The sequence below is a fragment of the Manacus vitellinus genome, unplaced genomic scaffold, assembly GCF_001715985.3.
Source record: "Manacus vitellinus isolate BGI_N305 unplaced genomic scaffold, ASM171598v3 scaffold_1_pilon, whole genome shotgun sequence".
In the NCBI taxonomy this organism is placed as follows: Eukaryota; Metazoa; Chordata; class Aves; order Passeriformes; family Pipridae; genus Manacus; species Manacus vitellinus.
The window spans coordinates 25,223,478-25,511,835 of NW_021939396.1; the positions used below are offsets into that span (position 1 = coordinate 25,223,478).

A 288,358-nucleotide genomic window follows, 5' to 3' on the forward strand; every position below is an offset into this window, starting at 1 on the left:
GTTCAAAACCCCTCCACTAATCTCTTCATATAGGTTGTTTCTTCTGAGCATCTCCATAGATAGTTTTCAGGGTGTTTAAGATCACCAGTTTTTTTTAGAGACAGAGGCATCTTTAGAGAGAATAAGTCATTCTTGTTTCCCATTGAACTTGTGTCAAATCTATGTAATTGTCTTTCACCTGATCACCTTTCTCACATGTGCTCCAGCTCTTTCTGCAGTAATGCTCAAGAATAAATCTGCATATATAAATAATCAATCAAAAAATAGTGACATGACTCAAATGCTTTGGACATACAGACGTGTAAATTTTTCCTAGGCCCAAGATGAAAAATGAAACAATTTGTAACACACTATGTATACAATGTGTCCAGAGAGTCGAAGAGAGTGACATGAAAATTAGGAGGAAAGCAAGCTAGAATTTTATCTCCGTTCAAATTTATGGCAACGTTTCACTGATGGCAACACTTCTGCACAGACAGTATTTCACCCACTTTTTCCAAAATAATAATTCTCAGAGATCACCCCTAAACTGCAATCCTATATTTTGTGAATAATAAATTGTTCTTGATCTTGTTCACTTCTCATTTTTCTGCCTGATAGGCATTATTACACATCAGTATACTAATATTTTCTGCTCACAGAAGAAGAAAAAATAGTCTATCTTGGGTGGAAAATAACATACAGAACATGTTCAGCACTGCACCCAGTAAAATATTTCTATGCTTGTGAATCACAAGAGTTCTCTGTTTATCTCTATTTCCCAGGTTATTCTTTTCCTCTGGAGCAGTACTGTACTTCAGGCATTGACATGAACACCTAGCAAGAAACATCAGGATTTACTGATGTCATATATGACACATGAATGTCATGTGTATCTCTTTTAATACAGGACAGAAATTGTTCTCTTTTTTTAGTGCATGTAGAAAAAGTTACAACTCCAAAACGACTCTTCATTTTCAAGGAATTGGCAGACCAATATCTTAGTGCTGTCATAAAGAGGAGTTTGTGCTCTAACTTTAGTGACTCAATAAATTGCAACACCAATATAATTCATCACATTGTCAGAAAGAAAGAACCAAGGAGAAGAGTAATAAAACATCTTATTATATTGTAGAGACAGTATTTGCAGTTACCAAGGCAGTAGGGTACCAAGCTGATTGGTATCTAAATATCAGATCACTAAAAATAGCTCAGTTAATAACTGTCTTTTTAAAAAGCTTATATTTTTAATCTGATTTTTTTTTTCCCTGGAGAGTGTTGTTTTGGTTTATCTCCACCTGTTTTAATAAGGAGTTTTTTAGTTTAGGTTCTGGGTGAATTCTGAGAATATTACATCTCATTTCTGATGAATATCTTAAAATTGTTCTCTCTACACTAAACTTTTCTGAGATGAAATATTTTGATTTAATATAATGGGTCACACTCCTTTGTTTCTAAGCCACTTAGAGAAATGCAAAAGATTAGATCTAGTCTTCTTTAAAAGAAATTAATGCAGTGTCACATGGGATGTTCCTTAAACCAGAAAAAATGGGAACAAATAGAGAAACTGTATGATAGGTAAGAAACTGAGCAATGAAATATGAAAAAGAACAAAAATCCTATTTTTTTTCATTGAAGAAACTTGTTGGTGAAATTCATAAAAGGTTAACCTTGAGTCTGATATTATTTAGATATTTCATTAGGGACTCAGCACAGAAGTGTCAATGTGATAATGAAATTTATTGATGATATAGAATTGGAAAGTACTTTAAATGCAGAATATCATGTAAGGATGGCAGAATGATTCTGAGAACTGGAATAAAACATAAATAGGACAACATAAAACCCTCAAAATGCAGGATCAGGCATTTCAGGCTAGACCCCAAAGTATTCTCAGGGTATAGCCTGCTCTGTATACCTTCCATTCTAGCTGTATAGAAGCATACAAACTTCCAGAGGTAGAGCTCACGTCTATCTGGTCAATCAGGAGAGTAGATGCCTTTGAAGTCCTCATGAGTGACATCTTATCTGCCTAATTTAAGTGCTTAAACTTGGGCATACACATCCTTGTACTGGATATAAATCTTACTATTTATTTAAATACCTAAAATTAGAGGTATTAGTTATCTAAGTTAAATGAATGGGATTTATCCCAAGGAGCCTATCAGTTTGACATGTGAGTCCAACCAGTCTGGAATCTAAAATACACAATTAAGAGCCCTGATCTCTCATGGTGTAAATGATGTATTAGACAATCCATAAATGACATGGTTGAGCAAATGTAGAAGTTAGGAAGAGAAGCACGTCAAAAATCACATTCCTTTATATAGTTTAAGCAAGAATCCTCATTGGATTTCCCTTTCAAATGTACAGACTGAAGGAAGAAGAGGTAGCACTAAGCACCATGAGGGTTTAGGAGTAAAGCACTTTCTCCAACTGACTGAAGATGGGTCAGGATGGACTCAGGTATAATGCAAGTTCTGAAAAGGGACTAAAAATGCTGGGGTAGGTTGTTTTATACACAGAGATTGCCTACACAAATTTGTCTAAGTCAGGAAACTTTTCTTAGATCAGACTCTTACTCCTCTGTTCACAGGCATGGGTAGAGGTTTACCAAATCGGGAAGTTACAGATAAGATTGCACACTGTACTTGTCATCTCCTTATTTGTGAGTTGCAGTTGAGACCCACTTCTCACTAACTATTTATCCTTTTCCTGCCCTTGCATGTATTAAAAGAAAATTGACTGGATTTCTGCGGCAGCAATAACTGCTCGATATAACATAGCCCAGCGTGCCTCACTCCTGACACAAACAGCATATTGAATGCTATCATCTCTAATGTTTTTCAAATGCTGTCAAGTGAGTCTTTTCCTAAGATTCCACACAATTAAGGATAAAAAATCAAATTGTGTAACGTCGTATTACACTTAGCAATATTTTCTTTAGTCAGCTTCATTGACTACTTAAGTTTCATGTTCTTTGATTGGTTTTTATATGCTTCCTGTAGGTTTAAAAGTTTTACTGTTAGTTGTTAGTGTTGAAACACTAACAAGGGCTTTGTTAGTGACTTAATTGTTAGGCTTGAGGCACCTTTTACAAGGACATCAGTAAGGACTGCCCAGGGTAGTTAAGAATAATAGAACTAAGTTTTTTTAATTGCTTGTTTATTTAGATAAATGAATAAATGTTCATGATTTTATGAGTCAAGAATATGTAAAAAAATACCACACAGTGAAAAAGGTTTCAATTTGCTTACAGTTACTAGGATTTTGAACGCTTTTATATGCCAGTGAACACTTGTGCTTTTGTGCATGGTACTGCACTTCATAGCATGCTTTTTTTCCAGGTATGTGGAGCTCTTGGATAATAAAACTGCACCTTTTCAGAACCTGGGCAAGTAATCTGGGATGTTAGTACAGGCATATCATCTCTTTGTAAGCTACTGGGGGAATGTACATAGAAAGGTGAATTTAGATGCTGTCAAACGCTTCTGTGTGCCTAAATCTCTCACTAAATCTAGTCCTCTGTCTGTCCTCAGAGAAGTTCATTACTCTTTTTTGTGGCTCAGTCTGTGGTTAGCCCAACCTTGAACAGAAAAATACAACCCAGTGGGAATCAATTACTTTAGAATTATTTATTAATTATTTAGTTTCCAAATTACTCTTTAACCACATTAACTATCCTCAGTGAAAGCCTTAAAGACTGGAAGGAAACAGCAAATTTCTATAGGAGCTGTTCTCTAACCTTAAAATAACAAGTAGTGAAAGGAAAGAAGACAGTACAAATGGGGCCAACCTCATCATCACTGTCATTCTGTAAACAAGAGCTATCTTTTTGTGAGACATCTCTGCATGACGTATTAGCTGCAGTGAAACCATTTTGAATAAAATTAGGAAGTCACTATGGTTCTACCAGTTTTACATTGAAGGTTTTCCAGTATTAGGTACATCTTGAGGCTTTAAATATCCATTAAAATGATCTGTTTTCTCACACAGCAGAGTAGGAAAGGTATTAAAAACCTGCTGCCAACTTGAATTAATGACTAATCCATTAATGTTCATGCAATGCCAGGGCAATTAAAATTATTTTTAACACTTTAAAATTTGCACTTAAAAAAACTAAGCACATTTTCCTACTTTATTTCCAACCCTTTATTTCCCTTGCAGATAAGCTATATTCCAACCCCCTTTTTTTTTTTTTTTTACCCTGGGAAATTATATATTAGCTGTTAAGATGCTAAATCAGCACTGTAATGATACAGTGAAATGGATAGCTCATTCCAACAAAAATATGGCAGGAGAAACAGACTCTAAGGTTCTTAACTCTTCCCTCTTCACTTTACATTATATTATATCTATGAACACGAGCATATCTATGAAGGAGCAATTTTAAAACCTGTAAAATCAGAGTTTAAGCTACATATATTTAAAATAACATTTTCAGCTAACGTAAAAATATAAAGCTGTTTTCCAGAGAGACTGCTTACATATGCCAAATCAGATGATACTTCTCTGTTTTCATGTACTTCAAATTTTTATGGCTATCCAAACGTTGCACTAGGGACAAGAAGAACAGAAGCGAAGGGTGTAACATAAATGCCCTCACATCTCAGCATACCATCAGGACCAACAGATGTTTAATTTTTCCTTTAGAATGAATATATGTTCTTCCCCATTTTGTTGAGAATTTACAGGTATGTTGTTAGGTAAGAGATCTTTTTAGAGTACTTATGGTGAGAAGTATCATTATAATTACTTCTTGCATACATGAAAGGAAGAGAAATTCACCACTTGCCCTTTAAGTCATTTGTTAATCAGACCATGCCTTTTAGGAATGCATTCAGCTTTCAATTCAGTGTCATAAAAGCCTAACACAGTTCCTGTTAAACTGTCTCAGTGGTTAATTGCCTTCATTAACTGAAGTAATTAATTTAGACATATAATATTATATCAATTTCTCGTTTTGGTAAACTATCTCCTTAGATTATCTTCCTACTTTAAGGTTAGGTATTCTAGATAAAATCCAGATATTGTATTAAAACCATGATCATCTGTTTGTGAAGTATTCAAGAAATTACTATTTATAATGGCAACTAGGATTAAAGTTTAATCTCTGATGTCTTTCCATAAATAGCATTAACAGGAATAACTCCCTGAATGGATTTATATTTTGTATGAATATCCACAAACATACCGAGAGCTTTGAAAATATATGCATAATTTTTTAATAAAATAACCAAAAGAAGTAGAACTGCCTACTTTAAAAAACAAACAAGCCAAAAACCTTCCATCGTATTTCATGTCGACGTATGTCAAAAAGGGTGATCTCTTTTATTACAGATACTTCACAAATAGGGAAGGTATATTTGGGTTGAAGCCTAAGTATCATGATTATCTAGAGCTGTAATTTAAAATGCTGTAATGTTTAATATTTCAAATCCATCATACCATATACTTCACATTAATATATATATTTGGCACCGCTTCTTTCATCCATTCTGCCTGTCTACATTGGATCAATTATACTTTTCTTTTAAGTGAGAGATTCCATTCAGTAAAGCTACCTGAAAAATATGGATAAACTGTGAACTGAGCACTGCCACATTGTCAGCTTTCTTATAGTCTCACTGAGAGAAGGCTGAGGAAGGTGTTGCCCATCTAAATGCAATCTCACTGTTTCACATCAAATTTTCACCTGCCAGTGCTAATTTCCATTTAAAATACTGACATTCTCTTGGTGCCAGTGTGGTGGAGATACACTTAAGAAATTTCTTTCAGTTCATCCATACAAATTAAGAAAAAACTGAAATCTCTAAATTGTGTTATTTAGTAAGTTCTTCCCTGATCTGCAAAGATGAACTTTGTATAATTTCACTTTGTTCTAATACTGTAAGTGACTTACATGGGTAACAAGTTCTAAATTAAAGTTAGAATCCCTGGTACAGATAATCCATTTATGACAAAGTGTTCTGTCAATATATGAAAGAATATTCAATACACTTCCTTTATATTGATTATAGAGGATAAATGCAACATTTCTCACTTAAAAATCAAACCAGAGGAAAATTTGAAATTCTGGTAACTTATGCTATATTAAATAAAACAAAGTTTCATCACTTTGTGTTTGCACTAACTGCTCAAAGCTTCTGCACTAAATTAATATGTTGTTAAACTACTCACACTTGAGAACATTCGATATTATTTAAGCTATTTATTTTGTGCATTTTCAGAAAGTCTATATACTATAATAGCTTAGACATTAAAAGAAAGTCATAGATGGGATCTGGTGGGAAAAGCAGTTTGAGGTACAGTTGGCTAAATCCGGAAATCCAGATTTTCTGTTTCAGGATAAAAGTTGATGATTCCTTCTGAATCAGAATGGGAACTATTTTTTCAGAATTTCTATTAATGTTAAAAATATTTTGGTCTTTGAAAGTCTGATTTTGGAAGTAGCTGTGAAGCCTATGAGGACTTGTCAGCTTACGTAACCCTTGTCACAGATGAATTAGGCAGATTCATTTCTCATAGGATGTCACTCTAGGTCACCCTCTATCACTTTCTTTCTGTCCTTTATACACTGCCTGCCAATTCTATGCAGTTGTCCACAGTTTTCTCTCCACTGTTCTCTCAGTCTGTTTACCTCACAGGCAATGTTTTCCATGGGAATACGGGCTATTGCCATTGTTTCTGTGGCAATTTGACAGTCGGACACAATTGTGCTCAGCTGTAGATCTCCTTTGTTATAGAGGGCTGCCCACATTGCTTGGCATTCTCCTAACTGTGAGAGGGTCTGTCATTTCTCTAATGAGGTCCAGATGACTTCAGGGAATAAAAATATTTTTCTAGCTCATCGCACTTTGTTTTGTTACCTGGGAAGACGTTTTTCCAGATCCAACACTACCAGATATGGGATCCTTTTCTGTTTGTTTGCCCTTGCCATCAGTTTCTTGGATGTCTTTCCAAGGGATTATGCATACCTACTGCTATCCATTATGTTTTCAGATTCCCAGATGCCACTGAACCACTTGACACCTTCTGTAATGTGTTGCTCATTTCCTGACTCAATGTCAGATAGGTCAGAAATGGTAAAACCTATCTTTAGTTCCCTCATGACATATTTTGCCCTCCAGATAGACTTTCTCTCACAAATTTGGAAATTAATCTTTCATCATCCATATATTTCCTAAATAGTGATTTGATTTTTTCTACATTTATTTGAGAACTGGTTGAGGCTGTACATCTTCTGTATTGTTTGCACTCTTCTCATTGTTCAAACATATGCCAAATAATCTTGCATATACAGACACTAGACTACATTTGTCCAGCGTGAAACATCCATTTTTATTAGGTCTGCTCCTAAATCTGCAAGGGCTACCCCTACCACCCCCTCAGTAATGTTGCATATTTGTTCCTTAAGATCCTTCCATTGATTCAGTATCCTTCTTAGCATTTTCATGAAGTAAGCGTATGCTGGCAAGCTGACGGAATCGATATTTTGCTTTCCAGAGTTATCCTCTAGAAATCTAGTTGCATCACTTGCCAACAGTTGTCAGAGGTAAAATACTTTCAATTAGAGGAATTTTATTTATGTTTTATTGGTAATTAACAGAAACTTTTGATTACTGATTCAGGTACTGAGGAAAAAAAAAGGAAAATATACACAATTGAACACTAACATTTTCCTCCCTTCTCCCCAGGCTCATCTGCTCATTGCTGTCAGTTAACATGATTCCAGTCTTCAAGACATTTTTACACTACATTAGCCACCATCCAGAAGTTTGTATGTACATATACTGGGACCAGTGGTGTTCCTGAACATGTTCCAAGGCTATTTTCAAGGCCATTACTTCTGCAAACTGACTTGAGCCTCCAGTCCCTTCGCAGGTGGCAGCTTCTCCCATGGAGGGATTCCAAGTAACAGTTCACCACCTCCTGATTCTTGCTGTAATTTTAAAAGATCTATCTGTAAACAAATTCCATTTTTTTTTACATAACTTAATTCATCATATGCTGGGGCTTCAATAGCCCCAGGAATCTGATTCCTTCTCATTTTTGGTTTACTGGTTATAGACTAATAAACTCAGCTAATCCCAATCTGGAACTTGAGCCAGTACATTCTTACTGTGCAAAGGTCAGCGCACAGCTTTGTTACATAGCACGAGTTGTTCTTCCACCAGTGGGCTTTGAATCCTTGAACTAAAAATTTAGGGCAGGTAGTCTAGAGTATAATCACAGTGATTGTTCTGTGCCTAACACTGCAGTGGTATGCAGAATGCCCTTAACTGCAGCTTGAACTGCCCAGAAACGTAGTTATTTTTTTGAATCTTTTGTGACTTCAGCTCCTGAATTCCAACAGCCTGCTGCTCTTTCCTTTTGTTGTATATAATGAAATGTTTACATCTCTCTTTCTGGATGGGTACTAATGTCATTGCATTGGCTACCTCCTGCTTGACCTGGTCAAAAGCTCAATGCTGCTTCTCTTCCCTCCCAAAATGACTCTTTTTTTTTGAGATCACAATATAAAGGTTCAGTCAATTGGCTGCAACTGAGGATATGTGTACAGCAAAATGTATTAGTGTATTAAGGCATCCAAGGCATTTACTTGAGCAATTGGTTAAGTTGTGATGTGTCTCTGCCCATATGGCCATGAAAAATCTAAAAAATATATTTCTTTGGTAGACCTTGGGCTACTTTTGGAACACTTAATGGCAAATCTGGCATTGGTAAAGTACTGACTACATTTTGATTTCCTATTCTGTTGATCTGTGACAAGGTTGGGGGAGGCCTGAAGTTGTGGTCTCTGTGAGAAGAAACCAGAGGCTGCTCCACTCCAGGAAGCTTACAACTGGCTCTGTTCTAGACCCACTGCAGGACACAGCTCAGGAGTGCTGGTGGTGCTCTGTGAAAATAGTTGAGAAAGGGCAAAACCTAACACACTATCTGAAGAGAAGAAAGAAAAAAAGAGCAAGAAACAACCCTGTGAATACCAAGGTCAAAGAAGAAGGAGGGGAACAGTTCCTTCAGTCACTAGAGCAGAGATTTCCCTTCAGCCTGTGGAGAAGACCACAGTGGAGCACATGGATATTTACTGAAGGACTAGAATCCTTGGAAAGGACCTATGAAGTGGGGGGAAAGTGAGAGAAGGAAGGAGCAACAGGTAATAAATGTTAAACTGTTATGAAATGACCATAACCCCTTATTCCCCATCCACTCTGTACTACTCATGGAGCAGGGCAGAGATAGAGGAACCAGGAAAGAAGGAGTCTGAGAAATTATTTTGAGCCTGTGAAAATGGGGGTGGGTGCATATATCTGTTTTAATTTTTGCCTTTATTTCTCACTAACCCCATCTATTTTAACTATCAATAAATTAAATTAATTCTCCCCAATTCAGGTGTGTTTTGCTCATGATAGTAGCTGGTAGGTGATTTCCTGTCTTCCCATGGGCTTTTTCACCCTATGTTCTTCCTATTCCCTGGTGAGAAGGTGGAGTGAGTAAGTGGCTGTGTGAGAATCTGGCTGCAGTCCAAAATTAAACTCCCTTTACTTAGCACTTCTGTAATTATTCTTCCAAGTAATGCATCATCAATGTAATTAAAAAATTGTCTGGATATCTGTTGATTCCAAGTTTGGTGGATGATGCCAAGGTGGATGGTAGGGCTGTGTTTCACCCCTGGGTCAGCGGCTTCCAGGCCTATACCACTCCAGAAAAAGAGAAATTGGGATCTTGTTTCTACAGCCAGAGGGACAGAAAACAAGTATTTGCAATACCACTTGTAGCATACAAGTTACATTCTTTGGCTTCTAGCTCACAGGAGAGGTGCAACATGTCTGAAAACACAGCAGGAAAAGGTGGGGGTGTGATTTCATCCAAAGGTTAACACCTACTGCTAAACGCCATTCTCCAGCAGGCTCTATGTATGCCAAACTGGGCTGCTGTAAAGTGAATGAGGTTTTGAGAGTACTCCTTTTATTTCCAGGTAATGAAATAATTTTTGTATTTTCCCAGAGGCCTCCCTGGTCAGTTTGATACTGCTTTTATTGATTGAGTCACTAAGGGAAAACTGCTGGTTCTATCTCAGAGAATCAGATAGAATCACAGAAAACTCAGGTTGGTAGGGAGGTAGGGACCTCTGGAGGTCCAATCTCCCCTTATTGAGCAGGATGACCTAGAGCTGATTGCCCAGTACCATGTCCAGGTGTTTTTTAAATGCATCCAAGGATGGAGACTCCAAAACCTTTCTGGACAGCCTGTACCAGTGCTCAGTCACTCTCACACTAAAAAGTGTTTTGTTATGCTCAGAGAGAACCTCCTGTGTTTCAGATGGGGCTTCTTGACCCTTTTTCTTTCACTGGGCACCACTCAGAAGAGCCTGGCCGTGTCTTCTGTCTCCTTCCATTAGATATTTGTACACATTGACAAGATTCCCACTGAGCTTTCTCTTCTCCAGATTAAACAGTTTCAGCACTTTCAGGTTCTCATGAGAGAGGTGCTCCGTTCCTCAACAATTTTAGTGGTCCTTTTCTGGACTTTCTCCAGGATTTCCATATCTCTCTCACATCCTCTCTCACATATCTCTATGTATTCAGGTTCTTGAAAACAATGTCTGTTTCTCTGTGGTGACCAGTGACAAGACCAGAGGGAATGGCCTGAAGTTGTGTCAGGGGAGGTTTAAGTTGGATATTAAGGGTTCCTTGTCCAGAGGGTGGTTGAGTGCTAGTACAGGCTCCCCAGGGAAGTGGTCACAGCACAAAGCCTGGCAGAGTTCAAGAAGCACTTGGATGATACTCTCAGGCACATGGTGTGACTCCTGGGGATGGTCCTGTGCAGGGCCAGGAGTTGGACTCGGTGATCCTTGTTTGTCCTTTCCAACTCAGCATATTCTGTGATTCTGTGATCTTCATCTTATTTCTTCTATAGTAGCTACTGCTCTTTCTTTAACATGGCAGAGCCATGGTACTGGTCTCCTCTGGCTGTCTGTGGTTTTGGCACACAGTGAAGCACTCGCAGTGGTGTCAGAGCCGATGGAACTTGGGTGGGATCAGCCAGCTCATGGTCTCCTCCCACATCACAGCCACAACTGCTGCCCCTGTACCAAAAACCTGCCACAAATATAAAAAACAACAGTAGAGCCATTTTTGAGCAATAAAATATTGTGTTCTCCAGACTGAAGAGATTTAATATCATTCACTGCATTTTATCTTCATTATGCCTTCTTTATGGAGATTTTTATACATGATAAAAATGATAATGTGACTAAATATGTTATATTTGTCTTAAAAACTACTTCTGGAAAGTGATCCACAATGAACAGCACTTTTGAGAATCATGTCTTTAAGTATAACCCATTTTGCAGCTCCTAAAGTCTTACCAATAGATGCCACTTTCTATCAGTGCCTGAAACATTATTTAAAAATAGTGTATTGTGGTTCTAGTTTCTGAAGAGGCAAAGTTCTCTAGAAGTTGACTCTTTCCATAGTTCAACTTTGCTTTGTTGCAAAGTACTTATTTGGGCACTAATCAAATACTCATCTTAATTCTGGATCTGAGAAGACAAACCCCTGCCACTACGACTAATATAACATTAGTTACTTCAGTTACATTAACTCAGATTAAAATACACCATGTTTCTAAAGATAAATTGATTTTATTATTAAGAAAATTCTTATTAATTTTTTTTATATTATGCACAGCAAGAAGTCTAGCTGTAAATAAGATTCTGTCTTTCTTTCTTCCTTCAAAATATATCCTGCTACAGCTGCTACTCTTCTAAGTCTAATACTACTCTGACCACAGGCTAACATGGATATCAGTATGCTTAACCTTGATACAGACAGCAGAGACCAGTTACCTTCTATCCTCATATGCTTGTGTATTGTTTTCAATTCTCACTGTGTTCAAGGTGTTACTCTTTAAATATCAACACTCAGAGAGAAGTGTTTTCACTTATATGGCTTGCAGGTAGATGATGAGCAGCATCTTATGGCCACACTAGAGCAATAACAGGAAGCATGACAATATGATTACATTGAAGAAGTAATTTAGAAGCCTAACTTAGAAACCACTCCTAGGACACAGGAAGGTGGTATGGGGAGTGTTAGTCATGTGTCCACTACATTTGAACATTTTGGTGGCGCTGCCCAGAGTTATTAGGTTACATTGTACTGTTTAACAGTTTCCTGTATCTGCTAAGTCAATACTTTGCAGAAATTTCAGAAAATGTGGGCAAGAGCAATTAACTGATACTGATATATATGAATCTGTGACAGTCTAAATGTCAGGAGTCCTTTCCCAAACAACTTTGCAATTATTTAGTTCTCTTGTGATGAAGGCACTAATACCTAAAATTAATGTACATTATTTTGCATCCAAATGGATATTTATTTTCCCTGATGTTTTATGGGGCAAAAAAGTGACAGGAGATGAAGAAAAAGATATACACCCTGGTTCTATGGCTGTATTTTCTCTATTCTTCTCTTTAATTTGTACTTCAGAAGATAGCCTGGCACAGGCTGATCTGGGAAGTTGGAGCAGAAGTTTCACTGGTACTTCAGCTATTTCCCTTTCATTAGGAGGGATAATATTTTGGCTGCCTACTCAGGCTGCTCTCCCCTTGTGAAAGCTCTGCCTACAATTATTATAAAGGACAGTTCAGCACGAGGTCAATACAGAAGTCAGCCCCAAAAGATGTGTAGATCATCCCCCTCCTTTTACCAGACACATTCTATCCTTTCTTAAACATCTATTGAAATGAAAAGCTCCTGTCTCATTATTTTTGTAATATACTTCAGGGTACCTTAAATGTGAAAGATGTGGAACAAAACCAGATTTATTACATTTAATCTTTAGGAAAAAAGAATAGAAAAAGAAAGCCAAGAAGAGAAGTAAAATCATCAATATACAATGATATATAAAAGTATTGCAGACTTCATTGTCATCCATTTGTTAAGATGAGCTGATAAGCTTCAGTCTTCAGAGAAATAATTGACTCATTAGGAGGTGAATTCAGAAATCATTGCTCTGAAGATTTTTTCTTTTTCTTATTATTTTAACTTAGTACTCTGAACAGAAAAGAAAGACAAATCTTAAAACTGCTTTACCTGTTACTTTATTCATAATAATGTACATACCCTAGCAAAAATATAAAAAAAATATTAAAATTAGTTCCATTCCACTAGCATGACACAGCTACTTTCTACCTTTAAAAGAAATCTGTATGTAAAGCAAAATGAGCATTTCTTTTAATGTGGACACACAAAATCCTTTTCAAGGAGAATCACCAAAGTCACTTGTCATCTAAAGTGACAGAGTCTGTGGCTCTAATTCAAAGTAACTTGCTCAGAAATATTTTTCATATTATGCTGACATGGCTTTGCAAGGAGTTTGGGATAGTAATGTTATTTTATAGTGGACTCGAGGCCATTTGAGTATAATGGCACAAGCATATTTGTTGCATAATTCAATACCTATTGAAAAAGACTTTAATTTTATAAAAAACTGTAGAGGCCCATCAAGAAGGAAAAGTAGGAATTGTTTTCATTCTTTTGCTCATCTTGCATTTAAAGAGTTATCAAACAATGCATACTAGAAAACGGAAATAAGATGCAGTCAGAGAATACTCTTTTCATAAATTCTAATGACAGGAAAATGTGAAATAGCAATTCTTAAAAAATAAAAATAATTTAACTGTTGAGATCAGATTTTTTACCATGCCAACCAATTCAGACTCCAGTTAAGCTGTGCTGATAGTTACTGTACATTTTCAGAGCAGGGCACACTGGTGAATCCAGTCTTTGTAACTGACTTTACAAAACTTTAGAGGGCTGCATAAGCAAAGGCAGTGCTACGTGACAGTTGGACACTGAAAGTCACATTTGGGAGATCTGTATCTCTCTGGGTTAAGGATTTCACCCTGTGTTTCTTATCTTATTTGTCTAGTTCCTTGTGCCTTAGACACGAAAGGTTGGTCATGGCAAAGACATGAGAAACCTTTAATTATTTTGGCAGCAAGAAACTACAAGCACTTTTAAGGAGCATCAACTACAAGATATCAAGAATTCTTGAAATAATTTTTTTTGTCTTTCTGAGTCATCTCATCACAAACACAGCTTCCTGAAGAATAACTCTAAAGGAAGAATTTTCTAACTATCCCATTGTCATTTCTTGCCTTAATTTTCTGAGGGAAACTAATTGGTAAGTCATATGAAGAAAATGAAGAAATTGAGAAAAAGAAAAATTCTTAAAAGAATGCTTTAGTTTATAAATCAACATGTTTCCTTGTGCTTTTCCACCAAAGTTTTTTATATTGGCTAGGCTAGGTACTTGAGAAAACTTATGTAATACTTTTCAGACAAAGAAAATTAGCAGAGATTGTGATTCAAGCACAAAATTGGATCACAACCATCCTGTCTATGATTCACTGGATTTTAGTTCTGATTTTTTAGAAATATATTATTTAATGATCTAACCACCTCTGGCATCACTATAGCATGATTCCAGACTTCCAGAAAATCATATACTAAGTAGAGAAAGCCTACACATCTGAGGTAATCCTCAGACAGAAAAAACCCTCCAGTTTATTGTAAGTATATTTTATTATAGCTATACCCATAATGATGTCTATGCTTTGGCTTCCTGTATAATATGTGTAGACAGTTTCCTCCAGATCGAGTTCAGCATGTTAAGTTAAAGTCCTGTTCATTTAGGAGAAGAAAGCTGTGGAGATTATCCTGCTTCTGTTCCACACCCTGGCAAGTGCTAGTAACTAAAAAAAAAAAGCCCACTAATCCACTTAAAATGGTCTTATAAGGGATATTTTGTAGAAATCTACAAATAAGTCAATCTTCTAACAGCAAATTAATAAGATTATATATTGTGTTACTTAGATTCAGGTCTTGGTTAGAGTACTTATGGTCCCTTTAAAAACATGGTGAAAAAAATATTTCTCCTAATTGTTGAAGGATTAATTTGAAAAGTTTCCATATGCAAAGAATAGGGGCTGTGAGTTTACTTAAAGTTCACCTACTTACTAAGCTATATGTAGAAGAGATTTTCACTTGCATAAGAGGGAGTATCAGCTTTTGTTGCTGACATGACACTTTCCTACCAAAAATCTTCAGAAGCGAACTAGTAGTTTTACAGTCAGGACCATGTAGTTCTTGGGGAATAAGACTTCACATAACATTTAAAAATATTCTTATAATGAGTATAATTTTTGAATTTGTGAGAACATGGTAACAGAAAAAATTGTAATAAAACATGCAGTTTATTTTAACTGTGTTGTACCTGGATCTACAGTGCAATGCACTGGACACAACGGTTTAAGACATATCTACCAGGCTAAGAGAACAACATGTGTTCACAGTCAGATGTGGTAAATTCCACATGATTATCAACCAAGATCTGTATTATTTCTGAATGCTTTAAAATCACTCAGGAGCTGATTACTGGGGAGCAGCAAGGACCAGCTGCTTGGGGCAGCCCTTGGGGCTGGGGGCTGTGGAGCCCATCCCACCACCCCAGCGAGGTGGCAGGGCAGGACTCAAGATAGCTGACTGGTTCATCCTGGATTTCAGATGACTAAGGAAGGTCATGTTGATCAAGTAGGTCTGAAGTCAAGGGAGGTGGATGGGGCAGGTTCATGTCTGGTGAACATCCCCTGGGGATGGGGACAGGGACAGCCTGTGGGTGGGCATGTCTTGGAGGAGCCCATGGCATGGTAGGGCTGTGGGGACCTGGATATTGGCCCTGTTGCAGTGCTGCTGGGACAGGGAGCTGACAGCCTGGGGAGGCTCATGTGGGGTCCTGTGCAGCGGGTAGGATGGTGCCCTTGGGGCCCTGACAACAATATTTACTGCATTAGGTAAAGCAGATGTCTTCCTGAAAGATTATTGCATCAAAACTTCACTTGGACATTCTGGAGATAAAAACCTTCTAGGCTCTCCAATTTGAGTTTTAATATTTAAATGTGTTGTTTTTTCTTACATACATATTACCTACAGGTGATTAGGACAAATCAGAATTGATGTAGATACCATGATTCTACAGGAACAGTACATTTGAGGAAAAAGTGGGAAAGGTTATGGACTTATCTAAACATTTACCTAGATTAAAGGAAAAGATGGTTTCATATTCTATTTCCCTTGCTTCCAGGTACCTATCAGAAGGCACAAGGACTTCAGTAGCCTTAGCATGACAGGGCACCTATGCCGTGCCAGAGAGAAGGCTCAAGCTGAATATATTCCCCCATCCATCTAGTGCAACAGTTATGATCTTCTAGTTTACAGTTTCCTGTGTGAATTCCTCCTGGAACATACATCAGTGCTACTTTATCTTCAGGATTAATTCAATGCTACTACTAAACCACATTTACTCATCATCTTTGACGTCACATCCCTGGCATTCTAACAGCATCTCCTTTGGCATCTGGAACATATTTCCATTTAAACTGATTTACCTATAATTTCATATGCATGTTTATTATTTCCTTAATCCATTTCGGACCTTGCACGTAAGTGTTTGTGTATATAGTAACTAGAGATATCATTAAGACTGCTAATATTGTGATGAAACTTAAGGAGCGTTCTTTATTTCTACTTTAATTGCTCAAAATCATCTGCAAAATTAGTTTTATAACTGAACATAGATTAGCTGAATTTGTTGTTTGTTAATAAATGTATGTTACTATTTTTTTCAGAAGAATGTTCTAACATGTGCCTGTTTGTTATCTTCTTTCTTACTTAATACTGATTTCCTACCCACATGTCCTCTACTGCAAAGGCCTATTTTTCTCTCAGTTTTAGTCTCAGTGATACTGAGCTTTATGAGAAGTGTACCTTCATAGAGTTCAGCTAAACAGCAGGATGAATGAGAATATAGGGGCCTAACATTGCTTCAACAGTGTTTTAAATGCATTCAAATTCTATGTTTATGAATATTCTGAAAATATATATATATTGACACTATAAAAAAATCTACTGCAGATTATTCACATAACATCATAATTAATTTCTACACTTAATATACTTATAGTCAAAAGTTAATTTACTGATTTTTTTCCATCTTTTTTCTTTACTTTGTTTACATAAGTGATAAATTAATTTATTATATAAATTAAATAATTTGCTGATAGTACTGGTGTGTTTTATTCTATTTTGCAGATGATTTAAATGTATATGTTATTCCATCAAAACTTTCACAATATCACTATGAACAGTCTTCTATTAGACTTATCTAGAAAGACAAATGAGCAGACCTGCATATACCTGTAAAATGTCTAATCCATCATTAAAATTTACCCAGTACAAATCTGAAATTGCACTGTATTCATCATTTTCGTATGCTTTTTGTATTACCCATGGATTAAAATTAGGCTTTCCCTTACTGCAGAAATTAGTACTCATTTCATCAGATATGAAACATTCATGACAGAAAGCCATAGCAAAGCTCTGAAGAATGAGGTGGGGAAGATGAGTGGACAAAGGGCAGTATGGTCTCAGCCTCTCTCCTTCAGGAATATTCTTTTTGCCATTTCTTCCAGTAAAAACACTTTGGAAACTACTAACTACTCTTCTATCTTTCCTACCATTCTTTACTCCCATTTTCCTCCTCATAGTGTAAGATTTGGTGCATACTCCTAAATGATAGCTTTTTTAAAGACATTGGAAAGTCTTTCTGGTACTTTGTAGGTCAGGAAGGCATTGATGACAAATATTTTACTTTTGCAACTTCTTTACATAAGTAAAGGACATTTTAACTAGCAGATCATGTGATTACTGTTCAGGATAAAGTCTGAAGGGCTTAATATTTCAGGTTGAATTACACTAGGTAAATGAGGTTCCTGAAATCCGCTACTTACAAAATTGTTTTTTTGATATTTCCTTTTTCTCTTCATGGAATAGAGGACCAGCATATCTGAAGATGTTTATCCTGGGTGTTCATTTTTATGCTTGGAATAGGAAAACTAAAGAAGCTGGACAGTAGTGTTCCCAGTCTGGAGTCAGTACAAACACCCTGTCTCTTAAATGATTTCCTGTGCTTTCCTTATTCACTTAAATTTTTTAATCAACTGAAATGTCATTATTTTAGCTAGATTAACAATGTTATTGCCCTCTAGTGGATTTAATTATTTACAATTGCATAAATTAAGCTAAAAAGATTTTTAAAAACACATGCTCTGCAACATAGAACAGTGAGTCTGAACCAGAAAATAACCTTGATTGAAAAATATCCCATAAATTACTTTCCATAAGGTATGTGTTGGGGATTATAAAATGTAAATTATATTGGAAGACAGGAATCTTCTTGTATTATAACAGTAAGAAAAGTCTGTTGCAATAAAGATTAAAAAATCTACCTAGCAGTGGCACCAACCAATCAAGTATGGCACGGCCGCCTAAGACCCAAACCATACATCAGGCATGTTGTGACAGGGCAAGAGGAAATGGCTTCAAACTGAAAAAGAGTAGGTTTAGATTAGATATTAGGAAGAAATTCTTTATTTTGAGTGTAGTGAGGCACTGGAACAGGTTGCCCAGAGAAGCTGCAGATGCCTCATCACTGGAAGTGTTCGAGATGAGGTTGGATGGGGCTTTGAGCAACCTGGTCTAGTGAAAGGTGTCTCTGCCCATGGCAGGGGTGTAGGAGCTGGATGATCATTAATGTTCCTTCCAACGTAAACCATTTTATGATTCTATGATTTCAGCTCTTCAGTATGTGCATTAATCAGTCTCAATCACTCTCGGCTATCATTAATATTTTATTGTAGCTTCAATACTTAGCTTATTGTAGCTTGTTGTAGCTTAAATTTCTGGAATTAGTCAGCAAGTCAAACTCACATGGCTTCTGTTGGGGACAGATAGTAAGTCTTGGATAATATCCTATCAGAGAAAAAAATAAAAGGTTAGTATTGAAAGGCAACAAGAGAAAATACTGTCAGAAGTATGTTGGAGAATTATCAGGCTATGCATAAAATATAAATTGTATAAAGATTAAAATCAAGGGGAATGGTCTAATAAATATAGTTACAGTGAATAAAGATGTAGATAGATTTTAGAAAGAACCCACTAGATACCTAACTTGCTGACTTCTAAAAGCATTGTTTAATGAACATTACTTGCCATTGCAAACTACACTGAGCATCGATCTGCATAGCTAGACCCCTTCATATGTGTATAAATGTGGTCTTTACATATAAAATGAATTATATTTTAGATATTTTAATTTGGAAAAGGAATCAATGAAAGTCTCTTTGGGATACAATGTATCTGAATTCTTATAAAATATGGATTAATGGGAGTAAAATATGGCTTCACAAATATCACAAATTGACATATTGCAGCATTTCTAATATTAATCTAATTTTGTAATTTAATCTTTTAAATATCAAGTAGGTTTTTTTTAAGATTTTGAGTCCACCAATAATATTTATTTTACACAATAAGGAAAAACATAAATATTTATTATATTATTCACATTTTTTCAAAACCATTTCTTAACACATAGCAGACTTGAAAACTTCACTGAGAGAGACTGATTACTGTAAATTCCATTGCTTACGCTTTGAAGTGAATTGGATTACTTTGGATTTACACTTTAAGGGCATAGAGTACACTAATAGGCTTTAGCTGCCCTAAGCAGTCTCACCTGAATCTTCACCCATCCACTCTTCCCATGGGCGTGGAGCTTTCACTGAAGCTCATGCCAGGACACATAGACCTACCCTGAGTTACGTCGCAGGTTTCCCTGAGGCCAGACCTGCCACCTGCTCTGCTGGTTCCAGGGCTTCCTGGACAGACCTTGTGCATATGCTGCAGTAGCTTTGTTTCCACTCCTGTCTGCTATCACTCCTGAAGGAATCTCAGTGATCACCCCAGACTTTTATCTCATCTTATCTGGGACTGCTGATGGACCTTGTCCCTCTCATGGCCCTGCCTTGATGCAGTAGGGCTGTACCTTTGTCAGAGAGGACACTGCCCTGCCCATGCCACAGCTGCTCTCAGCTCTTGACTCATACTCTTCAATGGACCACCTCATACTTTTCCACTGAACTATCCTCTTCTGGACTAGACCAGATCCCTTTAACCAAGGGCTCTTGCTGCTCCCTGGAGCAGGTGACTAAAATAAGAAATTTTCCCTAATAAATTTACATACAATATCAGCAAATTAGACACACATTTATGTTTGCTTGAATTTTGTGAATCACATTTAATGTTTCTGAGTTTTCAGGCCAGAGAGGACTTCCACACATCACTCATAAAGAACTAGGGGTAAGTTTTTCTACAACTTATTTCTTGCATAGTTCTGAATATTTTCTGATCTGCTCTTATTTTGCTCATGTCATAAACAAGCCTAATATATTCATAAAAACTACCTTTCAATTATAATCCCTTTTCAGAGATTTAACTGCTATGTTGTAACCACAGTTCAAAATTTATTTTCAGATTGCATAATTTGCCAAGTATATTCTCAAAGCAACTGTTGATTTAGGCAAAAAATCAGAGTCAAAAGGACTGTGAAAGAAGACACATCCACAGCCGAAATCTAAAATTAGGCAAAGACAGATCATTCTTGGACTATTTGGTGCCTACCCTGGAGTTAACCTCTGGGGGTGGAGGAAGTGAGCAACATTAACCCCGTGGTGAAAATTTGGGCAGATATACTATATCTTTTACATCCTCAGAGAGGAATGCAAGGTAATGGAATCTGGCAAGTGGGTGCTTTACCATAATGAAAAATCAATCAGTTTAAGTGTTCCACAGTATAAGTATCACCATAATGATATAAGGCATCATATACATGGCTTCTAAGAATGAGCAAGGTGAGTCATGAGATATGTGTCAGCTATGCACACAGTTCGATCTCTGACCTATTCCTGGAGTCAGACCAACTATAAAAAAACTCTACCTGCAGCTGTTGAAAGCAAGCAAGCATTTAGGTGGTCATAATTAACTGTGATCCAGCCCTAGATTAGATTAAAAAATGACACTAAGGTGGATTTTGCATATTAAGGAATCTATCTGCTCTTCTGACTGAGTTTGAATTGTGCTTGTCTTGTTAAGAATTCCATAAAATTCTATGAAAATATAGGATTAACTCTATGAATAAAATTTTCAGGATCCAAATTTACAGCAATATTTGCGAATGAGAATCATTTTATGATAAACAAATCTATAGGTAAACATTCAATAAACTGGGGGAACTCATATCTCTGGGTTGTAATTACATGACAGACATCCCTTGGAATTTTAGTGGACCCGGTATTTCACCATTTTTCTTGCAAACTGTTTTCTGTACTACATGGTAATTTTGCCCTTGCTGCTTTAACATATACCTGGCAATTTCCAGACAAAAGATATTTTCTCCCAATTCAGTCAAGCAGTAATAAGGTCTCATAGTTCTATTTCTTGATCTCATCCTATTACTTCCCTATTTCTTTGTTCTGTTGTTCCCATCATGATGTCCTCAGATAGTATAATTTTTCCTGCTTTCTCTTAGTGGCACTGATATCTCATCCTTACCACATCCAATTAATCTCTTTAGCTACATCTGAAGAGGATATTCCCCCATTCAGATTGACTCATCATTTTTTATCACTCATTGCCTCTTTCCCTCTTTCTTTGTTGTTCGGTATTTGTTCTTTTATTTTTCTCCTCTGCTCTTTCCTTATCATGGAGTAATATGAAAGTGGCCTTCAGGTGGATGTCACAAACACAACCTACATCTCTGAATAGGGAAGAGATTGCTTCTTTCATTCACAAAAGTGGAAATGGCTCCCAAAAAATGGGGGAACAGGCAGAGACTGTAGCAGGAAATGGTGAAAGACGGTCATGTCTGAGATGGTTGACACTCTTCAGGAAATTATCAGACATTTTAAGCTCAAGTTTTACCTCTCTGTTGCTTCTGTCTTATGACGGAAGACTTTAGTCTTTTGTTTTCCTTCCTATTTTATCTACTATCTGACAAATAATTTGAGCACTATAGACAACTGATCAAGGCTTCAACAAATAAAAGATGTAGCATGAGGTGTAAACTTAGCTTTACCCACAATCTACTTCTAGGAATGCAACACAGACTTTGTACAGTTGGAAAAATTTAGAAAATTTACAACTTACTATTAGCAAAACTCTTTCTGGAGCATTGCATTATATTATGTGGATGTCACATTTGCAGTTAGATATTAAGTAAGATGATCAGAACCACCTGAATGTAGAGGAAGCCAAAGCTTCAAACTAGTTTACTGAACAATTGTATAATTCACCAGAGTCCATATGGAGACAGCAATGAAAAAGTATAGCAACACAGCTGAACCAACCAACCAAACAAGACAAACACACAGCATTTTGTGTACTGATTACCTCATTAAAGAACTGTTCATTAAAGAATTCATCATTTATCTTCATCTTAGTTGTTGCTGGCACACGTATGACAGATGAAGAGTAACCAGTTAGTTTCATTTCTTTTATCTTTATGTCACAAAAATCACAGAGCAAATTCATTTTCACCAACTTGATGAAGTGGTATACATGATTTTAGGATAGGACTTCTGAGGAGATTGTGTAAATGGAAAGGAGACTCAAAGATTCTTACCTTTCACATGCACTTGCCTGAGGGTTGTTCCCCACTCAGAGCAGTTTGAAGTGTGAACAATTGCCAATTCTTTGAGTAAAATGAATGAACATGGTAAGAAGAGAACAGAAACATGGGAAAAAATTATCTTCCCTCTCATTTCAAGGAAATCATAAGTAAAAGACTGACTGGGGGACTACAGAAATACAAACTCTTTAGCTGCTTCAGTTTAATTCCAGAGAATAATTCAAAGGAGGAAAGGTGGTACTGAAGAATGACATTAGCATCCTTACTCATTTTAAAAGGGGAGATCTGGTTCCTACAATACTTTTTGTTTGTTTTCCATTTATCTCCAGTTGATGAGGTTTCCAATTGCAATATATTTGAATTGCCATGACTAGTTTTGGTTACATGTACAAGACTCATCTTCCCTAAACATTATGCAGCATTAAAAATAGCTAAATAACTACACAAGTACAGTCCTGCACTCTAATTCTGGTTCACTAGAATATTCATAGACAAACACAACCAGAAAATACAATGCTGAAGTGAATTAATTAAAAATAAAATAATATTTACAGAAATTCTTCCCTATATTCATCAGCTTATTTTAATGAAAATTACTTGCATAAGGAGTAGGTTACTCAACACAAGGTCATGCCTTTGTGTGCCTCACTTCGCTTGTTGTTCTAAACAGCACTGTGTCATACTTTTCTTTTTTATGCCATACTATCTATTGCTCTACTTATGTTAAAGGTTTCTAGCTATTTAGAAGGCCCTATGTGCTCAGAGGGGCTGTTTCTTCTTCCCTGTCTTTGTTATCAAAACTAAGTCAATGGTCTTCCTGGCTGTAGATATTTAAGACCCCCAGTTTAATACAGCAAAGAGCAAGCAGAAGAATGACATGGTGAGCAGTATCACTGCTCGACTTTAAATGATCTCTTTACAGTTGCTTTCATAACAGTGGTCTTCAATAATGTGGACCAAGGTTCAGAAGTGCTTCTGCTTTTGCATTTTTCCCTCTCCAAATGGCAAGTGGAATATATTCCTGGGGAATAAAAAAAACAAAACAAAAATGCTGGAAGAGGTTACCTACGTTCACGTACCAGAAACATTTTATCTTCCCTATTTATTTTATTCACCTAACAATACAGAGAAAACTATCTAGAAAACAAGCTCTTGTGGTCAGTATTTTTAACAATTCAGAACCCTCAAGTTCATGTTTTGAAAAGGGCAGCAGGATGCCCTAAAACATAACTACAGTCTGATTACTGGCATCTGCATAGCCTAAAAACTTTTCCCTTTTCCCGTCTGTAAATGCAAGGTTAGAGACTGTACTGTAATTGTTACACAGACCTATGGTTTTCAGAAAATGAGATCACTTCCCAAGGCTGTACATGCTGTAATTACATCACAATCGTATTGTTGTCATCATGTTCTCAGAATGGCAAGCTCATAGTATTCCAAGCAAGTACATTTTTAATCATTAAATGAAAAGCTTTTAGTTCCAAGAGCTACAGAAAAATGTATCATCTGTCAGCAAAAATGAAAGGAGAGAAAACTAGCGTTTCAAGGAGTAGTCCCATTAGTCAGCACACTAATGCACTTCACAAAACCCCACAAAACTTCACATCTGTGTACTGCAGAAATGCAGGTATTTCTCTGTCCTATTTTCATTCTGAAGGGCTGGAAGTAGTAAAAATTCTTCCCACAGAAAAAAACCCCACAACAAAAGCTTCTATACACATTTAAATCCAGACCAAATATCAATTTGCTATTTTTCTAAGGTTGATTCCATTGTGTACTAGTAATTCATTACAAATTACCAGTCGATGTCTCAGTCATTTGGTCAATCTACTCTGCTTTCAGGTAGGAGCAACTTGAATTATTCTTACTTTTTAGCTTTCAACTTTTTAACTTACTTTTTAACTTACTTTTTAACTTATTTTTTAACTGTCTTGGTTTTAAATTAAATCAAATTTATCCCACAGTGATGGTGGATAAATGTATTCTTTTTATAATACCTGCACATTTTCATAGAGATCATTACCATGCCCTCTGCACCATCCTTTCTAGAGTATACAAATCCAATTTTCAGTTCAAGACAAAAACTTTTCTCATGTGTCTTTAAATCTCTGATCACTTTGTTGCTCTTTTCTGATTGTTTTCTCTGAGAGAATGGTGCCCAAACCTAATTTCTAGCTGAAGCCTTGCCAAGACTGAGGAAAGAAGTAAAAATATCACTCAGAGCTGTCAATTTTCCATGAACCATTCCCAGAACGACACTTACATTTCTTGGCAACATCTTATAAACCTTAATTCAGATTATGGCACGTCTGTACTTTTCTGTATTCTTTCTTGCATTGCTCTTCCTCCTTTTATAACTGCCCATATAACATCATTGCCAAGCGTGGCACTTGTATATGTCATCATTAAATTTAATCAGATTTGGAAACTTTTCTCTGACCTATGAGGATCTCCAGAATACTTGCAAACTCTACAAATATTGTGTCATTTGTCAATTGCGTGGTTACGCCCTTTATTTCATTTAAGTTATTAATGAAAACATGGAATAGACCTTCAGAGAAGCTGTTTCCCTGAATGGGTCAAGTGGGACAGACATACACCATCTTTTCAGTTTGACACAAAACTATCGAACACTGAACTTTGTCATCATTTTTTCAACTTCTGGTAATTTAATCTCATCATCATGGCCAGTTTTCACGAACGAAGATTTGGGAAAAGTCTTTACCCTTCGAGCCTGCGCAGTGGATTTTTTAGGTGAGACACAGTGTGCGCTGAACTGAGCCCACCCTTTAATCCTGAGGTTCATCTGCCGGGGCCGAGCGAGCTCGGATGGTGGCAGTGAGGTCCTCAGGACATAGGTTTGTTTAGAGTGACCTTCTCTTAGATGGATGGCCTTACAGGGCTGACGAGCTCCGTCTGCCCGGGGAAGTCCCCTGACCGGGAATCGAACCCGGGCCGTGGCGGTGAGAGCGCCATATCCTAACCACTAGACCACCAGGGGGCCCTAATTTAATCTAAACTGCATAAAATTAACATGACAGTATACTGTTAGGGAGCTGGATTTCTAAAAACTTCACATTAAGAAAAAATATTTTTTTAATCACCTAGTCATGCATTATGCCACATTTTCAGACTTAAATCCCTGCTACCCTACATGAAAAAAATATATTAAACTGATTGGTGAATGTACGACGTCAAATAGAAATATTTGTTTTGTCATGGCAACAAAATGCTTTGGTGGGGAACAAAGCATTCAGCTAAAACCTACAATGTAATGTTATGTAAAATTTGGAACTGAACCATCAGATCTTGAAAACACAAATTGTGAACTGTTTTGATCCTATGAATCGGTAGGAAAATGGAGATCCTTAGGTGCCAGTTTGATACCATGATGCCAAATGTCATTGTATGAAGTACTGTCAAATAACTTGAAATTCCTGTGGGTTGGAAAAGTAAGTGTCCAGTCATAATATTTTAAAGAAAAAAGTTAAGCATATGTGGCATGTCTTGGCAAACCATGTTAACTATATCATTATGATTTAAAAGGAAAAAAGTTAGTAAAAATCCAAGGAACTGTATAGCACAATCACTTTTGAATACTGAAGTAATCTCATTAGACTGAAGACCTAAGTTCCATAGACTTTGCATTTATCTGAAATTCATATTATGAGAAATAATATTAATTTTCAAGGTTATTGGTGCTTCTCTTACCACACAGACATTAATCTGGTCTCTGATGCATTATCAAAGTATTTGGTTGTACCATGCTGCAGGAAATTATTTAGGCTAAATACAGATTTTATGAAACAGGTCCTTTGGCAGTAAAAATTAGTCCCATTGAAAACAATTAAAGTATCACTTTACAGCACGTCAAGCTGAATCCTCCCCTGAATGCTAGAAATTATTCTGTCTGCTTCACACATTTTTTGGAGCTGAACTTTTAAGCAAATGATTTTTAATTCATCAGTTATTTGCAAAACACTTACTGGAACTTTACAAGTTTTTTATGAGTCTGCATAGATTCATAAGTCATCTGATAATTACTTATGGTCCCTGAATATTTTCTATATTATCATGTACGTACAGATATATTTGAATTCCTCATCTATTTTCTTCAGACTATTAATCATTTATGTGATTTGTGGATATTTAGATTTTTAACCCTTAAATTTTAGTTTTTGAATATTCCAATGATAAGCTTTTCTCAGAATTACATTATATAAGGAAGAAAAACAACTATGAAGCTTAGAGTTCATAGAAGTATAGAATGGTTTGTCTTGGAAGGGCCCTTAAAGATCCTTTAGTTCCACCCCCATGCCATGGACAGGGAACCTTCCACTAGACCAGGTTGTTCAAAGCCCCATCCAACCTTGTCTTGAACACTTCTAGGGATGAGGCACCAACAGCTTCTCTGGGCAACCTGTTCCAGTGCCTCACTACCCTCACAGTAAAGAATTTCTTCCTAATATCTAATCTAAACCTACTCTCTTTCAATTTAAAACCATCCCCCCTTGTTCTATCATTGCATGTCCTTGTAAGAAAGTCTCTCTCCACCTATCTGGTAGATAGACAGTTACACACTACAACTGTATGTAGGTTAACATCACGTAGATAAAAAAAATGAAGGACAAACAGCATAAAAATAGAAAAATTACAACTAAATTTGAGCTCCAGTCTCAAAGTTTTAATGATAATTAAAGACTAGACTAGTTCACTTATTTGGTTAATAAAAAATGATAAACTTACAGATTTGATCTCCCAGACAAGGTAGAGCTGGTAAAATGGAACTTGGCTCAAAGAATTAATCATAACATTTTTTTTTATTTACATCTAATCTCCATTGTCTCAGTTAGTCCATATGTACATATAGATAGATAGACATATAAATAGATATAGATATACAGATATATAGATATGTTCTTATTAGCATACCATGTATATGTTTCACACTCATTTTTTTCAACACTAACCATGGATGAACATTATATGTTTGAAGAGTACCTCTATGGGTTTGGGAAAACAAGAAGTTTCTGTCCCAGAACTCCCCCTCTTACTCTACTTTCTGGCAGCTCTCCGGATATTTGTAATTAAAAACAATTATATATATAAGTAAGTCTCTTTCTAATTCTCCTATTTTTACTTTGTTTCATTTTTATTTCATGCTTTCCAAGGCAGAGCAATGAAATAGATGAAATGCAAGCCTAGTGTTTGCCAATGTGCCTCTGGGATAGGTTTGTCCAGTTCCCATAAAAAATTAATGAGAACTAGGTGTTCAAATCTGTTTGGTTCCCTGGAAATTTAAACCTGAAAGTAGGAGTACTATCTGGAAAGCTCTCTCAAGCTAAAGGTTTAAGCATAATTCTTCTTCAGTTATGCATGAGCAAGAACACATGCGTAGGATTTTTACTGGAAGATTCCTTAATGATGCAGAAATACTGTATAGCCAGTTCTTTTGGTTTTATGAAGTGTCTCTCAATGCAGAAGTTAGAAGAAAATAAAATTGTGAAGACCAGAAAATTATAGGCAGAGGAAAGATATAAAAACTTGTATGTCTTAGATTAAGGAAGATTTTATAAACATATATATATAAATAGTGGCTGTCTTAGAGAAAAATAATATAAAACATTACAAATACCGGGGCTGTGTTTGTGCTCACACACTGTATAGAGCAGAATTGGGGTGAGAGGGGGTGTGGGTAGGTGGAGTGTGTTGACTTTTCTGTGCCTGAGCTGTACAGGTCACATCAAACTGAACCAGTAAGACTTCAAAAAACTCTACGCCATAATCTAACTACTTTATATATGCTCCTCCCAGAATACAGATATAAAACTGGACTGCTTTTCTAACTTTCTTGCCAGTGTCACTGTCACCATGCATAGCCATGTATAAAGAGACTTTTCAAAGTTAATAACCTTCAGTTGTGCCTCACCATTTTATAGGAACATGGAATATCCTGGGTTGGAATTAACCTTAAAGATCATCTAGTTCCAACTTTTCTGATCTTCCCATATTTGTGCTTTACCTGTGTGTACCAGAAATACAATGAATTTAAATCTATTTTAGTAGCTCTACACACAGCTACAATACCATCACATATACAATACCTAATAGACAGGTTTGAAATATACCTCTTTGCATGAGGTCATCCCCACTAAAAATGCTTTATTATTGTGGTAGATCATCAGATTATAACAACAATCTTCCCAGTAATCACAACTACACCAGCACTTTCATCTTTTGCCACAGATTTTATGCTAATTATTTAAATTTCTGTTGCTAAGGTCATGACTACACTGGAATAGCAAATAGCCAGAGTGGCCATGAAATTTGACTGATGAAAAAAGTTAACAGGCTAAAATTTGTTTTAAGTTCAATTACTTTAAAATCATTCCCTATCCTCTTCTTCCAGAACAATATAAATTAAAAACCACCTGTAAGAGTAAGAAGAGAGTGTTCACATTGCTCTAATTGGGAAGTAAACTATGTTAAAAACAGAGGAACTGAACATTCTTTAGTTAGAGGAGTCTGGGCAGAGGAAAACTGAGTCAGGTCCAAAGTGACATTTCCCAAAGATATGTAAAATCATCTATACGGTGCAACAAGATCCTGTGAGCGTGCAAAGCATTTTCAGATAGTGTAGCCCTATTCTGAATTAATTTTCTGAATCTTTTCTTCCCTTCACCTTTCCAGCCTTTTTCACCTTGGGATATGCGGGACTATAAAAACTCACCCACACTCTAATATTCTTGCATTTAAAAGCTACATTTCTAAAACTATTAAATGTTGTTTATTAGGCCATCAGCATTCAAGACAAAAAGTTGAAATTGGTAATGGAACCTTAATCCTAGTCTCATAAGAATGTGTATTGTTTTATAGTCCTCTTTGACCTTACCACTACTTCCCAAATGACAAAAAATTAACCAAATATAGCAAAATGATGCTAAAATAATCCTAACATGGAAGATTATCAATAAAAGGGGAAAACAAACAGGCTGTAGTTGGAGAAATACAGACACAGAGAAACTGAAACACTTCTGTGTGTGATTTTTCCTCTCTCAATTGAATAACAGTTTCTATTGGATAGGTATCTGTCACTTTGGGTGCACTTACATTGCACAGTGGAGTAATATAAAAGCTTAACCTTAAGAAACCTCTTTCTTGCAGGCTGCCCTCTTCAGATCTGTTTTCAAGTATGCCCTTTTAAAACGCATTTTCTGTTGTTAACTCTGCTCTCTCTTTACAAGCAGTGTGCATTTTTTCTTGTCTAAACCCTTCTCTCAGCCCTTCTTGATCAAAAATCTCATATATGTATGGTATAAAGTAAAATGATCTTAAGAAGTCATATGTGTCCAATGGTTTTGAGAGGAGTAACTCTACTTCTTGGGCTACCAAAGAAACAGAACTGCTTTTTAGAACCTAAACTTTAATTAATGTAAAAATAAAAAAGTAATTATGCTATCATAGTAAAGATATCCTTGAATGTATATGTCAAGTATAATAATTGTTTTCTTTCCTGAGACTGCAGAAAAATAACTTTAAGAGGTGCAATGATTTCCTTAGTGACACCAGTAATTAACTCTGAAACTCACCAATTATATTTACATGTTAACATTCCTAGCTATTTTAATGCTACTCATTTTCCCAGACACATCCAATCATCTATGAAATTCCAGTCTTGGTTTTACTCTTGCCCAACACAATGCTATTTCTCCCAGACTCCAATTGCCAAGACTTATCTTCCCCCAGGTAACACTTCCAATGTTCATTTGTGCTGTAAACATATGGGAAGAAAATGTACTTCGATGGTGTGTTGAAAGCTGAAAAGAGACAATATAAAATTAATTTTTGTGGATAATGAAAAAGTGACACAGGTTCTAAGTACCGTTAATTTGGAGAGGTTAATTAATAGAGAAATTTAAAAAAGGCCTATTTTGACCATCTCGATGTGGAATTTCCAGCCAGGTTTGAGCAACACAAAGCTGGGGATAATTACCTTCCATTTAAGATTCTAATTGATATAAAGCTATGAAGTTCTTTGCATTTTCATTATAGAAACCACCTAGTAACTAGATCTTTACAAACTTTCATAAGCTAGTATTTATGACAGACACCTCTTTGTATCTTAATATTTTTAAGAGGACTTGGTTACTTTTTGAGCCAGTGTAATCTTTCAGAACTCCTCGTGTCTTCCTCCTCAAATCTGTCAGAATCACCTGACACTGCTCTGTGTTATTTTTTCTGTTTCATGTACTGTGTTTTCTCCTAGCTGCTAACAAGATCAATCTTAAATGCAGGGCAGCTTGTAAAAACGAAGGAGATAATATTCAACACAAATGGTTAAGCTCTTACAACAATCACCGGACTGCCGTTGTGACACCACTCTAAACTCAGTGAATAATCACCAGACAGTCCAAAGGACAGCTGGACTCTTCATAAGCCTTTGGTTGTAAAGAATCCTCTAGTTTGAGATATATATGTTGGGAAATTGCTGATGGACTTGATATTTAAATGGACCTTTCTTGCCCTGCAAGAAAGCCAGAAATCAGAAAGCATAGAGAGAATGCACCAAGATTAGGAGAGAAAAAAGCAGCATGGAAATTGTCATAAAGTAGAGAAAAAACTGTTTTGTGTGAACAGTTACACAGATTAAATAAGCAAGGACTTGACTGCTTCACTGCATCTTTTTTAATCTCTTCTTCATTAACCCAATAGTAACTCATATTCGTAAAAGTGTTATTATGAAGCAAGAAAAAAATTTTTTTTTGTTATTATTGTATACTTCTTGATGTTTTTCTTCCAGGGGCCATTTCTTTTTCTTTCTCTATGTTCTTTCACTTTAAAATGTATTTATCTCAGTCTTCAGCTACAGAATTATATGTTCTGTACCTATTTCTCTTGACCACTTCTCCTGCCTCCATGAGAGTAGGAGACACCTGCTGTACTTGATGAAATGGGTGTTGTCACTACAGAGACAAAAATAACCAAAAGGTTGACAAATGCCTCATGGAAGAGATTTTACCCTCAAAATAACTCCCTGGGACAGAGAAATAATCTTGCAGACTAGGAAATGATGCTTGGGTTAGACTACCTTGATTTGTAACTCCCTGAACAAGCAACAGAGTAACCTAACCTGAGTTTTCTCTGCTTCTTGTAGACAGTTAGACATGATGACTTAAAGAAGTCTCATTGAACCTAAATTATTCTATGATATTATGACTCTATGAATTAGAAATTTAATTTAGAACTTCCTTAAAAAGAAAAATACACTTTCTTCCTCTCTGACTTCACTGGCTCTTCATCAAAAATGGCAGCCAAACGTGAACCAAAATATTCTGAAATATTACTGATTTTTATGACTCTAGCATTTTCCTTGTGATCCTTCAACCACTATGTGTGAGGTTGTACACTGTCATTTCTCGTTATCTTTACTTACGTTCTTCATAAAGCCATTGTTGCAGCTGTAAGACAACACAGTAAAGTGCACTGACAGTATAAGTCAGTTCTGTTTCCCCACAGGATAACCTTATACCTACAGTGAACCTGGGGTAAATAGATACCTGAACACAGGCAATAATGAGTGTGATCCTAACAGGAGTACATATTCAATGTAATAATCCCTCCTGCACTGTTAAACTTGGTCTTTGCCTTCTATCCTATAGGACCTTTCAAACAGCCAAAAAGAATTCATATGGACACATCTATGAAAGTCTCATTCCATGAGTAAAAGGCAAGGTGTTTTCAACCCAAAACTGAATATAATGGAGATATTTGATATCTACCTTCAATCTCTGCAGTTTTTTATATCCTGTAATGAAGCTTTCTTCTTCAAAAATTCTAGCTGATACTATCAGCAGATAAGCAACACAAAATGCAGAAAGGAAAACATGTAATATTTTGATTTTTTTAATCACATGAATTTTAATTAATAATTGATATAGAAAACAGTAGAAGATGTTTGCCCCATGTTCAAAGCTGGGAATGTATCATGTTTATGTCTGATTCTGGTATTCATCTGTTGCAAACCTGTGACTATAGTCATACATAAAAGATATATTCTAGAGTCTAAGAAACTCAGATGGTAAACATGCTGCTTGGGAGTACAGGAGAAAGATCTCTTCATGCCTTTTTAAAAGGCTAGAAGTTTTACAACCGAGACTTTCAATTTCAGTTTTTCAGTGTTTCTTCCCTACAAACCTGCTCACTGCTTGTTAAATACTGCTGGTAACTGCCATAGGCAAGAATATAAAAATCATATTGGTATTTGATAAAGATAAAAATCTACAAAAGTCTTATAAAGTATATGACTTGAATCATTTAAGTACTTCAACAAACAGTTCCAATTTCTTTCCAATTTAATTTCTCTGCTTCCTTCCTTCTTTACTTCATCTTTGCTGCTTGTTCTGTCTTTTCTTTAATCTCTATCATAATCTCATACACACATAAGTACAAACAGTGCTCTGTATTGAGATTTAAATTCTTTTCTATTTTCTTTTACCTTCCTACATGTCCCATGAGGCTCTGACCCTCCTCTTGTATGTTTCTGCCCACAGCTTACTCATAAATATTCAAAGCCCTTTCCCATCATTGTTGGCATTTTTTTACTCATACAAGCATTCCTGAACGATATTTTTCACTTCAAAGATCTTCTCTGTCCTTCATATGCCTTGTCTCTTCCATTGGTGCTCATATTCACACATTGCTACTCTCTTTCCTTACCAATCTCTTTCTTTACCTCTGTGATCTCTTTCTCTCTTCCTCAAACACCCTTAAGAAATATTCAGGTGCCTTCGTTGTCCACCATTCTATTTATATTTATACCATTGCTTTTCTTCTTTCCTCTTCAAATGTATACAGTGTAAAGGAAGGAGGTAGCTGTATTTATGGCCCTGTGCTTTTCATAATAAATAGCCACAGCAGTCCTGGCAGGGCAGACAAATGAAATTCCAGTTACAGTAACTTATTTATTTCCATTTCCGTTTCGATTTCTGGGTATTACACTGATGGCAGACTCTACAAAATAGACCAGGAAAAATAGAGCTAATGCTCACTAAGGGCACAAACAAGAAGGAGGTCCCTTTGGAAAAGAAAAAGGGACAGTATAAAATTAACGAGTTAATGTTTCTTTTATACCAGTTACAGCAATTAATTCACAGAGTAACAAAAGGGAAAAAATTACTGAATTACTTTTGCTAGAAGTAAAAAAGTTTACTGGATTTCATAATACAATCCACTGCCCTAAGAATAGACAAAGGTTAACTACAATGATCTTGCCTATCAAACCTACGTATGGAAGAGATTCCACACTTCCACTAGGTGTCTTGTTCCAAATGCTAAATTTGGAACATTATTTTTCCAGTATATATAAATATACATATTCCAATACATAAACCTTAAAGTTTTAGAAAGTTTTGTCTAATATTGAATCTGAACTTTATGAACAATTTAGATTATTCATTTTTTCCTTTTTTTTCCCAGAAAGAATAAAATATTTCTGTCCATTTCACAGCAACATCTACCATATAAAGAGACCATTTACCTTCTATCTTCTCAGACTAAATGGAATTCTTTCAACTTTTACACATACCTCTTACTTTATATTTTAATATTTTGTTATTTTCCTCTGGACTGTCCTCTGTTTGAAAGGTCCAAACATAGCTGGTTTTGTCAATCCCTAGCAGAAAAATAATTAGTCCTGTCAGACGTACTGCACACCTATTAATACACTCTACAAATGAGGTTGTCTTTTTTCTTTAACAGTAGAACGTTGCTGACTCATATTTACTTTATAGTCCATTACAGCCCCCAGATTCTTTTCTGAAGAGCTGTTGTTTTACTGGTATTCTTTTGATTTTACATTTGATTTTTCTTCCCAAATGTAATTTGCATTTGTCAATATTAAGTTTCTTCTGATGGTTCCAAGACATTTCTTTAATTTGTGCTTAATCATTAATTTCTTTAATTTGACTTCTGATACTGGTCACCAAAGTGCAAACAGGTCATTTTAGCTCACTGACAGCTCTATATTTCATAATTTCATAACTCACATCACTAACAATCTGAAGAACAGAAAACGCCTTTAGATCAAGCAATTAACATAAAAAAAAGTATATTACATAAGGAATTTTGCTTAAACACTGTTACTTTTGGTTAGACAGATCATGACTTCTTCAGATAACTAACTGCCTTATTCTTAAGATATCAAATGATGGAGAACGCAACACATTCCTACACCCTTTTACTAGGTGTTGTCAGAATTGCACACATCTAGTCTGCATGTCTTTTAATTCCGGCCATTGACGTCAACTATCAGAGTAAGGAAATTTCATCTGTCAGGTATGCCTCTTTCCTTCCAGGTTTTGCCATATCATGATTAAGCATCTTTGCATCATTTTTGATAACCGAACAAGTAAAAAAAATAAAACAAGTTTTTTAAAATGCCTTTTTTTTTTTTTAATCCGCAGGCTTGGGGTTGGTTTGGTTTTTTTTCATTTTTCCCCCCTTTTTTCCCCCAAAATACATTACTGCAGTATCTTGTTCCACTGATTTTATGGATCATCTCACCTTCCTTTCACTGGATGACATATCAAGGGGCTGCATAAAATGGCCTATTCACCATAAGAGCACCGCAAGAGTAGTTTATCTGCCGTAACCACAAGGCATTTTGAACGTGACAACATCCAGCCTGAAGTTTGTCTGTGCTATAGTATTTCACACGTTGTTTTCCCTCACGTGTGTGAGCACATATTTGGACGCGCTACCCAGATTTCCAGCCAGCCCACGGAGCGGTGTGGGCAGCGCGGCACTCCGGGGCACACGCACCGCGCGGCCGCGCCCGCACCCGGTGGGAACCGCGGGCGGCTCGGGGCGTTCGCTTCGCCCGGGCACCTCTCCGTGAGGAGGGCTGGGAGGCTCCCACACTTTGTGCGGCTGCCGGGGACGTGCCTGTGGGGAAAGGCTGCGCGGTGCTCCCGGGGGCCGCTCTCCCGCAGCCGCTCCCCACAGGAACCACGCCGGCGCCCGACCACGCGGCGAGCTGCGGCGGCTCGGCGGGGCCGCCTGGCGGGGCCGTCGCCTTTGAGCCGCCCACGGGGCGGGGCCCTGTAGGTTTCGGCTGAACATTCTGGAGTGGAGGGGAGCGGCGGGGGCGAGGAGAGGCAGGGCAGGGAGCAGAGCGGAGCGAGCCGAGTGGCGGCGAGCCGAGCCGAAACCGAGCCGAGCCGAGCCAGGCCGGGCCGGGCCGGGCCGGGCCAGGCCGGCCTTCCCCGGGAGGAGGCGGAGGCTGAGGGGGAGGAGGCAGGAGAGAAGGAGGAGAAGAAGTAGGAGGAGGAGGCGGAGGCGGGAGCGAAGGGAGGACAGGGGGAGGTGGTTGCTGCTGCTGGGCAGAGAGGAGTCGTGCAGGAGCTGCGGCTGCACTCGGACGCCACATTCCCTCCTTACGGGGCTGGCGGTGAGGATGAGCGAGAGCTGACCCTGCCGCCGCCGCCTGTGCTGTGAAGTGTCTGCTCCTCCTCCTCCTCCCCGGCTGTGGGTGAACCTGCGCTACGGGCTCTTCACCGAAACGGGGGGGGAGGTTGGTTTGTTTGTGTATTTAAGGCAAAGAGAGAAAAAGAGAGAGATTTTCCACCCGCTGAAGCACAGTCCACTATGATCGTACTCGCATCCAGCATTGGAAGCCGGTTGGATTTCGTGTCTCAGTCCAGGGTGTTTTTCTTGCAAACCTTCATTTGGATTTTATGTGCTACAGTGTGCAAAGCGGAGCAATATTTCAATGTGGAGGTAAGATCAGCCGGATGCGTGAGCGAGTGTGTATGCTTTCCCTTCTCCCTTTCCTCTCTTCTCTTTTTTTATATCCCTTAAATAAAAGGAAATCAAATAGCCAGCCAGCCAGCCATGTCTTCCATCAGCCAGGGCATACGTCTGTGTAGGCTTTCCTTCCAGCAGCCGGTAGCTAGCTCCCCTCCCCGAGTTCCCCCGCCTGATGGATGCATTTCAGCCGGAGATCCCGTTATCCCGGCAGCGCGATGCCGGGCGCTGGAGCACAGCCCGTGCCTCCCGCTGACCTCGCCCACGGGGGACGGGAAACCCTCACCCGGGCATGGAGGAAACCTGAGGCGCAGTATGTGCACGCAGCTCAGGGAAAGCTCTGTGAATGTCTTGGACTTAAGGTACCGCTCTATTTCTGAGTTTCCCTAGCCTTTTTTTTTCCCCCCAAAGAAGAATGAATGAAAGAGAATTACAGGAACAGGAGGAAGGAAACTTGAGATTTTTGGCACGTTTCTTTGTGGTAGAGTATTTGAAAAAACAAGATCTTTTTCCCATTTAAACGTAACAAAAAGAGTTGCTACTAGAAATAGTGAAACAAATGGCATAAAGGTGCAACTACAGCAGAGAAGTTAGAAGGTGTGGAGGACAAGGAAACAGTATTTTTCGAAGTGAAAATAAAGATTAAAATGTGGGGATACCTGGATGGGGCAAACCCTAAGAGTTTACAGTGACAATTCAGTGAACATCCATTTCCAGTCATCTTTGTCTATGCTCTCAGTCTTCCTGCTGGGATTTTTTACATAATGCTTTCTATTAACTAATATTCCTTTACTGACATTTATCATCTTTGCATATATTTTTTCTCTGTCCTGTCACTCTGTTTGTTCTGCTGTGAGCCCTTATTCTATTTCAGTGTGATATGTTTATTTCTTTCTTCTTTTCCCTGTCTATCCAACTTCTTAATTTTTCTTGTTATGTCTCTGCAATTGTTATGTGCTCTTTCAACTTCTAGTAAATAATTCTGGCTTTCTGTTAAAATGTTGTGTTCCTTCACTTTCTTCTGTCCTGCCACCCCACTCAAAACTTTCTGTTGCACTCCGACACCAGCCTTTTTTGTGTCTAGTTTCTTTCGTCTTCTGGGTTCCCATAATTCTTTCTTTCAGAGAAATGAAGTCTATGTCTCTTCCTCTGTCTCACACATATGCACACTTGCTTGTTTTATATGAGCTCTTGTTCTCACTCAGTGACACTCATTCTTGCTCCTGTTTCTGGCAAGATTGCTCATGCAGATGCTCCTCCATTCCTAGACTGTCTCCCTTTTTGTCTAATATTCTTAACTGTACATCTTTTCCTTCTGCCTCATGCAAGATCACCTCAAATTTATGAAAAAGTCACTTTTTCTTTCTCTATGTCTGCTTTCATCCTAGTCTTTCATTGTCTACAGCCAGTTTCCTTTGCCTCATGCAGTTGTCTCAGCTTAACACTCATCCACAGCTTCTCTCTTTGACTTCCATATCTCCAGAAAATAGTCTTTTTGCTCCATCACTGAGATCTCTCCTGATTATAAATCTGAGTCTTTTTTACTCTGTCATCTGCACTCTAGTCACTTGTTTGTTCCTTATCACAGAAATGCATCTCTGCTTCTGTTTGATTGTAAGCTTTCTAGGGCAGGACTCACATCTTCTCACATGTTTATGTGGTGTGTACCATGCTCAAGTCTGGAGTAGAATTGTGATCTTTTTGCTATATAAATATTAAACCCACAAATTTCAGAGCACACACTGGAGTTTTATCTTTCTTTTGCTCATGTCCTCAGCTGCCTTCTTTACTGACAAGCAGGGGAAGGCAGTGTAGAACAGAGGAAGTTGCTCTCTGTATCCTCTCCAGGCTTCACAGGCTGGCCCCCTGCGGAGTATAGGGATGAAATTCCAGCGACAGAACTTTCTCCTCCCACAGCAGTCTGCTTTGCTGGCATCTGGCTCTGCTGGAGAGACGGGCGGCAGATGGAGCTAGTGTGGGAGGAGAAAAAGGTTGGTTTAGTCAAGTGGAATATGAACAGGAGGCCAGCTCCAGTCAGGAGGAGATTTTATGAGGAAAGAAGGGAAACACTTTCATTTTTGCCTCCTCTTCTATATGGAGAACAGCACATTTTGAGGGCAAAGGCAATATCAGGAGCAAGAAACACTGTTGGATGTAATGAAGTAGGACGTATGTGTGATGAGGGTGCATATTTCTCCTTTTTGAAATATGCCATCTCCTGTTCTTCTTCTTAGCCCTTCTGAGACAGACTGTGTTGTCACGTGCCAACACTTTCAATCTCTTCATATTTAAATCTTTGAGCCACACATTACTGGGAGCCAGAAGAGTGTTCCACGGAATTACTCTAGTATTTGAGAGTTGTCCTAATATGGGGCTTCTACCTAGGCCACTCCTTTTGACCACCATCAGTGACATGGTCCTGGGCTAAATGAACCTGAAATTTGTCCCAGAACAGCCATTGCCATGTTCACATTGTTTGGATAGTGCTGAAAATTCAATTTTCTTTGTTGCTGGGAATAGCAAAGGCTAAAAGCATGGGAAATTTGAGGCAAAGCACTTGGCAACAGCAAGTATGTATTATGCTGTTCAATTCTGTGTGTCAGCACAAGTACGTAAAGCAGTTGTACTTCATAGTAAAGTGTGAAAATATAACAAAGATTCTCATGACAATAAGTATGCAAAGCAGGCTTCAGAAAAGAAGTGGAGTACATGTAGTTGAATGAAGTGTCACTGAAAAAAATGCTTAGAATGGCTGTAAAGCAGGGTTTTTTTCATTCTTTCTTGTCTTTAAATAAAGTACAGATAATACCTGTTGAACGTTTTAAAATGTGAGATCAATTATTTCCTCTTGCTGTTCTGCTTTGTTTAATCCACATTCCTGACTGATAAACAAAATCTCTGTAGTCAAGTTGAATTTTTTGGTTTATTTGTTTCAGTGCTGTTAGACAGACAATTCTCAGGAGATACTACTGTAGCTCAGAGATATTAAATAATAATGTTACCTTTCAAAAGTAAAACACAAAGCTAAAGTTTACAAGCTTGCGTGTACGTTGTTGTTCCTTGTAATTTGGTTGTCCCTTTGTAAAGTTTCTTTTAGGTGAACAACTGTATAGATGAATTCTTCAAGCTTCCAATGACAACTGAGTTGTCAATCCTGAAATGTATTTGTGTGTGTGGTATTTCGTGTAATAGACATAGCTGAGCAGGATTCAGATCATAGAGTACGGGACACAGGAGGGGCAAACTTGCACTTCGTATCAGTGAGAGCTTTGTGGTAAAGCTGCATGAGATATGACTGTAACTGATAGGTTAAGAAATCATGAGGTTTAGGAAGATTTTATCACTAGTTTTCAAAGTTCATCGATTACCAGTGGCATTTCTGTGAGACTTTGCTTCTGACATGTGAGAAAAACTAGGAACTACACTGTTAGCTTCCTCTTCTCAGTGTTCTTCTCAGTCCAAAACAATAACTTCCTCGAGTAAGTGTATCACTGGAAAACTATGTCATCAATATAGAGTTTTTCTGCTACTTTCAACTGTTTCTGTACAATAGCAAGGCAAGATGTCTATCAGTGAGATAGTGAATGGAATAACAGTTATTAAAAGACCATTTTAAATGTACAACTGAATCAAACACATAGAAGATAATTTATTACTTAAAACTGATAGAGCAACCAACTATCTTCTTCTCCCTACTGGGCTCCTCACTATAGTAATAGTATTTTGTGTTGCTCAAAGATAACTCCTTTGCATGTTACGGGGAGTGTCTGTAGATGGTCCTTCTCAAGTGTCATCCATCTAGTATATGTATGTGTATATGTATATATATATATATATAACTGTTTCAGCTGGTATTCTATAAATTTCTCTTCTAATTTCATTCTATATACCTCAATAATAAGTATGTGTATATTTAATTAACCATTAAATATTCAATACAGAAAAATGAAAACCAATGTCACTGTTTTGTAAGGGAAAAATGGTTATTGAAACAAGAATACCTTGGTTAGAAGACAGGATCAGCATGAATCTAGAATGCAACTAATCTCTGGAACCTAGTACTGCTTACTCTTACACAGCTGAGTATCTGCCTAAACCCTGTCGAGAAAAGAAGTGTTTTTAGAATTGTATCCTAGTTTCATTGACTGAGTCTGTGATGTGGGAAACATTAGAGAGAAAGCATGCTTCATCATCACTCTCCTCAGGCTGGCAGTTATGCTCTGTTTTCCTCCTTCTAATGCTAAATGTGTAGACTTGAATCCCTAGGGAAGATCTTTAAATGATACTTACTTTAGTGTAAGCAACTGTTTAAAACAATAGTCATCTCCCATTTTCAGAAGTGGTATAGTTAAATTGCATATTGTGGAACAAAATACAGTGGAATCCAAACTTCAGAAAAATATTGTCAGTTTCCTCCATGGTAATAAGTGGCTGAGAACCCCATTGTTTTCACTGTTAATAAATTTTACAATTAGCCTCCAACTCTTGCTGAATAGTAATGCATGACCTTTTATTCCATAAGCTTTTAGTCTTTTAAACATAAAAGCAGACTGGTTTCATTCTCCAGCTGGCAATTTAAGAGGAATAAACATTTGAGAGGGGAAAAAATCCTCCAATATCACCTTTACATACTTTTCAAATAATGGGCTTCGTTGTGAAGTTTGTAAGCACAACACAGGTTTTTTTAGAATTTGTTAAAATGCAAGCTGAAAACTATGGAGAAGCAATTAAGGTGGTTTTGATATCAGTAGTGCCATATGTCCCAAAAAGAATTTACAGGATCTTCTGCTTTATTTTTAGTTGCAGTCAGTATGCATAATTCTTAATTATTTAAATTCTGAATCTCACTCTTGCATGTTATCAACTAAATGAACTGGACTTTTGTTAGAACAAGAAGTTCAAACTGAAATTATTAGAAGGATGGAAAGGAGTTACTGGATCAGGTGGTGAAGGTGCTTAATGAGTGAACTATTAGCCAAGAAAAATATATAATGCGGTATATTTCCTATTTGCTTATTGATGAAATACAGATATGAAGAAAGCCTCCTGTACAGGCCTCTCATGAGCAGGTATATCTAGATGAGGAAGATAATTGAAAAGTTATATGTTTGATGGATAGGCAACAGAATGTTTTTCTATCAAAGAAGGTGAATGCCTACAATCTAATGAACTGGATCTCATTTGATATGAAGAAATACATGTGTAGACAACTACTTGGTCGAGTGCATTTTCTACTGTAAAGTATGAGATTATTTTGTGCTACTAATGTTGCAGAGAAGTTCATGGATTCTGTTGCCTGTATTTTGTTCAAAGACAGGTTAAAAAGATGGTTCCCGTTCTTATGGGTTCATAGTTGACATAGTATGTTAGACCTTAGGTGCAAGATCTATTTGTTTATAATCATAGTTCATCTTGTTTTCCTCTTGCAAATTTTTGACAGTTCAGTATTTAAGCATCACAGCTATTAGTGAATCTCAAGTCTACTGAAGAAAAGAAATAAAATGGTTAAAGAGATTTATGTAATCATCTTATGTAGTGCAAAATAAACCCACAAAAACAGGTATTCATAATGTTTTCTGACATGAAGCTTACTAAAATAAATACACAAATTATTAGCCCATCAGTAAACCTTGAACAAGCCCAAGCTCTCCCCATTCCATTATTTGGAAGGCGTAATGTAAAATTCCTGCCTTACCATTCATTGTTTCTTCAGAGTGGATATACTGTGTTCTTTAACTGGTTTAAGATTTATGCTGCTCTTTGTCAGTTTTATTTGAATCCATCTAAAAGGTCAGTACTTGCTCTAGGCACCTCAGCTCTGCTTATGCACTCAGCAAGACTGTGTTGTAAGAGTTTATAAAGATAGAATGTGGTATTATATAGATTTTAGAGCATTTCAAACTGCATCTGGTTTTAGTATTTTAAAGTCTGTCTCAGCCTTCTACTTCCCTGAATGATCATTTTGTGGTGTTAAAAACTGGAGGACTTTGTGTTGATACTTGAAGATCCTTAAAGAAACAATGTAACTTAAAAAGAAAATTACCCTATTTAAATTGCTTAAATCTTCTCAGCTCTCTGTTTCAGATTCCAGTCTAACCTGTTTACCATCTTCAAACTACATTGTTAACTGTAATCTGAAGAAGCAGGTTGAGTCTGTTTAATTTGTTATTTGCGATATGTCAAATGACAGATTTGGTTTCATTTCGTATGAGGAAGACCAGGATTAGTGCTACAAACATGATTTTAGTTGGCACTGAAATGGATTTGAAAAATAATTGTGATTAGAGCTTTATCCTTTAAAGAGAGGTCATGCTATTTGGAACCTTTATTTATGGGTTGCCTGGCAACTGTTCATTCATGTTCCTGCTTATCATCATTCATTATAAGCATCTTTGCTGTACAGTAAGAGCAATTAAGTGGTAACAAATTGACATAAATTACAGATAAAGAAAAAAATATTTCTGTAGTTTTACTTATTAACCAAAACTGTTGGTACTATGTTTCTCTGCTTATTAACATCTGGTTTGTACCAGCTGAGGAGTTATCTGCACTTAGCTGGAATCGTGATGTTTCTAGCAAACCTTTTGAGGTATTACAGCACATAGTTGATTTAGGGGCTTGTTCAGGTGTTTTTGTCATGTTTAAAATCCCCTGTTAATTTCAAGATCGAGGCTTCAGGGTACGAGGAAACTTATGCCTCGTTGATTTCAGTGCTTAACATTAGGCAGTCCAATCTCAAGTGCTGAGGCTTGAACACAGTTATTGGGAAAGGAGTTTAACATTCTGGAGTTAAAACTGCTGTGCTAGGGGATGTGCAGCTAAAGCAATAAGCTGCAATTGCTCTGAAGAGCATAAAAGTCTCTTGATGCTTTCTCTCTGTAGAACAATAGCAGTTTTTATTACACTGTGAAAAAAACATTTATAAAGCATATGATTCAACAATTGTTTTGTGACTGTGGATGAAAAAATATTTTGCTTTCTGTATTAATTCATTATGAATTATATCACAATTGACCCGTGTGTAGAAGTGCCATGTGGAATGGGATGGGTTGGGCTATGGAGTATTCGTAGAAGATGTCTTTGTAAGGAAGACTGAAGAAAATTCCTTATGGATGCATCTTAAAAGAACATCTGCACTGTATGACCAGGGTGGAAGTAGATTTGTGTCTCTGCTGCTACTTCTTGGTACCTTTGCCTCTCAACTGGTTCGTTCAGAGCTTTGGAAAAGAGGCCACCTCTATCCTCAAGAATGACAAGAAGATGATTGGGAATAGTCAGCGTGGATTCTCTAAAGGTAAATCGTGCTTGACCAACTTGATTGCCTCCTACAATGAAACAACTACCTGGACAGATGAGAGGAGAGCAGTAGATATTGTCTACCTTGACCTCATCAAGGCTTTCAACACTGTCTCTCACAACATCCTCAGAGACAAACTCGGAAGTATGGACTGGATGATTGAGAACTGGCTGAGCAGATTCCAGAGTTGAAATCAATTGCACAGGGTTTAGTTGGAGGCCTGTCACTAGTGGTGTCCCCCAAGGTTCAATACTGGGCCTAGTATTGTTTAACTTATTCATCAAAACTCGGATGAAGGGGCAGATGCCCCCTCAGCAAGTTTGCTGATAACAGAAAACTGGGAGGAGTGGCCAATACCCCAGAGGGCTGTGCAGCCCTTCAGAAGGACCTCGACTGGTTGGAGAGATGGACAGAGTGGAAACTGTTTGAAATTCAGCAAAGGCAAGTGCAGGGTCCTCCTGCATCTGGGGAAGAATAACCCCAAGCACCAGTACAGGCTGGGGGCTGACCTGCTGGAAAGCAGCTCTGTGGAGGAGGACCTGGAGGTCCTGGTGGACAACAGAGTGTCCATGAACCAGCAGTGCTCTTGTGGCCAAAAAGGCCAGTGGTATCCTGGAGTGCATTAGGAAAAGCATTGCCAGGAGGTTGGGGGAGATGATCCTGTTGCTCTACTCAGACCTATTAAGGCACATCTAGAGTGCTGTGTCCAATTCTGGGCCCTTCAGTACAAGAGAGACATGGAGCTACTGGAGCCAGTCCAGCGGAATGCAAAAAGGATGATTAAGGGACTAGAGCATCTCTCTTAGGAGGAAAGGCTGAGAGAGTTGGGCCTGTTTGGCCTTGAGAAGAGATGGCTGAGAGGGGACTTCATTAATCAATGCCTGTAAATATCTGAAGGGAGGCTGTCAAGAGGCTGGAGCCAGGCTCTTCTTGGTGGTACCAAGCATTGGGACAAGATGCAATGAACAGAAACTGGTGCACAGGAAGTTCCACCTGAATATGAGGAAGAACTTTACTGTGCAGGTAACTGTGAGTGGAACAGATCGCCGAGAGAGGTTGTGGAGTCTCCCTCACTGGAGATAAAAAATTATCTGGATGCAATCCCATGCAATGTGCTCTAGGATGACCCTGCTTGAGCAAGGAGGTTGTACTAGATGACCCATTGTATACCTTGCAATCCATTCTGTGATTCTGTAAAAGAATGTCCCTCTGGGACTGATGCCCTCTTTGAGCTTCTGATTGTATTCGCTCACCGGTACTCTTCATACCATGCCACCGTTATGAGGAACAAAGTAACTGCTGTAAGACAATTCTGTATCAATTTGCAGATTTTCTCACTCATGTGACATGTTGGTAATTTGAAGATGCTGTGCTATGTGTTTTTCCCTTTCATGAGATAGTTGAACTGTTTTCAAAGTTGTATAGATAATTTGAAAAGAAATGCCAACCTCAGAAAATCTGGTCTTTAATATTTTTTTCTCATCATCTTGTAGAGAAAAAGTTGTTTTATTTCATTGGTGCAGTTAATTTTTGCTGGCATGTAATCACAAATCCACTTACAGGTGTGAAATACAGGTTGGAAAGTGAAAGACTTATCTTTTCTGAAAATTACGAGCTGAAAGGCAGACAGAAAATTATCAATATCTTTAAAACATAGATGGTAAAATGGAAAAACAAGCCTCCCTTTCAATGAGGAGGGAGATACTTCATTTAAATGTATTGGTAGATATTTACGAAGTGTACAAAAGAGGAAATTGCTTTCTTTTTGTACGGCATCTCAAACTGAAGGTGATGATCCTGTCACATTTTTCTTTTTTACCTCAGACATTGGTTGTGTGATGCTCTTCTAGGAAATTGCTTTGACCCACTGTCTTTGCAGAGACTTGACAGATTGTATTTATCTACATCATGGTTTATGTTTCAAGTGAAACAAATGGTCTTTCACACAATACAATTATTATTGTTACTAGAAATAATAGAATTATATTGCTAACTGTATAGCATGATTTTGGTCTTGGCAAGTGAGGCTTTTTTTTTTCTCTCATTACTTCTATGTATTTAGAAAAATAAAATAATAAAAAAAAACCCAACCCAGGACAGTATTCCATTTTTTGGTTTTCCTTATTGATTATGAACTGTTAGACTCTGATATTTCTGTCCTTCATTACTAGGATGTGAAATGTCAGCTTTGGAAAGGTCTTTGTTATATTTTTCTCTATCACATATATTTTTAAATATGTAGTAAAATGGATGTGATGTAGATTACTGAGGCATTGTGCTGGGGTCTGGAGATCCAGATTGTGTGTCCAGTTCCATCATGAGTCTTCATTTCGATCACGTAGCTTATCCATGTTTGTAACCTAGCTTGCACAAATATGCATTGAACTAATTGAAGAGTATTTTTGGCCTTTTCCAATACGTGTCAAGAGCAATAGAAGTGATGTAAAGAAGCCAGGAATATATCTTTATCATTCACTTACTTGGGACTATTTCACATTTTTTCATAAAATGTAGTAGAGGAATATCATAAAATATAAATACAGCATTTCAATTTAATCCTCTGTGTAATCATTCCAGGAGCGAATATGTTCAAGAGACAAGTACCAGAGCAGAAAAGGTGAAAAACATGTCTATAACACTTGACCACTAGTTTTGAGTTTGTTTTTTTTTTAGTTTTGTTTTCATCTTTTAAAATATAAGTACTAAAACTTGGTAGACAACGTTGTTAGGATTAGGTGAAGGATGTCATTAGATGACTGAAGACAGAGAGTATCACATTCTCTCTCAGAATGCAAGTTGAATAAGATAATTTTTGTTGCTCAAATATGAAAACAGTCTGCCTCAAAATGTTTTTAAATAAATATAAAAGTCTTAACAAATAAATAGATTTTGGATCAGATTGTAAATATTACACAATGCAAAATTAAAAACTGTTCTATTCTCGAATGAATGTACTCTTAAATAAGTAATTGTTCCACAAACATTCATGTTTCCTTTTTATCACAGTACCTAAGCTTCTCCTTTTTTATTCGAATATTTGTGGATTTTTGTGAAATACAATAAAAGATTCACTGCTCCAGGTATTTAATGTTTTTATTAGACACCATTAACACTCAGATATGCTGCTCACATGCCCCTGGATGTTAAAAACTGAATGGGGGGAGGATTAGGCCAATAAGATTTGCTGTGCTGACATGTGAAGTGGAAGTGGATGATAGAAGTGGAAACTTAATCTTGTTCTTCAAGGTTCCTGTACCATGTGTTCACCATATTACCTTCCTTCTTTCCTCTCTCCTCCCTTATTTTCTTTTACTTGCTTTTTTCTCATATCTTGTTTTCTTTTTTTTTCTTTCTTTTTTTGTCCCTCAGTTTGTCTTCGTACAGAGCATTACCTGCAGCCAAGGAACATCATCAGTCATTATTGAACCACAGAATCGGAAAGATTAGAGATGGGAAAGACTTATCAAGAACCTATTTCTCTGCCAGTGCAGGATTGCTATAAAGCAATATAGCAAATATAGCTGGAGTTTTGTCAAGTCAAGTTTTAAAATCCACTGTGGTGGGACTTCCAAATTTGGAATTAAAAAAAAAAAACAAACCAAAAACCAAAACATGATAAAAGTACAGTAGGGAATACTACAATGGAAGAATTCTCTTTGATAGATTTTTCCTTTGGCCACTGGCAGCAGTTAGAAGTTGGCTCAGGTTAGGCAATTTCTGTTTGTAAGATATGTCTGTCCTATAATCCAAGATGACATGAGCTGTGTATGAGCATAGATGGCATACACTGATTGGTAATTCAGTATATTTCTTTGGCTTTACAGAATGAAAAATACAGAAAGGGCAGAGAGAAATGAAGGCTTGATTTAAATTTTCACTCCATTTGAAATCCTTAGTGCAGTTGAAATGGACTAACACTGCCTGATTTTGAAATATTTTTAGAGGCATGTAGATTGATGACACTGTCTCAGGAGGACTTGGCTACTTTAAGATGATTTTCTCTAAGTATTATGCCTGTTTGTATTTAAATATCACTACCTATTAATAAAATTGGATGCTAGTAGAAGTGTAATAGATATCTAGATATTACGCTCTGTTAAAAATGTTATTTTGGTATTTCACACATTACTTTGTTAGTATGGTCACAAACACAGACTTAAAGATGCCTATAACACTGGCAAATATGAGTGATCACAATGTCCATGCTTTGCAAATTATGTAATACTTGCAAAACAAGATCTAAAGATATTTTATGTGGAAAGGTTGAATTTGTTTGCTGATGAGATATGTACAGGATGGGTTACATGAGGTATATTGCAAGTGTGCAAGAGGCAGGGTTAGATGGGGAAAGGGATTCAGTTAGAACAGTACTTAAATTTAAGTGTTAGATGTTCTTTACATGTTTCTAATATATTAATATCAGTCAGATCCCTGTCAGTGAAACAGAGAGCCAACCAATCTGTTAATATGTACCAATTCAAACAACCAGCCAGTTAATATATGTATCAAAGCGACTGGAATAATTTTTCTGAATTCTACTGATGGTATTGACTAGTAGTGTGATTCAGTTGCTTATGTGTATAGATATCCAGCCCCTTTTAAGGTACCCTTGGCAGAGATGTACACAAGTCTGGCAGAAATAACATGGGACCAAAGAAAGCTTCATCTTTTTAGGCTAGCAACAGGAAGCCAGTCTGTGTGTCCTAAGTCATCTCATATGACAGCAGACATTTCTGTTTAGGTAACTAAATCCTGTTCCTAATTTTAAGTGGTGGTGGAGAGTGTTGAGACCTATGTCCATGGGGCTCCCCCAGGTAGACACTGGCATTCAGATGTCGTAATTTTGGGTTGAATCCCTTCCCTCTAGAATGGTAGGATTCATTACCCTTTTGTGGTAACCTGGTGCTGTTTAGGCCCTGTGGTCTGACTTGCTTGGTCTCTCGATATTGTTCCAGAAAACCATGTGCCTCCTAAAGGTCTGATGATATCTCCCCCATCCCCTGGATATTGTAGATTATCTCAGATCACACCAGACATCTGTATTCCTGACAAAAGTAGGAGCAGAACTCCTTTCTTATGACACTATTACAGCCAGGTCCAGGAGCTCCATGCTTTTACTGGTTGTACACTTTAATTTCAGGCTTCAAGAGATTTTGCTCACATAAACCCTTGCAAAGCCTTTGATTCTTTGATACTTTGAGTTCATGTCCAGAGAAAAGACTTTTCTCTAAGAGATTTCTTTTAATTTGGTGAGCAAATAGGCATTTTGGCAAAAAACATTTTTACAGAGATAACATGCAAACCAAGGAAAATCATTACAACAGATTACTGAAACTAGCAGGCATTGCTATAGTAAGGGAACCTTTGTTACATCCAGCAAACACAAACTCCATACAACTTAGATGCAATACCCATAACTTAAGTGAAATAGGGAAAACAGGTGTTTAAGTTGCCCACAAGAGGAAGGAAAGAGAAATTAAGAGAAGAAAGAATAAAGAGGGAAAGAGAAGAGAGAGAAATATATAATTACCACTATGAAGGTCACATTCTGACAAGTCAGAAGGGCAGAGGCCAAAGGCAAGATGGAGGCCTCGTGCATGTCTGTTTATAGACTCTGGCTATTGTGGCCACTCACCCTAGGCGGGACTTTTGGCTCGCTGCCACTCAGTGTCCCCTTAGCCAAAGTGAGGGGTGCCACAGCCAATTAGAGGCTCCAGGGGGCGCGTTGTGGGCAGGCCACCAGGCAGACCTTAGTGATTGACAGCCCAGCCTCATGGCTTTCCCTGCCGTGTGCTCTTCTTGGGTTCAGCCGTGTCGGCTGCTGGCCTTACATGTGCCTTCTTGCCATGGACCTGCAGATCATGTGTCTGCAGGCCTAGCCTAGCCCTTCCTCCCCCCTGCACACAGAGCCTCACAAGGTGATTCTGACCCAAGAATAGCTGATCTGGTGTCTTAGCAGGCACTACAGTGTGCCTGTCACTCTGGTGCCCTGCACATCATTAAATATACATAATAAATATATTTATCCCTTAGTGCAAGAGGCTAACACTACCTTACATCTTTAGATCTCATGTATTCTGAGTATTTAGTTAGAGATTTAAAGAACACAACATTTCTCTAGTGGTAACAAGGCAGTTTTGCCTTCAACCATAACAAGACCAGGCCTGGGCCTATTTAAATCTGTGTAAAACATGTTGCCTAACGTGGGGTGAATATTTATGTCAGGTTTTATAAACTCAGTGCTTCTAACTGTTATATGGCCCCTTAGCACAAAGGATTTTAAAGGCTGTCTTTCCTTCCTAAACTTACAAACTTCTAAACAGCTATTTGTCACCCTTGAGGGGAAAGAAGAAAATGTTAAGCATATTTTTAAAAAGTAAGTAATTAGAAAATATATTTTAGGAGAATAAGCTCACTAAGTGTCTTTTGTCTGATAGGCAATCCCCAAGAAGATAAAAATGAAAATGACATTTTAATAATTTCTTTGGATAAGAGCCCTAGGCCCTCAAGAGTAATTATCTGTGTTTTCAAGTACTTTTGTTATGTAAAGCAAAATGTGGATTAATCCAACAGAAATTTACATTTCTGTGTTAATACAAGAATTTAAATCTTATCATAGGCAGGTATGTAATTTCACTGATATATTTATACTGCTTGCTTTAGATCATCAAAACTGTGATACGAAATGTGTCAGATTAAGAGTGTAATTGGCCAGCTTGGATTTATATGTTTGCTTATTTACTTAAATTATAGATTCAAAATTTGAAATACCTCAGTATGCTACCTGATGTACTATTTAAATGAGCTTTCTGTTATCATGTAACTACAGACAGACTAGATCTGCTGTTGATTTTTAGAACTGCATTTGGGAAGAAAGAGTGCTGTATCTGCAATCTTTTAATCCAGAAGAGCTTCCTTTGTAGTATATAGCTCTATTGTTTTTCACTGACAGGCTCATTTAGAGAAAAAACAGTATTTTAGATTCTTTCTGAATAATTCCATCATTTTTCCTGACTGCCAAGAGAATTCACTTTTTGTCCCAGCAGTCAGATATAGATAGAGTCATTGTTCTTCATAGATTAATTGCTTAGATGCCTTTTCCGCTGAGATATTAGAGAAGGTGATGTCAATTTAAATTGGACCAAAAGATTTGGATTCTATAGAAATATGTTCTTTCTGTAACTTTGCTACAAATAAAGATTTCGTTTCATTAAGTTTTTTTTTTTTTTTAACGTCTTTATGAACATTCCCTTATCTAAATTTTCAGCAGCAGAAGAAATGATTCTTAAGGCAAAACTAAGCTTTTAAAATGTTAGAACAATATTCTGTGACATTTTGTAAAAGTTACAAGTGACGAAGGACAGGGGAGCCTTAAGCAACTATAGCTTTTCTCATGTCCCAACTCTAATAATACAGTAGAGAACTTAACCATGACTGTTAGATTATCCTGATAGATAGAAAATGAGACAGGGAATTTTAAATGTCCTACAATCCAAGGGCTTTATAGGTATTAGTTTGTTTTTAGAAATAAAATAACTAAATGTGTAGTGAAAATTATGTAATGGTGTTTGGTGAAGTATCTAATAAAAAAAAAGATTACTTTTTTTCATTTGGAACAAAAAAATTCACAGAGTTTTTGAAAGAAGTTAACAACCTTCTGAGTTATATAGAAATGGAGATTAGAAGTATGCTTTTGCTCCATGCTTGCTTTGTTTGGAGCTCATACACTACTTATGTTTCGTTGATAAGAAGAAACTAGAGACAGTAAGAAGAAAGGGAATCCACCCATATTTAATCTATTTTCTTTTATGTACCTGTTATTTGTTTTCTTATTTACTTATTAGCCCAATAAAATATCTGTGTCTAATGGTCTTCACTGAAGATTTTAACTTCATGGAATTGGTCAGATTGTACCCTTAATTTCATTTCATCCAAGACTTTACTCCAAGCTGTTTGAAAAGCACTGAATTGCTAAACATTTTAACTGAGCAAATGAAGAGTATGTATATAATAGAATCACAGAATGGTTTGAGTTGGTATGGACTTTAAAGATCATCTAGTTCCAACCCTCCTGCCATGAGCAGGGACACCTTCCACTAGACCAGGTTGCTCAAAGCCATCCAACCTAGCCTTGGAAAGTTCCAGGAATGGGGCATTCATGCCGTCCCTTGGCAACCTGTACCAGTGTCTCACTGCTGACCCAGTGAAAAATTTCTTCCTAATATCTGATCTAAACCTGCCCTCCTTCTATTTAAACTCTGTGTCCTATCACGACATGCTTTTGTCAGAAGTCCCTCTCCAGATTCCTTTTAGGCTCCTTTAGGTATTGGAAGGCTGCTAGAAGGTCCCTGGAGCCTTCTCTTCTCTAGGCTGGGAATTTATATAAATATTTTATAATATATTTTTATATTTATTAAATACATAAGGTAAATATTGGTGTGGAAATAAGGAATAAATATGGAAATAAGGGATGAAACAAGTACAAAAAGAAGTAGAGATACACTATCTATGTATAAACTGACTTTTGTATTTAGAAAAAAGCTTAAAATCATTAGAGGGGTGATATTCTTGAGCCCTTTTACAAAAAGAATAGTAGTGGGGTCATGTAGTGGAGAAAAACTTCCGTTATTTTGAGATGGGATCTAACTATTTAATGAAGGGGCTTACATAGTATAAGTTCGGTTATCGGCAGTAATGGACTGGATTCCTTCCTTGTTCTATACCCTCAGTCTAACAGTAATTTTCCTCATTCACTGGGGCTGATGGCTCTACTGACAGCCATTGACTGTAATGTTTATTCTTCTGCATTAGTCTGTCTACCTTAAGAAGTCTATAGCTATTGTATTAGACTGAAAATGTGGGCTATATTGCATCAATACAGTTCTCTGCTTCACTGTTTTTTCTCATTTGCACTTTTCAGTCACCATGTGTGAAAGACTATTTTTCTAACAACATTAAATTCAATGCTGAAAATTGTGAATAAAGCCTGTGGTATCAACCAGTCTGGTTTGAAAATCATAAAAAAGACTTTAAAAATATTTTTGATTGTCCTCTTTTTGAGCTCTTGGGTTCACATTTTTTTTCTTTTTCTTTCTTTTTCTTTCTGAAATGAGTGAGAAATTCACAATTAAAGATGAAACTGAATATTTTCATTATGTACAGTAAGCCAAGTCTTCTGAAAACTTTCCAGCAGTTTAACATGAAAACTGTCTAACACCAGCCACAGTGCTCACTTCATACCTCTTTTCAGTTTTGATTGTCTTCAAAATTGTATTTGCTGCTATTTTTGGCTGCTGTTAAAACTTGCCACTTCAAAAGGTTAAAGTACTTCTAACTGCTGACAAACACTGTTTTTCATTATATGATGACTACTAGCATTACACAATTTGCATAACACCATTAAACTGTTTAACAGTGCGTAACTGGCTGACCTTGTATGTTACTATGGCAGGAGAAGCCTGTTTGATTCTAAGACTTAGTTGCTAATTGTTTGTAGCATCAGGGTCTGGGTAGTTCTGAAATTTAGGTTTTATTTTTATAGGTACTGAAGTTTCTCCAACAGGAGAAACAAAACACAGATTTTACTGCTTTTAAACTAAGTTTGTGATTTTATACTCTTGACTTGATATTTTGTAGCATCTATGAGAGACAGAGTTGTAGTGAAGTAGGACCAGTTCATAGAGGTTCAGAATAAGACCTTCAAAAACAGTATTTAAAAATACCAATATCATTAGTGACATGTACTTTTAGTCATAAACTAACATTAGTTTATGAACTAAGGAGTTTAATTTAGATAATAGTGTTTAAATAATATAAATGAATTTTTAGATGAGTATAAATCCTCCCTCCTCCTAGGTAATCAGGTGCTTTTTCTTCTATTTTTTTTTGTTTTATTTTGTTTCACTTTGATTATGTGGAATTTAACAAGATAGGACTGCTTAGTAGCTGACTGCTTAGATAATATTTTCATGTGAAAAATGCCAGTGATTGATATACCCTCAATGAATATTGGATGAAGGGGGGGTGACACTATAGACAGTTGACTGCCAGCAATATAAACTTAAACCAGAATTACTATATTGATTGAATTTCATGCATGAATCAGGAGTTAGAAACAGAGGATGGCCTTACAAGCTGGCAGTAGAGATTCTACTTGTTCAAGAATGCAAATAGGGCATTCAACATTATTTTAATCATATATACTTATAATGGGGGACATTTTAAATCAGCTTATTAATTTCTGTCCTACAATTCAGAAAACATTTCTGGGGTAGAAACGAAATAACAAGTCATGAATTTCAAAGTAAGAGATAAACAGAAACATGCTGTATTATGTTAGAAGTGCAGTAGATAGTGAGGCTCTTTGTTTTGAAAGAACAGAGGTATTGCCCGTTGCTTGTATTAGTAGGGTTAGATTCAGCTTTTGAGGTGTAGCCCCATAAAGGGTCTCTTTAAGGACAGAAGGAGCACCCAAGTCTCCAGGTGAAAGAATAGAGTCATCTGAAGCAGAAATATTGTTACCTCTGATCATGGCCTACACAGCTGGCTCTTGTGAAACATCGCCCTGCAGTTCCTATGTTTGCAGGACCATGTTCCAACTTCCATTAAGGTGGTAGATTGTGGGTGATGCAAATGTTATGCTGTTACCTTGCGGTCTGGTCCATATCTCTGGGTTCATCTCACAGTGTGTTCATGTCACAGTGGATAAAATTTTGTCTCAAAATGTGTCCCAGTTTGGTGAGAAAACCCAAGGCTCCTTTGAGGAATGTGGACAGTTGTATGCTGGTGATATGATTAATTTCTGGTATGATTCAGGGAAAAGAAGAAACCAGTGCTTGGAGTCTCCTGTGATTAAGGTGAGATAAGTCAAGAGAGCTTTCCAAGGCTCCTCACTGTTTGGTACTTCCTGAGACTGTCAAAGAAGAATGCCACTGAGAATTGTTCTGTACTATATTTTTGGGAATGGAGCTGGGATGATCAACTTGTTTTATGTGCTAGCAGCCCTCTGAACTCCTGTAGTAGCAATGATGTAGCATTATTAGCCTTTAAGACCACATTCAGAGTAGTGCTTAGGTAGGGAAAAATGAGTCTTCCTCTGCTTTATTCCTTTCCCTTTCTCTTTATAAACCTCAGCCTGGTACACAGCAAAGGACTTTAGCCTTGATCTGGGAAAGCATGCAATTGAGAACTGTGTTTAGGGAGGCTGGACCAGTCAGCATTTTTAAGAGGAGAAAACCCAGTGGCTTTTATCATTGATATTATTAGCCTGCTCTAGTAGCCTGTGAAATAATGTCTTCAGTATAAACTGTGTAAGCAAAATCAAGCTATTGATACCTACTGTGCTTATTAATCCTACACAAGTCAAATGTTTTCTCTTGATCTGACACCCTCCATTCTTGTTTTGTATACCCGTTCTTAATCTCTATGAGAACCTTATTTAATGTCTGACCTTGTAGGTGAAACTGCTGTGTGATGCAGCATTAACTGATTTGAAATTGAAATAAATAAAATCTTCTTTGTGTCCCATTTATCATCTGTCGTATCAGCAATACATACAGTATTGTTGGGGGTTTTTTTTGTTTTTCATGCTACATGAAAAACTTTAAAACAGAGACCATAAACATGGTCTATGCTGCATACAGTTTTAAAGTTTGTAAATGAGGCCATAGAAAGCATTTTCAATTTCTGTTCTAAAAGTGAAATCAGAGTTGCTGGACTGCAGTTCTTCAGATCCTCCCTTGTTCTTTATGTAAATATAGTTATTACCATATAATATATGGTGCTTCCTCTCTGCTTTTTAACTTCATTTCTTTATTCTAAGTAGAAGAAAGGATATTAAAAATACAACAAGACTGGTGACAATAAAATTCCTACCGTGAAATTGTGTCCTGACTGAAATTTACAGGAGTTTTGCTCTGACCTGTGTGTGCCTGTGCTTTCACCTGGGGCACTTCTCTCACAAAGCTTTCAGTTCAAGTCTGAGGGGTTATGTCTGAAGCTGTGAATCCCCTGTCACTAGCTAGAGTGTTTCATATTGCTTTTGCTACATGCTCTTTGCTCATGGGATTAGTTCTTAATAAAATCACTGCTGTAGGTTGAACAATGTCGGATAAATGTAATTCAGGGAAGTATTTCTTGAAGGATGATAATATGGCTTATAATTTTCCAGAAATGTTTCATGTGCACTTGGCAAAGTAGTTTCAAGTCATTAAGACTTATTTAACTTTATTTAGAAAATGTTAAAACTAAACAAAATATCAAGTAAGGCAACACAGCTGTTTGAACTGAGAGAAACCTGTTGGAATCCTTTGAATAAGTTGTTGACAATTTTCAAGGTAGTGCCTAAGTTTCAGCAACTTACAGAAAAATGTGTCAAATGATAATCAATATGTTAACTTACCTATATCCACAAGGTAAATATATACCAGATCACTAGAAATATTTTTCTTGCATTTTATCGTGATATAAAATGAGAACATGGTTTCTGCATGAACTTGGAATTATTCTCTCTTAAATTTAGTCTGAATGATCCACAAGCAGAACAAGCTGTAAATGTTGTTACTTTGGTCCACCGTCTTTGCTTGAACTGCTTCTGGGACAAATTATTTGCAGTTCGTCTCCATGTGGAGGAGAGTGTGGGATAGATTGCAGCATTGCCACTCCATTGGCATTAGCTGTGTTACTCCTGCTTTCTTTAGCCAAGGACCAAATGAAGTGTTTCTTTTAAAGTGTATGAGATACTCTTTAGTGATATCTATAGTGACATATAGATCTTTCATGATGTTCGTGATATGCAAGGCATATCTGTCCTACAATATCTGAAACACAGTTATCCTGAAACTGCTATTGATTCTACCTGCTGGTGCCTGCTGGGTACAGATATTTGATTGGGCTCCCAATAGCAATCGTACCTTGCTATGCCTGACCCCAAAATCCCCATATCCAAAGACAGATAATTAGTATGTGTGTGAGTAGATCCAGACCTACATCACTTTACTCCTTTTGGACAGAGACCTAGGGGAGATCCCTTCTTCACTTTAAAGTCCATTTTACTTTATTTCATTTTGCTAGTCAGCCTAGCGTTTTGTTAAGCAGTTGTCATGGCTTAACCCATGTAAGCAGCTGAGCCCCACACAGCCAGTGGCTCACTTTCCCTGCAGTGTGATAGGAGGAGAATTAGAAGGGCAAAAGTGAGGAAAATCACGGGTTGGGGTAAAGACAGTTTAATAGGTAAAGCAAAAGCTGTGCACATGAGGAGAGCTAAAAAGGAATTAATTCACCACTTCCCATGGTTCAGCCATCCCCAGAAAAGCTGGTCTCCATCTCGCATAACAGTGGCTTGGAAGACAAATACCATAACTCTGAATGTCCCCCCATGCCTTTTCCCAGCTTTATATGCTGCACATGACACTATATGGTACGGAATATCCCTTTGGTCAGTTGGTGTCAGCTGTCCTATTTGTGTCCCTTCCCAACTTTTTGTGCTAGCCTGCTAGCTGGTGGAGCAGTGCAAGAAGCAGGAAAGGCCTTGATGCTGTGTAAGCACTGCTCAGCCATAATTGAAACATCCCTGTGTTATCAGTGCTGTTATCATCACAAATCCATAACATAGATACAAGCTACTATGCAAAAAATTAACACTATTCCAACCAAAACCAGAGCAGCAATTAAAATAGTGGAACCAAAACATTTATGTGTCCACAATTCCCAAATGCATAGAAAGATATACAAGGTGCCAAGGTAAAGGAAAGTTATAGTGGTAGTCTGGAGGAAGAGCCTTACATTCTTTCATAGTTGCCAGCAGCTAGATATGGCTATCTTTTTTTTACTGTACATAAATGTGTCATTGTTCAAAATACTTGACAAACATCATCAAACAAATTCTCATAACAATAATAATGCTGGTAAAAGTATTATATCTGCATTTTCTGTAGCATTTTATAGGACATTTATTAAAACTTTGTGTATATATGCTGGAAAATATTAGTCATCACTCCAGACAGACCTTTTAAACTGCTCTGCCACATTCCTATAGTTCTTTTTGAGTCTCCAGTCTGTACTGCTTTTATGTTCTAGACATGCGTACTCTTTGTTTAAATATCCCACTCAGAACACCCACCATCCCAGTGGTTTCCATGGATCTATCACATGCCATAGCAGTTACCTATGGTTTGGTGGTAAAGTCATTAAGGAATCATGGTATGGCTCCAAAAGTTCTTTCCCTGGAAGGCTTCCTCATATATAGCAATTCAGTTATAGGTGGGATGTTTGGTAATGTGATCTGTGTGATTAAAAACAAGCTACAATATGCCATGCTTGATACTAGTACATTTGTACCATCCTAGCCTTCTGAAACTTCAGCAGACATTTGAGAAAAGTATGTACTCTTTGTCAAATGGGATTTTTTTTCGGATTCTTTTGTTAGTCTGTCGTAGGTATATGTCATAGGAAAATGGCATCAGTTAATCTGCCCAACCTTGCTGCAAGAGACAGATTCAGACATTATGATTAATATCTTTGGAAAAGCAGTGTCATACCGCTGTGTCACACATTCTCCTATTAATGAGCTTTAAAATCCTGTGTATGCTAGCACGTAAGCCACACTCTCTACAAGAAATATGGGTCAAATAACTAACATCAGAGTGCTTAAGAGATGCTAAAGGAACCTAGAGATGGAAAGAGAGCCAAGCAACCGTAAAAAAAAGGAGAAAATGACCTTCCTCTCCTGTGACAGAGGACAAGGTCTTGTACATTTTACCCCATCTTTCCTTTTCCCTAAAAGTATAAAGAAGAAAGAGGCAATTGTTTTGGGATTAGGTGAAATTTACTGCGTTTCATGTGAATAACTATTTTTCTACCCTTTTCTGTATCAAAAGAATCTTAAGTTCTGTAAATAACATTTATGTCCACTGTAAGACTCCTATGCAGAGAAAATTTAAACAGCAGGCCAGTAGCTGAAAACCAACTCCAAAAGAATCCATTTCCTATGTCTTTTATGTCCCACATGATCATAATAATAATAGAAGAGGAAACTTTATGTCAGGAAATGTGATTTTTCTTTATTACCTTTATTTCTACAACGTATACCCTCAGCAGCCACTGAATCCATCTGTAACAATATTTTCTATCAAGTTTTCATGGTAATTGTTCTTTTTTATATTTTTCCCCATGTCCATTTATGCTGTGTTCTAAAGGAAAAATGTGTCAACAGACTCTTACTTATGCCTTTTCTTTGCACATTTTAGAAATAAAGAAAATTAGGCTATATATATTTGCTTTTTTCTTTTTACAAGCAACAGTTCGTAAAAAAGAGATTTATTAACATCAGCAACATGCAAGGATTTACAGGAATGTAAGTGCAATATTCATGAAACAATAGATAAATTTAAGGCAGATGAATAACAACTTTTTTTCCAAGCTATGTATGTTCAGGAGAGGATAAAAGGCCTCTGGATAAATGGCTCTGGCATTACGTGAAGGTTGGATCAAAATTACCTCTCTTCTAGTCCTTTTAAATCAGCGTGAGCATCAAAATCATCAACACTTTTCTTCAGCTGTCCAGCACCCACTGGTGTTTGTGTTACCATATCTGGATTTTTTACATGTTCATAATGAGGTCTTCAGATCCACGATACTCAGGCTGTTCTCTGTGTAGCCTTGGAAGCAGACCAGACCTGTCAAATCCAATGGAAAATAAATGTAATGGCCAGCTGGCTTAGAAGGCTGCAGTTAGATCATCAAGAATGAAAACTCAGAGCTTTGCCTTCCTCCTGTAGTGGCATTTGGTCTTCCAAGCAACAGATTGTGCTATCCCTACCTGAGCAGCAAGGCTTTAACCTTCAGGTTTTTTTATCATTTCATAATTGAGCTAAGGGACTCTACTTGTTCTGATTTTCTGTCTGAAGCATATCAGAGCATCAGTAGAGGTTTTTTTGTGATTTAGCAATCTCTTTCTCGACATGGGAACTCTTGTTTTCAGTGTAATGAAATAGTGGAAAGATGTCCCACATGCCTTCTTGTCAAGAAAATATGTGATGGTAAGAGTCAGTCACATGATAGTACCTGGATTTCCAAACTGTTTCATGACAAAATATTATTCTAAAAAAGAAAAAAATCTTCTCTATAACATAAAAAGCTATTTTTAACTCTTTTGCCTCCTTAATAATTAGACAACAAAGACAAAAGAAATATGTTGATAAAGTGGGTTTTGTTGAGTGGACTGAGATTTAAACTGGGCCCGTGTTTCTTACATCAGGGGTTGCCTGACTTTTATCTCCTCAGATTTTTTTTTTAAGAGCTACACTAAGTTCCAATTTTTATCTATCAGCTTTATCTTGGTAGAATTTGGTCTCAAATTCTATGTGGTTTACATACATGCAATTGCTAGAGGGGACACTGCTGCAAAATGTTGTGGATCTTCTCTTTATGAACTTTAATTTGAACATGGAGGATCTCTGTGGGAGTATAGAAAATCAGAAAATGTCTATTATGTCCACTCAGCCCTCCTATACTTTGAGTAGCTTTTAGTAAACCAAAAATCTTTAAGAAATGATAGACAAGCATATTGCTAGAAATCATTGAACCTAAGCAGAAGTTGGGATTGACAGCTATAGAGAAAAAAATTAAAGGGATTGGTCCCTACAAGATAAAGGGTTCTGCAACCCAAATAGGGGTGTGTGGTGGAGGCAATGGGAAGCTCTATAAGATCTTCCAGAGCAAGCAGTCAGAGATACTCTTCTTCTGTTTTCAGGGTTACCACACAGAAATCATGTGGTTCTCTCACTTAGGCACTTGTGGTCTCATACTGTAAAATTTCCCATTATCACCTATAGAAAGTTCACTGTGGTTTGTAAAGGCTATATATATAAGTATATATATATATAGTACTATGTTGTATTAATGTGATGTCAGCATTCCACAGAATCACTTTTTCCAATAAATGTGCAAGCTTGAGGATGTGGGAATGTGCTAGAGGGAGTGGTTTTATATGATTTCTGGAATAAATATGCTTAGAAATGAGGAAAAAAAATCAAGAACTTTACAGTAGGAGGTTGCAAAATATAGTTTGTTTTAAGGTTTGTGCTTTATATATCTAATAAAAACATGACCAGGCCCTTGATTTACAGGTGGTTTTGGGTAATAAAATATGATGATGTTTAATAACAGGTGCCTGGAGAACAAGATAGCCAAGGAACAGCAGTACATAGCAGGAAAAAAAAAGAAAAGAATACTGGTTATGAATTTAAGCTGATCTACTATAAATATTTCAGAATAGATTTTCATTTTTTCATTCATAAAGCATACAAAAATGCTGATTTCCTGTTAGTGAAAAACGTTTAGCAAGAAATAAAACAAACCTTCAGTAAACACAGTTCAAAACATTTTTCATCTTTGATGTATTTTTTTACATTTTTGACTGCTATATTTTGTGTTAGATAATAAATATGCCTGTCTTTTTAAAGAATGATGAGAGAACTCTGAAAATCAGTATTCTATAGCAACTGTACACAAGAGGGTAAAAGAAATCTAAGCAGCAAATCTTATTTTTTGTCAGGATTTAGTTTTACCCCTATAACTCTATTTTAGTAGCAAAAAGGAGTTCCAAGGAGAATGTGTCTTTAATAATTTGTATAGGATAGTCTAGTTGTTTGAAGAGCATCAATAGCTCTTACTAATAATGGGAGGATTAATACTTCTTTCATGTGAAATAATAGTTGTAGCAGTCTAAATAGGAACTGCTTTATGACTCATTTGTCATTTAAGTCTTTCAATGCAGTTACAGCAGATGCTTTTATATGCTTATTTTGCCTTTTTTTTGTTTTATTTTATTATACCTATTGTTCACTGCTGAAATGAGCATGGCTGCTCAGCCGATGCCGTTCCTCATAAGCTCTCTCTGCAGCGGAGGGAGCGGGGGATGAAGCTGCATGTAGGTCTCCATGGCGACCTTGGTCTTGGCCTGATGCCTGCAGTCTGGCCTGCTCACAGAGCGCTGTGCCCTGATGAATTATTTAGCTATGCTGAAGAAAAAAAGTATGTCAACAGGCTCCTAGTGAGTAACTGAGGAGAGCAGTAAGGTGACATCAGTCAGCTTATACCAATGTGCTTGAGGGTTCTCAGCAGCTAGCAGAGGAATTTTTTTGCTCTTGCTCTTCTTAAGGCTCTGCTATTTATCATTGTCCATATTGAATACCTGCACTTTGTCCATTATTGTGGATGAAAAATATAATAATAATATTTCTGTCACTTGATAGTCTGTTTTTCCTCTGTTGGTTTTTATTTATGTTCAAACAATTTTGTTCTTCCATTTTTAACAATACACTTCCATAGAAATTTTGACAAGAGTTTGAGAATATCATACACTGAATTATTAAGCTCAGAAATAATTATGCTTAAAATTGCTATGTGTTTTGGTGTAATTATTTGGTGTAATCTGTTTTTTAAAGAGTATTTGGTAGTTGTGAATTGTTTCTGACAGTATTAACTGACCTTTATTCTGTTTATGCAGTGTTATTGCGCTTGGTTACACATACTCAACCCAAAACTTTTGAGGCCAAAACTCTGGGTAAAAAGTTTAAGCAGAAGAGACAGAAATTATTGCTATTTCTAACAGTATTATCTGCTGTGAGTATGAAGAAAATTTGGAATATTGGGGGAAGAGGTAATGTATCAAGTGTGCACTGTTTGGTTTGGCATCTCAGACTTTGGAGACAAATTTTATTAGTTAGCCTGATTTTTAAAAGTTCAGTCTATAAAGAATTATTCCTGTGGATGTACTTAGGGCAGAGTACCATTACGTGAATGTGCATGACTCAAAAGCCATCTATTTCAGAAGAATTCATAATTTTCTTTCTAAGGAAGAGAGATTATTTCATATTACTACTGATTAAATATCTTCATTTCAATAAAGTGAAATATTTAAAATAGTTTTGACCCTGGACCTGGTGTATTTTTGCATGCTTTTGAGCAATACAATAGCTCATCCTGTGACCCATCCTTGTATAACACCACTAAGTAAGGTTTACAAATGAGCTGTTTGACAGGTTCAGTGGGGAGCATGTCTGTGTCAGGGGGTTGAAGTTCAGGTATATTTTTTGGTTGACTGACCACCTCCTCTCAGTTTTGACACGGCAACATGTAATTGGCCTTCATGCCAATTCTATGAAATCTGAACCCGCAGAAGGAATGTTTCCTGCTTGACATACTGTATAATTAGTCCATGTGAGTCTTGAACTAACTCAGTGAAATGCTACCAGTGCTACCCCTCATCATCAGGGCCTTGCAAAGGAGCCAGACCTTCACTCCATTCCTCTTTGCGGCATCATCCAACCAGAAAGATCCTCTTCACATCTCTGTTGGCTTGTAAGTCCAAGGCAGGACTCAGAATGAGGTGTCTGAGCTTGCATTGTTCCCTGGCACTCCGCTTTTGTTTTAACCAGCAGTTACATCAACTAAACTAAGCTTATTATAAATAAAAAGCTGTGTGGTAATTATTGAGTCCTTATTTTGAAAGTGAGCAAGTTAGTCTAATAATCTCATTTTGCCTTGGGACTCACATTTCTTGAAAATGCAGCATGGAATAATTTCCTGGAGGAAAATTGTATCTCCTCTACATTTCACAAAGTCACATGTCAAAATCTCCTGAGTGTAGCTAACATCTTTGCATCTGCCAGCTGCAAATAAAGATGAATTAGTAAATACAGAGCTTAGTTATAGTCAAGAGAGTACAAGAATGTGAGGACCTTACAAAGTCACTGTGAAGATACACAATATAATTCAAAGGCAGACAGCTAATGACAAAAAAAAAAAGATATTATCATTTTTTTATCAGGCAAACATACCAGAGTAATAAAACACTACAGTGAAAAAGCATCGATGGATCAGCAGGAAAAAACCTCACAGATTTCTGACTATGGGAAATCATAAAGTCCTCATTTTCTGTGAATATTCAACAAGTACTCTTCTCTTTTTTCATTGTCTTTATCACCTTTATTTTTCTTCATTTATAGGAATATTCATTATTCTTGGGGGAACTGGTTCTGCATCTGGGAATGGTGCTCTACATAAGGCTGTTAGGTGATTAATTATAGCTGAAATCTGGAGTTTGCTTAGTCCTTTCACTGTATTATTTTTGACAGGTGGAACATCTGGGTGTTGTTATTACATGGATTATATTTATTCCCAAACAATCAAACATGTAAGCTTATACTTATACTTAGTTTCACTTTAAAAATATTACAAAAATCATTACTTCAAAATTTAAAGCATCTTTGTAGAAACCATCAAAACCCAATTGACTGTGTATTAAATAAGTTCCCTGAAATACCATTGCAATAGTACAGATCCATTATAAAATCTCATTAGACTACTCTCATTAACATTAGTTAGGTAATTTCTAGTTCTAAAGATGGTATTGAAAATTGGGAATGGATTCTTTTTGATTTTCAAGTAATAGCATGTAAGTAATATATTTTATTTTGCATATTTTTTAGGTTTTTTTACAGTATCAATTTATGAGTGTTGGTCCTTTGCATTAATCATCCAAGGTGATGGCCATCTCGCTACTACCATGGCCCAAAGTAATTTAGGACCATTCACCACCTTTGATTACAAATTAACAGTTACAGTGATTTATGAGATATGTTCTATTTTTCCAGCTCTGGCTTTCAAGATAACCTGATGATACCCGGTAGACATGTAAAAATAAATTCTATCAGCAATGTAGTGTGTGGGTTTGGCTGTGACGTTTCAGCATTGCTTTTAATAAAACTGACTATTTTAATAACAACCCCTTGTGCCATTTTGCCCCGTTAAAATACCTCCATTTCCCAGTGAACCTACTTAAGAAAGGATTTCAATCTCTGTATCTTTGCTGTTCTTTTAAAGATTTGAAAGTCGTATTCAAAATACTTAAATCACTGAGTTAGGTTTACTGTTGAATGGCTCAGCTATGTTTAAAAATGAGGTGTAGAACCTCTAATCAGTAGGCTTAAAAATTTATCATACAATAGTTAAACTGATTTGTCAGTGGTCTAGGTGTATAATGTGGTATTAAATTAGAATATTCTTCATATTTTTTCTTATGTTGTCTTCTGTTATTTAAAACAGAAGTGTCTGGAGCAAGGAGGAATGGTATTTTAAAGAAATATTATGAGGCTTTTACATCTTTAGTTTGCAGTTGTGTTTACTGAAGTGTTCCTTTAAGATAATGTGACTTCAACTATGCCACAGGAAATTCATTTTGTGCTTAGTGGGAAAAAAATCTTTTTTGAAAATACTATAATAATGGCAAGCAAAGGTCTCCAAAACAATTAAAAGTCTGTTAACCAGTTTAGTATATTATTTCTAATGCTTTCCTGGCACATTTTGTGAATCAGAGAACGTTTTGCTAAGTCAGTTTCAATTTTATACAGTTTTTACTGAGAAAAATGGTGTTCAAGTGCACTGCTGCTACACCTGTCATTTACATCCTAGATAAAAGGGAAGAGAGTTTTGCCCCAAGTTGTTCCACAGAATTCATTCCCATGTCCCTAAATTTCAGGAGAAACTGAAAGAAAATATCCTATTTAACATATAATGCACGGTATGATCTCATAGCTCAGCTGAAGTAGAAGACTGTAATCCATAATTTAAGAGTGTGAAATGCACTTTGTGCAATTAAATCAAACATAATTTAAGAAATACTTTTCATATTAGCTGGTCTGCCTTTCAAAAAGACGGCACAATTGGGATATGGAAGAAGAAGTTTCTATTGTAAATTATTACTCAAAAAATGACCCTTTAATTCTTGCTGGTTAGTGCAGTGGACTGAATATCCTTCAATGACTGCTTACCTTAATCAGCTTTTGGTATTTTCCATCTGTTGAATATTGACATGAATAAAACAGAAAAAGCAGCATGAGAGGATTCTCATGGCATGTCTAAGCTTTTGTAGAGACTACAGAGAGGGATGGCCCTCAGGGAAAAGACATTACATAGTATGGGTTTGGTGATTGGCACAGCTATAAAAGAAGTTGCATGCAGACAAGCAAAATTTAGTATTCCTGTATTAGTATCCCAGTATTCCCTGCACTGCTCTATAGTTCCCCCACACCCTGGCCCTCTGCAGCTGCCCACCTTCTTGTGTGTGTTGCTTCAGAAATTGCTGCTGGTATGGGTATACTTCTGTCATTCCAATGAGCATGAACCTCGCCCTGAAATTAGCCTACATTATTCAGTGTGCTGTTGTTAAAATTAGAAAGGATCAACTGCAGACTAACTTGAAAAGCATAAGCTTCGAAGAAATGCTTATGAAAGTTAGATTTAAGTAAAGGATTAGTAAGACTAAAAAATACTTGAGGAGTATTCATGGAGTGGTTTGGCTTGGAAGGGACCTTAAACATCATCTAGTTCCAATCCCCTTACCAGGGGCAGGTACCCCTTCCACTAGATCAGGCTGCTCAAGGCCCCATCCAACCTGGCCTTGAACACTCCAGAGATGGAGCATCCTCAACTTCTCCAGAAAATGTCACAGTTTGAGGCCATATTGACAGTGTAGAGACTAATGGGGCTCTGGGGAGATGATTGGTGCTGCGGTGGCTTTCCTTTTTTCAAATAGCTGGGTTGAATCTTTGTTATTCATGAGGCACTTCTTATTCCTTTTGCTAGATGATTATCTGACAGCAATCAGAGGTAAAACTTAGGAGGGGTTGAGCTCTTGAATTGATGACCAAATCTATGAACTTGCAAGACCAACAGACTTGGTACAGCTTGATTCTGTTATTGATTATTTTTCTTGTGGTGGCTTTGTTTCTTTCTTTTTGCCAGAAGCTTTCCTGATATGTTCTGAAGCTTTCCTGATATTCATTCACTTGCACATGCAGATAGTTTTGTGATTTCATCTGAAAATTATTCTACTGAATTTTAGAGAAGAAAAGGTATTTCATTGAGGGGGTCACTTCTAAATGTTCCTTCAAAATACAGTCAAGCAGAAGTATTTATCTAATTAATGCATAATGGGAGTGTTGCATACCTTTAACTGATTGGTCATCAGTTTGTTTTTTTTTCTCAGAAGCGAGACTTAAGAGCAGTGGTCATGGTGCCTGAGAACAAGCCATTCAGTCATTGGTGTGTTCTTGATTGTGCTGGTTTTTCTGTAATTGTGTGTATGTGTACTTTTTCAGGGGTCAGTCTTATGAATCCAGAGTCCTTATTCATCCCCTGGGAGATAGGCTATTTAGTCTCCAAGAAAATGCTGCAAACTATTTCTTTTTCTTTCATTCATTGTGGAGTTTAGCTGGTGGGATGTGTAGGTTGGATGTATGAAAGCACTTCTGGTATGATGTGATAAGTGACTTTGAGAATTGGGCACTTTTCCTTCTGAAATAGGTTATATGGATTTTGTAGGGCTTGCTTAGTGTACAACTCTAAATGAAAGCAAACTTTCAGTTTCCATAGAAATAAGTACAGCGTGTGTTTAAAAACTTTGAATCATGGCCCTACTTAAGACTATCAAAAGATATTTAACAGCAGTATAACTGTCTGCTGAAGTTGCACATTACTTGCAGCTTTATTGCTATTTAACATTTTTCAGTTTCTGGAAATATTTGTATATGCTTGGTTTCTCTGATTTTTGAAAAGAGTCATTACACCAACAGCTGTATAGTAGATTAAAGCTGAACATTCATTCAAATTACGGTTCATGTTCACAATTCGAAGTAAGGAAATAATAAGTTTAATATCTGGTTTTCATTTCTGATTGTTACGTGTGACATATAAGCATTGTATCTGAAGCAAAGACAGTGCTCAGACATGGAAAGACTGTGTATGGAAAAACTTTGGCAGAACACCATACTGGGAATTGACTGGATGCTACGTGGGTTGGTGACGGTGTATGAAAAAGTAAAGAAAATATAAAAATAAAGAGAGGTGTGGAAGTTTCAGCATAACTTGATCAACACAGGCTTTCCAGGTCTGTTTGTTATCCTGCTACTGTATCCTAATGCATGTTGAAATCTTGGAAGAAGTGTCTGGCAAGCAGTTTGTGATAAACTGTAGCCTGTCATTCAGAAACTAGATCCAAAGAGAAGAGGGTTATTTAAAAAGCAGACAGTAAGTCAGTGAGGTAAGCATTTCTTCTGTAGTAGCTAAGGCTATGTGGAAATGGATAGTTTTCCATTCGTTTTAGGATATGGAAAGTTTTGCAGGAGCCTCTCATTTTGGTAAGTAATATTGCTGAACTGATATTGCACAGTCACAGCACAGGTTAAGTGAGAAAGGCAAGCTTGCAATAGTTAATGCAGTGTGATTTTTCCTTCATAAGCATTGACAGCCATTTCTCAAGTTTTAACCTGCTTGCATGCCAATAATTCTTTAAAGTCCAACACACATGGCAGTCCTTAAAATCTCAGAAAAATATATAAACATACCAGTGTCTTAAGAAGGTGGTATGTCATGGTAGGAGAAGTCCAGGCTTTCCTTAAAGAAATAATCACATAAGCTTGTAGTTGTGATTACATTCTAGAACATTTTAATCTCATTTGTCATCATTTCTATTCAATAGAAATTGTGTATCCCAACAATAGATTTTATGGTTCAGGATTCTTGAGCATCAGGTAGCTAAGTGGTCAGAAAAAAACCTGAACTGTTATGACTGATTATAAATTTAAAGCAGGCCTGGGCATAAATGTGGTAATGCTGATGTCCTAACCAAGTATTTGATATTTGAGGACAGTGTCTAGATGAAGAACAAAAGTTGAATGTACAGGAGGAAAGTATACATGGTAAGAGAGGTTTATCTCTTTATATAATTCAAACAGTAAAGAGTTTACTAAATTTCTTGGTAAAACATAGAGTAGGAAGATGTGGAAAATCACTGCAAGTGAAATAAGCTTGCATTACAAAGTTTTTTTAAGACTAAGCTTCAACAGTTCCATGTCATTCAAGGTTCCTTATTGGAGTATGCTGTAATTTGGGCATCTGCCTGGAACAGAAGCTGACAATTGTGTTTGCTGATAACAATGAAATGCTTCACAAAATAGCCTGAAACTTACTCAGTAAGAAACCAAGAAGCTGTGACAGTAGCCAGGGCTCCACAAAACCAAATTGATTGGTTTGGATGTTCTGAGTCAGTTCAGATGGGAAAGCCCAGCATTCAAAGTGTTTCAAAGGCCTTGAAGCAGTCTAGGTTAAACAAAAGATACACCATCTTGGAAATTAAAATCTAAGAGAAATCTAGTATCAAATCTCAGGAATTCTCCTAGGGAATGTTCCGACAACATGATGCAGTGGTTGGTCTGATTAGCTGTGGCACTTCTATAGTGCAGCTATACTGCCTCCAATATTTGAGCTAGCTTGTGCAACTCCACTGATAGCATTATATCCTGCTGGCATAGGTTGGAATTCAGCTTACTGCCTATGCAGTACAAGAGCATTACAGCTCAGAGCCAGACTCTGTGGAAATTCTAGTAACCAGGTAAAAATACAAGCAGAAGAGTTGGAGTCTGTTTTCATTAAAATCACTTCCTGTGTTAATGTGTCTCACTGCTTTCTGCTGACATGCTTTCCTGTGCTCACCATGCTGTACCTCCCCACTGTTTCATAACAGAACAGCTGAGGCCTTGATTATTACTGAGTGAAATGGAATGGATTGGTTAGTCGCACCTTCCAACGGTACTGAACCAAGTGTGGCAGCTCTTCCACTGATTGTTTTGTGTTTATATATCCATAGTGATAGGACAAGGAGTAATGGGTGAAAACTGAAAGAGGAGAAATTTAGGCTAGACATTAGAAAGAAATTCTTTACTGTGAGGATAGTTAGATACTGGAACAGGTTGCCAAGGGAGGTTGTGGAAGCCGCAACACTGACAGTGTTCAAGGCGGGGTTGGATAAGGCCTTGAGCAACCTGGTCTAATGGGAGGTGTCTCTGCCCTTGGCAGGGACAGATGATTTTTAAGGTCCCTTCCAACCCTTAACATTCTATTATTCTATGAGTTTTCTCTTAGTTTAGAATTATCATGGAGAGTTGTTTGTAGTCAATATGTGTCTATATGTGTAGTCAATCTCACAGCTGTGCTTAGAAAATTCACCCTTCACTCCCCCGCAAGTCAGGGAGGTTTGAACACAGTTGTTATAAACAAGTCCTTGTGGGGAGAAACAACATTTCCTGGGATCAGCATTAATTACCTTGATATCAAACTTCTTTCCCTGAATCCGTCAAATCCACCTTTCCTTGGGCTATCAGTTAAAAAAAGAAGACTCCTGATTGCATCATTCTTCACTGGACCTGTTAAACAAATGTCACCTATTGACAGAGATTAGTAGAAGCTTGATAACCATCCCTGGTTGTTGGAAAAATCTGAATAATTAATTTTTTTCTTGCACAGGTTTTCTCAGTTCTTTCTTTTCTGTCTTTGTTACTCATTCTTTCTTTTTTTTTTTCTGTTCTTCCTACTCTTTAACCGAGAGTTACAACAGTTACAAACAGTCACAGATGGAAATAGGAATTATAGGGAAGAGGGCTTGTAAAATACATCCAAGTAGGAAAAAAAGACTAGAGAATTCTCTTCAAAATTAAAAACAATGCCAAAAACCTAAGTCTGAAATTGACCTCTTTTAATGTAATAACTTCTGAGTTTAGACCAAAAAGAGTAAAGACCTATGTTCACATTGAGAATGAAGGTGAGAGATATATATCAGTGCTGGAATGGGAAGAGTGGCCCTCCTATTTCATTATAATCACATTTGTTGCCTGGATATGTTTCATTTAGCATGACTTGAGAGATAATTAAATTAAGGCATGCTATTTAAAATTTTTTTTTGATCCTTTTACATATCAACTTAGTTAGCAGTTGTTCTACTGAAGGAAGATGTGTTACTTTTTCATTACTGATGATTAGTTATGGAATGACTGTACTGCATGAAGCCAACTGGGACATGAGTGGCAGTTTTCAAGCAGGAAAAAACTACTGACCCATCACATGCTTTGGTGATACTAGAAAATCTTCAGTATCTATGTAGCATACTGTGCTTTCAAACATGAAAACACCTTCTCCATCATCCCTTTTAAGAAAATATCCAAAAAAGCATTCTGACATATGAATGGAAATTCAGGTGGAATGTTAGTGTCTGAATTGAAAGTGAGTTCTTCAAAAGCCCTGCTGTGAGGGCTGCCCACTTACCTACAGAGGTTTGGAGATTATATCATTTTTGTGCAGGATGCTCAGGACGTATAACCCAATTGAAATTATTGGAGCTTCTCAAATGATGAGTCCTTAAACTTCATAATCTCCTCAGCAGTCAATTTAATAGGCAGGTTTGAGGAAATTCGGATGTATAAACTTAGAGGATCTCTTTTATAACCAGTGCAGTCATGTTTCTTTTGCTCTAAACAGACAATTGGAAATAGTCTGTTAGGTAGACATTTATTAGAGAGAAAATAATTCTAATTTTCAGAATGTTAATCAAAGGCAATCTTGGGGTGAAAAAGTCTACTATGTTCTAAGGCTATCTTTATCTGAGGCCAAAAGAAGACACAACTTTTACAGATTTTGAGAAAACTCTGAAAGGATTTCCCCTGCTTAAACGGGATTAGACTACCTGGAGATGCATTTTGTGTGTTAAGAGATATGATTAGAAAGTCAAGGCCTCTAAGGATAAAAATATTTAATGAAAAACAGTAAAAAATTGGACTTTCTAGTTTTCTGGATAATCCATCTCTTATCATTCTTAAAAATAATTTCAAGTATTTGATGACCTCAGTTTGGTCAAGTGGTTTTCACACGTCAGTGAAGAATGTTAAAAGCAGACATAATATACTAAATTTGAGATTGTAATTACACAAGAGACTAATGTCAGTGATTAAACCCTGTTGTGTGAGAACATGCCATCACTGCAGAAATTTCTAAAACTAATCTCTAATATGGGCCTGTTTTGCTCTAGCTCTGTCAGTAGAGCTATCATTTTGGATGCAGACAGTATAAGGGATCTCTTAGAAGCTGTGGTACTCTGAAGACATTTTTATTATATTAATTTTATGACTTCACTGAGAGCATTTCCTGCTCAGTGCTTTTAGCATAGGACAGGACAAGGTAAGAGCCGGATGGTCTCTTTTTTTTTTTAGGGAGCAGCATATGTTGGAAAACACTTATCTGATAAAACAGAAAAATTTCTAGAGTATGTTTTCTTCTACAATTATTCTCTCCTGTGATGAAGATTCCCATGAGATAGTGTCTGAGTTTCTTTTTTGTGTCTATGTTTCTTTGGGTAAATCAGACTGGTGATAGGTAGTTTCCTTCTGATGAAAGTTAAAGACATAAATACATGTCATTCTTCCTTAATTTTATGATATTATTATTCTCTCTGTATTTAGATACCTATTCTAATACTAGAGAATAATAAAAGTAATATTTAATGGCAAGGCTTATATGGAAAAAAAGAAGGCTGGTATTTGGTTTATTGCAATAGATTTTAATGATTCCATCCTTCTTTGGTGTATGATTGAGACAAGGACTTTGTTGGAAAGGATCTTCCTCTTCATGTATTCCCACCTTTCCTTCCAGTGTATCAGCAGCATTTCTATTAGCTAATCCAACGACGCAACAGGAGATGGTGCCTACAGGAAGCACCTATTCCACTGGAAGGTTCTTTGTTCTGAAAAACTGCAGCTCATGGTACAAATTGCTGAGTTCATTTGTGCTGTCTTTGTATTTGTTGAAGGTATAAAAACTTAGGCTGTAGCTCTTAATATATTGACTTACAAAGTGCCTGGCATGTGGAACGATAACTCCCTGTATTCATCCCACCTTGTCAGTGTTCCATTAGGCTGCTTATGGTGAAATTACTTAATCATTTGTTTTATAACTTAGAAAGACTAAGAGCAGAAGGTGTTATTACATCAGATAAAGTGTTGCTATGTACTGCAGATGCCATGCAAGTACAAGCTACACGGTCTATGGGGACATCCTCCCATATGGTCTGTGGTAAGCTAAACTCTTGGCTGATGCTGATGCCCACTATATTTTTCTGTAAGTGAATGTAAATGCTGATTTGTAAAACCTGAGTAATTATTTATTTAAAATTTATCTTCTGGATGGCTGTTTGAGTGTTGATTTTGGCAAGCTCTCTGAGATACTCAGTTATTTTGCTTTTCTTGTATATCCACTAAAATTTAAAATGCATGTGAATCCTATTAGGATAATAGAATTGTCTTTTTACAAATGGTATGTTTTCACTCCACACTCTGTTTGTGTGTTGAGCTTTTATATTCAAAGTGTTGCTGCACATTTCATTTCTATGCCCGAATCTTGAAATGCTTGTACTAGCTAAATATAAGTGACGGCAGCTGCAGAATTTTATTTAATCCTGTAGGATTGCACTTCTCTAACTGTTTGAATCTTCCAGAATTATCTATGCATGTTTATTTTAGATTGTTCAGAATATGATTAGTAGTCAGCTTTTTTATGAGTAGGTAGCCAAAAATAGGCTGTTTTACCATATTCTTGGGTTTGCTATATTTGCCTCTTTTTTTTTTTACTAACTGGAATACCTTACCGGGAAGATACATCAAGAAGTTTTATGCTATTCAGTTGGTTTTATCTATTGCTGAATTTCCAGTTAGTATCACATAGTTCTATATGAATGGTGAGTTTTGAGAAGTGTCTTGAATATTATTTCTTGTGAATGAAGCAAATTTTTGGATCTAAGAAGAGAAGATATTTGAGGGAGATTTCCCATGGCCCTACCTTCCTTTGGTGAAATGGACTGCATCAAATGAAGTTAGCTAATGTATTTTCCTGTAAGAAAATGAAGGCAGAGTTAAAAGTTTAAAGAAAGGGTGATTTTACTTTCTCATCCTGAGATTTAAAAATCCTTTATTATTTAAATAGGCCTAGCTATTTTTTCACTGCTAAATCTAGAAATTACTAAGGTGAACATGTTCTAAAATATTGAAAAAAGCTCACTATGGCTTCCTGTTTGTTTTTTTTTGTTTGTTTGTTTGTTTGCTTTTCTTTCTTCCCTTTTTCTGTTCTCCACTTTCTGCCATAATCTCTTTGCCTTACTCCCTTTTCCACATAACTTTACCTAAAATTCTCCTCCCAGAATGCTTTTGTAACTCTCCTGTGTCCCCAAACCTTCTACCTTTTCTTTCCCTTACCTTCCTCAACTTTACCTTTCAATCTTTATTGCTCCTTCCACTGTATTTCCATTTTGCATTGTCCATGTCCCTCCCTGGATACTGTCCCATTAGCTACCTTATTCTGTTCTCCATTTGCAAAACCATGTCCCGGCTGATGAAGTTTTGATAACATCTCAAATGAGAATGTGGGATGAAGCAACCACAGAACATACCCTGCATGACTGCAGGCACAGCCGGTGAAGCAGATACCAAAGCGTAGCAGAGAAATGTTTAAGAAAAGTAAACACTTCACAGGTACGTCTGGCAAAAGCTATTTCAATAATTCATTAGAATACCACTATATACTTAAAAATTTAGAATAGACATACTTCTGCGAAAAGGTTTATGGAGAAGAAGTGAAGAAAAAGCCTTTGTGTCAAGCTCATCTGTATAAACTGAAGGGAAACATGCAGTTCTGCACATTTTCTTGGTCTGTGAGAGCAACAACCAACCTGCACTGCTTATCCCAGGGCTCATCAGCTAAAGGCGGCTGTACCCAAACCTTTGACCTTAATTTATCTTGACTGGGCTAAACTGTGGCTGATGAGCTACTGAAGAAGTTTAATCCCACAGTACCAGCTAGCTAAAGCTATTACTCTAAGATTTACTATTTGAAAAACTTTACTTTTCTGTCTGTAAATGACTGCTGAGTCAAATACATGTAATTCAGAGATGGACCACAGTTTCATAAATGTGACTTGCTTCAAAGTGAAATATCTTGAACCAGCTCCAGTTTTGTACTGAAATAGATAAATTACACAGAAAATTTTATTACAATTTTTAGTATGCTAGGCTCTTTAGCAAAGTCTTTTTAAAAAAATATACTGTCACACAGAGGCATACACACAAGAATTTTTTTGTGAAATAAAACTTCTGTAAAGACAAGATTCTCTTTTCTCAGTTAGTGCAATTATAGCAGAACTCAGGGACTGTCCTCAAGGTCACTCTGTCCTCCTTTACCAAATGCCTTTGAAGATCTGTATCTGTGTATTTGTGGGGAAACTTGTAACTGGCTCCATATATTGTCCATTTACAACATATTCATACAGTATTATTGGTCTGGTTAATTTTTTCTTCAAAACATAAATAATTCTTATATAATAATAATTATTCTTATATAATAATATTTATTTTTCTTTTTCTCCCTCTCTGTGTTACTAGAAGTCAGACTCTTCAGGGCATGAGCACAGCAGTGTTCATTAGTTTATTAGCAGTACAACAAACAAACTCTAGCTTTTTTATTCAGGTTCTCAAAGGTAATGTGATCAGACTACTTTGATTGCAGCATAGCTAGAAGACAGACAGATATTAGTCTGGCATGATATATTATTATGCAATAGTATGTCAGACATCAGGCTCAGCCATTGAGTGTTATCTTCTGCTGGATCGTAGTCTTCAAAACCCCCTTACTTAGGAGGGGTAGCTGTTATTGTATTATGATGCAAGGATTTTTAGAATTACTCTTTTTTTAGAGTACACATTGGTTTTGGTTCTTTGCTTGTGCTGATACAGTTGAAAAGTAATCACTACTTCTAGAGCTATGCAACTATCAGTCAAATGGTGGTAGCACTCAGACAGAGATATATGGGAATGTCAAAACACTGTGCAAGTTGAAGTTACTCTTGTTAAACAAATGCAGACATGCAAATTTCATTTCTGTTCAGGGGACAAGGAGAAAAATCAGTATTTTCCAAATATATATCAGTGCAAATATGCTAAAGTGTATCTCTGTATTCTCTTGATGTGTGTTACAGTTTCTAATGGGTTGTTGCGTGAGTGCACTAGAAAATATGAACATGTATTGATCATTTTCTTACCTAAAAAGGATAGAAAAGTACTGCTGAGCAGAAAATATTTTTCCTTTAAAGTCTTTGCTGATATTTGGAAGTCTTTTCTCCATTTCTGAGCATATAGGTTTCTGAGAATATGAAGTTCAAAACACATATGGTTTATGCACTTGACTGAAATGAGACAATAAAGGGAAGCAAGTAATGTTTGACGGGTAATGGGTTTTGTCTGTCTGAATGACCTCTAGTCTAGTCTTTGAAACTACTCTCTATGATGTGTGCTCAGATACTAGAACCATGATAATAAAATAGAGTAGGTATCATTTTCTGAGAAATTTAGCTATACTGTGAGCAGTTGTTTGAAACGCCATTTGCGAAGGAGAAATGTTACCCTAAAATAAATGCTGCAGATTAAAAAGATTGATGTAGGGCTTTTAGATCTGAAATGATTTGCAAATTCAGCATGGCATCACTTGCAACATAACTGATGTATGTATTACTGTATGAGAAATTAAGGCAGTTCTCGGTCTCTCTTGTAATGCAAACATCAGCTTCTCCTCATTACTTTGAAACTGAAAGGCTATGTACTTTTGTATGGGATTCATTAAACAGATCTATAGGCAGATATATATGGCCTCTACAGATGATGATCAAATGTTGATATGGCAAAGAGTTCACATAATCACAAGCTGTGATTGTTTCATTAGCTTAACCCTTTAGTTTTGTAGTTTGCATAAAGATACTTTACAAAATATGGCACCTTTCTTTACAGAAGCATTTACACAGTTCCATCAGGAAGCTATGCTGGAAGGAGAGTGCAGACTCAGCAGATTTCCATTTAAAGATATTATGCATATGATAGCTTGCAAAAAAGCCACTCTGTTGCAAATACTTTGTTTATTTGTATTTTTTTCTCTTTTGGAAGGGCTGGTATTTATGCTAATTAGATAAGATTTTTTTCTTAGTTCTTAAAAAAGAAAAAATATTTTTTTCCTCTTCAGAGCAACCATAACTGTAGAACAGGTTCACATTGCACACACATACAACAATATTAATTTCTTTCTCTTTGAAACACTTTATCTACTCTTCTTTCTTTTTACTGTTTACTTTTCATCCAGCACTCTGTGAAACAGTCAACCATTGCTGGTACTTTTGAGTAATTCTCACTTTTATTATGCTCTAGGGGGTTTTTTTGTTTGTTTTGTTTGTTTGTTGGTTGGTTGGTTGGTTGGTTTTGTTTTTGTTTGTTTGTTGGGTTTTTTTCTTTGGTTTGGTTTGTTTGTTTGTTTTTTGGGTTTTTTACGTGTTGCATAGTCAAATAAAAAGAACTTTTTAGAAATGGAATAAAAAGGACAGAGGTATTTGCTTCCTGTAATACTGGAGTCTGGAAGAGAATTTTATGTTCCTTAAAAGTGATTAAAACTGATTTCAAATGTCTCAAAAGGCTCTGTAAACATAAATGAGTTTAATTATTCCTTTGTGGTATTACCATGCAAAAATATTGAGAATATTTTTGCACTAAACTATCATACATGACCTTTCCTTTCAACTTATATACCTGAGTGCTTGAGAGTTATGAAAAAAGGAAGATATTTATATTTTCAATATTTCTGTTATCAATGCACATGGCTGATGTTATTCTCTCCATTTTTAAACAGGTAAAATGAGAAGTGTAAGTCCTCTGACCTCATTTTAGATATTTGACTAGAGAGAGAGCATAGTCAAACATTTGGAAACTTTTGGATTGCTTTTCTGTATTGTGCTGAACTGCAAAACTCAGAAAGATTTAGACCAAATTATTGAGTCATAGAATCATAGAATAGTTTGGGTTGAAAGAGATCTTTAAGGGTTGTCTGGTTCAGTGCTCCATTCTAGCTCAGTTACTGAGGTAAAATGCCTCCTACATGAGTGGGACTGGAGCCTTGCTTAAGAAAGACTGGTTGTATCCATCCCTCAATGAGATGCAGGTGTGAAACTCTTTCTTTCCCTCCAGGTACCACAAGATCCTTCCACAAGCAAATCTTTAATCTTTCCAGTGACCTCTACGAGCCTTAGAGCACAACTGCTTCTGCAGTCTCTGTGCTAGTACTAACCTTCAAGCTTTCCCCAAGAAATTCTCAGCTTTTTAAATAGACCCATTGAGTTAGATAACATCAATTACATTCTTAGTAGTTAAATATATGCTTGAATTACAGCCTAATGAAACATGATAAACTACATCTACAGTAAACAATTCTGGACATTATTAAGATACAGTTAATGAAGATAATATTTAAAGTATTATGGGAACTGTTTAGCTTGGGAGGAATACCAAGGCAAAATCATTTTATAACATGCTCATAATTGAACACCACTTGTGATTATACCTATTTGGGTCTTAATAGGCATGCTATGCTGAGGTGTCTGAAGCTTATATTCTAATTAAAACTTCTGAAAAGGTCTGACAGTGAGAGATACAACTCTTTCATAACCTAACCATCTTCTTGATCTATTTAAAAACACTTTGCAGCTGAAGAATGGTTTTAGGAAAGTCAGCCAGGGCTTATTACTTACGTGATTGATGTTTTAGTTGTTGACCTTGAGCACTCCGGCTTAGTGCTGCACCTTTAATTACACAGCCAAGTGCTGCAAAATGCAGGTGTTTGATTAGGTAATCAAGAATTTAACCTCTGACTACCTAAAATATTATGAAAGGTAGAGGTTCTTTTTGTGCAGTCAGAATGATTAGCTGCCAAAACTTAATTCTTTGCTAACACAGATGGTAGTTTACCTGTAAATATTATAAATGAGATGTTGATTTGTGATGAAGAGGTAAGATTTCTATTGTTCTTGTATAGTTTTTAAAAATATGGAAAAGTAATTAAACCACTAATACAAGCAGACATTAAAAAAAAACAAGTTGGGTTGTAGTCATTTGTATCCTCATATAGCCTGGATTTACTCAGGATGTGAAGGTGGTTGTAGCCTTCCTCTTCAGTTGGGGAACACAGTCTAAGTATGGTGCAGCTGCTTGAATGCACTGTGTCTCCATGTTTTCTGCGTGTCTCCCTTCTGCCAACCTCTCACAGACTGTGGCAGCATCCATCCTGGTAGCATTGTTCTGGATGCTCTACTATCTGTAGTTTGGTGATGTGATCCCAGCCCTTACTGGGATACTGTTTGTATCAAAAGCAGGTGACAAATTGTTATTCAATTTTATGCCCAAAAACATGCATCTGTTTTTTAATGTTGCTTAAGCCATGTCATTCCTAATTAAAATACAACTGCCCTTTATTCAAGATGAGTTTCTAGAAATTGAAAATGGCCAGTCTCTCCTGAACTTAGTGTTTCACAGTGATTACAGGAGTATTCTCAAATACTCAGTCACCTCTGGCAGCAGCTACTTGTGCTGCCTATCTGATGTTACTGGCCGTCAAAAAGGGTGTAAAGACATTTTTTTCGAACATGCACATGGAGTTTGTATCTGCCCAGAATTTGGGGAATTTGGAATAGATTGCAGATATGTTTTAATATATTTATGGGATTAATAAATATTATCATTCAAATAATTATTTTAAATAAAAATAGTTATTAATGTCTTTACTGATGAGGGCAGTAGTCCAAACAAATTATTCTTGCCATAGTTTCCTTTGGCTATGTGCAAGCGGGATCGAGATTACTGGGGAAAATATGAGAGAGAAACAAGCTTTCTGAGTCCCATGGTGACAGCTGGAAAGGGGCTAAAGGGTGGAGTGGCACTCCGTTACAATCTCGTTACTTGGAAAGTGGTAAACACAACTGAAATTCAGTAAATGCTGAACTATGAGGTGCTGTTTTCACAAAAACACTTTTTGGGATTGAATCATTCCTTAAAATTGACTATGCTCACTGGTTCACGAAGCATGTTTTGCTGGGCTACATTCTATGACCAGATGATGGCTAAAGCTCTACCTGGGCTTGGAGTCCTTGGTGTTTCGGGATGTTTATTTCTGTGTGTCTGTGTCTGTCTTTCAGTCTTATTTTGAATATGATTATTGCTAACACTGTAAGAGTTAACTTTTCTACAAGGAAACTACTGCCCAGTGTGGGAAGATATGAGAGAGAAAAGCAGTGCAATTGACATTGATTCCCTTTCGGAACAGCGTGGATGTTCTCCAGGCAGGGCCATTTACTCCGAACAGCTCTCTGGCCAAAAATCCAGTAACAAATGATAGGAGCATTAGGGCAAAAAGAACTGCCACTGAAACATCAGAAGTAAGAACATTTTAAAAGGAGCATGCTCTGTGGACAAAGAAGGTTGCTTTTGCCCAGAAATGGAATATGAAGGGGGAAAATGAACGAGCTTCTGGATAAGCATAAAGGTCATTAGAAGTTTCACAAGTAAAATTGCATTCAGGAAGCTGTTGTTTCCTTGAGGAGCTTACTTTGCCCCTCTACCTCACTTTTTTCTTTTTTTTTTTAATTTCGCATTTTTCACTCATTTTCAGAAGAACAACAGTTTTGTTTGTTTTAGAAATTCCATTGCTGCAGCTGAGTTCTTTCTGTCTCTTACATTTAGATCTTTAAAACTTAATGATAAACCGGCATCTCTGTTATAGCCATGTGTTTTGTAGGAGAAATTTATTCAATTAACTATGGTAGTTAGCAGGCTTGAAGGGCTATTCCAGGGTTGAGGCAGCTGAATCTGAGGATTCTGCTCACCTGGAATAGTGTCAGATTAGAATTTGCATTGAGACTGGTTAAACAGAGGGAACTTTACAGCACATAAAGAATATATAATTCTATCAAACAGACTAACTTTCAGTGAGAAGAGCAGAGCTGAACCAAGCTGTGATACAGGGCCTTCTTTTGACATTTTTATCAAGAATGAACAATTTAAAATATGTGCTTATTGGAAAAACACTGAAAGAGAAAAAACTGTATCATGGATTTTCAAGAGGTTGAATAGGGAATAGCTTATAGGCTTTTCATTTTACTATTTGCATAGTTGAGGAAACAGAAGACAACAGGGCTTAGGACCACAATGATGATCAAAAGGGATGAAGCACCTTCCCTATGAAGACAGGCTGAGAGAGACGGGGTTGTTCAGTGTGGAGAAGAGAAAGCATCGGGGGGACCTCACTGCGGTCTTCCAGTACCTTAAAGGGTCTAACAAAAAGGAGGGAGAGGGAATTCTAATATGGGCAGATAGTGACAGGACAAGGAGTAATGGTTTTAAAATGAAAGAGGGCAGTATTAGGATTAGATGTTACAAAGAAATTCTTTACTCAGAAGATGATGAAGCACTGGAACATGTTGCCAGAGAAGCTGTGGATGCCCTATCTCTGGAAGTGTTCAAGGCCAGGTTGGATAGGACTTTGAGCAACCTGGTCTTGTGGTGGGTATCCTGCCCATAGCAGAGTGGTTGGAACTAGATGATCTTTTAGGTCCCTTCCAACCCTAAGCATGCTATGATTCTGTGTTTCTATGATTCTAACCAATCCACTGAACTCACAGGAAATCTAAACTTTTTGGCTGCACTTAAATAAAAAAAAAAAAAAAAGCAATATTTGGATACTGATATTATTTACAGGAATTCATTTATTTATTATTATGTGGCAATAGACTGTCACATTTCTTTAATGTCTGAGTAAATATTAAAGAATTTAGAATTTTCATAATGGAAAACTGGATACTTGGATAAAGGAATCTGTTTCTTCTCAGCAGAATGTAAAGTGCTGGCTAGTGGAGCATTATATTGCATATAGTTTGCATATAGAATGTGGTTCAATTAAGTACGAATCAAGTAGAGTTTGGAAGTGAAGTTTAGACCTCACAAAAGAAGCAATTGAGAAAAAAATATATTTGTCATGTTTTGTCTCTTTTAGAATTGTGCCCTTCACTGATTTGCAATAATAAATCTGTAATGGAAAGAAACATTGTACTAATGGGAAAAGTAGGAGTGTGGACTTGTGCCAGACATGTCATTTTCTCATTTGCTTTTGTGCCTTACTTTTGCCTTTCTCCTGTCACATAAGAAGATCCTTTTCCAGTGCCTGCAATTAGATGCTTACTACTGTCAAGTGTTCCTACCCAGTTATGTGTAAGGAAATTAGTGGTGCTACATCATTGAACAAGTACTTCTCATTCTGGCATGCATCAGTAATATTTGAAGCCAATTGGAGTGGTCTGTCTCCTTCACAGAAAAGATGTTGTCTGTATTCAGTAGCTGTTTCTTGGGTGTAACATCTGTCCCAGATAGGAACAGTATCTCTAACATCACTGCTCGGGCAAGTGGGTTTAAGTTTGGAAAAAGACAGATAGGCTGCAGAGTTACCTTGCTCTTTCACAGCAGCAGAGCGATGCTCCAGGTGCATCTTTGTGCATTAGATCTACCTAAAAGGAGTGCTAATAAATCAATTCTCACTTTTAGTGTAGGTGCTTTACACTATAAAAGAGGAGAGAAAAACAGTGTTAACACTAAGAAGCAGTGATTGTAGGAAGACAAATTGATCTGGGAATTGTGGGACTGTGGTGTACATACAACTGCTTTTAATACTGTATTCGAAAACTAAGACTATTTCTAACTCAATCTCCACAGATCCATGTTGTGCAGTTTAATATGGGTGCATTATATTTTTTCTTCTGTAACAGGAATTTACAATTTCTAATCTTGCAAGTACTTAAGGCAATGAGGAGAGTGTACTGCAGTTCTTTTAAATGAGGTGAGAACGGATTTTATAAGCTTTAAGATTTTGAATTTCTATAGATCATACATTTCAATGTGTTATGCTAAACACAGGCAATGGAGATTTAGCCGCAGCTGTAATTAAACAAAGTCAGAATTCAAACCATGATATTGCTGTAGCAGAGTAGACTTAATTAATGAGAGCTGGAAGATGGACATTTGTTTTTCCAACTAAGAAGATAAAGTCTTCTCATGCTTAAATTACACTTTTAATGTAATTAATTAGGTAGGCACTGTATTTCACTATTTGTTCTGAAAAGAGGGAATTTAGTGTCAAGGAGGCATAGCAGAGCACTAGAACCAGAAGAGCTGGATTCTGTACTTGACTTTGGCACTAATCCATCAGTGAAAAAAAGGAAGATATACTGCATAGGTAAAATTGCCATTAATAAAATTTCTGGTTTTTTTTTTTTTCTTTTAATTTTTATTATAAAGCAGTTGAAGATACCTGTTTTGCAATCTCTTATGAGTCTAGCGTAATAATTAACTTTTGGCTTTTCAGAATACTGATTGAAAATTGATGAATGTATGCATAGTTTATAGAAGTGACAATTTTCTGGAGAGAATATTATTTATCTTAGACTACTAAATAAAAAAAAATATGGTTTCGTGGTAAATTCTCAGGTCTCAGTCTTTTTTAAAAAGATAGACTTAAGGGAACTGACAATCCTGTATAATCTAATGACTTAGACATTATCCTCTCTCATAAGAACACTAGATATCTACAGGTTGAATGGGAAATCATTTTTCTCAATTCAGCAGTTCCAGAAGAATTGTAAGATTATATTTCATTAAATATCCAGAGGCAGAAGTGTATGAACATTCACATGAGTGACTGTTTGTTCACTTATGTTGGTTCATTGTTTTAGTCTCCCTTTGTGGCCTCTGCGTTGCACTGGTAATGACCCAGTGGGAGCTAGCAATGACCTGGGAGACTGAGAACTGGCTTGCCAATTATCATAGCAGTTAAGAAAATAGTCAAGTGAACTTGTTTGCACTGCGGATATAAGAAAATAGGGAGAATTTAGCATCCGCTATGACTATTGCATATCCTCAATTGAATCTAATTTTTATTCAGAATTCATATTGCACCCCATAGAATTCACCACAGATAAAAAGGAGATGGTTAGCAAGTCTGCAGACTGTGAGTGAAATGTAGATTGGAAGGGTACAGATTGCCTTAAAGGGCTACAATGCACGGTAGTATTGAAGTTATAGGCCTAGAACCCCTTAACTTCAATGAAAGCAACATGGAACCCCTGCAGAGTACCAGTGTTTGGATGATAGCATAGTTTTCAATCTGACAGTGAATTAGCACAGTTGTAACAACAAATTATACAAGCGGATATCTTAATATGTCAGGAAAAAAGTCAGTTTTGGGTCTAGTTATAGGTCTTTTTTAATATGGTTTTGATATGTTGCACCTGGATCTATAATTAAACTGGCTTTGTTGGAGAAGCCCACAATGGGCATTTTTTCATTCGGGGAATGAGAACTGATTGTCTCTTCAGCTGATCCAATGCTCATCTCTTTGAGCTAAACCCAGGACAAAGATTTATACAACTGAATTTACAAATAAGGCAAAATGTGTCACTAGCTACTTATTGAGTAAGAATTTAAATATAACTTTGCAGTAGCAAGAGCTGTAAACAGGAACTGTGTGTTGCTGTTCAAATTCACCCTTTCTTTCATAAAGTGGCTGTAGGGTCTTTTAGGTGCAGTCCAAAGCCATTAGTGTGTGAAATTAGTGTAATTAACTTCTAGATGCTTGCTAGGAGATATTGATATGTTGCTTGATGATGACTCCTCTTCATTTGCATCTAAGATTTAGTGATTAGCCTTACACATAAATGCTTCATATTTTAGGTTAACTTTTTCAAAACCAAGTAAAACAGGATACAAACCTCACAATAAACCACAAAAGAACGACAAAACACCCACCCCTGTTCATTTTTCTGTAACATTTTCTATTGAAATGTGGTGAATTCTATAGTAGAGGCAGATGTTTTCCCCTTAATAGTCTGAAGGCATCTTTCTGCTCATTTAGTTGAAAGTATGACAAAAGCTATTTAGAATTACCAATTATAATATCTTTGCCTTGTCAGAAATAGAAAGGTGCAAATTAGTATGAGAATTAAGCAAATGCAAAGCTTAGGGATTCTAGAAGAAGCAAAGAAATGATAAGATTGATAGCTGCATATGTCTCCTTCATTAAACTCGTACCTCAGGCCCAGTCAATCCAAGGTAAAGTTCCACGAGCAAACTTCTACCATGAACCTACTATGTCCATGTAAATCCCTTGGTGTTGGTTCTGTGAACTATTGCAGGTTCTTAATGAATAAAAAGTTGACCTCTGCTGTTTTGTCATGTTAGTACATGATAAAATAAAATTTAACACTGCCAATTTCAATTGCACTTTTCAGAAAGGAGTTAGTGGTGCAGAAATCTTTCAGAATTTATGATCACCTACTTCTTGTGTAAATATCAAGTCTCCTGGTACAAAAAAGGTTGCAAGGGATAAATTACTGGATTACTGGTTTCTAGAAACATTGTGTGCTTTCCTTCCTCTGCAATCTTCATTATAAAACCTACAGATTCTTGCATGTATCCTGGAATGGACTCCAGGTGTTCAGGACTCTATGTTAATGAGGAAAGGCAGATTTATTTTGTTTTAAACTTAAAACCTTTAAGTAATAAAAACACATGTGTGAGAAATAAAAGATATTGTTTAGAGTAGTTTGCCTAGAAAGTTTGTATTCTCCACTGTAGATAAAAGAATTGTGACTTGACCTATATTCATTTGCAAAACACTCCTTTTGTCTTAAATGCCTGTAATGGGTAATTAATTCTGTTTTGTTTTATAGGACTCTGGATTTCACTGAACTCTTTTCAGAATTCTGCTTTGGTCAGATGTTCTTAGTAAAGTTCAAACCTTTTTCTGTTATTGTAGCTGTGATTCTTGGAGCCCACTGCTGGATAGCAGAGTATGTGATTTTAGTAAAAATCTACGCACAGCACAATGACATTTAGTTACTGATAAATTTGTTGTTGGTTGGAGAATCTGGTAGAAAGGATCTGATTCCAGTAAATTATATTAAATTTAAAAATATATAATTTGTTTAAATGCCTGCAATTTATCACAGTAAGAATTTCTTTTCATATTTCTCCAGCCTGTTGACCTTTTTGATTCAGTGATTTTCTGTCTCACAGACCTGTTCCTTAGCTAAAATGTCTCTTAGAGTTTTTGACAAAGTTCATATAAACTGGAACACATTCAACCATTGTTTTAATGATCTTCTTTGAAGTTTCTTTAGTGAAATTCAGTTTACAAGATTTTCTTCAATGTGTAAGGTGAACTTGGGGAAACATGTTACTGAATTTCTATAACATTTTTTCCGCTAATAAGAAAAAAAACTTCTTACTTTGTTGGCTCAAGTAGTGTAGGCTACTGCAGAAGCAGATCAGAGCTAACATATTATTTTAACATCAAGGATGAATATATTTCTTTGTTACGAAGTGTAAGGTGGATTCAATCTAACATCTGACCCCTCTCTTTTTTAGTCTTGAGATTCTTGAAGTCTTGAATTTCCTTGAAACTTCCTGACACTTTTTCATAGACCACATTACGCTTTTCAAAACTTCTTTTCATTATTTTCACCATTACAATTTTATTTCAACTTTGACTTTTTTAGTAAATTGGTAAAGTGGAGTGATGGTGTTACAGTGTCCTGAAGAAATCTGGGTCTTGTAGAAACTGGTGGGTCTTTCATTGATTTTAGCATTCTCCTTACTTTTAGAGAGCTATAAAATTTGAATTGGACCTATTGACTTTGTTAGGAATGTTTGCACAATTCCAAAGGTTATTGTACTTTGCCTGCTAGTGAAGAGATGTCGTCTCTCAGTATTTAGATCTTTACAGCTTCTCTTCCTCTTCTTTAATTTCTGTTTCTTATCTGTACTGTCACACACTACTTTATAAGCTGCCATTATCTGATTCACTGAAATAAGCTGAACTATGGAAAAAGTGTTTCTTTATTTTGCTGTGTTAGCACAGTGTGAGGAAGACACTTGACATCATCTCTGAAACAACACCGGATTAAGGCACCTTTGGAAGTAGTGGAGTAAATTAAATGCTTTTTTGCTGTCTTTTTTTATAATTCTATCTATCTTGTGGTGGAAAAGACAACATCTTACAGTGGTTTTAATGATTAGGTATACGTAACCTTAAAGACCCTAGAAGCCATCTCCTACATCTTCTTGAAGAGAATGCAAGAATAAACTCAAATGAGCTAGAGATAGGGTCATTTTAGTGGAGCCTTGTCCTCTTCTTGATATAATAAATATGGGAGAACTTTCAATGATAACAGCCTATTATTGTATCAAGAACAGGACAAGGAACTGAGCTTACCACCTTCTGGGGAAACTTTACATATTTTTAAGCACGTGTAGGCCACGATGATTGACATTTTCATAAATGTTTGTACTGTAGAGGGATTGTTAAATTGCCAAGCAATTGCTAGTGAAATGTAAAAGAAACCCTCTCTTAAATATTCTGTTATACTGCAGAAGACTGAAAAAGTTTTACTGTATCAGAATTGTGCATAGAACAATTATGTACTGAGAAATTCTTATGTGAATGCAATAGTAGCATAATTAAAAGCAAACAGTTAAAATGCAAATAATATCACTCTACCAGTTGATACTTAAAAAGGGTTTCAGTTTGTTTGTTTTGCAGCACTGTGAAACATAAAATTGAATATTATGAAAATATTTGATCTTATTGGAATTTATTATTTATTAGAATTCTTTTTAAATTTAATTTGATTTTAGGATAAACGAATTCTCAATTTTTGTCTCAGATACCCAGTCTTTAAGTTTATATTAATCTGACCTAATAAATCAGCTTTATATGAGCAATGATTGTAGAATTCAAATGGATTCTTCTAAATTTTTATTGCATTTTTCTAATACATATATAATACAAAATATGTAGAGACTTTATAAGTTTTCTTATATCTATTTCAAGAATACATCATAGATATGATGATTGTATTTTTTATTTTAAAGGTTTTTACAGGTTCAGTGTCTCAATGTATATGTTTGCCTTGAGAAAGGGTGTGAAGTATATATTGCAAATTGCTCACCTCCTTTCAAAGACAAGCTTATGATGGTTATAGTGGCCCTTCGGATATTTCTAATGATGAGGATGGAGGAATTTATGTATGCATCCCTCTTTTCTTCAAAGTATACTCACTGAGGAAGCAATCTTCCTTCACTTGTCTGCTAATATTAAAAAAAACCCTTTATTCACATAAATTCTCTTGCATGATAAAGGTGTTGTGCAAGTTGTCTCAAAATTGCAGCTGGGTGTTACATTGTCAGTGGTGGAAGTTCCTGTTGCAGATATAACCCTTTTGCAGTTACCTCCATGCTACTAGTTGCAGAAGGTACTGTCCAGTGTTGTGAACACACATATTAAGTGCTTATTTTAGTATAAGTTAATAAATTTATCTTAGTAAAGTAACACTTTTTTCATTATAGTCTTTGCAATTCAGAATTTCCTCACAGTTCTGAAGATAATTTAATGAAAATTCTGGTCATAGTGAGATCAAGGTGTATGACTGACAGATGTTCACATCATACCTTGTACTTTAAAAGGCACTTAGGATTTCATCACTTCTGCCTAAAGCAGTGACAAAAATGTTCAAGTCCTAAAAAACATATCTGCAACAGAATAGTTTTTATGTTGTTTTAAGTACTAATATTGAAAGAATTGATTAATATGGTTAACAGCATTTATTTGAGGGCTTATAGGTTTTGTAAACAGCTTTGTTTTCCCTTCTTTTTGATTTCACTTCTATTGCCATATGTGTATATATAGACACACAATTAATAAAACCCTTTTGATGAATTTCAGGAAGATAATACACTCCATTTTCAGCTTGCCCAGCCATGGGGAGAGGACAACCAGACTTCAGAGAACCATAGAAAGGTTTGAATTGGAAGGGACCATTTAAAGATCATCTAGTACAACCCATCTATAGGCTGACACAACCTTCTCTAGGCCAGGTTGTTCAGAACCCCATCTAAGTTGATCTGGAACACTTACAGGGATGGGGCATCCGCATTCTCTGGGCAACCTCTTCCAGTACCTTGCTGATCTCACAGTAGAGAATTTCTTCCTGATATCCAGTCTAAATCTACTCTCTTCCACTGTAAAACAGTTGCCTCATCCTGCCACTACCAGCTTTGGCAAAAAGTCTCTCTCCAGCTTTCATAAATGCTCCCTTTAAGTATGGAAAGGCTGCAATAACGTCTCCCTGGAGTGTACTCTTGTCTGGGCTGAACAACCCCAACTCTTTTAGCCTTTCCTCATAGGAGGAGCCCTTTTCACTTTATTTTGAAATGTGTTAATGACAAGGACCTATTTGTGCGTTAAGATATCAGTGATAGGCTGAATTATTCACAGATCTGAAAACTGAGGCAGGAAGTTGGAAATTGTAGAAGGATAGTAGGAAAGACGGAGGGTTAAAACTGCCAACTGATGAGAGTTGTCTACAGAAATATGTGAAGACACCTAGAACTATTACTTAGTGTGGATTACAGAGATGCCACGAATCTGGACTGGTGGGTTAGAAGAGTATGACCTGTTTAGAAAACACAAGCTAAGGAAAACTGATAGAGTCACATTTCATTTGAAATATATAGTTCTAGTTTTCTGATGTTCAGGTGAGAAAGTGAGAAGTAGAATTCTTGAAGGGACACCTTCACAAGTTTTGAAGGGAAAAGAAAAGGGACATAGCCATTCTTGGAATCTGTTGTAGGCAGCTTGGTCAGAAGAGTAGAGTGGCAAGAAACATATAAATGATTTGGTGTGGTTGAATTGGAGAGCATCAGATATTCAATTCCAAAATTGGTATGTAAGGGTAGAGAAGGTCTGACATAAGAAAAACTTTATTTTAAAAGATAAAGGAAGTTATTATTATGATCAGCATTTCTTAGATTTGGACATGACTAAGAGATGAGAATCTCCATTTGGAAGCTAATTAGAGGGAAAGTGACCGTGAAATGGAAACATTTATGGGTTTAGGAAGGAGCAGCTATAGTAGTAGAACATGAGCAACTGAATTCAAAAAACCATACTTTAATGAACCTGGGGACCTAGTAGAAATGGTCTCCTGGGAAGATAATCTAAAGGATATATGAATGAAGGAGACCTAGCAGTTACTGAAAAAGAACATGTTAAAAAACAGAGCTGAAAACTATCACAATGGGGAGAGAAGACAGAAAATGTACTCAGAAATATGGATGCATAAGGCTACACAAATAAACATGACAGCTTTGGGGGAAAAATTCTGAAGGTGATAGAATGATGCATTAGATAAAAGGATAGTGCTGGTCCATTGCTTAGCAGGAAAGAATAACAAGAAAAAGAAAAAGAAATTCCCTTCTCTAGGCATGTCTTTAACCAAAAAACATTGCCAAATAGGTGCAAACAGAATTGGGAAGGAACAATTTAAAGAATATTAATGTAACATGATGTATTCGTGTTGACAGGATCCAATTAAATTTGCCCTTAAGTACTTAGAAAACCTAGCCAGCTTAATCCCTGAACCATTAACAAATGGTACCTAGCTTTAAAAAAGGAAAAATAGACTATTGTAGAATTACAGATGAATCAGTGTAATTTCAACATCTGGAAAGTTACCGGAATGAGTTATTAGTATTCAATGTGTACCTACAGAGAAGATAAAGTAATAAAAAGAGCTAGAATGATTTTGTCAAAACCAATCACATCAATGTACTCTAATTACTTTCTTTGATGGGATTTCTGGGTTAATCAGATCTGGGGACAGATAGGATTATTTTTTACTTCAGGCAAGGTTTCTGACATTGTCCCATAAAGAAGTCCATAAATAAATTAGGACAATATGATCTAGATGAAATTAAGACAAGGTGCTTAACTAGTTGGAAACGACACTTAAAGCTGAGTTATCAATATCTGACTATCAAGAAGGGTCAACAGTGCTGGGCCTGTTTTTTTCAACATTCTTGTAAATTACTTTGTAGCAGACTATATATACATATATATATTGAATATATTTTATGGATGAAACGTGAGAGTTTAGTAGCTTTTTGACAATAGGAAAGAAGGATGATTGTCACAGAAAATTTTAGATGTTTTATATCACTGTGCTGAAATTTGATAATAAATAACTGTAAAATGCTTAGTGGGAAGAGTAAAATGTGCAAATACAAAATGAGAATAAAGAAAAAGGTGTTTATTCTAAAGATCAGCATCTGAATACCAGAGTGGACCACAGACTTTGTCAGCTAAAAAAATAATGGTTTTGAAAAATAAACATTGGATGTTATTCTGGTTATGTTAACCAGAGTGCCATATGCAGTATTTGTAATTTAATACTTTTACTCTAGACCTGATGAAGACTTCACTATGAAGTAATATGTCCATTCTTTGCCTCCATACTTTAGAAAACAACTGAAAATTATTACATGCCCAGAGAAGAGTTGCAAAATTACAAGAGGTACGGAAAATTCCCTTTTGAGCCATGAAGACATATTTAATTGATTTCACCTAAATGGTGAAACTCAAGATAATAGATTTTCAGTATACAAAAGACTGTTATAGACAAAAGACATCTATGTGTATAAACAGGTAATAAGTAACTCATCTAAAAAAAAAGCAAGTGACTTCATTACTCCTGTACACTCCGGCAACCCTCCTTTTTTTGTGGTTTGTTGCTATATCAAAATTCTGATTTTCTCTGATCTCTGATACTTTTAAATTTTGATTTAGTTTAATGTGACTTTTAAATTTGGTCTTTGTATCTGGGGAACCTGACAGGTTATCTTAAATATGATGCCTTCCTAATTAATCAGTTATTACGAATAGGTTTACACATACAGAGGCAGGGAACAGAACTTCTGAATCCGCTCGAGGTGTCACTTGCCAGACTGCTGCTATTTATTACTCCAGAGATACTCTCTCTACAGTTTTACACAAATGCTTTTCTGTCTTGTGGGTGCTCTAGATGTGCATCTGGAACACAGCAATCTCTCTGCTGTGGACTGAGAATGTCACCTCTCCAGGCTATGATCTTGTTTATTTGGGCTATTTGATGGAAATGGCAGCCACCATATCTGAATACATCACATTAGAACTAGCTGGAATCACAAATTTTCTCCTGAGGCAATTCCAGTATTTTGAGATTCGTTTTCTGTCTCCCTTACTAGATTAGATCTCCTCTATCACATTGGTTTCATTTAGGTGAGTCTGCAATGCCTCTTGGAAGATGTAGTTCAGACAGGCTGACAGGTATTTCACCACCACCTTAGAACAACTTGTGCTGGATATTTCATTTGCTTGCATGACTTTTGTACCAAATCAGTCATATAAGCTTTCATAGAGTTATTCCTGATTTGTGCCTGTGTAAGAAAGAGAACCTTAAGCAAAACATGTCAAACACTGATTCAGTAACAAAACAGGACCTCAGTTCAGAACTGGAAGATTTTTTTTTTCCAAAATATTTCCTCCTTTCATTTAAGAATCTAAGAGATTCATCTGAAAGTACAGGTTTTATTTTCATTGATGATTAAATAAGTTTCCACAGATATCCCCATCTTTGTTGCTTCAAAAAAGAAAAAGAAAAAAAAAAGATTCTTGGCTGGAGTAAGGAAAGACATGGCTTCAGGAGCAGCAGTAATGTAATAATGTAATGTTTTGTTTATTTTGCTCCTGCACAGCTGATGGGTGGTACTTGGGGGCATTCTGTTTTTTAAGCAGGATTTTTCTGTTTTTTTCACTGTTGAAGTGATTATGTAAGAAAAGTTGTTTGTTTTGGGTTTGTGGAGATTTTTTATTATTTCTGGAAAAACCAGTCACATTTTCCCTTGAACACATGATACTTTAGCATATACAGTTTATTTATTCTGAAAAATATATAGTAGACCACCATGTCATATTGTTTTTCTATATAAGTTTACTAAAACTGTAAACGTTCCTTGAAAGCATTTAAGTACTTGATTTATGTGGATAATGAAATCACCCTTACACAGAACTTCTGTCCATTTAAATTGTAGCAACCATATTTCTTCATTCATTGTAATTTTTTTGTTTTGGGCCCAACAAATGACAAGTATAGTTTTCATTTTTCATTTACCTTCATTGATTAGTTTTGCATTTGCATTTTACTTCTCTTCTCTTGGTCATTCGATTATTTTTTTTTATATGGCTCATGTCCAGTGGGTAAGTGGTAGGAATTTCCAGATCAGTCTTACACTTGTTTTATAGCAAAACCTGCACAATTTTGCCAAGGTGCTTGGCACGGAAAGCCAAGGTGGTTTTTTGGCTTTAAATGTATTTTTAATGGGTTTTATTTTCATACTTTGTCCTTTTGTATGGGACGTGATATCTAGTATTTGGCTTTTTTTTTTCAATCCTCGTCAAGAGTAAATTATTCTGCTTTCATTTCCTTTCCTTTTGTCGGAAGAGGATGGGCAGAAAAACCTAGAAAACTGACTTCTAGGCCAGAATACCAGAAGAAATACCTGTCTAATGGAAAATCCATGTGTGCTTGCTTCCCTGTCCTAACATAACCACCGCTGAGATGTTTTTGTTGATGGAGGAGTGTGGAAAGCTGCTCTCATGGCATTAATAGGCCCTGCAAGCACCAAGCTAAAATAGGAGCAACTTATCTAGCAGACCCTCCCTGCTTTCTATTCCAGATAGCTCTTCAATCATTTTGACTTATGTCTGCTTCTATCATAGCTGGATTTTGTCTTGTCAGTCTGTTTCTAGTAGTAAAATGAAGCAGCATTAGTGCCAGTCTCCCTGCTACAGAGCTACATCTACTGTGTTGGCTTTTATCTGTGACTTTAAAACTCCTCAGGGCTTTGTCCCTGTTATTCAGTATAATTACATATTTTAAGCACTATGTAACTTTTGGCAATATCAGCTTATATAACAGAATGCAGAAAAAATACTTTTTGATAGCATTGGTGGTTTGTATTTTTCATGAAGCAGGATGATGTTTCAATTTATATGTTTGGATTTGGATATAGTAAAATCTTATTACAGAAAGCTAAATTATACTGCAATCTCTAGTAAAGCAGAATGCAGTCGATTAAATAATTTACTACTTTGCCTTTTTCTTATCTTTAATTGAATCTAGCCCATCTCAATTGGACAAACAGTGTTCTTTGAAGTTTTCCCTTTATGTCAGCTTATATGTATGTCCCTATATAACCAGGTTTGAAGCTTGTGATTGACCATCTTATAACAGTAATTAAATGCAATATTTTTTTAAAAATAGCAGTAGAAATCTGGACGATTCTTTCTTCAGTACTTTGATATAATTCTTGCAGCATGGAACACCAGCTTCTTCCCTCCACTGCATCTACTAAAGCAAGGAATAATTATACCAAAGCAACTAGGATTAATGAAAGGATGATTAGGTCAGTTGTTTACCCAAGGTCTGTAGGGATGGGGGAGAGGAGGCCTGTATTCTGAATAGGCTGATTTTACAATGAGTAAAGTAACTGAAAATATAATGAAACTAAAATTTGGTAAATCTTCCATTAAAATGTCAGGATTTTAAGGCCTTCTTTACTTTGATATTCCTGGTTAAAAGGCAGGTCGTGCCTATTATAGTAAATAACTCAGAGAACTGGTTTGAGTTTAGTCAGAAGGAGCATGACTTCTTACCTGGTTCAAAAAAATAGTGGCATTTTAGACCAAGGTGACAAAGGGCAGCAGGAATTGGGAGAACAGAAATGAAATCAACTTTCTTTTCAGTTATCCGGTCTGTACATACATCATGCTGGGGGTCCAGTCAGCACAATTAATTCTACTCTAGCTTTCTTGCACGTGGCATTGATTAGAAGTCCAGAACCGACTCTGCAGTTGGGTGTCATTAATGAGCCTTCCAAGAAAGAGAGACAGAAAGGACCAGGAATGGGAGGAGGAGAAAGAAGAGGGAGTCATGAACAGTTTCAAAAGCAAGAAACGGACCAAAGGCACAAAGTTCTTAGATATCACAGAATTGTTTAAGGCTTGAAAGCATCCTTGGAGATGATCAAGTATAACTTCCTTGCTCAAAGAATGATCAGCTAAAGCAGATTAACCAGGGCCATGTCCAAGTGGATTTTTAATGTCTCCAAGGATGGAGACTCCAAGACCTCTCTGGGCAATTTCTTCAAAAATCTCTTGTAAAATCTTGCAACCCTCACAGACAGAAAGATTTTTCTTCTGTATAAAAAGAAATTTTCTTTATGTCAATTTGTACCCATTGCCTCTTTTCCTGTCCCTGGGAACCACTGATAAGAGTCTGCTTTTGTCTTCTTTCTCCTACTCATCAGTTATGTATACACATTGATGAGATCCTTCCTGAACCTTCCTTTCTTCAGGCTGTACAGTTCCTACTCTCTCAGCTTCTTCTTGTATGGCAGGTTCTCCAGTCCTTTAATAATCTTCAAGACCCTTTACTAAACTTGCTTCCATGTGTCTATGCCTACTTTGTACTGGGAAGTCCAGAACTGGAAACTGTAACCCATGACATGATAGCAAATGTATTCAAGGTGTGGAAAGAAAAAAGTGGCAGCATCAGAAACAGGTCAGCTGAGCCTGAGTGGCGAACAGCCTGAGCTAGTGATCCTCTATATCCACATGGTCCTACGCAGAGCTGGCTCAGGTGTTTTTGTACCTTCAGCAGAAGTTCAGTGGGAAGAGGATTTTTTTTAAACCCCAACCCCCCCAAAACTACAGAGAAAATACCAAGGGTAAAGAAGAATAAGTACTCAGGAGTTCAGAATTGTCTTATTTGCTGCGACCGGGAATAATTTCCACACATTTATATGTGAAATGAGGAAACATCTCTTAAAATATTCCATGGGTGTATTCTCATGAGGGCTCTGAGAAAGTGCAATGGGAGTTGAGCGGACTCAAGAGTGTTTGTATCTGTACTGACGTAATGTTGGGTTTGATCTGATGTACTTTATATCTCAGGAGGGCTTTTGTAATTCAGGCTTAGCTCTGTGTAAAGCAGGTTCATCTTGGCTAGCTCATAGGGTGGCAGAATGAACTCATTATCTCCTGTAATGCACTGTGCAGACTCATGTGGGCCATTGCCAGAAAGGCTATAATCTGCTATGGAAGCTGTTGGCTTAGAAAAGGCAGGGAAGAAGGCTGGGGTAAAGCCTGAGTGAAGTGACTGAGCAAGTATGGCACTCAGACTTCATGATTTCCAATCCCAAGGTGAGTAGTGAAAGAGGTGGAAAGGTAACATTTTCTTGGAGTTTGTAGAGAGGTTAAATGGGATCTAAGTAAGAATAATCCAGAACTGTGTCAAGGTTGAACAAGGCAGAGGCAGAGCTTTGAGTGTAAGTGTAAGAATGTAGAGAAGGCAGGTGAATGACAGCAGGGAGAGCTTTAGGAAGTGTGTCAGTCAGGTTTTCAGAGACAAGTGGGTAAATAAATGGGAGCGATATATACAATCACATAAAAGAATATAAAATACATGCTTTTTAGGAAACAAGATGTCTAAACAGCTGGTTCATAAAGTAATGTCTGATTCTTCTAAACTCAAAATGTATTGCAATTTATTTAATTCATAAAGAAACTGTGGTGAAGCACAGTGAAGTTGATATCTACTCTCTCTATATTCCTACTTCTTTATAATCAAAGGGCAAAGACATGAAATTGTTGAAGATTTTTACAGCTGCAGTTTCTCCCTTTACAGTATAATCATCACACAGCTGCTTTAGAGCATACTTCAGGTTGATCATATGAATTTAGTTCTGCTGATGGCTGCCTGCATGTTTTTATTTGAGAAAGCTTACGCATGTCATTCTGTAATGGTTCCCATTTCCATTTTAGGTCAGTGTGCTTATGATGGCAAACATCTATAAATGGCACCACCACATGCAGGCATAAGAAATTAAGCAGAAGAATATCTCATCACACTATACCCACAAGTTTACCCCTTGACAGCAGTGTTTCTCTTCTGCAAGATACAAAACTTATGTTTCCAAATAAATTGTCATAACATTCCTTAAAAAAAGATGTTGTACTGCATCATTGTCATTTGAAATGACATATCTTTCATAGTGGAAGTCAAATACCTGTTATATGTTTAGAAGGTGATGGGGACTTGAGAATGTCATGTACTGTGGGTGCTCTTTAAACACATTTAGGTAAATGTACCAGGTTATATGGTAACCAACAATAGTAGCATAGGTGTCCTTTTCTGGTCTGAGACAGATCTGACTATAAAATATAGTCAGTTTGACTTCTCACTGTATTAGAGTAAGAAATAGATAGGGTTTTGGTTTCGTTTGGGGGTTTGGTTTTGGTTTATGTTTTCCCTCAAATTGAGAAAAATATTTCACAAAATGATTTGGGAATTGTTTATAAATATGAGTAATTCGTAAAAAAATTAATTAGCGGTAAGGCAGGCACCTTAAACTGTATATGGCTTATATGTCTTGCACGGTGTAGGTGAGGAAAAAAAGCATCAAAATGATTTGCACACTTCATAAGTATACTGCAAAATATTTCTTGTAGGTATGTATTGATATCTATTTAGAGTCATTGAAATTTTTGGCTTAGAAATACTTTTGTTTATGAAGATCTTATACAAATTTGAATACATACTATTATGCTATTCTTGACTTTTGTGTTTTCTATCATACTTATATTCCACTTTTCTCTCTTCCACTTTTCCTTCATGTGCACCCATTTCTGAATTTCCCAGAGGAGAATGTCAGAGGAGTCCTGGCAGTTAAAAGTCTCCCACATGACATGTGTTGGCTTACTTTGCTTAAATCTTTTGTACAGTGTGTTTGGCCATGGAAATCACCAGCTACAAGCTAGTTTTTCCCAGAGATCTGAGAAGTTTCATGACAGTAACTGTGTGAACTGTGAATGTTAGGTGATAAAACGTGCTGAGAAAGATACTTGAAAGGATGAAGTAATGGTGTAACATGTGGAACAGCAGAGAAAATTACAAATCAAATTTGTGATGAAATTTGATATCATTCTAATTGGTTAGAATTGCATTTAATTCTTAACTGATGCTAACTCTTTTTGGTTTTAATTATTATTATTTTTAAATATTCCTTCACAAGTACCACCAATATTTACCTGTGTGGGATGTGTAGTTTCTCTGATCTACACATTCTCGTATCTTAAAGTTGTCAGTTTTTCTAGACGCTTCAACTGCATCATTTCTGCTTTACTTTTGCTTTAAACAAAAGCAAAGTGTGTATTACCTGGGCTGTATTGTATAATAGTAGTCTGGCATCATTGGGCTGTTTTCAGAGTTGGGCTTTTTAATTCTATGTGCAACATATAGCTCCATAATATACTTCAAAAGCAAGAGCAGAAAGTTGCATTATTTTCAAGTGACTTTTATCACAAGATTAAAAGAGAGAACCTTATAATTGAAATTCAAATCTCATCTGTCCTGTTGGGTTTCTGGACTTTTTTTGCCTGCATCTGTACTAAAGACGATACTGTCAAGGTAGCTGGAACTAGTTCAGACACTGATCTGCCTTGACATTTGTATCATCTGGAAGCTCTTATCTTTTTTAAGTGAAGGATGTATGTGTTTTTTTCCAAGTAGTAAAGATTTTTAGTCATAACTGTGCTCAAGTAGTGCTTGGCACATCTTAAGTGGTGGATGATGCAAACGTCACTTCAAGCAAGGCTGGTTTCTCAGAAAGCCAGTCTTTGAGCACAGGTGAAGACTCTAAGTGGTGTTCTTTGACTTGCACTGGTTGCCTGTGACCATAGAGGGTTTCTAGCACAGCAGTAGTTTTGCTTTGCTTTGCATGTCTTTCCTGCCAGGCTTTCCTTCCCTTAGCTGGGACTGGAGAGAGTTTGGTGCAAACTGTCAGGATTGGAAAGTTGAATACATTTCATGCTCTAAAAATGTGTGAGAGTCACTGTTCATCCCAGCTGTCTGGAAATCACTTAGGTAAAATAGGAGTGTGCACTGCTTGCAGTAATTACATTGCACAATAAATGGGTGGGGGGAGGAAAGGAGACATCACTGTAATGCAAATGTCCTAGCTGGACTTTTTCATGACAAATATGGAGCTGCACCACTTCCAGCAATGGGCTGCAGTCAAGTCTGAATTGGTCTTGGGTATAGGAGAACAGTCTGTTGCTGTTGCTCTAGTCCAAAACAAAGATTACCAAACTGCAGCATACCTTTTTTTTATAATTCATACACCATTTATTTCAAAGTAGCATGCAGGATAATAATCTTGCTCCTTTATTCACAGAGGAGATGAATGACAGCTGATGGCCACTAAATGCCCCCTCCTGTATCTGTGCGCAGCACAGGGATGTGCCAGCTACTGCCACTGCCATGTGGAAGGGGTGGGACAGGAGTCTTCCTGAGCCTGTGATTCTGCACTGACTCTGCAAGAGCGGCTGCTCATTATGCAGGGGAATTCCTGTGGAAAAAAATAACATATTAGAAAATATCATAAGTAAGGGGGGGATAGCCAGAGAGCTAAGAAGCTTTTCCACATGTTTTACCAATAATTGCCTTGCTTTAATGTGCTGGATTTTGTTTAAAGAAGCCTATGGCACAGATGATGATGTAAAACAAATTTACAGTTTAACTTAATATCAGCCTTAGGTGATTCCCTGATCCCTACCATTCCAATGAGACTTAGACATACTAAACTAACATGACGAATGGCATCACCCTGTCCATATTATGTCACACTCCACGTATTGTTTGGAGCACTCATTTTGAAGCATTCATGAAATTAAAACAAAGAGTGGAATTTGAAGTGACTTTAGCAGTTTATGCTCATTAGATGGCACTACAGCAGCTAAAAGATGTGATAAGCTTTAAATCATTCTCATCATATTTGACTCATCTAACCACTGCAAATGTATTTTTGAGGTCAATGACTATCACAGGTCTCAGCATCTTCTTCATACTCCAGTTCTATTTCATGTTTGTGATTCTACCTGTAGGCTGTTACACTAGAGAGTTGCAGGAGACCATCTAGTTAGCATGCTAAATATATTACCAAATTGTTTTTTCAGTCCTAATAAAATGAAAAGGAGAAACAACTATGCATGAATGAAAGAATTAGAGGAAGTAGTACTTCTAGAAGTTTAATCTGTTGTAATTGTAAGTTACACTGGTGTTTAAAAGATATCTTGAACTATTTAAAGAACTAAATAAGTAATTTAACTTTACTTGAGTGCTCCATCCTGCCAAAAGAAAAAATTATCATAATATGTAAATCATTATTTTATACGGTATCTTACCAGTGGAAAGTAATGAAAGAGATTTGGGCCACATTTACACTTTTCTATAGAGTTCTGATTGATCAGTTAGAACTAGTGTACCACAGAGATCAAGCAGTGCTTGATACTGATTTCAGTGGCAACATACCCCAAACTGTCACTGTAGTTTCCTGTAGTGTTGCTTCTACTGCTTTTTTTCTAAATAATTTGCCTTAAGTCAGCACAAGGTTCGTTGCATCCATCCTTACTTCCATGTACTGTTTCTACTTGCATTTTTCATAGTTACCTATGAAAGTAAAAAGTAATGTTGAACTTCCTTCAAGGCTCAAATGTTGCTTGATTACTGTAGCTATTTTTCTGACATGTCCATGGAAAAAGTTGAACTCTGAGCAAAGCAGAGTGTGAGTAATTCTACCTTGCTGTCATATTTTGAAGAGGCATACAGAAGGTCAAAGTGTTCCCACAGATCAGAAGCTCTGAAAAGTTGCTGAAGGGCATTGTCTGCATAGACAGGGTCGAATAGCTCATGAAGGAATAAAACAATTAAAGTAGTTTCATGGTCTGGAGGTTTTTTGACTTTACAACTTTATAACTAGTTAACCAGAATTTAAACATATATGTATTTTTCAATTAAAAAAAGATATATTTTTACATTATAAAAGCTGTGATTTAAAGAAAGCACTATTTCCTTAAGTATTTTTTCTGATAACTTTTCTAATTAATTCTTTCTGTGATGTCAAATGGTTTGAAGCAGTCTCCCAAACTGGAGTATTATGCAGACTTGAAGGTGATAGTATCAAAGAAAAATCAATATTTACAAACATGTTAGTGCTTATTCGTAGTATTTCAAGACATTGCCCTGATATTGCGTGATCAATCAGACTAAAAGAAAGTATTTTCTTCATCCAAACTGCTGAATTTTGTTGCAATGGATGAGGCAAGGAAGGTTGTCCTTCAGCATTGACCTTTCTAAAGCTGAACATGTCAGATTCTCATCACAGATGGCATTGCTTAGAGGTTCTTTGTCAGATCCCTTGTCACTGAGATTGTGTTTGAATTTTGGGTCAGTAAAAAATAGGCTGATAAAAACCTTGAGAGTTATTTGGACATTATCTGAAAATGCATCTCTTAAATTCACCTGTCATACTATTTACGTATCAGAAAGTTGATAAAATTTTTGGCAGCAAAATCAGGTGAAAGATCTGCCTTTCCAAAACACTGGTCATAGTTTACTTAAATTCTGAAAATATTAAAAAAGTAATGTTTATCAGTTCTTGATCAAAATGAGAGTCAGCAGTTGATGCCAAGTCTAACTTGGTGTTGCTTTTAAGCATTTCATAAGATCAAACATCTGGTGAGGCCACTTTAATCCCAATTTTAATAATATCCCATTTAGATAATGAACTTCTGACTTTCATGTGCTTTAAACTAAGCCTTTCCTCATGTGCAAGCTTGCAGGGGAGGACATCTGGGTCTGGATTTAATTCCATGTTTCCATAACAAAGTGTTGAAAAAGTAACGTAAACTTAAGACTTCACTTTTGCAGTTCATTTTATTAATTGAAGCACAGTTATTAACAAAAGCTAGGGTGTTACAAGCAACATTAAAAGCATTACTTTGATATGTTGAATTATGGTGAAACACAGACTTCTGAGGATGTACAGATTGTGCTGTAAAGATGGAAGATATTGAAAGCCAAACCATCGTTACTGGGATCAGTTACAGTAAAATGATAGTATTTAAGGTGTCTTATGGATCTACAGGCCTTATTGTTGAAAAATGCCTGGTAAGAGTTATGCTTTTGGAGCCTCCCTGTCTAAATTGAAAGCTTCTGCCTAGCTGCCAATTTGTGTCGTTATTTTATGTAGTAAAAAACTACTGAATGTATACCATAATAAAACTAAACATACTGCATTTCAGTTTCCTCTGAAATTAATTAAAGGCATTTTAAATAATAGAACGGGGTAAAATTGCCTGTGAAGGACAGTAAGTAGGGTCAAGTGATAATCATTAAGATATTTTTAAACTATAAGACAGTTAATGTAACAGTAACAGAAATAGAATTCAAACACACTGTGAAATTCATAACTCATTTCTGTCTGGCTGCAAACACAGTAAATGAATATAAGGTATTTTGGTTTAATAAGACTAGTCTGCAATTTCAGTTGGAAAAATCCATGCTTTTTGATTTGGTTACTTTATTAACATAAAAAACCAGAAACTAGATGTGGTTTCAATAGCTCACTATATTTTTTATACATTAAATGTATTGTATTATTTATGAATATGGGCTATAGTATTGTTTTCATTCCTTGTTTTAATTCCTAATTTGAGATTTTTTGGCCGTCTATAGTCACAATCAGTATAAAATTCAGGAACTACAACTATCTGTGAAGATATGCATTTTGTATATTTTATAAATCCTTAGATCAGGAATTAATAGAATGCGGTATGAAAAAATGGCTCTGTTTTGGAAATAAACTTTATGCTATAACCATCCTGGCTAGTTAGATGTGTATGATGAAGAAATCTTCACAATATGTAGCTTGTGTATGGTTCCACCTGACCTACTCAGTTCTTCCTGAAGAGGCCTGAATTTAATTTTCCAGGCCTTTGATTTTAATGGATTCATTTCCAGATTATAATTTGTTGCTTTCAACTGACACTGAATAGTTCAAGTTCACTATTAGATTTCTCAGTCTACCTCTGAGAAGCTGCTGTGAACTTGAACAGCTTAAGCTACCACTCGAGGACTTCTGAGGATTTGTTCTAATTATCCATGTTATTCTTCTTTTTTGACATCTATGAGGCTTGCAAAACCCTAGATGCATTCCAAATTTTACATACAAGGGTGGAGAAGACAGTTAAAAGGTTAGGTGGGGTGGAACACAAGAGTGAATGCCTCCCTTCATTACCTGCTCTTCTGTATAGGACCTGATCTTGTTTTCATTGTTATGTTCTTTTTCCTAACTTTTTTGATCCTATGCTTTTTAAGCAGTTCATATTGAAATTCACTGTAGTAGATGCTAACATGTGCAATCGTATGAAGGGAGAACAGGGTATTTATCAGCACAGGTTATACAATAGTTTCAGCTTCCACTCAGAAATATGGAAAAGAGAAGTTTGTCTGTGACTGCTACTCTCTTTAGGTTTTGTCAAGTTAAATAAGCTCCTTGAATAACATGGTCTTTGAAAAGTACTTAGCTAGTGCTAAGGAGTCATCGAATTTTCCATTATTCTTTTTTAAATAAAGGATTTGCTCATATTCTTGGCTGTTTGAGCCAGTCCCTTGCAATAGACTGTTAGACTAGAGGCAAGTTTGAAGCTCTCCACCCTCTGGAGAAATACTACTGTGTAGGAGGAATGCTACCTGAAGCAGTGGGAATGCCTCCACAGGGGAGAGCACAAGTAACAGCATGGATTTGTATTCCAGTGTTTAGAACAGGAAAAAGGAGAATTGGACCAAAGACTGCTTATTGCTCTTTCTGTGAAGGAAATTTTCATGCATACCTGTGTGATATAAAGATCTTTCTGAATAGCAAAAATCTAAATTCAAAGCAACCTGAGGAATCTGGGATAATGCTTGTGCTATCCAAGGAAAATGTGATTGTCTCCAAAAATAAGAGTACTACACTAAGAACAGTTACCAAATCTACAGAATTCTACGATAAGGGGTTTAAAGGAATCCTGAGATATATAAGTTCAGATAAGAGCATCTCAAACATTAGAATATCTGATAGAAGTAAAGATGGAAAGTATTCCATGAAACTGTTCTTCACACATCTGTAAATTCACTGAAAATGGAAAATGTTTAATGGTATTTATTAAATATTGTGAAATTCTGGATAAACTGAAGGTTTTGAGGGAAATTTCTGTATATGCTAGCATAAATTTTTGATGGGCTTTTTTCAATGAATGCATACAATAAAGCTGGAAAAATAACTGAAATTCTTAGTTGTATAACACTACAATAGGGAAAGATCCATTTTTAAGAACAGATCTATTTGAAAGCTCTAACTTCTGAAGGTCCTACTTAGTGTTTCATTGGTAAGAGCAGAATTTTACTGCGACAGAACTGAATGTAATTGAATTTTGTGAGTTAAAGGCAAACAAACAGTAAAGTATTTTTACATGTATATTTGAATTCATTTATTTATCTCATAGGTAAATATTTATTTATTTCCATAGGTTTTAATTATTCATAGAAATAACAGCTTGCTAACTGATACTGTATATTTTATAATAATAATAATACAATATAAAGTTATTTATTTACTTAAGAGTATGAAAAATTTGCAGTTGTTTTAAGAAATTGATATATGATCCAAAGTATAGTGCAGGGACACATCTGTAAAACTAGTGAGTAATACAAGAGGTACAGGTGCAGATTTTTAAAACTCTAGTATTTAACCATTATAGGGGGTTATTTTTTAAAGTATATATTTAAATAGAAGACAAATTATGAATTAGCTAACAGTTAAATACAACTTATCAAATTGGCTCTAATATCTGAATATAGAAATAAATGATAACAGTATATGTGCTTTCATACATGTGTTTCCTCCTTTGCAAAAGACATAAATTGTCCTGAAGCCTTCCTTTGTGGGCATTTCTAGGTATTTTGCAAAGCATTTGATCAAATGTCTAAAGTGAAAGCATTTCAACCAACTTCAGGAATTTGAAAGTATCAGCATAAGTGTTTGTTCTGATGAACCAGGCAGAAGCACAACTTCCTCCCCTCCCCTTCCCTCCTTTCCCCTCTCCTCCCCTCTCCTCTCCTGTCAGAGGCTTAAGAGGACAGTTCTTCTGGAGATTACCATTGTTTCCCTATCTGATTTGCTATAAGAATAAATCTTGTAAAACTACAAAATATTCAGATAAACTAATTTTTTTAAGACAATGTAAGCTCTATGATAGATTTTAATGTATACATATCCATGGTGTACTGAATTAAGCTCTCCATAATAAACCTTTTCCAGTCTTTGGAGAAATTAAATTTAAAGTCTGAATATTTCAAAATTAGATTCTGTACCTTTCTAGAAAAGAACAGCTACTCTAGAAGCCTTTCAGAGTGGCAGAATAGTCCCTGAGGGTACCAAATCCATATTACATGGAAAGGCACTTTTAAGCAGAGTTTTCGGCAGAACTTTCGACACATACGAGAATCAAAACCATATTTCTGAGAGATTTCAGGTACTTTCCTGGTGTAACAAGTTTTCAATATTTTAAAATTAATAAGAGAAGAAGAACATAAAAAGTAGCATCAGAAGAAGTCTTGCCAAGCATTTCTGTTATAGTGCTGAATTGTGCACTACTTGACACTATCTGAAAGGTTTCGTGACCTTCACAAGATTAGGAACAGACTTTCTGTATATTCTTCTCACACTAATTAGCTGTAAGGATTTTACAATATTTGGTTCAAGTATTCCATTATGAAAAGTGACATCTACAGAACTTGGTGTGTCAGCTGCCCTATGTGCCCTACAGAAATGACCAAATAGCTCATTTGGAGACTGCAATCAAATATAAATTAATATTTTTTTTAATCATATGTCAGAAAATTGACTTTGGTTAAATTTGAAGGAATATATATGTATATTCCACCTGTCTAGACCTTATGTGCACAAACAAAGTGATTTATGTAAACAGCAATTGAGCCAATAGATCATCCCCTGCATCAGTAGCAGAATTTTGATCCGTTTCTCTCAGATTTCTTTCTCTACAAAGCAGCTCAGTGCTCACTAAAACCACATGAATCTTTTCCAGATCCTTCCAACCCCACAGTGGCCTATATTAGTCCCTCTGCAGACCTGCTTTTTTTCATTAAGGCTTCTGCGATGTCCCCTGGAGGCATCAACTGCCAGACCTCCCAAAGTCTGGCAATGCTATTGCTTAAATATACAGCTTTCACTCACAGAAAATTTTACCTCTTTGCTGTCATAACCTCATGTGTTTTGTTGGGCTGAGATAAAGTGAACAGGCACAGAAGACAAACTGGTGATTGCTAGATCCTGATATCCAAAAATGCAAGTCTAGTAGCTACTGCCATGGTGATTGTACAAGTATCCTGTCATATTTTCTCTTCATGAAAAATTATTATCTCTGTGAAGTTTGTTAAGTCTAGGAGGAAAGTAAGGTGAAACCTTTTCTCACAGAAGACTGTTGATCATCCTACTTCCAAAGTAAAGGTCATAGGACTTCCCTGAACTAAGTCTTCTTTGAAATAATACCCATCCTTTAGGAAAAAGACAATCCATCCTGATTTCCAACTTGCCAGTGAAAAAAAATTTCTTAAAACTTTGAAACTTATTCCATTAGATGCTTAGCCTTGTGAGACTTTTTCCCAAAGATTTTATTGAGAGGTGAGTTTATGATGAGAATTTGAATTTATTGAGAGAGAGAGAATATTTGCTTAGTGCTGTAGTACAGTTCTCTGGATGTGTGGATTGGAGTAAGGGTGGCAGGTGAAATTCAGTGCTGATGGGGTAATGCCTACTAGAGGGGATAATTTGAATTCACACACATTGCAGATTTCTAGATTAATTGTAGTCATTGAGGAAAGAGACTTGTGCAATGTTTTAGACAGCTCAGCAGAAATAGCTGCTCACTGTGCTACAAAAAGAAAATGCTAGGACATTAAAAAACAATTCTGAAAATTCTGAAATATTTTAATATCGTTAAACTAATCCATTAGTATTTTCTTATATAGTGTTTTGGCTGCAGTTGTCTTTCTCAGCAGTATGATTCCTCACAGCTTTCACTCTCTAGGAACTTCTCATTAAAGTCTAGTTCCCCTTATAAGACCATCAAAGAGCAGAATGAGCAAACTAAGGACTCTTCTTTCGATTCAGGAAGTCACCTTTTTGTCAGTCTCCATTCAGATAGTAGCTGCATTATTAAATGCACTATTAAACTAAAAAAAGGCTTGAGTCTTAATGATATGTTTAAAATGCCTTTTAAAATATCCCAAGTTAGAGTGTTGAGCTAGAAAGCATTTATTGCTTTAAAGGCAGATTTTATACATCATTCCAAAATTAAAAGGTATTTATACATTTTAGTAACATAAAATTCTCATTCTTAAAAAAGGATGGGTAATTTAATAACTTTTCTCAAAACCTTAGATTGGAAGAAAGATGAAAGATTACTTTTCATGAAAAATTACTTACAGAAAAAAGTATGAGGCAAAAATATATATATAAAAAATGAACCTTAGAACAGATATGATGATGGTCAATTGCACAATTTTAAGGTAAGGAGGTGGCCCTTGATAAAAATAGAATTTATAGTGCGATGTTTATCATGCAAGTATCACCTTCAAACAGTGCAAAAACACACTGTTGTCTCTTACCTGTAGGAAGTCAAAAACAGTGCCAAATTTCTAAAAATTTCTAAAAAAAATTTCTAAAATAAATTCTACCTTAGCAGTCATACAGAAAAACGGCACAACAAAATGAGAATACTACCTATTGGAAAATCTCAGTCAGAAATGTTTTGTGTGTTTCTTTCTGTTTTGCGATAGGATGGACTAGAACAATGCATCCTAACCAGTTCATGCCATGTCAATCATAATCTGAATTTTTTTTTGTTCATTAACCATGAGTCACAGGCTGAAGGTTTTCTGGGTTCCTTAGCTGCAGTTCTGAGATGTCTTAATCTGTAGGAGAGCTTGATGTTCACAAAATTCAGGATTCATTTGATTCCTAACTTTGTTTTCTCTCTCCTTGCCCCCCTCCTTTATTTTTTGTTTTTGTTTTTTTTTTTTAATTATTTATTTTTTGTTTGTTTGCTTTGTTTTTCTGTATAGCAAAACTTACACTGCTAATTTTTCCTAGGGCTTTTTCCTTCTTCTTGGTAGAAGCTGAGAAATACAACATTCAGTTTGTTTGTTATCAATTGCTAACTCAATTACCTATACCTAGACCTTATTTCTTGTTTCTAAGAACAAAATTAGAAAAAAAAGGTTTTTCTCTGAAGCATATGTATACATACACAGAAAAACAGTTGTAAACACCATGGTCTTTAATACATGCAAAATCTCTTTTCATTTGCACTTTGAACCTGTACAAAATGTATATATACTTTTGGAAATTTGAATTTAATTGCTGAAAGGGTAATACCAAAATAATTTTACCTCTAGTTTATGGTAGACCAAGTCTGAAGAAAACATATTCAACTGAAAACAAATTAATAAACTAATATTAAATAAACAGCTGCTTGGGATACTTGAATATTAGTTTCACAGTATTAGCACAATAATGACATTGCTATGACAATACAGGAACTATTATGTTTATTAATTGCAAATGTAATTTCCAAAATGTACTAGGTTACTTGGTTTGCATATTATAGTTCTTAATTGCATAAAAGACCATGTCTCTTGGAAGAAAAAACAGAAAAGCATACACATGTAATTTTCCCTGGCCCTTTCCCTCTATTTTGATTTTGTCTCCATGTTTGAGCTAGAAAAGCAATGAATGTATTTATAAAAAAAAAATCCATAAAAACCCAAACCTCTAAAATGTCTGAACTTTATAAATGTTACAGGTGATGAGTGTAAAGAAAATTATTTTCTTTAAGTGACTAATTTTTCTAATATATATAAAAGTATGGATAAATCCTATTCTTTTTAGTTGATAGAAATGCTTGACTGAGTTCTGCTGGGCACTGAGGGCTGTAAGCATCCATCTGTTCCTATGGCTATTGAGAGCACTCAGAAATTCACAGTGTCAGGTCCTAATTAAGCAAAGCTGAAATTGTTCTATTACATTTTAAAATTGCAAAACACATGACCAGAGCCCATCCTGTAGCTAATAAAAGATATTCCTGTGGCTTGCTTTGAAGCAATTACTCTGTGTCTTTTTCTGCCTTCAGGAATCACCTTGTCACATCCCTCACATGAATCAATCCACCACTTCCCTTTCCCCCCTTCTATTTTTGTAATTCTGCCCTTTGACAAAATTAGAATTTAGAGGATGATATAAAAAAAAAAGTTGCAGATGTACTGAAATTTATGCAGTCTTTCTGCTACTTGCAGGCAGCTTACAAACAGTTGGTGAGTTAGTGTACTGCAAGCAAAATAGACTTACCAAATGAAGTAGGAGGATGTTTTTATCTCTGTGAAAGTAGGAGGATAATAGAGCTAGCCTGAGTTGGTCATATTCTGCCACTAATCTACACAGACCTTGTTTCAAGGAAAGGGAATATTTTACTTTGGAATTTATATGTCTTTATTATATCAAGAAATATTCTCTATACTTTCTGTCTTTTTTTTTTTCTTCATCATAACATCTATATCAGGAGCCAAATGTTGTTAATTTTGGTACTGAATTCACCTGTTCTTGCTACTTAATATTTGAACTCTATACAGAAAAGCTGGTGTATTCATCTATTTTGACCCATGCTAAAACAGAATTAGTGAAAGCTATGTGGTCATTGTTGATGATGAATAAAAAATCAAGTAAAAATGTTTAACTGGTATTGCTGTTACCTCTTTAGTTATAGGGCACTGTCTGGCTTTGTTTGAACCATGATACAAGAGGAAAATAAAGGCAGGTGTAATTTCCATAAATTATTGAAGAGAATCATTAGAAGCAAGCATGTATAAATGGAGGCACTAGGTTCTGATTGATCCTTGCCCTCCCTGTGGCAGAGTCATCTCCCGCGGGCGTTTTCTGAAGAAGGATTGGAAATCAAAGTGGGAAACATTAATTATAGATCAATATCCCATGGAAACTTTTCTACTGGACCAGCATTTTCAAAACTAGGGAATAAGTCAGAAACTAAAAGAGTATGGGATAGAGGACAAGCTATTTTTTGTTCTGTCTTTTTCTTTACATTGTTAAAGCTTCTGATTAGATAGACTCATTATGCAGCTGAACAGATTGTCTTCATTTCAAAACAGTAAGAGAATAGTTGAACTAATATATTGTCATTCTTCCTCATGAAGAAATCATACATTTCAGGGATTTTACTTCCTTTCTTTATTAACTTCCTTGAAGAAATTACAAGGTTTTTCTTTCAAATGTTGTGTTTTAGTATTTACTTTTGTTTTGGTTTTGTTTCATTCTCCTGTGTGGACCAAATAAAGTAATTTATAAAACCACAGTTTTACATTTTATGTTCATTGCATTCCCTTCTTGTCTCTCCCTGGGAAGTGACAAACTGATATCATACATCAATTTTATGTATTTATAAAATTCCCATTCATCTTCTATCTACAGATTTCTGCAGGAAAACGTAAATCAGATTTTCTTAAGAGCTATTATTGTACTGTAAATATCACAAATCTTATACCAGTCGAAAAAAGGATTTCTAACATATGGAATGATATTCAGCAAGGATCTGAAATTTTACATTTTACATATCATACTTTGAAAAGCAGAAGACAGGAAAAAAAGATATTTTTAGTTTTAAAGTTTAGTATATATTTCTATTTAAAAACTCTTCACTGTGGTAAACAAACATACTGTAACATAAAAGAAAAAGCTTATGTTGCAAATAATCATGACATCATTGATTGCTGAAAAAAACACAGAAAGGAATAAAAGAGAAATTCATCCAAATAAAGGAACTAACTGATTCAGTTAAATACTTCCTGTTTCAACTTTGCTCTTGACTGTAGCATAGCCAGTTGTTTTTTTACAAACACTGCTTATGTATGGTACAGTATGAATTTATACGCAATCTTATCTGCGAAGATATACTAAACTATGAAGTATAAGTCAACAAAAAAATACATTGTGTTTTTTGCATTTCTATTCTTTTGCTTTAATGTGATTTTAGTTTAACCCATAATATAAGAGTATTCATGATATTGATACAGGAAACATTTACATAGATATTTAATTGATGTTTTTATGATTCAGAATATGATATTTCTTGTGTTTATAACATGAGAAAAAACTATCATAATGAAGAAAATTAAATGTAAGTGATATGGAGAAAAAAAGTTTGTCCAAGTCATGTTTCCTTTAGATGATAACTTGCATCTCATCTATTTCACTGTGGTAAACTTAAAACCACATAACATAAAAACCCACATAACATAAAAAAGTTATTTTATCTAATGGATTGAAATACCAAGTGTCAAATATAGTTTGAATAATCATTTACCCAAAGGAACTTTTTAGCTTGAACTTTTCATCTTATTACAATGGACTAGCTTCCCCAAAGCCTTTTTTAAGTAGCACTCCACCATTGGTACATTAGATATTTATGTATTTCCTATGTAAATGTCTTAGAACAAAGTTCTAGAACAAAGTTTTAGTACTTTTGTTAAAATTATTTGAAGCAACCTATTGGGACATATAAAACTCAACAGTGATCGTTACTGCATTTTTGGTCAATAGACTGCTTGTTTTATATTTGTTTTTCTTTATATGACAGCATGTAATTTATAATTGTGCCATAGAAGGCAGACATACCAAATAACTGAGGCTTTTTACTTTAGTGTTACAAAAGTATACAGTTTTTATTTACCTGATGTTGCTGCTGCTGCTAATGATTTTACAGTCCAAGAGGAAACATCCTGTATTACTGTTAAATTTTAGTGATACGAGTGCCTCCCTTTTGAAGTATATGATTGCCTGAAATTATATTCTCAGAGACTAAAAATGTATATGGTCATTTCCAACTAGTGCCAACCACTTGGGACTTTGTTGCTTTTAGACTGATGATTGAAGTAGTAAGGCAGTTCTTATGAATTCATGATGAAATTCATTGCTTTGGTTGTTTAGAATATGTGTGTGAGGGGAGATAAGCCTGTCTCTAGAGAAATCTATACCAGAAGAAACAAAAGTTCAAACAAGTTCTAAGCTGCAGGATCTAAGCAGCAAACTCGATTTCCCAAGTTGATGTTCAGTTCCCTGCTTGCTTTTGGAAATAGTAAGAATAAACAGCTCTACCCTAAAATAATGTGATGGTAAGCATTTCCAAAATTATCCCATCAATATATAGTTGGATTAGACCAAAATAATCAACTTGCTGGTGAGGTATTGCAAAGTTATAGGGGCTAAAGATTCAAATACCAAGGCAATGATGAAGTGGCGTAATCTTCTGGAGTGTGGTGAAAGAGCCACTTTTGCCTTCTCTGATACATCACCAAGCAACAGTTGCATTTATATAGTGATTCATATGTTCTAAGCCTTGTCTGGATTCTTGCAATGCTGTGATGAGGAAAATTGGGAAGCATCACTCCGTCTTACTTTTGCTACCTAAAAAGCTAGATGATTTCCCAAGGAACATGAGCCTTTGGCTCAACCAGAATTGTTCTGACTCCAGTTTCATCATTGTTTTTGTCATATGTGCATCACTTTGATCTGGCCACTGGTCTTCTGGGATTGAAGCATCTGAATGAACTCCACAACTACATATAATGAGCCAAAGAAAACCATAAAAATCTAAACCCAGGAAAGATCAAGGATGTTTCATGTAGGACCACATAAGTAACCTCTTAGATGATCCATGGAGAGGAACAGAAAGAAGCACAAAAATTGAAACATCTGAGTCTTACAGGCACTGGAGGTTATGGAATTGTGTGGGCAATCACCGTACCCCACAATATGACAGTTATCAAAGAAGTAGACCACAATTCTTTCAAAATGTATACCAGAAGCTAGATTGCTTAGCTATCAGGCAGAGAGCTGCAAAAACGCATACATGTTCTTCCTTAATTTGAAATTCGTAAACTAGATGTGTTATTGAAGAGGTATTGTAGAAAGAGAACTCTGTCCAAACCCCTTCCCAAATGGCTTTTGAATATCTCCAAAAATGGAGGCTCCACAGCGTCTCTGGACAACCTGTGCCAATGTTTGACCACCCTCACAGAGAGAAGGTGTTTCCTTAGGCTGAGAAAGAACCTCCTGTATTTCAGTTTGTACCCATACCTGGGTCATGTTACTGGGCATTGCTGAAAAGAACCTGACTCCATCTTCTCCATTCCCTCCCTTCAGATATTTGAATACATAGATAAGATCCCTCTGGAGCCATCTCTTCTGTAGCTGAACAGTTCCAGCTCTTTCGGTCTTTCTTCACAGTTGTGATGCTCCAATCTGTTATTCATCCTCATGGCCCTAGAAGTTTCTTTTTTTTTTTTGGAACATCTCATGACATATCTAGCCAGACTATTCAATACAGTGTTCTTATCCCTGCAGAGCACTTAATATTTTTTTAGAAGGTGATGCTGGGCATTCTAGTAAGATGTAGAGACAGTGTCCCTACAGAGACAGCTGTATGATTGAGTGTTTACATCTACTGGAACTGTTAGTTTTATTTGTGAAGTATTTCCACTGGTCTGGGTCTATGCCAGGCTTCAACAGAGATTTCTATTAGGGATTGAAGAAAATTTTGCTGAGCAACTGATAAATAAGGTCCACATTTTGCAGACGGTTATAAATGTGCACACTGTTAGAGGGAACGATCAAGGTACAAAGAGTTTCTTTCCAGGCCAAGGATTTGTGTCACAGTTGTTATACCACTAACCCACTCTTGGTACAGACAGTAGTGAATGAACAATGTAGATCCTGCATTTAGAGATGGGTAGTATCTAATCCCTGTTCTAAGCATATTTCAGTCGCTCAAGGACTGTGCTATATGCAAATCCCACATCTGCTACTTACTGGTAGATTCCTATCTGCCTGGAATCTGCAAATGGCACTGGCCTGGTGCTCCCAGAGGCTCTTTTACACCTCCCATTTCTGCTGCTTTCAAGCTGCATTGTTTTTTCCATGTGTAAGTGTGGCAGTAAAGGAAATTATTTAGAATATTTAAACTAAACTTGAATTACAAATGAGAGGAATTCAGCACACAGTTTTGAATACATTTTACCTTTTTACTTTTACCACTCCTTAGACCCTGAGTTTGGTTCAAGTCAGTAAAAAGGCAGAGCTTCTGGCCTTGGACTGCAGTCTTCATTCTTGAGTTACATCTCACTGGGAGCAGGAGCTCCCTTGTAAAATTATCTGTCACCATATATGTGAGTGGGAAAATTCAAGACTGCCACCTCTCTGCTGACATACCAGATCACATGTTGGTGCATCTGGTTTTGTACTGTTGGAGGCGAATATAATACAATTATTTAATTTCATTATTTAGTTTATTTTCTAGCTAGAACACAGAAAAAAACCCTCTAAGAATATATATAATAAAATAGTGGAGATGCCTCAATTATTTTTGAGCTAACTAGCTTCAGCAACACTGAACTCAATGAAGCTGAATTTATCCTCTCTTTTGGCCACTGTGGGGTCAATTCTACTACTTCTAGTACTGCATCTAAGTATTAACCATAGTGCATCCTGTAATCTCAAGTGCAATTGCACAGACTTTTCTGAATTATTAAGTCCCTGTTACAAATTCTGTAATTTACAGTAAAAACTACCACTATTAATGTGTCTACAGCTATGCTTGTGCCACATGTAAATAGTTTTATGAGGAGTTGTCAAAAAATTTACAAGAAAAGAGATTGACCACTTTCTAGTTTAGGTCATTGGAGAACTAAATTTTACAAGTTGGTATTTTGACTTTCTGGCATGTTCATAGTGATAAAAAAGAATTGGTTGGTCTGAAGATGCTTCCTTCTATTTAAGATCTTTTACACCCTGCTATACAATTTCCAGTAAATTGATTTGGTTTTGAGCTTCAATGTACTCTGAACAGTCAGGCTGATTTTTGGCTATAAGGATTGGTTATATCAACTTCTAACCAGAGGTACTAAACCAATCCTAACTATTAAGCTATTTTTTAATGTATCTTAATTGTTATTTTCATTCTGTAGACATTACTGATAGACACATTAGACTCTTCTGGACTCTATGTTCTTTTTATGTTCTATTTTTTGGAAGTATTTTTCTTATTAGATAGATAAAACACACCATATAACCATTCTGTAAATTCACATCAGTGTCTTCTGTTAAAAAGAGAAAACATCATTTGTGATGAACTGGTGGCAATTAAGACATGAGGGAGGAAAAACATCAGAAGATTCCTATAATTCTCTGTGTAAACATTTCTGTTTACTTCTGGCTGTCTGGGTATCAAGTTGTCACTGAAAAGTCGGTATTAGCTGCAATAGTCAGGTCTGTAATTAAAACACACCATTAGCCATGATTATTTGACCTAAATGAAGAAATGACTTGGTCATATGGATACTAATTCTAGAGATAGCTTATTTATCCTTACCATAGTTAAAGCCTTCAATCGCCTTTCAAAATTACATCAACACTTGAACTACTAAATCCTGTGGTGATCACCGTAAGTTAGATTCCTAAATGTATGCTTTTTGAAAGCATAAATCTTATAAATTACTCAGACATTTTAAATCATTTCCTTTATAGTGTCTTTGGTGGAAGTATATTAAAAAACAGAAGTCAAAATATTTTGAAATTATGAAATCTCACAGTTTCACTCAGTGCAGATAGGAATTTTGTTTGCAGATAAAATATAAAAAAAAAGAGCAGGGATACATGAATAATGATATGCAGCTGCACTACTGAAGGTGTTTATGAAATTGTTTTAATCCATGCATGCTTCATTAGACTGATTTAGTAAGCCTTTATGTTCATAGAACATAATTGTACTGTAGCTTACACTATGTACTGTCATTCAGGAACATTAATAGTTTGTTGCTAAGTTTTCTTCTATCTTAGAAATCAGTAATCTCTCTGAAACTCTGATTATCTTAATAATATTCTTGTTTAATATTTAATGAAAATATATGTGTTTTCTTTGTTCTAGTAACAGTATGGTGTCAACATACTGTTTTTAAGACCACTCATTCTTCTTAAACTAGCAAAGACCGGAATGATTAAAATCCATCAGTGTGTTTAGTACACTTTAAGTTAGACCATTCTTTAACCTTTAGACGAGAAAAAAATACAGTCATGTGACAAACTGCTATCTATTCCATAGCCAGATGATCTATACAGCATTGCATAAGCAGCAGTTAAAAGCTAAAATGAAAAGATCCTTTCGTCATGGCAGAAAAAACCCCAAACGCTACATATCTAGTCAATGACATCCAAAATCTGGAAGATGATACAGCTCATGTGCTGAGCCCTTACAGATTCCTTGGACTCCTGCAGAAGTGGCAGGTCCTCAACAAACTCCTAGCATCTCTACAGATTTCATCACCATGGGATTCTGTTTATCATTTTCTTTACAATTAGGAAAACAAGAGGTGAGGAATTATGGTTTTAAAATTTTAAAATGTATAGATAAATGGGACATAAGCCTTGAAGTTCAATTAATGGGTAAAAATATTTTTAGGCTAATTTTATTTCTGGTTTTTTTCTGTTTTTTTTTCTTTTTTTTTTTTGTTTTTTTGTTTGGTTGGTTTTTTTGCTTTTGTTTTTCTTTCCAAAATGAAATGTTTGAGTGTCCATGTTCTTCTGAATTACTCCCAACACTTCATCTAAACTCCGGTGTTTGTTAGTTGGCCAACAATGGGAATTGGCATAGAAATCTAGTGCAAGCAGATGTTTAGTAAAGAAAGACTGTAGTAAAGAAAGCTTTTAGCTTCAAGTTTTCAGGAGGTTAATGTGGATAATGAAATATGATTAAACAAAAGGAGTTTCTTTATTTACAAATATTAGAAAGAGTGACATCAGGAAGTTCAAGTACATAAAAGGATGCTGCAGAAGAGAAAGGAATAATTGGTTCCCCTTACCCATAGCAGGTAAAATGAAAAGTTACAGTCTTAAATTTTAGTAAGAGAGATTCAACTCTAAAGCAAACTTTATAGCAGTAGCATATTAAAGCAGTCTAATAGAGAGGGATGTTGTGGGACCTGTTGTCTTCCAGCTGTTTTTCTGTGATTATGTGAGAGGTACCATGGTTTCCATTTTGCTGCAGGACAAGAAAGTCCTGCCCAAAACCTTCACTTGAAGTAGCAGTATTTTATCTTCTTAAATTGTATAAAAGAATTAAACAAATCACTGATTTTTGGAGTCTGTGCAAAGGGTCTCTGTTGACACTCCAGATACGACATATTAGATGGATCTGCTTCACTATTTCTTTGTTCCAAGATTGATGGTTTCCTCAGAATGAGGCTTGCCAAGATGACGTTTTCATTGCTGAAGTACATTAAGGCACACACATGTCTAATTTCAGTAGAGGGGAGGGGGAAATTCTTGTGAACATAATTTCTTTAATAATTTACCTCAAAAATACAATGTGGCAAGGAAGGTCTTTTCTTTCATTCTTGTGCTGTGTCTGCCTCATTCTGTTTCTTCTTCTCATTGTTGTTTTACTCACCTATATATTTTGGACTTAAAAGTTAAGCTTCTCCTCTGTAGTTCCCAGCATTTCAACTATGCACAATAGAATCTGAGTTGCATGTTTCGGATATCTGGCAGTCTGAGTCAAGGTCCTTCAAAATATGTTAATAGAAAACTGCAAAACAGGATTTGCCATCTTTTATCTTGTTTCATGATCCTTTCTCATAAAGACAAAGCAGAGAATTTTGTAATACTAAATGCTACTAGCTCTCAAACATTCACCAGTCCAGAGGTCAATTTGTCTGAATTTTAGAAAAAAGAAACTTGCTTTGAGAGTGTCATCTGACTTTCCAGTATGTTGGCTGTATCTTCTAGTTGCTATTTTGAAGGCTGAGGGAAGACCTAGGTGGTCTACTTCTTTTGTTCAATGATGGGGGGTGGCTATCGGGCATCCTGTATTTAACTTGTATGTAAGTCCTTTTAGACAGAGAAAGGCTATACTGTCCTCTCCTGCTGTTTCTGAGCCAACTCTCTTTTCCTTTTCTGCAGAGTGTCTCTGCAGTGGCACTCTGCTAGATTCCAGTTTGTTCTCCCTGCTCCACTTCTCCAATGAGCAGTACTCCCCGAGATATTTTTTCTGTCTCTCTCTTTATAGCTTTTCTAATTCATATCTGAAGGTTTAGCTTCTGGCAAATTTGCTTACTTGTAATCCCATACCTCTGATGCCTTCAGTTATGCCATAGTGAGAATGGTTTTGAGTGGTGGTGGGTGACCTCACAAGCCTACCAAGCAATTTTGTCTGCCCTTAACACCTGAGAGATTCATAAAAAGCCCTGTTCTGTGTCTGCATACCAAATTCTTTTTGAGGCAATGACAAGAAGGTAGCATAATTTTAGATAATAGTGACATGATATTCAGAATTTTTTTTCTTCCCTGTCTGATCATTTGTTTTAATATCACTGACTTGAGAAGATGAATATAAAAATAACCTCATTCTTAAATACACTCATAGTAAATATTAATTCAAAGGGACTTTACACAGTACACTGAAATCAACCCACTCTGTCAAACTTATTTATTTCTTACTTCCATGATTCTGCTTCCACATACTGCATTGCTCTTGCCCACGTTCAAGCTCTATCTGGCGTTTCAGATCTATCTTCTAATAACAGAAGAAAGAACAAACTTCCTGTGCAAAGTGACACATAAATGAAACTATTTCTGTGGTGACCCAAATCTTGCACATAGCATACACTAGTTCTCCCTTGAAGCTGAAAAGTGCAAGAAGGTAGGAATATATAAGTTGGACGTAGGTAGTGATCGTAGCAATTAATTTATATTGGAAAGAAGAGCATTTTCCTATCTATTAAACACAATTTTGTTCTTATTCTGAATCATTCCTGTATATAGAGTTAGTGTGAAGGTGAAAGAGTTTAGGCTAGGTCTTAATCCTGTCTCTGTCTCCCTGTCCTGGTGTATCTCCCTGTTGTGTGGAGCTCACAAACATTGTTGAGGTTGTGTGTCAACCACACTATGGGAAGGTAAACCTGTTTAAATTAGAAATATCTGAACTCATAACCTGATGGTTTCCCCAATCTCTAATGCCAGTTTGATCTTTTGTTTACACTGAGCCAATGTTCACCTATAATATACATTCAGTGTTAGTAAAGTGAACCTTAATAATCTTGATCATCTTCACTGTGTTTGTAAAAGGGGAGTGTACCACCACCATGGTTAACCTGCTACAGAACTGAATTGGATAGACTTTGCAAGATAAACTTAAAGCTGAAAATAGCTACACAGTTTGGTGTTAGGCTGTGTATGAACAGTGTATATACAAACAGATAAAAACCTCCAAAGTGTTGTATGAGTCACAGAGAGCCTACAACACACTGTAAGGGTATAGGGGGTGGATAGCATTCATTAATGTAAGTATTCAGAATCTGTGAACTATGATGTGATATGTTTGAAAGAGGTGGCTGAATCAATTTTTCTTTTTTCTTTTTTTTTTTTTTGATTTTATTTTAAAAGAACAGATCAGATTTATGAGGTCACAAGTAGTTTGTTCCTAGAGAGAGTGAAATTGAAGCAATACATTTTAATGGAGCCTTGTAGATTGGCAATATATGTACCTTTCATTCTAGTGAGTAGTTCCAGCCCTTAGATGAGAAGATAAGACATTTTTAAGGATATATCAGTGTTCTCATTGCCTCAAAAATCTTACACTGTGCTTTATAAAGGCTAGATTTTGAGAATGCTTAGGAACATTATGATGCAGCTACTTGTTTATGAAACATTGGCTCAAGAAGACAGCATTTTTCGAAGGGTTTGTCTAAGTATTCTTAAGATAGTGGCTTTAATCCATAAAGCTTTCAGTTATTTGGACCCTGCTTTCTCCCTCACACTTCTACACAATTAAGAGCATAAACAGTTGGCATTAAATTCATCTTGGTTTAAAAACGCAGTTCCTCTTATCAGGAAGTTTTCTCTAAGTGGGGGCAGAGTCTGCTATTTCACTATCTCCTGGACACCTGCTTTGCCTATAACTATGTGATTTTGATATTCTTCTCAGAAAACTCAATGTCTCCCTACCCTCTCTTTTGTATTCTTTGAGAGACAATAACAATATAGTGTAACTGTGTGAGAGCCATTGTGGATTTATTATTGTAGATGGTGAATATTGTTATGTGCCCTGTGGGCAGTCAATTTTATGTGGCATATATTGTAGATTTATATTTTTATCTGCTTAAAACATTTCTTGAAATGCTTAGAGCCAGGGTTAGGTGCTTAAGTTGTAACTTCAAAAAAAATAAATACATTAAATAAATAATTGAAGCAGGCAGTTTCAGATAATAAAGAGAGCTGGCTCCTGGGTAGAAAACACTGCAAGACTTAAAACAATGGAATCTTTAATAAAGAATATGAAATAAAAGCCCAAAAAATTTCTTATCTGCAAATAAAAAAACAAAACAAAACAAAACAAAACAAAACAAAAAAACAAAACCAAAAACCAAACACCCAAAGTAACAGGACTTGTACTTTGTGAATTAAAAGCTTCATTATATATGATATAAAGCTAATTACTAGGGAGCATTTTATTTACCTCTAATTTCTATTTAATAGCCACTGCACTTGTCATTGCAGGTATGGTTACAAAAGTATGGCTACCTTCCACCAACTGACCCCCGAATGTCGGTGTTGCGCTCTGCAGAAACCATGCAATCAGCTATAGCTGCCATGCAGCAGTTCTATGGCATTAATATGACAGGAAAAGTGGACAGGAACACAATTGAGTAAGTAACCAGTACTGAACTGCTCTTGACTTTTCTGTTTCAAGAAGGGTAAAGTATTGGGAAACCTTTTTAACACATGTAGCAGTGTAACCGGAGTATCCAAAAAGTGTTGCAGCTTCAGATGGGGAGTTAAATTGTTTCTCTCTGTCCTTGCCTTTTTATTTTCTTCATCTTCTGGATTTTATGGTAGCAGGTAGTCACCTGCCTAACTGCTGTCTGATTTTGGGCACATAACTGTAAATAAGATGTTACCGATTGCCTAAAGAAAGGGCCAAAAGGTTATCTGTGTGAAAGTGGAGAAACCTATTTGAAACTGGCAAGAATTCATGAAATGTTTCACAGTTGAAGTCATCTTTTCTTACTGGAAAATCTTTAGTGTAATTTTCTTTATTCTCATTAAAAAAAAAAATTGGCAGACTCCACTGGTCCATTTGTTTAGTGATTTCGAGTAACAAAAGATCAGGTGTGATCATTTTAACATGGAGTAAAATTGAATTAGTTTTGCATGCCCTTTTAAATTCTGTAGTTGTGTCTGCCTGGTAGCGTCTGATTTTAGTGACCAAATGGACACTTAGTGAAACAGAGTGAAACAGAGCTATTAAAGGACAATTTCAAACACTCTATACTATGCCAAATTTTAAAACTGTGCCAGGAAAACTGAAAAAAAAAAAAAAAAAAGGAACATTAGTACACAATTAAGAAAATGCAAAACTGTATCTGGGATTAAGACAGCAGGATCAGAGCAATGATCATCTGTACTTTGCACTGGAGGCCACACCTTGAATCCTGTGTTCAGTCTTGGACCCTTAACTGGAATAAAGGTATTGAGGTGCTGCAGTGTGTCCAGAGAAGGGCAACAAAGCTGGGGAAGGGTCTGAAGCGTAAGTGTTATGTGGAGTGGCTGTGGGAATTGGGGTTATTTAACCTGAAAAAAGAGAGACTCGTGGGAGACCTTAAGACTTTCTACAACTACCTGGAGGGAGATTGTAGTGGGGTGGGATCGGTCTCTTCTCTCAGGTAACAAGTGACAGCGCAAAAGGAAATGGCCTCAAGTTGCATCAGGAGAGGTTTAGATTGGATATTAGGGAGTATTTCTTCCCCCAAATGATTGTTAAACGTTAGAACAGGCTGCCCAGCAAAGTGTAGTTGTGGTACCTAGGGACATGGTTTCATGACGGATTTGGCAGTGCCTTGCTAATGGTTGGAATCAATGATCTTAGAGGTCTTTTACAACCAAAAATATTCTATGATTCTCTGATTCTATGATTTGAAGTGCTTGTTGCAGTCATTTCAGTTAAATTGCTATAAAGATTATCTTGTGACTTTAGAAAAAGTTACTTTACTTGAAAACCAAGCAATAACTCAATAGTACTGTCATTACATATCCAACATTTACTTCTTTGAAATATGTTTCTACTACTCTAAAACGCTTATTTGGGGGAAAAAAAAGTCCTCCTTGGATTTCAATTTACCACCCCCAACCTGATATGTCATCTTTTGTTATTCTTTTATGGTAAAGTAGCTGACATTAATGATTTTTCTATCATTTAGACTTTAGGGAAGAGACTACACAAAATGCTGGCAGGACTGGAAAAATCATTTTATTCCACTGACACATACACTATTGCATTGAAAAGCAATAAGGCAAAGCAGATTTTGTGGCTGCCCTAAGGGGAGGTGAGTTGATCACACATCCCTCAGTTCAGGAATTTAAAGGGCCTCAGAACATGCAGTGCAATAGCAGGAAACACCTTGTGAGATAGCCATGCTCAAAAGTATGTTTATGGTCTAATCCGCAGGGTGAAGAGACTGGGCTCTTTGTACAGCTTCAGTGACTGATCTTTGAGGGAGGGTGCTGCTATACCAGTCACTAGTACCCTTTTAAAGACACATTAACAGCAACTTTGTAAGAGACAATATATTTCACTAAAAGTAAAATAGTCTGTTCACAGCAGTACAGAGAAGACAGGAAGTGGTAGCCTAAGGAAAAGCAGAGGACATCTCTTAGTTTAGAACATCAGCTAAAGAATTGAAAAAAACCCAAACCAACCCAAAACTTGAATTTCAAATGGAAGCGGTTTATGTTTGCTAATTACACTTTTTGGCAAACAAGGTTTTCTTCACTTCTTTTGCTATATAAGTGATGAAGAAATCCATCTATTAAGCAGTCGAAAACATTAATTTTATAAACTAGTGGATATGGAGTCTTCCAAACCTTTTGATGTGTGACTTTCTTCTACACAGAAAGATATATTAATGTGTTGCAATTCTTAGATACATGTAACTCATGCTGGATGAATGCTGCATTCACTTACATATTTGGAGTTGCATTAACTTGAGTTGAGTTAGGAACAGAACTGATTTTTAAAGACTTGTCACACGTAGATTGGTGTTGAGAAAAACAAACAAACAAACAAACAAAAAAACCCCTCATTTTAAACTAAACTGATACCAGTAGTTTACATCACTGGATATTCTTGGGAGGTATAACTATATAACAAAGGGTAAATATTTTTTCAACTGTTCATTTATGGCATTAATTTATAAATGTTTGAAATAATTTTCTCTTTCATCTGCACAGGAAGTATATATACTCTTTTGACCAGAAATATGTGGCAGTTTACCATTGTTTCTCTGGAATTAGTATGTTATAATCACTAACAATGCTGTCATTACAAAAAAAGGAGTACAGCAGGAACCTCATTAAAAAAATATGTTCTCATCTTGTGCATGAGGATTTACCTCCTTCTCTTACGCATCTTGAGAAGAGATTATGAAGTGCCTTGTGTTCAGAAGGACAAACAATTAAAAGAAGTTATAGTAGTAACTTGATAGGAACCAACTTTGGGGATATTAACAAAGAAATATTGTCCTACAGCATCATCATTGTCAAAAGTCTCCTGGGGGATTTTGCTGCTCTGAAAAAAGATAATCCCTCAATGAGCATTCTGGTATGCATGAATATTGACAGTAATCATCCTTCCTCTACTACTCAGCATTCATTTGTTTTTGTTATATTTTTAATGTTTTTCTCAAGTGTCTTGAAAAGCATGATGCATACTTATTTCTGGGGATAAGGAAAAGCGAGTGATAGAAAGAAATACCATTATTTTGGCATAAAAATATGGGAGATGTTCTGAACAGAAGTACCATGGCAGTGGCAAACCCAATGAAAATACTCTCTGATGTTTGCATGGAGTGACACAGTATTTTCTGTGGTTCATTTATATATTACCAAATAAAATCAATAATTTGTGGAAAAGGACACTTTTGAAACTGGAGCCACTGTTGCCATCCTGGTCTTCCACATCCCTAAACCAAACATATTAAGTAGAAAAAGTAGGTTTTGTCTTTTCTTTAAGCTGCTACGTGCATTTATTTCCAAAACTTGTTTTGCAGTTTAAAGAGGTACATTGCAAACTTCTTGGTATACAGATGGAATGGTTGTGTATAGGATGCTGACTAAATCTGTGCAATAATAAAGAATTCATTTTATTCTAATGTCACCCTTTATAAATGAATGGCAAATATGCTTATTTTAATGCTTAGAGCTTCCAACCAAGTTTACTTCAAGATTCACACTTAAGATGTTTATGTACACTCTCTGCTGTTTATATATTAACTTTCAGTCCCACAGTAAATTCTGAGCTGTAGAAATTGATCCAGTGGTTTATTTTCCTAGTAAATGTTTTTGTACAAAGGTATACATCAAGAAATATGCAATGAGAAGCCCTGAAGAGAAATCACCATCAGTAACAGGGCTGAAATGCAATATCTTACATCAGTCTTTGACTGTTTTCTATTAATTAGCAAGTGTCGGTAAAGTCCTGCAATAGCATGCTACAGTAGGCAAAAGTAAAGATGTTTAGAAAACATACCTGTCTCTCCTCACTAGAAATTTAAAGGTATAATTCAGTAGTTTTCTTAAATAACTGTCTTTCATTTTTCCAGCCACTAAATTAAGTTGCAATAACTCAAGTTAAAACTTCCCTTTTATTTTCATTTTTTTTTACTATAACTCTGCCCAAAATAACCCCCAAAAACCAACAACAAAACCATTGTGTAAACTAAGGAGCAATTTTGATTAGGGACAAATGAGGTGGGACATTTAACCAAAGGTAGACTTTTTAATCTTTTGATTCTGTGTTTGACCAAAATTTTTTCCCGAAGGTTTATGAGGTAGAAGTTCAGTTTAATCTTTCACTACTGAAAGAGCAACCAGTTTCACTGCATATTTTTCTTTTGATCTTTCTAGATTTTCTGTGAGTTTAAAACATTTAAATTGTCCTGACATATATAGCTCCTCACGATTCAAACTGATGGAGCTAAGAGACGAGTTTGATGTGACACAGTGTACAGATAGAGAACATTAGTCACAATTAAGCCTCTTTATTGAGTACTGATAAAATATTAATTTTGAGGGGCTGCTGCATAAAAGTTTTCTGCAAGTTCAAAAACAAACAGATGAAAGCAAGCAAAAGTCATTATCTGTATGCACCTTTTTAAAACCAAACACATTTCAAAACACTTCAAAAACATTTTGAAAAAACATTTAAAAAAATTAAATTCCAACAAGCAATCAAGAACATGGAAGACCTCAATCATATTATGTTAAAGAAACTATATTTGGAAGAAAATAGAAATAATGGGGTTTTTTGTCAACCCCCCTGTATGGAAGACCGTATTATGTGCTAAGTATACTAAATATCATGAGCATTAGTGATTACTACTGACAAGTCTTCCTCTCAGAGAGTGTGAGAAAAAAATAAAAAAATAAAAGGAAAATGTATGTGCCTGAAGTTGTTAACATTTTGTCTTATTTCTGTGGTAGAAAATACTTAACTCCAATATTAGTCATGCCATAGTTTGTTTAAAATTCTAACTGCTAAACTTAACTCAGCTAAGATCTAGGTGATAGATCTGGTGATGGTCCAACTCTTCAGCTGCAAATTGCATCTCTCCTTAAATTTTACATAAAGATAATTTCCTGAAAGATAGTGAACAACTTGTGCAATGATTTCCATTTAATTTATGTTCAGATTTGTACTGTGTGAACCACAGTCCCATAATTCATATAAAGACAATAAGAATATTATTGGACCAGGCAACATGACAACTTAGAACATCCCCTACCTGTTCAAACCAATAAAGATACAAGCATAATGTTCTTAATAAGTACATATTACTTCAAAATCAATGCAAGAACAAATTGTGACTGTTTGAATTTCATAACGCGTTATTTTGGGCTATGTTTTGTTTTGTTAAAAATGAATTGTCAGTAGTTCTAGTAAGATAATACAATGTTGACTTCTGAATCCATGGTGTCTATTGTTCTTGAATTTTGATATCAATTCTTAAGCTTAAAAGATTTTATGTTAACATTACTTTTTGTATTATTGAATCTTTTGACATAATTTGAGAGATTATTTCAATAACAGCTTTGAAGATTAATTTTTAAATTCACAACTTGGAATATTTACTCTTATCTGCCCCTAGCTTGCCAATGACCAAACTCTGTTATTAAAATAGGTCTTCATCAGTTAAACTAAATAATGTAAACTTTTTTTTGGGGGGAGACCTAGTTCAAAGGGCTTTAAAGGGCTTTAAAGTCATTACCCTTGAAATGATCCAACTATAAGCAATATATTATGTATTATATATACAGCATTGTTGTACTGTGTTTCTAATAAAATATAATAGTTATTTGATTTTGCTTTATTCCTTGCCTCTTGCTCTTGATGTAGTGATATCACCTTAAGGTGAGAACACTGATCTTTTGTTAAATTTATGTCTTTTTCTGCAATGCATGTGTATGTGCAGTTTCAACAGCATAATTTATATATACCCTACCATTAAAATGCTGCATACTGATCTAACATGCACTGTGAAAAAGTATTACTGACAAAGTGTGTAAATGTTTTTGAAGGTCTGAGCCAATTTTAATCTCATTTGCTGAAGTGTAAATATATCATTTTACTAAGGAGAATATAGCTACCATTTGGTCTGTAACTAAGGTCTACTTCTTTCCTTCATTTTTCTTTCATTAGTAGAGCAAATTAAACTTTTCAATAATATTTAATTCCAAAAATCCTTAATGTCTACTTTATTGAACTGTTAAGTTCATTTAAAAAACTAGAGGAATCTGAAGTAAAGTCGCAGGGTGTTTCAGCAAATACTGATGGGGTAAAGTTTTACAGATTTGTGCAGTATGGTCTTTGCAGGAACTAGGGAACAAAGATTGTCCTCCTCGCAAATATAAATAATAATCAGCTGTTTTATGTACCATGTATTACTATTCTGACCACCAATTAGAGCAAATTATTCTAAGTGTCTTATTTGAAAAAGGTAACTATGGACTCTCTGTCTTCAGTTTAGGCAGTTGAATTCGTGAGTTCTGGTTTCCACACTTACACTACTCGATGGATTTGTCACCCATCAGAATTTTTGCAGGCACTTCTATAGTCCTTATCAGAGTAAGTGGGGAGCAGTGCCATCATGGTACAATCAATAAAATTTTCGACTTTCCCACAGGTTGGGGAGCTTAACACCTACTTGTGCATTTGAAAAATAGTTTAGTATATATCCATACCTACAGTATATAGGAAGTGTACTTTTAAACCTCTTATACACATTTATGAAAATGAGGCTGATTTTGACTGAATTAGCTCCTCTCTAAAAAATACATTCAGTATGGTTTGTCTTGTATTACCAGGTGTAAAACTTAAAATGCAATGATTTCATTTTACAAGGGGATGTAGTGATAGAATGGGGGGAAATGGTTTTAAAGAAGGTAGATTTAGATTATACACAAGGAAAAAGTTCTTTAATGTGAGCATGGTGAGGCACTGGAACAGGTTACCTAGAGAAGTTGTGAATACCACATCCCTGGAGGTGTTCAAGGCCAGGTTGGATGAGCAACCTGGTCTAGTGTAAGGTGTCCTTCCCCATGGCAGGGGCATTGGACTAGATAATCTTTAAGGTTCCTTCCAACTGAAACCATTCTATGATTCTGTGATTCTATGATTCATTATATTATGTATAGTTTTATACTCTCTCTCATCTCCTTCGTACTGCAAATATGATATTTTTCTTTTGGTCAAAACTAGATGGTTTCTTCATTTTGCATGTATTGAACCAAGAGTATCTACTGAAATAGATTAAGAATGGTTGACTGTCTTCTTTTTTTTTATTTTTTTATTACCTGTGCATGTTTTAAAAGAATCTACATTCTGAGATGACATTTCAAATTACTTTTCTGTCATCCAATCATACATATGTACAGATGCTGTGTGTACATTTATTTATGAAACAATGCTGGTTTAATGGTCAGAAATTTATTCATACAAGCCTGAATATACAGGTAAATTACACTTCTGGTAAATGCCATTGGAAAACTAGCTTTTATATAAGTAATGATTTGGATGACAGAAATATTGTCAAATGAACTGGAAAAGTAACAAAGGAGATTTGTCTTCACTGTATGCAGTGAATTAATTCAGTCTTACTCTTCCTGATGGTAAATCGTTCTGCAGATATCAGCTCATATAAAATAAAAACTTTAGCTGAGTTTTGTTTAAATTATATGGTGCCTAACAATACAAGTGAGAAACAGTTCAATGATACTACTGTTCAATTTAAGCTTTTGAATTAGATATCATCTTAATTATGACATATTTTGAATATGTCAAATTTGGAATTGAATTTGGCAAATTTAAATTTTTTGAAATATTGGAAAACATAAAAATATTGAAGACCATTGTAAAAATACAACACTTCTGTGGAAAGTCTGGTGCTGTTGTAATGGTAATTTTCGTTGTTTGTGATTTAGGCATTTTCAGCTTGATTTTGAGTATTAAATATTAATGCTCATAATAATAGTAATTAATATTTTGAGAATTAAATATTGTTAAGCAGAATTCTTTAGTTAAGTATCTCTACTAGGAGATTAATAGCAGCTTACACTTGCAATGAGATATTTCTCATTTTGTGGAAAGAGATTAAGATAGAATAACATGATAGTGTCATAACGTTAGCAGTTTCACTATCTTGAATTTAAAATAAAAATACTAGTTTAGATTTTATATGTTCATATGTTTCTTGCAGCTGGATGAAGAAGCCTCGATGTGGTGTGCCTGACCAAACAAGAGGTAACTCCAAATTTAACATTCGTCGGAAACGCTACGCTTTAACAGGACAGAAATGGCAACACAAGCATATCACTTACAGGTACTAAAGATATTCATATAGGTATATAAATGCCACTAATAATGATGACTTTTAATGTAAAGTAAATATAGATTCCTGAATATTTTTCAATACTTCGAGAAGTTTATTATTAATATATGTTATAAAAATCCTAATTTGGTTACCTCTTATAAATATGTATGTGCTACATAAGAACCAAGTTATTTTCTTGGATTAAAATTGCATGTATTTAGTAGCTGGTAAATTCTCTGAAGATTACAGCATCAATTTAACACCCAGTATGTCTTTAACCTTACCTTTGAACTCTCGGCAACTTCTCAGGGAACATTGCTCTGAAGCTAGGAGTGCTGTAATGAAACTCAGAGCTCTAATTTAGATATGTAAAATAGGTTATTGAAAGGAGTCAGTCTCTGCAAAATGTAGGTGCCTACGGGTCTGTTCTAAGGACAAATTAATTTGATTAGAATTTAATTAGTCACTGACCCAACCATTTCTTTCCTACATGATGATGGGCATAAGGGTGTGTCTGGGGCAGTACATCTGTATAAATCTTGAGTAGTAGTTTGCACAGTGTACCTACTGTCAAAACTGAGCTTTGCGGGTGAAAGTTAGATGGAAACTTTCAAGATGCACTTGCTAGAGCTCTGTCAACCAAAGAAAGTGTCATGTATATAATATAAAATTCATAATTTGTCAGCAAACCAAGGATTCCAATACAGCCTGTTGGAAAATTTACACAGCCTCATCATGGATTCCTGTAATACCTAACAGGGGTAAGTTCTGAGGGATAAAATAGTTTTCAAGTTCTTTAGTTGGTTCCATTATTCATGAACCCATGTAAATATTAAATTTTAAGTTCATAAGCTCTAATAGTCATATAGACTGCTCTTCATATCATGGTGAAAAGATAGTTTCATTAGTAACTCCTTGTCAATACTATGGCTTATAACTGAATTGGAGAATTCTATTTAAGACATTACACACTGATATAACATCAAACAGTGGAGAACTGACTGCCTTGAGATTGGTATGTTGAATTTTAGAATTTAAGTGTAGTGTGTGTACACATGAGGAGTCATGCATCACCATCTACTAATATGTGTGGTTTTCTGTCTTTCTGATTTGTACAGAGTCTGATTCTCTAGTTCATTACAGAATTTTTTACAACAGTCTAAATCCTACCACTTATATATCTTCTATACTGTCACCTAGGGCCTTCATCAGAATAACAAACAAGGGTACCCAGTATTAAACTAAGTGGCAACTATCTAGTAATCTTTCTCACTTTGAAGAATTTATAGCAGTTCCCTACCTCCTACCTTCCTTCTTCAAAAATGTTCACTCTCTTACTTTGACAAGATCTCCAGTCAACCAGAGCTTTGAAGTGAATGTCTGTATTTTTTGCAGTGAATTACAGTCCAAAAGACATTTCAAGTAGAACCCCTAAATTTGATTAGAATAAAAAAAATATAAGATTGATCTTTCTGAATTAGAAAGTAACTAAAAGTAAATAAGGACAAAAAAAAAAAAAAGAACTAAAATTCTTTATATGCTTCTCCTCACCAATTCCCTGCTTCAGGCTTAATACTTATTAAACGAATGACAGTTTAACTTGCTTTGTTTCCTAAAATGTTAATCATATCTCTAATGTCACTTATCTCCTCCATTTCAAGATAGAACTTCAAAGAAGCAACTTAAAATTATAATTATAATTTACATTAATTATGTCTTTTTTTGACCACATATTACACTTTAAACATTAATTATGTCCTTTCAACCACATATTAAATTTTGGACTCAGGTGATATTTATTCTTAGAAAGCAATGTGTGCACATTGAGTACTGAAATGCAGATTTCCAGTATTGGGAATATCAGTGTGGAATGGACATTGTGCTGCATTAATTATACTTTCTTTCCCTCAGGGAATGAAGCTTTCTGCTTATTTGGACTGGTGTATAGGGTATTTGTTAGACTTGCTGTTTCTAATGAAGTTACACAGCTAACTGTATCTTTTCTGCCTGGTATAGTTCATGCCAGTATACCTTGTAAACGTTATTACTATGTATGTCATATACTAAGCTGACTTTTACAAAGAGAGAAACAGACAGTAAGTATTTGAAACTTTTAACCAGGCAGAGGAGTACAGGAGTGAAGGAGAATGTCTAGAGCACATGAAAATTATAACTCCATTACAGAAAAAGCTAGAGATCTTAATGATATAATCTTAATATTTCCTTAGTGTTTTAGACTGCGTCAGGTTATACAACAATCTCTGAACATTGTATAAAATCAGAGAAGAAATTTATGAAAGCTATTAAAGGATTTTTTTAAAATTGTTTATTTTCTTAAATTTTCTTCAAGGGAGTATTTACAAAGACACATAATTCTCAAAAATATAATTACCTTCTCTTTTACAGGGAAGTAAGTAATCCAGTAAATTAAAGAAGGAGTAACAATGTGTATCAATAAAGCAACCACTTTTGTAAAAATAGAATATAAATGTTTATATGTCCTTTTTAGACAAAGAATTATTGAATATGAAACCCTCTTTATCAGAATTCTGGGCATACTATTCATAATTTTAACTCCAGCATTCAGTCATTTGTCAACTGCTCAGATTATTCAATCTTTAAAACACCTTTGCAAGTAAAATTTGAGAATGCTTTCTAAAAATCCAAGCTTTACCTTGAATTCTAACCATTACTTAGAAGTCATAATGATGTAAAATAAAATAATAGCTTACAAGTCATTCTGATTTATTTTTTTCTGACTTGAGGAAGAAAAAAAAACAAATTCAATTGATCAGCAATATGTAATAATTTAATTGGTGCGGGAAATTTAGGTGTAGATAGTTAATAGCTTCATCCCAAAACCACTGTAAATAATTTAATATTTCTCTTCTGAGGACAGTGGATCAAGCCCCAGATTAATGTCTTTTTCCAAGTTAGATGCATCCTGAAATTCATCTTTGATGAACATGAAAGATTTGGACAGGTCTAACTTTATGCTGTTCAGATAAATGAATTAATGCTAGCTGGGAGCTTTGGTATACAATGAAGAGTCTAATCTAGTTTGTTAGTAATAGACTATGTAATTTCTGTGGTCTAAATGGTCCATATTGTGTAGAATATGAAAGAGAATTTTTTCTTGGATATTTGAAATCCACACTGAAAAGTAAGGAAACACTGGATAAAGAAAAAACTTTGAAAAACTGTTGATTCAAAAAAGCAACAAGATTTTTGAGTTTACTACTAAAGAGTAATATTTAGAAAACATTCCATGCTTACGTTGCATTTCATTGATTTTAGATTACTTAGCAGTAAATTATGATATGAGATTACTTAAAACATCTTTCCTATAAAAGCATTTATCTATCATGTATTTTGCTAATCTTGGTTTGGTATCTTGGAAATCTCATCTTTGTCACTTCTCATCTCCTTGTAATGAATGTTGAGGAGAATATTATCCATGAAAATGAAGAGGCAGGATTACTATAAATTCTTTCCAGCGTGGCAGCAGTAGGTTGACTTTCAATGTGGCCACAGAAAATCAAAAGTAATAGTTCTGATTTAGGTTTGATCAAAGTGAGCAGGAGCTATATGAACCAGTTTATAGCTACAAACAATTAGCAAAGTGAGACTGGAAAGAAGTTGAAGCTATGAAAACCCACATCAGTGAGAGAATAATGAAGCAATTTGATAGAAAGTATTTCTAGAGAAATGATGGCACAAAGTGAAATATGTCTTTGACCAGAGGTAATCTCTTAATTTCAATAAAACTAACAGTGGTATAAAAAAGAAAGTTATTTAAATTTATGGTATGTTTCAATTCATTTTACTTTAACTGTTTCATATCAAGTACGATACAGTCAGATCTATAACTGACTTCAAACGGTTTTCGAACTGCATCTTCCTACCTACTCAGTTGAATTTCCTGATTTTCCATCTTGTGTGCCCTCTGCTTCTTTAGAATGGGGTTTCTAATATGTGATTTTCCTCCAAGAAAATCTTGGAATGTTTGGGACAAATGGCATTGTAGAAATGTTTTCCTCATTAATATTTGATTTATATATTTATGTTGGAAAAAAATTAAAATATCATCTTGCATCATTATATTACCTAATAATTTTAAAAACACTCACTAGTATCCAGTCTAACAAACACAACAAGGTAGCAAGATATGGCTAATCTTATACTCTGGATTTGATGGACTAAGGAGCACAGAACCAATTTAAAACCAATATTTACTATATTCAGTGGAGAATAGAAGTATCAAAGTCAACAGGCCATGAAGAAGTCAAAATGCATAAGCTTTATGCATTTTGAGCTTTGTCTAGCCTTACCTCTTGGATGTAGCTTGGGTCAGAAGGTTTGATTTTACGTACAGAATTGTACCAATTTACATAAAAATATAATAGGCTGTTCTAATGACAGCTCAGCAAGGAAAAAAGGAAATAGTGAAGTTTAATGGCAAATATGTACTACTTAATGTACTGTATTTAAATTTCAGATGACTGATTTTACACAGTCAAGTGAGGTATATCCTGACAGTCTTGCAAGGCTTCTGTTGCAGCCAAAAATGTGTCACTGAAACATGGAAATTTTTTTTTAAAGGATTTCTTGAGGAAGCCGGGGGAAGGGAAGGAAAACCCAAAGCTTTTCTTAAATCAATAGGACTCAAAATTTCAGAATAACACTGCAAAAAAAGACTCTTCAGGCATTACTAGAAATAGAATATCAGTGGTAGAGACATTGTGCAAGATATAAAAGCTATAATGCCTAAAGCAATTATCAGATTGAAAGCCATGCAAAAATAGCAATAATAACCACAAAAAAGCATAATCAATTTATAAATGGCTGTGATTCTTTAAGAACAAACAACTCTTGACATTTATACAAAGTATACTCCATTTATTAGTTTGTAAAAAATTACATAAATGTTTCATCTTATGGATCATCTTTTTTTTATTAAAATACTTTTCCTTTGAAAATAATTTTATGTTCTTCAACTTCTTTATAAAGTTGCATTGTCAGTCTGGTCAAGGTCGAGTTTGGATCTTTCTCTTGTTTGAATCTCTTTTCCATGGAATGATCACTAAATTTAAGAGATTATGACACAGTTACAGCTATTTCAGGTGACTGCTAACTTTAAGATGTAGAGCTAAATGTAGTAGGAAAAGGGCTCATATGAGACTTTAATTGCTATTGCAGTGATAGGTCTAAACTGAAGACTTTTAAAAGATGAAACCTAGTATCTCTGATGATTGATAGAATGTCTGTATAGATTGATCTTACTGTACTTCCCCTTTGGAGGTTGTATGGTCAACACCATCATTAAAATGGACAGTTATTTTCTGGAAATACCCTTATGTTGGAATAACTACTGATTTATTTAATTTGTCTTAGAAGCAAGATTTTTCAGTGTAGTGTTACCCACTTCAGAATGTTGTTTTGGAAGTTGGAAATCTCTCTAGTTTTAATACAGAAAGTATGCTTTGAAAAATATTGCTTTACAATGAATCTTGAGATGTAGGGTGCTATTTCAAAAGTAATTCAATAGATGAAACCTATGGAAAATGTCTTCTATTGCAGGTAGTCAGCTCTAGTTTGTGTGTGTGAAACTGGCACAAAGGCTCAATTTTTCATTTGTAATCAATGAGTAACACCTAATTCTATGCACTGAAAATGGAAGAAAATATAAAACTATAAGTTTTAAAGTGTGAGACAAACCCTTTTAGACCAATTAACTAATCAACTTACCATCAATACAAAACTCTAATATGTTTTTATACATTTCCTCATTTTACATATAACAGCATAAGTCTATCCTTTGTTCTGTTTACTTAGCACCAATTGACTTTGGCCAATTACTAAGATTCCTAAATAAAAAAAAATTAAAACAAAAAGCAAACTGTATATTTATTTCAAATGAACTTTTCCTACACCAATATTTCAATTTTGCTAGACATACTCTGTTTTCTACGAGACCCTGTTGATTCATTTGTTGTATTCATTATACATAGCAAATAACAGAGGCTTTAATCCTTCAATGAACTGTGCTTAAGGCAATACATGTGCCTTAGAGAGCACATGGCAGGGTTGACTAAAGCCCATTTGCCAGCCTTTTAGTTGATATTCTTAGTATAGCAACAGGTGAACTGTTATGCTTTTGGTAGTGGCAGTATAAGTGTGCCATTGTGGTGTGTTTTGATTTAGTGTCACATGACAGTCAGGTTGTAAAATGCTGTACTTTCTCAAGGGGCACATTTTGAACTTAGCAAGTTTATGAACTTGCTAATTAAAACATCTCAAAAATAGTAATTCACAAAGGAGGGAGCTTTCAGAGTGGAATTCTGCAAGGGCTGATAGTTGGTCCAGCATGTCCAATATCTTTTTAATCATATCAAAAGCAAGGCAACGCTGATGATAAAATTACTGATGAGCAAATAATTATGAAAAGGCATCATACAAAGCACTTTAAATCACATGGCATTTACATCATGTAGGGTAAGGTCATGCCTACAGATTATAGGACTTTTTCTCTCTGACAGTGAGATCTGTACTTTGTAGTTCTGACAGAGTCAGTTTTAAAAGAACATTGAAAAATTGGAGTCAGTTCAATAAAAATCACAGAAAATATTTAATAGACTGGAGAAAATGTCTTATAACAAGAGATTAGAAGAGTTCAAACTTTTAATTTCTTAGAGACAACAAAAAGGTAGTGACTTTGCAGTACAGAAATGTTTTTTAAATGTCTTTTTATAGGAGGGGAAAATGTTCTCGAAGGTCATGTATGTGAAAGAGAAAGGCAGAATAAGAACCAAAGTTACAAGCCAGACAAAAAAAGGAATAGGCATGAGTATGTAATGGTTGGTTAAATCATCTTTGGAACAAAAGATACTTTGGAAAACAGGGGATTCTCTACAGTGTACTATTTTATAATCCATGTTGATATCTCTTTGGAACAAAAGTACAAACTAAAAAGAAATAATGCTTTGGTTAGACTAGCATTATTGTACTCAATACAGTAGTATTTTTGAATGGAAGTAAAAATATGTAACTTTATGTTTTCTACATGAACCTATGAACAAAATGTGATATAAGTGAAGTAAAATCTATAAAATTAGACTTGAAATATTTGTTTCTATTTGTATAAATATAAATTCCATATAATTAGGCACATGGAATGCACCAAACAAATCAATCATTTAAGGTTTATTCATGAGGGTATAAATATTCTCCTTTAGTATGCCATTCTGTGTAAACTTACACAAATCTTACATATACTCTAAATTTCTGCAATTTGTGCTGGACATTCAGTCAAGCACATGTCAAATGAACAAGGTGCATCTGATTGCATGAGTTTCAAACAGACACAAACCTAAGAGAGTTTTTTCTGGCCATATGAATTGAGTGCAAATGATAGAGAAAATTGGATAGGTCTGAAATTGATTATTGACATTCTCTTCTTGAATTCCATAATGGAAATAAGAAAGATTTTTTTTAAAAAAAAAAGATGATTCCATTATAATTTAGAAATAACTATGCTAGTAAACTTAACTTCAGTTCTGATGGGTTTTTGCCTTTCTCTTATGTATGTCATGTAAGGAAGTAATGAAGACTGAAATTTCTGTTTAAATGCACATTTTTGTATTACCACATAATTTCTTCTATAAAATGATTTGTCTGATGTATTATACAGTTTTAAAAAAGATTTAGAGATGTAATCAGATCATAAAAGGACATCTTAGCCTGTATTGAAGTCAAAAGGCTTTGTTTCTGATAAGAAATTATCTATCCAATGACAAATGCAAGAAGGCTTTGTGAATACTGGTTGGTGGTCACAGTATGGAGCTCTGCTTTTGTTAATGAACTTACTAAGAAATGAAAACTTCATTTAACTGAAAACATTTTTCTTTTGATCAGAAAGGACATGCCATTCTTTATGTGATGGATTCTAATTGTGGTCCAGGAGGTAAACAGTCAGTGGTTGATTAATCTGGTTACACCACTGTTAAGAATTTTTCATTTAAAAATATTTTTAATCTCCTAAAAATAAATTTTTTGTACTGCTGGGAGTAAGCTAGCTAACATAGAATAAGTTCTAGCATAAAGGGCTATGCAGATTGAGACCATAATTTTGCACCAGCTCGTTCAAAAATACTCTTCTTAAAACATATAATGCCAGATTAGCACATTTTATTAAAAGTACAGAACTTATAATAATTAGGGGAAAATGTATGTTAGCAGTGTCACCACTCTGTTAAATTTAATGTGTACTGTTTCTCTGTTTCTTTCAGCATAAAGAACGTCACTCCAAAAGTTGGTGATGCTGAAACTCGTAAAGCCATTCGCCGTGCCTTCGATGTGTGGCAGAATGTAACTCCCTTAACATTTGAAGAAGTTCCTTATATTGAATTAGAAAATGGCAAGAGAGACGTGGATATTACTATAATTTTTGCATCAGGTTTTCATGGAGACAGTTCTCCCTTTGATGGGGAGGGAGGATTTTTGGCTCATGCATATTTCCCTGGGCCAGGAATTGGAGGAGACACTCATTTTGACTCAGATGAGCCATGGACTTTGGGAAATCCCAATCATGATGGTAAGAGAAGATTTAAGTTTAAACAAATAAGTGGCGTGAATTTTTAGCTAACAGAAGTATTGCCATGCTACCCTGTCCCTAAAGACACATAGTTTTCTTTCAGAAGTTCACATTACTTTAGAAATATCTTCAGTTAATTGGTGTCTTTGGATCTGAGACAGAAGAGTATCTGTCTAAATGTAATGAAATATGAAAACGTGTTTTTCTTGAAAAACACTGAATTCTTATTAGGAATATTTGTGTTCATTCAGATATTATCCTGTTGAATGTTTGCATAAACTACTTTCATTTTGACATTTATTGCCATATCGATCTTATTTAGATTTAGGGAAAATGTGGAATATTCTTTGACAGTGATATGCGAGGTTAAGAACAACTGCGGCTACCCACCAATACAGTACATATCAGTGTACATAACACCTAGTCTTCAGTTTTTATTTACGATGATGCAGTGGCAGCATTTAAAGGCAAGTGTTAAAGATACCATTCCAAGAGTAGAACTAGTGTTTCCCAAAAACTTTTGAATGTCTTTTGGAATTGTTAATTCGAACAAGTCCAATTTACTTAAATTGTACATTCCCCATGGTCAAATAATTGGCTGCATAGTGCAGTTAACATACCTGAAATTTGAAAAATCAAGATTAAATATACTCTTTAAAGTTACTCTTCACAGAAATATAATCTGGCGCTTGCTGATCTCCAAGCTGATGTGACTAAATTAGTGCCTTTATCTAGGAATCCCAATTTAAAACTAGCCTTTGCATCTCTGCAGAACAGTATGAAAGAAGAGTTTTTCTGTATACATATTCTGTGTTTGATGCTGTGACAGGTTTTGGTTCCAAACAACTTCAGTGGTCCTATTAGATCTCTCCAAGCCTGTTACATAGAGTTTGTGAGAGTCTCTTCAGCAAACAATGGCACACAAAGAAGATGCAGAGATGCACAAATAGGATGTTTCTGTCGTACGAAAGATGATAGAGATGACAAGAATTATGGAACTGTTGTATTTCAGTGTTACGCTGAGTTTGTGAATGACAAGAGGATTTGTCTTATTCCTTTCCCTCTCTCACCTGAGATCTTCCAAGTAAAATTCAGAGCTTTTTATGTAGCAAGGTTCGTAGCCTGGAGTTTGCAACAAAGCTTTAATGTAATATTTCAGGAGTATAAATACGGTAGGTATTGTGACTATTCCAATAGTGCAATGTTTCTGCTGTGCCTGAGTCAGTTGAAGCAAGAGCAATGTATGGCACTGTGAAAGCCCTTAGTTGTGTAATGGGTTCAAGAAGCTTTTTTCCTGTGAACCAAGCCCTAGATTCTTACTGAAGCAAAATCTGTGGTATTGCACAGGTCATATTTGCTTTCTTCACACTTTTAGCTCAAAGGAGCACCAGTGGCAATCTTCTGTTTGTGCAGTTCAGGTACATAGTCAGTCACAATTGTGAGGGTAAATTAAGGTGCCTTTATGTGCCTCAGTTGGAGACCAACACTGCACATAATATTTTGTGGTTTTGGAGTTATTACTTCAAGTACTCAGGAAAATCTACAAGTATGTGTACACTGAAGTCAGGATATCAATTTGAATTGTGATAACTCTTTTGGAGCAGTTCCATATATGGATACTTGGTATGAAAGTGAGTGAACTTCTGGCTATCTCATTCTCCTTTAAGTTAAATAATTTTTCTAGTGCAAAAGGGCACTCATGTCTCTATATGCCTTTTGAGGTTGAGTTTTGAACAGCAGTTTTCAAAAGATATTTCTTGTATTAATGAATTTTAAGATGTCTTGAATGAAAAAATCAAGTGAAAGTAAAATGATACTAAGACTGTTCTTTTATGTATCTTAGAACATTGAACTTTTATAATAAAAAGGTTTTATGAAGATTTAGCACGAAGGTTTAATATGTATCATTGGAATTTTTTTCTGCAAATTTAATAAGTTATGTACTTTGGTGTACTAATATACTTTTTTCAGGGGCACATATTCCTGTTAGAATGGAATATTTACAGAACAAAGCTGGAAGATTTGTGCAAAATACACAATAGTTAAAATAAACATTTTAGCAATGCAAGTTCTCTAAAGAATTTTGGCAACTCTTAGTTTCATTGTTGAAATGGTATGAACTGTGAATTGTAGGTCATAGTTATTGTCCAAAGAAAAGTCTCTTGTCATTGTAACTCTAGAAATAGAAATATATGTACATTTGATCTGTATATGCCTGTTTAACTGATTTGTGACTTCCAGTTATCAGGTAGGCCAGGTTTATCTTACTGTGTTGTTTAGGAATCCTGAAGGATCATCCAGAATTTATTTTTTTTTGTGCCTGGACAAAATTTCCAGGTGGAAAAAGAAGACAAGCATACCATTTGGGATTGACAGGAAAGAAAGACTTACAGTTCTCTTAGGCTTCATATCATTTTGAGCTGAGTCTCAGAGCACTGAAAAGCAGAAGTTTGAAAAATATATTTATGATCTTAGCTATGAGTCATTTTTCCCAGGTGAGTGTCATTTTCTTTTAAGATTCATTGCTCCAGTAGTCCAATAGTCACCTTCATGTAGTTTTATTTGAAATCCAGTAGAATGGGAAAAAGATTTGGTGATTTTTTTTTATTATTTTTAAATTAACTCTCACCCCAAAAGGCTGATTTTCTCTGATTCCTCTTCTAGTGTTCTAGAGGTTTTAAAGCACAGAGTAACTTGGTTATTTAGCAGAAAGAATGCAAAAATAAGACCCTCTTGGAAAGTTTTAGCCTCATTCTCCACCTTGTACTAGACTAATGAAAATGATTTACGTGCTGTCTACCTCAGACAACTTCTTGAGGTGCTTTCATAAACTGTTGTCCTTTTAAAAATAATTTTCATTCTAAATAAGGAATCATATATAAAGTCAATATTCTGAGTATATTTAATTTCTACAGTAATTTATCCTGACTTGCAGAATACTTCAGGGTTTTGTTGATTTGATGTTTTATTTCTTATCATGTGTGGTTGATTTTCTTGTGTTTTCCTTGTGTTTAATAATATTCTAGACTGAAAGGACAGTTGCAACAGAAATACATTATCAGCACAGTGTGTTGCTGCTTTCCTTTTTTCTCACTTCAGTGGCATGTTGTCTTATCAAACATGTCTTAGGAAGAGATCTGTGCTCCTCCCTTGTTCTGAAGAATGAATAAGGCTTTTGTAGGAGTAAAGACTAATGGGGCTGTTGCTCAAGAAAAAACCTCCTGTCATACAATTTTATACTTGCAGACTTTCTACAGCGATATATTTCTTTGCTTTCATAATACCCTGTAAGCAAGTACAGCCAGTACCTCAACTCCAGCTGAGCTGTGGAGGTCTTTTCTCTGAATTTCCACCCATAGTGCTGCAGGTGATGCTACAAGTATTGTCTAGAAGGAAGGACAAGAGGCTTATCATCACAGGAAAGCAGCGGAAACCAGGACAGAATTTATTTTGGTAGGGAATGAGGGAGATACTGGAGGATAAAACGTTCTTGGGGTTTTTTTGCATGGTTGGGAAATTGTATTCTTCAAATACTTTGTACAATGTGTATGTGTTGGTCTGTAGGTTTCCTTCAGTCGGCTGTCGTGTTCCTCTTGTTCTTTTATGACAACTACTTTTCAAATTGTTCTGTTGGAGTAGGCCTTTTCAGTAAAGTACAGTAGACTCCACTTCCTTTGTGATCTGCCTATCTAGACTTCAGTGTGAGATGACAACCTTAGGTTTGTAAATAATTTGGAACAGGATGGTTACTTCATATGGAGTATGTGCTCCTAGGCAGTCTCAGTTAAAACTCAGGTTATTCTGGTAACACTTGGCAACTATAGTAGAAGAAGAAACAATGTTCAGGAATAACCAATCAGAATGGCTAGGGTTGTTACAGGAAAATGTTTCATAAAATGTATACTTAAAAATTTAAAAATGGAAAGGAATAAACAGGAGATGAAAATAAAGTTACATAAATAACTATCTGAAAAATTGATACATTAAGAAAAACTTTAAATTCTTGTTTTCTTCTGAACTTAACAACTGTAAAGAAAAAGAAGAAAAAGGAAGAAATCTTAATATACCAGTCTTGAGGCTAGAGAAAGATTTCCTTGTTCCCATGACTCCAATCCATTTAGGTGATATATATTTTTCATATATAATTTTTTAATTCAAATTTTATGGACAATGAATGATGTCACAAAATCCAGAAAAGGACAATTACTTCTTCCTAAGAGTGGCAGTACTTTGGTGATATTGTATTATCAAAAACCTCAACAGAAGTATTTTTCAAATATTTTCTTCAATGACAGTATTTCAAATCACTGTGATGAAATTCAAAGTCACTGCCAGGAAGGGGCTGGGATAGCTACTGTCTCTATAAATTTTCTAGTAGCTTGCAGAAAAATCCTTTCTTTAGCCCTATCTTTCTGTATCAAAACTGAAAGGGGCATTCTTATTAGCCTTAGTGCATTGGTTTATCAAAATTGATTTCACATTTGTCTGACTACATGCACTTAAGTTGGTTTAAACCTCTTTAAAGCAGATATTTTTTCTGGGAAATTACTGAGTGCATCTAAACCTATTTAAGGGAGCGTTATACCAGTTTAAATTGAGAGTGCACTACTTTTAACTAGATTAGTTTAAGATTGACCTACTTACCTCAAGTGCAGCTTTTTAAAACAGGGTAAAATTTAGAAGTAGTGCTTGAGGAAAACAGGGATTTCTTGGGAGCTTAGTTTTCAAGTACCTTAGACATGATACCTGACGTACCAATTACTGGATAAAATGTGACCATAGAACTATGTCTTCCAGCAGCAGAAAATATTTGGCAAAAACTAAGTTTCAGTTCTCTGCAGATAAACACAGCAGATCAGTAGTGGTAATTTGATACTTTTATCTTCATATCATATCTACAAGGGAAATAGAAGTCAAAGTAATATATGTGATTTTTTTACCTCTGTAGCGAATTTACCAAGGCAGTAACTGTAGCATACTGAAATTCTTCAGAAAACAGTTCTTCCATCAAAGAACCTACAGTAGATAATAACAAGTAAAACAGAAGTAATAAATGGTTTTAGTGTACAGTAACATTTAAATGTAAGGGGAATATTACTGCAGAGTGCTTGTATACATGTGGAATATTTGTAACTTGTGTATACATAAAACTGCATCTTTGGAAAAACAAACCCAAAAATTCAGGAATTCATGGAGGGTTTTTGTTAACTGTCCAGCATTCAAAAATTATTCAAGTTTGCAGGCAATAAAAAGAAAACAAACAAGCAAACCTGTCACTTTGTACCATGCCATTTGTAGGTTGCCAAGTAAAAACTTCTTGGACCTGATGCAAATACAGTATCTAGTGTAATGTACTTGGACTCTAGTTAGTGCATAGATTGTGCTGTGGGCACTGTACTGGCAGCCAAGAAAAATTTATGAAAATCCTGATCTCTGAACTGCATAGATCAACTTGTAGTAAATTTCTTTTGGCTGCCAGTGTGGTTGACACAGTGCAGGAGATATATGCTGCTGGAAATGTGAACCAGTGGAGTTGTGAAAACCATCTCCTAAGGGAGCTCTGTGTCTCGAACTATCCTCATGTCAGATGCTATGGTTATGTATGAAGGAAGCCAAGCATTTCAGATCAAAGGATTTATTAACATGACTTTAGTTTGATAAAGCATAGTACTCTTACTTAATTGATTATGTGTATTTTTAATAAGCACTTAACAATATCAAATTTGATCTGTAATCAAGAAGTGTTATCCTAGTTCTGTACTAGGATAAATGTGTATAAGATTAATATTTTATTTGAATTTTTATTGTATTTTACTCGTGTATGTACTTGTAAACAAAGAGTTGCAAACATGGTTTCAGATCAAAGACTATCCCACAAAATATCCTATCTCCAGTTAATGACTATTAACAGATACATAAGGAAGAGAATAAGAGCAGGACAAACATATGGCAACAAAACCCCAGCATATTCCCTCTTAGCTTTCAATAGTCTGTGTCTCATTGAATTTCTGAGGCACAAGCCATATTTTTGTGTTTAATAACCTATGATGGATTTCCTTTCATGAATTGGTGTAATCTCTTTTTGAACTCATGCAAGCATTTGGTATCCACAACATCCTATGACAATATGTCCTATAGTTTAAGCAGATGTGAAATACTACTTCTTTCTGAATTTTGAACCTGACATTGATAAATTCATTTTAAGCAGATGGTTGTTCATATTGTGAGGAAGTAATTTTCTAATATTTTTATCTATTCCATTATATTTTATGTGTCATATCTTGTTTCCAGGATAACGAGACCGAGCCTGTTGAGTTGTAGCTTTGTTTACACGTAGTTGTAAGGTTAAGGAGGCACAACTTCTATTTTAAATTTGAACTATTTAAGTGCAATATTATAACATTACATAATGATGAAGATGCCAGGATAATATTTAGAAGAACTGTGCAAGTCACAGGCAAATGGAATATCGATTGATTCTCCTAATTTCACTAGTTTCCCTGATGTCCAATGTAATTCAGGAGTCAATTAACACAGATAATACTTTCTGTCACTAAAATGTAAAGCTTTCACTATTTAAAAAGCAAACGAGTCTTTCCCTGTCAGTAAGTGCATGCTGTGGTGATAGAATTAAAAAGGGTCAGTCTGTCCTCAAACTTCCCAAACCTTCCATGGATTATACTTGCTTGGTGTGCATGTACCCACCTATCCCATATACAAGATCTTACTTAAAATGGTAACTCTTAGATGTTCAGTGTCTGATGGATAAAATGTATCCTTGAAAATATGGTTATGGTATGCAAAGCTGTGCTTGAGAATAGAAAAATCCCTTTCAGTTATTGAAGAGATGGGAAATTATTTAAAAAACAAACAAAAAATTAAGAGCCCTAGCTGCTTGTGAAGACTCAACCATTGGACGTAGAAATATGCAGATAGGAGAAGAGGATCTGTCTGCTGGACTACACCTACTGGCTGGAAGCCAGATGATGGAAAGTATTAACTGTTGGCAAGGTAATGACCTCATTTTTATATTTTTGGGGGAGTTTTTTTGCTTTCATGAAGCACCCTTTTGGCTTTGAGGAAAGCACTTCATTTGCATGTCATTGAAAAGGAAATCTGTTAAACACTGGCTGTCAGTGAAAGCAGTCTTGTGGATGAATCCAGCCCCATATTCTAGATGTGTGTTTAACTAGATGCTTTTCATACATCCCAGGGTCTACCAGGGCACTATATTATGCTCTCAGTTTCCTTCTTGGCCTAAAATTGCCACATACCCTATTATGCAAAAAGAAAGAGAGGCTGAGGAATATGTCAGGAGGATTGACTATGCAATAGTCTTAATTAAAACAATGGGAATGTAGACAACAACATGCATCTTACATTGTGCTTTCCAACATGCATCTTACATTGCACTTTCCGTGTCTACAGAAGCAAGGTGATATTTACACTGTCGCTCATTTGCCGGTGAGATGGTCGTGATACAGGTTGCAACCCAAAAAGGCAGCATAACCTGAGCCAAATAATTGCATATTGCTTCCATCACAGTGTAGGTAAACACAGATCGTTGCAAGCCTTTCTGGAGTATTTAGTGAAGTTGCAAACTCAGCTGTTCATTCAAACTGCAACTGTAGGTTGTTTCCCATGTACCAGGGCCAGCAGAACAAACTGCTTATGTTTGCCATCTGCCTCAGTTTGCGATCAGCTGTCCGATCTTAAACTGCTAATGAAAAGTGTTACAGCAGGCCTGGCTGACTTTGCATCGAAATAAATGAGGAAGGTTCACATTGTCTGTTGCATCAACTTTGCTGCCAAGGAAACATCTAGCTGAAAGGCAGTATGGGTCCTTGCAGACAGTTTTGGCAGCATTTGCACCTACATTCACTGAAAAAGAACTGCCGTTTGGGGTTTTTTTTTAGAAATGTCTTTGTCTCAAACAACTGTTTATGCAACAATGAAGTCAAGTTTATCTCCCAAAATGGATTAACTTAGTCAGACCCTCACATTAGTCTATTATGAGAACTGAGTTTACATGAGGAAATTTAACTGAAAAATGTTTGTTAAAATTATTAGTAAGTTGAAACTAACAATGTTGGAGTTTTGGGTTTGTTTCTGATTTTCTCTCTGCATTATGCTGGAGAAGACCATTGGGAAGGCATTTTTGCTTAAGCAAATAGATTTATTTTGAATGAGTCCATACATAAAATGTGGGCCAACCTCTTCATGATTGTTTTTTCAACCTCACAACACCTCACATGTGAGGAATGACAAAGAAAAAAAGTAACACTATACACATAATGAATAAATAAATAAATAAATAAATCCAGGTCCTACCTTAATCTTTCCTCCTCTTAGAAAGAAGCTTAGAAGATTTTGAGTCCTGAATCCGAGAGAGCTTCATATAATTTTTATACATGTCAGAAAGTTATAGAGAAGGAGGGAAAAAAAAAAGAAAAAAATTAACATGTTCCAGTGCTTTTTTTGTCTTATCCTCTGTGCATTTTCATGTGTGCTCCATTAGCTTACATAAAACAATATTTCTTTAAAATGTATGATACAAAAATAATAGTAATAAAACTAATGCTAATAGTAAGGAAACTGCCTTATGAGCTATCAAATTTCATACCATAGATTGAATTTCAGGTTCTTGAAAGATTACTTACTATGGAGAGCTTGTGAAAAGCCATATCTCAAACATGTTTGGTTAAAAAAAAGAAAAAAGAGAATATTCCCTTTATTACTGCAAATAAATTGAAAAGAGTTCACAACATTAATTAATAGCTTGAAATGATTTATTTTTCTTTTCAGTCTGATCTGCTAGTAGCAATAATTTAGGAAAGAGGCATTATCTATGAACCTCAAATTCTTCCTTTAAACAGAAAGTGACATTTCTGTCATTTAAAGCAGGCATCAGGCTTAGCACTCTAACTCTCATGTGAGATCACCAAGTCTCTATTTGTTGCTACGACCACTTAATGGAGACTTTTTCACCAAGACAGCAGATTTAGGACATACCGAAGATGTTCTATAGGATATTATTACTGCACTGCCTTCTCATTTCTCCTACCTTTTTAGGGACAAACAGAATCTGAAAAATCATGTTTCCAATTGATATGGATGTTGTCATGGTTTCCTGAGAGAATGAGACAAGAATTTTACAGTAATTACATATTTATTTATTAGTCAGAAATTTAATGGATTGTTTTTGAAAAAGTAGAAGAATGTAAGATAACCCTAAAATATAAGATAGTATTATATTTGACTTGTAAGAATAGTATAAGATTAACTAATGAAAAATTTTCTGCAATATCTGCTCTCAAACCTAGAGAATAATTTGTGTTTTTCCTGACAATTCTTCACTTTAAAATGCCCAAACCATATGTTCTTGAGGGAAAAATGTTTTTAATCTATATTTAGACTCCTTCCTAACTGATTTGAGTTCCAATAGCTGGAAACATCTACAGCTTAAACATCAGGTTGGGGAAATAAAGATCAAAGCTGAAAAATCAAAAAGAACCATGCAAATTAAAAGAGCAATATTTTTTGTGCAAAATGTTTTCTGTTGGTGTTTGTTTGTTTTGTTGGTTTTGTTTGGGGTTTGGAGGTGTTTGTTTGTTGTTGATGTTGTGGTTTTTTGTTGTTTTTCTTTTCCCTAGTGGACAGATTTAAGTTTCTACTTCAGGTCTATGTGAATGCTTCCTGGTTTTGTACATATATCACTCAAGTCCATATCCTGTACTTCTATAATTAATGTTTTGCCACGGACTTAAATGAAAAGACCTAAATCAAAAGCCAGGAGACTTGAGGGGGTGGAATTAATCTGACCATATGTTGATGTTTATATCTGACTTAATCTCATGGAGTCCCCTTTAGAGTTAGAGGAGAGATATATTGCCTTCCTGGGTAAGGTTTGTTGCATCCTGAAGTGGATGTCTAAAATAAACTAGATGAATCATGTTCTGAAATACCTGTTTCTGATGTCTTGCTGTGAGGGGTGCAGGTATAGGCATTTGTTTTACAGTGTTGTATAGCTAGATAACTTCCACCAGTGATGTTGAATCATGCCATTTCAGATTAGGGGAGGACCAAAGTGATAAGTGCTTCAAAATAACTACCAACTGGGGTAAAAAGAAATCTGTCAGTCACAGAAATGCCTGTTTTGGGAAGAGCTCAGTGTAGTACTCAGAAAAGGTAATTGCTGGTGTCAGCCATCTCCCATCTCTCTTGGTATGGCAGGACAAAGACTCTTCTATTGGTCTAAATATGGTATTTCAGAAATAGGTTGCACCTCTGAATATTTGAATGCATAGCTGATAGTATGGTAATGTGTAAACATACTTTTAGTTTCCCATTTTTAAGAATCATATATAGCTCCTTTCTTACGAGGCAGTTTAGGAACTGATAGAATGTAAGTATGAGGAAAGGGGATTATCACTGAGTATTCAGGACACTGAAGATACATTAGTGACGTGGAATTAATGTTGCTATCTTTACTCCAGCTAGCAGGGCTAGTGGAAGCAGCAAAAGTATTAGGGTCTGAGCTTCAGGAAGAGTTAGCAACTAAAATATAGATATATATCAACAGTCAGTCCTTAGCTGGTTTGAGTTTTTAATGATCACTTATGCTACTGCCAGGGCTGGCAGAGGTGCAGAGATAATGGTCCTGACATGCCTATATGGCAGAGCAGCTGTGGAATATAGTGCCCCCAGTGACTCTGCACTCAGCTCCCTTCTTTCCAGTGGGAAGCTCTGGTCTGAAAACCATCAAACATGGGACCTCTGGCATTACCCCTTCTCCCTACCAGAGCCAACCACTGTCACCTCAGTCTGGGGTTCTGCTGAACTCCTAACTCATAGAAGGGGAAGTGTGCCAGGATTGACTTCTGCCCTCGCTAACATTCTCATGTCCAGTCTTTCCTGCACTTTCGCAGGGGCAACAAACTCCTGCTTTCATCTTCCTCTATAAGCAAATTCTTTCATAGGCTTTCCCCTACTGGGAGGCCCAGAAGCATGACTTAGCAGCCTGACCATCTTATCCTTTCCAGCACCCTTTGTGCTGTCCTCTGCAATCTTTCATCTTCGAGGCTGCCCCTCCCTGGCAGGTGCTCAGGCATCTCCGTGCCAACAAGTGCCAACAGTCACTGGCGTCAAGCCCACAGTATTCTTCAAGTGCTAAAGAGGCTCACAGTGGTTCCTCTAGCTGTAGGAACATACAGCTGTATGGATATAGAATCATAGCATCTTAGCAGCAGATTATCCAATAGATCAGAGCATTTCATGTGAGTAAATTTTAACAAAGTAAAACCAAAGTAGCAGGTTTGTCTTTCTGTCACTTTTTCCATGTACATGATCCCCAGTTTGAAGCTGTCTCAATTTAAAATATGGTGCACACTTGGATAAGGTCTCTCTTTGAAGTCTGCAGACTTCTTAGAAAACACGTCAGTTTTTCAGATCAGAGAACTTTTAATGATTTTTTTCTTCTAATCTCTTTGCCAATTAGTATTCAAAATTCCCACTTCTTTTTATCAGCAGTCCAATGGAAAAAAAACAAAAACCAACAAATGACAAATCATCTTGACATTTTTCCTTAATATGAATTAAACAAGCAAAATAACAGTGAAGGAAGAATGGTTCATATAAAAAAATCCATATATATATGCACGCATATATATATACACAAACACACCACTATGTCACGTTCTCTTTAAAAAAATCTGTGTTAAGTAGATACAATGATACGGTAAGAATAATGGCCTAGTTTTGATGGGTTTAATGTGAGTTAATTTAGAGGATAATATAATTGCTCTCAGTAGTTTAACTGACATGGAGTGAAAAAAAAAATCTGTGCAGAGAGCCAACACGAGGTTTACACATAAATGAAATGCTATGTGCATTCTATTGCAGGGATTTTGGTGTTCTATAGGACCTTTTCAGAGTTCTGAAAGGTGGTGAGACACTGGAACAGGCTGCCCAGAGAAGCTGTGGATGCTCCATCCCTGGAAGTGTTTGAGGCCAGGTTTAATGGAACTCTGAGCAACTTAGTCTAGTGGAAGGTGTCCCTGTCCATAGCAGGAGGGTTGGAACTAAGGTGGTCTTTAAGGTCTCTTCCAACCCAAACAATTCTATGATTTCTGCCCCATGGCAGGTTATGTCTGTTGTGAATATTTTCAGTGTGACTTTGACTTTGTCCTAGTATTTAGAAATATTTCTTCAGAGGTGGACACACAGGACATTTGGGCAAATGAAGACAAAAAAATCATCCATTTAAAACAAAAGAAGGTACGGTGTTAAAAAGCCAACACTTCAGCTGAGTGGCTTAGAGGCAAATTCTGCATTTGTTTTTGTCACTTGACTTACCCACAGGACCATGGAGGATAGCTGAGAATTGTATGATACACACTCTTTTCATGCACGTATCCAAATCTTCAATCTGAGCATGTGTTCATTCTCACAGCCATCAGAAAGAAGTTTTAAATTCTTCTCTAGTTTATTGTTTCTACTAAAAAACAAAAACAGAAACAAAGAGAAGACAGAAAAGAGAATAAATAGATAAGGCTGCTGCAGTATTTGCAGCATTTGTAATTGCATTGGACTACTGGGAAAAAAAATAGCATAAATGTTATTTAGCAACAAGGGTAATGATCAATATATTTTGAAACATTTTACTATCATGAACTTGCTGAGATAAATTAATTTGGAAAGGTCTTTTCTAGCAAAATGCAAAATTCCATCATAATTCAAATTTCTTTAAGATAGTTATTATCTAAAGATGACCATGACAACATTCAAAATGAAACTTTTCAGTCTGTTAATCAATATGAATTTATTACTAATGGAATGAAAGTACCATTTGAAAATAATATACAAATTCAGTAGTGGACCTGAGTGATGAAGTTGTTCTCAGGAGCTAGAAATTCAACATAGATGTAGGGATTTTTTTAGTTTGCTAGGTTCCCTGTCACAGCAGGGTTTCCTCAAAGCATGAAATAAAGCCATAAGCATTTTATTTGCAGAAGGAACACATACCATCATATTGATGCAAGCTCTCATGTCTTCTTTACATCCCCTAGGAGCGTCTCCAACTACTTCTCCTTTTGGAGAAGTTGATATTGATTCACTAGTCAGAATAGTTTTCAAGTTTTTCAGCACTAGTGATTGAAACTGTGAGAAACAAAGTAGAAATATCCTTATACCCATGCCTTTTATAGAAAGAAAATTAAAAATACGTAAAGTAATTAATTCCACCCATATCAAGCAATTTACTAGGAAGTTATAGAATGTACTTGGTAACAGATCTAAGTAGTAAGGCAGAAATTCTTACCTTTTGCATGTCCTTGCCTTCCAAAGCACAGGCTGATCTGTATTATAACAGAATGTGGTCTTCTGAATTCTTCTAAATTGTGCCCACAATATGCAGAAACAGTTAAACACTGTCAGGAAGGACATACACACTTCTAAACTCACATGTCCTCTTCACATCTCATCAATGATCTGAGTCACCTGAGGACAGTGTTTCTCTGTAGGAATATGCCCTTTTCAAGTTTCAAGCAAGTAAACTTAAATTTCACACTAATCTGTTCATCTTTTTAGAATAGAATAGGGTATCAAAAATATACTCATATCGTTGTAGGTATTCTCAATTGTACACAGAGTAATTAGTACATACTTTGTCTATACCTCCCTCTGTTTCTGCATATATACCTATGTCTTCTTGAAAAGATTTTATTGTGTATGTTAGTGTACGTAATAATAGAGTGAAAGAAGACATTTTTATGTCATTGTCTTTTGTCACAATGAAAAAGCTAAATTTATAGATATATTATTGAAAAATTATTGTTTAAAATACAGTGTGTAAAAAGTAGATGCACTAAATTCATATAGAAAATGAATATACATTTTTATTTAAACCCACAAAAAATTAGTTTAACTCTTCATTTTTCAAAGCTGCTGCATCCATCTTTTAGAAAAACTTTCTTTCCAAAATAACCACCAAGCTACTAAATTTTAGTGCCAATGGCAGAAGTCTGAGATAATGTCAAGCAACTATATATGATTTCTTAGACTGGAAAAAGTTGCACCTTTATTTGGGTAAGAGTATGCCTATGATTTATATTTAGGTCCATGTATACTCTCAGTATAGCATATATATACATATATTGTGCTTATGTAAGTGCATACGTAATGTATATACTCAGTTCCACTGTATTGTAGTAAGGTCAGAAAGAGAAAGAATCTTCTTTTATTACTGACTGTTGAAATAGCATGTTCAAATTCTGTGCTGTCTGGAAAGGATGGGAATAACAAAGATACAAAACTTTTTTTTTTTCCACTTCTCTGTATGCTTTGTAGAGTAAGAACCTTACTCTAGAGTTTGTGATATTTTATTTGGTAGAGATTATCAGCATTGGTTCAATGAGTCAAATGGGGGTACAAATGAACAGAATAATGAAAATGCAAATTCTGAATACCTCTAACAGAAACTTATGGATAGTATGTGTGTGTAATATTTCTGATTAGATGTGAATTTGCCTTTGAAGTACTGACTTGTTGATAATGGGACTGTAAAAGAAGTTTTTCTTGTGCAGATTTGCATTTCAGATTTATGTGGATTTAATTGGAAAATATCTATTTGCATCACCTGAAAAATGAAGTAAAATAGACTTTGGAAGGAAGAGTGTATGTGTGTAAAACATCTTTGTATTTTTACAGTTTATTATTTGAAATTCAGTTTCTAGATTTTTTTGTTTTTCTCTGGATGGAGAAGTCTTCAAAATTGAGGTCACATGTTAAGACACTAGGGTATTGCTTTTATAAATTGAACTCAGGTACCATAGAATGGGAATTAATATCTTCAGACCTAGGTTTTCTTGATAGCTTACTATGGACAAACATATTAGCTTTGTTTATCTGTAGACATGAAAAATAGCGTATATATTACCTACAGGGAAAAGTTTCCCCATACAACATACTCCACAGTGCTGGCTGTTGAATATTTGATATAGTAATACATATTTATATTCTGGAGTCTGGGCAGTGCTTGTAAAGTCAGGCAGATTTAGTACCTAAAATAGTTTAGAGCCTCAGAGAAAAGTGTCAGTATAAAAATAATAATTTTGTCTTAGTTTTTACACACAGTGTCTTTATTTTTTCCCTTGTGAAATCAAATTTGAGATAAAATAAGAAAAAAAATCACAATCTTTTTGAGCTTACAGCCATTCTATTCCAAATGTCCATGCTAATGGAGAACACAAGAACAGAGATGCACAAATTTCGGACTTGTGAAACATGTTTTCTAATATTTTTGTACTACTCTGTCGATAAGTACGAGGTGTAACTGAGGCTATTCACAAAGAATATTCACCATTGTATATCCTTCAGTGGCAACTTTTACTTTAAAAATCATCAGAGTCATATGGATTTTAACTTTGTTACTCTCAACTTGTTTGTGGTGGTGCTTCATTTTGCTGAGTGGACTGAAATATGTGTTTCTACTTGGATAATGTATGCTGAAATATAGAATCTTTTGGGACTCTCTCCTTCAATGATGGGGACTGAAAATGTAAAAAGTACCCAATGTTAATAGGATAACAAAGCTAGCCTGAGCTGGTATGAATGTTTACTTGCCTTTACATTCCTTCATCTTACTATGAGTACTGGCCAAGGAACTGAAGTTGGCCTACTATCAACCTTGCAGTCACAAGTACACTTCCATGCAGTCCTGAAAGAGCCAGCGAGCACTTAGGGTTGTCCTGCTCTCTCAGTAGTTTGTTACAGTAATGTCGAGATGCTCAGGGCAAGTCTGCTCCCTAAAGCAACGCTGGCCTCAGTAATTGTTACCTGATTGGAGAAATCTAATCGTATGCACAGAGAGAAGAATGGAAACTAAGATAATAAGGTCCTACCTGCATTGGACTCACATCTTGAGCTAGTTTAAATTGAAACCTCAGTTTCAATGCATTAAGTTATTTGGGTCAGTTTAAATTCAGGATGCCCTGAAGACAATCATGACTCTTGATGGAAATTGTTGTGAATAATGGGGCTATTTGACTACAAGTAGAAAATATGTTGCCTGTTAAATCATTGTCACCCCAGGCAAGAATATTATGCTCCTAGCTCTTTCCTGTGACCTTCTCCCTTCCCCCTTATTCATTCGCTCAAGGGCTACTCTGCCTTTGCCACACTTAATAGCTCCCCTGATGGCTGAAAGTTGCATTGCATGGGGTGGAAATAAATACTGAATCCAGAGGAACAGTCAGATGCTGAATGTAATGTCTTTTTTTTTTTTTTTTAAATTTTTACATAATCTCCCCTATTCAAAAGGCAAAGGGAGAAAGTCACACTAAGAAACAGCCAGCCCTTGCATAATATCTGTTATCTGACATGGTCCCACTGTCATTTGGAAGCACTACTCTAAAAGCGCTCTACCATATGCTCGTTATCTCTGATCCCAGAAGGAAGATATACCAGTATCTGAAAGTGCTGTTTATTTATTTCCCTGTTACTGTGTACTTCACCTTTCAAAGTCAACATGGACCAAAACACAGAAATTCCTGGAGATCTGTATGGGGAATCAATAAGGACTGATAACCAAAGAATATATTAATTCTTCACGCATTGCATAACTGGTACAAATAGAAGCAGTAGACTCTTCCAAGACTGTTTGTTAACCGTGGTTTCTTGAAATTTTATAAAGTATAACAAGTTAAGTTCCCAGGTGTCCTGCCTCAAATAGTAGAGGTTGGATTCCGCATGTAAAACACTTTTTGGTCTACTGATACTAACGAGCCTAATTATAGTGGTAGAATAAATACTATTAATTAAAAACTATTTGAAAATGGTTCAGTCAATACTGTGGCCAACTTATGAGTGCAATTTTTAATATAGGACTTAGACTACTTAATATTCTTAATTATTATTTAGGAAGCATGGGTCTAGGAGGCAAATTTGCCCATCACAGGTCTGAAAAGCAAAAGAAGGTTGCTTCCTAAATATTTGAGTTAATACCAAGGAAAGAAATATTGCATTCTAATAAACCCAGTTTAGAACTCTAACTTCCATAAAATGCAGAAAAGAATGGAAACATAATCTGAGACATGTTGTCATAGTACAATAGTTATAGTATAGTAGCATGTTCTTTCGTGTCTTTTCAGTTTAAGCCTATGATTTTTTCAAAATTACGTTAATTAGTCCATTATTAGTGCAGAATGAAAATCTTTACAGAATTCCTTCTGTGCGTCACTTCCAGTGCTGAGGTTAGCTATAGAAGCTGAGGATTATTCATATGAGATGATGTCAAGATCAGCTTTGTTTGCATATAAAAGGGCAGATTCAGACATCGAGACTCTTTGTCACCAGGACAGTCAAGCTTAGCAAACCTATTGCAACAGCACATTGAGAATCTGCTTTACTATAAAAAGAACTGCATCTAAGAAAAATACTGTCATAAAACACTTCTGGAAACCATATAATTATAAATGATAGGATAAACTTCTAATTTCTGGAAGCACATTATGTCACATTAATTTCTGAAAAATGTGATTTTTCTGCACAGTTACATTGAATAAAAGATCAAGAACATTTCGTTTTCATATTTCCATATTAAGAATGAGAAGGTATGAAAAGACTCTGTGAACTAAGCAGAGTCTTACTTGTGTCTGTTTTCATGCTTTTATTCAAACATTTATTTTACAAACATTAGCATGGCTCCATACATCATGAAGACATCTACTGCCAAGTGTTTTCTCTTTCATATGTACTTGGGAGAAAGTTTATTTATTCATGTCAACAAGAGAAAAGACTTTAAAAATTGAAATACTGTCAACTATGTCCTCAAAGTTCTGTAACATATATATGCATTTTTTTTTGCTAAATTCTTCTTAATATTATTACTATTAATATTATAGTACTTCTAGATCAAGTGCCAGCAGTGGAAAATAACTGTCTATCCCCAAAGGATTTACAGAATATAGGACAAGAGTTAGCACTGACCATTTTGTTTTTCCAATTTGCGACTACCAGGCCACAGTATAGGCTTTTAATTATTTATATTTTTCTTTCAACAAGAAACTACCTACTGTGGGTGGCACCAATTTCCTTTGGGTCCAGCCATCTAACAGTTAGATGGTCAGCATAAGCTGGTAATCTAGAGTATTTCTCTTGTCAGTGGGACAGGATCACACTTCTGGAGGATCGTTCCTCCCATCCATAGGTGGTGAAAATGAGCAATATTCTGGATGTGACCCTTTCCAGCTTACTGGAATCTTTCTCCCGATGTAAAACATTTTCCCAAAGCCTCGTTTTGTGACAAGTTGACTACAACGAAAGACTCATAGAAAGATATGCAGAACTAAGTCTTAGATAAGTAAAAATAGACAAAAGTAATACCATAGAGGCCCAGCTTTGAAACTCTTTTAGAAACAATCTTATTGGCTTTGATTTGTGTTTGCTTCACAGAGTGCCATAATTCTACTGCCAAATCTTCCAGTTGTGTCAAATACCCTATAATAAAAAATTTAAAGATACTTTTTAGAAGGAAATAACAAAAAAATTAAATTGGTCTATTGTTTGGTTTTTTTAGTCCTACAAAAATAAAAAGATTCTAATACTTAAGCAAGCAACTACACTTATAAGGGAATTGCACAATGAAATATATAAGGACATCCTATTTTAAGAAGAATAGCACAACACCCATATTTTCCTCATTAGAATTTCAGTTACGGTTATTCAGAAATGGACAACATCAACAGATATACAGCAGGGGTCTGATTACAAGTGTTTGGATGACTAAGTTCCCTATGGAGTTTGTCCTAAATAGGTAGTCCTCGGTTTGTGAAGTTTAACACACAAAGCAAGGATATTTTCCTTTCAGAACTATGTCTTAATGAAAGCATTTCTAGTCAGGTTCACTGCAGCATCAGCTTCAAGTCAGAAATTGCACACAAGCCTAGATGTGAGCTATGACACTTGAACCCTACACTTACCATGTGCATCAGTTAAAAAAGTTTATGATGTCTGTAACAGCATCATACATTAAAAAATAATGTTTTCCTCGTTTAAAAAAAGAAAAAAAAAAAGACAAAACTGCTTTTGCTGCCACATTATCCTTTGCCTCCTTGCTCATCTATTAATTATTAAGCATTACCTTGTGAAATTCAAATTCAGTGAAAATGTCTTGCAAGTGCAGAGCCCTCCACATGTGTTATTTCTGTTAATATGTTTATGGTTTCAAAGGGTTTTTTTCCTTTTCTTCTCTTCACAGGAAATGATCTCTTTCTAGTTGCGGTGCATGAACTGGGACATGCTTTGGGCTTGGAGCACTCTAATGATCCCACTGCAATCATGGCTCCATTTTACCAGTATATGGAAACTGACAACTTCAAACTACCTAATGATGATTTACAGGGCATCCAGAAGATATATGGTATGTCATGCTTTAATTAGACAGTGCAAGTGTTTCGCTTCAGAACACCTTTGAGGTCCTCCGACTGTCCATATCACTTCTCCAAAAGAGTTTGTTAGTATGGACTTAACCAGTCATTGGGCCAGAGTCCTCCTTGTGAGTAGATAATCCAAAGATTTTGGTGAAGCTATCTTACTTTGTTTCTGTTCACTGTTCACAACTTGCATTCAGATTTGCACTCATCTGGAATAGTAATTTTAAATGTTAAAAAAATCCATAAAGAAAATATTTGCAAAGGGATTCCAAACTATAAAAATATTAAGAAATACAGGCCTTTAACTATCATGAGCTTATTTGTACAGGAATCCAAGCTCATATAACTGGATGAATTGATTGTTTTTCAGTTTATAATTTAAAATGCAAAACAGTCCCCTGGCTGTACAAAGTCTGAGGTCCCAGAAAAACCCTTTCTTGTGATTAATATAACAAATTGATCTCAAAATAATGCTATCACCAGTGCAAGATTTTGAGCTACCTAGAAAGAAAAAAAAAAAGCCTACTGCTTTAAAATATATTTAGGTTTTTCATGGCCTGATATTGAAGACACATGATGTAAATAAATTCTGCATTTATTGAATTCCATTTGACAAGGTAATTGAAAATTAAAAAAAAAAAGGCAAAACAGTAACATAATTATGATTATAGGTTAAATGTAACACTAACTGCCATATTACTCCCTTAAATTTCCAAAGACATAGTTTTGGGTTTGGTTTTAAAGACTTTGATTCTGTTGGTATATGGTAAATATTCTGGTTTTTCCTTTAAAAATATATTTTATTTTTCTCTCCTGTAGTGAAAAATCTGTGGTATCTCTATGTTAATACTCTGTATCCAGTACATATCATTTGCTTAATATTCCTCAATTAAATTTGTATTGGATTCAATTTTGTACTCTCAATTTATTCTGCTTAAAGGTTTGTCATGTTTATCTTGAATATTTTCAGGGACATTCCTTTTTTAGTTTTACTACTAGAAAGTACAACTATTATCATGTAGAATTACTGTACTACTAATTAGAACTCTGCAGCATCCACGGTGTTTTATATTAAAAAGATTTTTAAAATATCATACAACAAGCACAGATATTTACTTCCATAAAGAATAAATAGCAATTTCAAAATAATTGGCTGATCAAGCAAACAAAGCTTTTTTTTCCTCTGTGATTAGCTGGAAGGAAGGTTGTTTCTCATGACCTCATAAGTTGGTAGTCTAGACTTAAGGGCTAGACAAGAATACTTTGCTGAAAACTAGCTGCTAAGCTCTAACAGCTGTGAGCTATACATTAGGAGAAATGTGTTACCCCTGGGAAGTAGTATCTGACATCACCACCAAATGGCATAAAAAAATTTGGTTTGGGGTTAAAAACTTTCCAACATGAGCTACTGCAAAACTGATTCCTTTGCTCCCTTTAAAATCAAAAGGTGATCTGGAATCATATGCCTCAATAAAAATGTCACACCTATTAAAATAATTACTTTGGTCTGCAGTATTCCTTGAAACACCATTATTAACTGTAAATTATAAATGTCACAAGTCTTAAAATTGTGAATAAAATAAATGCCTTATTAAATTGTATGACAACCAGTTGGCGAGTTTAAGATTTCCATGCACAATCCATCTTGTTCTTTTAAAAGTTTGTGTTTTTGTAAAATTCTCAGAAATTGAAATGCTATTTATGCAGTTTTAGAGTAGTCTTACTATTGAAAAGTATTTCTGAAGCTGGTGGTGCAAATGGTTTTTATTTTTTGAAGTCGAAATGTATTATGTGTTTAAATTATTTGGAGAGAGGCTTGAACAGAATGAACAAAATGAAAGTGTTCATCTTGTTTCCAGAAATCTTACTGATCCAACTGAAACTTCCTCTTTTTGTACGTGAAAAATATATTTAAATATTATTTGTAAATGTAGAAAGAGAAAAATATTTTCAGTACACCCATTGCAAGTCATTCAGTATACAATTAGGATTATGATCAGCATCTATCTAGGATGCCTTTTGACTTTCAGGTAGAGAAATTATGAGTGGGATTCATATTTATTATGGAATTATTTTACCTGTATATCATATATTTAAACTCTGTATATCATAATAGACAATGTATTTGGAAGAAGAAAAATGTTTCAAGATTGCTCTACAGAGTTTTAGTTTTCCACTTTGGTTCTTTTAAATTCATTTATCTACAAAACAATTCCTTTAACTACCAGGTATCTAGCTTTTTAAGACTTATTGGGGAAAAAAGAAAAAAAAAAGAAGTAATTTCAGAATATTGAAGAAAATATGTGAATCATGGAGGTTTTATTTATATAGATGCCTAGAATTTGAGATCCAATTTTAAGAGCTCTTATATATACAAAGGGGGCTTTGGGAAAACTGGGAATGTCTTGTCGCTAATGAACATGACATTACTTGGTCTAAAAATTTGGTCCGTAGTAAGTGTCAGGTATGTTACATACATACATGTATGAATTGATGAGCATAAGCTAGAAATAAGGGTTGAAAATCTATTGACTGATGATCATAATAGTAACAGGATTTTTGCTTTCATTTATTTGTACAAGTCCCAATGATTCTGTTATAACAGGTCTTGCTCGGTTGATAAATAATGTGCTTTGAACTCATCTGAAATGATGGTGGGCTAAGCATCCTTGGCAGCTTTTATGGGAATATTGTTCCAATAAGGAAGATCCTGGACAGTGAAAAGTAATTGTTTTCCTTTATTTTGGTAGTCATTCTTTATACCCTTTATAACCACTGCTTGGCTGACCACTGGAACAGGCTCCTCAGGGAAGTGGTCACAGCAGCAAGCCTGTCTGAGTTCAAGAAGTGTTTGGACAATGCTCTCAGGCACATGATGTGATTCTTGGGGTGTCCTTTGCAAGACCAGAAGTTGGACTCGATGATCATAATGGACCCCTTCCAACTCAGCATATTCTATGATTTTACAATTTAATAACATCAGAAAGCTATATTAGGTCACTTTTTCATTCCCCTTTCACTGCAGGTTTTGCACTGCTTACAGCTGTTTTTTATTGTGTATTTTTCCTTTGAGTGGGCATGTATATTACATCCTGCTGCTGTGTTTTTAAAGGTCCACCTGACAGGATTCCACCCCCAACAAGACCTCTGCCAACCGTGCCCCCACATCGTTCAGTTCCGCCAGCAGACCCACGAAAGAATGACAGGCAACCTAAACCTCCCCGGCCACCCACTGGTGACAAACCTTCCTATCCTGGAGCCAAACCTAACATCTGTGATGGGAACTTCAACACTCTGGCTATTCTTCGTCGGGAAATGTTTGTTTTCAAGGTAGGAGGCTGTGAATTTTTCAATATTAGATCAAATGTCTACATTTCTCTTTTTTTTTTTTTAAAGCAAACTCTCATTCATCACTACTCTGCTTTCCCAGTCTGTTCAGTTAGAAAGTTCAAGAAAGAAATTAAAAAATAAACATACACATGGCTTAAACGTCTATCAGGGGACTGCTGTAATGTTCTATTTTAGGAAAATACCCATGTCAGCAGAAACTGTAATGCCTCAAAATGTAAGGGTAAATAAATGCTGCGTATTATGGAGGGATAAAAAGGGCAAATCAATTCATGAATAATAGGGGTGATTTTGTTGGGAATAGAGCCACATCCCAACATGCAGTGTCTTTAACACTTGGATTTTTTCCCATGAACTATAATTTTAATTTTACAATTAGATCTGTCATTTACAAAGGAAGTTTGTCATTGTATTGTGGTTGCATTGAAACCACAATATCTTAGTAAAGGTCTTTGCCACTAAATTCCTATTGTAAATATGTCATTGTTTATTTCTATTCATCTTCTTGCTCTGAGCTGAAAATGTGGTATATACAAAAAATTGAAATAAACAAACTGAACTGAAAGGCAATCTTTTAATAGAAACACTTTGCTAAGACTCATGGACATCAAAGCTATCTTAGGGGGACGATCTGCAGCATGGTTTCCAGAAGACATTGAATGTTGAAGAATAATTATAGAATCACTATTACTCAGTCTCGTAAACCAATTTGCTGACAGGTAGTGTTGTGCAATTATTCAGAAACACACAAGATAATCTGGTTTTTTGAACTAGCAGTGTGTCATATTTGCTTAAGCAATGGAAAGTGTGGGATGTTTGTTTTGCAAATATATGATCGGATCCTTTTTAACTTCAATATCATAGGTAGACAAAAAGGGCCTTTCATATGAATAGATAACACTTTTCTTTTCAGCAATAGTGTAAGTGCAAGGGAAGGGCAATGTATTTGTCCCAAAACATGAAGCTCCCGGTTCAATCGTTTTTGTTTTTCCCTTCTGATAGGACCTATTTTTTCCTTATGTGTTTTCTTTGTATATAACCTATCTCACTAGATAAATCTTATTACACAGGCTTTCAATTTCTGTATACCTATAAAAAGCATGTACAAATAGCTTTGCATGAATTTGTTCAAAATTATTGAGCTACCTTCACAACCCAATGGGCAGGAAACATTTTTTTCCATAAACAGCTAAGGATTTTGCCAGCCTCGGGCTGACAGCCCATTCCATTTGAATAGACGGTATATTGTCAAACGCTGGGAGGTCCTGAACCATCAGTCTTTTTATGACTAAAACTCAAAGGTTAAGGAAGAACCTAATTTTCTACCTTGACATTAAACAGGATATTAAAATACCTACTTCAGTCTCATGTCATCCACCTCAAGAGCAATAGAACATATTCTCATTTAGTTTAGACATAAATCAATAAATTGTGAAATGCTCTTCCACTAGTACAAAATTTCCTGTCTAGCCAAGTCTGTGTTCCTGGATAAATAGATACACCGCCATTACTAATCACTCTTTCCTATTCTGATTGAAAATACAAATTAAATGATTACTGTTTACTGCCTTAACATTACATATTTACTATACATTTTGTATGCTTACTAGTGTGCAGACTGCATTTATGTTCCAAAATCTAAATTCCATTCATAATCCATACTGTAGTGAGGCAACATGATAAAAATTTCTCAGAGAAAAATGGCTAGTCGCAAAACGTGTACAGATTTTATGTATAAAGTCTGACTCTCCAAAATGAAGTTGCTGAAATCATAAAAGCAATGTGTTGGGAAGGGAAGTAAGAGGTCACCTTTGCCCTGGTTATTTTCTCTAGGCTCTCACAGTTCCTGTTTTCTCCTCAGGATACCTGGGAACATGGCAAGGCACACCTTGGGTTAGTGTGTTAAGCAACTGAGCTTACCTAAGTATACCAATCTTGGCTTTGTAGACTGTCTTTGAATGCTTGAGTTAATAAGCCTTAACTCTCTTGCCTGTCCATTAATTTGCTAATGAAGATTTTTGTCTGCTAAAGGATTTTCATTACATGTTTGAGATTTTTTGGGGTAAGGAAGGGGCGATGTATAGGCAGGCGTATGACAGGAGCATAAAAGAAGTTAGAGAAGTCAAGAGTTGTTGGTAATTTTCAATTTACCTTGCAGAATCCTGGGGATGGGGGGTTGGTTATAAGGAAAAGTTCAGCATGTCAGACTGTAGCAGAAACAGGAGGAATTAGTTCTCAGGTGGTATAAACAGAAATAGGGACTGAATACAGGGAAAGCATCCAGCAATGGAGGAAGCAATGCTGGAGGTTCTGTAGTCTGTCACAACAAAAAAAAGCAAAACAAAACCTCTTTGCCCTTGCCCCTTAACACTAGTGCAAGGATAGACTAGGAAGGCATGAGTGATGGGCTGAGAGCCAAGTATAGAGAGGTGGAGAACAGGGGATTGATGACAGTATGGTACCAGGTGGAAACAATTAAAGAAGAATTATGACCTTCATTGGAAGAATTATTGCTGGATATTTCCCAGATGAGTTAAATGAATAAAGTTGGAGTCTAATCAATTGAAATCCTTTCCTTTCTTTGCCTTTATCCAGAGGTCTTTAATTATTGTCTAGTGGCAGATTTTATTGCCTTCTGAATGGCATGTATGCCATGTACCAGTTTCATGTTGAAAATAGCCACTTCTTTATCTCATGGGCAAGTCTCAAGCTCAGGAGCTCAATTTATTTAAATAATCCTTGAAATTTCTTGGGAACTCTAGCCACAGAGCTGAAGAATGTGACCCCTTTTGAATAATTAAATTCTAATTTAAGCATAAAATTGAAGCATGAAATCTAACAGTTTGAGATACACTATGGATTTTCATAGTAGATGACAAACAATATTAATTTCAAGATTTTTTTCTCTTGGCTGTTGAGATATTAGGTGTACTTAAGAGTATCAGAATATTAAAAACAGTTTCTATGTTGAGTCAAATTAATGAGCTTTGACTATCTGGCATTCTCAAATGGATATATCCAGAGTAAAACTGAATAACTGTAAACTTAAAGAGAAATGAAATTTCCACTTAGACATCACTTTTTATTGTTTTGCCATCACTTTGACAAAGTACCAATACTAGCAACACTTGATAAAAATTGTAGAGTTATAGAAATGAAAAAAAGGAACTCTTCTTGACCTAATATAAACATTATACATAAAAGTAAAGCAATCAACTTATTAAATATTCCCCAAAAAATCACCAAATAAAACTATAATTTTGCAGATCAACTGTTTTGGTAGAAATTATTGGATTTTAAGGAAAAGAAAATTATTTTACATCAAATATATACATATTACTGACATAAATGTGTTGTCCCAAAAGGACTTCTACCTTAGTTGTTTAAATTAGATGCCCTTAAAATGTCCTTGCTAGCTGTAAGGTTTGGAGACACAGTATGCTATACTACAAAAATATTGGTTAAAATCAGTAGATTGTAACTATTGGTTTCTGTTGTCATCAACTGATAAATATTGCTATTATTTAATGCATGCTTAAATTGGTATAAGGGACCATCAGGACAGAAGAATTTCTATGCCAAAAATTATGAGTGCCAAGTTTTTATCTTTGGACAGCTTCTGTATTTATATTGAATACAATTAGTATTTAGCTGTCACACTTCCAATCTTTTCTCCAGCTATTTTCTCCTTCTGTTTAGTTAGAACTCCCCTAGGATGCAGAAAATGGCTGAAAATGGAGAAAGGTCTTCCTTTTCTGGAAAAGTTGAGCAGAGTGGTATGACACTGTCTGCCTTTAATGGAAAAACCTCTCTTCCACTGTGTATAGCAATATGTGCTATCCAACAATACTGTCTTCTTAAAGTCTCCTGAGAGTACCTTCAGGCCTAGTGCATCATGAAAAGGAACTCCATTGTCTAAGGTCACCAGAAAACATCCATTAGTGAAGAAGTTTGCAGCATATATTTCTGCTTTCTTCCTGTGTCCTGTACAATTCACACTTTGTTCCTTGGAAACAGAATTACCTATAGCTCTGCTTCAACAAATGGTGTGACTGCTGTTAATATAATTTTCCTTTACATTCTTTTCAGTTTTACCGATTAAAAGAAATCCTTAGTTTTCTTGAACAAGTTATGTCTAGAGAAGTAAGTGATAAATGTGTGGAATTTGTCCTACATAATCAGCAAGTTAGAGGGACAAATCACTGTCCTTTGTTTATGTAACGCAGAATTTCGTTTCACAGAAGAACATATAGTGGTTTCACTGGTCCTTTCTTTGTTTAATGCTAAATCTTTAAGAAACAAATTAATGGATCCTATATAATCTCCAGTGGGCTTAGTATTCATGTTGGAAAAGTTAACTCACTGCTTGAAGAACAGCATTTTTACCGCTGTTGTATACTGGGAGTTTTGATGAAATATAATTTGAGTATTAGAGAAAGAAGTTTGTCCATCAATCAAATAGCATTTGCAGCTCAGAGAAATGGATTCTGAACATTACAGCTGGTAGAATATGGAACCAATTTTAGGAAGGCCTTAACGAGCTGTGTTTCACTATTTTATAGCAATTTCTCCACAACTTGCAGAAATTTGTTTTCTGACTCTTCGTCTGCTAAGAACCATTGTAAAAACATTTATGACATGCCAAACGAGCCAAGCCAATTAGGCTGTAATTACCCCTTGGCATTAGTTTAGACAGCAGTTGCTTTCATACGTAACTGTATAGATTCCATTTAATATCCCTCTCAGAATTGTGTATTTATATATAGTAGGCTGTTAAAAACAAAAGAAAAAATCACCTTGATGTGTGATAAACACACAACGAATTTTTAAAGCATTTTAGCATTGGCTATTTTATCACAACTGGTATGTCTAATTAAAAATCTGTGAGACAGAGGGAAAATACTACTAATAAAAAGCAGAGACAAAGAAACAGCTATAGTATGAGACTTGACTTCACTATATTTGAGATTTTTTTCAAAGCTCTCCTGTTCTGTTTGTGTAGCTGGTTTTTGTTACGTGATACTGTGGGTGTCTGAGCTGTCAACTGCTGCCTGGGAAAGTTCAGCAGAGGACCCTGAGGAAGTAGACACTGATTTGAGAGGCAAAACCACTTAACATCTCAGACTGGGAACAATAGTTCAGAAGTAGCTAAGTCTGAAGAGAACAGACTCCTTTCACCCTACTTTCTATATCATGTTAGGAAGAACAATTTGGTGGAATTTGACAGTTTTGAACTCATCAGAGAGGAGAGATGCTTTAATTCGAGTAATTCAGATTGTATGTTGAAAAGGAAGGAGGAAAACAGCAAAAACTCAGAGGCGACTTCAATGTATCAGAGTAGATCAAGCTCACTGGAAATGTACAGCATGGATATTCTGTGGCACAAAAACAAGTTGTAGGATGTCCTGAAGGATAAAAGCAGGGACATGCTGGGATTCCAAAAAGTCATAGCCTGTCTGTTTTTGATAATTGAATACTTTCACTGACAGATGTAAAAATATTTTCCAAATGTTGGCTTGGCCTTTCAGCGTGCTTCTAAGCAGGGAAAGGTTTTTAGCTAACACATTCACAGGTTTAAAATGGGAAGCACAGTTTGATCCTTACTGTATGGAAAGTACAGCAGCAGAGGAATTCAGGCAAGGATATAATCACCTGGGTATTAATTGTGCCCGAATAGTTCAGTTTAAAATCCTTGTACCTTCTCACTTTTAAAAACGTTTTCTTGGACTTTATTATACAGTCAGAAAGATGGCATCCCAGTCATAACAACACTTATTATCTAACCCCTATTAACCTACAGACATAGGTGTATATACACATAAATTTTATGCATAGAAAGTTATAAAAAATCATAACTATTTTTAGGTCTTTTTTTACAAAGTTATCAATCGAATTGATATAGATCTTATTGAAACTTATAACCAACCTGAACCAATTATTAATCTGTACTATCTGGCTAACAAAATTCTTGTTATTCATGTAGTAGCCCATTATAAAGTATGACCCTAGCAGGATGATGAACTCAGGATCTTCAGCAGGGCTTTAGATTTGTCAGAAGAAAGAGTACTATTTTTTTTCCAAAAGGCTATGTTTTCATTGGCAAACAGTGTGCTGTAAAATGGTTTAATCAGTAGTAGAGCAGATGGTACTTAGCTCCTCTCATGTCCATCATATGTGCTTTGCTTTTAATTAGATACAGTCTATCCTCTGAGGCCAAACAGTTGCAAAATACATGTGGTTCAGATTTTTCTCAAGGCTAGCTAATCCCTTAGACACTGGTGTCTTTGACTGTGGACCCCATGAGGGCACCGCACAAGCATTTCATCTAATGGTGGGTGTTACCATCTTGTTCATATGTAATTGCTCACACCATCTTGACACAAATAAACCCTCACATGTAAAATATATTATTATTTCTCCTTATACCACTTTTTGCATGACACAGTGGTACCTGTTGATTGACTACCTCCATACTGTGAGTTTGGATGATATGCATTGCAATAAAGTTCAGGAAGATTTAACAGCTATGCTGAGACATTACATTGAGCTTACAGACTAATATTCTTCTGAATTTATTCTCCCTGAGAGAAAAACAAGGCAGAATGATTTGTTTGATTTCAATTTAAACATAAGAATTTTTCCTTTTTTCATTGTAAACACTTACAGATTAAACATGGAAACAGGTGGTCCAGAGGTTGTGGAGTCTCCGTCTTCAAAGGTACTCAGAAGTTGACTGGACATAGACCTGGTCAGCTGGCTGTAGATTGTTCTGCTTTAAGCAGAGGAGTGGGTTGGTTCTCTAAGGGTGCCTTCAAACCTCAACCTTTCTGTGATTTTGTGTAGCGACTGAAATATAAGCACTAAAAAGTCATAGCATCCCAAAATGTTTCTCTTACCTGTTTTCCCAACTTAACTCCAAGGGAAGTTCAAGTCTTTCTTCATATTTCCCCAAAATCCTCAGAGGTCCCTTCCAACCTCAGCCAGATTCTGTGAATCTGCTGAAATTTGACTGTTGCCCCTACTCATCTCACAGCAGCATTAGCTTCATCATCTCTTTTGGCATATGGTCATCAGAGGCAATAGCTAGATGGCCAGGAGACTGTTTTATGACTTCTGCATTCATCTTAGAAAAAAAAGTCCAGGCAGAGGAGATTGGAGTGTGTGGTAAGTGCTCACAAAGGACTAACAAGAGGAGTGCAGGGGAGGGACACGCACCCCTTCCAGCTGTGTGAGACAGATCCTCTGCTGTCTCCTTTCCCTGGCTCAGCTTTCAGAGGAAATCACCCTCCTTCCTGGGGTTAGGCTTTGGGCTAAAACTCTTTATTCAAAGACTGACTTGGTCCTGTGTCTCTGAGACTCTCACCATGTCATGATGAGCCATTAATACCCACAAGGTGCACTCCCTAACCCAGAGAGTACTCGCAGATAAAAACGAATACTTCAGACTCTTCAAGGGATTTCACAGAGAGTTGGACAGGCTGAATTTAGCAGGAATACTGGAGTGAATTATGTGAATTAATATACAAATGTAGTGGTAGCCTTTGGGACAACATTTTAAAGATTTGGGCAGTTAAATGTGAATCTTAACAAATTCTTATTTCTGATTTAGTTTTAATCTAATAAATATTGAAAAATCTGATACTAAATATTTGTAAATCATAGACCACAATTCCAGGAATTAGTCATTCTTTAGAAGCATTTTTTTAAAAATAGAGTGGAATTGGTGGAATCTGAAGATCTCTGTTATTCTCTTTATGCAAAAGGATAGAGTGGGACAAGTTTTTATGTACTCTTAGAAAAGTATTTGTAACAATAGTGAATAAAAAAAAATTGAATTTTTACTTTTTTCTTACTTCCAAAAATAATCCCCAGCATCCTCCAACAAATGATAGCTTGCTTATATGGTGTGACTTGTGCATTCAGAATTGCTCTTTTTCTTAGTAATTGAATATGTCCTTTTATTGCTCCCCATATGTCAAGAGCCTGTTCTGAAATCTACTTGACCATTAACTTCATTGTGGTTTTGATCAAAACAAGTTTTACATACTATCAAATGTGAGAAATAAAGAATAATTCTAGTTCTGCATAGCACTAATAAATAAGCAAAAGACATTAAAAATACAGATAAATGCATGTGAAAAGACTCTAATCTGGTAAATTTATTTCTTATTAATAACTCAGCAATAGACAGAGAATCTTGAGATGTATGTATGAGAATACATACTTTCAATGGGCATTATCACTTCAGTAAGGACTAATGATGGGGAAAGATCAAATCCCGATTTTTTTTTTCTTATAGTTACAATATTTGTTTGCTACAGAGAATCCTGTGACCTTATTAATTTTAGTATAGCAAAATACAAAATAACAAAAAGCTTTAACTGAATTCTAGGGTACAAAAGGTATTTCATTTTTTAGAACTTGCCTGTTTTCAGAGGCTCAGTGTTTAAGTGAACTGATTAAAAATATTAAATTGGCAAGAGAATAGAAAAAAACATTATTGACAAAAAATAATTACAAAAAACTCACAGCAAGGAATGATCTAAAATTACATGGAGGCATATCTTCAATTTTGTACCAGCAAGTGTTATCTTGTAATATTAACAATACATTTTAATTGGGGCTACATCCTAATGGAACCAAAGAGAATAATTGAAAAAACACTTCAAGCACAAGGTTTAATTAAAATTTCCTGTTGTATAAAATTGGGGTCTTTCAACTAATTTAGGTAAACATTTTGGGAAAAAATTGGAATGGCTTGTAATGTAAGCTTTTTCAAGCAGTGGTATTGTTTGATTATATGTGCATAATCTTGATTTACAGCCAATCCTTTATATTCTGGCAGTATTTCTATATTTTTAATTTCTTTGATTCTTTTTTTTTTCCCTTTCAAGGGGTTGTGAGTCCACAGTGTAAAAGTTTAGCAGTGGTTTAAATGAAAATAAACTAATCTCATTTGTTACTCTGAATTAGCTGTTTCCTGTGCAAAACACTGCACTACTAAACAGTTGAGATCTTAAATAGTGTAAAACAATGTGTGTGTTTATTTTTTCAACAACTTAACGAAACTATTCACGCTATTGAGAATCTATTGAAACATATAACAGATATTAATGTTAATTACCTAAATACTCTATTTTCTTCTATTTTATATAAGCTATATCTTGAATACTTTTTTAAGTGTTACTTTGCTTGACTACTGAATGAAACTTGGCCCAGTTGAAAGTAATGGGAAAAAACTCCATTGACTGTAACAGACTGAAGACCTCATTCAGTATTAAATACCTTTGGCAAGGCAGGGAGACTATTTTGAATAATGTGTATTGGGTAAAATCACACAAGAAACAATAGATTAGCTTGTAATAGCAAGTATATGAAATCAAAAACTCTTTTCCTATACAAAATCAAATTCTGTTATACTACAATTCCAGTCAATATCTTTACCAAGGAGAGTAGACTGTATTAGATCAAAGGTTATACTTGATAATGGTAGAGTTCAATCCTTTCCCATTCTCCCTAACAGTTTGCCAGTGTTTCTCCTCAATCTTATCACAATGGATACTTTGATGATATTTTGTGGTGGTGTCTGACCAGCCCTTTATGACACCTGCAGTCATTTACTGCTTTAAATTGTACATTCCTAGCTTATCTGTAATCAGATGTAGTTTACAGTATTACATGTTCACTGTTAGAAATTCCTTCACTTTCTTCATGACCTAATCCCTGTATCTGAGTGACAGATTCAGTGAGCAAAGACAATCGAATATCTATAATTTTCATATTTTCATTGTCATGACAGATATTGTTGGCTACTTGTTGCTGGATATGCCACTCCTAATGGTCTGGTTTTTTCTATGGCTATTACTCATGCTGAAATCATAACTGTGCTTTTTTAAAAAAAAAACCAAAACGTAAAGCTGAGACAGTTCAAGAATATTGCTGGTTTTGTAGCCTCAAAGTGCAATCCCTACTGAAGAAATAAATAGTTAACTGCTCTGTAAAGGCCTAATGTTCCTCATGTGGATGAAGGGTCTTGTGCAGTACTTCATGGGCATGTGCAGTTACCTACAGAGCATTAGGGGGAATATGAGCATTCCAGAGATTCCTGGCTGCAAGCCTAGATTTGATGTCTTTACAGGTCTTTATTGTGCCTCTTTCATGCCAGTCTGTTTGTTTCTTCATATTGGATCATCACCATGTGGCAATGGGAACATTTTATAGAGTCTCAGTCAGTTTAGTTATTTGGACAAAATCAGAATGAATTGAAATGCTCAATTCAGTTAGGATTACAGAAACCCACCTAAATGGAGACTCAGACCACATTTTTATCCTGTTAGGGGTAAAAATGCTGTTGTCTCAAACACATTAGGAAAGATGAATTATTTCTATAAATTCAAATAAGTCGTCTTCAATTCATTGTCCATCCATCTGTTATTGAATTGATAATAGACCTTGTTAGTTTTAAAGCAGCTTTGTTTGTTCAGTGCGTGAATCCACTTAATAATAAGCTGAGCTAAAGTATTCCATGTGTGTATAGAATAGTCCATTTAGTTAATTGTTTCCTAAAATGAGCTAGATCGGTAGCAGCTATTTAGTGTCTGATTCCAGTATAAATCGAGTCAATTGTTTTCTGCTGTGGAATTAAGTATGAACTGAAGTAGGGTTAATCTATACATTTCATTAGAAATACTGCATTGGGAAAAAAAAAAGAAAAGGCAAAACAGCAAAGAGAAATTATTTCAGCAATCCTTCTCATAGCTGAATTGTGCTAATATTTTTTCTGTACCTAAATCCCCTGGACTCTATCTTCTTTTTTCTGCTCCATGAAAATTATTTCACAGAAAGTTGTTAAAAAGAATTTTTTTTTTCCTGTTCTGTGCAGTGACGTCCTTTGGCTTTGATGCTATAAATTCCAAATTTGGAATGTTGAAAATGAATGTCACTAAAGAAATAGTGGAATTCCCCAAATGAGTAGGCACAAAGACTAATTCCACATGTCACAGGCCCAATATTACCAGCACTGAGATTCCCTGATGTATTCGTATGAACTGATGAAGATGTGGAATAGTGTCTTTTGAGATTAGATCAAGATTTTTAAAAGGATATTCACCATTTATTTTGATTTAGATACAATAGCTATACCTTGCATTTCCCAAGTTCAGGAAGTTTCTTAATTCTCCCATAAAGGTGTCTAGTAGGGGAACTTTATTGTCTCCTCAATCACAGTCTTTAAATGTAGTCTCTGCAGGCTCTGTCCTTTGGTAAGTTTCTCTGTACATAACTGGAACTCTTCTTTCTCTATAAGAGAATTTAAAGTTACTAAACACCTTAGAGTATTATTTACCACTGTTTTGGTTTTTTTGGGTTGTTTTTAAATGCTCAGATGAGGAAAAAATTAGGTTACTCATTTGTCTGAATGTCTGCTGCTGCTGTCCTTTTGCTTAGCTGCTGGGTATGTGTAAACTTACATTGACAAAGACTTGCTTTGGCACATGATCAGAGTATGCTTGTGGGAGAAGACAAGACCCAATGTGATACCTTGATGTATTTTATCAGTAATATTAATCTACAGTATTAATTGCAATTCAGTATTTTATTAACATTTATTTAAGGCAGAAGTATTATGTTTATTTGCCCTTTTTTTCCAAATTAAATAGGCCAAGCAGTAATCCTGTGGAATCTAGCTATTGTAAAACTTCTTTGTCTATCAGGTATAGATATTAAACTTTCCTTCTTGTTAAGGGAATATTGTTAACAGAACTATATATAAGTATATATATATATATATATACACACTTCAACATCAAGTCAGAGAGAAATTCACAGATTTTTGCTGTACAATGCAAGGGTATTTCACAAACTACTGCGTGTTCACACACATTTTTCTAATCATAGTCAAAATATTATTATTTACAGTTTCAATTTGTCCTTGTTTTGCACCTTTCTCGTTTACTGCCTTAAATCTTTTCCTGCCTTCATCTCTGAGTAATTACAAAAGGTACCACCTTAAATGTTTCTGATTTTTTTCTTCATTCTAGCTCTTTTTAGATTTTCTAGAATGTCTATCAGATGGGCAATCTTTCTGTTTAAGGTGGATATCATTTGAACCTCTGAGTCAGAGAGTCACATGTCATTACGGAATTGTAGACAGAGTTCATTGGGTATAAAATAAAGGTCATAGCTCTAGACATTTTGTGTCAAATTAATGTTTTAATGTTGTTTCAGAGACATAGGAGAAAATTAAGTACTCAGACAAGAAAGCTCCATTAATTTTGTGCTAAAAACTCCTCTGGTGTGTGTATTATAGTTGAACCAAAATACCTAGAGATTGTTTTCAATTCTCCTACACATCAGCTGTATCCCTTAAGAAACCTGAAAGTTGTTCCTTAAGATGAGAATAAATATTGAAATTGAAATCAATTTTCATAGAAGTACAGATTTAAACATTCATAGTATGAAATATGAAAAACTATTTAACTCAATCTTCACAAAAAAAGCTTAAATCATATATTCTAAGATTAGGAGGAGACTTTATCTAGCAGCAAAGTATGAAAATTATGCATTATGAGCCAGATTCTTTGATTCTAACTCTACTATTCAAGATTCTCTGAGCTGTTAATAAAGAAGTGCTTTTTTGAGGAAGGTGTTTTCTGTGATTAAACACAATATATAATATTTTAGTCCCTTTATATGCACAGAAAAAAAAATACCTAGAATATTCACTGACGGTGCAGAATGATTTATGTATAATCTTTTTTCAGTTTGTTTTCTCTAAAAAGCCTTATTGTCCTTTTTTCTCAGAAATATCCCTTCTTAATAAAATTTGAAAACATTCAATTTGAGTGACTGCTTCTGCTTCTTCATTCTACTATTTCTCTTTATCCATCACAGCGTTTCTGAAACAGCTTGCAGTCTCTCCTTACTCAATGCCCATTTTCTGGTTCTGAGATATTTCTCTCTTTTCAATTAAATTTTTATTTTTGTTTTCTTTTTTTTCAGTTCTGCTTTTTGAACTGGGAATAATTGTCCAAGTTTAATTTACTTAACATGTCTATAGTCATAATATTTAATGATCCATTATTATGCCAGATCCCAGCAGCACAGGAGCGATCCATATTTTTGAAGCAATTGGGTAAATACAGATGCTTACAAAGCATCATTTGCTAGCCAGCAAGGAAAGAAATTAAAAGCTATGCATCCAATGTAGCTGTTTGTAGCTTTGAATTGAAGTGCATTTGCCAAATCATGTGTTCAACCTGTCTACAGTAGTTAATCTTTTGGGGAAACAAAATAACAAAAAGTATATTTAACCAACGTTGTGGGAAAAGAAAACAGTTTTTCAAAAGAGAAAAAATTGTGTTTATTCAACATAAACAAATACACTGAGAAGTGTTTTGCCAGAGAAACTGTTTCAAGCTATTTACTTCAAGAGTGAAAGAGCTTTCTAAGAGTCAATATGCTTTCTCTTGGACTGTGCCTCTTTTGAATTTCAATAATAGTAAAACTTTTGTGAAAACACATTTACAGTAACTGGACCTGTTTACCAAAATGCAGATGATAAAAATTCTGGTAAATATAACTTTGTTTGAGATAAATATATTTACTTATATGTGCTGAAATGATGCATTCTTTCTACAAGCAGAGCCTATGCCATCTGATACTTCAGAAAGATTCTTGGCATGCTTTACAGCCACAAGTTGGAGTTCCTTGAGTTCCAGAGTTTGAACTATAGCAGTCTAAAATCATTGAGTCCAGTATGTTCATATGAAAGTCAGACAGGAAAATTAAATTTACACAAACAAATTATTCCATCAACTTCTGCCAACACCTACCTTCCCCAATCTTATAAATGGTCCAAAGTTTCAGTTCTGCCCTCAGATGTTTCCAAATATCTGCTGATTCTCTGAAATTACATCTATTGACAAATCTTGTGCCAACTTCTACCTGTTTAAATAAGACCATAAAAATGCTAAAATTATAAACTTACAAAATTTTAGTTTTGTGGAAACCTGTAGGGTCCTTACTGATAAGCAATATCCCATTGTTCATGATTATTGCAGTATCACGTAAATATGCTGAAAATAGATCAGGAAAATAAGGAGTCTACAGGATTCCATCCTGTAGAACAGATAATATGGTATGTTATGTTCATAATTATGCTTCAAAATGGAATATTTAGACATTAAAGGCAATGACCCAGGAAGATCTTCTTTCAAGCCACAGATCTGCTACCCTAAATGTTGGCCAGATGTGTTACAGTGTAGAAAGTTTTTGTGAAAATAATCAAAAGGATTTAATCTACAAGGTGTTTTTAATATAAAGCAACAAAGACCCTGAATTAGATCTTGCAGTTAACGTGCTACTGATCTTGGTGATAAACAAATCAGGTGAATGAGGGTTGAACACCGGTGAGCAGCTGTAGCTGTTCCTGATTGCTTATGGCTTTTCGCAGTAAAGGTTGTTACATTGTTATACACATTTCTGCAGGTAGCTGTGGATGCTCTAACTTTGCGTGCGTTTAGGAAGGAGTCCAAAGGAGTTAAAGCCCATCAAGTGCTATCAATCACAAAATCAATGCCTTTGGTTCAAGAGGTCCCTGAACTACAAGTGATGGGTAGCTGGGAGTGTATCAGAGAGGTGTCATTGCATGTTCCTTTTTTTTTTATCATCACAGGATACAGTAGTGTAGAGCAATGCAGTTGGAAAGAACCTACAATAGTCATCTAGTCCAACTGCTTGATCACTTCAGGGCTGAAGTCTTATCTGTTAACTTGCTGTTGGCTCCACTGGAGAGAGAATACAGGCCTAGATGGACCCTCATCTGACCCTATGTGGTCATCTTTTTGATTTTATGTTTTTTGCATTATGACAGGTTGAACCCAGGAGACAAAAAGTAGACAACAAACAGTATTTTGCTTGCATTTGGATTTCCACTTTGTGAAAAGTGGACATCTGAACAGGAGCCAGGTTTCTAGGTTCCATTTTTAGTCAATGTAGAGAAATAAACAACCAAGTGATGCTTACCTTAGAATGTTTCAGTGAGGGAGCTTCATTAGGTGAAGTTCACTGGTTCATTTCTAAACAGATTTGTACATTGCGGACATATAAATCTGGTCAAGACATTTCCACTTACATAACTCACTGAGCACTAATCTAGTAGTATTAGAGCAGAGTAAGCAGTCTCATTTCTTTGTAGAATTCGGGAAGTAAGAAGGTACATATTTAAAAAAAGATTTTGAAGATTCCTGATTTTTCATGATACCATGTGAGATACCATTCTATTGGAAGTATCTTTAAAATGACTATAGGAAAGAGTGGGGATCTATAATCAGTCTCAGATGAAAAGGCCTGTGCCAGTCTAGGATGGATGTGTTTACACAGTTAATACCCTGCTGGATTAATTTCTTGTCAGATACCTTGAATTATTTCTTGTTGAAAGATTATGGATACATAGTATTCACATTACTGTATATAGATATACACATATATACACATTTAAAAACAAATTTATGGGGTCATGCTGCATGAATCAAACATTCCAGCCTTGCCATAATTATATTATTGTTAAGATTTTAATTGCATAGCAGGGAAAATTATTGGTTTGCTAAGGAATTTGAGCAAAATGAATGAATAAGAATATTCTCACTATTATACTGAAAATCAACAATATTAAATATGAAATACAATTTGACATGCAACTCAATACCAAATCTGCAGAATATAATTTCTTTGGTCTTGTTATCAAAATGAAATCATGCAAATATACTCCATAAATCTCTAACGCTGAAACATAACTCATTCTCAAGAAAAATATATTTGTTGACTTGATTTTACAGATTTTGTTGCACTGTGAAATCTGTGTTCGTTACAGAGTCTGTTTCTTTCAAGAATGCATGATTAGTCTCTTTACTGAGTTCATTCCACTGACACTTTGGTATTTTACCTAAGATGACCATGATGGGATGGTACTAGCCAATCACCAATGCAGTACTGCTCTAACCAAAAAAGACTACTTGCTACTCCAGCCATCTCTATCTTAAAATTTGAAAGTTTGTGAACTTCTGAATATAGCTATGACTATTTAAAGTTTGGGTATTTTTGTTTGTTTGTTTGTTTTATTTCTTTTTTTTCCCATTAAAAAAACAAAACCAAGCCAAAACAATGCAATCAATGAAATTGAATATTTAACAATGTAGCATAAGTCTGATAAAAAGAAGATAACTGATATCATTAGAACTAAAGAAATCCTTCCCTAGTAACACATGAATATGATTTGCAAGATCTGGTTTGGTTTACTAGCTGAATGTTGAGATGCATTAGCCAACTTAGAATGTTATAAGCTTTGTCTATAGCACCAATATCTAGATTTTCCAGAGTATGTGTGCTCTCTCAGGAAGCTCCTGAAAGCCTGGACATTTCATTTATGACCTCTATTCAATGAAGCAATTATGCATGTACTTATGTCCTTTTGTATTCAGCAAAGTAGTTAGCCTTTGTTCAGCTTTAAATATCTTGCTTATTTTGCACCCGCAACTTGATCAATGTCCTTCTGAGTTAGAGGACATTTTATGAGAGATGGGTATGTTCCTTCCTTCAACTAAACATTGTTGTCAAAGATGTGCTTTTGCAACAAAATTCAGACCAAAAAAAGGGTTATCTGTCTGGGAGTGAGGAAAGACAAGCTTAAAATATTCCATTGCACTGAAGATAGTAGCAGGTAACACAAATTCTGCAGTTTCAAATCAATGCAGCTTGCTACTTGTTTGTTCATTTAAAAAAAAATAAATAACTGATCTCTGAGATCAGTCTCAGAGAAAACCCTGGCTTCTGAGGGTTTTATAGAAATTTGGGGAGCAAAAAGGACTGTTTCGTCTACTGAGACTTAGCATTATGTCATTCCTTTCTCAGTCATATCCAGATTGATGATGCTGAAAAAATCTGACTAGAAAATCCATTTCAAACATTTATTACTGTTTCAATGAAAAAGTACTTCCAAATGTCTTATCTACACACAATATTAAAAAAGAACAGAAATTAGCATTATCTGTATCAGCATTCAGAACACGTGCTTCACTTCCTAAATACTTGTATCTCCAAGTTGTATTCCCCTCCTTTTGCCAGTTATCTTACTGAAATTTAATCAATTAATCCTAAAGGAAGGTCTTGTTGACCTTCCTCAAATGTTAAAATACATTTTTTAATAAAACAAAAATAAAAACTGAAAACAGGAATCTAATTGGATGAGAGTAGTGCAACTGCATTATACAGGCAATGAAATACCTAGACATGAAAAAATGTGAGAATTTGTATTAGTGTTATTTTCAGGCAATTACAACTTCCCAGTATAATATTTTCGTCAGGTTGTGTAACTGCTTGAACTTTTTTTTTTAATAGTAAATTTCTCATAAATCTGGCACTCAAAGCAACAGTTTCAATTTTAGATTCATTTACACAGATGATTGAGATGTATTTTTGTATATATATTGAGCTGGTTTATACTTGTATGACTAATACTTTTTGTGGAAATTTATAAATTGTTAAGTCTTTGGAAAGATAAACCATTAAAGAGAGATGTGATCTCAGGTTTAGAAAGATGATGAATACAGTTCATCATAAACCTGCTCCTGCAAAGTATTCATCTTGTCTCTAAGCTGTGCCAAGTCCTGTAAGAACCTCTCGTGCTTGGTAAGTTGACTATACAGGAAGAACTACCATGTAAAACCAAGACAAATATCTAACAGAATATCATGTTCTTTATTATTTAAGTAGGGTTGTTTTCTACAATACTAATGCTGAAAAATATACACATATGTAAGAAGTTAAATACTTGCTTACCCTATCCTTTGCCTCTAAATATTGAATAAGGTGAAACAGTTGCTGTTATAAGACCTGAAGAGATATAACAATATCTTTATTGATACGCATCTAGTGTACCACAAACTAGATTTAGCTGGATTTAGCACCTATTATGTATAAATATAAATAAATAAATAAATAATTTATATATATATAAATATATATATATATATATGGCCGTAATATTAGCCATTCTATTTAATATCACACAGAAAGATTGTTAATCTTCACTACAGTAAAATTCACATCAAATTGTAGTTCTTATTGGACTGATGTAGCAATGTTACACATATACCTATCAACCTTTCACTGTTAGCAGCCATTGCAAAAAAATTCACCTGCAGAATTATTGATCATCTAAGCCTGTCTGCAGTCCCATTATATTAAGCATACACATGTGCTTATGGTTCAGTTTAAAGCACTTGTAGTCAGACCACAAATTTTAAATTGGGCCCCTTATAGGAGTGAAATTGAGAAAGTTACATCATCTCGTACAGAACTGTGTATGTTCTGCCAAAGGCTATCTTCAGCAAACACACTATTCACATGTGTAGCTTATTCCCACCTCGGGGAACAACTAGGTCTGACACTTTTGTAATGTGTGGATGTGACATGAATGCAAACACAACATGGTTCTGCAAACAGCGAAAGGTCATGCTCTAAAAATGCTAGGATAGGCTGTTCAGTATTTTCAAGACAACATCTGAACACATATAAATGGAGTAAGAGGTGTATATTTGGTTTCCAGGATCAGTGGTTTTGGCGGGTCAGAAACAACAGGGTAATGGATGGATACCCCATGCAGATTACCTACTTCTGGAGGGGACTGCCTCCCAGCATTGATGCAGTTTATGAAAACAGTGAGGGGAATTTTGTCTTCTTTAAAGGTAAGAAAGAAAAAAGGTAAAATTTTATGTAATACTTTTGACTGTGATTATTTCTTGAAACATATCTTGCTTATTTTTGCTAATGATTTGTAGATCTTGTTGCAAATTGGTAGTTAAATGAAGAGTATTTGAGTTACATTTTCTTATTTGACAACTACATCTTTAATTTATGGTTATCCTTCACAGTATCAGTTTATCTGCTCTTATATATTCACTAAAAATTTGGAAGTATAAATACAAGACATAGCAATGCAGTGACCTACTATGAAATCCTTTTTGAAAAATGTGGATTAGGAAGCAACAATGAACACCTTTCCGTTATTAATTTTCTTTGTGGTTTTCTTTGCTTTTCTTCCTTTTAACAAATGATCTTCTCGTATACTTAAATGGCATCTCTGCTATATATATCTCACTGTACTGCACTGTTTGTTTCATCTAAGAACTGTGATGTTAGGAGTTTTGGGTGGGGAAAATTATTATCTTTTTCACTGACGTGTATTTAGTATTTTTAAAGAAGCATAAGCTGCAGAAAATAGGCGTTATGGATTGAATTTTTGCTTATCATTCTGTTCATAGTTTTGGTCCAGACATCTGCTGTTCTTCAAAATTAAAGTTCTTGAACATGTATTTAATTTAGATTTAATGAGCAAATTATACTATATATTTAATAAATACATATTTAACAACGAAAGTTTGCAAATTACGTAAAGTATGTTTTATAAGATAATTTAAGAGGAGAAAGAAGAAATTTAATATACAGATATGTGGAAAATTATTCAGCTATTTAGTGATGTAAGTGATTAATTTGTTAACTCATTACAAAAAATAGTAGAATTATTTTGAATTGTTACATCAAAAATTAATTCATTTTTACAAGTTGAATCATTGACAGGGAGCTAGAAATAATATTTAATTCACTATGGAAATATTGTGATCTTGGGAATGTTAAATGAAAAATATTTAATAACATGCAGAAACACTACATAACACTACAGTGAAGTTTATGTTTTGCTAATAGACAAATTGTATTTTTTATGTGAATTATGAGGAAAATTAAATTCCATATAGTACATTTTCTATTTCTATGATTTCAAGACAATATATGTTTTTACTTTTGTTGCCATAAAATAAACTTCAAGCCACTAATTCTGGGAAGTTGTTAAGACTGGAGTCATGATCAAGGTACCTCCATCCCTCTACTTGATTTTTGGGTCCCTAGGACATGGAAGGATACAAATATAATTTGGTAGATATTCCTTTGCTCACCAGTGCTACACAGAGCAAAGGAACTACCCTGTGCGTTCCAGACCTCAGCCTTGATAATGCTGGGATCCACTACCTGAGCTCCAGACAGAATTGATCAAGCTTACTCTTATACCTTCTTTCCTTCCCAGTGACCTTGAAATATGTTTTATTGTTATTTAACTCTTCACCCAATGCTTACTGGCTCTTGTTAGGACTTAGAGGAATGGGTGTACTCAGTAGTCAGTAGGTTATAGATAACAGACCACAGAAGGAGGAGGCAACTTCTCTATTTTCTACCTGGGAAATCAAACCAAGATTAATTAAAGCAAGGAGGAGGAGCAGGATTGTCAGAACATTGTGTTTTCCTTTCTCATCATCCCCAGTTTATGCTATCTGATTTCATATCAGCTAGTTTTATGCCTTCTAGCTGAGATCATATGATACTTGGATTTTCTGCTGCAGGTATTTTTCCATATGATTTCTTTTCAAAGTTTCTTCCATTATTTTTCCAATGACATTTGTATTGTCCCTTTGTTTGCCAAAGTCAATTCCTCAAATTTCCTTGTGCAATTTTTTAAAAAAATTTTGCTTCTCTGTCACTTCTTCATGATTTGCAATATTTGTTGCCGGTGTATTTTGGTTCTGAAAAAAATCTCCGGAGCAGTTAATTAGGGGTGAGATAAGAAAGGGTTTATTTGCCAAGGCAATAGGTGATATAGACGCGCGCGCCCGCCGTGCCCGAGAGGTTACATTTTATAGCATTATCCATCCAATCCCAGATGTGTCCACCCTTTGGCCCTTCCTCTGGACCGCCCCGGGTCCTCCCCCTGAGAATTGGGTCTGGGGTCTTTTTGGGACCACCTACTTCATCATCTTCAGCTTCATCAGAGTACAAAGGGTATATTGTCACCTAGTTTTTGACCGTACTCTGTGGTTTAGGCCCTGATACGCTGTTCTCCAAACAGTCTGGGCCTTTACCTTGACAAAAGACTAAACACTGCTACTGGATTCAGGGGTAGGTTGATATAGAAGGCATAGAATGGGGTAAAAGGGTTAGGGAATGTATAAACAAGGGAAAGGAACAAGGGACAGAGGGGTTTCTGCTTTTAAAACCTACCTATAAAATTTACAAGTCTTAAATAAAAAACATTAGGGGCTTAAGGCATCATATTGAACTGGTGGTGTTTGTCTAGCAGTGTAATTCATGTATGTCCACTGCCACAGAATCATAAAGTTCAGCTGAGTCTTTTGTATGGTTGTTCTTGAAAATTCCTTTTAACCGAGAATCTCAGGTTAACCAAGAATCTGCCTTGTGGAACATGATTACAGAAGTCTATGTAAATAGACTGTAGGTAAACATTCATTGTCTTGTTTCTTTCACTCCCTAACAAAATTTCTTCCTTGGAAAAGAGCACCTGTCCTCCTCCCAAAGGTGCTAGAAATAGACGAGTTGATTGTTTCTAAGATGATGAACAACTGGTGTGCTTTACCAATCTAAAACTGGTCAAAACAAGTAAGTTCTAGAATGAGCTTTAAATCTGAAGCCTGGCATATAGATGTGTTAACAAAGCACGTACCTAAGCCAATATTTAGATCCATTATTCAGAGAATAAAATAGAAAAATGGAATAAGTGAAAGCAGAGAACTTATACTGGATTAATGCCACTATGCACTCCTCTGACCCACACTGTCACCTGTTCCTGCCCTCCCTTTAGTGCTGACCCATAACCACTGGGCGAGCTCCTCATCTATTCCAGGCAGAGCTCCATGCACTCAACTTGGTCATTGACATGACAACCCCACCTCCTCTCCTCTGCCTGTCCTTCCTAAAGAGCCTGTAGCCTTCCATTCCAATATTCCAGTCATTGGAGCCATGCCACCATGTCTCTGTGATACCAGTAAGATCCCAGCCCTGCAGCTGTGTGCACATCTCCAGCTGCTGTTGCTTATTCCCCAGGATACATGTGTTTGTGTAGAAGCATTTAATTTGATGCCCCAGATGAAAGAGACTTACTGGCTGGAGTGGCTGGAATTCCTTTGTGCTGTTCTTCAGGTGCTCTGCTGCTTACCTGTGATCCCTCCCCAGGCTCTGGACATCTCTTGCCAGCACTGGCATCACACTGGTAGGAGTGGGATGGATTGAAGTGCCCCTCCACCAACAACTGTAGTTGAAAGCCCTCTTTACCAGCTTGTCAAGCCTATGAACAAAAATGCTCTTTCCTTTCTCTGCCAGATGGACCCCATCAGCCTCCAGTAGACCAGACCATACTCATAAAGTACACAGTAATCTGGTGGATAGCTGCTTATAAAAACCAGATGTTTAAATTCTTGTTATTATTCACTGCTGGTGTCTATGCTGAATGCTAATAAGAAGACGGCACTATAAAGATACTTTTTTTTTTTTAATGAGAAAGCGTGAATACTAAAATTCATTCTGTGTACCTGTGGGAATTTATATCATGCTAAAAATGAAATTTTCAAGCCATCTGTGCTGTTGAATGTCATGGTAAACCAAATGTAGCAATAGAAGGCTGCTGTAAAACTCATACTACCAGTGCCTCCATCACAACTTTCAATTGCACTTATCCCATGGCCTGACAGTTTTATATTGAAAATAGATTTACTATAGTGTCAATCATGGAACAGAGAAATGACAGAAACTTAATGTGGGAAATAGAGAATGAGAAAAAAAGGAAGCATGGGTAGTAATTTGGGGGTACTAGTAGAGAGACATTTGATCCTTACTTAAAAGACCAAAATAAAGAGGAAAGGTGACAGGAAAAAACAACGTTCAGAATTAGATATTAAATATTTTAACTGATTTCAAATGCATATAATTCTTTAAAATTTTGAGAATTCATCTCACCCCTCTAACACAGTGATTATATACCACACACTTCTTGCACTACACATACATCATAATTGCAAATAATTTGAACAAAAAACTCAGTTTCTGATAACTGAGAAGCACAACTATTTATCATTCCAATTCTATAGAGGAAGAACTACAATTGCTAGAAACTGCATAATTGTTTGCAGTAGTCAGTAGGCAGTTAAATAGTCTGAAAAATATCTAGCAGTAAATATTCATTTTTTTAAGTGAAGCATAGCAATACAGGTACCCTCTATTTCCAGTAATTTTTTAGAATGTCAAAGGTAGATGTTGAGAGACTTCAAATAATTGCATGGTTCATCCTTCTCAATTGTTTCCCTACAGTGCTGATATTTAACAAAGTATTATTGCAAAACATAAGACATTTTAGCTTTTTTATCTCTTGCTTTATTCTCAGTTTGTGACCTTACCAATCTGCTTCTTATTATATTAGATCTTACATTAGGGAAGAAAAGCAGAGAGATGAAACATTCTGAAGGCTGACCAGACTTCATGAAATGTGGTGCTTTATTCTCTGTGAGAATAACAAACGTACCAACAAGACCTTAAAAAAACAACTTTGTAAAATAAATACAATGGTAATTCTGCCAAGGGCATAGGTTATGACTCTAAAGAAGCATTAGTTACCTATAAAAAGAATAAAAACTTAACTATTCTAGTTTTTTCATATATTCTTTATTTCCATTGTACTCACAGTTATTGGAGTGCATCAACTATTTACTGGTGGGAGTGGAACATGAGCTACATGAAAGTATACAGACAGGCATTACTTTGTAATATATTTTAAGTTACATAAACATAAGTTAGAAATAAAATTAGCTCATTCTCATCACAGTTGGGCGGGTTTTTTTGACCTGATTTCCGGCTTTAACTTCTCCTAATATTGCATTCTGACTTTTCTGAAATCCTCTTAGTAATAGTCATCGCCTTCCTCCAGCTGAGGGATAGAAGCTAAGCAGAAAAGAAATCCAAAACAACAAAATCGACAATGTACCACCTAAAAAGACTCAAACAAACAAAAAAACCAAAGTGAAAACTGTCAGCCAGATGGAACATTTGGATTTCTTATATACAGTACTTCTCATTAACAATCAACACAGTTACAGCATACATTACAACATACATACAACATACATTACAACAACACAGTTACTAAACATATCTTCCAAAGCAAATATTAAATAAAATTCCCTCTAGTTAGCATCAATGGGTCTTGCTCACATATGTTAGAGCTCTCAAAGCCCTACTGTCTCCTTGAAATACAGTTAAATTTACCTTTTCTCAGTTTACTGAGAAAGAATTTGCTTCTTAGTAAGAAATTATGTGAAGAAGAATTTAGTTTCTTAAGTCTGTTCCCACATATACACTTTCCTTCTATTTCAGTATATCTGAATAAGTTACAAATACCTGGCTCAGTGGTGTTGTCACTTATAATGGTATGTGCTCAACCCTGGTTTATTTTGGTATGACCTGATCTTGTTAATAGTTAATTTTGCCTCCTTGTGGTAGGGCAGATAATGATCTATTCACAACAATTGCTTTTACTTTTATTCCTTGTGAGACACAGAGAAAGGTATTGGCACTGCATATGCCTTTCAATGCTGTGTAACAGCTGTCATTTTGAATGATCTTCTGAAATATAAATGAGTTGGCTCAGTATCATTCACTGGATGCCATCTGTATTCACACTGTGAGTACCAACTAGTAAGGTCCAAAACCCATGACTTTTCTTATCATTGCATTTGAAAAACTGCCATTAACATCTGAAGCCTTCTGTGTCCTGTTATGTGAATTGGCAAAAGTATAAACCACGTAGGAGAAGGGACAGAGAATGATGGAAAATACTCACCTCTGTCGTGATCAAACCCTATAAGTGAATTTTCTAAGGCATTTCACTAAAGATAAATCACAGGTTAGCACAAACCTTAATCCCAGGTCAACACAGACCTCAGTTTTCCATGACTGTTCTTCATAGATCTCTGTGCCTCTTTTATTTTTAATACTTCAAATGGCTCTGTTTCTACTCATTCTTTGAGTCCTTTTTTCTTTCAACTGGCAGGGGGGATAAGACGGATCTGTTGATCAAACTGTAGTGTCTGTGCTTGGAAGTGGGTGACAAGCAGCTGTAAAGAAGCTGATAAAAAATTAACTCTGGAAACCCAGCATGGGAGGGATGGAAACTATACCCCTTCTCCTAATTAACACTGTGATAAAATGAAAACGTGCTTTAAATCACTGTAGTACAAACAGGGAGATTAAAAAACCCCTCCCTTTAAACAAACATTTAATATCACTGAGGGATAGCTAGAATATAAAACCAACTGCAAAACATCTCTATGGATTTTCCCTCTTGATGCTTCTGGCATACACCTGATCCTAGGTCTTTGGGGTAATATTACATTTCTTCATAAAATATTTATTTAATACAGTACCTTAATCTCCTACATCTGTGTTACAGCCAGTCTAGCCTTACAGGTAAGTACAAAGACTAATGTAAGCAGCAATGATTTTATCTCTTAAGTCCTCTTTCCAAATGCATTTGAGCAAAATATATTTTCAAACTTTTCCCCTTATATTTTCAATATTATCATCATAAATGACAATGGATTGACCAAAGTGAAGTATCCAATAAGGCCAATTCAATATATATATTCATGGATCTTTTCTAGACCTTTCTGTGATTTAACTCAGATGAGTCCACATGATGTCAAAGAGTATCTTCTCCTTCAGTATAACTATTAATAAAAATAGAAATGCTTTTTGGAAACACAGATTAAGGTAGTTCTTTAAAGAGAAAATAAACACATGGTTCCTACACAATGGAGCCTATAGTCTAGGTTGAAGAGAGTGTCCCTGTGGGACAGTGCAAAGAGAAGACAGGCATCAAAGCAAGCTCTTCAGATAAGTACGTAAATGCAAATTATGCTCCCTTTTCCCTATTTCTAGGGGGCATATGAGGATCTTTATTCCCTTTTTTTCAGCCAAAGCTGTCTGTGTTTGAAAGAGAAGTCTCTGCTGAAAAGACACAGGTGAGAAGTGTGTTTTGAAGAAGAATTAGAAGAAAACAAAAATGTAAAATGGAGAAGATAGTTGCAAGAATAGGACAGGAAGCAGAGTATGTTGGGAAGACCCTAGGAGGACAACACTATTATCGGGGAAATTATTGGACTATAGGCTTAATATGAGATGATGAAGCAGGTGAGATAATTGTGGAAGTGTTAATTGAGAAAGAGCTTGGCTAGGAAGGTACAGCAAAAGCTGAATCTTGGAAACTGGAGTTGTGAACTGGTGAGGTAAGCTGTCCGGTTCCAAGACAGAGCACAGAAAGCATCCTCTCCACAGGGGGGATCTATACTGTAAAACACTGGTTCAGTAGCTGCTTCTGTAGGCATGCACACCCCTATATAGACAATATATTTATCTAGTAACTGCAACAGTAGGGATTCAGCCACTGAGCATTGCAGTCCAGGAAGCGCTAGGCTATTATTCATGTTTGAGACAGTAACCTGACTAACCTGGCTAATCTGAGGTTTGTGCAGACACTGTGCTATCAGCTAGAGTCATACAACTACCTTGTATTTTTATCATGTAATAAGTCAATTGGGTGGTTTTGAATGATTTGTCACCTACATCCAAAGGTTAAGTCTTGCCACTGGCGACCCACCATTAATTCAGAGACAAAAGGCTTTCACCTGTGGGACTTCAGAATCTTAGTTGTATGTCTTTAGAACACACTAGAAAATGTGTCAAAAATTTTTATTTATTTAAATGTTTTCTTACCTTATTTTCTTATAAAATTCACTCTTCTTTCCTCATGAAATGTGAAACTGCTTTGTATTTCTGTGAATATATTACATTATCAACCACAGAGCCTCTTAAGATGACTTCATTTTCATTCCAGTTTTGATCACTATGTAGTTGGTATAAAAAATATTCTGTGGGCTTATTGAAAGGAAGATGCTTTATAAATGCAAAGTATCCTTAAAGCATATTTAATTTTGCAATATGTGCAGTGACAGAACAATTTTCATGTCATTGTGTTTGGCTGAACCATTACTACAGCCCTTTGGGAGTCTTCATTACTTCTTAGGAGTGTATTACTACTGAGAGTACTGATGACTAACACACATATATGTATGTGTATATATATGCTTTTGCACAGGTAACAAGTTCTGGATTTTCAAGGACACTACTCTCCAGCCAGGTTATCCTCATGATTTGATAACACTTGGAAGTGGAATTCCTTCCCATGGCATTGATTCAGCAATTTGGTGGGAAGATGTTGGAAAAACCTACTTCTTCAAAGGAGATAGGTTGGTATAGGAATTCTGCAAGGAAACAGCTTGGTGGATATCAGCTAAACATGTTAACCTTTTTCTCTTTCTCGAAAGAAGTCAAGACACTTAAACAGTTCATATTCTGTGGATGAAATTAACTACTCCCACATAGACAGCCACACTATTTTCACATTTCTTATAACTTAAATTATATTTGTGTGTGTATCCTGAAATGAGTATATGTATATACAGTAGAAAAGCTGTGTTTTAGAAGTGAATAGGCAAGTCATGGGTGTGGCAAGTTTAAACTTAAATATTCAAAGCAATGTATTTATGTACACTCTTACCTGCTTCTTTTTATCCACATTTCTAAACCCTAACACATAAACAGGGAAGGCATGATCCAAATCTTTTTAAGGTTAGTGAAAATGACAGCTAAACCTGGAAGCTAAAAAAGAATTTGAGAAGTTTCTTGGAATCAGTTTTAAATAAATCTTATAGTTCCCTTCAGAAGGGACAGTTATAGTCATGATTAATAACAAAAAAACCCAAAAAACCCAAAAAAACCAAAAACACAGAAAAAATGTGAAATCTGAGTTCTTTTCCGTTCCTGAAAAAGATTTGCACTAGTCAGTTAGTCTCTGTGTCTTCATTTCCCTGTCTATTAAAAAAAGGGAAGAATATTTGTCTGCTTTGTAGAGATGTCAAGAAAACTCATTAATTTTTGAAACCCTGCAAGTTATTTGAATGATGGATTTTGCAGGTTTTCGGTATGATACTGGGTTTGTTTACTGATGTATCACTGTGCAAATTCTGTGTGCTCAGAGATGAATTACTCTTTAGCAATGACTGTGATGTTTCTATTAGTATTATTAAAACTATAACTGCTTTTGTTACTGTGTGGTAGAGTTCTCAGACACTAATAGTATTCATGGATCACTTAAGAAATTAATTTCATGCACATCATAGAATATATTTAGCACACTACAGTTCATAATTTTTAGCAGTACTGTAATATTACACTACAGATTGCTGCAACAAATTTTATTATTAAAGCTTTTTTTTTTTTTAAAATAGGGAAAGTAGATAGCTAAATAAAATTTTTGTCGTGTTTGAAAATTAGCTATCATTAAAAGCAATCAATTTCCACAGTGAAGTAGAAAGTCACCTAAATAATTTGCTTCCTATGGTGGAGTAGATTTTATAAAACAAATATAAATTCATTTTTCAGGTAATAATTTTCTACCTCCACATGCATTATTAAAGTATATACAGAAGGAATCTTTTGTGACTTGTACTTTCTTTAGGCTTTATTCAGCAATGTCCTTTTATATTTCCATGCATAGGCAGTTACTTATAGCCCGGACTTTCCTAAAACACCATTGGTAATAACAGAAGATGAAAGGAACAAGCAGAGAAAACATCTGCTCCCTACTTAGAGCTAACAAGCACAATGAAACTCAGCAAGACATAAATGCAATACAGTATGTTAGAAGAAGATTGAGCATGAGCCTTGCAGAGATAATTGAGCTATTAGAGGATATTGACCATCAGTGAGAATAAACCCATATACCACTAAGTTTCTCAATGTGTATTGCTTATATCACAATTTTTTCTTAAAGCAAAGTTAGAGTTGGATTCTCCTGCTGGTTTTAGTAGTATGTAGAAGTCTGTTATGGATGTGGATCTTTCCCTGAAGAAGGTATAACATAAATGCAGCTTCTTGGTGGCATAAATTAGGAATGAAAGGAAAGTAAACAGTTATGCCAGCATCAATGTAACAAAGTATGTTACTCCTTGTGTACCTCAAGGACCTGTACACTTAGTTGGTTTTGACAATAATCTGTAGTTAAAGAGCTCCAGGGCAGAATCTAGACACAGTAAAATGTCCCAGTACAATGGTATACATAAAAAAAATTAGAGCAATAGAATAAAAAGTGTCAAATGTTGACTATAAAATAAAAATAATAATTAAAACTCAAACAACCAACCAAATAAACAAACAGACAAAAAAATCCCATAAACCAAACCAGTAACAAGATTTAAAAGTCAAAACAGTAAATGCTGTTGTAATACTTATATGTCTAAACCGGCTCATATATGGAACATTGCTGTTAATATTTGAAATTATCTATTTCAACACTAATGATAATTCTTCCAAATAATTATATGAAACCTTAAGAGGGAAAAACATGACTACAGAAAATATTTTTCCCTCTCTTATTCCTCTTCTACCAGAACTGAGTAGTACAGGATAGATGATAATAGGTTTGCTGCACTGCTTGACACATGAGCTTGTTTATACCCCCGTCTGGTGTGACCAGTTTTATGTACTTTAGACTTTAAATGAATATTCTTTCTTCATAAAACTCAATCATAATATATTTGTTAAAAAAATGTAAACTAAGGATGAAAATTAGAGTCAAAAGATGAGGAAGAACTGGTTTCAATAGTATTGAAGTCAGAGCTTTGTTTGCAACTTCTTTGTGTTGTTTCTTTCGGCATGTAAACTCTCAAAGATGTTACATTTCCAAATAAAGAGCATTGCTTTGTTGACTGGTTACTGATGCATACGTGACTAGACTAAGAAATCAGACTATAAAAATAATTTATGCATAAGAAAGAAAAAATACATCTTTTTAATCTTACTTGCTAGCTCTTAACCCACTTGAAATCTGCCACCTTTTAATTTCATCAAAAGTTTAAAGCCAGAGAAATGCACCACAGGGAACATTGTCTAAATTGTGAGGTTTAGACCACTTTATTTAAAAAGAAAAATTAAAATGTGAATCAATTAGAGTGTTTACATACCTTCGCAGGAACAAAATATCATCCACTTAAGGACTCTTTAATATATGAGGAATTATGATAACAAGGATTTCTAAAAACTGAAGTCAAATGAGGAAAAGGGTGAAGTTTTTAGCAGTGACCAGATTATCAATGATAGTGATATATTTTCAGGTTTTTGATGTCCTGAAATGGTGAGTGGCTGCCTTTTAATGTAATTTTCATATGGATAAAGCTGATTGTGGAAAAAAAAGTTGTCCAAGGAAACTACTCTCTAAATTAGTGGAGTCAATCAAAATATGAAATGACCCACTGAAATATTATGACAGGATACACAGAGGATACTAGGGATGCAGTATGTTGATTCTTAGAACCAACTCATAAGATATGCATAGCAATTTAACAGGCAGTATAAGGAAAAAGAAATTATCAACATTATCTGTAAGTGTAAACAAAATCACAAGTGTAAATACTTCTTACATTTTCAGGATTACTAGAATTTGAGTGCTGAAGCTTTTTAAATTTGAGAAGAGAAGGGCTGGCTGGAAAAAAGTCACAAAAGCAGGTTGAAGTTTGTATCACATTGTGTTTATTTAGGGATAATGAAATTAAAAGCTACTGTAATGCATACATATAAAGAGTTTTTTAATCTGAATCTGCTGTCACTTTCATTATTAAAATGTTATTTAGAACATTAAAGTATTTTTTTACATTTGTTGCATCTCTGTGTCACTGTGCAAAAGTCCTAGGCATCAGAATTGCAGTCATTATAAGTGAGGTACATGGTGGTTTACTTGTCAAAGTACAAAAATCTTTTATCTTCTATCTACTTACATGAAGCAGTTGTCCAGTCAGCAAATAGATTTCTTTGTAATCTGGTAATATGTTCAAAGAGAAGAAGTCAAGTATTGCCATTTGTGGCTAATGAAGGTAACAAGTGTTAGGAGGGGGAAATATAAAGTTACTATCTTCTATCTTACCAATGAGCATTTTTTTCCTCTTTAAAAAAATTCAGGTACTGGAGGTACAGTGAAGAAATGAGATCCATGGACCCTGGTTATCCCAAGCCAATCACAATTTGGAAAGGTATCCCAGAATCTCCTCAGGGAGCCTTTGTCCACAAAGAAAATGGTATGCAAACACATTCTTGTTTTAATGATTTACTTACACCCTCTATGTAAGATAGAGTAGTAGAGGGATGATTGACTATTCAGCTTAAGTAGTGAAAGAATTCCTGATTTGTGAACAGAATATTTCCTGCTATAGAACTGGCTTTAGTGAAAATGGCTGTTTGTTCACCTATGCCAGGTTCACCTATATCAGGCTGTTTGTTCTCTTCCTTAATGTAAGGAAGAGAAAGCTTTCAAATTTAGTGTTATAAACATTACTTTTCAGTCTTTTTTTCTCTGTCTTAATTCACTTTATTTGTGTTCTCTGATGAATTATATGATGTCTTAAAATGAGCTTTGTATACACAGTATATTTCCATTGAATTGTCCAGGCACTGGCTGTTTAAACAGCTTAGAAGTTATTGCTTTCATTCTGAAAAACTAGAGAATGTGAGCAAAATCTTTAACTAAGCAGAAATATTCCTATGAATTTATGTAAATTGAAGATGTCATAAGCCCATGATGCACAAATACAGATAACAGGACTTTTAGTATGAAGTATTATTACGTGCATCAAGATGCATTATGACATACCTAGAATCTCAGCTGGACACATTTCCAAATGAATGAGAACAGCCAGAATCTTCTCCATCTTATGAGAATTCAGTGCTACCCAGGAGATGCTGGCACACTGCCAACAGAGCCCTCAGCTGCACAGAATTTAGATCCCTTTGATGGGAATAAAAATATGCATTTGTTGTCACTTAACTTTGTTGGACAGTTGTTTTTTGGCCTATATGATTTATTTATTTATTAGTAGGTTCTGAGTTTATTCTGTTTGCCTTACAAGACAGCACACAAATATATATTGCCATATTATTTTAATTTCCTCTTAATAAGAAGATAAAAATGTTTATTTCCTTTTATAAACCGTTTCAGTCTCATATTTCAACCTCTAACTTGATTAAGTAATTTACCATGAAAATGTTTGAGGTTTTTTTTCAGAAATATGTTTAATTACTTTTTGTTTTGTCTCTGTTTTATCCAGAAAAAAAGAAACCCTGTCTGTATTCTGGCCTTCTTGATAGATTGGAATTTTTTGTTTTGTTTTTAGCTGGAAAGTAGGTCAGTCAAGATGATATTCTGCATACATGATATTACTGAGTGCATACACTCAGTAATTAACTGTTTGCAAATACACATATATGTGGAAATAGTCACCCACATTATGAATGCACAGACAAACATAATGGTTATAACCTCTTCCTTTAATTACTTTTTAAGTGCATTTTTAAAGTTTTACATCCAAAGGGAATTATATATATGTATATATATATATATATATTTCTAAGGCAGGAAAGACTTTGGGTTACATTAAAGCCACTTCTCTTTTTAACCTCAGTGGTTTTGATAGTCTGCCTGACTCTTTTAACGAGCAAGTTGGTAAAACATGACAAGAAATTGTGGAGGAGGTGAAAGGAATTCTTGGGCATCTCAGAAAGCCTATAAGGGCCCCAGGGCAGAAAAATGACACCATAAAGTTTGCAAGAAGACCACTAAGACATTTTCCCTGAAATCAGGAAAATGGAAGTCTTAAGAAACAGTTCACAACTCCACTGTCATGAGTATGAGGAAAGAAATAAACAAAAGCAGATGGAAATAAGAAATATCACAGCTTAATTGTAAAGAAGTTGATTTCATTTTGTCTGAAACTGTTTTTATTTCTTTGGACAGAAGCAGAGTTGATAAAGAAGTTTTACTATATACATTTATAAGAGAACAAGTGAAAGCAACTCTTTCAGTGAATCCACTTCATTTTAAAGGATACTTTTAATTTCCCTTGTCTTTCTGTTGTGTAAACTGTGCAAACGAACACCTGCAATAAGTCTGATTATGAAGGGGTTTCCTTCACTGACGACAAAAATTTTGGGTAATTTCACCTTAAAAGGCTTGGGAAGGATGAGAAAAAATTATTTCCTACACTAATCAGCATTCTGACTCAGTGTCCTAAAAGCTTGGTAAGGTGCAGGTAGCATCTCTGAAACTCTCCCTGCTGCTTCCCATAATGTGATTTGCTTTCTAACACTATGGTAATAACTCTTAGAAGGAGACGGAGAGGAAATTTCCTTTCTTTTTTTCCATGGAATCTGAGATCACACAAAAATCTCCAGATTGGAGAAATCTCTTTCTGTCTTGAGAGCAGCACAGAAAATTTTACCTTTCAACTAGAAATTCTGCTAAAGTGGATGATGGGGCAATTTTAAGGGAGAAGGAAGAGAAAAGGTACCTTATTAGTTCATTGGCCTTTTTTTGCCTTACTACATAAGTACATTTAACATATTCGTGACTACTTAGCCCTTTGTTGCTGTTTGGGTCAGCTATTATACTCACTACTCTCAGTGACTAGTACCTGGAAAATTTTAAGTAGCAGCTCCCAAAAGTAGGCTCAACAAGGTAAGCAGACTAGATGAAATTACTTTCAACACTTGTGTGAAGCCATTTGTTCTGCCGCGAGAAGCAGTAAAACTACTCAGTCTCTTAGAACTAAGCTTCTCTGCTGCTAATTTCCATTTTTCAGCTGTAACTGGCTGTTATCCTGGTTGCTGCCTCAGCAAAAATGGCAGAAAAGTTTAAACTACCTTCAGAGTTTCTCAGCTGAAAAGGTGCTCTGATTGAAAAATTTTTGTTGGATGTCTAGCAGCTGGAAATTCCTTTGCTGCTTTTATTTTAAGAGTTTTAATTTGACCTTTTGCTGTATAACATCAATTACTACTAATGTCTGTATTTTGACTTACCTGTACCCCTGTTGTATACATACATGTATCCTGCATATATGCATGAATATAGATTTAGAGATGTCATATCTTTATATAGTCTCCATATATGTATTTGAATATTGACAGAGATAATACATCAAATTTCCATACTTGAAATATTATCTGTGACCAGTATGTCCAGTACTTTCTTACATACATGTTATTATATGAAATGCAAAGGTGGAGTAGACTGTGGCTCAAAATACTGAAATTTTGCATTTGATAATACTTTTCATTTAAACTACAGATTGCTGCAAGAAAATTATACATGCTAAAGTTTTAAAATTTCATCATATTTAAAGAATTCCAGTCCTCTTTTTTGTTGCATTCCAATCAGAATAGAAGGCTTTTTCTGAACAAGTCTAGCTACTGTTTTCAAACAGCTCAGTACTTTTTGTTTATTTTCTTTTTTGCTTTTTGACTTGTATTAGACCTTTCAATAGGTCTACTAGCATATTTTCAGGTAATAAAACTGAAAGGGATTAAGAAAAGGAAAATGGTACCTTTTTATTGGCTAGGAAGGCTATCAAAATTACAAAAATGCATAATGTAGAAGAATGTTGAAATACTCAAATATTCTGAAAATGGTACTAGATGATCAAGATTTTTTTACAATTTGAGCAGCAAAATATACAATCAAATATTTCTTTCTTGTTTAGAGTTGTAAGAAAATACCTGTTGATTGAATAGGTGGTTACTAATACTATCTCCAGATAGACGGTTACCAACTTCTTCAAGGAGTATTGTTAAAATGATGAATAGTGCCCAGTCTGCCTTAGTAACCTTTAGTATTGTGGGAAATAAGCTGAGGTCTATAAAGTGAAGATATGGAAAAATTCAACTATTTCCATTTAGTTAATAAGCAGTAGAAGGAAGTTCACTCATCCTGAAGATTTGTTTCTTGCCAGGTCAATGTAATTTTTCAGTTGGGATAATAAAGTAATGTAGATTTTTGGTAAGAATCAAGCTTTTTTCCCCATTTGGGCATGTTTAATAGTAACATTGGATTGTCCCCGAATGAACAAATACCATCTCTTTACAGAAAACTTAAATCTGGTTACACCTGATTTCTCATGTGAAAGATGCTGTTACTTCATCCAGTTTCCTTGTGAAATACAGCAATAGGCTATGTAACAGTAAAGTGGGGCAGTTCTTATATCTGGATAACATAGCATAACATTGCAATTTATTTCAGTAGACTTCCCGTATTGAAGAAATTGCAATGCTTTAAAGTCCTGACCCTGGGGTTTCCAACTCTACTTGGGTTTTCCATGAATGAACAAATCAACTGGATCTTGGCTTGTCATAGATCATATTCTCTGGAATTCTCTCTCTCTCTTTTTTTTTTTTCTTTTTGGTAATAATGAAAAAAAAAAAAATCCCAGTTTATCGAATAAAAAACAACAACAAAATCCCAAAACCAACAAACCATCCAAACCCCTATGTTAGATTTTCTAGAGACAGTAAAGAAATTAAATTTCTAAAGAAGATTTGAAGTCTACCCCTTACACCTTTCTAATTTTTTAATTACAAAAAAAAATTTATTATTACAATTACGAAAAGTAGTTTCCATCATGGTGTGTTGATGACATGATTTGATTTGATATGACCATAAATAATTGCAAATTTCTTCCTCAGGCTTCACATATTTCTACAAAGGAAAAGAGTACTGGAAATTCAATAACCAGATGCTCAGGGTGGAACCTGGCTATCCCAGATCTATCCTCAAGGATTTTATGGGTTGTGATGGACCAACAGATCGAGATAAAGACCGACACAGCCCTCAAGATGACGTTGACATTGTCATCAAACTGGACAACACAGCCAGCACTGTGAAAGCCATAGCCATCGTCATTCCCTGCATCCTGGCCTTGTGCCTCCTTGTCTTGGTTTACACTGTGTTCCAGTTCAAAAGGAAAGGAACACCCCGCCACATACTGTACTGCAAACGCTCTATGCAAGAGTGGGTGTGATGTAGGGTTTTGGTTTTTTGTCTTTCCCTCCCAGGAGTTTGTGGTAACTTGAGATTCAACACAAGAGCTGTTATGCAGTTTCCTAGCTAGGAGCGGGCATCTGTCAGTATGAAACAAAGCTGATCTTTAAAACCCAGGGGGTTGCCTGTCCTGCGCATGAGTGGTGATTTGCTCAGCTGGGAAGCTTCCATGATACACAGTATCTGCTGTTTCTTCAGTCCTTTGTCTTTCTTTGTCATTCGATTCTAGGCCTTTCCTCTGCACACTCAATGCCCTATAAACTATCAGGATTAACTAAAGAAGAGGAAAAAAAAATATCTCCAATGTTTCTACATTTTCCCCTTAAGGCCTGTTCCCCTTTGAAAAATTTTTTGCTGAAAGTAAATTTTTTTAGAGAAACACAACAACCAACAATGGAACTTTCAGGAAAGTGAGAAGACCCAAAACAGCTTTGTCTCCAAAGAGGATTGCTTTCTATCTGCTACAGATAAAGTCCTATACTCCTACTTCCAGTTTTGTCATGTGGGAGACTCGAATGACACGCAGGACTTCAGACTGCTTGGACAGCCATTTTCCAACAAACAAGGGGCCAAAATATCTGCAATATAGTAACAGCCTTAATAATACATTCATTTTGTGTTTTTTACAGCTGCTCTGGGCTATGTCCTCAATGTTTTAAACTCATTTATATCCAATACTATATTCAAGCAGAATCTTTTTATTGGTTTGTTTGATTTTTTGTTGGTTTTCCTACATAACCTTTCCCAAGCTGTACCAAGCTGACTGCCCAGGCCTTTCATAGGCCTATCAGGAGCACTCATTCCGAAGCATGGTAAAAAGCAGTGTGTCTCTGAAGTGGATTTCGATGAACTTAAGCAACAAACATGCTATTGATAAACTTGAGACTGGTATTATATAGGTGGTGTAACCCTTTGAGAACTACTGCATCCATTTTCAGAGTCTGGTGGATGTTAATCTTGGTTGTCATTAAATTATAGGATTGTGTTTGGTTTAAAGGTTTAAATACCGGTTTAAAAAGAAAATCAATTTTTCAAAACAGATTTCCTGTGACTGCGAGTGTTTTTAATTATTTGCATTATTGATAGAAAAACCTTTGTAACATAAATAGAAAACAAAATATATTTACCAGCTACTTTCTTTTTAAAGGAACCAAACCTATTTTAATAATTTCTACCACTTACCAAGAATTTTTCTGAACTGGCAACAATTTTATAGCTTAGCTTCTTATCTTAAGCATCTTGGATTTCTCTTTTGAAACTATGTTGCATGATAAGTCAATTTACCTCTGCAGAGGTAGAGTTACAGTTTCAAAGGAAAGCTAAAACGATGACTCTGATATTGCATGAGTATCCTCTGGTGTGTTACCCTTTTGCATGTTCATCATAGTTCTCAAAGGGTTAATCAAATTTCTGGCCTTCACTCGAACATGGTATCACTGACAGAGCCAAGGGACCACCAAAACATTTTGTCATTCCGTGTAATTTGTGCTAACAGCAGTATTGTCATTTTCATGTGACCTGCAGAGCAGGTTTGTATCAATATTTTTTTCCTAGAGAAAAGTCAGCAAATGACAGACCTCTTTATTGATTTAGGAGCTGCTTCTTGCAGTGATAGGCTTTACAGTCACTGGGCTGTGAACTTATTAAAGATGGTCAGAATGATGCACCCCAAAAGTCAGACACCTGGTTTTTTATGAAAGCCAGGATTTGAGGGGAGTAACTTTTGCAACAATGAACAGCTTGCCTTGAACTTGATTATTGACCTGTTGACTGTCATTACCAAGTTAAACATTGTCTTCTGTGAACAGCTTCACTGTCTGAATTTCCTTAAAGTGTACTGTCCTGTGTCTTTGACCTTTAACTTGCAAACTGGCACAAACTGAAGGGAATCTGGTGTTGCAAATGAACTGAGTTTTATTTCTTGAAAGGCCTGATAGATATGATCCAAAATTTGAGAAAAAAACATTGAAGTGTTTTAGTAGGAAAGAACTGTCATAGACTAAAATATTTATGATTGATCTGTAGAAAGGTATTTTGCTATGTATACATGCACACTCTAAAAATGAACTACAGCAGAAGTTAATTTTTATTTAACTTGAATACAATTTTCAGTATAAAATTATTATTTCTACAAATACCTAGTTATTAATGAAAAGGTTATAGGAAAGTATTAAAATACTTGAAATGGCCAGTATGGGCTTTTACATAAAATGAGACTTTTATACTATGTTCAACCAATTTCTTACTGGTTTCTTAATCTACATAACTGGATCACTTTTTAGAGAGTGTAGGTATATATACATATGTATTACAATTATTATTGTTTTGGTAATGGATAGCTTGACTGCCTTGAATTTATATTTATATTGAGCATAGCATGAAAAATAGTATGTCTTTTTTTCAATTACATGATTTTATATTGATTTGAGGACTTTCAAATGTATGTGGCATGCTATAAAGCATTGCAAACTTATTTCTTAGAGCATAAACAGATATACATATGTATGGTTAACAAAAATGAAGATTAGGAAAAGATATAGTTTTACAACAAATATGCAATGCAGATGGCATTTTGGAGATGTTTTTAGAAGTACTGCATACTGTAGGTTAGAAGCGCACCAGTATCAGCCCATAGCATTATTTAGTAAATTCATTTCAGTTGTTGCTGAAAATATAGATTTATTGACAGTTTATTAACACAGGATTTTTACTGCAGATCAGCTCATTTGGTGAATTTAAAATTTGATGCCTGTTTGTCATATATGTTAATATGCGTGTGTGTTTGTTTACTTATAAAAGCACACAAATGCACACATACACAATTTAATCCATGGAGAATTTTTTATTGTCAACAAACTACAACTTATGTTCTGCTACGCACAGAACAAAAAGATTGATGTTGCTGTTCCAGGTTTTTTCCCTTGGATAGTTGGAGGAAAATGCTAACAGCACTACTTATTCTGCATTTGTTTTTCCTCTACAACAGGAGAACTTACTTAATATTATTTTTAAGTCAGAACTGCATCTCATCTGAGGTTTTTTTATTCACTTAAAAATTTCACTTCAATTTTGAAATATCTTTCATGGCAGCTTTAACTTTTTGTGCAACTGTTTCCCTGACAGTAATGAAGTGGTGAGCATGTTGACTGTTGTTCTTTGATAAGGTAACAAAAATATTTGTATTTGGATAATTTAATTATGCAGGAAGGTAAGTGTGATAATTCTAGTGCTTGGTATATGGTACATCATAGATACATGAATACATGATAAGTTGACTGTTTAATCTATTTTCTTTTACTTAAAAGTGCATATATGCTATATACAGAGAGAGGGAGAAAAATAGTATTATATCGGCATGTTTATGTCATGCAGAGCAAGATTGTGTCAACATTTCTGTTACATACTCATATTTTCAGTAGGTTGTAATGCAGTCATAAAGGTTTGCTTTAAGTAAAAGATGTAGGAGCTATTGTGTTCACTGTAATTTCCAAATACTTACTGGCTAGTTTCAAATTATAGAAGTCCTGAGTAAATGAGCGATGTTGCCTGATCTAATTTTGAACTCAAATGAGTAAAAGTTCTAAGACAATTTTTTTTTTTTTGAATAGTTATTTCTCTACCAGGGCCTATAACTATCAGAATTAAGAAAAAGCAAATTTAAAATATTTTCAGTTCTGCAATCTGGGTTCCTGCTCATGTGCCGTAACTTTTTTAATAAACATTTCCGTATTGCTATTGTCATGATCTGTACTGGGGAACAATACAAAACTGAATATGTGTTGTGTTAATCAGCTACAGTCTATCAAGCTGACTATACAAGGTCGTGTATCTCCATAGTACTATGGTCTGTACGATGCAGGAGGCCAGAGTAGATGATGGCAGTGTTTCCTTTGACCTTTCAATGTATAAACCTATGAAAAGGTTATTGACTGTAGACAAAAATTAATTTTTATCAAAAAATACATCTTAAAAAATATGTAACTGTATATTTACTGGATAGGCTGGGATGGAGAGACTCAAATGGCTCCAAAGGAGCCCTTTCAAGTCTCCTGAATAAATGTAATACACATTTTATATATTCCTATGAACTTTTGATCTTTTTCTGCTTTCAAAGTGGGGCAAAGGGAGGGAATAATTAAAGAAAAAGATTTTTAAAGGCTAATTTTATGAATGAGCATAACAGAAGCTAATAGATTTAAACATAAGGGGCAGACTTACTCTTTTTCTTAGAAGTATACTTCACCTCCCAATTGCTTGATCAAGACTCCTGTGCCATTAGCACTGTGGGTTAAAAACAAAATGTAAGGCTTAATTTTTGATTTTTCAACTTTTTTGGGGGTCTTACTTCAAAATCTAAATGTCAGCTAAATGTAGCTTTTGGTACCAAATTATATAGAATCTAATTCTAGTTTGTTGGTTAGAAAAAAAGTGCATAGACTAGAAAGTCAGTCTGCCTATTAGCAACAGCAGCATTACATTCCTATTCTCATTTTTTTATTTTCTTTTGCATTTTAATCTTCATTAGGACAAACCTTAAAAAAGACACATAGCAAAATGAACAGTGAATATTCCAGGCACTGGATTTTTAAGAAAGTAGAAATGCAAGCTACCATACCATTAGCAGCCTAAATTGGAGAGAGCACAAGATGACTGGGTGGAGGAGCAAGGATATATGACTACAGAGGCTTGCTCTGTCCTGGCTTCCATATCTTCTCACAACATGGACTAAGTTGTATCACCTAATTAGCAGAGATGAAGGAAACCCTGCACCATGGCAGTAGGAGACGTGAAGCAGCCATTACAGAGCAATACCTCCCTGTTGCCTTTTGTTGTTTTCAAGAGTGTCTCTGGACATGTCTGTTTCCAGAAGTGTAAATAGATAACTGCAGCTCTATGAGCCATAAGGGAAATCATTATTATCTATGGAAGAAACAACTGTCACTGGCCACTTACGTGTTCAGCTATACTGTAAATCAAATAATATTGTGTGGGAGCTGAGGAACAGATAAGCTGTTATTGAATACAACAGTATAGCTGTGACTGATACACCAGCACTGTAATGTCAGGCATACTTCCTTAGCTCACACTACACAGAGTGCAGACAAACAGAGTGGTTCTTATAAGACCATTTCAACATATGTCAGTTACAAAATCAGGTGTAAATGAACCGTGTGCTCATAAAATTAATGTCTGATATATGCATGGAATTCAATGAGTTGTCTGCCATTAGTCTCATGAAAAATATGTAATGTGTGAGTCAAATCTTCCTAACTCATTCTTGTGACTTACCATCTGTGATGTCAAAGGCTGATAGAGAAAAACATTATCCTCAGTGCCATCATGTCATGCTGAAAATGTCTGCTAAGCATCAAAGGCCTACCATCACTTGTAACTGGCTCCATTTGATGCTTTATCTAAGGTAGTTTCTAATGTTAGGCAGCATACATTTTGTATGATATGGCATTATTTGATGTTCGAATATATGTAACTAGGAATGCCCAATAATAATCAGAAGATCATATTTTGAAGGATCATCAGTATGTGATCATAGGAAACATCTGTTCCTAAAATCAAAATGTATTTCAAAGAAGCATATATACAGCATTAAACACGTGCGTCATAAACAGGTCTTGTTTCAGAGTATACATAAACTTGAGCATATCATCTACAAATTATAGTCAATTTATTAACATTTTCAGTTGTACCTGCCTATTATGTCTTTGAAAGAGGACATTCTGTGAGTAGCATACATAAAGTATGTTCGCTTTGTGGAGAAAACCTTAAGTATTGCTATGGTCTGCCAATAGTGTAGATGAAATAAATTTTAGAGGCAGAGAAGACATAAATGAAGAAATGCTGATGTAAACTAGCATGCTGAAGACAATTTTCTATACTGGGATGTGCATGCAGCATAGTGCTGCTTGCTGTCACAGTAAAACTACATAAACAATAATCATTACACATGCTGCATTTATGGGGGCACAAAGCTCTCCGGTCACACAGCTTAGTTTCTTCTCCTCTAGAATGACATCATCCACAGATTATAATTATAGCCACCACATAAACCTAAGATTTCTGTTTAGTTAATAGTAACTTCTACCCTATGAAATTGTATCACGTCCTTTTCATAACTACAACTTTAATCTCCTTGGAAAGCTCTCAGCATATCTTAATTCATAGCCTTTCATGCCCCTTATTTTTCTTGCTCTTGCAGTAATATATATGCTGAATATTCTTTCCATCTTGCTGCCTGGCACTAACATGTGGAATAATCACATTCATTCTGTGCCATGCACATGTTCCTGGATAACCCATTTGCCCATCCCTCATTCTGGGAACTAGCTTTCTGGGAACTGGGATTAGTAACAGAAAACTGAGATAAAATAACTTCCTAAAGTACCTGATTAGTCCTCAACAATATAACAATGAAGTTTGAAGAATTTTTAGTGAAGTATTGTATTACTTATACACTGGCAACAGAACAGTGTAACTGGCAATCAGTGCATGCCCATATGGATTCACCACTTGCAGAGCAGTGTGTTAAGTCAGAAAAAGTGTGTTTAATCCACATTTTCATCCTAATGTGTTGTCATGTAACATCCAGTCCACACACACATTCATAACTTTCATGACTGTGCATAAAGTCATCTGCCTTGTAGAAGCCAAAAGTGCTCAGTGTCAGCAGGCAATCAGTGCTAACTTGTTTATTATGTATAAGACAAATTTGGGTCCTTTACTAGCATTTTGCAACCTTAAAGAAGAGAAATTACATAGTGTAAAGTGACAGTTTCTAATACTCTTTGTCAGTGTTCAAAATTAGATTATATTATATACAGCTCAAAGAGTAGTGGTTTACGACTGATATATTGCAGCCCTATTTTTAGGCATACAATGATTCTAAAGAGAGATGTACATACTGTGTATGCTATACTTGGCTATTGCCACAAAATTGTCAGTGCTCACATACCAATCATCTTCATATCTTATGGGAGCACCATATTGAAGTTAAACCTGAGCAGTTTGTCTGCTTGGATATACATAGAATTATATAACTTAGGAAATGGTACATGTGTTGACGTGTATCCAGAAGACACCATCAGCAACCTACAGTGCTGTTTTAAATGTGGTTCATACCTGCGAGGCATAACTGCAACCTGTATGGTTGTGTTTTACATCATAAGATAAAGTGCTATAAACTCTGGCCGTGCATGCCCAGGTAGATGAAAAGTATTGAAAAAACCATTCAGGATAGCCACTGTCAATACTCACACAGCTTACAGAAATGAATGAGATTGTTATACCCGAGAAAATTTAACATCAAATAGAAATCCAGACCTGAAGGAACATGTGATGATGCAAATAATTCCCATCTCTTTCTCTACGTAATGCATTAGGTAAAGCATTGTCAACTAGGTATACACCTAACATCTGTCTTTACTATGTTTCCAAAACCATGCAGACATCTATCAATTCATGCACAGTACTGTCTTACTGCATCTGGTTGAAAATCATTTTACAGGATAGATCAAGGCTTATGATCTTCCTTTTTCATCATCCAGGACACACATATCATCATCTGCTATCAATATTCATTCATTTGAAAGTGGTAGTCCGTGCATCACAGTGATGACAATTACAGTTTTAAATGAACACCGTATTGAAATCTTTCTCAGAAAAAAGTTAGTCATGAACTTTCTTTCCACAACTTCTAGGACCCACAGGAAAACCAACTAGGTCCTTTGGTCAAAGTCTGCAGACAGACACAGGAAAAGCAGCATAAGAACATTTTCATTTTTATTTGCCAGAAGAATACAAAAAAAGGAATGAAAACATTTTGATTTATAATTGCAAGTACAACAACAGTTTGTCAGAAAGGGAATGTTTGTCAGACAAGGAATGTTTGTCAGACAAGGACTACTAACACCACTAAAATTTCATGTAATGAAACAATAAAAGTGAAGAGATTTTATCAGGGAGTTGGTGATAGCTTTGAAAGTATTATGGGTCTCCAACAACAAAGTTACCTGTTAGCCTATAAAAAGTCCACTGAGTTCTATATTTGGTGTCATAATCCACCAGAGAGGAGTCAGTCAAAAGTCCCCTCAGTATAGCTGCTCTAAAGCTGATGGCAAATATAGTACGTTATTTATCTGATGCAATCAAAATCTTTGGAGATAGCCAAATTAATATCAGCTTGAATCTCTGTGCAAAAACTGGTCACAGTGAAATGTTCTTACATTTGTTCTCAGAAATTAGATCCAATAAAATTATCTATGATTTAAAGAACTCCACTGGATGAAATACTGAAGGACAAAGAAGCCTTTAACCTCTATTAGTCTGCATTATAGCCATGTATCTTTACTTCTGTGATATCTCAGTCCTGAAGTGTTTGATATAACAGAAATACTTTTATGGCCCTTGGATAGATCATCTATTGGTATTTCTATATGTAAATTGATAAATACAATTTCAATGCCAGCCATTGCATACCATTTGCATGCATGGTTTATGACATCTGTGAAACGTGAGCAGTCTAGAAATCTGCATTTCAACAGTTTGTATTATTTCCAGTGGTTCCAGTTCTCATTTAACCTCATTTAGCCTCTTTCTCCTTTCATTCTGATGCTTATAATCTGTGTCATAGATATTCAGACAAGAATTTTATGGCTGGATTCCTTTCTGTACCACAAGTCAGTTCATACTCATACATCAGCTGCCATTACATTACTGCTGTAGCATAATATGCACTGTTGCGTGGCAGAATGCTCTGCTATTATGCATCGTTTTCTGATCAGTCCTAATTTTTAGATAGCATAAATAACATTTAGGAAGAGTTCCCTTTTTTCATCTGCTATTTTAGTTTGGATTCATTGCTTAGTTCAGTCACAGCTTGCAGAGAAAGATGCAGGTGTTTGACTTCTGAGGTTTACTCTATGTGATAGGTGTTCCTATATGATCAGAAGCTGTTTGAGGGAGGCAATGTCTGCTCCTTGCCAGTCCCATGGTTAGTATTGTTAGCACTTAAAGCATGTGCAGCTTGTTTTGTCATTCTTTAGTCAACCAAGGTTTGATATGGATATATACAAGAAAGGTACATTGTTTTCCAATCTTCATACAGATCCTTGTTTCTCTTTCTGAATAACATGCACCTTGCTTTCTCTCTAAGTGCTGTGTTCTTGTATCTATCAGAACCTGATTTCTTCCTTAGTTCTGCTTGTTGGGTGTTGTTTTAGCAGTTGATTCCATTTTCCTTCTTGTTGACTTTCCTTCATCTCTGTAATTCCAACAGAAATTGTTCTGGTTCCAATATGTTAGCTAGAAGCTACTACAATTGCGGCTCTGCCCACACAGTAATTTGCTTATTTATTCTCCACTTCAGAGAAAGAGGAAATCAACCTTTCATGCAGAGACAAAGGTGTTCATGCAGTTGATAGGATATTTCTGAAAGTGGTTTTATGCGTAACATGACCATAAAACTCACACATTGTTAAACAAAAACTCTTCAAGCTCTACTTCTTCAACTACCCAACAGTTGTTCATTTAATTTGCAAAGCCTGACAAATAAGAATATGGATGTGATAATTTCTCTGTGTGAAATACATTTCTCATTTTTATTCCCTTTTCTCTGCATAGCCCCATCTTCATTTCATGCCCATGTTCTGCTCATTAGGATGTGTGTTAGTATCAAAACAACTGGAGCATTTATTTGCTTTCTGCAACTAAATTTCATTTTACTATTGTTATTTTATTTTATTGGCTCACACAGCATTCTATACAGTAACCTTTTTATAACTGACATATGTTATTCTTTCAGGTAGCTTGTACTGACAAACACAAAGCTTGTTTGTGTGCAATCGCAAGGCTGACTAAATGGTGCTAAAGTGTATTATGACTGTCAGATATAATCAGGCAAAAATTTGTGGTGCTTAGACTGATTTTTTTCATTGATTTTATTGATCAATGCATTGAACAGTGTTTTATTATACACAAGTTGTCTCTTATTAGTAAATTAAGACCTCATAGTGCATTGTTAAACTAAATGGGTTAATTAATCTATGTAACAGCTCACCAAGCTAATCTCTTTAACTCCTTATACTGTTGTGTCATTAAAGGTCAAGGGGTCATGATAATAATCTCATTGCTGTAGACCATTAACATGACAACATTTTCAACAAAGTACTTATGTTTACAATGCTATAACCCTTTGACTGCTGCGGCAACCTTTAACCACGGAACGTCACATGCTAGGATCATCATTATGATTCTTGCCATGGCAATCAAAGAGTTAAGGGCTGTGCAGTGATTTGTTTTATATTTATTAATTTATATTTATTTTTTGTTTTCTTTTGAGAAGGGGGGATTGGGGTGGGGCAGTTCTTGTCTGCTGTAAGTGTCTTAACCAAGGGAAGGGTTAAAATGGCTTTTTATACTATTGCATCTTATGTACTTACCATCATTTCATTGTGTTGTAATTAAAAAAAAAAATCTGTCAATAAATAAGAGAACAGAAAAAAATTTTCATAAAGGCATTGTGGTTTAATTGGTATACATTACTGTGAGATTTATAGCTGCAGTTCTTTAGATACTGTACGGCATAAAGCCAAATTTAGCCTCAGAACAGGAAAACCCCATGTATGATAACAGATTATGAAAATGTATAGAGATATTATGGATATATCTGGGTATGAGCAAGGTGAAAGAAACAGTTGATTTTTCTAATCAAAATAGAGAAGTAAAAACCAATTTTTATAGAAAAGAAGTGGAGTAAGTGACAGTGGACATACTTCTATAATGTCTGAAGAGCCATTGGATATTGCCGTCACAACCACTTCAAAAATGATGAACAGGTGGCTGAATTCCCTCCTTTGTCATATGTAACTGTCATGATTTGAGAGCTCCAAAATCCAATTCCCTAGTCCAAACCCCCTCCCACATCTCAACCCAGTGTGAGATGAGTTTTCCAGACACCACACGAGACTCAAATGGGGGAAAGGGAATATATATTACAATGACTGTACAAACAAATACTACAATACATTATATACAGTCTTAGCTATCTCTACCATGACATAAGTATTTACAATGGATCAAATCTCTCCTCCCCTCCAAATAAAAGTCCAGGAGGGAAGTAGGAAAGGATCCTTTTCCACTCTCAGAGCAGCAGTGTCTCTAAGGCAGCAGGTTCTCTTCTCATGCAGCAGCTGTACCTGGATCTATGCCAGTACACATGAGGGGGTATCCAAGCCCCTTGGCCACTAGTCTTCAAGCAAGGGTCTTCTCTTCTGTGGGCTACCTTTACCCAGACAACGGTCGCATCACCACGGTCATACCACGAAGCACGGGGGGCTTCGTGGTGGTCCGTATCTTCAGGGGATTCAAGTCCCCTTTGCAGAGCTCTGTGCTGTGTCTCAAGCAGCAGGGGGGCCAAGGTCACCCTCTCCACATTCCTTCTCTGAGGTTTTCAGCTCCTTCTTACAGTGCATGTTGCACTTCACCCCTCCCTTCTAGGAAGTGAGGGGTCTCCAAGGAGTTTGGGGTCCTTTGGTTCAGTACTTACCCCAAAAACTCTGTCTGTAGAGCTTAGGTCTGCTCTCTCTGCTGCTGGCTCTCTTTCTCTCGGACAGCTCAGTGTCTTCCTTGGCTGCATGTCTGTTGTTGCTGCGCGGTCTTATCTCTCCTGGCTCTCTGCCACTTTCTCCGTCCACTGTTGTCCCTGCAGCTGCTCCGTCTACCAACTCACGGTGGAGAAAACTTCTTTAGCTTCTCAGTCACAGACTTCAGTCCAGTTTAACACTGTTTCTGAGTTTCTATGACCCCAGCCAGGGCTGGGGGGCCAAAGCCCCCCAGAGGGGCTCCTGCCCCTTCTGCTCGTGGCTTTCACAACATGGCTACTTCTTCTACAACAACTACAACCACCTTCTCTTCCGTTCTGCTTGTGATATGTTTATATTTTGCAGAAGCGCTCATTGGGTAAAACCTCAAAACTTCAAGGGTCACCACCCCCTGGGATTTTACCATTTTATAACTTCTGGGGGAAAAACTGTTTCCCCCCACCACATGAAAAGTTTAAAGAAAAGGTGAGTCTAATGTTTCAAGTAGAAAATAGATGAAGAATAAACACAATAACAATGAAAAATTTCTTGAAAGTGAATCACAATATAAGACCAGAACACTAAGATGCAAATTAGAGTTTTGTTAAACTTTAGCAATGCAGCTCAGCTTTGCAAAGATCTATGCGCCTCCCATGTCAACAAACATGTAGTTCTTCTTTGGCTATAAAGAATTATAGGTTTTCTACACCTGTGCATATCTGTGGGCATAGGAAACCAGGAACAAGCTCAGTCTATATGGAGAAAAACATAGAGTTATTATTGTTTCAGTGTCCTAGCAAGAAAGAAGACAGTGCTTGTAAGTTGATCAAGACCTGAGGCCAAACTCATCACATGCCTAAGCTACCTCAAGCTTTGCTCTTTTCCATTCTAAATCAGAGGTGCACGTGTAAAAGAAATCACTGATTTCAGTTCTCACACATGAGAGAGGAAAAGGGCCCTGTCTGGGTCTTATCTGAAGGTGACTGACAGGAAAAACACCAGTTCTGAATGGAATGGCTTGGGGAGTGTCTTAAATATTTTAGAATCCTTGAGTTGATGGAAGTATGTTGTTTCTGAAAGATTTGAATTAAAACAACTTCCCTGTTGATTCATGTCTTAATACCACTCACTTCATAAGTAAAGGTGATCCTACAGGCAGAAAACTGATTGATAAACATCTAGCAAGCACAGTTAAACATATGAGAAATTTGGTACCATAACTCAATGTTTTTCAGATCTATTGCCGTACAATTATGTGACAGATCATTAGATTTTTGTTTTAATTCTTGGGCCCAAATTTAAAATTTAGCTTCCAGGCATTATTATCCTTCTTCATAAACCTTTCCAATCAAGAAAAAAATCAATATTGTGTTAATCAATTAGACAAAAACTATTATGAATAACAAATATTTTTAATCACTGCTTACCAACTGTTTCTGGTTACTTGTTTGAATTATTACAAACAGTAAACACAATCAACCAAACATCTGGACATCAATAGCTGGAATCAATGGAATTAAAGCTTATGAATGTATTATATATTACTTTCTTCAGGTCAAAGCAGCATACAATGGCATAATCATTTTCCACTCTAAAGAAACTAAGAATAAAATAAACCAATATTTTACAGAGCACCTACTGAGCCAACTGGGAAAACTCTGGATGCTTACTATGAGTTGTAATGATTGCACTTTAATGAACATTATTCAGTCCTAAAGTCTACAATACAAATAAGTCAAGCTGCCTTTTCTCCAAGTATATTGGCAATGCACTACTGGTGTTGGTAAAAATGAGTCTGTATTGGTAAGGAGAATTTTACTATAAGATATGCAAATTTTGGGTGCCCATTTGAACTGTGCTTCACTAGTACAAAAAGTTAGACCGTGATCAGTGCCTAACCAGTGTTTGCTTAAGTCACTTTTAACCCAAAGGGAAGTGTATTATGATCCTTTGCACAAACATTCAGAAAGTAAGGGAGTTTTTCCAGCACTTAAAACCTTATTTTCTTACTTCAGTATGTGTCATATTAAATGCAACTTACAGACATACATTTCACTTAAGTACCTCTCTCCCCCATGAGCTTTTTTTTTATTTTTATGTTTTAAATATGAAATATTCAAATTATAATTCAGGAGAGCCAATGTAGTTAGCTGTAAAGATAAAGCAGCATCCAAGAAAACAACAAAAAAAAAGGTATTTGAAAAATAGTTTTGAAGATGTTTTTATGTTAGTATTCAATTTCTGAAAAGTTTCCAGGCTGAAATAAGCATTGGTGCTACCACACTGTTCAATATATTGACACTAAGTTTGGTTTGCAACTCGTTCATCCCTTTACAAGTTACTGCAAGAAACAACTCCTAAACAGCATACTTAATTTCCCAGATGTTTGTGTGAAATTACTGTCATTAATCACCATATTGATTATCTTTCTTCACTTTTCCAGGATTCTTCTATTTAAAGTGTTACCCTGAAGTGACATGTAGAGGCATTCTTGTTACCCATGACTAGCTCACTTGCTGTCTAATTGCTAGATAAGAGATTTACTGTGCAGTGCTTTTTTGTTGTGGTTCATAGATAATTTTTGCTTTGATTTTCGGCGTTAGTCAAACAATCTCACCATAACAAATGGCAAGTGTGGCTGCATTCCCCTTGTTTCTACACCAGGAAGTTGTTATTCTGTCACAGTGGCCAGCTTCCCACTGCATGTCTTTAATCATACTGTGATTAAAGTAATAGATTCAGTTTAAAAAGATCCTGAAGACTTTTTCTATTCGTGTTGTTCTTTTGTGAGGAAATACTATATTATCTGTGAAGGACTAGTTTTACAAGGAAGATGTGGAGTATCGGAATACTGTCACAATGTCAAATGTTCTCAAATTGCTCCCAGGTCCTGTTTCCATGGCAGTCCACACTATGTGTGCATTGCAGATTTTGTTTTGGAGTGCACTAGCTAGGTCTTTTAGACAAAAAACCTGTGTTTTCTTTTGTGAGGCAGTTGTTCCAGGAATCATTCTGGCACATTGGGTGAAGTAGCATTACCCCTTCCATATGATCCCAGCAGATATAAGACTTTCAGGCATAAGGTATGTTCTGAAAATACCTCAATTCAAAATGAAATAAAACCTCACAGTTCACAAGAAGTTCAGTTCAGTTAGAAGAATGATGAGTTTTTGAGTCCTGTTTGGGTATAATTGACAACTAGTCGGGCACTCTTTATATTCAGAACAGTAGCGAGCTCAGAGGTAAAGAATATTTTGACCTTCTACAAGGTCAGCCTAGTCTATCAGAAAAACAGTTTGGGGTCCAAAATTTAAATGCCCCTTAGAAGTCTAGCAAAGGCCATAATTGCTAACTTGTAACTCCTAACCTGTGCCTGAAGTAATCACATTAGGGCTTTACTTGAATATAATAGATCTGGTGGCCTTTGGAAGCTGGTTCCTCTCTCCATTGAACAGACAGCTACATTTAGGAGTTAATTTAAGACTCTTTCTCTTCATAAGACATGTAAGTTAAATCAATTTTATCCCTTTCACCTGTCAGCCAGGAGAACAGAGATGTGGACAATAGAATAAATGCTGGGAACAGCAACACTCACACAATGAAAAGAAATGGGGTATGCTAGCACTGTCAGGAATCACAGTACAAAGAGGAAATAAAAAAGGAAAATGGAAAGTGAACTCAATACATGCTTCTCTGTATTTAATTATGTGACATGAACTTGCATACCTGACTTTCCTGCAGTTTTGTACTACCACTGGACACTGCCCAGACAACAACCAAATCTGAGTCTCCCACAGGAGACAGTCTTCCACAGACTTCTGCACAGTGAGTCCTTCCCACAGGTTGCAATTATTGGTGAACTATGTGTGTCTTTCACAGGGTGCAGGCCTTCAGGAACAGACCGCTCCAGCATGGATCTCCTGCCAGGTCACAAGTCCTGCCTGCAAACCTGCTCCAGCATAGGGTCCTCTCTCCATGGGGCCACAGGTTGTGCCTGCTCCAGTGCAGGCTTCCCATGGAGTCACAGCTTTCTTTGGGTACATCCACTTTTGTGGGGTCCTCCACAGGCTGCAGGTGGATCTCTGCTCCACCGTGGACCTCCCTGGGCTGCAGAGGCACAGCTGCCTCACTATGGCCTTCACCACAGACTGCAGGGGAATCTCTGCTCCAGTGCCTGGAGCACCTCTTCCCCCTCCTTTTTCTCTGACCTTAGTATCTGCAAAGTTGTTTCTCTCCCATATTCCCACTCCTCTCTCTGGCTGCAGTTACAGGGTTTTTACCCCTCCTTCTTAAATACATTATTCCAGAGGTGCTATCACCATCACTGGTGGGCTCAGCCTTGGCCAGTAGCTGACCCCTCTTGGAGCCAACTCTAATTGTCTCTATTGGATGTGGAGGAAGCTTCTATCAGCTCCTCACAGAAGTCACCTCTGTAGTACCCTGCTACTGAAACCTGGCCACGAAAATTCAATATAACCCTTTCTTGATTTCTTTTGTTTAAGTCAACTAAAATTCAGGTATAATTAGGTCACTCCTCACCTATATGGAAAGCGCCTCCAGTGATTTTCTCAAAATTCATGTGTACAGAGACTTTGCACATTACAAAAAGCATTAAGAAGGCACATTTGTTGGACTATCCCATATGGACATCAGTTAGTAGGACAGGACATAGGTGGGAAGAAAAAGAGACTTTGCAAAGGCAGTAGTGCTGAATGCCCTCTGAATGCAACCTACAGCTTTTGCACACACAGTCCTTTGTACAGAACTTTGCTTGTATGCTGGCTTAGACCATACAGCTCAAGCTTATATCTTGTGAGAAACGTTACTGCACTTTCTAAACTCAGGTCTCTCAGAGGATGAAGGAAAAGATAAACTTGTATGCACAGAAAATTACTAATGTAATAAAAAGATGGAAATGGGGCAAAGATAAACAATCTGAGACAAATGAGAAAAGAAATAAAGACCAGAGTATTTAGCAAGAGTAGTTCTGAGCTTTACTTTAAACTATATGGAAATTAATTTTGGCAATGGAATTTCTATTTACTTAACTTTGGGGAAAATCTGGACCATGCACATTTTTCTGGCTGTATTACTTATCAAGCCTAGGTACAATCACTAGTTAAAGAGGAAGCAGCAAAATAATTCCAGATCAACAGTACCGGGAAAGTATAAAATGTCTGGATGTGAGAACTTTTCTCAAATCCTTTGATATGAAAGGGACATTGCCTAATGCTGTAAAGTCCTAATGACCTTTGAAAATGCAAACAGGGAATTGTAATCTCATTTAAATGTTAATTAAAAGAATTGAACCTATGTGGTTCAGAGAGACAAGAAATTGAAAGTTCTGAAGATTAAATTATTCCTTTGATGGGTCAGGCTACATGGTGCTGAGCAGTACGTATGCCTCTGTTGATGTGGGCTGCAGGAACAGCTCCTTAGGGTACAAAAGCTCTCGCTTCACTTCTCCCACCTCTCTCCAAATTACACCAGCACAATCATATGTGCCTGTTTATCTCGGAAGCTGTACAGTTCATGCAGAGCTTTCTTTTTTATACCTAAAAGTAATTATTTTAGCACTGGTAATCTTATTCCCCTGTGTCTCTTTTTCTTCATACTCTTTACATGGATTATTGCAGCAGTTAGTCCCAGACTGCAGCCTGGCAACCTCAGGAGTTCCTCTAAGGCTGATTCTTTCCATCTGTATAGAACATAAAGTAGTTTTGCAGCTGCTGTCATAGTCTTGTTCTAGAGTGAAAAAGATACCTAGGTGATAGCCACTAACCTAACTGGAATAGTATTCAACTTCCCAGCACAGTCAGATTACTTTTGTGACCTTTCATGAATCATATGATTGCCACTGGCCAGCTGTTTCAGTACTCTGTATTGAAATTAGTAGAATCACCAATAAAGACTTGCATGACTAAGCACTCCATACCCTGAGTACCAAAAATGTGATTCATAATAGTTAAACTTTTGAGCAAGGTGACACTTACACTTACTATTAAGAAGCATTGAAGGAGAAAAACAGTATGACTACCTCTAGTTTTCTAGACACAACTGGAGTTCTGAATCATCATCAGTTGATGAATTGGTAAATTTCACATTTGGAGATGGTTGACTCATTCTATCATTGTCCCTGACATGTGGAGCCTACTGGACACCAAAGCCCCCGAGCTCAAGGGAGTCTGTCTCTTCTTAGGAATAAGATGGCTTTCATCAGCTCAGTCTTCTTCCCTCTGTGTCTAAAAAGGGAAAATTTAGATATTTAATCTTCAGAGAGCTTTTGCCATTCTCTTAGCCCAGAGAGAGAAGAAGGATTTTAGATGCTGTTTAGACACTATTTTCTCAGTATTGTTTTTTTCCTGAGCCTTCATCTAGGAAATATTATGGCAACTGGTGTGAATATGATTCTAAACTGCCTCTCTAGTCAATGCATAAGGAAATTAGACACTATCTTAGATATGAAAAAAAAGACTCTTTGTAGCAGATGTCTTAAGTTGGGCCATGCTAAATTCTGTGATGAGTCTGTGTTTCTTCACACTCTAAGGTTGCATCTGTCACAGTAAGTTCCTTGTCAGTGGAATAAGTTGGCTGATCTCCTTTCCAGGGACCGCTTGGTGGCTTACAGCAAATCTAATCACTGTATCTGCTATCAGTGCCCAGGTGTTGACCTCCTCTATGAGGAGAGTCCAGAGTTTCTCCATTACGCACTCAGTTAGTTCCAGCTGGCTCCAGTGGAACCAATGGTGAACACAACTGAACCCGTCAACAAAGTGTTTAGTGGCTCTGGGAAAATGTATTTAAGAATGGTTGAAAATACTACACAGGTAGTGAGGAGTGAGGGAAAAAAAAGATGAGAAGCATCTCTGCAATCACCACGGTCAAAGAAGAAAGAAAAGGAGACAGTGTTTCAAGACCAGAGCAGAGATTCCTCAGCAGCTTGTGCAAGAGACCATGGTGGACACTGTGCTCATGGAGGACCCTAATCTGGAGTATGTTCTTTCTCAAGGACTGCAACTTGTGGAATGTCCCCACACTGGAGCAGGGGAGAAGTGTGAGGAGGAAGGGGCTGCAGAGAAAATTTGTTATGGACTGATCACAGCCCTTACTCCCCATTCATCTCCCTCAAACTTGGAGATGTAGAGGAATCAGGAGCATAAGAAAGTCAGGACCCTGGAAAAACAGAGGGCAAGGTGGTGGTTTAATTTTTCTGCATTTCTTACTATCCAAACTTATTTTAACTGTCAATAAATTAAATTAATTTCCCACCAGCTGACTATGTTTGATCATGGTAGTGATTATTAAGTGATCTCCCTGACTTTATCTCAACCCATGAGATTTTCCATCCTATTTTCTACCCTTATCCTGTGGAAAAGGGGATGTGAGTAAGCAGCTGTATGGGTGTCTGTTGGACAAACATACCCCCCTGCAACTATTCTTTATGTTTATTTAACTTTATTTGATAGTATACTGGGCAAATTTTTTCCTGACCCAAATGTCTGTGGACATACAAAATTCTGTATCTGTTTTCAGAATGGAAGAACGTGGAGAAGTCAAACTGTCTTCATGGATGTGATTATCACAGTATCATCTCAAGTTGAAATGTCAGTATAAGATGTTATACAATAGCTGATAGAATGATAAGTATCAAATTTCTTCTGTAATTAGAAATAACTGATTTATGAGTTGTGTAGATTCATGTCTTCCTAAAACTGCCTCATGATGGTTAAAGTGGAAGTGATTTTTTAGAGAGCTTTGTACAAAATCTGAAAAATTGCAGCCAAGTAAACTGCTCTATTGAGCAAAGTGACCTTAGGAGAGGGACTTGTAAACATGGGTAAATATAATACATGACAGTTGAATCAGAATTACTCTAGTAACCGAACCATCTATTAGAGTTCTTGAAACATGTAAATAATGTTGAGTTGATACGCTTTTCTGGATGTCCAAAAGGCATTTAGTAAGATTCTTCTCCAAACACTCTTGAAGAAATTTAGTCGTGAAAGCAAAGGAGTTAAAGTTATTAAACTACAAGAAAAAAAAAAAAAGCATTGTCACCTAATTTCCACAATAGAGAAACATCATAAATAAAACTCATAATAGTCTCTAACAGAGACTATTATTCATTCTATTCATAAATGATCTGGAAAGAATTGTAGTGACAAAGTTTGCTGATTAAACTAACAGTAGTGAAGAAAAAAAATGAGTGTTAATAACACAGTGCACATATATGTATGTACATATGTACAGTGAAGCACATATGAAAAAAATTACATTCATATGTATAATGATGTTTTGAGTCAAGTGTTAGTGTTTGAGAAAAGCTCTTAGGAATATGAGAGAGAAACCTGTGAAAGTGTCAGTTCAGTACAATTTGGGAGTTCCAAAAAGCAAATGAGATGTTAGAAGCTGATAGAAATGGAATAGAGAAGAAAATAAAATAATAATGATAATGAAAAAATCATTATCCTGCTGTATAAATCCATTACATATCTGCATCTTGAATTCTATTTGAAGTTTTCCTCCTTTTCTCCACTTGAATAGCAAAATCTGTGTAGCAGCAAAGCAATAACATTCTATGACGTCTCTCTGTTTAGATAAATGCTACAAGGATGAACAAGTTATCAAGTGGTAGAATAATGCAAATTTAAAGTAGTATCTCTGAGGAAGTGGCTCAAGATACCAGACTAGATCCCATAGTGTCAATTTCTGTGTGTGCCAGTTTAAAGGTAAACCAGCAGGGGAAATGAACCAAACTCAAAAGAGAGATTATAAGTCAGAATAACAATTTAATAATATAATACAATAAGTACAATTACACAGACAAACAATTGGTTTTAACCCACAAAACCCAAATGTATAACCCAGCACCCTGGGGCATGAACAGAGTGGTGTTCCTTGGGTCCCCTGAGTCCAATGTAAAAGGAGAGGGGAAAACCTGTTGGTGAGAGTGCTGGTGCAGTCTGGTCAAGAGTGGTGATTGCAGTCCGGTTGAGAGTGGTGGTCTGCAGTCTGGTTGAGAGTGGTGGTCTGCAGTCTAGTTGAGAGTGGTGGTCTGCAGTCTTCCTCTGGATCCAACGAGTGGTAAAAAGAGTCCCAAGACCCCAAGATTATATATCCTCCAGTTCAGGCAGGAACGCCCAGTACCTCCCTCAGGGTGGGGAGTTCCACAATGGGTATGAGGACAGGAGCATCCTCTTGTCTCTCAGGCTTCTTAACACCCTGTTTATAGCCTGGGGAGTCAGGTCTGCTCTGGGCAGATGGTGTAAATGGTCTATTGAAAACACTTTCTGGGAAATTACATGGAAGGCTATAGAATACACAGTTTTGGGTTACACCCATAAAGTGATGAACTGGTCCCAGTTGTTCTAACTAGGACACTGTGTTTATATATTGAGTTGGTAAACAACTGGCGTTTGCTGTAATTGACTTGACTCAGTGAGAAGCTTCCTATTGTCCTGGGTAACTGAGGCTTCATATGGAAATGTGAAGGATCTCCATTTACTGAACTTCGTGTTTCATATCAACACATACATAAGTAGATATACTTAATGTCAATATTTAAAGGAGATAAATGCATACAATTCTTTTCTGCCTCTTCACTGAAACCAGACACAATGATAATCAACTGCGTGAAAGATTATGAATTTTGGGATAATGATCATGAGAATATGTCTTTGGGGTTTATCATAACAGTAATACTCACCATTAGTAATTGATTTTTGTACAAATGAAGGCCTAATACAAGACAATTATTCCTGTGTATAATGTTATGAGAGTCTCACTTTTACAGATCTTTGTCAAGATATCTACTGTATATACCCTCTGTGTGTTGGTACTTAGTGTGGCTCATGAAAAGACTGACTTGACACATGGAGGCAGCTGAGTACCTCTATATTAAAAACTAAATCCCTAAATTAATACCTGGAAGAGGTTGACCAGAGTTGTGGTTGTCCCATGTCTGGAAGTGTTCAAGGTCAGGTTGGATGGAGCTCTGAGCAACCTGGTTAGTGGAAGGTGTGTCCCTGTCTGTGACAGGGGAATTGAAACTAGATGATCTTTAAGGTCCTTTCCAACCCAAAGCATTCTATAATTTTGTGATTATATATTTATATATGTATTTATTTATACACAAACAGGAAGGTTAAGAAAAACCTAAATACCTGATGTACAGTTTGCAATGAATGAGTTATTTGTCATAGTTTCTAAAGAGAAGGAAGCATTTTTTCCTAAGAAGGAAACATTTTTTCCTAAGGTGTAAGAAAATAATTCAAGATATGTGCTGTAGAACATGACTGATTAAGTAAGACTTTCTCTGATGGCTTCTTCAGAGACCATCAGTTTATAAATAAGTTTCAAATATTTTAATGGATTTAATACCCCTTAATGGATTTAACAATGCTGCTAAGATATGACCACCATATAGTATCTTACTAGCCCTTGAGAGTAAGCAAAGTAGCACAGGCAAATTCTGCCTTGTAATTTTGCACTGGGGTTTCTGCAGTACTTGCCTCCACAGTTAATAGCTGTTCCATTCTATAACAGTTTTGGATAAGCAAATAAACAAGGATATATCAAGATGGATCCAGGATATGAGTGACATTTTTAATCCTAAAAGAATTAAATTTGTCAATGAAATTGAAAGTTTTACCGCCAGTAAAAACTACAGAGTTTGTTCTGATGTTTTGTATATTTGCCAGTATTTTGAAAGAGGCCAAGGAAAAGTGATTTTGTCAGCAGCCTACATATTACTTACAGAAAAAAATAGAAAAAGAGCAAAAATCCAAACAGAATGGGAAAATCTAGCTGACAAAAGAAGTAGCACTAACATTATTTCTCTTCTGTCACCATTTCTTCTCTCTTCAGTACATTGGAAAGATAAAAAAAGATGGGTTTTTTATCAATAACACTTGGCCATGAATTTTTGATACATAACAGGAAACATATTGCACTGTATCTGTACAGTACTAAATTGATTCCATGGTTTAGATTTTCCTCTAGGCACTTTCACAGACAAGAAAGAATTTTTTCCCTTGTACTTGGAAAATTCTGTATGAGAACTGACTTTCACCATCTTTAAGAGATTCAGAGGATGGCCATGCTGGGTACAGGACATGAGGAAAAAATGCAATTTTACTTTTAGTAATGTCAATGGGTATGTTGGGTCTGTTTAATGCAACCCAGATCCAAGCAGCTGTCAGGTTGCTGGTCAAGAAAGAATTGTGTTTGCTTCCAGATCAAATTGACAGGAACCAGCAATTTGTCTGTCTATCACATATTGGATGATATGGTTGTAGCCTCCTTTGGAAGAGTGTTCACCTAATTAACTTTCCATCACTGCACAAGATGGGGCACTTACACCTATCCTCTCCTTTTCTGTGTCATGTTGATTACTTTTGGTATTCTCCACACAGGTTTTGTGCTGAAGGAATGTAAGGGCTCCAGTGGGGCTGAGGGCTCTTAGAAGGAGGAGCCCGGTGCCTGCAGCTCCCTTCCTCTGTATGCAAAGTGTGACTCAGGGGGGTCCCCTAGGACTATGAGCTAAAGGGATGCCAAAGCCAGTGAACTCCAGGACCAAGAAATTCTTTACTTTGTGGGTAATACGATACCTAAACAGGTTGCCCAGAGAGTGGTAGATTCCCCATCCCTGCAATCTTACAAAGTCTGGTTAGGTGAGACACTGATTTTCAAATAGATGATCCCTGTTGAAGATCCCTGTTGTACTACATGGCTTTTAAATGTCCCTTACAACCCAAGCCATTCTATGAATCTGTGATTCTATGCTCCCATTCTCACCTGAAGGCTCATTAGCTTCAAAGCTTACTAACTCATGCACTCACAAATGGGACATTCTAGTGGTTGGTCCTAGGATCCCTCCAGTAGCTGCTCCCAGTATCTCCAGTATCCAGCTGCAGACCTATGATCTGTTCAGTAACTGGCTCCCAGACCCTATGGTATAACTCACAGGGTAGTCCAGCTTGCAATTTGGTAGCATCATGCACACATAAATCAATCCCTCCTGTAGCTGGCCCCAGGTCCAAGTCTCTCCAACTGACAGATCTCCCTCCTATAAGATCCTTTGATCCACACACAGCCTCTATTTTACATAGCAGCCACTTAGAACACTCTTCCTACTAACCAGCTACTCCAGCTTCATGATCACTAGCAGGTCTTACACACACATGTGCGAACACACAGAGCGCACGCACATAGAAAAACACTAAGAAGAAAGGTTTAATAAGAAAACTCAACACACTGTGATAGTCATGGCCAGGGCTTATCCATTCAAGTATGCCAGACCAGTGACTTGTTCACGCACTACTTTCTTAGGTCCTTCTCCTAAGCATTCTATCACAAACTCCACAATCTCACAAGCCCCTTTGAATATCCCATAATAAATTTCTTCTTTCTCATGAGTCTGAGGATAATCATGTTGCCCACTTCTTATCAGTTACAAAACATCTGTGTGAGGGTTCTCTAGCCTTTGAGTGGTTCTGTCCATGGTCTTTCTCAATCAGGCACCTGAAAGCTCTGGACTTTGATATTTTCTCTGTAATTTATTGCTCATCAGGATATGTGCATCTGGGTGTTTAATTACTTCTCCTGTATCTTTTCCTAGTTTTTTGTCTTGAGTACCCAGTAATAAGATATCCTCACAAACTGTACATCCTTACTTCCACATATTCCACTACATCTATGAACTGCATATATAAGTTATTTGACTATTCAGTTTAATAATAGACCATTTCCTAATATACACATCTTCAAAAGAACTTAGTAAAGAAATCGTGGGAACATTCTATACAAAACTTCCTGCATTTCAAAGCTTTGTCGGTGAACCAAAGTCCCTGAAATGGTTCCAGCAAAGGTTCGAGGAACACTGAGTATATCCTAATGTTGTAAATGTCTGAATCAGTTAAAATATCTAACTGAAAGGGTATGGTTCAACATGCTTTAATAATGATGCAATAAGTAGGAGCTGAACTGTTCCCATGCATTTATGGAGCGGTAAATTTCAAACATATACTGAGCCGTTATAACCCCAACTGTACAAGATAGTTATGGGGGAAAATTAAGTCCTGTTGAGCAGGGAAATTAAGCTTACATGTTTGTGTATGTTTAAACACTTCCCTAGAGAGTTTGGTCTGACTTGCTTGAAGTATGTGATAGCAGAAAAATGGTCAGATAGCTATGAAAAGCCATGATGTGTGATGTGCTGAAAGCAGTGATCATCTCACAGTCATGTAGGATCTTTTAGTAGAACATTTTTTATGAATTAAAATATGATTCATAAAATTGAGGTAAGGTAAATATCTCTTCTGAGATTATTTTGTACCAAGTAAAAGATATCATGTTGTTTCTTCAAGTTGATTATGTTAGCATCCCTAATTCTCTAAAAATGTTTTCTTTTTTCATTCACTATATATACAAACTACCAGTTTTAAATGGCTAAATGTATTGTGAACATCACTAAAAGACAGCATCAAATATCTTAGCAATTTCTCTAGTTTGGTAGATATGCAAAATAGAACAATTTTCAGCAGAAGGACTCCTTTTTGTCAGCTTCTCTCTCATCTACATCTCAGGGGTCTGCTACATATTACATTAGATAAAAAAAATTATTAACTAGAAGTAGAGTGGACAGCCACCATCATTTACTTTTTTCTTACTTCTACTGTTCCTGGAAGGATTGATGTAGGAAATTCAATTTTGTTTTCTATACAAGACTGTCTGCCTAACCCTGGGAGTGAAAGCTATCATGAGCAACAGGATGAGGCTATTTGTGAGAGGCAGACAAGATGAAGGTAGTCATGGACTCCTGTTTTCAATATGTTGCACTTTTTTTGCTGCTGGGGGTGTTTGTGGAGGGCCATGCTTACAAGTTCGTGCAGAACCTCAGTGCCACAAAGTCACCCAGATTGTTGCTGATCTTTCCTTTCCAAAGTTTCTTCTCTAATTAATATAATTTTCACATTTGTTATACTTCTTTTAAAGCTGGTTCTTCTTGTTCTTCAATAGTCCCTTAATAATTCCATCATTACTGTTTAGCCTGTCTGTTTGTCATTGTCCTTGCTCCCATATTCTAACTGGGATGAAATGAATCTTTGGGCAGTTTTGGGAGTCCACTTCACTCACAGTTACACCCACATTCCTGTCTTGTCACCTGACATTTTGTCAAGGTGACTATCCTTGTGAGCACCCAAAGAGCTGATATCTCTTATAACTGATAGGAAACCAAATATGAACCCACTTGTTTCCCCAATCACTCATACCATTAAGATTTTTTTAAATAGACCATAAAAGACGAAAGAAATTTTGGAGAAATATTTTATTTATATTGATACTTAAAATACTAATATGCAACTAATAACTTAGCCTAGGGTGTTATAGAATAACTGAATACTTTCCATATATATATATATATATATATATTTCAATCTCTTGTAAGCTATACCATGGAAATATTTTGTGTTCCTAGTAAGGAAAGTTTAAACTTCATTTAAATATTTTATTCAAACAAAGTTATGCAGTCTATGAATCTGCTTTTGTAAAGTACATGCAAAAATAATTTCCTTCATATTCTGCAGTGCTTTGAGATTTCTTGGAAACTAAAAGTGTCTGGGCCCCTAGAACTCATCATAAATTTACATTGACATATTTAACCTAACTTCCCCTGTTGGAACCTCCTCAGTCAACAGTTCTTCTAAGTCTTCTTAGAGCATACACTTTTGAGTTTCAAAATGTGTGTTTTCAGTTCCACTAGAACACAGAACAAAGATCTTCTTTCACTTGGATGCTATTGAAAGATGTTTCAGTTCTTCCACCAACACTGGGAGTAACCAGCACATGTAGCCAAAGAAGTTTTTCCTGTGTCTGTTGGCAGCAGGATAGAGATCCTAATGAATCTATTATCAGTAAACATAGGCTTTATTTTTATGACATGTTTGTTGTGCATGTGAATGCACTACTGTTCTTGATCTGAAAAGAGTAATTTTGTCATAAAAGCGGATATTTCCATATCTGTGTTTCAGACCCTAACTTGTAAACTGAAGCTTCCCTGACAGAAATAAAGCTAAAAGCATTAAAAATATACTTTTATACAATTTTATAATTTTAAGACAAGCCTCTACAGAAAAGATTCTGTGAGGTAGAAGTGGAGTCCAATACTAACCTGAATAGCTGTAAACTGAAATTCTCACACATCCTTGTGCCTATTTTGGATGCCTTTTCCTATCTTCTGGAGGGACATTTTAGTGCAAGGGTGACTTTATTAAAGTCCTGAATATGGATTTGTACAATTCTGAATCTGTTAAAATAACTCGAGATGTTTCAGGCAGACGTAGACACCCTGCAACCAGTTTAGAGAGATATTAAAATAAAGGTCTTAGGATCGTATGCCCTTGTTTGATTTTTTTAATTCTGGGTTTCTACAGTCTCAGTTCATTCACTTCTTTTAAAATAATCTGTCATAATAATATAAAATCTTTTTCCTGCTATATAAGTTCAATACTGGAAGAGTTAATTGAATGAATAAGCATGAAAAATACTACAGCTAGGTTGCTGATAATTTGAGTTTAGAAAAACTGGCATACAAGGGCTGAACTCTACTGCTAGAGAGGAAAATAATTCAGTGAAAGTTTTGTTTCCTAAAGAGATGATGCTTCAGATATTGCCAAATGAGTTGCTCAAAGAAAAAGAGTCTTCCACTTCTTTTAAGAGGCCTGTACTTATAAACTAAATGTGTCCGTAAAAGCCTGTCAGTGACTATTGTTTCACTTCAGATGCAATGATAAATGACATTGAAAATGAGTTTCAAGACAAATGGGGACTCTAAAACTATGGAGATTGTTTCACAACTGTACAACAATTAAGGAAAAATATTTAGGATATTGACACTGAGTCTGAGGTTAAGTCTGAACAGGCACTGTTTCTTTGAATTATGTAAAGAAGTCCAGATGATTTAAATGCTGACGATTTGTATTGCACCCTGACATAATAGAGTCTGAAGGTCCTGGGGACGGAGACCTATTAGCAATTTATATTTTCCTTGTAGGCCTTGGATAGGGTAAATCATTCCACCTCATTAGGTCCCACATTTAGATTTCACAGAAGTATTTTAGAGTCCCACACATCTGTTAATTACAAATCCTTCATCAGCCTGTAACAATGCTTCTGTCAATTATGTCTTGCCTTTTCTGCAGAGCCTGCTTTAGCAAAGAATCTTGGAGCATACCTGCCTGAATAACTAGACAAGGAGAAGTAGAGGCTTCCTGCATCCCATAACCTAAATCTTCAGACTTTAGGCGTTATTTATAGGGCTTCTGGCTGGAACTAGACAAGATGCTTGTAATGTTAAGAGAAGGTAAGGCAAAAAAAAAATAGTTATACCTTTCCATTGTGACTCCTTACCTTAGCTGGTAATGTTTATGTCTTAGGACTTGTTTTTATTAAAGAGATTGGTAACAATATTTATATTTTTTTGTTCAGATTATTCTTGGGATTATTCTTTGAAGCTGGATTAATTTAACGTATTTTTGGTGTAAAGTTAAAAATAGCAATCCAGATTCTTTCCAGAGTTACTGTTTTGAAGTAGACATATATCTCCCTTAATACATGAAGGGAGATAAGGACAGACTTCCTATAGAAAAGAAGAATGCTACTAGTTTTAGATGCTTATGTTGTGATGGAATTGATATTCCCTTTTATTTCCATTGACCTTACAGGAAGCATGATCTTTTACAGAGCCTTCCTGACCTGCTTATTCTAGATTGATAATAATGTCAGTTTACATGATAGCATCCCCATATTCCATTGTGCCAAATAGAAAGAAGAGCAAAGATGTTCATATTGCATCTGTATTGTACTTGAAATTCTTGAACAAATGATAGTGTGGTTGCTCATATATTACTTTAGAAACCAGATATTTTAGGGAGAGGAAGGAACAATTTATGCAAAAAAGATTATGATGTTGAATTTAAGATTAAACAAATCTGCTTTAATTTATCTTGTTTACGTTTTTTGTCTATTGGTTGGGGCATGTGGGGGATTATCTATTTGATTGTTAATGGTTACTCCATTAAGACTAGAGGAACTGCTGTCTGTGCATGACAAGAAAAGAAATTTTTCAAATATTCTGCAGTGTACTGTAAAGGACTGAAAAAAAGGAAGGTGCCCAGAATCAACTTTAAATGATTTTTTTTTCCCTCCAGGGAGTTCATATACATAAAATGCTTCTGGCTTGATTTTTTTGTCACCTTTTTTTTAGATGCAGTCCTCATCTCTCTAAAGGAATAAGATCGGAGCACTATAGGATAGTCTGAATTGAAAAATTACTGTCTAATGTTGTTTAAATGGGAAAGTCACATTATATGACCTTGTCTTTCAAATTGTTCTGAGAATAGGAGCCAAGGTCTGTTTCAAACATAAGAATCAGAATGCTAAAAAGACACAGGATGCTTCACTTGCTACTCCTTGTAACGACAATCTTGTTTTTAAATCAGAAAAAGTAATCTAGTGATCATAAAGACAGATGTGAAAGAAAACAGTACAAACATATTGCAGCTCTGTATTTAGCAAGCACTGCCTTATAGATGGTAGTTAAACTTCCAATGGATAGAGGTTAATTGAGAGAAGGGTTACAGTGCATGTCAGAAGGGTAGATTAATCCCATCAGGTGAAACAGTAAGAGATAAATCAGAACATTTAAGATACATCAAGGAAATTTCTTAGATGTCAGCTGCATTCCTCTGGCAGCTAAACAGAGGGATAGAATCAGAAAGGAAGGAAAATCATGGCAAAGACAAGACCATGAAGTCAAATAAATTGAAACATCCAGGTAAGAATCATAGGAATATATATATTTCTCATCTTAACAAGTGAAAAAAATACTTTTTTTTACCAGATTACAACTCTATGTGTACAGTTGACATTTACCTGTATGGCAAAGGAATCTAAATGTTTAAAGTAATGTATAGGTTTTTGTGATATTATGGATTGTTAAGGAAGTTATCTATGCTTGTCTTGATTAAGTAGCCTCATTTGTAATTTATCAATTTCCTATTAAAAGAGATGAGGCATACTTGCCCACCACAAAGCTGCCAGAGTGTTTTACAGTGAAGGACTGTCTGATGCTGAGACTGTGTCATCACCTGTTCTAAGCTGAATTTTTCAGGTAGCATAGAACAACCTGCATCTGTAGATGTGTTTTCTTTTTCGTTTAAACAGAACTGTTTTTTAAAAAAATTACTTGCATATCTCTATTCTACCTTCGTAGTTAAGAAAATAAAAAGTTGAACATGAAACGGCAGATTGAGTGAAACATGTCTGTACATTCAACACAGTGGTTAAGTGTCTGCTTAGAAGGAGTGAGAGAAAAGAAATAAAAATGGAGGTCCAAGATAAGCACTATCAGAAGCATTTTAGGACAGAGTTCCCAACACTTTTTGTAGAAAGTAGGCACACAAGCACCTATCTGCAAGAGAAGTCTCAGCCTCTGAGACCCATGTGGTCAATCACCTCCTGCAGCCTTCAATCTAGCTAAGGAATAAAAGTAAGGCTTTATTTTTGATTGTGTGGCCTGAGTAGAACAAGTGCTGTGATGGGAAGTTTTGTACTCCTTAAATTTAAGTGAATAAATGGGTCATAGAATCATTAACATTGGAACAAAAGCCTGAGATCATCGAATCCAACCTTTGACTGAGCACCACCATATCGACAAAACCATAGCACTAAGTGCCACATCCAGACATTTCTTAAATACTTCTAGGGAAGGTGACTCCACCACCTCCCTGAGCAGCCTGTTCCAATGCTTGACAACACTTTCAGTGAAGAAATTCTTCCTGATATCCAACCTCAACCTTCCTGGTGCAGCTTGAGGTCACGTCCTCTCAATCTGTTCCCAGTTGGTTGGAAGAAGAGGCTGACACCCACCTTGCTATAACTGCTTTCAAGTAGTTGTAGAGAGTGATAAGGTCTTGACAGGCCTGTAGTTCCCCAAATCCTCCTTCCAACCCATCCTATAGATGGGCATCACATTTGGCTAACCTCCAGTCATCTGGGGCCTTCCCAGTTAACAACGGTTGATGATAAACGATGGAGAGTAACTTGGTGAGCTTTTCTGCCAGCTCCCTCAGTACCGTTGGATGAATCCCATTCAGCCCGTTGACTTTGACTGTCTAAGTGGCCCAGCAGGCCTCTAACTACTCAGTCCTGAATTCTGTTCCCTGTCCCTGTCTGCCAGCTCAGGGGACTGGTTGCCCTGAGGATTTAAGCACCTCACCCTTTTCCTCATGCATCATGTTCTCCTCCATATCCAATCAAGGATGGAGATTTTCTTTGACCCTCCTTTTTTTTTTTTAATGTATTTATAAAAACACTTTTCATTATCTTTTAAAACTGTGGTCAGATGAGTTTTAGCTGTTCTTTCTCCTTTCTAATTTTCTCTCTATATGACCTAAGGACACCCTCGTACTCTTCTTGAGTTTCCTGCCCCTTCTTCCAAAAGTCATAAACTCTCTTCCCCCTACCGCTGGAGCTCCTGTGAAAGCTGCCTCTTTAGCCAGACTGGTCTTCTTCCCTGTCAGCTTGTCTTTTGGCAGATAGTGACAATCTGCTCCTGCACCTTTAAGATTTCTCTCTTAAGTGTGTCTAGTATTCCTGAATTACTATATTATTAAGGACTGTTTCCCAAGGGATTCTCTGAACCAGTGTCCTGATTGTTGCTCTAAGCATTGGACTATTGTGTAGAAGAGAAACCTACCTATATGGGAGGTCAGAACCATTGACTAGATTTTGGAAAATATACTTAAACAAACACAAGAGATGAGCTAAACATGGAAACACACCATTTTTGAATATTCCTGACACATACAAAGAATAATTTTCTTCTGTTGTGCCATTGAAGGCTTTACATGGTGTCAGCAGTTCATGCTCAGCACCCAGATTATCTTTACTGGTAAAAGCTTAGACTTCTAAGGAACTTAGGTTCCTCCGGAGTTAGCTCTCAGCACATAAAGTGCATTATGGTAGCTATATTTTAAGTGCAAGCATCTGAGGTGTCATCTTGATATTTAAGCCCTCCTGAGGAGCTAGTTCCTTGTGATTTGTCTGAGTTAAAATATTTAATAGCTGCATATGTAAATCAGTAAATATTTTCTATCCAAATTCTCAGATAAGGTATCTAAATCTGTACGCAGAGATCTGAATAGGCAGCCTTAATGACTGGCATTCAGTTCCCAGTTAATCAGGTTCTCATCATGTAGCACCCAATAGTCATTAAGGCACTGCTAAAAAAAGAGGGTCATTTAAAAAATAACATCACCAGATGCTTATGATCAAAGATTTTATCAAATTGATATGATGAAAGAAAAAAAATCACAAATTTTATTTGCTTTTGTCTTGCATTCTGACTTGGATTTTGAATCAGAAAGCATAATGATACAAAGACAACACAGTATATTTAAAATGGATTTAAATCTCCATTTCTCAGAATGTCATTTTGAGCGGAGAACTATCTATTCTTCTGATTTTACTGGAGTCCTGTGGTGATCTATTCTTGGTTGTACAGTATTTAGTTTTTCAGTGACATGGAATACATAAAATCATTACTGATAAAATTTACTGTTGACAAAGATTGATGGAGTGGTAATTAGAATGAAGAATACAGATCACTAATGTAGAAAGCTGGGTCACCTTGTAAACTGGGCACAATTCGTATGTTTCTGCCTTCCTCAGCGTAAGATTATAAATACATCCGGGAGTAAAGAATGTAGGTTGGGCTTCCAACACAAAACTCAGGAAAAAAATGAGTCTGAGAGAGATCATAATGGAGAGTCACTCCAGTTTACAGGGATTACATACAGACAGTTGAATGCTGAGTAGTAGTTGAAAGTGTCTAATAACACTATTAGTGAGAATGACTGCTGCTGCTGAGATGGGATGTGTGCCCAGCTCTGGTGCATGCCTCTTATAAAAAGAAAATTGATAAATGGGATGTGTTCCAGAGCAGCAAGAAAACAATTAAAAACAAACCTTAAAAGACCATTGAAGCATAGAATATTCAAGGATGAGGCTGGTCATGGGTCAGTGTTTCTTACACTCTCTTCCTGAGGCAACTTTCCTTTTACCATAATCTCCTTTGAATTACAGCAACTGACTTTAAATCTTTCTTTCTTTTACATCTAGACTCTTCACTGGCTTTCCCCCCATCTTTCCTTCAGTAGCCCTCTAGTTGCTTTCCCAGATTACCAATTATACAAGCAAAGCCTTTCTGGAGGTCAGATAGGAAAAGCCCTCTCCCAGTAACAAGACCTCAATTCTAATCCTTGGTGCCATGTCAGCTCCCATAGTCAGAGGACACATTTTGCCAACACACTTACCTCTCTTTTACATAAAGGTACAGTGACCTGCAAGACTAGCACTTAGGATGTAGTATGAAAAGTAAATATAAAATTAAGAAATCTGTGCCCTAAAAGATCAAAAGACATGTTTTAGAACACTGGATTAGCATAATGTGCTTTATTTATAGATCTTCAGTATAGGTATATCTTTCTGATAATTTTTCAGTTCCCAATGTTTTCAAAAAAAGTGAGCCAGAATAGCTTTCACTTGGAAAATAAAACATGTAAGATCAGAGAGTAGATCCAAACTATCATGACTGACATCACAGGGAACATGAATATCATTTCACTTGTGTATATTAAAGCTATAGCACAAACCCCTCCAGTGCATGCTCTAACACAGTGAATGTGTACAAATAGTAAGGTGGATGGGGTGGGAGGGCAGGAAGTTACAAATAACTAAGGATTTAAAAAATACTTGCATTTTATTTAACAATTGTAATTGTCAAAGATATTCAAGTATCTGACTACTGGCTGAAATGTGAAGTCACACTGTCAGACAAAATGTAGCAAATTCTTGAGAAAGTTTCTACAACAAATTATTCCAGTTGGCCTGGAATACACCTGACATATCTCTGGAAAATAAAATTTTAGGCTACTCTAACTATAAATAAAGAATGATAAATCCTATTTTACATGATTTTTTTTTTCCTTTTGAGTCCTTCAAAAGCCCTTTGTAATACCCACACAAGAAAACAGAGAGTAACAATAGGAAAATCAGTAAGATTCCTGGTGTTACATTGTACTGCACCATGTACTGGGACTTGAAGTAGAATCATCCTCCTGAAACAAGGCAGAGAACAGAAGTTGAGGTGTAAGAAGACAACTATGAGCTCTGCACGCAGTGGTTCTCTTACTCTATACCAAGAACCTGATGTTAATCCTTTCCCTTTTCAGCTTTAAATTAGAGTTGCTTGCTTACTTACTAAAATTGGATCATTACTTCCTCTACATTAACCTGACACTCTTATTTTATTCGCTTTTAACCCAGGGCTTCATTCAGTTATCCTTTATACACTTATTGATTGTATTTTAAGTGTTGTAGAAGAGCTCTGATGCATAAGAAAAATCCATCTACCTTATCCTTTTTCTGAACCACAGTCTCACTATATCCTAAGAAAGAGATTTTCTTTCTTCCAAATCCCATACATGTTTTCCTATTCCATCTTCCTGAACATGTTCTCAAGTTCATTTGTTTATATTCTCTTAGAGTAGCAGCCAGTAAAATCTGGAAAAGAGACCTGCAATTAAGTAGAGAATCAGAGCAAAAGATTCTAAACAGAAAATGACCACATCCCTCCTTCAGCAGTTTTGTGATGAGAAAATGAGGACTTTGAAAAAGAAAACAACCTGGACTGGTCCCAATATTAGTGCACAAACCTACCTACCATGAAATTTAAGCAGTGAATGGAGCATCTTGTTACACTTGGGTTTGTCAAATGCTCGAGTAAAGTCATTGTGTCTGAAAAACAAATCTTGTTCTGCTTATGCATCCAGGATGCAATCTTGTGAATTTTCAAAACAAACCCATGGTAACAGAATGTTTCCTCCAGATGGCAAAAAAATGCTGTTAATTCTGTCTTACAAATAAAGTAGAGTACTTTAACCATGTTTGTTGATAAAAGAGGTTGTTCCTCTTCTGGAACTGCAGGCTGGAGAGAGCTTTATTTTCTATAACTGTGGATGAAATTATGGACTTAAATTCAGTAGATTCTTATCATTGGTTTGAGTGGAGTGAGAACTTGACAAGTCGTATTGTAAAAGAAGGAGTATATATGTATATGTTCTAAATATGAACATATAAGAATGTGTAATGAACAGAACTCTGATCTTCCTTTTACAGAGGAAATGAAATGCAAAAATCAATTAGCCTGAAACTGAAGAGAGGTGCTGTGACTCATATTTGGAAATACGGATATAGTTTGGTGTTGGCTCAAAGAAAGCAGACACATGTAAACATTTCTTCAAGTCTCTTTAAAATGTAAAGATGGAAAAAACATAATATTTTGTATAAGAAAACTAAGTCTGCATGTATAGGTGGAACTCACTCTCCTATGTGATCTGTAGTTGTGAAAATGGGCAGGTAGGAATGAGTTGCCTCTTTCTCCCATAAGACATTGTCTTCTTGAAAGTGAAAACTGAGGGAATGAGCATTTATTAGAAGGATGGAGAGGCAAACTGGTTTTGCAAAAGGTCAGAGTAAACAGTGTTTTCATAGCTGTATAAACTGTACAGACTGGGATGTGCAGCAGCAAGCATGTTGATCAGGGAGATTACAAATATATGTAGTAGGAAATGTGTAAAGAAAAAAAAAAAAAAAAGAAAAGGCTGTAGCTCTCTCTCACCTTCTCCAGAGCTGATTGTCTCTTTCCTAGTGTTAGGACAGTAAGTGTGAAAGTAGTTGACCTAAGGCTCAAATTTTTATCAACACAGCTATGTGTAACCTGAGTCTTTCACTTCCAAGAAGAGTGCCTTAACCTCGGACCTTCATACACACTTTACACCTTCTCTACAGAATATACCATTCAATAGAAAGTCATGTGTGGGGCCAGCAATGATGTCCAAGTGATATAGCATTATTCTAATGATGATGAAAAAATTCCTGTAGGAGAGGGATAAGGAAATATAAACTTTTCCACTGCATTGCAAGGGACTTTGTGTATTTAAATTCCTATTTTTAGCATGTTCTGATATTTCTGTCCCAATTTGTTTCTGGTACTAAAAGGAGATACAGCCCTTGGGCCCATTCAGTGCTTCATCCCTATAAGTTTAGCGGTCACTAGTTTAGCAGTTACTGCACTTCTTGCCTAGTTCCCTACAATGTTTTTAGCCATTGTTATTACAGCTGTACATTATAACCCAACACAGCATATCAAAATAAATGAGAAAAGAAAAATGAAAATTGCAATTATTTGTAGTAGAGTGAAATGTTTCTTGTTAGGGAAGCAGAATGTACCACCTGCTGTTTGAAGGGTGGTTACAAATAGCAATACATACATATACTCAAACCTTCCCCCATACAGTCTCACTTGACCCACACACTCTGGCTACTCAGTAAGTAATTGTATTTCATTAAATTCAGCTTCAACCACTTGACTAAATCACAGTGTTCTTCCACGGACCAATTTCTCCTTTATAGTAATTCAGCTTTCACAAGACTCAGAATTTGTGCTTGTTTATTTATCATGTAATAATACAATGGAAATAACAAAACTTCAGTGAATGCAGCAAAAGACAGCTGCTGGATGGGTAAGGAATTTTCAAATTTCATAATATAAGTATTTTCTGCGTAAATTTAGAATTTACTGTGAGATTATTTAGGAGCTATGCAAGCCCTTTAGCAGTCAAATACAGAAGTGATTATTGCCTACTAAATGTGCCAGCAAGTTCTATTTTGAACATCAGGTAAGGTTTCCAGAACGGATCTTTCCTAATGGATAAATTTTGACTGAAACACAGCCAGATCCATAAGCAGATTCAGATGTGATAGCACAACACGTTACCACACAAAACATTTATGTGTCAAGTATCTAATGAAATTCATTAATTGAAACTAGTATTTAGGTTCTTGAGGTTATTCCTAGTGTGCCTAGTGATGGGCATTCCCAGCAACTGAAAGGCTAAGCCAAATGACATCTCAACCAGCCTGTAGGAATTAATGTTGCAATGCTGTAGCAACGTAAATGTAGCAAAGCTCAGCCTGAGGCATTAGGGAGAAAGGTGATTTAATTCTAAAGCACAAGCTGTTTCATTCATTCACACTCACAGTGTCTCAGCCACATACTCAAACCCGCTAAAACCTGTGTGTCCAAGTAGTCCATTTAGTATCCAAGGCACCTGTATTCAGGTGTTTTATGATGACACAGGAGGTAAAGTGTCCTGTCCTCTTCATATCTCCTGGTATGGTCTTGTGCTGGTTTTGGATAGGTTTTTTGTCCTCTACAAGCTGGCAGTCTTTCCTGTCCTTCATATCTGTGTGACCAATGAGAATTAACCACTGTCCTTTGTCTTTCAGTCTGGTGGTCCTAAGGAGTTGCAAGTAAATATACTGGGATCCTCTTGGTCTGGGGGACCACCAGCATGTGACATTTTTGCAGCCATTTTTCTGACTGGTGTGTGTCCCTCTTAGTGCGTCATGCATTCCCATTCAGAGAGGCTGGAGTGTATGCATGGTGTGTGGTTACATATGTCACTGTGTGATTATTTGTGAATATTAAGCTGAACTAGTTGGTAAGTAGGGCAAGTAGCCTGGGAAACATGTATTGAAGTGACTGGAATTGGAATCTGGACATTGAAAAGACCATTAAATCAGCTAGTAGATTACTGGAGGGATAAGGAGGACAAAACCAGCTGCTGGGCTGACCATGGGTTCTAGGGTTCAACCAAGGGACCAGTTTGCACATGTGTGTGTCAGTGCATGAGGCAACAGGAGGTGAGAGGATATCAAGGCAAGTTACTGGATAGATCTCCAACAGAAACTCCGTGACATCCAGAACAAGTGGTGGATCGATCTAGCTGAAAAAACTCAATTATGTGCAGATACAGGTGATCACAAAGGATTCTATGAGGCCTTGAAAACAGCATACGGGCCTACATACCAGGTACAAAGCCCTCTACTCAACGCTGATGGGCAAACGTTTCTAACAGATAAACCTCCATTCTGAGTCGATGGTCTGAACACTTTCAGACTCTTTTCAGTACTAGCCGTGTAGTCCGAGACTCAGCAATTCAGTCCATCACACAACAACCAGGGAAGTACGAATTGGATACTGCTCCCACTTTAGGAGAAACCCTCAAGGTCATTCAGCAGGTGAAAATCGGTAAGGTAGCTGGGATTGATGGAATTCCACCCAAAGTCTGGAAACATGGGGGCCTTGCACTCCATGCTAAATTTCACGAGTTTGTGGTGGGCTGTTGGGAACTCGGTGAACTACCATCAGACCTTCGTGATGCAGTCATCATCACCTTGTATAAGAAGAAAGGAATTAAATCAGATTGCTCAAATTGCCGTGGTATCACTCTGCTCTCCATTGCTGGTAAAATCCTGGTAAGAATACTCTTGAACAGACTAATACCCACCATAGCAGAAGGAATTCTACTTGAAAGTCAGTGTGGTTTCAGAGCCAACAGGAGCACCACAGACATGGTGTTTGTTCTCAGACAACTGCAAGAGAAGTGTAGGGAACAGAACAAAGGTCTTTATGTAACCTTTGTTGATCTCACTAAGGCTTTCGACACTGTGAGCAGAAAAGGTCTATGGCAGATTTTGGAACTCTTAGGTTGTCCCCCCAAGTTCCTTAAAATGATCATCTCACTCCATGAGGATCAGCACGGCCAAGTAAGATATGGTGATGCACTTTCTGAGCCCTTTCTAATAAAGAATGGTGTGAAACAAGGCTGCGTTCTCGCTCCAACTCTATTCACAGTCTTTTTTTCAGCATGATGCTCCAAAGGGCCACGGTAGACCTCGATGATCAGGACAGTATCTACATTCGATATCGTACTGATGGAAGCCTATTCAACCTAAGGCGATTGAAGGCCCACACCAAGACCTTAAACCATCTTGTCCGGGAGCCGCCCTTGTTGCCCACACAGAAGCAGCTCAGCAGCAGCGTTTAATGTCCTGCTTTGCAGATGCTGCTGAGCTCTTTGGGTTGGAAGTCAACTTAAAGAAGACAGAAGTTCTCTATCAACCTGTACCTCAGGAAGTCTTCCATCATCCCCATATCACCATTGGCGATTCAGAGCTCAAATCAGTCCAGCAGTTTAATTACCTAGGTAGCCTCATCTCCTCGGACGGTAAGATTGATGGAGAGATAGACAACAGGTTAGCAAAGGCATATAGTGCTTTTGGAAAACTCCATAAAAGAGTATAGCGTAATAAACACTTGAAGAAAAGTACCAAGATCAATCTTTACAGAGCCATAGTGCTGTCTACTCTCTTATATGGTTCTGAATCATGGGTCATCTACCGCCACCACCTGCGTCTCCTAGAACGCTTCCATCAACGCTGCCTCTGTACATCCTAAACATCCACTGATTAGATTATGTGACCAATAAATCTGTTCTAGAACAAGTAGCAGTCACAAGTATTGAGACCATGTTGCTGAGAACACAGTTGCGCTGGGCAGGGCACGTCTCCAGGATGAAGGACCACCGCCTCCCTAAGATCTTGCTTTATGGTGAACTTGCCACCGGCTGCCGCAAGAGAGGAGCCCTGAAGAAAAAATACAAGGACTCCCTGAAACAACATCGCAGCCTTGGCCATATTGATCAACATAACTGGTCTACTCTGGCCTCAAATTGGGAGGTCTGGAGACACGCCATCTATAATGCTGCTGTTTCCTTTGAGAACGCACACAGGATCACTCTTGAGAAGAAAAGACAACGCAGAAAGAATCGTGTCTTGCAGAATATACCATCTAAGGAGTCTTTCTGCTGTGCCTTTTGCAATCGGAGATGTCTATCTCGTATTGGCCTCATTAGCCACCAGCGTGCCTGTAACAAATGTGGATAGAGCCTTCCCAAATCTTCGTTCGTGAAGCCTAGCCACGATGACTGGATACATTGACTGTCTAAGATCAGTTGCTGGGTGCATCCACCATGTATTTGTGTATGTAGGTCTGCACCAGTAGCTGAAATGAGACTGCAGACCTTGGGTCTCCTATGTCTAGCTCCTAACAGTTGGGGAGAATGGAATCCAGGGGCCAGTTCCAGTGCAGACTGGGTGTCTAGGTCAGTTACTGGAGGGATCTATGTCATATATATGTACATATTTCCACTAAGAAGTTTTTATCCTGATGGACAGGAGAGGGAAACTGAGAAGGTCAGTGGTGTTGCCCAGGTTCACCCAAGTGCTGCGTTTTCTGCCTGTGCTAGACTGTGTGGCTGACCATCTGGATATCCATATACTATATGTGTGTTTATCTGTGACCCTGTTAAGGTCAACCTTGTTACCTGCTGGAGACCTGAGCTGGGTGAACTGCAGCTGCTGAATCTCTATTGTGCTTCTGTATCAGGCAGTGATCAGGAAAGCAGTGGTGGGTGGCATTCCTCAGGGATTGGTATTGGGACCAGCACTTTTTACATCTTTGTCAGAGTCATGGACTCGCAAGTTTGTCGGTGACATCCAAGCTGTGTGATGCAGTCAACACACTGGATGGAAGGGATGCCATCCAGAGGGATTTTGACATGCTTGAGAGGTGGGCCTATGGGGAACCTCATGAAGTTCAACAAGACCAAGCACAAGATCCTGAGCCTGGACTGGGGCAATCCCAAGCACAAGTACAGTCTGGCAGGAGAACGGATCAAGACCAGCCCTGAGGAGGAAGACTTAGGAGCACCTGTGGACAAAACTCAATATGAATTGCAAAGCATGTTTGCAGCCCAGAAAGCCAACTGTGTCCCGGACTGCATCAAAAGTGGCGTGACCAGCAGGTCAAGGGAATTGATTCTCCTGCTCCACTCCACTCTTGTGAGACCCCACCTGGAGTACTACATCCAGCTTCGGGGCCTCCAACACAAGAAAGACATGGACCTGTTGGAGCGAGTCCAGAAGATAGACAGTAAGTTGATCAGAGGGCTGGAGCATCTCTCCTACAAAAACAGACTGAGAGAGTTGTGGTCATTCAGCCTGGAGAAGAGAAGGCTTTGGTCAGAACTTATAGCAGCCTTTTCTGTACATAAAGGGAGCTTACAAGAAGGCTGGAGAGGAACTTTTCACAAGAACATGGGGTCATAATACAAAGGGCCTTAAGAATGGATATTAGGAAGAAATTCATTAAGGGTGGTAAGAGAGGTTGCCCAGAGAGGCTGTGGACTCCATATTCCTGTACATGTTCAAGACCAGGCTGGATGGGGGTCTGAGTAATCTGGTCTAGTGGAAAGGGGGGGTTGAAACTAGATGATCTTTAAGATCCCTTCCAACCCAAACCACTCCACAATTCTATGATTCCATTCTTTTCTCCTCTGCTCTTCCTGGTAGTAATGACCAGTGAGATTTTCATGTGCAAAATGCAAGATTGGTGTTACTATCAGCTAAAATTTTCTAGCATGATTAATTACCTTAGTTTCCCAATATATGGAATTCTAAAGAAATACCATTTTGGGAAATACATACCTGTCATATAAAATTCATAACACTTTAAACACTCTTTAGTTGGACAGATGAAAATTATGACATACAAAATTATTGTATTTAAAAATGTGCACCAGTATCTATATAGTGCAATAAGACTGCATAACAGTTTCTGTAAAAGTGAAAAATGGTTTCTGCCTTGAGGAGTTTATAGTCTAAGCTTAAATATGGCAATGTAAGTGATTGCAAACACAAGAGCATGGGAGTTACAATAATAGGAAAGTTGCATTTTTTGTATCCTTCCTTTTTTGTTTACTCTCATCCCTGTCTTAGGGAACAGTTTATAACTACTTAATTGGTGTGAACTGGAAGTTGCTCTGTGGTGAAGCAGTTACATAAAGTAAGTACGTGGAAATGAGAGAATTTAATAAAGGAAGGAAAAAAGTGTAAAATAACTGTGTGAGTATAGAAACAGTCATGCAAACAAGATGATAAATGAGAAAAAAAAAGTGACATAGAAGAACTGCTAAAGAAGATCCATAAAACTAGACAAACAATTTCAAAACATCTATTATAGATCCGAGATAAAGATGCTGAAAATTTCAATATGGTATATCTTCTGAGGACTTTGGGACAAACCCCATAGGAAGGTGGCAGAATAAGCTGGAGTGATTTGTCAGTGTCCCATTCCAGTTATTATTGCTTTTGAAATACAGAGACCTGTAGAGGAAGCTACAGCTAGCTATCTGCATGGTTTGTAGATTTTGTGCAGTTCTGTAATCACACAGGGGCCCTCTAGGGCAATGGCTTCCAAATATTTTTGATTGTACACTCCTATCAGTAAAAAAAAAGTTTTGATCACACCTTCTCAATATATTTTTAATTTATTTATAAATTAAATATATTTATTATTATAGTATTTTATATGCCTTTTATAAAACATACAATCCCCTCAGAAATGAAAAAAAAAATTAGGTAAAGATGAAATATTTTTAATTTACTAATTATAATAAAACCATTTTCTTCCCAATCCCCAATAGACTGTGCATTGAGGTGCAGGCATCCCAGTTTGGAGACCACTGCTCTAGGCTTTCCTTAACAGGATGAAATTATATGACAATAATATACATTTCTGGAGTGAACTCAACTGTTACTTCTTTGCTCAAACAAATATTTTTTCTTCTGTAAGTAGGCTTCAGTATTACTAGCAGAATAGAGAAAGACAGTAGAAGAGAAAAATTGATCTACAAGATGAGAAATGTTAATTCGGTGAATTCAATTTTCTGGAAAAACTCCCTAGTGGATTTAAATTTCTGTCTACAACAAAAATTGAGGGATCTGAGGTTAAAAAAGGCATTCAAAATTAGTGAGCAAAATGGGAGAAGCCTTTTTGTTAAGCCCAGGTTTGAGCTAGACTCCTAACATGAACTACCTTTTTAGTAATTCAGCAGTGCTACAGGTTGGTCACAGAGCAGCTGGAGAGCAACCAGGCAGAAAGGGACCTGGGAGTTTGGATTGACAGGAGGCTGAACGTGAGCCAGCAGTGTGTCCAGGTGGCCAAGAAGGCCAATGGCATCCTGGCCTGGATCAGGAACAGTGTGGCCAGCAGGTCCAGGGAAGTGATTCTTCCCCTGTACTCAGCACTGGTGAGGTCACATCTGGAATACTGTGTCCTTCAGTTCAGGAAGGATATTGAAGTTCAGGAAGGATATGGAACAGGTCCAGAGAAGAGCAACAAGACTGGTGAAGGGACTTGATCACAAGTCCTATGAGGAGAGGCTGAGGGAGCTGGGGTTGTTTAGCCTGGAGAAGAGGAGGCTCAGGGGAGACCTCATCACTCTCTACAACTCCCTGAAAGGAGGTTGTAGCCAGGTGGATGTCAGTCTCTTCTCCCAGGCAACCAGCAGTAGGACAAGAGGGAATGGTCTTAAGCTGTGCCAGGAGAGGTTTAGGTTGGATATTAGGAAGAAATGTTTTATGGAGAAAGTAATTAGACACTGGAATGGGCTGCCCAGGGAGGTAGTGGATTCTCTGTAGAGGTTTTTAAGATGAGACTGGATGTGGCACTTAGTGCCATGGTCTAGTAACTGCGGTGGTAGTGGATCAAGGATTGGACTTGATGATCTCGGAGGTCTTTTCCAGCCTGGTTGATTCTATGATTCTATGATTCTGCTGTAGATTCCTGTGATTTATGGTCAAGATGAATCCACCTACTGTGAAAAGAATGGTATATATTTTATAATGAAATTTTTTTAATCAGAAAAATGCAATAAACTTACCTAGTTCAGAGACATATGGTCTACAGAGACATAAGTTCTTTGTCAGTGTTAGAGGATTATGTATAACCAATCTATGATAATAGGGAAATTTATTTGTATAAACATTTCTGTGTTCTGGCTATATGCTAAGAAAGTTTGTTTTTAAACAGTCTAGACACAAATATCTTTTGGAGTTCTCTAAAAACCTGTGGTCAAAAGGAAAACATCAACATTTAGTCTCATCATAGCTGGGAGCGATGTCTTATATTAATGTAATTCCTTGTTAACAGATTTTGCGAATTAGTCTATTGTACAACAGGATATGAACACTTCCTGCTTTCCTATTTCATTAATGACAGATAATTAATTCAGGAAAAATCACACAATTATCATGCTAATCAGCAAGACATATTTTCGTAGAGTAGACTACAAAATTTGGTATACTTTATAAGTCTAACATGTAATAAAAATTCTTAGGCCTCTTAGTGAAAAAGAATAATAATATCTCTCCCACAGGTATTTTTTTGGATGTTCTTATCAGAACAGAAGAACAGCAATACAGGCACAGTCAGTCCCTCTAGCCATTTCACACAATTCAGAAAAAGTACAAGAAGATAATGATATAATGATATAACAATATTACTTTGGTAGATCTTCCAAACCCTTAGCAATCAGCAGCACAAGAAATCACAGAATCATAGGATAGAATCATAGAATCATTAAAGTTGGAAAAAACCTCCAAGATTATTGAGTCCAACCTTTGAACGATCACCACTGTATCAACTATACCATAGCACTAAGTGCAGTGTCCAGTCATTTCTGGACACCTCCCTGGGCAGCCCATTCCAAAGCTTAACACCCCTTCCAGTGAAGAAATTCTTCCCAATACCCAGTTTGAACCTCCCCAGTGCAGCTTAAGACCATGTGTTTTTGTCCTGTTGCTAATTGCCTGGGAGAAGAGGCCACCTCCCACGTGGCTACAATCTCCTTTCAGGTAGCTGTAGTGAGTGATAAGGTCTCCTCTGAGCCTACTTTTCTCCGGGCTAAAAAACCCCAGCTGTCTCATCTGCTTCTTATCAGACCTGTGCTCCAAATCCTTCACCAGCTTAGTTGTCCTTCTCTGGACATGCTTGATATGAGCCAGGGGCGTATTTCTTGTTTAAGATCTCTTGACGGACTTCTTTTTTTCTGTGACTTTTCTTTTTCATTCTAAGAAGATTTTCCTGGAGTTCCTAAAGTATCTCCATGATGAACAGAAGAACAGATTTATTGAAACAAATTTTGGGGAAAAAAAAGAGTCACAATCACAGAACCATGTAATATTCTGAATTGGAAGGAACCCACAAGAATCATCGAGTCACAGTAACAGAGGAAGAGGGCAAGTAGCCATAGAAAATCAAACAGGATCTCTTTGTGGAGCAAGGTTAATGAAAGGCTTGTGATGGATCCCTGGCACTGAAGCCAGCTGGCAGACACACAGTCCGTAATTTATTATTCCCTAGCACTAAACCCTTTTACCATTCAAAACAGACTGCATGAAGCTACTTATGAGGAATGGATTCTTGTCTATGTAAATCCACAATTCAAATCTAAATATTGTTTGGGAGGGGGTTTTGGCTCCAGAGAAGCACACACTAAGGACCACATTGAAAATTTAAAAATATAGAGTTTCACAGATGATGAGGCTTCCATGCTCAAAGGTCTTGTCTGGCAATATCAAATTATTTATGAAAGGTGAAATTTGTGTGTTTCTACTGGTGTTTTAAGTTCTGAAGGGCTATGTTAGACTAGAATTAAATTATCTTTTCAACATATCAGTTGCTATTGTAAAAAACTTGCAATCGTGAGGAGGGAGTCTCAAATTATAGGAGGAAATTTCTATATCTCAGGAAAAGCTTTGCCCTCTCTACTAGAAGTCAGTTGTGCCTATTGAAAAGATGACAAAATAGAGCTGAGCTTTAAGGAAGAAGTAATTGGCTATTAGATTACATAGAATGGCATGGGAGAAAATTGTTCAGCCATTCAAACATTCAGCCATCTCACCAGGATCTTCAGAAATATCAGAAAGTTTTTGTTACCAGTAGTGCTGGAAGAGGTTGATACATCCTTGTGAAAGAGCCAGGCCAATCTTCCTCTCTCATCCAAAGGAGATCATTAACTACAGTAATAATCTTGATTGCTTAGGTTAGCTCGTCTTCTCCATTTTTTCTTCTCCTGTAGAAGATAAGAATTTACATCCTGATTTCTGCTGAAAACAAATGCTTCTAACCCAGCATTAATGAAATATTTAGGAAAGACAATGCAATCAAGACACATTCATTGTTATAAAACAGGCAATTAGGCTTTGAGCTGATGAGCTTAGTGTAAACTTCCTAACTAGGTCATATAGATTAAAAACTGAAACTTTACTTTTGTCTGCAGTTTGCAGCCCATCCCAGAATTACATCTTCTAAATGATATAATATTAATTAACTAGTTTCAGGAATTTTCTAATGCTACAGAACCTTTTGTTTTGGTTGGGTTTTTTTGTTTTGTTTGGTTTTTTGGTTTTCTAACAGCCAGTTAAAATTACTTAGTAATTTTTTTATATTCAAGATTGCCAGGACACTGCAGTTGATAATGATTTTTCTTTATACTACAGAACTGCTAACTTTGATTTCTATAGGAAGAACAGACAATCCTACCATATTTTTTTAAGAAGTTCAGTGAATTCTGTGTTCATAGACCACCGTACCTGGTTGGATCTCAGTGCTACTCCTTACAAGATCAAACCTTTATCAAGCCTATTCTTAAAGTCAATGAAGCTTCAAATCAATATATATATATATAGTGTTCTACTTTTCTTTGCACTCACATTGCACTTACAATCTTGTAAATTTTCTTAAGGTTAGGCCCTGGTCTAAGATCAGTGTAATCAAAAAGAGGATGAGAAACTACTGGACACGATGCGATGTGCTGCACAAACATGAGTAATAACAGCCCAGCAATGCCATTTAGTTGCTAATGCTGGCCAAGGTGACCTAGCCAGGTTCTCCTCTTTGAATAAACATTACTGAGTCTTGGCCTCAGGGAAAGCTGGTCTCTTGCACCATTTAACTTATGCAAAAGTAGCAAAATGGAAGAATCTGCCCCAGGAAGAGGCCCTAGTTCCGGATGCAGCCACATGACCACATCTGTCAGAGTTAGATCCTACCTACTCTTTTACTTTATTTTACTATTGTCTTCAAACAGCTGTTACTTGCCAAAGTCTTTTGACTGCTAAAATGCAAGATGTTTCATGCTGTTCATAAACTCATGCTGTAACAGCAATTATAGCTGAAAAGATAACACCTAAGGTGTTTGACCTTATCTAGACTTATTTTATTGACTAATACATAAATACTTCATGATGATGCTACTTAGTGATTACACGAGTAAGATTATACCTAACACTTCAATTGTATAGCCCATTCTTAAGGCACTATTTCAGCGTGTTTGTCATGCTGTAGAAAACTTCATCTATTGATTCTTGTCTCAGAGCCTTTTGCAATAATTTTCTCTAAAACCTCAGTAATTCATACTGAGTATGAGAGACATGTTTTCTGTGTTCAGGGAAATAATAAAAACTTAATTACATTTTGACTTACTGGTTGTTTTTGGAAATTATATTTTCCTCTTTTATATTTACAGGCTCATGGAGAAGGCATTATTTCTCTATCTGAAAGCCATCTACTTCCTTTCTAATACACGTTATCACTATTTTATAAGGGCCATGTCCTGCAAAATACTAAATACTTTGGCTCTGATCCTGAAGAGCACTTACATATATGAGGCATCATATTGAACTCAAAGAGATGTTTCAAACACAAAGAGATAAGGACATGTTTAAGTGGCCAGCCTACAAAACCAGCAGAAATAAAATATACAGATATATGATCAGTACTGGAGATGGATTTAAGCTAACAAGTCCAGATTCAGAACATATATTATTTTGTATTTTAAAATATTATTTGACTGATAAAAATAATATGAAGCCCTTGATGACTGCATCCACGCCTTCAAAGCTGGATCTACCACAATGATAAAATCAGACAAGAAAGCTTGAGTACTTAGACAAACTTCCTCAAGATTTGTAGTATGCATGCCAAAGTCTTTGGACCAAACTTGTCTTTAATTACTTTACATAAGAATTGGGTCATGTAGCAGAGTGTACTCCTGTGGTTTCAGAGAGACTCAGGCAATTAACACTTTGTACCAACTGTCTGGAGTACTTGAATCTGTTCTGTGCTGTTTAGTGATCTCAACATCTCTACCTATGCTTGCTACACTTTATACAATACCAGTCTCCTCCCTTGACAGCTTTAGCATGATCCTTTTCACAACAAAATAATCCTTTTTTCCCTCCTTCCAGCAGTTAACTTGAAAATAATTTACTTTATCCTTCACAGACTGTTTACAGAGCTTTCTGTAAGCAGGCATTAACTCAGAAAGGAACACCAGCTCCAGTGGGTGTACTCATGTGAGGAACTACCTACCATTCTTAAGACATGGACGCTGTCTTCAAAATTCACCTGTATCTAAAGGAATGTAACTGTTGCCACTACAAAGGAAGTATTTACTTACTGAAAAATTCTCAAGTATAATTTAGCTGTATGATATTCATTAGCCTTGAATCTCAAGAGACAAGCAGTCATACGGCAAGTTCTTTGCAAAAAGGTATGTAAGATTGAGAATATGTAGGTGGAGTTTTGGTTGCTGTGCAAGATTTTGCAGTTCATCGCTTTCTCAGCATTATCTTTCAAATAACATTTTATATAGTTTATACAATGAATTATATATTAGTTTATACTATTGTTAGTTTCTATAATTAATAGTTTATATATTTACATAATAATTAATATCATTAAAGATGAGACATGAGTGCTATGTGAGATGACTGATGTTGGTACATGTCAAATCCCAAATTTATGCAGTTTATCTTCTGAAATAACGCATAAGATTGTATGAATTGAATTCTTCAATTCTTCCTTAAGGAAAAGGTAGAATGCTTACATTTTTAATAAGCAAGGTCTGCCTCTGCTTATTCAAACCTCTGGTATTTGATATAGTTTCATATATACTCCTTTCTACCTGGCCTAAATGCTGGCAACCATCCTCTATGTGTTTGTATGAACATGGGGTTCACATAAAGGTTATTTCTCTCAATCTATTTGCATGTTCAGACACATTCAGGTGTGAGGCACCTGAAAAACTTGCCTAAGACTAGAAACTTTTATTGTAGGTCTTGGAAAGTGATAACAACATGTAAGAAGGAGGTATAAGGAAAACTGAGGCACAGTTAGAAATGCACCAAGCAAAATCTGTTTGTCCACCTGTATCATGTGTTGGTTATGAATAACACAAAACTTTTACTGATGACATGAATTATGGAAAATATAGGGTTACTTTACAATTAGGCCCTCTCCAGCTTTTACCCTCAGAGAAATGCAATAAAAAGGATGAAGGGGCTAGAGAGACTGATTTATTAAAGAACAATAAAAGACAATATGCATAGCTTGGCTAAATAATGATTAAGGGAATGACACTAACACTATAAAATGCTGCTCAGCAAACAATCATGTAATGGTAGAGAGTGGGACTAGATGTATTATTACTTATTAATTGTGTTGCAGTTTTGCTTAATGGGCCCTGCTATGTTAGCTGCTACACAAGCACCCAATAGGAAAGAGTGCCTGAAGAGCTCACAGTGGGAACAAGGAGAAGGAGGAAATACCTTCCACCAGGCTGACACGGCGTGGGAGTAACTGAGCTGGCAGTGGAAGTCCAGAGTTTCATTCAAGACAGCTCAGTTTAACAGTTTCACTGGTAATTTCTCTGAAACGAACCTCTGCTTCTGATTCAATGAACATAACAATAGTATTATTTCAGAGATATGGTCTAGTTCTCATTGTGTTGGGCTCAATTCAGTTATAACTATAAAAAGTCCTGTAACACTTCTATACGAAAGGTAAAACTAACCATCCAACTAACAGGATATAGATAGTATTAGATGACAAACATACTCATTATCCATGCTAATCAGTCCCACAAGTAAGTAGGAAAATACAACTAAAGGAGATCCATTTGTGTTACAGGTTTTCATGGAAAAGTATTTCAGATGTGAAAATGTTTTTATTTGCAGACCCACAGCCCTTTCCACAGTGAGACTGAACTCTGTTTTCTCTCATTCTCATATTCTTACATACAATGACATGTAAGCTTTTTTGAACACCATCTTCCAATTGCTCTGATTCACGTAAAACTAAGCTTGTTACACTCATCACAGATCCTCCTGTTGAAGCCAGCTCCACCTGCATTTCATGCTGGCTCATTGCCGTGGTAAAACAACTTCCAGTACAGCCAAGAAACCTCTCTTCCAGCCTCTGTGATAGTCAGGAGCCATCGGCTGCAGAACAAAAGGGCAAGTCTGGAGCAGTGCCAAGATAGCCACAAAGCCAACACGGACTTACTGTGCAAAATGGGGGAGCAGCCCTTGCTGCAGGCATGGCTCACTTCCACAGCACAATGCCTCGGGTGGCCCAGAAGATGAGAACCCAAAATGAATGATTTGACTGCTACATATTTGCCTGTGGGTTAATAGGTGATGTAGGAACAAACACATTATCTGAAACAACACTTTTCATGCATGTTATCTCTTTGCAGACCAATCCAACACAGGCAGGCTTAGAATTTAAGCTTTTTATCCCTGCAATTAGGCTTTATTGTCCCCCAAGATCTATGTCATAACCTCTCCTAAAGAAGTAATGGATTGCTTTCCTGCTACTAATCTGAAAATAATGTTTCTATAGTGCAGAAAATTCAGAAGTAATTTCTATTCAGAGCAGAAAGAATAATTTCTCTGCAAGACAGATGTTTAGAGAGCCTTAGAGTAAACACCAGTACCATTTGGATGACAAGTCACCCTACCCAGATGGAAAATTGCTATTTAATACTGGCTATGAGTAGAATTGTGTAAAAATACCAGAAAATTTCAGATTAAACAATGTTGGAAAAACTATTTAAATTACCAGTAACTACTTTGTAATTTCTAGGAGTCTGAAGAAAAAAAGACTGTAAGAAAATTAGCAAAGCTTACTATTAGAACAGAACAGGACCCTATATTCAGAAGTTATCAATTAATGAGGAACATTTTCTTTCAACTAAGAGATTTTTAAATAAGTTAAAGTACTGCTGAAGAAAGCTGCAGCTTGAATTTTTTTCTTCTTGCAGGTGCCTTGATTTCTGCCTCTTATTTTTCTCAAAAAATAGGAATGATATTGCATAAAAATGATATGTTGATAAAAAGATCTATTATTTCCTGGAAGGTAATATTTTGAGGTTAGTTCAGATCTAGATTTAAGACTGAGAGAGATGTGTGTGTTACTTAACAGGAGTTTGGAAGAGAGAATGTGTTTATTCCACTATCCACTGGTTTTGCTACGCTAAACTATCATAGCAATAAGCAGAAACCGTTTAAAAGAGTTTAAAAACTGTGTTCAAAGGCCCATACAGGAAGAATAAATATTTTGCTCCTGACCCCGTTGACACTACCAACACCTACAGTGGACACTGAAGTATTTTTCTAGCCCTTCCCAAAGGTAACACCCAGAGAAGGAGAGTTTCTAGGAACTCAGTCCAGACTTGATTCATTTCTTTGGAATACAAGAGGACCCTCTCATAGTGGCAGTCAGTGAAATGAAGCCCTTGTAATGCTGAGAACGAAAGTCCCCAGGTGCTCCTTGGCTTTAAGGCACATTTCTGTTTACAGCAGTTTCTCATTTCCAGGCACGGAAATACACGTTGCATAAAAACGTTGGTTGTGCAGCGAGGCTCCAGTATGTGGGTAAGGACAGCATCTCCTTCTTCCCCTTCCCCCCGGCCCTGCAGGCAGTGCAGCTTCGCCCTGGTCCCCATTCTGCTCCCACTTGAACCTATACAGAGAACCTCTTCAGACCCCCACCACTAGCATCTATGCAGCCATCCTTCCCACACTGTCTGCTGTTCCTTCTGCCACCCTCCTCCGGAGCTGGAAGATCTTCTTCCAAGTACATCTAAGGCAGCCTGATCTATGACCCTGAGAACTCTTTCCTTTTTCAGTACAGAACAGCAGCCCTAAGTAATTCTTTCTTTACTCTAAAAAGGGAACAGTGCTGAAAAAAATACCACTAAGCACTCACCTATACCTTGGCAAGTATATCACTTCTGGAGAAGGAAATATTCACTGACAACCCAGACTCTCTAGATGGCTGAGTTTGAGCTACTGATAAAAATCTTGCTCTCAGTGTCTGTGCTTGCCACCAAGGTGATGCTAACATCTTCTGCAAGACCCATTAAAATGCTAGAATATATAATACAGAAAGAGAATTCACATTAGCTTTTCTTTTGGGAAAACATTAAGGGGCATATTAAACTAAAACCGATTGATTTAAAAGATTTTGCTGGTAAACAAGTTATATCATAAAACAGAGAGCTATTATAATCAGAACACACTAGAAAATTTAAGCGGGTCCATGCTAAAAGCTAACTAGTAGGCCCACTAAATGCTAATTTTCCCTTCTAACTTCTGTTGCAGATTTGCTGATTTTAAAATCATAACAACTGCAATAGTAACAGTTATGCAATATTTCCTAACTGCCCCCAAGGCAAACTCAGATCCTGACTGAAAAGCTGTGCCACATTCTCTCTTTATTTTGCTTATTCTCATAGAGATTCTGAAGGATATATTTCCTTTTGTTACATCTATATAGTCATGTTGCCATGGGGTAGATATCCTGGTCTGTATGTGGTTGCTTCTTGCCTTGCACAGGGATTGGTGAAAGAGCTGGTAATTTGCTACGCTGCTCTTTTCCAAGAGTTACAGCATTTCAACATCTACCTGTAGGTACCTATGAATTACAATTTTGTCCACTCTTCGTGTTATATACATGAATCTGGATAATAAGTTACTTTTGTTAGCATTACTGCCTTTAAGTCAATGACACGCAGTAGCTGAAAAAACCAGCTAAAATTCTATCTTCTTTGGTTCACATTTCAGAATACTGGTGGCACTGATTGTGTGTGTCAAAAATATCCTGAATTCTATGTGGAAGTATCTGGACTGAAGAAGAATCAAACCACATGCAGGCTCAAATACATCAGTGTGTTACAGAACTTACTCCGTTGTGTCAGTCCTCCCAGTGCAACACATTCTCCTCCTCCTCCTTTTTGTCACAGCCTTAAGCAGGTGATCTACTTGCATCCAGCACTGTTATATCTTTTTTGCTAAACAAGCGGGCTTGTGATAGGCTTAAAAAGCTTTAAACTGCTCTGAGCACAGATGTAGGCATGTTAAATTGAGTGACTGATCTGTGTTGCTTCCTGTGTGGTTAACTGGCTTAATTCCAGGGAACATAAAATCCACCTGTCCTCTAAGAGACTTCCTGCCCTGAAGGGTAAATTCTCTTAAACAGTACTTATTTCCTGGCAGAAAGACGCTTCCATCTGCCAGGTGTATTTTAATTTTCTCAGCCTTACTGGACATCATGATGTAAGTCGCATAATCAACATGACCTGAATTTTCTAGCATGTGTCTAGAACATACTTAGCATTAGGCTTCAGATTTGGACTGATGTTTAAATCATATATGGGATTTTGAATTATGTTACTAAAGTATTCTTGACCTTCCAGTTGATCTCTTTTTTTTTCCAAAGGTAGTATTCACCTCACTTATTCCATTCCAATATGATTGTTCAGTGCTATGATCATTTATAGTGCAATGATTATCAGGTGATTCTTGGAAAGTCAAGTAGACAGTTAAGAAAACCCTAAATACTTCCCTAGATCAGCTTAAAGCCCAGTAAACGAGGCTTAGAAACAAGAACTTTTAAAATTAGACACAAGGTACCATAGTAGTACTCTTGCTAAGAGTAATATTTAAATGTTAGGATTGTCTTTATAAATGGAAAGTGAATGCATCAAACCACGTATAAGCTTTCCCACTAAAGTCTACATAAACAGAAACCATTTATAAAATAGCTGGTGATCCAACTCGTTAGTTTGCCTAAGATTTAGAATTAAAGATTTAAATACAAAATTCTGTTCACAGAAGATGTTAACTTTTACTGCTGTGTGCATTTATACCCTGTTTTCCTAGAAACCTGAAATTAGAAGTCTCTTAGGAAAAATATGTGGCATGGATGGACAGGTTTTGCTTGAACAAGTTGCTGAATTCTTTGATATGGGAATATTCATGTCATGTTTTCTGCTAAATATCTCCATGTATTTAGTGATTCAAAGTAATCCAGACTACAGTTCGATGTCCAAGTTACTGATCACAGAGGCAGAAATCAAAAGCTTGCACGCGCAAAAAGTGCAAAGGAAAAAGTTTTGTCTGTCAGGACAAGATTTTCTGAAAACACAAATCTTTGAGGACATGACGTTTGACTTAGCTGGCTGAGCCCTCATCCGTGAGCTGAGGAGTACAGCCCTTACTGCACTCTTACAGTAATTGCAGCATCACAGTCAATCATTCCTTCAGAGCAAGGAAAAGGTGTGCAATCTATTACTTGAAATTGTCTCTATCTTCTCTTGTACTTCATACAAAAGAATTTCCCAAATTATTTTGCACTTATCACTCCCACTATAAGATTTTGTAGCCTTCCAGTCTTGCCTCTCAGGCATGTAAATGGTTTTTTACTGTCATTACAAAGCTGTAACTATCCTTTCTTCTATGTGTTTTATAATTCAACTTTGAATTTAATATAAAAAAACTACTTTCAAAATGCTCTTGGCAATGAATTCTTATGTTCCTGGGAATGAGTAATAACTGCAAGAGAAGAGATGATTGTACTTGGATTTAAATCTTTTTTTTTCAGTTCTTGCTTTCATAAAGACAAACAGAGAGGAAAACACTGTGGTGTGGAGTCCAGTGGGGACAGAGAGGTGGAATCAGGGCTCCTCAGACTTGAGGGAAGAGGTTAATTTTTGAGAAAAGATGAAATTCATTCTTCATATAGCATTTTTATCTCATGAGCCATGTTCTGCACTGGATTCAAAATAAACCAAAACCTCCATGCACAATATACATTCTAGCTTTTGAATTTCACTTACTCTATGTCGAAACAAGAAATGAGTTTCCCAAACTTTCTTTAAGGGGTTACAAATATTTTGGTTGCCTGAATTCACTTTTGAATCTACAATGAAATGCAAAATCTTGCACAGGACTCTTACAGGAGTTATTAAATGAAAATAATGCTTATTGAGCAGGCAGGCAAGCTACAAGGATTAGTTATATTCTTTAAATGGCTTTGAGATTCCAGCCAAAAAGTAAATGGAAAGTGTATATAATATGTTTTGAAAGAACATGAAAGGACTTTGCATATGGTTATTTCTATTGGAGATGCTACATATGTAAACAATATATTTAACTTCCTTAAATCACAGGAGGGAAATAATTGGGGTAGGAATCAAAACAAATCCATTCCAGGTTGTTAATCCTTTTCAAATTTAGCTCATATTTCTTTTCAGTGAATACGTAATTCTAGAGATGGTTGATTGGAATGTATAAAATATTTGAAACATTCTTCCTACTGAAGAACTCTAAATAAATACAGATTTGTTTTACCGTGTTATATAATTTAAAAATGCTGAATTATATAATGAAGCTATATATTGTTCCATCCAACGATATGTGGGAAATAAAGAATATTTGAAGTTTTGATGATATTTGACTTCCTTTTTCTTAAAAATATCCAAATTTAATGAACCTGAAAGTTCAATATTTAAAAATTATATTGCTTCTCTTCGACACTGTGTTAGAAGAAATTTTAGAGGTTGTGATTCCATACACAGAGGTGAGATAGAATAACTGTGCATTAAATAAGTAGAAAATAGAGCATTACCTACCACACATGTTTCTGTGTAACTGTTGACTTTCTTTCTTATTATTTAGAATTTTCCTTCAGCTCTCTGGGCTGCCTGTGACTACACATAGAATATCTGCAGCCCCAGACACTGTAATAGTAAGGTTTTATTGTAGACTGAAAAAGCAGATGCACCTCAAGCTGGTCAAAACTGTGACATACTGAATTCAAGCAAGATTCCAGGAAGAATTATTTCTTTGGTCTGAGGATGGAGGCTCCAGATTTCTTGTTTTGGTATTAGTTTGGAAATTCCTTGGCTAATCTTTATCTCCAAACCAAAAGATTCCATGGCATGACTGAACTGTGCAAGGAGTAAGAGGCACAGCTTGCAGCAAAACTGCCCAGCTGTTATATCAGCTACCAGGAGTGCAAGTCTTCTTAAGTTAAAAAAAAAAAGAAAAGAAGAAAAAAACCTGAATAATAGATTTTTTTTTTTTTTAAGAACGAACCAACAAAAACCCCCCCAAAACTCTGTTGGAAATCCAGAGACTTGTTATATATAGATCATCCTACATAAAATCCACTTTAAACTCTGAATTTGCCGAATGCCAATTATAACACTTTCAAATACAAGGGATGCAAGAGGTTAATCCCTATGTTCTACTATCAGAGGATCCAGAAGTAATTTCCTTTTCTAACCAAAGGGATTTCTGGGTTTTAAGATAGAGGAATGAGCAGGTTCAGAAATGTGCATAAGCCCTGATGGGACAGGAAAGCTTTTGCAGCATTGAGTTTTATCCTCTATTATTAAATTAACATCACTTTGGAGCTTAAAAAGAAAAGGCCAGTTGCCAGAAAAAATAAATAATGCGCATGCTAGTGTTATTACCTGACCTGGAAAAAATCTCCGTGTTCTGCAGAGGTCTGTCATTTTTAATTTGAAATCATAAGGAAATATAATTAGGTTGGATTTCTCATTAATAATAGAATATTTGAAATGAGTAAAATTAGGCCACCTTCAAGTTGCTATAATACAGCATGCTTAATTTGAAAATTGAGTTATTTCTCTCCTCAAAAAGGTATAGACTGAAAGAGACCCAAGAGTGAGCTAAGACTTTCATTTGAGTTAAACTGATTCCAATTTCAACTCTTTGGGAAATGATTGGACTCTGAGAAAGCTCGATTTTTATTAATGCTTTTAAACTAAATTTATATATTTTGCACTTCTGTAGCACCTTCACTCCTTCTTTAACAGCAGCATCCAGAACCATCACTGAAAGTAGGATTGCAGGGGATACTCAAGAACTGTAACAGATGAACCAGTGTTTCCTAAAGAAGCTACACTGAGAGGAAGAAAGGCACGAATAGGGGAAGAGAAAAAGCAGTTAAGAGGAGGTGATTTCCACAACGGTTTATAGCTCCATGAGTGACCCATCTTGGTCTAGTTTCTACTCTAGCCTTTTTCTTTCTCACTGGACTCACTGCTGCTTGAAAAGGTCAGAGTGCAAAACTGTTCTGCACACCAAAACGTTTTCTCAAAGAATTCTGCAAGACTGGAGTTACTGCTACTGGCAAAAAATGGTGCAGAGGGTTTTTTTTTTAGACCCTCTGTGCGTAGTCAATGTTATTGATTAATGAATTAAACTGCAGAGAGCCTACTGTGCTGAGCAGAAATCACTGCAATACATGAAATTTTATAATAGCATGAATTCAGGGCAGAAATTAATAGTCACCCGTGGCTCTAAAAGTCTGAACGCCAAGTTGTATAGCTGATATGCTGCTGTTTCCTAGGAGGCATAATTGGAAGTCTGTAACTACCCATGGAAATTATACATGGTATTTGTCACATGTTTAGTTCTTCTCTTGCAAATGAACAGTTTCCTGTTCTGCCTATTACCTCCAGGTACTGAAAAACTTCCTTTGTTGTTACATATTCTTTTCTTGTCAGCCTCACTATTTAACATTGATGAACATGAGCCAATTGCAATGTGCCCCAAAACTTGTATTTTTCATTTCAGATTTTTACTTACTACCAGTTGCTCCCCAGTCTTCTCTGAAATATTCTTTTCTGGTATTCTCCAACCATGACAATTTAAAACACTTGAAGGAACTGCAGCTTTTTATGTGACATTGTTTTTATTTTTAACAATTATGATTTTAACAGCAACTCTCATGCACAGGCATTGGTCTTGATTATCTAAAAAAGACAAACTTTGCATCTGTTTTGTGTGAAGAAATGTATTTTCCTCCTCTTCTGAACCAAAATTCAGAAATGAATTTTTAAGTTGGATTTCAACCTCCTCACTTTTCCGTGCTGAAGGAAGACCAGTCCTAAAAGGAAAAATGCAGAGCTAATTCTGATGTAATTTCAGTGAAATGTTTGATGTTGAATTGGAGTCTCAAATTCCTTCCCTCACTGCTCTAATTTAGCTCTCAGTCTAGGTTCAATGTCCTCTTTAACAGACTTATCTAAAAGGTCAATATTTATGACAAAGTTTTGTAAAGTTCTACTAAAATATTTCTGTTATTAATTTATAATAATAAATTAAATGTCTCCATTGCGGATAATAGTAAGATTTTTGAAAATTTGTGTTTTTTTTTTCATTCAAGACATTCTTCAATTTCAAGCACAAAAAAATTTCAAGGTGCTCATAAGTAACTTAATTTCCTAAGAAAATAAGATTTATGTGTGTATATGCATGAAGCCTCATTAGCTTTTAGAGCCTCTGTCCAATCTCAATCATAATAAATGGAAGAGTGCAAGACCTTGTTTCTATGAATCATAAAACCAGAATCTTGGCTAAAGTACAAAAACTGTATTAGGGAAAGGTTATAGTGTGAGACCCTTATATTTCATAGAGAGAATCTGACCCAGGAGCTCACGCTCAATATGCAAATCTATAGGAAATTGAGCTTGGTTACTTCTGCTGCTCACAATACATAATATTTTTGGTATTTCACTGTGTGGTAATGATTTCGAGAAAGAGAACCTTTGACTCTTGTGTTCATTAAAAATGGCACACCAATGACATTCACCTCAGTCAAGGAGTCCACAAACCACATCATAGCCTTTGTTTTGTTCACAAAAAGCTGAGGGGGCTCATACATATCACCTTTTACCCTGCTTTAAAGTTATGTCATTCTTTTTTCCCATTCTTTTCTCATTCCAAAATTTAAATTTCTTCAAAAAAGTCAAAGTAAAATTTGTGAAACAAAACCTGAGGAAAGACATTGAACAAGAGGCAGGACTGATGGTTTTAATCTACAAAGGAAAAGTGGTTAAAAACATGTGGTTCAAAAGATACACAAGTGACAAGTCTTTTGTAAATTTACGTAATTATAATGAAGGGTCCTCTTTGGCTATATCATTTCTTTTCCTCATTTTATGGAAAGATAGGATTATTTTGTCTGTAAGATTCTCAAAGTTTTCTAGATTTACAGAAATCCTTCACTTTTTAATGTGGTTTCTCTCTCTCTTTACTAACAGCCTAGGAACCTAATTCAAATGCTTTATAAACATTTTCCACTGCTGCTTTTTGTAGATAAGAGACTAAACCTAGCATATAACCCAAACATGTTTGACATCTCTCCTCATACTGTAACCAGTGACTGCTACTGATGTCATCACAACAAGGTTTCTCAAGAGGGGAAAGATAGTCTAAGGATTAGAGTGTGCAAGTTTCAAGATCTGATATTGACTCTCTGCTATACCACAAATATATTATGTGATAATAATAACATTTAGAAACCTAATCTTTCATTAGAGCAATCTGCATGACCCAAAGTTCTCTTTGCTCCAGCAAATTTCACACAGTGCTTGAAATGCTACATTGCAAAATTTTTCACAGAAATAGAAACTTAATGAACAGAAAATCTATCAAAGAGAAATAAAAGTTCTAAACCTTTATTCTCTGATGTCCTGAGAAGAAAAAGTTTTTAAATCAATGTCCTATAAGAATGAGTTCTTCTAAGGAAAATTTTATGGTATCTGACATTTTGACACTTTTAGAATAATGGGCATTCTGATCACTTAGCAAACATCTTTACTCCTTTTACAGGCAGATACACCTCCAGCATCAAGTAATTTTCCAATAAAGATTTCCAATGTGAGCATCTTAATTGTACTATTTATCTTGAACTAGTCATACATTTGAATAATAGTGTGCGTAACTGGCTGATGATTACACACTATATCTGAGAAACAGGGAAACTGGAAACCACAGGAGACACAGTCAATAGAGAAAAAAAAAATTAAACAAACAAACCAAAGTAAATCCTGTCACATAATTCACTGTGCAGCCCTTTTAGAGACTGTTGTTTGTGGTTCCTTTGAAAATTTATTTATGTGTTTCGTCTTTATGGGAGCAAGCTCTGTGTACTTTTCTGAGGGAAAATCAAAAATATATTTATTTATGTGTTTGGTCTTTATGGGAGCAAGCTCTATGTACTTTTCTGAGGGAAAATAAAAAATGTATTTAAAGGGTACCTTTTAATCATAGTTCAGATGCAGACCTAATGGGATTTTTAACTTATGAATGAATGGTCTAGTATTTCAGGCCTGCTTCAATGCTAAAAATTAATTGTTGGTAATTTTCAGGAATAAATGACTGCAACCTCAATATTTCAAAGTTTCTTCTTCCTTCTCATGAAGGCACTGTATTAAGTAAACCAAAATATTCAAGTTGCTCGTAAGATACAGGGGTTAGTATATGAAAACCCACTCCCATATTAAAGAAATTATTGGAAATCAGATCTAAATTGGACAGCAGTAAGTTGGCCATTTACTTCCAATCACAGAATATACTGAAAAATTGTATATACATATATTATAGTCTACAGCAAGGTTAGAGGCTTTGGAACAAGAGATCATTTGAAGAACATCTACCATGGGAACTGGATACCAAGAATTGTCCAATTCATTTTATCTGGATATCCTCCAAGCTTTGTAGGAAGAGGTGAAAAAAAGGAATCTTAAAAAAAAAAAAAAAAGAAAATTTCAAGCAACTTCTGAAGAATACTAGTTATCATACTAAGCAAAAGCTCTTCTGTCCACACAGTCTGGAGAGTGCATCAGTACTAGTATGTATATGAACAGGTAGAAAAATCTAAAGCCAATGCTTCTATTATCTAGGCTCTTTGGGGCTTCAAACAGGAGAATAGTTGTACTTTTAAGATCAGTACATATATTTTTCAGCACTAATTCTTGGTCATTTTTTGACTGCACTATAATCTAGTGCAGACCAAGACTTTTCCAACTAAACAATTTTGTTTTGAATAACATGAATAATACTTTTTTCCCCAACATTTGTTTTTATGTTCTGAACTACTTTTCTTAAATAAAAAACAAATTTATTTATTGCTCCCTAGAAAGTTTTGTTTAAGCAGCTTGCTTTTTAACACAGGTTCTTGGATGATTTATAGGTATAAAAAGTTGTCCAAAGTGACTAATGAAATGATTTAAGGATCCCATAACAAAGTATATTAATGTATTTTTGTGATATTACTGTGGGAATCTCATAATCATATTCAATGGAGTCAAAAATCTTTTAGGAATAAGTTTTAGTTAAATACCCTGAGAGAACAGAAACAAAAAGCCGGAATGATAGTTGACATAAGAATGAAGTAATGACCCTCACTGAATTTTCTTGCAGTTTATATCAATGTAAGAAGATAAAAAAAAAACAAGTCCAAAGTATTTTAGGCTTTAGAACTTTGGGGTTTGTATAATATTAATGTGTGTAGTTTGAAGGTTTCAACCCCTTTTTATTTTCTAACTTTCACAACTAAATATGTAAAAGAATTTTACAAAAACAAAGGTGATAAAATTTCTAGTTTTTACTGGTCAAGTTCCACGTGCTCATTCTTTCTTGACACAAGAATGTTTTCTGCTATGCAGAGGGAATTATTCCACATTCAAAGGCTAAACCTGTTTTACAGTGTACAGATTGTCTCTTAGGAAGATGCACTTTTCCACTACATAACTACACCAAGTATCCAGCATATACCTTGTATGCCCAGGTCTCTGCATTACTTTTGAAAGTATGTCTTGAAATTATGTTCTGCTCTATATTCTCTTTGTTAAAGAAACAGTTAATTCAAGAAAATCTTTCCAAATCTCAACTTGTGACCTGAGTGCTAGGGAATATATGGTCAGAACTTTTTTGCTGAAGTCCTTGTGCTGTGCCAATAAATTGCATTGCTTTCACTCACATGATACTTAATAATCTTACAATCAGTCCTGCACACTACAGGCTCCCGCACAGGGATCTTTAAACCCTTTAGATGTCTGCAGTAATTTGTTCTACTACGTCCCAAAATGCTTGAAAATCAGAGCTTTTAATCAGGTGACTCTATATATTTTTACATATATATATAAAAGTGATTTCTGTACAGAACCACAGTTATTTTTGAGATAAAGCTTTTTTTCTCTCTTGATCATTGTGTATAAGAAAAAAAATTTTACAGTACTTAACAAGCCGTATGTGTCAGTCAGACATGTGTGTTCCAGCATAAATCAAATATGAATAATAAAGCCTCTGCCTCCAGGCTGCACAGGTAAAGACTGAGAAGACACTTCCATGAATACATAGGTTTTATGAAATTGAAACTTCCAACCAGCGCTCTGGCAGTTGCTGGACCACTCGTCTCATACAGAGTCAGCAGATCTAGAAGAAATACTTCTGTTCTGTACCTAACAGGTGGTGCTGTTTAAGACAAAACTATTCAGCACTGGGGCTACAAATATTTCGAAAGGGATTGGAAGATTTTGTTAGCTTTAACTTTCTCAGCTCGGAATGCATTTTGACAAAAACATGAGTGAGAATGTCTTCTCTTTGGACCGAAGACTGTGGATATTACATCCTTGAAAGAGATTTGTTACTCTCTCTGGAATGATTGCCATTTCCTTTCTCACACATTGATGTTTGCATCATTGCCCAACAATATTCTACAGATAAGAATGATGATGTCTTGTGCAAGAGTTAATTATTTATGCTGAGCACACAATCCATCCTGATAGCTATTGATGCCTTAGAATTTTTGATTTTTTAATTTTTATAGACTTTAGAAGTAGTTATGTAGTGAATGTAGACTTTAAATCTAACTTTACTATGTTTCTCCCAGTGTTATATCTTTTACCAGTATTTTCCAGTAGCTTAATGGTTGCACATACCAAACCCCGTCCCATATCAATCCCTCAAAATTCCATTAGCTGTTTAGTCCTCTTTTCAATGTGGAATTGCAGAAAGCACCTTAATGTCTGCACCCCGGGAGATGTAAAGATAGGCACAACGACCTTCAAGCCTGCAACTTTGGAGGGCCTCCAAGGACTCAACGTGGGGACAGGAGGATGAAGACGATGAAAGAGGGGTCCCAAACTCCCTCAGACTCAATTTCTGAAGGGGTGTGCCAAGGGGTGGAATGAGACAGAACTGGGGGGTGGACAAGCGGGGATTGGATGGACATCGTTATAAAATTGTAGCACCTGGGTCGGAGGGCGCACACAATGGTTTGTATTCCTGGGGCCTGGAGGCTCATTAAAGCTTCTGCTCCCTTATCTTATCTCCTACCTAATTTGGCCCGGAGTCTTTTTTCTCCTCGGTCTTTTAGGTAACACTATCCATGACAACCATGTATAGCAAAGCCACAGAACTGGACTGACACATTGTCCTGTTCCGATTAAAGAAATAGACACTAGCGAAGAAAACCTCAGTCAATTAAGAACAGAAAAAAATGGTGATTAAAGAAGGGTTTCACTTCCAAAACATCACAAGAAGCATTATATTCCACTGGATATTATCTGAAATTCCAGTCCCACCCTCTTCTCTGCAGCTGATTTAACGGCAGACAAGCCAAATTACCTCTTTTTCTTACTCTACCCTGTGTGTTTTTAGAGAGAAGATTCTGTGGGTCTGAGACTCTGTCTCACAGTGAATACACACTGGAGACTTACTTGGTGTCAGAGATTGTTATATTTTTCTAGTGAAAAATAATATAATGAATGATGAAATTGATAACTGACAAATATTTCTTAAATTACCTTTTATTATAATTTTTTATTTTAACAGCTGGCTTCATAAAGTGCAAGATACACATTCATTATAGTGCTGGCTCACCTTCAAAATAATTTTTCTTTATTCTCATTCTTCCAATGTGGAACATGTCTTACAGAAATCCCATGATACAAATCTCTCCTATGCTTGTAAGCTCCTTCACTCACAGGCAGATGCATGACTTCTGTCACAGGCAGATGCATGACTTCTGTCACATGAACACTGGCTAAATTTTCAGTGTATCAGAGTGGAACACAAAAAATTCTGGCCTTTGGGACAATGTTAGGAAACTCATTGATGGACTTTTTTACCTGTGTTCTCCCTTGTCTGTATTTGTTTATCTACTATTTTTACATGTAAATTTTGGGTTACATGATCCCAGCTTCTTATGTCTTATTTATATGGCATAACAAACACCTTGCTCAAACTCCTATTCCCCTAACCTCATTGTCAAAAAGACATTGATTTCATGATGAATCCTAAATAACTGAAAAGAAAACATTATATTATCTTTCTAGGTTTAAGAGCAACCTTACAATGTAGAAGAAAACCACACAAAGCATATTAGAGAGAGAGAACAATCCCTTACAAAAATGGAAAGCTGTGGTCACATGGCTAAGACTGACTCAAACATCTAAAGGGTATATACTTTTCTAAGTGCTAGCAATAGGTGCACCCAGATACTCCTCATATCACTTCACTAGTCTCCATACATGCTATCAAAAATTTATTTCTCTATTAATGATGTCAAATGAGTAAAATAACATAGGAATCTTCCATGTTTGCTACCAGATAAAATCACTTAACCTTCACAGCTGTAGAGCGATGCAGTTATTTCTCAAGTCCTTCCTATACAAAACAATAACATTCCATCCAGTTGAATGTTTTTGCTTAGATTTTAGTTCCTTGGCCAACTGGCAATCTGTAAGATTTCAGAAAATGTCCATTCCCAGTAAATTAATTTAGTGTAGACTGAATTTCAGTGATGTAAACTTAAATGCTTGTTTGAAGCAAGAAGAATTGATCACTACTAGAGTGTGGATTACTTATTTATGTCTTCTTTTGCTGTTATAAATTTTTTCAAAGGTATAAAATGCAATTTATATCTCAGCATGTAGCTATCTCTTCATCAGAAGTTTTAGAGAGTGAAAAGCTCAGTGATAACAATTTAATTTTAGACATTCTATTATATCCATTCCTAGAGAGGACCCAGGATGAAAGTCAAAACAAAATTTTAATTTTCAGTGATCATCTTTTAAAGACTCTCTATTTGCAAAAGCAAAATAAATCTTTTTTCAAATAATGTTGGAATTTTAGTATGACAGTATTTAGTATAATGTATCATATTACACAACATCTTAAATAGTGTAACTTCCACAACTGTTGTGTCCATGGAAAAATCATACTTGGAAAGTTGTTCATGTGTTTAAGCTACTCTTTTAATATTTAATTACTATTTCTAAAACAGGGGCAAAGCTTGGAGAATGTGAATCTGTGCTAAAGACAATGAGTGAATGATTACAGGGACTCATTCATGCATCTCCCCACAGGTGGCCATTCTAGATGAGGCTGAATCCAATGAATAAGCTTGTGTATAGAAACTGATGTCAAATGTCTGTTTAGTGGTGTTCTGGTTTTGACCAGGACAGGGTCAGTTTTTGCAGCAGCCAGAAGGAGCATGGCTAGGACACAGAGGTTATTTTATAGCATCTCACATCATTGGAGGGGACAATTTTCTATATATATCAGGTATATTCTCCAGCAATGACTGACCGTGAATTTTACCTAATGTCACCATAGTATTACCTTTTGTACATAGTTGTATATGTTGAACTATTTTCCAGCAGATGTACTTCTGACTTACATGAGGAACATTAAATAAGGCTGGACCAAGTATCAAGGCCTGAAGAATTTTTCAGAATTTACTCAGATTCTCATTATGCAATAACTTTCTACTGGAAACTGTTTAAGATAGTCCTCCATCTATTTACAGATTGAGGACTAACAGTAAAACAAAGGTCCACACAAAATACAGCTGTGTTGTGTCTAGATTCTTATGTTTAGGAATCAAATATGCCTTCTTAGAAAAGAATAAAAGTAGTCAAGAGTTTTGGTTTGGTTTCGGTTTTTGTGTTTTGTTTTTTTTTTCCTTTAACAAATTCTGGTGTTACTAAACCAACTGGTTAGAACTTCCATTAATTTTGATTCTCAGTTAAATCTCTTATCTGTTATATCAGTTTTCCTTCCCCTCCGTCCCATGCCAATGTTTATACTGATAATCCAGCTGGACTATAGCTGCCAAACTTGCCTTCTCTGCCCTTTGTATTGCCAGCAAAACAGAAACACTTCTAGTTTTTTAAAATTCCCTCGGTATCTCCTGGTTAATGTAAATTCAAAACATCAGCAGGACAGAGTCAGTCAGCTCTTCCAGGACGTTTTGGTTCGTATTATTCACACAGTCAGATTGAATATGTGTATCTATAGTAGAAGATTTTTTTCTATTCCCTGGGGGTAGTAGTGACCTGAAAAAGCATTTCATTGTCCGAATCTGATACACATATGGCATTCTACTTCTTCTTAATTAGAGAATATTAACATTTCTTGAACATTAATTCCTTTTCTTCATTCTTATTGACATCTTACCATCTGTGGCTGGTTATGAGGTTTTATCATCAAGAGAATTTCTTCCCTAATATTCCTTATTGCATTTACTCTATAGCTCTGTGCTTTTCCCTAAGTACACATGCATACTCTGTTACAAGCATAGTACAGAAGTTGTCCACTACTGGACCATCAAGTCCAAAGTGTTTGAATGATGTTAGTACTGTAACTGCTAAGAAAGATATTACTATCACACTGTAGTTTCATATTATTTAATTTAGTTTTACTTGTAGTGACTAGAGAGGTTTCAGGGACCAGTAAAATTGCCTAGAGATATTTTATATTCCATCTTTAGATCAGACATTTTTAATACATATACCAGAATGTGTCCCTAAGTGTCTTGTTAATAACAGTACAAAGATCTGTTTCTAAGTTTCACCTATCTTTGAATTCACAACCTAATAGACAGTTCAGACCAAATATACTCTTCTGAATTGAAATAAAGTAGTTTAATTTCAGAAGTATGCAGCTTTTTTGTTTATGTTTAAGCTTGTTCATTTGAATGCCTAGGTTACTTATCAACTTTTCAAATTTTAGTAAAATGACAAAGTGTCTGGCCAAGTCCATTTCTGACCTTTCTGCTTGAGTTTATCTTCTTATCTCCTGTAACTGAACTCAAAAACTATCAAAGTTTCAATGGCATGACTCCAAGTGTGGGTCACACCTTCATTATAACTCTAAACAGTTTATTAAAGAGCTACAAAAAATGGGAAGGGAACCTCGTTGATGCCAGGGCTAAGCGAGGACCACCTGCAACTGAGCAGAAGCTGAGGGTATTGACTGGGCAATGTATCCCTGGGGCTGAACAGAGGTGAAAAGCCAGGGGTTGTAACAGGGCAAGTGGCTGAACAGAGGCCAGGGGCTAACTGGGAGTCTCATCAGTGTCTCAAGATGACAGGGCTAGAGACAAAGTTGGAGGCAAGCTACAAGATACATAGAAGGCTCATCGATAAAACAGGTCTGACGTCCACCTGGGAGACAGGGCTGCAGATAGATAATCCTACAGCTAAACTCAGACAGGTATTGAGGGTAATGGTCTTATACAGAGCCCTGGGCCTGAAGGTGTGGGCAGGGGTCCCAGAGGAGGCTGGTCAAGGTTGCTGATGGATATCAGTGCCCTCAGGGTCCTGACACTAGGAAAGAAGAAGAGGAAAAATATGTACACAGGTGTGAGACATATTTATGGACTTTCTCACAGATGATGATGAAGGCGGCGACAAATGGTTGATGTGAATAACTATTTTGATATAGTCATCAGCACTGCCCCAGACCCTGTCTGAAGGAACTGAAGCTTTCTAATGAAACATGTAATGTTTCCTGATCACTGACCCTAGCAAAAATTGTAAGCACATTTCTGCATCATGGTGCATGAAAAAATAATGAAAATAATTAGAATTTTTATAAAACTCACAGTTACATAAGGTAAAAATGCTAAATTATTTAGGAGCTTATTTTCTTTATCAGCTCTTTCCTGATACCAGTCATCTCAGCTGCACATTTCCTCCAAATGCCTAACTCTAATTATTCTGTTGTTTGATTTAATTTACATATGAAAAATAGACGTTTCTATTACCTGCCATTTTACAATTGTCTCTTTTATTATTTCAGTCTAAAACAATCAAATTATGCTGGTATTATTGATGTACTGCCAGACCATGTTTTTCTCCAAAAATTGCTTGTTTCAGTCCACAGTTGATAACAAAGTTCGAAGTCACCACAGATAATGCTGAATTTCCTCCTGTTATCAGAAGATATATCTACCTATCAAAGCTTTCACTGCTAACAGCAGATTCAAAATGGATTGTGGCCTTCAAGCATTTAAACAAAAGGACTAATGAATTCCCTGTCCCCCCAAAACTGGCTCCGCTTTGCAGCCTTATGACAAAGAGAGAAGTCTGTCACTGCTCAGCCACAGCTGCAAGGGGAACCACCCATTTATCCCGTGAGTCCAGCAAGGTCATGGGCCTGGAACTGAAGGAATGGGGGAATGGTAGGAGTGTTGGGTCAGGAGATGAGGTGGAAGAGGAGGTTAATAGACACTACTGTCTGTGTGTCATCTTACACAATCACCCTTGTTAGCCTAGGAATGTAACTGATAGATCACACTATTACTATATTCTAAAATAGAATTAAGTTACATAAATGTGATGCCTGACATTTTCACAAAGATTTTTTTTTTGCTTAACTTACTCTTAAATTAGGGCCTTAGTCCTGAAAAATTATTTATTTCTGTGTTATTGTCATTTGCAGAAGGGCTTGTAGGCCTTATAGATTATCTCTTTTTCACCTATATCAGATATTTTAGTAAAAGATATAAAAACTCTCAGCGAACTGCCTTAATTTTATTACTTGACAATCAGAACTGCAATACTACTGTTGCATGCAAGTACTATTCATATTTTTAATTTTATTTTTTTTTATAAATGCAGCAGGTGTTAACAAGGGAGCTTTCTAGAGAGAATGCATTGATTCTGCTCCAAACAAGCTAAAATCCAGGATTTGTGGTAGGGCCTATCTTTCAGTTTAATATTCTGCATATACAATATAATCAGGTAACTGGCAAGATTAACATGGGAAAATATAAATTTCTCAAGGCAACCCCTCACAGACAGAGTGTGATTGCATTCAATATAACACATACCAAGTTCAGGACAGCTAAGAAAACCAATGTTTATGTTCCAAATGTATGAGAAAGTTGTTTTTGGACGTGGTAGGTAAGTGTGTGAAATCCCTCATTATTTAACTAGATTAAGCACCAAGCAAAAGAACATTTACTGTCTGAGTGAAATAGCAAGTTCTAGGAAACTTGTGAAAGATTTCAACGTCAGTAGATGCAGGGGCCTTGGCATGCCTAAAGACATGCTACATAATTTTGATTTATATGGGCTTTTTGGTAAGCAATCCCAAATATTTTTAAAAAGATTCTGTCATGCAGAAGCGCTCATTGGCTCAAACCCCAAGGGTCACCACCCCCTGGGGATTTACCATTTTATAACTTCAGGGAGAAAACTGTTTTCCCCCCACCACAGATTCATATCCTTTTCCACAAATGCATTACTGTTCCTTAAAGGAAAGGCCTCCTGACAATTTTATCACTGTTCTTCCTACTAACTTGCAGAAGGAACAGCTTTCATAAAAAGTGATTTTTTCAGAATATAAACATTAGAATCTGTAAAAAGCAGTTACCTTTTAACACATGAGTCTGTGAGATAATTCAAAGTCCACTAACAGTCGAAACTGAGTGTAGCCTCTGTTGCTTCAATAAATTATAAAGCAGCTCTAACTAAACTAGCAGGCTGCTATAAGAAAAATGAAGGTAGTTTATTTATAATTTTTATTTGTCCTGGTTTGTTTTTTGTGTCACTTGCTTTGGATTTTGTTTCTTCGGTTGATTTTTGTTTGCTTTTGTTTTAGTTGGTTGGTTGGTTGGGCTTTTTTTTACTTTGACTTCCTGTGATTTTGTGTGTCTGAGTAGATATTTCTTGATTTTAGATGAGTACATGGTTTGATACAGATATGAGTATGTTCGTATCCAAAAAACTCTCCCCTTGTCCCTTCCACATAAGTAGAAAACATAAACTGGGGTATTTCATTCCAGGATGTAGAAGTATGCAGACTATGATATGTGGGCTTTCTTATTTTTTTGCTGTTGTCATTGAATTTCTTCAAAAAATGTTGTTAGACCAGACTGAGATTTAACGGAGGGATATTCTTTTTATAAAATAATAATGCATCATTGTAGACTTGTGTGAAAATTAACAATCAGAGAGAGGATTACAGAATATGGATAAAATTTATCTCTCAGCCACAAATATCATACCATTGATCTTTCTAATATCTTTATCTCACTAGATTTTCAGACATGAAACAATGCTTTAATAAGTTCAGAATAACCAAAACAAAAAAAATTCATTCTCCTGTTGTTTCATCTTTGCAAAGTCCGTAGCCTTTTAAAACAAATCTCATAAAATCCCAAAGGAAATATTTTTTTTTTCATTTCTTTCTTTTAAGGCCACCTATTACATTTTCTTTCGTCTTCAAGCCCTGATACTGGACCATATTTAACTTATCACACTATGAAATCTCTTCTAAACTTCCTTTGAAAAGTTCAGCTCATAACTGCAAAATAATTATGTTTTGCAACTATATTTGATTAGATGCATCCTACAACAATTGTAATAGTTTGGATGAAAAAGGAACAGAATTTTCTTTAATTAAATGCTGTGGATTATAAGAAATGGGATAGAAACTCTGCAAGCTGGTTTATGATGTTTTTATTCATTTTGAACACGGTTTGACTTCAACAGTAATGGCTAAAGAGCAAGACTGGAAGGTAATGGGATTCCTTGTATGCTGGAACAGGGCCAGAAGCTCTAAGGTTTGGTAGCATGTAACTCCAAGTTATTCTTCACAGTAACCTTACAACTGCTCATTTCAAGTGAAGTATTTGGTTAATATATTTCCACTTATGGTTGTTGTGAAACAGCTTATGTTTCTTTCTAGCAACTCGAAAGTCTGTCTGTGGTACAACTGATAAACACACTTAGAATACGTAACCTTTTTCCAAACTGCTCAACAGTAAAACCTTGGAAAAGTAAATGCTCAACTGAAATATCCTTGTAACCCTTTCCTTCAAATCAGGCCTTCAAATGGTGACTTCTATCCCAATTCAAACTAATCATAGATAATAGATAAGACTGACAGTGAATCACTGCAAAGTCTAGATATCCTAAAGATGAACATACAACTATCCCTTGTCTATGCACAGTTTTTAAAGACTTTCTTTTTTTAACAAGGGCAATTTTGCATCATTTTCATTACCTATCGAAAAGGATTTATATTCAACATGTCATGTAGTTATTATTTCCTAGTCTGTAACCTAGCTAAGACACTGTCTGCCATAAGAGGAAATAGCTCCTTGAAATACCTAGAAATACTTATACTCTAATATATTAACCAGTTGGATGAAAGTTGTTAAAACTGAATTAACTAAATTTTAGAAGGGCAACCCAGTGAGATTATCTCAGTTGTTTAGAGAATGGTGTTAATAACACCCAGGCTGTGGGTTTGATCCCTGTATGGGCCATTCACTTAAGAGTTGGACTTGATGATTCATGTGAGTCTCTTCTAACGCAGAATATTCTGTTAAACTGTGAAATTGGCAATAGTAGTAAGATAGTGAAAAAATTGGCCCCATTGTGGTGGTAACATTAAATTCTTTTCGTTTAAAAACCAAAAGTGCCTTTCAACAGTTACTGGAACATATTAACAAGATGGAAAGGTTTGAACCTGATGCATTCAGTATGCACCTAAATGATTTAGAGAAAGATAAAACTCTGTTGCTTTAATTTCCATGTCTCCAGGTAACACTAGACTATTTGGACCAGCCAACAGTAGCAAATAAAAGGATCAAAGCTAGAAAGTTTTAACTGGAATCAATATATAATGAGTTTATACTTATGCAATTTCTAAATAAAGAGAATACATTTAATAATGGTATTTTATAGGAGACACAATAGAGAGTGAGCCAAAACATTACCAACACAAAGTATATATCCATGGAAAAGCAAAACATTGGGATATGCCAAGAAGACAAAAAAGACATTTTTACTTTCAACAAAGGAATGAGCCAAAAGTTGAAGCAAATTTTTCATAAGGCCTTAAGGTGACTATGAAAATACTTCATAAACACCTTAAATGGAATATAAAAAAACGTAGATCAGAAGAGTAATCCAAAAACTCCCCCTCATCCCACTAACCTGCTTAAAACCTTAGCTGCTTATGTTTCCTGGCAAAAATTCTTTCAAAAGACTACAGTTGTATTTATGTACTGTATTTTCTGTACATGATCAGGATTGGCACCCTATCTCTGTCTTCCACCTGTGGTTGCTTTTGTTACAGAAGTTTGGCAATTCTGTGCCTTCGTTCACTAAACACCCTCCCAAGACTCTGTATCTAAACTTGCACTGTGTCCAACTCAAAGCATAGAGGCCAAGCAATACCAGTCAGAGTCAACGGGTAACTACCTAGAAAATGGAAAACTTCTTCCTACTGTAAGTAAGAAGTGCTTTGAACTTTAATAACCTTTACATTTGAGGGAAATACCTGTAAATACCAGGTTGAAAGCTTTTCCAAGTGCTGAAAAGCAAATGTCACCCTTTCCCCCTTCTGAAGGAGAGAGACCAGTGCACCCCATAAGATGTAGAATGCTTGAAGAGAAAACAGTGAAGGAAATCTCTCTTCTTAGTTAATGGTTAGGCTAAAGCTTACATTGTCTGTCTTAGATATCTAAGTGTCTCAAAGCCCTTGAAATCTTCAACAGTAGTTTACTGAATGTCAGACTTTGATTAACCCTTTAGGTCTCTGAAGTCAATGGTTATCTTAACCTGTAGCTTCTGAATTAACATAATTTTAGATACATAACCAGATTCAAAAGTGCCTTTTCTGGAGAAATAGGTACTAATCTCTATTTATACTTCCTCTGCACTCCAGATGTAGGCTTACAACCATCCTAAAGACACCAAATGTTAGGCTTACTGAGGTCTGCAGCGAATATGGAAGGCATAAGATTGACATAAGGGCAGTCCCCATGATTAACCAGCAAGTGGAAGACCTAGTGCTAAGAGCCTTGTGTCTTAGTTGCTGTAGATTTGATTTTACGTGTCTTATGGCCCAGGAAACTATATGCTCCACTGGACAAATGGAGATGATTTTCTGTTGAGATGGAAGCATGAGTCTCATAGGGACAGAGAAACAACAAGGAAAAGGGAATTGGAAAGGAACAAAGCCATTTCTTTGTCTCCTATACTTGGTACTTTGAAGCGTCCCTTGACCACTTTTCGATCTCAGTAGTTCTTTCATTCCTGGTGTATAGGGCTTCATTTAGAGGACTGAAGCTGTTCCCCATTTTCTTTTTCATTTAGGCTCAGGTTAGGCTACCAAGTTAGGCTAAGACTGATGAGGAGAAGTAGAAGGAAAAGTCGAATTTTGAACTAGAAACAGGAGTCCCTGGGTCTTGGTCCTACCTGTCTTAACTGTAACTGCCTGATATTCATGCTTAAATACAGTCTAAAGAGCAGTATTGAAGGGCTTTCACTATTTAATCAAATGCCATGACACCTAACGTATGCAGACAAGTTCAGACAGGCCTAGTATTGTTCTGCTCAGACTCTCAGCTGGACAGAACTAAAAACTGCTTAGCCATGCTGGGCTGGTGCTGTGCCAAAGCCAACAAGCTGTGGGCTTACCAAGTTAGGCGTAGTTCCACAGAAAATCCTCTATATTGCTTGTGGGTCAGAATAGCTTCATGTAGCCAGCCTCAGAGGTAACACAGAGAAACCCAAGTCTGCTTCTTCATGTGCATGGAGATAGGTTCAGGAACAGAGCTCACTGCTGAACACTTCCTTTTTGTCTGAGCACAAGAATTTTCTACCGCAGGACACAGAGAGGCACAACTGCAATGCAGGAATGATGGATACTTCTTTCCAAGATACTATGGGGGCGTGCTACATTGCAATATCAGCCAGTTGCTAAGGACCTGGCCCTCACTCAGCTCTCCAGCTCTATGGTGGGGGCTCATTGCTACCTCTAATGTAGCAGACAGGCATCTTTTAGCCAGGAGGCATAGCTGCCTGAGTCAGCATTTTGAAGCCTTTTAAGAAACCATGTGCATTATGGATTTATATTGCATCTTTGAGCTTGAATATATTACATTCTTCTTGATTTTGACTTCATTGTCCTTTTTGAAAAAAAATTATAAACTAATCTAAACCACTTCTTTTTTTTAGACTGGAGTCCCACACTTGTCATTTCGTTCTTTCTTTCTGCATTGATAACTGATGTGAGACAGCTGATGGAGCTTAAACAACAGAGAGGTTTTCACAAAATTAATTTTACATGAGGACAGCACCCTGAAATAACTTGCCACTTTCATCTTTACCTCAGTGTCAGGGAAGACCAGGAAAAAGAGTACAAGTGACTGCATTCAGGGGGCAAGGTGATGCCAAAACAGCAGCTTAGATTGGCCTTAAAAGTTTTGGAACACTAAGAAATTTCTACACCCACATTAAATTTCAGACACCTAAATTTAATTGTTAAATTATGAAATCAGTTTCTTCAGACTAAGACGTAAACAACACAGAAAAACAGGCCCTACCACATGCTATTCAGAACAGCAGATATTCAAGCCTTGAATTGTCTTTTGGAAAGAAAACATCTCTCCATAAAGTCTAGAAAATCAAGACTCCTGATGTAACTTCCTAGGCAGAGAGTTTAGAGTTGGAGGCAGCAAACATTTGCATAGTCATGCTGAATGTCAGCTGTTGCTGACTAGAAGTGGATTATGCTTAAGGCTTCTGTCCATGGAGAAGACATGAATGGCAGATGACTAAAAAAGGAGAGGCCAGTAAGACAGAATCCCCATGCTGCTCATCAATCCTTCTTATTTTCTTTCAAAATCATTGGTCATGAAGAAAAAGAAGTCTGAAAACAAAATACTTCCCCTGGTGAGAAGGAAATCTGAACGGTGATTCACACTACTGAGCATACCTATCAACTGGTTGAAGGATGTAAAGAAGACTGTGCAGCCATCAAAGAGGATTTATGCACCTGTACTTTGAATTTGACACTGATGGGCAAAGCAAGGGGGAATATGTATGTATGAGATTGCTGGATGGCCAATTTTCACTATTTTTTTGATTGACTGATTGGATGACTCACTACTGAGATTTGTCTCTTACCACTTAAAAGATTCTCTGCAGTAAGATTGTCAGTGAGAAGGGATTATTTTTTTAGGAAAAGCAGTTATTTGCAGCAATCAGGGAAAGAAAAGCAGTCATATTAAAAAGAGCTAGGAGATGTGACCTTAAATATCTTGTTAGTACTCACAACATCCTGAAACAGAATATCTGCAGTACAGTGCAGAAGGCAGGGCCATGTCTTCAGATTTTTAATGGAAGCTGAAAGGAAACCTCTTAATCTTTATTTGATGTGATTTTCGTGTTCATCCCAGGTTTAGCTGGAAAAATAAATGATGCTTACAAGAGTCTTTCCAGGGGCGATTAATTGCAAATAGATTATCTGGCCCCAGATAAAATGTTTTAGCTAGAGTCCTTCTTTAATATGAGTAGTTTGCATAACCCTGTAACCACTATGAGTGCTATGGTTACTTCTATGGAACAGTAAATAATACAAGTCAGGGACTCATCTCTGGCTCAGCACAGTTCATGTCCCCACAATTAAACGGTGTAACTGCCCAAACCAGAAAGGCTTTATTCAAACGGCCTGTTAGGAGTGGTTTCTAGCCCATACTAAACTCCAAACTGTACTTGGGTACTGCCTGTGCAAGCACTCATTCACATGAGTCAAAACTGTGCCAGGGACTATGCTAACAGTTTAAAAGTTATATGTCAATACCTGTTTCTGTGCCTTTACCCCATTTTTACTAACTAGAGTAGCCATAACCTGTAAAATGAGGAAAATGCTTGAGAAAATAAATTAAAATATGTTCAAATTGACATTTCCATGTATTTAATCCTTTTGGCTATGGAATCTCATCTGTAGGATGCCAAACATCAATGCCAACCATCTCAGTCTTTGCAAGGAGAGTGCGTATTCAGATACCTTCAAGATTCCTAGAGACAGAAGGCATTCTCCCTTAGCCAGTAGTAAGCATCCTTTCCAATTGGGTAACAGAAGCAACCTGCCAAACCAAACTCTTGAAATTCATATGCTTAACTCTCCTACAAACCACAAACTCTTAAAGTTTGTATGTGGCTAACCTGGCTTCTTAGACCCTTGCTAGCATCAGTTTAACAATTGCTGGTTCTTGTAGGCAGTTGCTGGTTTTGCTTCTCCCCATTTTGCGCCTTCTGCTCTTATCTTTACAACACCTTTTGTTCCTTTCAGATCTCCTTTAATCTTCTTGGTTTAATTGCTTTAATCTTGTTTTAATCCATTTGACAGTGGATTTTTCAGTTTGTTTTGCCTTTTCTTACACAGGTATTTTAACAGGTGTCTTTCTTTTCTCCTTGTTCTCTTCTTTGGTCTTCTGTTACAAGCTTTCTACTTTTTTTCTGTTTGTTACTTTGCCTGCCCTTTTCCCCCAGATGAACCCATAGATAAATAGAACATAAACAAGATTCTTGTCCTATATTCCTTTGTTAGCGTGAGATATTTATCTGAACTGGGAAAGCCTATCTAAGGACTTCTGGAAACTGTTGCCTATGAATGGACAAAAAAGCAGGCTTTGGTATTCTGGTGCTTTAGCTTTAATCATTTCTAGTAGCAAGGAGTGAGTTTTCACATGATAAGAGCTGATGACATTCTGTCTTGAACTCTCTCTTTTCTTCCTGCAATGCTCATCAAGACTTCTCTAATTTTGCAGGGCTATGGCAGACTAGGATCCATAAAAGATTTTCACAGACATGTGAAAGGTGGCGAGTAGGATTTTGGTATCAGATGAATTTAGTTAAATCATGGTAGTGTGATTTATTCATACTCATGAAGTTTTAAAGTCTATATGGTGAGAATACTTAACCTCTAGTGCCAAAGAGAAAATTTTGACAGTATTTCTTTTCAGGAAACATTTAATCTATTTTAAACACCCTCATGAGAAGAAAGCTACAAGTGATGATTACAAAATGGACATGTGTGATTTCCAAAGATTTGTGGTACAGTATCACGTCAAAGAGAATGATTAAAAAGAATCCTGTAGAAAAGGTTTAGTTCAACCAATATATTTCTTTGTGAAAATGATTCAGTCCTGTTTGGCACTGTAATTTAAAAATACCTTTAAAAGTTGAACATAATAAGATCCCTCTTGTGCAGCTGGAGACTAGGCGTAGAACCTCTGGGTCTCAGAATCACAAGATGTTATTGCTACTGTTTTAGCAGAATCACAGTGCATATCCCTCCAAATCTGCATGTGGCAAATTACAGGTAAACATTTTTTTCTGAAAGCCACATCCATCCTGTAAGTTGACACCATGTAGGCTTTTGTCATTAGCTCTGAGTCAGTTTCCTGCTAGAACTTAAAATACAAACTGATTAAGTTTGTACCAACTCAAAGTTTAGGTAAGGTAAACGTCTATCACCTCTGAGTGCCCGTAATGCAGGCTTGCTCCTGCCCACAGCAGACTCACTGTAGACCTGTGTTCAGGGCTCAGGGGGTTAAAAGTGAATAGAGAGTCCCTGGGAATATATGGGGATTACAAAAGGAAAAATACAGGACTGAAACATGACAACCTAAAGGAAAGGACATCCAACTACCCCTAGGAATATATGGGGACTACAGAAGGAAAAATACAGGACTGAAACATGACAAACTAAAGGGAAGGACATCTAACTGCATTATTTGTTTTTCAAGTTAAGAGGAGACATGACATTGTTCATTCTTTGTCATAAATCCTACTTGTATATTGAAAGAAGGTTTTTGAGCCATCTTTCAGATATCTAATTTCTCACACTGAGCTGAGAAAACTCAAAAAGAAAAAAAAGATTCTGTCCTATTGATATTTTGCCATATGTATTCATTAATGCAAAATTTGGTTCTAAATCAACGAAGTTTAGATCACTACCATGATAGTCCTAGGATTACCTAAAGAAGGCTTCTTAGGACTAGGGAAAATGTGGAATAGTTTGAATCCGGTGATGGTAATGACAAGTAAATTCCTAAGTGTTCTGAGGCAGGCCTGGACTACCAAGAAGGAAATATTAAAAATACTTTGAAAATTTTTGTAGGTAAAAAACACACCAAAAGGACAATGGCAATGATCATATAGCAAAAATAACAGCAAAAATACACTCAGATCAAGGAAACTTCTTGGAGTTAGAGGGATTGAACTAAAAAAAAAAACAAAAAATTATGAAGTTCAAGATGGAGTAGAACTTTTTTGCTCTTATGGACTCAGGGTAAGATACAATTTAGGAACAAATGACCCAATTTCAGTTTCAACACTAATATTTCCAATGTGATTTCCTCATCTTTTACATAAAAACACATGTGTAAATAAAGAATGAGAAGCAGAAGCCAAATCTTGCAACCCTACTTGTTTAGAACACTGCCATTAATTTCAGGAAAAGCTTTCCTGGGGTTAGAGGGGCAGAGAAAGAAGTGAAACAATGACAAAAAGGAAAGGTTTTATCTATTCTACTTTGGCATTCTGCAAACTAAAGAGACAGACCCATGCTCTCCAGTCTCTTTGCTTCCATTTTTCTTATGCTCATAATTTTACTACTCTGACAAACCCTATATAAACAGTCTATTTTAACCCACTCAGTGACAAAGGGCTCTTGTCCCTGTTGCCCTAAAATCCATAACTATCTTTTTCAGCCAGGATTTCTTTGATGCAGGAAAATACTCATATTCAGACCTACTGTGAATGTTATAAGAACTAGGACTGATCCCTGCAGTGCTTCTCATATAATATTTGACTCAGGGGTGGTAGCAGCACTGGGACATCCCAGAGTCCAGCTATCTTCAGACAGCCCAAGCTGTCAGTGGTTAACCCTTACCAGGGTGAGTGATATCTATCTAGCACACATCCGGCACAAAAAACTCTACTCAGGATTTAATAATACCAGTTTTAAGCACAATCCTATTTTTATATATTGCCTTTAGTTGGGCTGTGATCTGGATATCGAAATTTTATAGAAAGACAGGTGCTGCAAAAAAACACATGACATACAGCATGTACCAGACACAAATGTTCATGATGTTACACCTGTTTAACTCTCTTAAACTTCTTTTTCATCTTACTCCTTCCCTTGCTTTTCTTTGGGAAAACAGGGTCTGGTTTCAATGTAGTTTATCAAATATGAGCTTTGATGTATTTGATAAGTCCAAGCTTTAGTTGCCATGGTAAAAGTCATCCCACTTGGTTCTGAGAGGTTTTATTAACCTCAGCTGGCAAAGAGTATTTCACTTAATAATCTGTTTTCTTTCTGAAGAACTAGTTCATTAAAACATGAAGAGCTTTTATTAATAAATGGAAACACTGAATTATGTTTGCCTGCTGATGTAAAACATTGAAGTAAGACTTCAGTGGGCACAAATCAAAATCAAACTAGATTCTTCCTGTCTTAAAAGCTTTTGTAGGATTTTGCAGTTCCCTGATCATCTGGTGTGCCTGCTGTATGCAATTGCTGCTACTGCAGGAGAATTTCAGGAAATGTTCTCTGTTGAGATACATTATAAAGAGAAACTCAGAAATAATTTTGTCTTGGACTCTTTGTAAGGCAATTCAATTTAAGGGAAGTTAATAGTAAAACAAACATTTTAGACATGATTATGAAAATAGGTGAATTTTATTGTTGCATAATTGCATGCGAAGGGAATATCATAGTTGCTTTGCATGATACTGTAAGAGGAAATCATGAAAAGATAATGAATAAAGAAGATGGGTTCAGTCATGAGCACAAGAGTCCATCTTATATAGTTTCTAATGTGTTTTTTAACATTGAAAGTATGTATTTGTTTTTTATAATTGAAAACATCATATTATGTAGTGTTTTTCAATCCTATAAACATCTGCACCCATAAATCACAAATTGCTTTTCCAATATTAGTTGATATTTTTGCAAAGGTGAAATTTTTAAAATTTAGAAATTTTACCTATTCTTTCAGTCCAGCAGATTTTAACATTTGAAGGAACCTATATTGTAAAAATAATTTTTCAGTTGCAGAAATAAATCCTGAAAAACAGTAGTTAAAGATATGCTCTTGATTGTGTGGGACTTGGTATCTTCTCTCAGTCATTTTTCAGGGTACTTGGGCAACTGACAAAAAGTTGTGTAATCAAATTACCAACAGCTAGCAAAATTAGTAAGTAGTGAATGAAATTAGGCAAGCCTAATTTCACCCCACCTGTGGTGTGAAGAACATTATTTAGGATCATGTGGCTTCAAGACAGAAAACATTTGGTCCTGGCGGATAATATTCATACCCTGAGATAGGTCAGCTGATTAGAGCACAGTGCTAGTAATTGTTGATTCAATCCCTGCATACAGGCCATTCACTTAAGAGTTGGGCTCGATGATCCTTGCGGGTCCCTTCCAACTCAAAATACTCTGTGATTCTATTTTCTCATATGACATCTATGGACAGAACTTGGAGGCACAATACCTCCCATTTCCAGACCTCTTCTCTGGTTTTTCAAAATGGTGGGTGTTTTTTCAAAAGATAGCTCTGTTTTTCAGGAGCTGCCTTTCTAGGAACACTTGTGAGATGCCACCTTTGCTACAGAAAACTCAGCATTCTAAGTAGTGTCTGAATCAACATGCAAATTGGGCTACTAAAGACTGTTTGTCGAAGTAAACAACCTGTGGACAAACCCTTTTTCACAAGAAGTACCTACAGCTGTGGAAGAGGATGGCTGATGATTTTGTGAAAAGAAAGGATTAATAAACTTATGGAAAAAAACTTCCCTACAAAAGATACAGGGATCATGCCTGAGCAGTTCTGCTTCACTGCTTCAGCAGCTATCGAGCTTCTGCTAAATGCTGTGTGAGTCTAGAAATGAATCCTGGTAACTTGGCTGGTACCACTTGTAAAAAGGATTGCAACCAAACTCTGAATTTTGCATAAATAACAAATCATCACACTATTTGAAGCTTGGAGCTTTCTTTCCTGCCCTGTTGAATAATTAATGATAAAATCTGAAAGGGTAAGATTTATCCTGCAAAGTATATTATCTGAAGCACATTTAGAAAAGGTTTTCTTTACTTTCATCCCAAAAATGAAAATGCACTTTTGTTGTTCTTATATTTTTGTTTCATTTGCCCTGTTTAGCCATTCTTAGATCATCAGTGCACATCATTTTGCTTTCTTTAAATAAGTTGCTGATAAAAATATTGATATTTGGTTGAAGTGTATTGAATTTGCTCCTGAGGTAGACAAGGTTTTCTGGTAATTAGAGCAGTAGCGTTTAAAGCTACAGTTGTCTTCCCAGGGTTTTGGGGTTTGGTTTGATTCGTATTCCATCTTATAGAAAATTATATACAGTATGGATAAGAAAACAGCATTACAAGCTCTATTCAAATTAATACAGGTGTATTAAACAGATAAATGTATTATCCTATATTTATGGAATAATAATACATAGGCTGGTGACAATTAATCTGCTTGTGTTGATTTGTCTATCTCTATCCCTGAGAGTCCCTAAAAAGAAGTGATCCTGACACTGGAATCAGATCTGCCACAGTAAACCAACTTGTTCTCTGAAGGGAAGATGTGTCTATGCCACTGGGAAATGACTGTTTAAATAAGCCTTATTATAACCAGCAATTCATAATCAAAAAATGGAGACACCAAAGATAACCCTTCGTTTATATAGTAAGAAACCAGAACATTACAGCATGGCACTATCATTGCAGGAGTTATGGGAGGTGTGAGAGCCATTCAAATTCATGAGATCAGAAATGAGAAACCTTTTATTCAGAAGTGCAGGTGTGAAAGGTAAGGGAGAGTGTCTCTCCAGCATATAGGAAAAGGATTGCTCCTATGCAGCCACATGTATATGCTACAAGGAAGCCATACCCACCCTCAACACAAGGAGGTTTTCAGTGGCTTGGAAGAATAATTTTAATAAAAACAACATAGTGAAATAGTCACACTAGGTAGATATTTTGGTCAATAATGCTTTAAGTAGTATTATGGTTTCTTACTCTTAACCTTGTCAAATAGCTGATTCTTGGCATACTCCAAAATGATTTCCAACAGAATATGAGATTAGTGCCAGATAGAGCTACAATTTTTGCCTAGTTTATGTTGACCAGGAACATACAGCAGTTCTGTTTACCTCGAACAGTCCGGAAAACAGCAAATTCATCTTAAAATATGCTTTTATGCCTTCCCAGTCAGACTAGTTTTCCAAGAGCTTTGTTTCAGGCAAAGTTATTTTTCCTGGTTTTCTCATCTTCCAGATTTTGTTTCACCAGGTTGACATTTTGTTCCTGACAAATTCACATCTTACATCAGTCAGTGTAGTGATATTCTGGGCATACAGGACACACAATTTAATTGCTGACTGTCTTTAGATGCAGTATGGGCTGCAATTTTAGCGACTTTCAAGCCAGTCTAACTGCTGGTTGCTCTAGTGCCATTTCATCTTGCTGTCGCTGGTATACATTCCAGTCTCTTCCTTATGCTGGCTCCAATGCTTGCCAGACCCTCTATTCAGCACAGGAAGTCAGCACAAAAAAGACCCTGCAGTAAAGGCCAGTGTTTTCTGGTGATTCTGCATTCTGCATCAGCTCAGCTGGAGCTGGCCCAAGAAGGCCTGATGGAAGGACAGTGACACGGGCAGGCAACAATTCTATCTAAGAAGACTCTTTGGACAACAGAGCTCCAATCACAGTGTTACAGGAGAACCTACGTAATGACCTAAAGCAACAGAAACGGATATAATGAAAACAAGACCAGCTAGTTTACAGTGTTACTAGCTTTCATAAAAATGGATATGAGCTACCTTACATTGTTAACAAAGCCTTTAATGCTTCAGTTAACCATTCCATCTTCTGAAGAAGGATGTCTCTGTCAGGTGAATGATGAAGTGTGCTTGCCACTCACAGGAGAAGGGTCATGACCCCCTCAATGTGGGACAGCAAAAGTCCCAAATTAATGGTTCTAGGTGGTATTGTAAAGCAGAACAATATGGAGGTAGGTTCACTCATTAAGTGGTAAGGAACATCAGGGAAAGGTCTGCAAACCATGTTGGGGATGCACCTCTTGGAATGATGATATGATATAGAAGGTAGTTGATCATTTATGGATGCATAGGTGTTGTGGTTTGAAGCTGGCTCCTTGCCAAGTCTCCAAACCTCACCACAAGGACTCCCTCCTTCCCCTTCAAAACAAGGGAAAAGAAAAAAAAAAACAAGAGAATCAAAACGAGAGAGAGACAGCTAGGGCAATATATAAAAATATATTTACACTTATATTACATTTATATACAATTGAAATATATGTACAATTTCAAAGGGAAAAGGGAAATGAGAGGGGGAAGGGAAAAAAGGAACAAAAAACAAAATAAAATATACACGATCAATAGCTCAAGATCTAGCAACTAAAAGAATTAGCAAAAGAATATCTTGCTACTCTCCTTGGGACAACAGAAAGTTGCGCTGGAACGACCGCCGGCAACCTCCGCCTCCCAAGGTCAACAAGGCCTTACCAGGCCTCGCTCCCCAACATGACAGACTCAGTAGCAGGGAAATCCACACCTCCAAAGCCACTGGAAGCAAAGAGAGAGAGCGAAGGCCTCTTCTCCTTTCTTCTTATACCCCAGCTTACGTAAAAATCATAGGGAATACCGGGTAAATCTGGGCACTTCCTTGGTTACAAACTGGTCACCAAGGAAGGCCTAGACTAAACTACTACGATAGGGAACAGTAAAGGAAACGGCTGATTTAGTACATCTCCCATCTGTTGTTTTCCAATAATTCTGTATTCTCCCCCTGTCCCTTTGTTAGGGATAAACAGGGAACCTGTTCTGCTGCTACTGCTGTCTGTTGTAAGAATAGTTTGAGAATCCCTCAAATAAAGCAATTAGAGTGGTAGCATATTTCCTGTCTCTCTTTTTCAACTCTATCAAACAGAAATTTATATTTGCTCACTGTAGATTCTTTCACTTAAAATAAAAGTCATGAGGAGAAAAGATAGGTTTTGCTCTTGCAGCGTAGAAAACACAACAGCTGGAATATCCAAATTGTCACCTTTAAATTTTTTGTGAGAGAGGATTAAATGCTTTTTTAACATGCCTACTTCAGTCCATTCATGCCAAGTCCTTCACCATTCATGTTTTTAATGGATGGTTCAAACTAATATGGTCACAGTGGAGTTTTAAACAACTCAGGTTTTAGAAAAGAATCAACAACTTTAAGCACTTGACGCAGCCACCATGAACTTCTCTGAATTATGTTCAATTGCATCAAGTTTGTCCCAGAAATTGCAGCATTCTTTCATTATTTCCTGAAATTTAGTAATTATGGTTGCACTGTTGGTATTTTAAGGCACACAACAATAACAAGGCTGAAGATGTTTCATGAGTCAAGTACTTCAAGCTTATTCTTCACCATTGATTTGAAAATAGCATTTTGGTTTAGATATAAAATTGTAATGGTTTATTTCTGTGATACTTCTGTGAGTTGTACAGTAATTGTGAGTTAGAGCATTTTCTGGCTAATCTGTTCTGAAAGTGTTCTCTGGGTTCCTGGTTTTAGTTTCTTTCCTAATTTACTTTGTTATGATATTTTCTTTCCTCCTGTGATTTGAATACAGTAATATATAGATTTCTAGCATGGTTTTCATAGCTTCTTATAACAATGGAGGAACTTTTCCTCCATTGTGTTTTCTCCCAAATACATTTGAGTTGTTTCTTTTGTATAATGGACTCACAGAAGCAGGTTAGTAAGCCTCCATTGGGAGGAATATAGAGGATGAGTTTCTAGCTCTTTGTTCATGGATTTAGGCGTGATCTTTCAGGACTGTATTACCTGCAATTCAGTAAAGTGTACTATTAATTATATATTATTAAATTCAATCACTTTTCCTTTTCTTAGGAACATTATATCAAAATTAAAAAAAAATTTGATTGGATTTCTTCTTGCTTATACTTTGTTTTCTGTATTACTCCCAGTTTACATCAAAGTAAGTGTGGAATGCACATAATAGTTGTCAATGACTGTTTACATTTTAGCTAGTGATTAAATTACACGAAGTGTTCAGTTTATCACACAACAGAGTGGTTAGAGAATTCCTTCAACCACTCGGAGTTGGATTATAGTACAGGGCAGTGATGCCTGACCTATATTCTATAGGTTCCTTGTTCACCTCCTACCTCAGAGAGTTCTAGCCTAGTGATACTGAAAACACTATGATTTATTCTTAGAGATATATTATGCAAATTCAATGAGAATTGTATGTAAACTTGCCCTAACTTTGGCCTAAGGGGTTTACATTTAGCAGGCCAATGAGGCCACTTTAGCAAGCCAAAAGGAAATGAGAATGAATGACCTTTTTTCTTCCTCCCTCAGGAATTCAGATTCCAAATTGGAAGATTTTATCAGTGGACTTGCCTTTGTTATTTTTATGCATTTATTTTATATGGAACTGAACAGTTTCTTCTGTATTTAATGAAAAGAATGCATTTCTTTGTCTATTCCAAAGAAAAAAATAAAAAGAAAATCCCTTGCCTCTTTTCATTCTAACACTTCCTTACTGTGTGTTTAAAGAGAAATATACAGTAGAATGGCATTTTGATAGCCTTTCTATGCAGAGCTAATAATAAAATAGCAGAGAATGGGAGACCATTCTCTGTATGGAACAGAAATAGTAGACTAGAGAGGGAAACAGATGGAAGAGTAAAATAATGCTTGGATTGCTGTCAGCAAAAGTGTTGTAGTTGGCTCCTTTCCTGTCCCCAAGGAAGTCCTAATGCTGGGATAGGCTCCTGCTGTCCAGCAGATGACATCAGTGTGATATGTTCCTGTGAAGAACCTAGTGACTCCTGACTGTCACGCTGAGTCTCTCATGGGACAGCAGTTCTTTACATGGACACTGATGAACTTTGGACTTGAAAAGCTGCTTGAGCCAAATTCTGTTCTAACTTTTGAGCACAATAATTCTTAACTGAAAAAGTTAGTAATAATTACCCTAATAATTACTTCTATTAAGTGGACAATTTCAAGAAAATAGTAAGCTACCCTTTCATTCAAAAAGTTTCAGATAGTATATATTTATCATAACACGGTCCATTGAACCTCAACGTTAAGAACAAATCACATATTGCAAGGACAATTACCAGACTATAAAGATAACCTAAAATTTTGAGTTTAGGTGAATGAGTTTGGGAAGTGAAACCCCCTACACATGCATTTTAAATCAGTCATTGTGGCTGAGAACAAATAAAATAATTCTGTGCCTGAATACTATGTTTCCATGGCACAAATTGATCTCTATATAGCCTGCATTTTTAAAATTCCTATTTCTTAAATGAATGAAGTTTTCCTCATGTTTTCTTGGTGCTTTCTCAATGATACACCTCTCATTTGCAATGTTATGCCCCGAACTGAAGTAGTCTATCTGAGGACTTAAAATATGCTGAGCAGAGGGAGAAATATTACTTCATGTGTTTGGCAGCACGAACTCCTGGTGTTTCCCGGGGACACAAAATGTATATTATGTAAAACTATGTATTTTATTGTATTTGCATTTTCCACATCAAGCCATTGACTGTGATAGTCTGGTATCCCTCTTTTGTACCTGATCATCCTGATGATTCCTGTCTAAGACCTCTTACTTATATTGAGTGGCACCATTATTCCAACTAATACTTCTGCTTGTCAAAATCATTTTGAACTTATTCCTGTTCTCCAGGATACTTACGGCACCTTCTATCCTCTGCAAATTCAACAGGAATATACTCTGTTCCATCAACCAGATTACTAACAGAAATTTTAACAGCACCAGACCTTGGCTAGATCCCTGCAGAATCACAGTCAATACATTTTTCCATTTTGTAATAAACTATTACTAGCTACTCTGAGAGCGGTTTTTCATCCAGCAACTATAGTTTAATGTACACTGTGCTTATTTCATTCCACAAAAATCATATTTGAAGCTTGCCTGAAATGTAGCTGCGTGGAATCTACCACTTCTCTTGCCTTCATGACATCTGTTACCTGTCAGAGAAAGATATTCAACTGGTTTGAGACAATTTGTTTCTGACAAATCCATATAGCCTGATTCCTTGTGGGCGCGTGAGTAGCTCCTGTTAATCTGGTCAGCCTTAAATTTTGCTCCGAGGACAAGATGCTAATGAAATACTAATCCATGCTGGAAACTGAGTTCATCAAGACAAAATCTTCATTCGTTATATTTCACATTACTTTTTTTTTTTCTTACTAAATGTCCCGTTGAACTTTTACATCTACCTCAAGTAGTGCAAATGGAATTAATTTCCATGCAAATGGAATTAATTCAAACACATCCTTCTTGTCCTAGTCTTCTGGAAAACACAAAACTTCTTCCTTAGTAAATTGGCAAAACAAAGAAATGCAAAATCTAAGTGTTCTGTGATGAATTAAGAACTTTGGAGTCATGTAATATATTTACATTAACACAGGCCAAATGGAAAGATAATATACAGGATGTGCCTTTTCATGCAGCATTAATTTTGAAGGTGTCAGTCCAGATGAGCTGCTTTTGTAGATATGATTCACAGCCACTGTGACAACATCATGTACTTTCACCTTACTTGGTTCCATGTTCTGGTAACGCGTGTAATATTGTAACTTTAAAAAAAAAGAAAACAACTGAGATTTTTAAGTTGAGATCACTGCTATTGCAAGTCTTCATAGCTATCTGAAAAATAATGAAGCATTTGGAACTGCTGATGTTAATTCAAATGAGATTATGCTATGCTGGATCTTCTTTTCACTTCAGAAATGAGGGCCAAGTAAAACAGATTATATATTCTGAATGAAGAGGATATGATCTGACGCAGATGAGACGTACATAGTGTTTGCACACTGGAAAGATAAACAAGAAATTAAAAGTGACTTTATCTATTATACTTCAGGAAAACAAGCATCAACTTGAGAGCACAATAAAGAGTTTTATTTCAGAATGTTTTTTAAGGATTTGAGAGCTCATTTTTTTCAATAGATTTTTGCAAAACACAGGTCTATTAAGAAGGACAGAAATCACTAAATCAAGCAAGAGAGTTTTCATAAGGACGCTAAATTATCAAAGCATGTTCAGGTGAGATTCTTTACAGCTTGACAGGTAACATATGAAAATCAATGTGTACAACATGAAAGCTAATGAAAGCTTGTTTCAATTTACCATAACAGAAGCTCTCTACAGCATGAGACTGATCAACTGAAATAATCCTGCTTTATTGGACTGAGGGTTTTATTTTGTTTGAGTTTTTAAAATTAAAATTGTACTAAACTTATGCTAACAGCATCATCTCTATATATTTCAGTACCTCTTCATTATCTGGTGGGAAAAAAAGGGAAATAGTTAAGTGAAAGAATCAGAATATACAAGGATGGTGCAAGATCAAGACTGGTTAACTTAGTTTTAGCACAATTTAATTAATATGGTGATATAGTTTGAAGCTGACTCCCTGCCAAGTCTCCAAACCTTACCACAAGAAGTCTTCCCCCCCCCCCCAAAACTCAGGGAGAAGAGGGAGAAAAAAAAAACAACCAAGAAAATCGAAACGAGAGAGAGACAGCTAAAGCAATATATATATATATATATTTACACTTATTACAGTTATATATGATTGAAATATATATACAATTTCACAAGGGAACGGGAAGGGGGAAGGGAAAAGGAACAAAACCAAAACAAAATATATATATATATCCCAATTAGTAGCCCAATATCTAGCAACTAAAAAAGTTAGCAAAGAAATATCTCACTACTCTCCTTGGGACAACTGAGAGTCGCTCTGGAACGATCGCCGGCAACCTCCGTCTCCCAAGGTCGGCAAGGCCTAACCAGGCCTCGCTCCCCAACACGACAGACTCAACAGCAGGGAACCTGCACCTCCAAGCCGCCGGAAGGAAAGAGAGAGTGAAGGCCTTTCCTCCTTTCTTCTTATAGCCTGGCTTACATAAAAATTGTAGGGAATACTGGGTAAATCTGGACCCTTCCTTGATTACAAACTGGTCACCAAGAAAGGCCTAGGCCAAACTACCACATATGGAGAAATAATCAAAAATATTATTCTCTGTTAATATAATGTAAAATTTTTTTGTTTCCCTCTGCCTGCAAGTTGACTATTTGTTTAAAAGATACTATGAAAGAGGTATCTGTCTTGTTATATGGTTCTAATATCCCCTATAGTCCATTCATCTGAGGATTTTGTATAGTATCTACCACCACTATCACCAGGAATTAATCTCAGTTAAATTAGATCTACAAAGTCATACACAAAAAAAATCTCATAATAAAAAAAAAACAACAACCCCCCCCCCAAAAAACACCAACAAATCCAAATGCTTCTGCTACAATAATAATGAGTCTTCACTGTGAAAATACTTCTTCAGTTGCACAGTCTTCCTTGCCTATTTGGCCCTATCATCACTTTAGAAGACAGAGACTCCATGGGCATTCTCCAAGAATATTAGGAAACAGTTAGGAAATAACCCTCAGTGAGGAAACAGTTACATGAAGCAAGGGAGCAAAACGGAAGAAGGAAACTGGAGGAAACAGGATAATGTGATATCTGAACTGAAGGCATAAGATTCGTGACAATGTTGACTTTAAAAAATATTAGGTCTATAAGTAGGACCTTCAGTAAAATACTCTGTGAAAAATCCATGGAATAAGCACTGAGAGGATAGGGATAGGTAAAGCAAAGACATGTTATGATAGTAATCAAGGAATCAAACTGATTATGTTATAGAGGATTACGTCTATGTCTTTCAGGGAATAGTCTTCTTGTCTATGCAAATCAGAGAAGTTAGAATTGAGTATGTAAGAAATAAATGAATGGCTGTGGGTCACTGACTGCACATTTTTCTGTTCCCTGAATGTCTGCAACCATTCCTGTGCATCCCTAATGCCTCAGGGAGCAAGTGACTGTGTTGCACTGGAGTTGTCTCAGTTGCTCGATCCTAGTTGTGACAAGAGACATCTCCCTGCTACCATTCCCCAGTTTGTGTTTACTGATAAATATCCCCTCTAACTTTCACATGCCCCTAGCAGAAGAGGACACAAGGGATACAGAGTAGATCTGGGACATTACATCAACAGTCTGAGAAAGAAAAAGGAGATAATTTCAGAAGAAAATCATGGTGACTTTTTCAGCATTCAAAAATGACCTTTTGATGATGATTTTCCTAGAATTAGATTATTTAGAGGGCTCATCTAGCAAATGCCAAGTAAACATTCTAAAAAGGCATATTCGGAACAAAATGATGTTATATTTAGACTGAACTTCATATAAGCAGTTTAGCCATTATTAAAACAAGAAAAAAGAGGTCTAAGAACATAACTAATTCCATGCATAGTGTATTTAAACTGACTAAATTCAGCTCATTTAAAAGATTTATTTCAAAGTCAGAAATTACATCATAAGCACTTTAGTAAGATGGAGAGATATTTTAATTCTGTACCTGGGGTGTATAAGAGAAACGGAAGCCTTCTTCAACCTTTTGAAGGAAGTCTGTCACACCAAAGGACAGTGACTCAGCACACTTATCTCCATCTATACAAAAAACTCTCCACCTCCAGGCATTCTTTTACCATAAAAACAGGGGGAAAAAGAGTTATACTTGACTCAGAAAGTAAATTTTTGTCCAGAAAATAAGGAAGGTGTAAAATATGGGAAATGGATCATCATCTGCAGTTGACATCCACTAGCCAAATCCGTTATTCATTCAAAACCCAGAAATCCAACTGGTCATGTAAGGCTTCCACTGTTGCTGTCTAGGGCAAGAGCCCTGAGATAACCCCAGAATATGGGTTTTCCATCTTGATATAGAAATCATTGTATTTTCATTAAAGTAGTCTGGGTAATTTCAGACTTTACAGGCTCCTTTTCCTCATTTTTTTAAAATTACTTTCTCATTTTACAATCTCCTTGCTTTCTGTGTTTGCTTTCTGTGTTGGTCATGCAAATCTCTGTTCACCTTCCACACTTACCAAAGAAGTGAATGCTATAGATGAAAATTTAAATGAATTCTTCAAATTCGTAACCACTGTAGAGGAACTGAGAGTGTGTCTTTGTTTTACAGTAAAGAAAGTAAGGGATCTGTCTCAAACCAAACTGGAAGTTCACTGTTTATAAATGATCCACAAATGGAAAAATGACACTCCCTACAATGACAAAATGATAGCTTTTCAGATGAGCTATTATCACTCAAGATATCTTGGATTTTTTTGTGTATAAAATTATCAGTCCACAGACTGCAAAAACATGAGCTGAATGCTTACAACCATCCCAGACTGAAAATGCATGTTAGAAAGTGCACAGGCAATTATATAAGAAGCCTCTTGAATTGTATGTGCAGCTACCAATTCCACAGAATCACACAGAATTACAGAATCAACTAGGTTGGAAAAGATCTCTGAGATCATTGAGTCCAATGTATGACCCAACACCACCTTGTCAACTAGACCATGGCACTAAGTGCCACATCCAGTCTCATCTTAAAAACCTCCAGGGACGGAGAATTCACCACCTCCCCGGGCATTCCATTCCAATGTCTGATCACTCTCTCTGTAAAAAATTTCTTCCTAATATCCAACCTAAACCTCTCCTGGCACATCTTAAGACCGTGCCCTCTTGTCCTCCTGCTGGTTGCCTGGGAGAAGAGACTGACGCCCGCCTGGCCACACCCTCCTTTCAGGTAGTTGTAGAGGGTGATGAGGTCTCCCCTGAGCCTCCTCAGGCTAAACAACCCCAGCTTCCGCAGCCTCTCCTCATAGGACTAGTGCTCCAGTCCCTTCACCAGCCCCATTGCCCTTCTTTGGACCTGCTGCAGCACCTTAATATCCTTCCTGAACTGAAGGGCCCAGAACTGGACACAGCACTCAAGGTGTGGCCTAACTAGTGTCAAATACAGAGGCAGAATCACTTTCCTGGTCCTGCTGGCCACACTGTTCCTGATACAGGCCAGAATGCCATGGACCTTTTTGGCCACCTGGGCACAGTGCTGGCTTATGTTCCTCTTCGTATCAATCAGACAGCTGACGAAGCATTAGATGAGGTGGAGGTGACCATGGGAATGAAATAGCTTCCTTACAAAATATGTGAGTCTATAATCTGGAAAAAACAGTAACTGAGGGCAGTTATGGTGCGTGGGTACAAACCATGGATTACGCGGAAAAGGTCATCAGTGAAAGTCTGTTCACTGCTTCTTACAATATAAAATGTGGAAACATAAATAAAGTGGTCAAGTTCTATAAGAAGTGCTGTCACAAGCAATACCTAGTACTGGTATTGCACAATACCAAAATGGTTTACTGTGAAATTTAATTCTGCAGAAGTTTTCTAAATTCATAAAAGTGGTGTCTGTCTGTCTCTGATCTGGTAACTAACTGAACCATGTATTACTTCAAGCATGAAGCCAAAGCAGGAGAAGGTAGAGGAACGGGAATGTATTTGGTAAATTTTATTGAATGTTTCTCAGTTTTTGACTTCTGTCAGAAGTAAGTGTTTGCTTGGTTCAAAATGTTTCTTACTCATTTTAGTAAGCACCTTTTTCTTTCTACCTCTTTTTTTTCCTCTTTATTTTTTTTTTGTTCTGTAAATGAACCAGCTTCACAACTCGCAGAAGGCAAGCACAGTTAGTTTTGTTATCCAGCAGTTTTTCTATATTAAAAAGCATTTTACATCTATCAAGGAAGTAGATCATATTTTACTCCTAAAACTTAATTGTTTCTTAAAGTAGAATTACAAAATCACTAGATGAAATAAACACTACATGTGAAATATTTCAGTAAAACACTTGATGAAGTGAATAATGAAATCTTACCTGGAAAATGAATTTAAATTACTTTTGATACACAGAAACATTGTTATATTGATTAAAAGCTGTGTAGAAGATCATAAACAAAACTGCAATGTTGAATATTAAAGTACTGAGTTAGGAAGCAATGCCTCACATTAGATTAAGTCTTTCTTAGTGTCTTTGCTAATGATATGAAAAAAAGAGATAAACAGCTTGTTAATGACATTCAAGTTCTGGAAGAGAATTATGATCACAGTAAGGAAGCACAGAGGAAGGAAGTAGAAGTACAGTCAGAATACAATAAGGTTATCATCTTAGAAGCAGGCAACTTGGAATATCTGTGAAGATCATAGAAGATAGGTTGTAAAGCACTTGTAGAGAGGCCAACACTAACCCCCAAAACTGTCTAAAATAGTCCATAGACA

General features: G+C 36.1%; 1 protein-coding gene and 1 non-coding gene across 2 annotated transcripts; one reads left to right on the forward strand and one right to left on the reverse strand.

The window, feature by feature from the left end:
• Nucleotides 1-25,501: 25,501 nt before the first annotated feature.
• Nucleotides 25,502-25,573, reverse strand: TRNAE-CUC. The gene has a single exon. It is a non-coding gene; the product is annotated as a tRNA-Glu (tRNA).
• Nucleotides 25,574-35,947: 10,374 nt separating this feature from the next.
• Nucleotides 35,948-198,898, forward strand: MMP16 (matrix metallopeptidase 16). The gene is made up of 10 exons (XM_008922096.2): nucleotides 35,948-36,348; nucleotides 119,968-120,116; nucleotides 128,220-128,342; nucleotides 136,622-136,926; nucleotides 156,182-156,343; nucleotides 159,469-159,686; nucleotides 178,309-178,447; nucleotides 186,748-186,898; nucleotides 190,665-190,780; nucleotides 195,213-198,898. Exons 1-10 carry the CDS (start codon nucleotides 36,217-36,219, stop codon nucleotides 195,545-195,547), a joined length of 1,830 nt encoding a protein of 609 aa, XP_008920344.1. The 5' UTR covers nucleotides 35,948-36,216; the 3' UTR covers nucleotides 195,548-198,898.
• The last annotated feature ends 89,460 nt before the right edge of the window (nucleotides 198,899-288,358 follow it).

Bases quoted from the DNA above. Each gene is read 5' to 3' on its own strand.
- MMP16 (XM_008922096.2), top strand. From the start codon at position 36,217: ATGATCGTACTCGCATCCAGCATTGGAAGCCGGTTGGATTTCGTGTCT. The intron at 36,349-119,967 runs GTAAGATCAGCC...TTGTCATTGCAG, and splicing joins AGCAATATTTCAATGTGGAG to GTATGGTTACAAAAGTATGG. The intron at 120,117-128,219 runs GTAAGTAACCAG...TGTTTCTTGCAG, and splicing joins GTGGACAGGAACACAATTGA to CTGGATGAAGAAGCCTCGAT.